The 247168-nt window shown below is 45.4% G+C and overlaps 40 protein-coding genes across 52 annotated transcripts; 21 read left to right on the forward strand and 19 right to left on the reverse strand.

The window, feature by feature from the left end:
* Nucleotides 1-24596: 24596 nt before the first annotated feature.
* Nucleotides 24597-25308, reverse strand: LOC113567432. The gene is made up of 2 exons (XM_026995245.1): nucleotides 25265-25308; nucleotides 24597-25156 (listed from the first exon to the last, which is right to left on the reverse strand). Exons 1-2 carry the CDS (start codon nucleotides 25304-25306, stop codon nucleotides 24629-24631), a joined length of 570 nt encoding a protein of 189 aa, XP_026851046.1. The 5' UTR covers nucleotides 25307-25308; the 3' UTR covers nucleotides 24597-24628.
* A 536-nt stretch (nucleotides 25309-25844) lies between these two features.
* Nucleotides 25845-28936, reverse strand: LOC6588069. Its single transcript, XM_026984496.1, has 3 exons — nucleotides 28869-28936; nucleotides 28341-28809; nucleotides 25845-26305 (listed from the first exon to the last, which is right to left on the reverse strand). The coding sequence occupies exons 1-3, from the start codon at nucleotides 28911-28913 to the stop codon at nucleotides 25845-25847; spliced, it is 975 nt and encodes a 324-aa protein (XP_026840297.1). The 5' UTR covers nucleotides 28914-28936.
* A 1611-nt stretch (nucleotides 28937-30547) lies between these two features.
* On the reverse strand, nucleotides 30548-32181 carry LOC113564946. The gene is made up of 2 exons (XM_026984558.1): nucleotides 32121-32181; nucleotides 30548-32012 (listed from the first exon to the last, which is right to left on the reverse strand). Exons 1-2 carry the CDS (start codon nucleotides 32166-32168, stop codon nucleotides 30735-30737), a joined length of 1326 nt encoding a protein of 441 aa, XP_026840359.1. The 5' UTR covers nucleotides 32169-32181; the 3' UTR covers nucleotides 30548-30734.
* An 8441-nt stretch (nucleotides 32182-40622) lies between these two features.
* Nucleotides 40623-64235, forward strand: LOC6588604 (protein tramtrack, beta isoform). 3 transcript variants are annotated; one of them, XM_026984555.1, is made up of 5 exons: nucleotides 40623-41134; nucleotides 55739-56080; nucleotides 56178-56780; nucleotides 56853-56940; nucleotides 62124-64235. In XM_026984555.1, the coding sequence occupies exons 2-5, from the start codon at nucleotides 55937-55939 to the stop codon at nucleotides 63773-63775; spliced, it is 2487 nt and encodes an 828-aa protein (XP_026840356.1). In that variant the 5' UTR covers nucleotides 40623-41134; nucleotides 55739-55936; the 3' UTR covers nucleotides 63776-64235. The 3 variants fall into 3 exon arrangements, with proteins under 3 accessions (XP_026840356.1, XP_026840357.1, XP_026840358.1); XM_026984556.1 differs by lacking the exon at nucleotides 40623-41134 and adding an exon at nucleotides 53204-53601; XM_026984557.1 differs by lacking the exons at nucleotides 40623-41134; nucleotides 62124-64235 and adding an exon at nucleotides 58153-60816.
* An 843-nt stretch (nucleotides 64236-65078) lies between these two features.
* On the reverse strand, nucleotides 65079-66591 carry LOC6588605 (cleavage stimulation factor subunit 1). The gene is made up of 3 exons (XM_002013153.2): nucleotides 66496-66591; nucleotides 65574-66438; nucleotides 65079-65499 (listed from the first exon to the last, which is right to left on the reverse strand). The coding sequence occupies exons 1-3, from the start codon at nucleotides 66564-66566 to the stop codon at nucleotides 65161-65163; spliced, it is 1275 nt and encodes a 424-aa protein (XP_002013189.1). The 5' UTR covers nucleotides 66567-66591; the 3' UTR covers nucleotides 65079-65160.
* Nucleotides 66592-67587: 996 nt separating this feature from the next.
* LOC6588006 (nucleolar protein 16) lies at nucleotides 67588-68444 on the forward strand. Its single transcript, XM_002013154.2, has 3 exons — nucleotides 67588-67715; nucleotides 67771-68055; nucleotides 68110-68444. The coding sequence occupies exons 1-3, from the start codon at nucleotides 67618-67620 to the stop codon at nucleotides 68348-68350; spliced, it is 624 nt and encodes a 207-aa protein (XP_002013190.1). The 5' UTR covers nucleotides 67588-67617; the 3' UTR covers nucleotides 68351-68444.
* A 1967-nt stretch (nucleotides 68445-70411) lies between these two features.
* On the forward strand, nucleotides 70412-73174 carry LOC6588532 (elongation factor 1-alpha 2). The gene is made up of 4 exons (XM_002013155.2): nucleotides 70412-70497; nucleotides 70721-71606; nucleotides 71960-72165; nucleotides 72232-73174. The coding sequence occupies exons 2-4, from the start codon at nucleotides 70784-70786 to the stop codon at nucleotides 72589-72591; spliced, it is 1389 nt and encodes a 462-aa protein (XP_002013191.1). The 5' UTR covers nucleotides 70412-70497; nucleotides 70721-70783; the 3' UTR covers nucleotides 72592-73174.
* Nucleotides 73175-74050: 876 nt separating this feature from the next.
* On the forward strand, nucleotides 74051-74678 carry LOC6588535 (tubulin-specific chaperone A). The gene is made up of 2 exons (XM_002013156.2): nucleotides 74051-74352; nucleotides 74418-74678. Exons 1-2 carry the CDS (start codon nucleotides 74144-74146, stop codon nucleotides 74539-74541), a joined length of 333 nt encoding a protein of 110 aa, XP_002013192.2. The 5' UTR covers nucleotides 74051-74143; the 3' UTR covers nucleotides 74542-74678.
* Nucleotides 74679-74743: 65 nt separating this feature from the next.
* LOC6588347 lies at nucleotides 74744-75493 on the forward strand. Its single transcript, XM_002013157.2, has 2 exons — nucleotides 74744-75322; nucleotides 75379-75493. Exons 1-2 carry the CDS (start codon nucleotides 75024-75026, stop codon nucleotides 75491-75493), a joined length of 414 nt encoding a protein of 137 aa, XP_002013193.2. The 5' UTR covers nucleotides 74744-75023.
* A 7-nt stretch (nucleotides 75494-75500) lies between these two features.
* LOC6588256 (nucleoside diphosphate kinase) lies at nucleotides 75501-76312 on the reverse strand. The gene is made up of 2 exons (XM_002013158.2): nucleotides 76124-76312; nucleotides 75501-75944 (listed from the first exon to the last, which is right to left on the reverse strand). The coding sequence occupies exons 1-2, from the start codon at nucleotides 76295-76297 to the stop codon at nucleotides 75612-75614; spliced, it is 507 nt and encodes a 168-aa protein (XP_002013194.2). The 5' UTR covers nucleotides 76298-76312; the 3' UTR covers nucleotides 75501-75611.
* A 351-nt stretch (nucleotides 76313-76663) lies between these two features.
* On the reverse strand, nucleotides 76664-77746 carry LOC6587973 (deoxyhypusine hydroxylase). The gene has a single exon (XM_002013159.2). The coding sequence runs from the start codon at nucleotides 77699-77701 to the stop codon at nucleotides 76793-76795; it is 909 nt and encodes a 302-aa protein (XP_002013195.1). The 5' UTR covers nucleotides 77702-77746; the 3' UTR covers nucleotides 76664-76792.
* Nucleotides 77747-78577: 831 nt separating this feature from the next.
* LOC6588164 (nucleolar protein dao-5) lies at nucleotides 78578-82233 on the forward strand. Its single transcript, XM_026992855.1, has 4 exons — nucleotides 78578-78909; nucleotides 80235-80567; nucleotides 80624-81596; nucleotides 81660-82233. The coding sequence occupies exons 1-4, from the start codon at nucleotides 78820-78822 to the stop codon at nucleotides 81719-81721; spliced, it is 1458 nt and encodes a 485-aa protein (XP_026848656.1). The 5' UTR covers nucleotides 78578-78819; the 3' UTR covers nucleotides 81722-82233.
* A 2177-nt stretch (nucleotides 82234-84410) lies between these two features.
* Nucleotides 84411-92891, forward strand: LOC6588580 (ectopic P granules protein 5 homolog). Its single transcript, XM_002013161.2, has 13 exons — nucleotides 84411-84613; nucleotides 84676-85439; nucleotides 85500-85785; nucleotides 85844-86310; nucleotides 86365-86592; nucleotides 86651-88006; nucleotides 88130-88307; nucleotides 88368-89338; nucleotides 89396-90609; nucleotides 90665-91373; nucleotides 91433-91753; nucleotides 91807-92382; nucleotides 92438-92891. Exons 1-13 carry the CDS (start codon nucleotides 84584-84586, stop codon nucleotides 92751-92753), a joined length of 7416 nt encoding a protein of 2471 aa, XP_002013197.1. The 5' UTR covers nucleotides 84411-84583; the 3' UTR covers nucleotides 92754-92891.
* LOC6588426 (serine/threonine-protein kinase greatwall) lies at nucleotides 92860-96326 on the reverse strand. 2 transcript variants are annotated; one of them, XM_002013162.2, is made up of 6 exons: nucleotides 96023-96326; nucleotides 95087-95914; nucleotides 94847-95005; nucleotides 94662-94787; nucleotides 93511-94513; nucleotides 92860-93455 (listed from the first exon to the last, which is right to left on the reverse strand). In XM_002013162.2, the coding sequence occupies exons 1-6, from the start codon at nucleotides 96170-96172 to the stop codon at nucleotides 93190-93192; spliced, it is 2532 nt and encodes an 843-aa protein (XP_002013198.1). In that variant the 5' UTR covers nucleotides 96173-96326; the 3' UTR covers nucleotides 92860-93189. The 2 variants fall into 2 exon arrangements, with proteins under 2 accessions (XP_002013198.1, XP_026840530.1); XM_026984729.1 differs by having other exon boundaries at nucleotides 94847-95914.
* A 1690-nt stretch (nucleotides 96327-98016) lies between these two features.
* Nucleotides 98017-102729, reverse strand: LOC6588456 (proteoglycan 4). Of its 3 annotated transcripts, none has more exons than XM_002013163.2 (2): nucleotides 102657-102729; nucleotides 98017-100250 (listed from the first exon to the last, which is right to left on the reverse strand). In XM_002013163.2, exon 2 carries the CDS (start codon nucleotides 100220-100222, stop codon nucleotides 98558-98560), a length of 1665 nt encoding a protein of 554 aa, XP_002013199.2. In that variant the 5' UTR covers nucleotides 100223-100250; nucleotides 102657-102729; the 3' UTR covers nucleotides 98017-98557. The 3 variants fall into 3 exon arrangements, with proteins under 3 accessions (XP_002013199.2, XP_026850635.1, XP_026850636.1); XM_026994834.1 differs by lacking the exon at nucleotides 102657-102729 and adding an exon at nucleotides 100787-100805; XM_026994835.1 differs by lacking the exon at nucleotides 102657-102729 and adding an exon at nucleotides 100450-100469.
* A 1490-nt stretch (nucleotides 102730-104219) lies between these two features.
* Nucleotides 104220-105996, forward strand: LOC6588285 (saccharopine dehydrogenase-like oxidoreductase). The gene is made up of 2 exons (XM_002013165.2): nucleotides 104220-104367; nucleotides 104426-105996. The coding sequence occupies exon 2, from the start codon at nucleotides 104516-104518 to the stop codon at nucleotides 105806-105808; it is 1293 nt and encodes a 430-aa protein (XP_002013201.1). The 5' UTR covers nucleotides 104220-104367; nucleotides 104426-104515; the 3' UTR covers nucleotides 105809-105996.
* Nucleotides 105997-106005: 9 nt separating this feature from the next.
* On the reverse strand, nucleotides 106006-107840 carry LOC6588459 (cysteine-rich DPF motif domain-containing protein 1). The gene is made up of 2 exons (XM_002013166.2): nucleotides 107752-107840; nucleotides 106006-106541 (listed from the first exon to the last, which is right to left on the reverse strand). The coding sequence occupies exon 2, from the start codon at nucleotides 106527-106529 to the stop codon at nucleotides 106017-106019; it is 513 nt and encodes a 170-aa protein (XP_002013202.1). The 5' UTR covers nucleotides 106530-106541; nucleotides 107752-107840; the 3' UTR covers nucleotides 106006-106016.
* LOC6587887 (putative transferase CAF17 homolog, mitochondrial) lies at nucleotides 106580-107689 on the reverse strand. The gene has a single exon (XM_002013167.2). The coding sequence runs from the start codon at nucleotides 107686-107688 to the stop codon at nucleotides 106666-106668; it is 1023 nt and encodes a 340-aa protein (XP_002013203.1). The 5' UTR covers nucleotide 107689; the 3' UTR covers nucleotides 106580-106665.
* A 168-nt stretch (nucleotides 107841-108008) lies between the features above and the next one.
* Nucleotides 108009-112648, forward strand: LOC6588080 (autophagy-related protein 16-1). 2 transcript variants are annotated; one of them, XM_026986740.1, is made up of 10 exons: nucleotides 108009-108264; nucleotides 108370-108640; nucleotides 108707-108869; nucleotides 109483-109571; nucleotides 109926-110356; nucleotides 110721-110863; nucleotides 111363-111663; nucleotides 111728-111812; nucleotides 111889-112032; nucleotides 112354-112648. In XM_026986740.1, exons 1-10 carry the CDS (start codon nucleotides 108063-108065, stop codon nucleotides 112445-112447), a joined length of 1923 nt encoding a protein of 640 aa, XP_026842541.1. In that variant the 5' UTR covers nucleotides 108009-108062; the 3' UTR covers nucleotides 112448-112648. The 2 variants fall into 2 exon arrangements, with proteins under 2 accessions (XP_026842541.1, XP_002013204.2); XM_002013168.2 differs by having other exon boundaries at nucleotides 109950-110356.
* An 818-nt stretch (nucleotides 112649-113466) lies between these two features.
* LOC6588018 (RNA-binding protein 34) lies at nucleotides 113467-115088 on the reverse strand. The gene is made up of 3 exons (XM_002013169.2): nucleotides 114636-115088; nucleotides 114196-114570; nucleotides 113467-114137 (listed from the first exon to the last, which is right to left on the reverse strand). The coding sequence occupies exons 1-3, from the start codon at nucleotides 115063-115065 to the stop codon at nucleotides 113638-113640; spliced, it is 1305 nt and encodes a 434-aa protein (XP_002013205.1). The 5' UTR covers nucleotides 115066-115088; the 3' UTR covers nucleotides 113467-113637.
* A 163-nt stretch (nucleotides 115089-115251) lies between these two features.
* On the forward strand, nucleotides 115252-116053 carry LOC6588481. Its single transcript, XM_002013170.2, has 2 exons — nucleotides 115252-115498; nucleotides 115561-116053. The coding sequence occupies exons 1-2, from the start codon at nucleotides 115280-115282 to the stop codon at nucleotides 116032-116034; spliced, it is 693 nt and encodes a 230-aa protein (XP_002013206.1). The 5' UTR covers nucleotides 115252-115279; the 3' UTR covers nucleotides 116035-116053.
* A 213-nt stretch (nucleotides 116054-116266) lies between these two features.
* Nucleotides 116267-118070, forward strand: LOC6588001 (zinc finger protein weckle). 2 transcript variants are annotated; one of them, XM_026994652.1, is made up of 5 exons: nucleotides 116267-116449; nucleotides 116504-116864; nucleotides 116931-117265; nucleotides 117323-117669; nucleotides 117740-118070. In XM_026994652.1, exons 1-5 carry the CDS (start codon nucleotides 116300-116302, stop codon nucleotides 117852-117854), a joined length of 1308 nt encoding a protein of 435 aa, XP_026850453.1. In that variant the 5' UTR covers nucleotides 116267-116299; the 3' UTR covers nucleotides 117855-118070. The 2 variants fall into 2 exon arrangements, with proteins under 2 accessions (XP_026850453.1, XP_002013207.1); XM_002013171.2 differs by having other exon boundaries at nucleotides 116504-117265.
* Nucleotides 118071-119150: 1080 nt separating this feature from the next.
* LOC6588640 (zinc finger protein weckle) lies at nucleotides 119151-121044 on the forward strand. The gene is made up of 3 exons (XM_002013173.2): nucleotides 119151-119368; nucleotides 119422-120887; nucleotides 120961-121044. Exons 1-3 carry the CDS (start codon nucleotides 119219-119221, stop codon nucleotides 120995-120997), a joined length of 1653 nt encoding a protein of 550 aa, XP_002013209.1. The 5' UTR covers nucleotides 119151-119218; the 3' UTR covers nucleotides 120998-121044.
* LOC6588602 (N-alpha-acetyltransferase 20) lies at nucleotides 121043-121766 on the reverse strand. Its single transcript, XM_002013174.2, has 2 exons — nucleotides 121447-121766; nucleotides 121043-121377 (listed from the first exon to the last, which is right to left on the reverse strand). Exons 1-2 carry the CDS (start codon nucleotides 121743-121745, stop codon nucleotides 121140-121142), a joined length of 537 nt encoding a protein of 178 aa, XP_002013210.1. The 5' UTR covers nucleotides 121746-121766; the 3' UTR covers nucleotides 121043-121139.
* Nucleotides 121767-121910: 144 nt separating this feature from the next.
* Nucleotides 121911-123359, forward strand: LOC6588603 (vacuolar protein sorting-associated protein 16B). The gene has a single exon (XM_002013175.2). The coding sequence runs from the start codon at nucleotides 121935-121937 to the stop codon at nucleotides 123297-123299; it is 1365 nt and encodes a 454-aa protein (XP_002013211.1). The 5' UTR covers nucleotides 121911-121934; the 3' UTR covers nucleotides 123300-123359.
* A 175-nt stretch (nucleotides 123360-123534) lies between these two features.
* Nucleotides 123535-132029, reverse strand: LOC6588667. Its single transcript, XM_026995317.1, has 15 exons — nucleotides 131661-132029; nucleotides 130790-131406; nucleotides 130155-130728; nucleotides 129286-129827; nucleotides 128921-129231; nucleotides 128316-128858; nucleotides 127948-128251; nucleotides 127660-127893; nucleotides 127468-127600; nucleotides 126773-126888; nucleotides 126544-126713; nucleotides 126245-126326; nucleotides 125947-126183; nucleotides 125434-125880; nucleotides 123535-125371 (listed from the first exon to the last, which is right to left on the reverse strand). Exons 1-15 carry the CDS (start codon nucleotides 131920-131922, stop codon nucleotides 123968-123970), a joined length of 5976 nt encoding a protein of 1991 aa, XP_026851118.1. The 5' UTR covers nucleotides 131923-132029; the 3' UTR covers nucleotides 123535-123967.
* Nucleotides 132030-132264: 235 nt separating this feature from the next.
* Nucleotides 132265-134695, forward strand: LOC6588531 (protein claret segregational). Its single transcript, XM_002013177.2, has 3 exons — nucleotides 132265-132498; nucleotides 132568-133238; nucleotides 133299-134695. Exons 1-3 carry the CDS (start codon nucleotides 132306-132308, stop codon nucleotides 134550-134552), a joined length of 2118 nt encoding a protein of 705 aa, XP_002013213.1. The 5' UTR covers nucleotides 132265-132305; the 3' UTR covers nucleotides 134553-134695.
* Nucleotides 134550-135725, reverse strand: LOC6588642 (3'(2'),5'-bisphosphate nucleotidase 1). The gene is made up of 2 exons (XM_002013178.2): nucleotides 135315-135725; nucleotides 134550-135243 (listed from the first exon to the last, which is right to left on the reverse strand). Exons 1-2 carry the CDS (start codon nucleotides 135691-135693, stop codon nucleotides 134705-134707), a joined length of 918 nt encoding a protein of 305 aa, XP_002013214.1. The 5' UTR covers nucleotides 135694-135725; the 3' UTR covers nucleotides 134550-134704.
* Nucleotides 135726-136370: 645 nt separating this feature from the next.
* On the forward strand, nucleotides 136371-137811 carry LOC6588409 (electron transfer flavoprotein subunit beta). 4 transcript variants are annotated; one of them, XM_026989933.1, is made up of 3 exons: nucleotides 136371-136453; nucleotides 136574-137293; nucleotides 137596-137811. In XM_026989933.1, exons 1-2 carry the CDS (start codon nucleotides 136403-136405, stop codon nucleotides 137282-137284), a joined length of 762 nt encoding a protein of 253 aa, XP_026845734.1. In that variant the 5' UTR covers nucleotides 136371-136402; the 3' UTR covers nucleotides 137285-137293; nucleotides 137596-137811. The 4 variants fall into 4 exon arrangements, with proteins under 4 accessions (XP_026845734.1, XP_026845726.1, XP_026845722.1 ...); XM_026989925.1 differs by lacking the exon at nucleotides 137596-137811 and adding an exon at nucleotides 137484-137556; XM_026989921.1 differs by lacking the exon at nucleotides 137596-137811 and adding an exon at nucleotides 137359-137513.
* Nucleotides 137812-137887: 76 nt separating this feature from the next.
* On the reverse strand, nucleotides 137888-139414 carry LOC6588648 (caspase). Its single transcript, XM_002013180.2, has one exon. The coding sequence runs from the start codon at nucleotides 139226-139228 to the stop codon at nucleotides 138182-138184; it is 1047 nt and encodes a 348-aa protein (XP_002013216.2). The 5' UTR covers nucleotides 139229-139414; the 3' UTR covers nucleotides 137888-138181.
* Nucleotides 139415-140289: 875 nt separating this feature from the next.
* On the reverse strand, nucleotides 140290-141531 carry LOC6588608 (cytochrome c-type heme lyase). Its single transcript, XM_002013181.2, has 3 exons — nucleotides 141408-141531; nucleotides 140669-141272; nucleotides 140290-140615 (listed from the first exon to the last, which is right to left on the reverse strand). The coding sequence occupies exons 2-3, from the start codon at nucleotides 141259-141261 to the stop codon at nucleotides 140357-140359; spliced, it is 852 nt and encodes a 283-aa protein (XP_002013217.1). The 5' UTR covers nucleotides 141262-141272; nucleotides 141408-141531; the 3' UTR covers nucleotides 140290-140356.
* Nucleotides 141532-141730: 199 nt separating this feature from the next.
* Nucleotides 141731-143451, forward strand: LOC6588551 (NADH dehydrogenase [ubiquinone] 1 alpha subcomplex subunit 10, mitochondrial). The gene is made up of 3 exons (XM_002013182.2): nucleotides 141731-141812; nucleotides 142062-143193; nucleotides 143261-143451. Exons 2-3 carry the CDS (start codon nucleotides 142063-142065, stop codon nucleotides 143354-143356), a joined length of 1227 nt encoding a protein of 408 aa, XP_002013218.1. The 5' UTR covers nucleotides 141731-141812; nucleotide 142062; the 3' UTR covers nucleotides 143357-143451.
* Nucleotides 143452-143722: 271 nt separating this feature from the next.
* On the forward strand, nucleotides 143723-145940 carry LOC6588651 (transmembrane protein 181). The gene is made up of 7 exons (XM_002013183.2): nucleotides 143723-144271; nucleotides 144336-144592; nucleotides 144650-144730; nucleotides 144799-144898; nucleotides 144960-145237; nucleotides 145309-145411; nucleotides 145474-145940. Exons 1-7 carry the CDS (start codon nucleotides 143821-143823, stop codon nucleotides 145845-145847), a joined length of 1644 nt encoding a protein of 547 aa, XP_002013219.2. The 5' UTR covers nucleotides 143723-143820; the 3' UTR covers nucleotides 145848-145940.
* A 369-nt stretch (nucleotides 145941-146309) lies between these two features.
* LOC6588434 (pre-mRNA-processing factor 17) lies at nucleotides 146310-148331 on the reverse strand. The gene is made up of 3 exons (XM_002013184.2): nucleotides 147567-148331; nucleotides 147017-147495; nucleotides 146310-146948 (listed from the first exon to the last, which is right to left on the reverse strand). The coding sequence occupies exons 1-3, from the start codon at nucleotides 148279-148281 to the stop codon at nucleotides 146415-146417; spliced, it is 1728 nt and encodes a 575-aa protein (XP_002013220.1). The 5' UTR covers nucleotides 148282-148331; the 3' UTR covers nucleotides 146310-146414.
* LOC113565141 lies at nucleotides 148281-148409 on the reverse strand. Its single transcript, XM_026986169.1, has one exon. It carries the CDS (start codon nucleotides 148384-148386, stop codon nucleotides 148282-148284), a length of 105 nt encoding a protein of 34 aa, XP_026841970.1. The 5' UTR covers nucleotides 148387-148409; the 3' UTR covers nucleotide 148281.
* Nucleotides 148410-148937: 528 nt separating this feature from the next.
* LOC6588586 (fas-associated death domain protein) lies at nucleotides 148938-150510 on the forward strand. The gene is made up of 2 exons (XM_002013185.2): nucleotides 148938-149770; nucleotides 149838-150510. Exon 1 carries the CDS (start codon nucleotides 149017-149019, stop codon nucleotides 149740-149742), a length of 726 nt encoding a protein of 241 aa, XP_002013221.1. The 5' UTR covers nucleotides 148938-149016; the 3' UTR covers nucleotides 149743-149770; nucleotides 149838-150510.
* Nucleotides 150511-151428: 918 nt separating this feature from the next.
* LOC6588617 (probable ATP-dependent RNA helicase pitchoune) lies at nucleotides 151429-154125 on the forward strand. The gene is made up of 5 exons (XM_026986354.1): nucleotides 151429-151659; nucleotides 151720-152052; nucleotides 152252-152929; nucleotides 152993-153618; nucleotides 153687-154125. Exons 1-5 carry the CDS (start codon nucleotides 151473-151475, stop codon nucleotides 154011-154013), a joined length of 2151 nt encoding a protein of 716 aa, XP_026842155.1. The 5' UTR covers nucleotides 151429-151472; the 3' UTR covers nucleotides 154014-154125.
* Nucleotides 154126-158377: 4252 nt separating this feature from the next.
* On the forward strand, nucleotides 158378-201672 carry LOC6588619 (protein held out wings). Of its 3 annotated transcripts, none has more exons than XM_026984743.1 (8): nucleotides 158378-158510; nucleotides 159247-159768; nucleotides 185514-185647; nucleotides 194810-194926; nucleotides 197251-197391; nucleotides 197686-197782; nucleotides 198182-198532; nucleotides 201520-201672. In XM_026984743.1, exons 2-8 carry the CDS (start codon nucleotides 159462-159464, stop codon nucleotides 201624-201626), a joined length of 1254 nt encoding a protein of 417 aa, XP_026840544.1. In that variant the 5' UTR covers nucleotides 158378-158510; nucleotides 159247-159461; the 3' UTR covers nucleotides 201627-201672. The 3 variants fall into 3 exon arrangements, with proteins under 3 accessions (XP_026840544.1, XP_026840545.1, XP_026840546.1); XM_026984744.1 differs by having other exon boundaries at nucleotides 158379-158510; nucleotides 198230-198532; XM_026984745.1 differs by lacking the exon at nucleotides 201520-201672 and adding an exon at nucleotides 199803-201446 and having other exon boundaries at nucleotides 158379-158510; nucleotides 198230-198532.
* Nucleotides 201673-209254: 7582 nt separating this feature from the next.
* LOC6588621 lies at nucleotides 209255-211316 on the reverse strand. The gene is made up of 4 exons (XM_026995362.1): nucleotides 211058-211316; nucleotides 210272-210414; nucleotides 209781-209919; nucleotides 209255-209699 (listed from the first exon to the last, which is right to left on the reverse strand). The coding sequence occupies exons 1-4, from the start codon at nucleotides 211282-211284 to the stop codon at nucleotides 209468-209470; spliced, it is 741 nt and encodes a 246-aa protein (XP_026851163.1). The 5' UTR covers nucleotides 211285-211316; the 3' UTR covers nucleotides 209255-209467.
* Nucleotides 211317-212380: 1064 nt separating this feature from the next.
* LOC6588623 (serine protease HTRA2, mitochondrial) lies at nucleotides 212381-213874 on the forward strand. The gene is made up of 2 exons (XM_002013189.2): nucleotides 212381-213527; nucleotides 213584-213874. The coding sequence occupies exons 1-2, from the start codon at nucleotides 212410-212412 to the stop codon at nucleotides 213747-213749; spliced, it is 1284 nt and encodes a 427-aa protein (XP_002013225.1). The 5' UTR covers nucleotides 212381-212409; the 3' UTR covers nucleotides 213750-213874.
* Nucleotides 213875-247168: the final 33294 nt, after the last annotated feature.

The following is a 247168-nucleotide window of genomic DNA, read 5'->3' on the forward strand; positions in this document are numbered from 1 at the left end:
TTCTTCGCATTAGTTTTAAGGGAGATAAATATTATTGGAATGTGTAAAGTTTGTTTGGTTAGATCTTTTGGTGTGAAATTTCATCTGAGAAAATCTAAGAAATCTTCCTAAAGAGATCGGTATCACTTAAGTACATTAGTAGTTCCAATAGTGACAGGAATCTGGAATATGTTTTTCATACGACGAATGGGCCATGGTGGAATAGGTTTATTCAATTTTTTATTGAAGATCTGATATCAAAGAGTTTTTCTATAAATTTTCTTTTCAAATATCCCTACATTAGTCTCTCTGTCATTTCTTGTTGAAGTGCCGCAATATAGACAGAGGATGCAACACCCATAGTGGGGCAATGATCGCAATCCAAATACCATATCCTGATGTGCCACGGTGTTCCCCCGAGAATAAACTGGAACCACTCACAAGAAGCATCCTTCAGCCAAATAAGATGTCACAACTCCATCGAGCTTTCCTCTAGATAGATCATTCTCCAGCTGCTGTCTCTCTCTCTCTCTCTCTCTCTCTTTGGCTGAAACTTATTCTTCTTCTTGTGACACACAACCACAACGGCCTCATTTCCGAGGCAGACACTTGACATTTTGCCAGCAGCAGCAGCAACCAGCCAAGCCAAGCCAAGCCACCAAGTGGACGACAACCAGCCTGGCAGCCTCTGGCTGTGGCAGTGGCATGCTCAACTCAACTCAGCTCCGATCCGCTCAGTCGGTGCGCCACTTTGGCGTGTCTGAAATTCCAAACGGATTAGAAGCCGCGCACAAAGAGCAAACGGCAAACGGCAAATGTTGGCTGCCAATGGCAACCCAACCAGTTTACGTGCGCCAGAGAAGGCCTTGTATTATTTTGGCCCCATAGCTGCTGAGAGACAGTGGCAGTGGCAGCGGCAGCGGCAGCGGCAGCGGCAGAGACAGAGACCGAGGCAGGTGTCGCGTGGTGTCAGCCTAGAGTGTCCGTCCAACTGCTACTAGGTGCCATGCCGAAATTAATTATCAATCCCCCAAAACCCAAAAGTCAAGCCCGAGTCGGAGTCCAAGTTCGACTTGCAGGTGGGGTCAGGCGCAGAGACGCTGACGGGGACAGGCGGCAGGCTTCAGTTTTTTCGCAATGTTGACCCAAAAAAATCAATCGCAGGAATGTTTGCATGCTAATCGGGGATCAGGTTTTGGAGCCTCACGACGATCATGTATGTAGGTGCTGGTGGGTACCAGCACTGCTGCTGCTTCTCTTGCTGTTGGTAGATGATGATGATGATGACAACATCGTCTTGGCAACGTGTCGACGTTTTATGTTGCCGTCACGCACCGAGTCCTATGTCGCCTTTTTTCGTGTTTTTTTTTTGCTTTTTTTGGCTCAAGCCATCGGTGCCTTCAGTGTCTGGCACTCTGTCCTCCTTTGGCCCTGCCCAGTTTTTGTGGCTGGGTTTTATTTGTTCTTTTGCCATTTTTCACGCATTTGACTGCATTACTTAACCTCAATTTAGCTGGCGACGTGCCTCACTCCCATTACACTCCCCACAATCCCACTCCCAGCGCCATTCCCACTCCCATTCCCATCCTCGGCCAACGGTTGCCTCGGTGCCCGTTGCCCGTTGCCCGATGCCGTTTCCGTTGGCCGACGCCGGAGCTCCGTTCAACAAATGAAGTTGTCGCGTCGGTTTACAACAATTTGCATACTGCGTTCCCCTCCCCCAGGCTCTACAGACGCGCCAGCAACGGTGAGCGGATCCTGTCCTGTTTCAATTGTCGATCGATGGAGTGCCAGTCGCAGCTCTGACTCATTTGTATGGGTTGCCCTGCGCTGCTCCTCTCCTGGTTTCTTTCTCCTCTAACAATTGAATGGTGTCGATGGGGACGGGGCTCGGGCTGGGGCAGAGAGGAGAGTAGAAGAGATAGGTCTCTTACCACGCGTTTGGCGCTCGCCGGCTCGAAAAGCTCCGATTGTTCTCGCAGTCAGTGACTCTCTCTCTCCCTCTCTCTCTCTCTCTCTCTTTTGTCTAAAACTTGTTTGCGCATGCGCGCCAACTTTTGTTGTACCCTTTGCAGAGGGTACTACGAATATGATTAGAAGAGGCGAACATCATATCCCATAAAGGATATTTTTAAGCTAATAAAAAGTTGAGCGAGTTTAAATAAGAGGCAGAATTTATTGATATACATATGTACTCATACTATATTGTTGATCGGCAACATTAGCAATATCGTCAATGCAAATGTTCCGATAGTCAATCCCTCAAAAGGACTTCTGCAGAAATTGCCGGGACGAAAAAGAGCCATTGCCCGGCCCTGGCTTCTCGGGGCCCCTATCCTCACGGGCATTTCGGATATCCAAATATGTATATCCAAGGCACCGGGACTGCCCTTGAGCTGTAAGAAATTATCACCACGGCCTAGGCATCACAATGGACCTTCAATAGGCCCAAGTGAGCTGGGCTTTCCCCAGGATCACCCCTCCCCACTGCTACCGCAATAACCTGAGGATGTGATCATTGATATTAAATAATTTAAGAAGGTACTTTATCATAAGTAAATGTTTATACATACTGTTTATACATATACAATTTACGTTTTAAAATTTAAGTGAAATGTACCTTTCAAATTATCCATAAAATATCCCTTGTTTCTCAGTGTATTACTACAGAAAAAATATAAGTTTGGAGGAGCATATCATATCTTAGATATAGCTCAGACTAAATCAATACCGCCGTAAAAAAGGGTATCAAAAGCTTCGGCTTCTCAATGAAAAATTTTCTTTCTTTTTTTAGTGTTTTATTTGTATGCCGCTCTTTTTTTTCTGTTATTTTAGCGGTTTTTGTTTTGATTTCTGATTGCCGTTCGAATGTCTTATGCGCGTTTTGGTTTTTTGTGTGGCTGCCACTGCCGCTGTTGTTGCTGCCACTGCCACTGCTTGTTGCCGAGTTTTATTTACGGTGGCAAGTGTCGCTTGACAAATTGATTTTGATTTGTTTGGTCTTTTTTCCGCCGTGCTTTTGTCTCTGCTCTGCGCATGCAGGCCGCCGGCAATGGGAAGCTTGTATTTTTTTTCGTGGGTTTCGGGGTCTTGTGGGCGGAACCTTGAATCCAATTCGAGGGAAGTCCCTCAACAAATGTGAAAATTAATTAAAATAGATTCAGCTTGCCCTGAAAGTTCGGGGCAGGAAGAGGAATCAACAGCAATATCCAGCCAATTATCGTTTCCTTTTTACAGGCGGCGGCATTCAAATTGGAAATTGGAAAATGGTAATAAAAAATCCATGTAAAGGCAACAGTTGAACGAACGATCTGGGGGGTGTAGCAAGGGTAGAGCAGAGTGGGGGGTAACTGTTATATTACACGCTCGTTGCCATCCTGTTTCATGCAACAGCAAGCAACAGGATGCCCGGGAAATGAATGCCAAGCAGTGGCATGAATAGGGAGCGAAAAGGTTTCCGTCGCCCCATCCCTGATCTGATTGCCACTCAAAAAGCCAACCAAAGCCGCGGAGTCAAAGCGGAGTCGAGTGGAGTGTGACGTACCGGGGAATGCGAGCTGCAGGCAGACAAAGCCCCCGATCCATCCATCCATCCATCCATCCTTACCATCCCTACCATCCCTGCCATCCACTCAACGATCATCGAGGGACAAGGGACACAAAACATTAACGCATTTTGAAGTAATTGCCAGCCAGCCAGGACGCGAAGTGCGGGACGATGAGGGTCACGAATACGATTTGGGGATGGACTGACGGAACAAAGGAAAGACGTTTCTTTAGCGCTCAGTCGTGCATCAACGAAATCCTTGGTCCCATCCATCCCCTTAAAAAAGAACAAGGAATACACATCATCAGCGGCAGGGCATCGAGTACACCTGATGATGTCTTTTTGACTTGGACTCTGACTGCGAGTCCGACACCTGAGTAGGGGCCTCAGACGAACGTAACGTTGAAAAATGATAATTAGATGGTCTAGCAACCCTCCGCCAGACAGACGTTACACCAACACAGATACAGCTTACATTGAAATGGAGGTAGCAAGTGGTAGATGGATGGTGGTGGAATCTCAGTAGTGGAATCCTCTTACCCTGTGCTCGCATAGTGTGAAGTGATCGTTTTGACTATTTAAATGTTGTCGTCCCGGGGTGGTTGTACCTGTACTCGCACCTGTAACGGAAGAAGCAACTTGCTAGGATGTAGAGGATCATTGTGGCACCCCTGGACGTGGACGTGGACGTGGACGTATAGCGGGGATGCGCTTGAACAGATCGCAACGGAACCGCCGCTGTGCTGCGCCCTAATTAGTGGCAGGGAAAAGGGGTCCGGGTCTGTGGTGCATCGTAAAAATATGCACATACATACATATCAAGAATTCGTATCTACATAATTATTAATTCAATATTTCCTGCCGGTTCTTGCGCCCCAATTCCTACTTCTCGTCTTGAAGTTGCTCTGAAGAACGAGGCTCTCAACGAGAAACGAAAGGAGAGGAAGCATGCACTTGACACAAGGACCACGGGACAGATAGGAAGGGAGGGGTGCTGCTATGGGAGGAGAAGTACTCGTACCGCTGCCGGATGGTGAAATCAAAAGAGAACGCGATCGCAAAGAGAAAGCACCAGAAAGGAAATGCAAACAGGAGTGGACTGCCTCGGGCCAGAGACCACTTGCTGCAAAGGAAAGTCGTTCTTTTGGATTCAATGACCTGCTTATTGAATTCCAGGATTCTTTGTTAGAGAAGGGAATGCTGGGAATCCAATTATCTACGATCTTTGGAGATCACACGTGCACCTCTCCTCCCGGACACAGGCACGCGCCGCAAGCTTCACTATCTCTCTGTCTCGCTCTCCCGACTAGCCTCCGACTGGGGCATCCATTAACATTGTAACATTTTTATGCTTTCGCTGTGTCTTCGTCCCGTCCCGTCCCGTCCCATCCCATCCGTAGCACACACACACACACGCATACATACACAAACACAGAGCGATAGGAGAGGCCGCGAGACACAAGGAGAATTGAATCTGTTCTCTACAAAGTTCGTTGAACTCTCCTCTGACTCTGATGATGATTTGCGCCTAGGCTGCTGGACGGACCCTCTCTGGCTCTCTGTCAGATCAGGGGGTTAGATCCCAGTTGCATCTTCCAGCGAGGATGAGATGATAAATTATGAGGCACGCACTCGCTCCGGGCACTGATCGGAGGGGAGACTCCAGAGAGTGCCTCTCCTGCCGGGCACACAATGGAAATCTGTTAATCACATAATTCCAAGCCATCCCAAACGACTCTAGCCGGACATGAGTTGGAGCTGGAGTCGCAGACGCATGATGGAGTGGGAGGAGGGTGTGTGTGTGTGGTGCAAGATGGGAGAAACATGTGGTGGCAGTTATGATTCAGCTGACCTACATCGCTGCGAATGTGTTCTTGATCAGAGATGATCGTCTCTCTATCTGTACGTGAAAGTTTCCCGTTCCCAGGGAAAACAAGAAGTATATTCCTGTGACTGTGGAAACTATTGTTCACCTGTAAAAGGCGCCCTGAAACTATACCGTCTTAGCATAATATTTCCACTAAATGGGATCGTGGAATTTCTTATCGCCATTCCGTGATCTCCCGCCCAGAAGCGCACTCAAGCAATGCAATTTTCATTATTTTCCTCCTGGAAAACGCACGTGCACAAGGCCAAGACAATTTTCTTAGGGAGGGATCTTCTTAATGTTATGCAGATGATGCGCATGCGCAGCGAACTCAACCCTCATGGCGATCCTCCCCCTCTCTCTCTCTCTCATGGCCACTGAACTGTGAGGGAGGGTGGCTCAAGGATCGGTTGGGAATCCCACATAATATTTGCATCTCATTTCCGGACACTTGGTGACCAAGGGTCAGGTCAGGGCTACGTCTCTGTCGCCGTTTCGTTGTGTGTTTGGGGGTGAACGACAATTCGACAATTGTTTTGGGTGCGGGATACGGAAGTGATGTCGGGGACGGGACAATGGCAAACGGAAATGCCTTCACTGCGAGCGGTGAATAATTACCATGATTCCTGGGCCTGCCTCGGGGGAGGCCTGGGCCACTCCATTGTCCCGCTGAAAATCTGAAATCGAATGAGCTTTGCCACCCCCTTTTTGTGTGTGGCTTACCCAAATACAAATCAAAATTCGTAGATTCAACGGCTCTTTTCACATGGAATTTCAATGTACTCTTGCCTACGCAAAGGGCGTTACGGTGTGTGCCCTATTCGAGGCTTATTTATGATTCCCCGCCCGCCTCCGCACCTGAAATGGCTTTGTTGCACGGTGCACTATGCGTGAACCTGTTACAGTACGGCTCCGAGGGATATCTCTCTGGCGTGGATGATGGTGACATTTTCCCATGACTCTTTAGCTCCGTAACTCACGTGGTTTTACCGAACCGAACCTGTTGCATAATTTGTCAAGCGATTTTATTGGTTTCGTTTGTGGCTTTAATGTGCGACTGTACTTCGTACATTTTAATGAGATTTTTGGGTGTATCTTTTGAGTGATTCTTGATCGCCTTATAATTGATCTGCTCCTCGTGAGGGAGGGGGAAACGATCTACGGCAAAAGTTTGGAGGCAAATAAAAACATTAATCATAGCATAGGAATCACACAACCAGGTCTATCTATCCCTTGGCCACAAATTAGAAAGTCAGTGACCGTCCAGAATCTACGACGTTCTCTGGACATTTTCGGCAAGAGCCCCCGCGTCTTGTGCATTATTAATCCTCCACCGGAATCACAGATGAAACTTCTCTCTCAAAATTGTGGAATGTGGGCAGAAGAGAGCCAGAAAGAGAGAGAGAGAGAGAGAGAGAACGTTTTCTTCCCATTCCCAGCCATATTCCCATTTTGTAGGGTTAAAACCCACGGCCATTTCTCAGTCTTTTCTTTCTTTTTGGGTAATCATCAAACAATAGAAAGCTAGACCTAGACGAAGCAGCAGGCAGGCAGCCAGGCAGGCAGTGGGGATGGGGATGGGGATGGGGCAAGGCAGTCAGGAAGAACCGCGCAAAAGAAGCGGCAACAGAAATGGGGGAATGGCGGAACGGGGGAGCGGGGGAACGCTTCCCTGGGAACGGGGAAAGGGAGGGAGGTCGGTTTTCGGTCGTTGAACCGCGGGAGATGGGAGATGGAAGAGAGAAAAGAAGAGATCTTCGCTTTCGAGAGTCGTAACAGTAAACAGTAAAAAAACGCTTCAAATGCGTATGGCCCGCGGTTTGGTTTGGTTTGGTTTGGTTTTGGTCTGGTCCGACTGTCTTTCTCTCTTTCTCTTTGGCTGGATTTTTGATCCAACTCTGTGTGTTTTTCTGGCTGGATATTTTGGCCCAAGTTTCTGTTGCTGTAACCTGTTGGAACCCGAGACGCGCTTAGGACTTTGGCCCAAAGCGCTACGCCCGCAACATTTATTGTTATTTACGAACCTGTGGCACCCGAAACCATGCCACAAGCTGTAAAGGGGATGGGTGGCAGGGAGGGGGTACTCCTACAAATGGGCACACGCCCAAAAAAAAAGTGTTGTCCGTTGGGCAGCAGAGCGCGCTCACACACCTGACGGACGGTCGCCACCAAAAGTGGAAAGTAGGGTTTACATGGCCCCACAATTTACATGCGTGTCGCCGGGCCCGGTTCTCTCTCCCTCTCTATCCCTCTCTCTCTCTTTCTCTTTCATTCTGTTTCTTTCTGTGGATGTTGAAAGCGTCGCGCGGGCTTTTTTTATTTTATTTTATTTTATTTTATTTATTTTTATGATACCAGCGGATTTGAAAGAAAACCCTTTCTCTCCCTTTTCCATTGACGACGCTTTCTGCTTTCTTTCTCTCTCGCTGTCTCTCTTTCCACATTCTTGGCTTGGGATTGCGTAAAGAGTGTACCGTTAGCTGCCTTGGATATGTGTGTGCCGTGCCTGTCTGTGCACGTCTGTGCCTGTGCGTGCATGTAAATTCAAGCGTGGGACATGTGGGCCAACAACGCCAACCCAAACCCATTCCCCGGCCCCAACCAAGCTGCAGGCATTGTCTGTCATTGGTTGGAAGCTGCTTTGGTTTTTGGCCCAGTTGAAGAGGCACAGCATCCGCTAGAGCTCCTCATTTGGCTTCTAAGGTGCGCATCCGCCTTCGCTGCGCCGCCGCCGCCGCCGCCGCCGCCGCTGCTGATCCGCTAGACTTTTGGACCTCGGAGACAGCAACTTGTTTTTCTGCGGTTGCTCCCACCGCTCTTGCTGCTGTTGCTGCTGCTGCTGCCGTTCTTCTCCTTTTGTTGCCTCATCTCATACATCGCACAGTCTGTCTGGTTTCCCACTCATTTGCTTAATTTCAATTTCGTTTCGTTTGCCATTTATGGCACAATGACCATGAACGGTTTTTAGATTGTTTGTGCGGAGGATGTAACTGTTGACTGTTGACTGTTGACGCTTGATGTTGCCAACAGTTATTCGAGGGAGACCGACCACAAGTCCAAAGATACAACCTGCAAGATAAGACGCAAGGCAACGCCCTTTAACATCGATCGAAAGCCCTGGAAGAGTAGAGCTTTTGCTTTGGAAAAGCAAAAAGTGAGTCATCTGAAAGCTACATATGTAACTGTAGAAAGAAGCCAAGGAAGAAGTAAAGGCAGTGCTGAGGATCGAAACAGTAGACATACCCTTTGCAGATCCATCGAGTGAGCCTTGTCTGGGAATATTTTTGCTTGTTTCTAGCCTCAACATGTTCCAACCAGCAATGGGTCTTTAAGGGTAAGCTGAAAATATCACTCCAATGGTTGTGCTTTCGTGTCTGTAAAATTGTGGCTACCCTAGAGGTATCGAGGGGTAAATTCATATGACTAAGTATTTTATGATAGCTTGCTGTTCAACAGGATGCTGCTTAAAACCATCATACCCTCTCCTTCAAGGGCATCAAAAGCTTATTTTCTGCTGCGCCGTCACGTCACTCAATACCAATGCTGGAAAAATAGGAGGAGTGATGAAGATAACGGAGTGAGAGAGGGAAGAGCTAGCAGGCGCACTTCGCTTGTCAAAATTGAGACAGAACTCTTGCTCTCGACGACACAGTGCATTTCATTAGCCAATTAACATAATTAGTTTTCATCAATCAATTAATAATGCTGTTCGCCGCCCCCCGTCAAAAAGCAGGAGAAAGAGCGGCAGGAGAAGCGTGGGGCAGGCAAGCAGGCATACACTCGTAAATCAAAAGTCGAAATACACTTGTTGCGGCCAGGCCCATCCATGCCGCGGCCCAGTGCCAGCAGCGACGTCAGCAGCAGCAGAACGAGCAACAACAACCCCGAACCCAAAAAAAAAAAACAACAAAACAAAATCCAACCTCAAAACAATAACAATCCACACGGCGCGCTCCAACAGCTCTCCAACTCTCCACTGAGCTGAGCTTTCCATTGGAGACTCGCTCTCTTCTTGGGGTGGCTCTCCATGTGTTGGTGCGGCCCCGACCGAAGCCGAGCGCCAACGAAGCCCGACGACGTCTTGGGGCTTGGCCATTGGGGGGACCTGCATTATAAATCTCTAACGAGCCACTCGCGCGCGCTCAGTCGGCCGCGTTGGAGAGCTCTGTGTGAGCGGAGCGTAGTGTTCTCCGCTCCGCTCCGCTCTGCTCTGCTCTGCTGCTCTGCTGCTCGGCCTGGCTGGCCCTCTGAATGTATGTGTTTGTGTGAGGAAAAGGGTTCTTGAACTTAAAAGGGGTCAAAACATAAAATGAAACTCGGAATGCCTGTGCACATAGACAAACTGAGGAGCACAGCAGAGCAGAGCTCCCCTGCGAGTTTGAGTGTGCCTGTCTATGCTCTCTATGTGTGTGTGTGTGTGTGTGTGTGGTTCGCTGCCGACGCTGACTGCGGCTGCCCTCGCCACTTCCTCCATTTGCCTTTTTCTTGTTTTTTTGTGTTGCCTTGGGTTTCTTTTGTCTATTCCATTTTCTATTTGATTTCTACCTGTTGTTGCTTTTGGAGGCTTTTAAGCCTTTTGCCAGCGTACAGCACAGCTCCCCTTTCGTACAGCTCCTCCGCCGTGCTTACAGCAAACGTACGCCCCTCTCCCAGTCGTACCAGTCCCCGGCCCACTCTGCCTGAAACGGAGCACGCACTCGGCTCATGTTTTTTATGTTAGTCGGAATTTCGGAATCTATTCGGTCTTCTATTCCCTTAAACCACGAGAGCCAGAGCCGCCGAGAGCCTGAAACTCTTTAGCTCGCTGCCTCGTGTGTTCTGTCGTAAACAACTTGAGATCATCGTTTCTATTTTTAGCTCCAGTGCGTAGGATCCGTTGACCCAAAAAAAAAACGAAATAAAGAGAAAAATATGGTGGTCGGGGTCAGTCAGCGCTTCGTTTTTGGGCCGGCCAACAGGAGTCCGTTGCCTTTTGTCGTGAACCATTTGTGTAAACAAAATTATTTATGACTACCTCCACCCCCCCTTTGCTCGCTCCCCTTCTTTCTTATCCCTATCCCTGTTCCACCCGCTCCTCATCGCCTTCTCTGGGTTTTCTTCTCCCTATTTGTCCGTAGGCTCTTCTCTTTTCTTTTTTCCATTTGTCCGTAGGCTCCCTCCCCTGTCGCTCTTTCCCCATGGATTCCTTACCTTTTTACGCTCTGCTGCTTCTTCATCCTATTTTACTGCTTTTCATCCTCTTCTTCTTCTTCGTTACTTTGTACGAGTGTGCGCAAGTGAGTGTGTGTGATTGCTTCAATCTCGATTGTCAATCTAGGCGGCTGGTTAGAAAGATGTGTGTTGTTTGCCTTTGGCCTGGAACCAGGAACGAAACCGGGAATGGGAACGGGAACGGGAACGGTCAGCGACCCCTCCGAACGATTACACGTGTTGTAAATTAGTTTAGGATTCTCTCCATTTCTCTATTTCCCTTTCCCAGTTCTTCATTTTGGGGAATATTAATGTTTTGTTTGCTTGGATTCAAGTTTGTCTTCGATTATCTCCCTTTTTTTCGGTGCGAAGATTGAGGAGTTTTCGAAAGATTAAGGAGTTTTTCCCTTGGAAATGGGGAATGAGATTGTGTGGATAGCACTTCATTTGATATCGAAAGAGAGATTAAGCTGGGCAGAAATACCTTGGCTTCGGGGTGCTTCCTTTTACCAACCGATCGTCAGAAAGTAACCCCTCCACTCGATAAAGATTTCATTGAATGTGTTGTAAAGGAAAAGAAATGACTTTTAACACACACACACACACACACACACACACAGAAGAAACCCTGGTCACAAAGGAGTATAATATCTCAAAGAAACACCTGAATGATGACTGGCTGCTGGAAGGGATCTTTCATAGCTTTCATAGCCATAGGAAAACTCCAAACAAAAGATCTCTAAATTATCGAGGGGTTCTGGATCTGCTTGGATATTTTTTTGTATGGTTGGGGGAGGATTGATTGTGCTCTCACGATATCCAGCAGAGTTCCACCTGATCCAACAGCAGAGAGATCAACACCAAGTGCCACAACAATTTCACACCTTTGTACACCGTTAGAGACAGAGAGGAGGGCGTGGCAGCAGATGCACATCAGATATAGCCCCCAAGAGCTTATCGTTTTGAGGACCTGACAACCGGTTCTTAAAGATACTTTCTAGGTTGAGCCCCCCCCCACAGCTTGCGACTGACTTGTGATTACTAAATTAGCACTCTCCTGATTGCCACACAGCTCTCATCCTCTCTCCCATCTGGCATCCCCACTGACATTTCTAATTGCCGTTGACTTTGGCTGTAAAAAAAAAAGACGAAGAGAAAAACTGAAGAAATTCCTTTTTAATTAGCGTCCCATGAGAGCGCAGGCCCCAGTCTGCAGTGCGACTCCAGTAGCAACCTGCAACTGTCCCAAAAATTCTGTTGCGTCATAATCAAACGTCTTTTGTGGGAACTTCCGTAGAAACAGCCACCGTCTAATGCTACTCTATTCTAACATCGCTAATGACGGCCCTGCTGGGGAGCTCTGGCGCGTATTTGGGCCCTTAAATCCGGAAATGTCTGTCGCTCTCTGCTCTGGCTCTGGCTCTGTGCCCAGTTGGTGCCCCGTTCTTGGCCTTGGCTTCGATGGTCGGATATGACAGAGCACTTTCGGGGGCATGCGCAGCGGCCCCGTGTGAACCGCCGGCTGTTGCGTGTCCAGGGTCCAGTAGCCAGTAGCCAGTAGCCAGTAGCCAGTAGTTCGAGGTCCTGGGAGATCCGTGAAATTACCATAAAATTATTGTTCCACGGCGTTGCCTTGGTGCCGCTGCTTCCCACAGTCATTGTTGCATATTTTACACGCTTCTCCGACTGTGAGCGCTCTCAACCAACCCCCGTGTGATGTTGATTATCCTGCCAACAGTCGCGGGTGTGGGCGCACCCTACACAGGTCCTGCAAGCCCTAATCGAGTCCCACAACCTGTTGGCCAGTAACTTTCACCCTCTCCAGGCTGGACAGACTGGACGGACTGGACTGGCTGTGCCGGCGCAATCAGGGCATGGCTCGCTCAACTGGTTTCAAGGGAATCGAAACTGTTTCCCATGATCAGCCAGCGTGTTGCATGCCCCGGCATGCGAGCGGCTGCGGCTGCGGCTGAAGCTGCTGCTGCGGGGGAAACAAATTTTAAATTACATTTTTATTTTGATTTCTTTGCCCGGCTCCCGACTTAATGGCCCTTGACGTCGACTCTTGATTATCCTTCATCCTTCTTTCAACTCTTTCACGCACACACACACACCCTCTGGCGAGGGAGGGAGAGGGGTTTGTTTCGTTACTCCATTCTCCCACGTTCCGAGGTCGATCCTTGCCCTGCAGCAGGATCAATCGGAGACGTATTTAGATACAATTTGATGTTTATGTATCTCAAGGGTTGCCTTCTTGCCGCTGCCATTACTTCCTCGCTTCTTCGTTCCATGTTTCGTCTCTCGTATCTCCCTTTTCTGGCTGTCTGTTTGTCTTCCCATCGAGGAATGTGTATGCCGAAGGAAGATCCTCTTCAAATAGACGTAGACGTTGACACAAACACCTGGTCGGCCGATGGACGCTGACTGCCGGGGAAATACAAGCAAATAGTTCATGTCAACCGATTGGATAATGTTTAAAGAGTCATATATGTACATATGTACATTGTTTGGAGGTTCAATACTCGACTGGGCTGGGATTCGAGTGTACAGGGCTGTGACCCTAAAGCCAATGAATCTGACTACTTTGCACAGGGAACCCAAAGGTACAATAAACGGATTCCATTCCACTGTCCGAAATAGTCATTGACCTATTCATATATACATTCCTGACATACATATAAATCCGAAACCATGGCTGTATCTTTCCCAGCGTATGTATAACTCAAGGAGCCCACTGTTTCGGCCAGGGGATGCGACTGTACAGGACAGTGATCGGGATCCTACTGTACACTCAAGGAAAAATGGCATAGTAAAAAGACACACCCATATCTAAATTCGGTTAATAATATTATTCTGTTTTCAAATAAAAACATATTTGAATACAATAAAATTCACTTTTGATTTAAAAAAAAAAGTTTGAAGATGTCGGAAGCACATTTTAACATAAAAATTACGAGTATATATTAAATTTGTAAAATATAGTCAACCTATGTTAATATGAAAATATTTAATTTAAATATAAATATGGGATATATTTATTTCAAATACTAGAGAGCAAGACCACTGCACACTCGCGTCGCTCGCCGATATAAGTAAAACATCGGAAGACGATCCAAAACTTTATTATATAATAGAGAGATATGAAATACAAATAGGACAGGATTAACTTTTTTACACATTTTATGAGCATTTCGGGCAGAGATGCCACTGTACAGAGCAGGGATGGATGCGACTGTATCTCCAAGGATCTGTGTGTAATTACAGGGAAATGGAGAAAAAAGAAAAGATTGTGAGATGAAATTACAACGAAAAATGAAACAGGGCCGCCCCATTTCCAGTGCTGCCAAACAAGCCTACCTACCACCTCGTCGCACCCCACCCCTTCTCCCCAAATGAGGGGCAGACAAAGAGCTGGCTTTGTCTGAGCAACAGATATTCGTATATTTACCCTAAAAAGAAACAGAAAAAGAGAAGAGCAGAAAAGAAAACAAAAAACAGAAAGAGAGAAGACAGAAACAGGGACCCAAACGCAAAGGAGAGGAGCGAACAAACAGCATATCCTGTACCCTTGCACAGACATTGACTTTCATTATCTGCTACGCCACTTTAAGCCACTCAGAGGAGGCACCACACCACACAGAACAACACTGGGGGAGCTTCAGCGACGACACACGCAGGGGAGTCCAGGGGCAGGGGCGGAGGCAGATGCAGAGGCAGAGGCAGAGGCAGAGAGGCATGCATACTCGTATAAGAAATCTCAAGCACTTCCCAGCCCCAGCCCCAGCCCCAGCACCAGCCCCAGCGCGGAGCAGGAGACCAGACCGACCATCTTTCCGAAGCGAGGACGTGCTGCCTTTGGGCCGCCACAGGGTGCAGTCACTGCTAATGCCACAGCATGGGGAGCCGGGACAACAGGGACAAGGGCAACCTGGGAATCACTGGATCGAGGATCGCGACTGGAGGCACACACCGACACTGGAGAGTCGCAGAGAGGCACAGAGTCAGCCGTGTGTATCCATCCACTGAGCAATGAATGCCACACGAAAGGGGGATCAAAGCGAAGTTATTTATTCGCTTCTTTCTGTATCTGTGTGCGTTTGTGTGTGTTCGTGCCAGCGTCAGAGGATACTTTTATAGCCTGGCTGCCGCCCTCTTTCTGCCCCCTACCCTTACCCCCACCCCCTCTGGCACTTCTTTACTTTACTTTTGATTTGCATTCCAATGTGTGTGCAGCAGCGCGGTGCCCGACCCAACCCAGAAACGGGGGAAAAAATAAAGAAACTCAAAGCAGCAATAACCGCCGCAGATATCCCTTTCGCTTCGCTTCGTGGACCAAGAGGGTGCAAACGGACAGAGAGAGAGAGAAAGAGAGAGAGAGAGAGAGAGAGAGAAAGAAAGAGAATTAATTGTAGTGTGAGGCTTTCAAGTGGAGAAATACTTTCAATTTGCTAAATAATATATGTCATTCGACCGATCCTCGTTCGGCGGATCCCCATCCTGCCAAACGGGACTTGAATTTTTGATTGCAGTTCTCTTCCACTTTGTGTACAGTACGTTTCGGCACTATAGGGCTAACTGAAACGGGGGTTTAAAACGATTAATTATTATAAACTATCGAAATTATTGGGAAAAATATATTAATTATCGCATGAGCTATCGCCATCGCAGAGGCGATAAGTTTTAAAACGATATGAAATCCAGAGAGTGTAATTTTGAAAATCACAAAATAGAAATAATTTTTAAACTTTTAAAGATATTTTTCGGAGACAAATATATGATATATCAAATTACTTATAACAATTATTTAATACAATATAATTTTTTTTTTTAATACTTTATTAATTATTATTATTAACTATTATAATTATAATTATCCCTAACTCTTCGGATATCCTCTAATAAGTTTAATTTTGAAAAATATTTGAATAAAACTAAAACATTTTTTTTAAATTAAAAAAATGTTTTTGGCTTTGTTCGTCTTGGTTTAATTTGTTAGGATAAGTATACATTTTTTTGCAGCTCCGCATGATTTTAAATTTTGAACAAAAAATACACCCAAGTAATCATTATTATTTTGGAGTATTATTAATTATTTTTTGCCAACAGCTGTTTTGTTTTCAAAACTCAATACTTCCCACTCGGCCAGATGTATTTGAATGAAAATTACAGACAATTTAGCTAAATAAACATTGTTTAAATAAAATTATAAAAAAAAAGACTAAACTTAAAAATTTTGCAATTTAGATAATCGGATTCCTTAAGATTTCACTTTTAATTTTTCGAAAATAGTTTTTGTGTGAGCGTGCATCACGATTTCCAAATACATATGTATATGTCTTTTTTTCGATTCCATCCTTTCTTAGGCCGCATCTACATACATCTTGCTGTGCTCATATGGATCTGTGCTTTATTCTAGGATTTACTTGCATCATATTCTAAGGATTATTTAAAAATATTCTACATATCCTTCAGATGCATCTTTAAGATCGTATTTGCGTAGCACACCATCTCTCGAAAGAGTAACCTCCTTCCCATAACTAAAGTTACAAGTTACAGCTTCCATTGCACTCAGTTTCGCAGATCAATGAATCGAGTAGAATGCCCTTCCTGGGGGGTGGGCTGTGCTCTTCCTTTCGAAATGTGTTGTACGTGTTGTATGTTATCGCGTTATCGGGTCTGGAAACATTTTCCTCCGAAACCCCCAAAAAGGGTCGGGTCTCTTTGTCCATTAACCCTTTGCAGAGTTTCCTGATACATAAAACATTTTGTGAACGATTTTGTTTGTGGGAAAGGTAGTAAAATGAAATGATTTTTGTTGTCATTTTTGATTGCATTTTATTACGCACTCCTGGTGTTCTCCGAAACAAAGATCCAGGAGTCGAGATATTGTACACGGCTTCTGCTGTTCTTCATTCGGTTTTTAATGACTTTGACATGCATTTGACCTGGATATGGTAGAGATTGCAACGAGACGAGAGTGTGACCACCAAGGTGGAGATTGCAGTTGCAGTTGAAAGGATCTGAAAAATGTGTGTGACTGTGAGTGACTGTGTGTGTGTATGTGTTCCCAAGAATCCGTAATCCCTCTCTCTCTCTCTATCTCTCTGGAGAAAAGCTTATTTAATCTGCATGTCAACGACTTGGCATTTGGGGAGCATTTGAATGCTTCATGTTTACGACTTTTGTCGCATTTCATTTTCAGTTATTTTCATAACCAGCCAGCCAAGACGACGATCGACGGGACAGGCCCCAGTCGCAGTGGCAGTAGCAGTAGCAGTCTCAGTCTCAGTCGCAGTCCCCAGTCCCGAACCAGACATGGCCATGACAAGAAATGGCCAAAGAAATCCTTTCCAAGAAACATAACGCACTGAACATGAAATCCATTTGTAAAACATGCTTTTGGCTTTGGCAATTTGAGTAGTAGCCCCAGCCACGCCGGGGACTGGGTTGGGCTGGGCCGGGCCAAACCAGGGGCCAGTCGCACATCCAACCTGGGCATCCTCTCTGGTTCTCGTGTGGCATGTGGTGTGGTGTGGTGTGGTGTGGTGTGGTGTGGTGTGGTCATACCTCCCAGTTGGATGTGGCAACATCAACAGCAACAGCTTGGCTGCTCTGCCAACTGCAGTCAGCCAAGCAGCTAGAGAGAACCATCCATCCATCTATACGTCCATTCATCCATCTATGCCTCTATGTATCCCCAGCTGGAAGCGACTCGTGTCTCGTGTCTCGTGTCTAGTGCCTCTGGAGTTGAATGAACCAAAAGAGAGCAGTAGTTGTGTTAGTTGCTCTTGTTGCAAGCGGCAGCTCTCTCCTGCGGCACTCGTGCGTTTCCTTCAGCAATTTGCAACAGCAACAGTGCAACAAACAGCAGATGCCTGACATTGCCTGGTCCAAGCCGATAGTTGGATTGTGAATGTGGTTTGTGTGCGGAGTTCCTTCTTGGTCTAACGAATTACGTATACGGGGAGCAGCGGAGCCCCATGATTGTGGTTGCCTAGATCTCAGTCTCAGTCTCAGTTTAGCTTCGTTTCAGCTTCCTGCAGCCAAAGTCAGAGTCAGAGCCAGGCCAAAAGCAACCATGCCAAACCGCAATGGACAGATCAAGAGCCAAAGACAATTTCCTTTGAGAAAAAGAAAAGCTAAGCCGGGCATGAATAACCATTTAAAGTGCTTTCCCAGGCGGCAGTCCTGAGAACTCGGCCTGCCCCGACTGAACCCCAGCCTGCCAGCAGGTGAAGCTCCCTCCCCACTTGCCCAAAACCAAAGGCAGAGAGAGAGAGAAAAAGATAGAGAGAGAGAGGGAGCCACAGTGACAAAGAGAGAGAGAGACGGAGAGGAGAGAAGGAGAAACCCTTCATTACTCGAGCGTCACCTCCTCTTCTACCCTACCATGAGTGAGTGGGGCATTCAACTTGTTTCTATCCGCCCAGACAGACAGACAGACAGACACAATTTTCACACAATATTTTCCTACATTTTCTGTGCGGCCTTTTGCTCTGTTTTTCCTGCCACACTGTGTGTGTGGTTGGGTTGAATTTTCTTGCACTCCTTCCTTCTACTCTTTTGCTCTTCTTTGGGATCGCATTTGCGCATGCGCACACAGTTTTCCCGTAACAATACCCGCGAACAACAAAAGGAACAATAAGAAAATGAAAAAAAAAAGAGTTCACTCTGCAGAGTGCCTTTCTCCATGTGCTCCATGAGGGGTGGAGAGGGCCAGGGCCAAGAATGGACCGCGACCGAGACCAAGTCCCATACACATACCCATACCCGTACCCCGTACTCCATATCCAGGCCCACTCTTCAGCGACAGAGTGACAGCAAAAAACGCGAGGAACTTTTTATGTGAATTATGAAGAGAAAATGTCTCATTCATATGCACATCACGGCAGATACGGCGTCGTATGTTGACAAATTCCTGCATTACGCAAAAGGCATTGTACTCCACATGCAGATCGCGAAATTAAAGTCTCTCTTCGGGGCGGGTGGGGGTAGCGTTTTCGACCATCCTTTTTGTAACATGCCACAGATACGGGGATCCATATCAGGACAAGGGCAGCATTGGATTGATATCTGCCAGAGCCAGAGTCGTGCCCCAACATTCTGCACCTTTCCTTGCTCCAATTTCATGGCCCAATCCCTGGATAACTTTCGAAACTGTACGCAGAGGTCCAAAATAAACACAAAACGAAACACACAAAACAAACCAAAGGAGTGGAATGGAAAGGCTACAGAAAATGATGAGAAAAATGGAAGCCCAGTCAAGAAGCGATGGTGGCGAGGACGAAAGGATTGCGTCAAAAGGCAAATAATCGTCTCGTCGTACACTTGGATAAACATGCGATACGAGGAGAGTATTCCTTTGTTCTTTGTTTGCCCACAAGTATCCCTTTTTTAGTGGGATCCGATCCGAACCGATCCGACCAACAGGTAGAAGAGTGCGGTGCGGTGCGGTGCGGCACGGCGCGGCTACAGTACCACAGCAAAACTGGTTTCTCCAGATTCCTCCAAGTCGAAAGTCGAAAAGGAGCGGCCTGCCCAGAGGACTGTGGGACTGTGGGACTGTGTGGACTGGGGAAAGAGGACTGGCTGCTGGATTGTGACTCTGACTCTTCGACTCTCCGACTCTCCGACTCCCGAATGATTGTGAGTGGCATACAAAGCACATAACCAGTTTGATCCTCTGGGCCTCGATGAGTTGGCGTAAAAGCAATTTTAATGTCCTTCTACCCAGTCCATAAAATCATGAATAATCGGCAATCGCCCAGCGATCGTACGTGCATGGAGGATATGAAGGTCCCGGTACCCGGTACCCGGTACCCGGTGCCTGGTCCCGGTCCCCGTTCATGCCCCCAACTCCCATCCGCAGGCGGCCTGGCCTGTTGGTTCGGTGATTTGTTTGCCTGATATTTGTGAACCTCTCTTGTTGGCCCTTTGTCTGTGATGGTGTGGACCCTGCACGATCCTTGTGAGCGGTTTGCTTTGCCGGTGGTGACTGTACCTTTTGGAAACGAGGCGTTGGAAAGGCTTAAAGTTTGCAGAATAGAGATGTGTATCGTATGGATGGTTTTTTTTTTAAATGTATCAATTCCTCAGTTGATCCTGTCTTGAGTGGATACTCATTTGAATACATCAGTCTTTGGGGCTTCTTTCGCTTCAATCATCAACCTCTACCGATCCCCTGATTTCACTACGCCTACGCCTTGACCAGATCATGCCAGATCATTTGTTGATTAAATCAAACTCAACTGTACAGAGAAATACACAATATACATCTGTATTTGTAGATGCCATCACGACGATCCCCCCCACACACACAGAAATATCATGGTATCAGCGAAAAATACATACATATATAGTATATATAGTACATAATCTGCTGTGCGGGGTGATTCCTTGAAAATCCTTTTCAGATAAACACAAGTGCACTCCAGTTCTGAATCTCAATCTCGAGAAACACAGAAACACCAACAACAGAGTGGAGGGATAGAGGAAAAATTACCCCAGAAGAAGATCAAATATACATTTGAGTAAACAAGCAGCGCATTCCAACGAAACGGAAAAAAGAGCAGCCAGGGAAAGGGATACGCGTCCCCCCCACACCCCAGACTCTACCAAATGTCCCCATCCCTCAAATCCAAGCGGTAGCACCACCAGCAGCACAGGCACAGCCTTGGAGAGAGACCCAGGGCACAGGCCCAGGGCACAGGCCCAGGGCACAGGCACACAGGCAACGACTGCGATTATGATGACGACGATGTTTACATATCCCCACTCGAAGAAGAGTGAAACCCAAAGCCCCCAGCCCCAGCCAAAGCGAAGATCTGAAACGGAATTGGAATTGAAACCCTTGAGAGCGTGGACTCCTGCGAGGCATTCAACAGCATTCCGAATCCATAGAGGAGACAGAGAGAGAGAGAGTAAAGATCAAGTGAAGGGTGCAATGCGAGAGATCCAAAGTAAAAGGATTGCCACACTCTCAGTCGCTGTCGCTGTCGCTGTCGACGCTGGCATAGGCGTAGGCCAAGGCATAGGCAAGGCGCTGCTGCCCCAAGAGGTGACGGCAGTTCATTGAACTGAGAGATCCCCATCCCATCGGCATCCAGGCAGAGGCGCAGGCAACAGGCACAGACATAGGAGGCACAGGCACAGGCTCACACACACAGATGCAACAACGATCTGTGCTGTGGGATAGGACAACGACTGTCAGCCTGTATCTGTGGATACAGTGTGTGAGTGTGTGAGTGTGTGCTTGTGTGTGGCCGCGGCCAAGGAGTTTTTCCTGCTTTTCTTGTCGCATCCTACAGCCAGGCCAGAGAGGCTTCGGCCATAAACAGGCGGCGGCAGCGGCACAAACAGAGACAGAAACAGGGACTGGGACCTGGGACCTGGGACCTGAGACCTGGGACTGGAGACCGGGACCAAGACTGAGACTGAGGCTGTGGCTGGAAGAAATCGTCGGTTTTATTATTACAGCTATTTGCTGCACCGCATCCACGTCCGCAGAAGCAGGAAGGAAATTGCGTACGCTATGACAACGTCGAGGAGGCGACGATGACGATGACGGCGGCAATCCTCGGTCGCTCTCTCTCTCTCTGGCATTTTCCCCCCAGTAAAAATAGATACAAATATGTATGTCTGTGTCTGTGTCTGTGTCTGTGTCTGTGTGTGTGTTTGTATCTATCGGCAATTTGTGGGATAGACAAAGGAACAGGAATTTGCCTCTAATGAGAATTCCGTTCAAGCTAAAATGTTCATGCCTTTCGGACTGGATCTCTCCTTGGGTTGATTGATTTACATAAAAATAAACCAAATTGGAGAAGGAATTTCCCAATTTATCGAGATCGAGATCTCTCTGTGGATATTTTTAGGTGAGTGACGACTTTTCGATGTGTTCGATGGCAAATTAATTGATTTTCTATGGAGATTTAGGGTCCCCCGACCCGTCCCGTCCTCCGTCCAGATCAATTAAAGTCCTGTCCCACCAAGGAACTTCTACCGATCTGCGGGTATTTCATTTCGAATTGTGAATCGTAATGAAGATTGACAAACCCACACATTGACTGGCAAGAGTACGGAAATAGCCTTAACTTACCCCCAAATGAGGCAACGTTGCAACCCCCGAGAAGAAGCGTGGACCCACATAAAGACGGAAATAGACCACCGCCAGCATTCGCCCAGAAGGAGGCTGCTACCGATCGGAGCACACCCCGCCCACCGCACCCTTGTCACGCTCTAGGGGTTAAGTCAACCCCTGCCGCGCTCCTGGGACTCCTTGCCTCGCTGTTTATGTTTGTCCATCGATTAACAGATTTTTATCGCCGGGCAGCCCACAAATTACTCAACACCAAGAAGCAACACCAACTCGTAAAGACTCGTAGGAGGATAGGATTGTAGAGGATCGTTAGGGGATCGTATTACTTGTGCGTGGGCGTGTCCTGCTGTTGTTGCTGTTGCTGCTGTTGCTGTTCGGGGAACACACGCGTATCGCAGCACGCACATCTACGAGGATTTCGGGAATCTCGGGATCCTTTTGTCTCAAGTCCACGTGATCGGCAAGCGTCCTCAGTCCTCAGTCCTCAGTCTTTGCTGACTTCATCAGTCCTTTATTGTCCCCGGCTTTTCTATTCATTTACCTTCTGTCTTTCGATTGTTCTCACTGACTTTTCTTATCCTGCATCTGTATGCCTCTTTTTATCTTCATTTGCCTGCGCTTATTGTTTGGTTTGCCTTTGTTTGGGTTTTGATATTTCTCTGGGTTTACCATTGGGACTTTTCCAGCCCAACGTTCAATGAACTATGCCCGAGGATACGCTCAAATCGATTGCTATTTCTAATTAGAAATATAATCTAATAAGGTGGAACGATCTTGTGGATAGTTATGTGCAACCAAGTAGCGGAAAGTCAAGGGAAATTAAGCTGAGACTTCTCTCTCTTCCATCATTCGTTCCCAGACATAGTCGTTCTCGTATCGATCCTGCCCCCATTCGAATGTATTATGCATACACGATCCTGCATAATTCCCATTGATGATGCGACTTGCAGCCTGACGCGTGTTTGTTTCGATTGAAAGAAAATTATAAATTGAATTCGCTTTTCGACCTCAATTAAGGCTATCAGGCAGCCGGGCCATCGGGGGCGATCCTTTTGGCGCAGAGTACCAGCAGAATCAGCTTTTTATTCTGAATTTTTAATTAAATGTAATTAGGGGAATAGCTGTATGAAGGCGAGGGTTGATCCTGCTGAGAGTCGCTTTGCCCATGCGCCCCAAGCGGATTTCCCTGCGGCGATTTTCCCATGGCAACGACTCAAAGACTCACACAAGACACGAAGCAGCGGCAGACGAGGAGGCAGTAGCAGAGGCAGTGGCAGGGGCAGGGGCAGAGGCAGAAGGAGGAGAGAGAAATCGTGCATTGAACCCTTTGTATTTCTTACGCAGAAAGAGTGGGAGAAAAAAAAGAGAGTCCGGGATGCAGCCACTTGGCTGCAGCTCCACATGCACCCATTTCCATTTCCATTTTCATTCACATGCTCGTTTTTTTTTTTTTCTTTCTTTTTTGCTGCTGCTGCTGGCCCTCCCCCTGCCCGCAGGGAGCTCCATGCGACTGCTAATGGATTCTACGCGGCCTCTCTCTCTCTCTCTCTCTCTTTATCACTTGAGCACTCCATGGCACTCCATGGTACTATCCCACTGTATGATACGACTATCCCACTGTACGAGTGAAGAGGCCAAGAGGCGACCGACGACCGACGAGCGACTCCTCCTGGCAGTGACTTCCCTTCCGAGGCGAATGCACTTTGCCAGCGCCAAAGGTTTTGCTTTTCTTTTCTGTTCTGCTTTTTTCCAGCTCTTTTTCTTGGTGTTCTCTTTCTCCTATTTGCCCCTTGGCCTATCGCACGTTTTTCTCCCGCTTTTCCACAGGGCTAGGAAAAACTAGGAGACTACCTCCCTGCCTCTGCCTTTGCAGTGTATTATTTACGCCCTGCCCCATTCTGCGTCCGTCGTCGGGTCGATGGTGATAAGCCGCCGCTGCGGTCTTCCGCCCATTCCAGGAGGATTCTGAAGTCATTGTCGGACAATGTCCCAGACTTTGTTGTTGTTGTTGTTGTTGTTGTTGTTGCTCGGTGGGTAAATAAATAACCATTTGCTGCTGATAACAAACGGAAGAGCCGCATGGTCAACGCCCCCTCCCAAAGAATGCGCTGATAATGCAGCGGGGACGATAGTGGACGATTTCCTTCGATCCTTCGATGCAAAGTTATTGATTTTATTATCAGAGGGAATGTCAAAGAGCGATATCCAGGGCAGGATATACATATTTAAATGTTATAATTAAGATTGTTGCCACCCCTGCGCAGATACGCAGATACGCAAAGATAAAGATAACCAATCCTGTCCTCCTGTGATAACCAGGACGCTTATCGGCTATTGATTTTTCCTTATCAGCAGCGACAACAGGACTCACTCTGTCCTCCCCCACTCAGATAAGGCCTGTCTCTGTGAAAGATTTTCTTTTCCGAATTTTTCCAAATTTTTCCAAATTTTTGCTGCTTTGTTTGTATGTTTATGAGGGCTGTTCTTACCTTGGCCAAATGCTGCTGTTACCTTGCCCAAAAAGCGTGAGCAACGCTGGCAAGCTGCTCCAATTATTTATGAAAAATCGCTGCGCTCGTATGTATGTGTATGGAAGCGCTGCTGTTGCTACATTTCAGGCGGCACGGCACGGCACGGCATGGCACGGCACTGCACAGCACTTCTTGCTAACTCAGTAAACTAAGACCCTCTACCAGTACACGAGTGTGTCTGTAATGTGGATACCCCAACCCAATCCCAAGTACACAATTGGGTCATCGGTTGTGACAGTTTCGCGAAATGCAACAGCAAATGAACGGTGGCAGCAGAAATGCAACAGCAGCACTTGAGAGCTGAACTTCTTTCGTTCTTGCGGCCCGAAACGAAGGTGAGCGACGTGCCACTTTTCGTCTGCACAGAAAACACCAGTAGCCCCTGAATTACAAAATTACTCGAAACGAATTTATAGTAATTACAATAGTACTAGTGGGACTAGTGGGGCGAACGATATCATAGAAAATACAAATTGAATCGCAATCAATGGATCGTCCGCTCCTGAAGTGTCGTTAGAATCTTCATCAGAGACATTACACTCAGCAAACTCTGTATCAGAGCTGCCAGATCCTGCAGCATCCTTCTTATTCCCTTCTACATCCCTTTCTTGTTGTAAGTCAGCCCTTCTCCTGCACTTGATGCCGCGTGGATTGCCAGCATTCTGTTTCGCTTGGAACTCCGGTAATTGACTTCTCAATTCATAGGGCAAGCTTTCGTCATCCGCCAACATTTGGCGTTGTGCTGGGGGAATAAGCTCAAAATCCAGCATACGCTGGCGTGAGGACTCCTCGGGTGTGGGCTGCAATCCTTTGGGACCCATATATAGGGCGAACTCACGCATCGATTGGATGGCACTCCTAGACTGCGCAGTCATCGATAGGGTAAGACGTGGACGACCATTTCGACCAATTGTGGCCGCCTCCACCACGAAGGAAAACGATGATGCCTGTACAGTGTACACCACACCACACCACACCGCACCGAAGAGAAGAGAAGTGGAGTTTCGGATAATATAAAGAATAAAAAAACGATAAAAGTCCACTCCCGAACTCACGCTGATTAGACAGGTGATGCCAAAAACAAGATAATTTTTCATCATGTGCCTCTCAGGAGATGCTTCCCAATTGTTTGTATAAATGTGTTCCAAATGTTTCAAGATCACAAAATGTTTTCGAAATTTAATGCAAAGGTCTATCGATTGTAGTATTATTGTATCTATCGAATCCATTTCAACCGCCAAAACTGACGTTTTTGCTCAAGTCAAATAATTCTTTCTGTTTCATCTGCTGTGCACCTTGGGATTTTTCCTTTTTTTTTGTTTTGGGATAAATACAATTTTGTTGTTCTTGTTCTAAATTATCAATACTTCAACTAATCAACTAATTTATCGTGGAAATCTATGGTGAACGAGCTCCTCAGTCACACGCCAGAGTGACTCACTCTGCTCGAAGAAGAGTGTGTGGGAGCTACATATATCAACTATATATCTTTCTTCTGAGTGTTACATACATTCAATTGCTCCACACGCCTAGTATACCCGTATAATCTTTGAGTAACCAAAACAAATATTTTCAGATTTATTTCATTCACACTACACTGGGAATGGGAATAACGGACGGATGGTATGGGTGGTATTACTCGGTGTTATACCAACGGTGGAGAGGATAATTGGGTACCAAATAGTCCATCCGCATATTTCGCAATAGAGAGCAGTGCATGTACGCGTACCAATCGTCTAAGTCCGCGGTGTGGCAGTTCTCGGATCTGCCATCTTTGTAGATCTCCGATCTCAGATTAAGTAGGATGTTCCGGTGATTGCGTTTTTTCGTATCAATATACCGTGGAAACCATTTGTATATTCTGGGACGGTTGTAAACGGTCGACTTGCCCTGGCACACTGATCCATGAAGCTTTTCCATCCGATACTCGCCACGTTCGGGTAAATCTATCTGGACCCATGGCAACCAATTTCTGCCTTCAAACTGGAAACGAGTATCTTCCCAAACATCGCCGAAGGTGACGCCCCACGGATTGAATACCCAATTACCCATATGATCAGTCACGTATCGCGGCACGGATATGGTCATCTCTGTACCAGCTCTCTGTTCGATAGCACCAGCACCAGAATCAGCACCAGAATCAGCACCAGCACTATCACTTTCATTACCATCTTCAGCCTCCACTTCGTCATATTTTCTTGGTAGTAACTTAGTAGTTCCTTTAGTTGCTTTATCCTTGGCCTTGGCCCAGAAGTTGAGGAGACCCTTGGTGCGGAGAGGATGGACACTAATCCGTCTAGTCCACTTATTTTCCAACTGGGGTGGTCCAGTGCTGCGATGTCCTTTACGAGGTGGCGGATCGCTTCGATATACTTTGGGAAACATGCGAAGGCCCAGACCGGAGTTATCAGCCGCCATCTGCATATCCTGCTCCTGTTCCAGTCCGCCATAACTTTGCAAATCCTGGTTCTTTTCCTTTCTGGCGTCACTCTGCATATCCTGCGCCTTTTTCTGTCTGCCATAAGCAGAGTAACCAGCCGCCATCTGCATGTCCTGCCGATCCAGATATTCAGCTTCAGTGATACCCTTCATTAGCAGCTGCTCGCTATGAGGCTGTCTGGCGGAGGAGACACCAGTTTCTTCGCCCAGCTTCGTGACACCTTCATTGGCAATCATTGGCATGGTATCCCCCATAAAAGGCATCATCTGTAGGACATTATTGCACCGTGTTTATGGCATCGAATACTCTGTGGGATGGTACTTACGATCAAGCACCCAATGGCAACATACACTAGATAATTTACTTTCATCGTTCATGTATTTTTTGTGTTGTCTGTATTTTGTTTTTAGCCTTTGAGACGACTAAATGATACTACAAATATTAGCAGTACAGATGGAACAATATGCCCATGCTCCTCAGTTTCTCCTCGAAATGTCTATAGATATAGAGATTCGGTTGACGACTGTCAAGGGCTACGGGAAAAATACCCCAATATACATATCATATCATACATTAACCATATCAGTCAGGTGGAACATCTCCGATTTGCCGAGTTTGTAAAGCTCCCGTCTAAGCTCGGCGAAATATGCCGCTAGAGATATGAGATGTTCGTGAGAACCTTGTGCAGCCACTTATTGACTTATGGAAAATTCACTATCGACGATTTATCTTTGCACACCGTGCAAACCATCGATTCATTCAATCCCTCGAGGGGATTGGACATAATGCCGGAACGAGCGAGAGCACTTCACCATTCCTTCCTGCGCCATTCCCACTGCCGGCATAGGATATGCCTTCTTGTTTTTAAGAAATCCATGGTCTCTTGACATCTTCGGAATGAGCAGGTCCTTCCCTTCGCATTTCTACGTGTAGAAATCTATGGTGAACGAGCGGGAGAGTTGTGAGGCGCTGCACGGGCCGCGGCTCGTCAGAGGGCACACTCTGCTCGAAGGAGAGTATATGGGAGCTGTATCGACTGATCAAGAATATATCTTTCTTCTGAGTGTTACATACATCCAATTGCTCCACAAACCTAGTATACCCCTATAATCTTTCAGTATCAGGTATAAAAACGCATCAATATTATACACAAAACAAATATTTTCAGTTTTATTTCATTCACAACACTAGAATGGTAATGGGAATATCGGATAGATGGTATGGGTGGTATTAGTCGGTGTTATACCAACGGTGGAGAGGATAATTGGGTACCAAATAGTCCATCCGCATATTTCGCAATAGAGAGCAGTACATGTACGCGTACCAATCGTCTAAGTCCGCGGTGTGGCAGTTCTCGGATCTGCCATTTTTGTAGATCTCCTTTCTCAGATTAACTAGGATGTTCCGGTGATTGCGTTTTTTCGTATCAATATAACGTGGAAACCATTTGTATATTTTGGGAACGTTGTAAATGGTCGACTTGCCCTGGCACACTGATCCATGAAGCTTTTCCATCCGATACGCGCCAGCATCGCCATTATCTACCAGGATCCACGGCACAGAATGTTTGCCATCAAACTGGAAACGAGTATCTTCCCAAACATCCCCGAAAGTGACGCCCCACGGATTGAATACCCATTTACCCATATGATCAGTCACGTATCGCGGCACGGATATGGTCATCTCTGTACCAGCTCTCTGATCGACAGCACCAGCACCGGTACCAGAACCAGCACTAGCACCAGCACCATCACTTTCTTTGCCAGCTTCAGCCTCCACTTCGTCATATTTTCTTGGTAGTAACTTAGTAGTTCCTTTAGTTACTTTATCCTCGGCCTTGGCCCAGAAGTTGAGGAGGGGATCGACACTAGACCGTCTAGTCCACTTATTTTCCAACTGGGGTGGTCCAGTGCTGCGAGGTGCTTCACGAGGAGGCGGCTCGCTTCGATATACTATGGGAAACATGCGAAGGCCCAGATCAGAGTTATCTGCCGCCATCTGCATGTCCTGCCGATCCAGATATTCAGCTTCAGTGATACCCTTCATTAGCAGCTGCTCGCTATGAGGCTGTCTGGCGGAGGAGGCATCAGTTTCTTCGCTCAGTTTCGTGACACCTTCATTGGCTATCATTGGCATGGTATCCCCCATAAAAGGCATCATCTGTAGGACATTATTGCACCGTGTTTATGGCATCGAATACTCTGTGGGATGGTACTTACGATCAAGCACCCAATGGCAACATACACTAGATAATTTACTTTCATCGTTCATGTATTTTTTGTGCTGTGTCTGTATTTTGTTTTTAGCCTTTGGAATAATATGCCCAGGCTCCTCAGTTTGTGCTGACAGTTAAGGGCTACGGGAAAGATACCCCGATATAAATATCAGTATGAAAGCTGTGAAACCCACTTCAGAAGGAGTGAGTGGAAAGTCCTTCGATAAAGTGTTGTTGTCGAGTGTTGTCACAAAACAGATATTCCGCATCCATTTTTTTTTTGATTTCGACAGACTACAAAGGAGATAGTAACTGGCGAATCAGGCGCCTTTCTTTGCCTTGAACAACAGACGATAGCCGATTTGGTGCAGCGGATAATGTGGAATCATGTACTCCATCCGCTGATTGCGCATGAGGGCGCAGTATTGATAATCCTTCCATTTAACCATTGTAGTTTTGTGGCACAACTCCGATTTGCCGAATTTGAACAGCTCCCGCCTAAGCTCGACGAAGATTGGCCGCTGGGTGTATGTGATGTTTGTGAGAACCTTGTGCAGCCACTTAACGACTCTTGGAAAATTCATTATCGACGATCTATCTTTGCACACCGTGCTGATATTTTTCGTGTTTGATGGATAGTAGTCCTCGAGGGGATTGGACATAACGCCGGCACGAGCGAGCGCACTTCTCCACTCCTCCCTGCGCGTGTCCTTCCAACTGCCGGCATAGGATATGGCTTCTCTAAATCCGCTGTCCCCTTGTTTGTTAAGAAAGCCAAAGCCTCTTGGTGTCTTCGGTCCGAGTAGGTCCTTGAAGCCCATATTTTGCTCAGCAGCATCTGATTTTTTCGCCAGATCTTCAATCTCCTCCACATCGTCATCATCTCGATCCTCTTCGTCTTCTGCTTCTGGTTCTGGTAATAATTCTGGGTCTGGGTCTAATTGTGTAACCTTCAACTCCTTTCTGGCACTGCTTACTGTACTCAATTTATTTTCCATCACTTCTTCTTCATCCTTGTCTGATCCCTCCTCGTCGTCTTCCTGATCCATCGCAAGTACATCGTCAACTGGCTTTTCTTGGGATTGGACTACATCTCCACCTTCTCCGTCGCCGTCGCCGTCTCTTGCTCTTGTCTTTTCTTGAGCTTCGTTAACTACTACCTCTCCCTCTCCTCCTCCTCCTCCTCCTCCTCCTCCCTCTCCTTCTCCGTCCCTTGCTCTAGGCTTTCGTTTCTCGTCATAGTTCTTAGTAGATCTATGCGAAGAAGTGATGTCCCCCGTTGTGTTTATTGCTCCCGTATACTCCCTCTTGGTTTGAGCATTGGCAAATGAGGGAATTTGGAAGAGTCGGATACCCCGACCAGCACTTATCGAATCTTTTGCCTGGTCGCTCAACCCAAGATCATAGTCGACCACCAGTCTGCTGCGATTACCAGCTATTTCCATCATGTGCGATGTATTCACTGGGTAAGTGCCTTGCGGTCCGACTAGATGACGGCGATTCAAGGGAATCGTCTAAAAGGATTTGAATGATTGGTTGAATGGTTTATCAAACTGTTTTTTTGATCGACTTACGGTAATAAAGCAACAGAGGCAGAGGAAAACCATCACGCTTATCTTGTACATTTTCGAGTATCCTAATTGTTTTATTCACAGCAAATTTAAGAAATAAATAACTCGAATATGCACATGTAACACTATGAATTTTTATATTGGAAATGAGACTATTCCACAATTCCATTGGGGAATGAAAGAACAATGTATACTATGATAAAACAAAATCAATGCAGATCAAAAGATCATCAGATGATCAGATCAAAAAATAGCAGCAGGACCCTCCATGGTGTTTAGTTTCAGCTTTAGCAGCACTATTATGGACCTGGTTGGACCTGGTGGTAGGGATATTTGGGTACCAACGACTCCATCATCATGTGGCGCATTATCATACATTTCAAAAACATTTGAACTGGAACCGAATCCGAACTGTGGCAGAATAACAATGGCATACCCGATGTGCCATTTGCCTTTCGAAATGCAGGGTAAAGGCGCCTCTTGCCGTACGGCTTTTTATAGATATGGGGCTTAATATAGTTCATAACCATATCCGTTCCACTAATGGTTGATTTGTTCCAGCACACGGTGTTTATCTTCCCATCATCGGGATAGAACTCCATTATTGGACTCGACTCTAGGCGTATTCTAGGTTGTCGGCTTTGGTGCTGGAAATGGTAACGCGTGTCCTTCCACACAGGTGCTTCGGTATGTATCATTTGATCATCTTCCAGTACCGCGTCCATCATCAACACGTTCTGCGGACTCACCAGATATTTCATCGGTATTGTAAGCTCCATGGGAATTTCACGGGTGGTTTTTTGTACCTGGCTTCTGAATCCGGATGGGGGGCTACTGAGGTTTTGAAAATATGTGATCGGACCAGGATCCAGCAGCATCAGTCCTAGATTTCTGGTTGCTGGAACCGTGGAAGCGTTCGATGTCACTCCGATTTTCCGTGTCTTTCGATCATCGACCCCAACGCTCCGATGGATTGACGTCAAGGACGTCGTGCGTCTTATTTGGGAACGATTTTTAGTCTGCGGTCTGCCCTCGCCTTTAATATGAGATTTTTGTATTGATGACGCACTGAGGTTTTGAGCATTTGTGGCCGGACGCGGATCCAGCAGCAACAGTCCTTGATTTCTGGTTGCTGGAAACATGGAAGTATTCGGAGTTACTCCGATTTTCCGTGTTTTTGGATCCTTAGCGCCAACGCTCAGACGGGTTGAGCTTAAAGGAACCACGACCCGTACGTGGGAACGCTTTTTACTCAGCCTTTTGTCTTCGTTTTCTTTTTCGATATTAATATCTGATTTGCGTCCTGATGGGGTACTGAAGTTTTGAGAATTTGTGGTCGGACGAAGATCCAGCAGCACCAGCCTCTTTTCATTTCCGATTCCTTGGACCTTTGCTTTTCTGTTGGAATCAAATGTTTTCGATCTAAAATACCACCAGTCATGAGTTGTGGAATTAACTTTGGAAATGGCAAGTCCCTTGGATGTGGTTGTCCGTGGCGGGTGTTTGAAGAAGCTTGAAGAAGGCTTTAAGTGGACACGAACCGTGGACGCTGGCAGTGTAGGTGCGGCTCTGATTATCTGCATTTATTCGGGAAAGAGATAAGTTTAGTAACGTTCAAAAATTATGGAATGGAAATGGAAATACATTCGAACCACCCCCCTCCAACACCATCCACGGGTACTTACGCAGATCAGGCAACCCATGAACAGGGCAAAAAACAAATGGTTCAACATTCAGGACAACCCTTACCGATTTCACTGTCAATTTAAAACACTAAGAGTTTCCCTGTGAAGATTTCAATTGTACACAAATGGCAACAAATATTTAAATTCTGTCAGTAAATTGGGTATACAATTGAAGGGCATACTAAGGGAGGTTTCATTGCTGCCATTGAATTGTCTTACCGACTTTCCTTCACTTTCACAATCGAACATTGAGTTGGATGGATTGCACACTCTATATAATCTCTATAGAGATTTGTGCTTTAGCTCATTCAGTTGGCGAATGGGAAAGGAATGAGTGGGAAGTCCTTAGGGACAGTAAGAGTGTTGCAAATTGAAAGACATATATTCGGCATCGACTTTATTTGACTTTCACAGACTACAAAGGATATAGTACGTGGTGAATCAGGCGCCTTTCTTTGCCTTGAACAACAGACGATAGCCGAGATTTGGTGCAGCCTCTCCAAAGATCAGCAGAACACTCCATGGTGTTCTGTTTCAGTTCCAGTTCCAGTTTTCCGATCCAGATTTACAAAACAGGCCTACTGTGGACCTGCTTGGACCTGGTGGTATGGATATTTGGGCATCACAGACTCAAAGGCCATGTGGCGATTAGTGGTGCATTCCAGAAATGAAAAGACAGAAGTTTGGTCAGCGGTGTGGCAATAAACTAGGAGTTTAATGCGGGTTAAATCGTCCCGCCATTTCCTGTCAAGGTTTCTTTTGCCGTAGGACTTCTGATAGATATAGGGCTTAATAAAGCTCGTAACAATATCCGTTCCCATGATTGTTGACGCATCCCTGCACACGACATCTATATTCTTATCTTCGGGGTAGTACTCCAGCAATGGATTGGACTCTAAGCGGAGTCGGGGCTGTCGGCTGTTGTGCTGGAAATGGTACCGCGTGTCCATCCACACAGGTGGGTCGGTGTATACTATTGTATTAGTCTTTAGGTAATGGTCAATATCCTCATCCTCCTCATCCTCCTCCTCATCCTCCTCATCCTCCTTATCTTCTTCTTCTTCCTCCTCCTCCTCCTCCTCCTCCTCCTCGTCGTTCTCCTCCTCCGCATTCCTGGGCAGATATTTGATCGCCTTCTCGTACTTTGCTCTGGCCAGATATTTCATTGGTATTGTAAGCTCCACGGGAATAGAAATATTACGGTGTATTTTATGTCCGTTTGCGTTTGCGACCAGTTTTCTGGTTGAACGCCTCATACTCATCTGCCTGCTTTTTTTGGGCCCGGATGGGCTACTGAGGCCCATCAGTAATAGCCCTTGATTTCTGGTTGGAGTCAGTCGGCTCTTCCATGTCTCTGGACGCTTAATCGTAGAGTGCGGACGGCTTGACCTCAAAGGAGTTTGGGCAGGCTTCTTAGTCTGAATTCTGTCTTTGGTTTTTTCTTCGCCATCAATATTAGATTTGAGTCCGGGTAAACTACGGTTGCCTTGAGCATTTTTGGTCGAGCGATGAACCAGCACCAGCCCTAGATTTCTGGTTTCTGGGACACTGGAAACGTACGGAATCAATGTGTTTTTTCGAGTCTTTGGATACTTGGACCCGAGGCTTGAATGGTTCGAGCTTAAAGGCGCCGTGATCCTAGCTCCAAGTCTCTGAAGGATTGAGCTTAAAACAGGCTTGAGCTTGACAGGATCGGTGGGTGCCCTGAGCGTGTTCCGAAGTGCAGTCGGGGCGGGATTTGTGGCAACATATGCCACAAAAGCGCTGTTTTGTCTGCCGCCTTCGGGGACTTTTGTTTCGGTGATTGAATTATATGTGGATCCTGATGGGGTCCAGTCAACTTCAGCCACTGTTGTTCGACTAACATGCAACAGCGTTGGAGGCTGGAACTGGTCACGATCGGTGGATGATGGAAGTGTAGGTGCGGCTCTGATTATCTGCATTTTTTCGGGATAGAAATAAGTACATATGTACATATGTATGTATATCGCGCATCGCTCAGAAATAGTGGAATGGAAAGCCATCCCCTCCCCGGGTACTCACGGAAATCAGGCATCCGATACACAGAGCAGAGACCAAGTAAATATTTGTTTGTTCAATCATTTGGGGACTCACTGCCAATTTAAGATACTAAGTGTTTCGTAGCTAAGATTCCCATTCAAAATGGAAGTTCTGTCAAGAAATAGAGTATAAAATGGAAGGGCATACTGAGAGAAGGTTCATTGCTGCCATTGATTTTTCTTACCGACTTTCCTTCACTCTCTCTCTCAATCTCTTTACCCCTTCCCTCTCTTTCCGCGTGTCTCTCATTGCGATATAGATACTCGTAGAATGCACACGGCGGAGAGCTGCCAGAAGTAACTGGAACTGGGTAACACCTTCGGAGAGACATAAAGACAGACCGACAGAGAGACAGACAGACAGACACTTGGCCAACACAAAGCCACTTGGCTGAAAAGAGCGGCTCAAGGTCATCACGCCACCACACTAACAACAAAATACACACAAACCAAAAGCAACAAACCAAAACAGAAACCAAAGTTAACCATAGCCATAGTCGATTCTCCCGTCAAAGTGATACCCCGTACTCGAAACACTCTTCTCGGCTTGAGCATGATGTTGATTTCCCATAACATAACGGATGCAGACAAATCTTGGTTTATAGAGAAGTATAGAGAACTGCCTGGATCTTCCTTCAGCATTTTCTGGTTATCAATGCTGTTGCTTTTGGTTTATTGTACAAATTTGGAGAGAACTTGGTTTTATTTTGATTCGACAAAATTAGGCAATAAACTAAAATGAAGTAATGTAAAATAATATATATAGTAATAATCTGAACCCCACACACCCATATTTGAAAGAAAATTTTCATTTTTCAGGTACTAACATAGCGAAATGAAACAGAAATTCAATTAAATATATTAAAAATATATGAGAGTCTTTTTAATGCGGCTTGTATTTAATGTAAATCTAAAACACTTTAAAACAATTATAATATTCCATTTTTAGGAAATATATTTATTCGAAAAATGAACTACTATATAATTAATTTAAATATAAAATATATTTTATCTATTTAAAAATACACATTGTTTTTGAACGGATACGAAATTAGAATAACTCAATTGATTGATTTTGGAACTGATCTCCGACAATGTCAAATGCCTCTGGCTGGCAAATAGGAACGACTGAAGGAAAATATACTGCTATACATTTGAAAATGCAGGAGTAATTAATCCGTTCTCAGTGCTTTTTCTCTGGCTGTATATCAAAAAGACTTCCATACGTCTGCTGCATAGATTTATATGTAATCTATATACCGACTGATGCTCTACAATTACAGGGTATCAAGCAACTGCAAATCTCTTGACAGCAAACGCCGTCGTTGTCCAGCTGCATCGCCAAAGAGCAGTTCAAGTCGTACTTTCAGCTATCTTCCCCGACACCCCGCTGCCCCGTCTGCCACTCTCAATGGCCTCGAATAAGCTGCAGCAACAGCAGCCGCAGCCGCAGCAGCAACAGCAAAATCGGGCTGACGAAATCACGAAGTATTTGAATTGAATGAGCCACGAACCAAAGTGCGGCCCAGAAGGGGTTGGATGGGGACCAGTGGAGGGGTGGGGTGGAGGGGTGGAGCAGTACTGAGGAGTGAAGGGGCTGCAAAAAGGCACAAAGGCAAGGCGAAGCGTGTACTAATAGATGGAGTTGTATCGCACAGAAGGGGCTCCCATCTACCATCTACACAGATCTACACGGATCTATTAAATATTTATACCACTAGTACTGGATGGACTTGATTTCCGCTTAAGCGGTTTATCACTGTACTTTAGGCAAGGCTTGAGCTGCAAAAATTTCACACAGTATTTCAATTGCACTTCAAGGGGAGTGTGCGAATGTGTGAATGGATTGTGTAGCTGTCAGATACATCTCGGAAAAATTACACCACTGTAAGACTTCCTCCGTTCTCTGTATCTCTCTCTCTCTCTGTCTCTTTTCTTCAATCGATCTTCCCTTTTATTACAAATCAATGGAATGCTAGTCGTACACTCGCTGATCAAATAAACCGAAAGCTGCTCCATGCTCCATGCTCCATGCTCCATGCCCCATGCCCCATGCCCATATACCCAGCATTGATGATCATCATCTATGGTTGTTGTCGCCTTGTGGGCGTCATCAAAGTTGCCGTTCACTTGCGATATTCCTCTCGGCTTGGTGGCGGGCTGGTGGGCGGCGCCCCAGCGACTCGACAACTGCTGTGGCTCTGTGGGGCCCTGGCTTTGGTGGCGTGCCTCGGTGGCATTTGGTGTCATTTGAAGTTAATTGCTGGGAACGGGCTCCAGCCCGGATTTGTGTCAACTCTTAAGGTTAGCCACGTAATTATGATCGTTGGCTTTTGGTGTCTTTAATTCTGTTCTTTTTTTCGATTGAAAGACATGCACATGAGAGCAGGAGAAATAGGAGTATTGTAGAAGTATTGTTGAAGCGAGAGGTCACTAGCTGTCCGATCTTGCATATATAAGAAATATATATACTTATATCCGGTACAATCAAGGCTAAATGTTTAACATGGAGCCTTATAAACCTTCATCTAAATTGAATGGCTTTGAAAAAAAAAAGAAAAAAAAAACCGAAGCTTTTAATACACTTGAAGATCAATTATTACAACATATTTTAAGTCGTTGTACCTATATATTTTTCGTTTTTAGCAAAATTTCCATCTCAAGAAAAATTATTGATCACGGATTAGTGATCGATTTCTTACGATATTTCTGCTGAACGCTGATTAACGACTACAAGTAGTACGATTATTTTCATGATGCATGAAGCATTGCTGTTTTCCATAGCTGAACTATCGAATAGAATACTCACTGAATCGGAAAGAATGAGAATTTGTTGTTAGAATTTGATGGTTACCTGAATTGGTATAAAACTCGATTGATATGAATTTCGTATCATAAGACTTAGACATTTTTGACCGATCGGCCCTATACCATCCGTAAAGTCTTGAATCTCATAGCGATATCTCTTAAATCTCTTAATGCCGCCAGATGGGTCATTCCGCCCACTGTGCGATGGCATTTACACAATATAGTCATCGGCAAGCTGTATAACAGAGAGATATCGTAATAATCCTTCGTTTTCTGTGCTGAAAGCCTCTAAGTCAAAAACTCTATTAAACGATCTCTGCTAGGGTATACGCCAAGCCAACTTTTTCCCGCTGTGCACCTCTCACCGCAGCCTCTTCACCTTTGCCCCCCGCAGCACCAACTCCTCATTCGAGTCAGCTTTTCTTTGTGCCCGCTTGGGAGTGTGAGAAAACTGCTCGAAGAGAAACATGTACAGAAAGATGGAGATGGAGGCGAAGACGTCTCGCTCGTTGTGAGTGGAGGGTCCGTCAGGGCCTGAGTCCCGTTAGACGAGGCTTGGAAAAGGGCAAAGCCACCTTACACATACACATGGGTACATGGATACATAGATACTAGATACATACGTATTTGTAGAGTTAGGATCCGCTGCAACAAAAATTGGTCTGAGGAAATGCGAGTAACCGAAACATCGATTTCGAAACATCACCCAGCCTTTCGGCTTTCATTTCGATTATGAAATCCCAAACCAAAAGATAGTGGAAAGAGAGGGAGAGAGAGAGCGAGAGAAGGAGTGAGAGAGAGGGATGCAAAGTGGTTGGTTTCCGTCTTTGCATTGAAAGTTTTCCCTGGGAAGTTTTCACTGGACCCTGAGCACTGGAGACCCTTGGACACTGGTGAGGTATTCAGGTCAAGCACTTCAATGCGTTGGGCAACAAGACGGCTTGCGTTTCAAGAGGAAATCCCTAAGAGTGTGACCCCCCCAAAAAAAGAGCAGCTGGCGATGGACACAATTCTAAATTTCGTAGTTCTTACTTTTTATTGCTAAGCTCTTTGCTTTTGTTGTGTGATTCAACATCCATTCGATTTCGTTTTGTCGGCCGACTCCTTGCTGGCAAACCAGTTTTAGAATTGGCCAAAACGCTAAATAACAAAAACAGCGGACGATATACATAGTTGTCTTCGAGAATCCCACGCAGAACGCGTTTCAGTCAGTCAGCCAGGCTTTCGTTAACAAAGTGCACGACTTTGGTCTAATAAAACAAATAGATACGACACTCAAAGATACGGATACAGATACAGATACAGATACAGATACAGATACAGATACAGAGAGGCAACCCCCCTCCCACGCACAGGCAGCACAGCGAAGGTTGGAGAGTCTCGCCTTCCTCGTGGAGAGTTTCTTAATTAAAAGCAAATTTCATCTCAAACACAGCAGCAGCGGCAGCAGCAGCAGCAGCGGCAACAACAAACAATTAAGCAATTAATTTATTTCAGCTGGTGGCACTTTGAATAGCGGGAAAAAATCAAGCCGAGTAGTAAATGGCCCGTCAGGCAGGCAAACCTGTTGATCGACAGAGGCCCCAGAGAACCCAGAACCTCGATCGACTCGTAGTCGCACTTCGCTACTTCTCGGGCAGTGCCCACAGTTACGGCCCTACCGGTGGAGAGAGATACATATGTACACCCCTTGGGACTCGCCACACGAGCACCTTGCATTTCACAAGGGAATGCAAATGGATGGATGGATGGATGCACTTGGTACGTAGTCCGCTCTGATGAATCATTTTGATTGGTGACTCATGGCTCACAATTATTGTAATTATCTATCTATTCCAACCAAATCTAACATTGAATCGAAACCATATGTATATTGGACGTTCTTAAGGGTTTATAAATAAGGCCTAAAAGTAATGCCAGGATGCCAGGCAAAATTCAAGATTTTGTGAATGATTTCCTATATACATATGTATGTATATCCATCCAATAGACGAAGAAATTAGGGATATACTGAATATCGGGTATAAAAGTAATGAAGCGGTCCTTGCCGCACGGTTCTGAAAGGCAGCCCCACAATTCCCAAAGAAACTCATTTGTGTTAAATCTGAAGGCACTTCCCCAATCGCCAGATCATTTGCTTGACCAAATGATTGACGATCTTTTCCAGGCATGATCTAATGATCCCTTAAATGGCTAAAAATAGCCCGATACGCTCCCCAGCGGGTACCTGGTTTTGGGTAACGCCCCAGTTCGCCGTTCGCTGGAGTTACCCAAGTTGTAGGTCCATTTCCACCTGGGGGACACCCCCAGCAGACCCAGCCCTATTCGATCGATGGGGAAAATATCGAGTCATTTCGGTTTCAGTTAGACGCGCGACCGAGAGAGGAGTACTTTATAGTAGAGACGCCGCCGCCGGCACGCTTCTGGCCAAAACCCGTTTTGTTTTTTTTTTTGTTTTTTTTTTTTGTAGATGGATGGATGGCATTTGGAATCGCTGTTGTTGTTGCTGCTGTTGCACTTGGAATGCGCCCGCCTCCCATGCTAGAGATTTCCCCCGCACGACGCTATTTTTAGCTGCCTCGCAGAAACTTCATTGAAATGCAATCAATTTGCAAGTGGTGCAAAGAGAGGGAGAGCGAGAGCCACCCACTTGAAAGAGAGTGCGAGAGAGAGAGTGGTGTTTTGTGCTGAGCATGCAAACGACCAGAGAGAACAGAAACCGAAAGAGCAAAAGAAAAGAGCAGAAGAAGACGACGACGACGACGACGACCACGAACACGTCGAAGAAGAAGCCGCAGCGTCGGCAGAACGAAACGAGGACGACGAAACTGCATTGTTGTCATATTTCGTAATACGCTGAGGCAGCAGCCCCTCCAAAATGCATTGCTCCAGGGAAGGGGAAGGCGGAAGGGGAGAGGGGAGAGTGGAAGAGGTTGGGTTGTGGCAGCAGGTCACAGCGGAACAGCGCAGAGCGAGGCGAGGAGAAGGAACAAGCTTTATTTCAACATAAGCTTATCATCAGGCTGGAGAGAGAGCCAGAGACCCTCAGAGAGAGCGAGAGAGAGAGAGAGCAGCACTCACGTAAGGGCAGAGCGCCAACGCAGCGGGGCTGTTGCGCATGTGTGTGCGTTTGAGCAAGTCAAAATGTCAAGTTGCTGTTGCTGCTGCTGCTGCTGTTGCTGCTGCTGTTCTCTCGCTCTTACTCTCTTTCGCTGCGTTCGCAACGCTTTCGGCGGCCTGACTCTGGCCTCTGCTGCTGGCCATTTGGAACCATTCCGAATGGCTCCATCCATTCCATTTCATCCGCTCGTCCGTCCACATCCACTTGCGTTTTTTGTATTGTTTTATTTCGGCCCAAGGCTTGGGCTTCAGACAGACAGAGAGAGAGAGAGAGAGAGAGAGAGATAGAGAGGCAAGCAATGCTCATTTATCACATTTGAAACTCTGAATTAAAATACGCGAAACGGGAGCAGGGCTACGATATTATTATCCACCCAGGCCCCAAAGCACGAAACAGGCGCGCGCATGTTCGTCGTCGTGGCAGCCCCCCACACACGCTCACAAGTCCAGACCGCCCCCCAGCCGCACCAGCAGCTCCCATCCGCAGCCCAGGCCCCAGCCCCAGCCCCAGCCACAGCCCCAGCCACAGCCGCAGCCCCAAAGAAACGTCCGCTCAGTTCGTGTTTCGTGATCAACGCTCTCGGTTGGAGCTCGTGTGTGTCTGTGTCCGTCTTCGGGTCGATTCGGTCGTTCGGCTATTCGGTCCCCACGGGACCCACACGGCATCCATCCATCCCTACGTTTCAGTTCTGATTGGAGATTCGTGCGCCGCCGTTGATAGTCCGAGTACGCGGCGTGTTTCCCTGCAGCCCCAAGCTTTGAAGCTTTTATTATTTTGCATTTCGTTTTGGCTTCATGTTCTTGTTTGTCTTCCGTTTTCGTCTCCTTTATTCGCTTGTGGCCTATGTTTTTACACAACTGTTTATGATTTGATTCGTCTGCAAACTGCAACTGCAACAGCAGCAGCAACAACTACACATTCAAACGAATCCAACACACAACAAAAAAAAAGTGCACTAGTGTTGCAACAAAACTTTCCAAGCACGGACGACAGCTTACGGATTACTAAGAATCTTCCAAGAATCGGTAAGTTCCATTTGCTTTTTGGCAAAGATCTTTCCAGGAATCGTACTCGTTCCCGTTCGAGCCGGCAACTGAAATAATTCGAAAAATGAGGAGCATTTCATTCGCTGCAGCTAAATCTGATCTGAAAACTTGATTGAAATTCCTTTGAGGCTCATTTGCAATCTAATACGAATCTATAATGCCTACCAGATACATTTTCCACCCAGCTATTTCCCACACACACACACACACACACACACACAGACACACAGCCACACTGCTGCAACATCAACAAGGCAGGGCCGTCAGGCACTTAATGTATCTGATGGATACACACAGGCCCACAATGTTGCTACTGCTGTTTCGGTTTCTGTTTCTCTTGCTGCCTCTGTTGATTTTGCTGTTGTTGTTGTTGTTGTTGTTTTTGTTGTTATTGTTGTTGAGTGGGGAGTAATGCGCCACCGCTTTAGATACCAGATATGTACTAGACACACACTCGTACTCGTGGAAACGTCCGTTTTCAGTTTCTGCTGCTTATTTGTCGGTCTTGCTTCAGTGATCTTTGTCATTTTCCGACGCCCATTGCCATTTCCTTTTTTTATCCCTCCCCGCCCACTTTCCATGTGCCACTTCTAGTTCCCAGCTCCAGCAGCCGCACCCCTTTGGGTACGGCTTCGGGCTTCCAGTGGCCTGGAACATTCCATTAACCATTTTTATTCCAGGGCCATTTGCCTGATCTCCCCAACCCTCAGCGCAGAAAATGTCTGTATGAATGAATGACAGAGTGAATGAATGAGTGATTGAGTGAGTGATCTTTGATTGCGGCTTCCACGAGCTTCCGCTGCTACGTGGCGACAACCCTGGTGGCCCTGCGACAACTCTAGCACCTGCGCGCGCGCGGCCACACAAATTCAATTATGCAAATCTCAGCCCGATCTCCACATCTCCAATCTCCGTCTCTGTCTCTCCGTTCGCCGAGTGTCTGGCTAACCCACTTCACACAACACACAACAACAACAACAACAAAAACAAATATCATGAATTATTATTTTTCATTGGGGCAAAAAGGAAACGAATGCAAAGCCTCCGATCACACATAAATTTTGCGGTTGTTTTGTTAATGAAACGAACAGCAACAACAACAACAACAACAACAACACGCTCTCTTATGGATGTATATATGTGTATGTATGTATATCTCTAGCTCTTTCTAAAAGCTTTTTACACACACACACACGCACAGACAGACAGACAGTCGTACTACCACCTTGCGCTCACAGTCAAAATAATGCTCAAATTATAACTGTTATTCAGCCGGCGATCGAAACAGTTAAAGAAGAAGAAGCCGGAGAGAGACATGACTAACAACTCACGTTGTTGTCGCTACTGCTGTCGTTGCAGCGGTAAAAATTCCCCCAAAACACAAAAGTCAACAAGTAAAAGTCCCAAGCGTCGTATACGCAATATCGCAAAGAGAGTAAAAGATACAGAGAGTGCGAGCGAGAGAGAGAGAGAGAGAGCCCCGTGCTCTCTCTAACGACGCGCGTGTCTGTTTTCACAAATATTTCGGATTCTTGATTTTCTGTCTTCTCTTCCCATTTTCCATTTTTATAGCCACTGCAAGGAGGTGGGGACATACTGGTACATAATGGGGTTTTTCCCAAACATTTTCGATGCACGAAAAAAGGGTCGAAAAAAGGTGAATAAAGTGCACAGCCTTCAGGCTGCTTTAAGTGATTTTAATTCCTTAATTTGCTACGCGACATATGTAAGTCGAATCCATTCAGATCGTATCACTATTGAATCGATTTCTTTGACATCGAAGACTTGTCAAACTCTACCAATCATGGCCAAATGTAGTCAACAGTTCTTGACGCTCCAAGCTCATTCGATTATTATTCGTCAGCATTATTCTGAGCCGGAATCCAGTGAACTTCCCAGTCACACATACGATCCTTAATGATTGTTATTAAAAGCTGTTTCGCACTCCCATATTTATTTCATTTTTCACGCTGCAGCTGCTGCTAGGCCCAAGGAAAAGGCTAAACACATGTCTACATTTTGTTCGTATATTTTCGAGTGTATATCCAGATGGTTCTTTCTTTTCATGACTCCTTTTATTTATTATTATTTATCGTGGAGGCATTCGCCTGGTTGCATTTTTGATGAATGCAATTTTGATTTTTATCAACTTACGTGCTTTTGATCGCCATTCTCCGGGTTTTCTCCAATCTTTCCACTACTCCGACTTGGACTCGTAAATCTCCTGTTTTAATTATTAATCTGAAGAACGAAAAAAGAGACTCCAACTACTGTAGAAGCCCAAATTTAAAAGTGGAGCACCGCAAAGCGAAAAACACAACAACAAGAACAAAGTATAAGAAAAGGCAAAAAAGAAAAGGTCAGTGGCCAAAATATGTTTTGTAATTCAGGCAGGCAGAAAGCATCAGCGAAAAGAGAATGTGGCCAAAGAAAAGCAGCAGCAAAGAAGCAGAACGCAAAACGAGCCAAAAGCGGAAGCCAAAGAGCAACCGTTTACAAAAAATCCGTTGAAGCCGGCAGGAATTGGGCCAGACCTTGGGGTCGTTTTTTAGTTTCTTGACCAAAAAGGATTTTCTTGGCCTGCACACACGTGCCTCGCGCCTCCCCCACCCTACAAGTCGCCTCATTTTGCAATTTCCGCTAGCTGTTGCCTTAAGCCTTTGCAACGCCTTAATTCAATTAACGCCGTCGGCGTCGCAGTCGCAGCTCAATGTCCGCGTCAAGTATACGCCCTGTGGCGGCGGCCACACTCACCCACACACTCACAAGGCGTTTCCTATTTTGCATGAGAACGGGAAAATCAAAAAGGAGAACGGACAGCAGGCATCCGACTTAAGGCTGTGTGCGCACAGCACAGGGAAAAGGCAAACATCAGCAAAAACAGAGAGAGAAAGAGAGAGAGAGAGAGAGAAATAAGCACGAAATGCAAATGGAAGGTAATTGAAAGCGACGACTACGCTGCCGACGCTGCCGACGCAGAAGTCGCCGTTGCAGCTGCAGTCGCCGTTGCGCTGGTGGCTACCCTTAAGCTTTGGCAGGGGACATTGTCCGTTTATGGGACGATGGGAGGCCCCGCTAGCATTGGAAGGGGCACAGGCACAGGCACAGGCACTGGCACTGGCACTGGCACAGTGGTTCAAAGGCTCACACGTAGTGCTATCCTAGAAAAATAAACCAAATAACAGGATATTCAGATTGTGTTACCATATCTAAAGTTCGTAGAGGTCAGCTATGTTCCAAGGAGCTTCCTTGGAAGAAAATTCGAACATTTGCTAATTAAATTGAGCTAGAGATGAAATATATCTTTATAATAAGATAAAAAATATGTATATCTTTATAATCTATTTTCTTTTGATCCTCAATCCTTTGTCGCACAATCACTTTTGCCCCACTGTCCATTGCGCAAAAGGCAAAGAGCACATGAGAATAAGAAACAGCAACAACAACTACAAAAAAAAAGCTGTGTGTATATTTTAATCCTCTCAAAGAGGATTTTTTTCGATTGCGTCCGCTTCTCTGTGGCCGATTGCACACGACACCAATGCTGCCACACACACACACATGCACACATCCATTGCGGGCCGGGGGCAGTGACAAGCAGATACTCGTACTTTTTTCTCGCTCGCGTTGCGTAGCCGCCTCCAAGGAGCGCCGCACAGAGGAAAGTCACCTCTAAACAGAAACATATAACAGAAACAACAACAAAAACGAGCAGCAAACAAATATCCCCAACGCACACAGACACTCACACACGGTCAGACACGGACAGTGCGCGATAAGCTTAATTGAGTGCACGGCGGTGGCGGTTGGCAGTGGTCATGGGGTCGCAGGGGGAGGCGACCGGGGGATGACACACACAATTTTATCAAGGGGCCTACACGCACACACACACACACACACACACACACACGAACGCACCCGCTGAGACAGGCACGCCAGGAGAGCAGCAAGGAGAACAAAAATATGCACGCAGTCGTGACGCTGACGCTGACGCTGGCAGAGGCTCCCTCCCAAACGCACGAAGAGAAAGCAGCGCAAACAAACTGCGTGCTTTTTTTCTCGCGAGGATACCCTTTATACCAGATTGCAAGCGCGGGGATATGCGTAGAGAGTATTTTGTTTCTGGCTAACGCTGGCTATGTCAGCGCTCTGCCATTTGCCACAATATTTCCAAAGCTGTTTCTGTGAGTGCTTCTGCTTCTGCGAGTGTTGATTTCACTTCAACAAGCCTCCCTCGCACTGTAATCTCTTCTCGAAATCTCTACCGCTACAGGGTATTCCACCGGTTGACGTTTGCCATGCAGATGCCTGTTCCTCTTCTTTTGCCTTTGGCCGTCGTTTCCTTTGTCTCTTGTAGTCAGCCGAGCAACGGCGATCCGAAGCGATAGCCGAACGATCCTCTCTGGCTGCAGGGCGGGCGTGAGTGCGGGCGGGTGGGTGGCTGGCATCACAGGCGGGCCGGGACGGCCGCAGCTGTTCGGGAAAGTTTCGTCAGAGGATTTTTCTAGTGGCTGGATCCCCCGGCATTTGGGTCATGTTAAAAATATCCGCGCACCAAATTTCGGATTTCCATTAACGGGCCCAAGGAGCGAGGGAGCCGATGTGTGCGTGCCCGATGGGAGGCGGAGGCGAGATGGAATAAGCCCAAAAGCAACTTAATGAAAAGAAATTACAAAGCAAACGCAAACGAAAACGCAAAGAGAGCCACAAAAACAAAACACATGTGCAAGACAAACACTCTCTCCCAGAATGCCGGCATTTCTAATTTCGATCGCACTTGATGTTTACTCTGCTCTCTCTCTCTCTCCCGATCTCTCTCTCTCTCTTTCTTTGGCTGCTCTCTTTCTTGCTGTTGCTGTTGCTGTTGGTGTTATCAACCAAATATCAAATCAAATAAAGCTTTTTCTTACGAGCGCGGGACTCCTAGGAGAGCTCCCAGGCATTCGAGAATCTCCTCCAATATGTAGCTAATGTCTTTTATCTTTTCGTTGTAGACCTCGTACAATGTCCCAAAGTACACATGTGTGCTCCTATCATGTACATATGTATGTACATACATATTTATGTACATATATATGGATGTATGATGTACTTCCTTTGGCTCTTTTCTTATCAGGCGAAATGCGGTTAAGGGAATCACAATATTCTGTGGTCACAAAAGTAAACAAGCAATCAAGCGCTACGGGACACGTGCAGAGTATCCACCGATAGAGAAGGAAAAAAGGGAAAACCCTCTCAGAACAGGTCAAAAGGTCATCGATGTATCGCCAAAGCTGTTTTTGTGGTGAGGGGAACACAGTCCTTAGAAAACGAAGGTTATTCAGCCAGCGAATGCCATCCTCCCATCCCTTAATCTTTTTTGAGAGATATCTAGAGTGCAAGGAACCGATATTTATGATATATACAAAAAGTATGTACGATTGATGGGACTTCCATGTTGAGTGCTTGGCCAAGTGTGTCGTTGAGTGCTTCGCTTCCTCTGCCGTTGGCCGATGCCGGAACTTTCCCCGTTTCGCTGTTGACCCGCATTTCGAATGTCTAAATTAAGGACACCACCATAAAAAGCTCACCAAAGCAAAGCGCAAATGACTAAGGGGGGGGGGGGGGGGGGGGGGGAGGGGGGCACGGGCGACAGCAAAAGCAACAATTTCATTTCTGTCTCTTATTTGTGTGGGTCGAGGCGTGAAGAGCACGTAAAAGAAGGAAACAAAAAACATGCATAGATCAATAATGCTGACAGCCGCCGCCCCAGTGGTGGATGGTTGGTGGTGGGTGAGGCAGAGGAGTAGTGGTTCAGACAACTGTTGCCGCACCGCACCACATCGCATCGCATGGGGAGATGAAAGAGACGCCCTTCGATGGCGGGACTCCAGCTCCAGCTCCAGCTCCAAGCTCTTTTGCGCTGCATTTTTATGGTTGACAAAATGTCAGCCCGAAAAAACTATTTTGTAATCAGCAGCGGAGCGGCCACAAAAACCAGTCGGGTTGGCAGCTCTTGCTTTTGGGAGGGGGGAGGGCTGCCAACGCTGTGTCTAACGATGCCCACAAATCAGTCATTCCGTCGCAGTAGAGTCTGTACCCCGTCGTTCCCTATAGACGGATCCGCTGCTAGGGTGAGCGTGAGCTCATTCCAACGAAGGCAACAAGTTTTTCCTTTCCACTACCACAGCCCCAAATCGCCCCACAACCAGACCCCAGCCTCTAGCCACTGTTCAGTGAAGCAGCGAAGTCGCCAGTCCCTTCCTCCTTCCTGCCGAGTATTATTTCATAGTCGAGTGGAAGACCCAACCGATTCTTGTCGCTCACTCCTCCGCAAATGTTTGCCATATATGATTGGAACCTCCATACAGATACATATATCTATAAATGTTGAAGTAGTATCTGTGTGGATGTATGGATACGAAAGCACAATGGGACAAATACCAGACTATATTTGTATCTAATTCCGGAATACTACGTAGAAAAAATAAATTTTTACAAAATATAATATATTTTATATGTGTGTGCCTATTATTTTACACAGTTTAAAGTTTATACAATATAGAAAACACTTATTTTTGTATTTACTAGACTAGCTAGTAGTCTTTTATTGATATATTTTTTGAGTTTTTATAATTTGTATCGTCAGATTTCTGATAAAAAATCCACCCACTGATGGCCATGGTATGCACAGTGGGGATTCCTCTTGTGTCGCGTCTATTATTAAATTTCTCTATGAATGAAATTATTCACTATATCTACGTATACGTACATACATACATGTATGTATCTATATATATTTTTGTGCATGTGTGTTCATATCTCTGTGGATGTGTGGGTCTGTAAAAACAAGCCTAGGCCGAGGCTCGGCTCTCGGTTACACTTGAATGACAATTTCGAAAAACTATGACTATGAGGGGGACTTTCAAGCCCCGCTTCGAGTCCTACTCTGCATGTATGTGTGTGTATCTCTCTGTTTGGCATTGAACAACGGCCCACGCTGCCCGTTGTCTCCCCCAACCCCATCCCCCCACCAACCTGCTTCTACTACTCGGTGGAAGCTTACGTGCTTGGCTGCTAACCTTTTTTTGTATTTTCTTGGCTGTCTGTACATGTAGCTTTGAGCCAAGCTTTTTTCCTTCACTGCTTGCCTACGTGCAAAGGAATTTTTACACTTGGCGAACAAAAAAGCCAAAGGCGACTAGAAAGAGCTAGAAGCAGCCAGCAGCAGGCAGCAGCAGCCAGCAGCAGGCAGACGCAACAACAACGAAAACAACAACGGGACTTTATGACAGCTAGAAAACGAAACGAAACGAAACGAAGCTCTGACGAGCGTCAAGCTCAGCGAGAAAGAGAGAGGAAGAGCGGTGAGATGATAGGAAGAGTGTGGAGAGAATGGAAGGGAGAGGGAGAGGGAGAGCATAGAGTAAGGAATAGGCATGGGAAAAGGAATGCGAAGAGAAATGCCAGGCATGTAAGAAGGCAAAAAGTGCAAAGTACAAAAAAAGAAAGGAAAGGCAGACTAGTTTCTGATTGGCGCCGATGCTTTTGATACCCTTGCAGATCACAGATACATATATATGTACATATTGTTTCTATGGGTTATAGAAAACAGTAAAGTTAAATATCTAAGATTCTAAATCTAAAATATAGTTACTTACTTACTTGCCTTAAAAACTAGAAACCGATGGTTAATGCTGATAGGATCCGTATAAGCTTCGTCCTAAAGTCATAGATACCCTTTGGAAGTGGGAAGAGGGTATCCACAATTTGTCGTCGCTGTCGGCCGCAAAGGAGAAGCACACACGGCCAAGCAGCAAAACAGAGGAAGCATTAGAAAAGTCATAGAAACGGGGACGGGGACGGGGACGGGGTGGAGTGAGGTGAGGTGAGACTTGGAAAACAGTTGGCGGCTAGCGGGCCGAGACGATGCGGCCCCAAAGCGGTAGCGGCAGGAAAGAGGCGCTGGGCGCAGTGCTGGCGCAGGCTGGGAGGGTTACAGGGCGGGAGGGAGGTGCGGAGGGGAGGAACATGTGTTTGGTGCCAACCTGCGATACCTGTTTCCGCGCGATGGCAGCAACGGCAGCAGCAGCAGCAGCAGCAGCAGAATCCGGCCACCGAGCACCAGTTAGTCAGTCATCAACAGTTGGCTGCCACACACAGATACACACATATGCAGGAAACCAGCACACAAATACACACACAGTTACGCTCTCCTAACGTCTCTCCGTCCGATCTCCATTGGTATTTACACAGTAAATAGCGCTGTAGGAAATCAAACAAACGCTGAGAGAGCGGCTGGGCTGGCTGGCTCTCTCTCTCTATTTCTCCTGCTCAAAGAGCGGGCAACAGAGATAGAAACACAGAGAGCGAGAGAGAGAGACAGAGCGTGACAGAGGCAGAGACACGCATGCCATGCCGCAATCCCAGGCTGCTGCTGTGGGGCGCTCGATTCGCTCTCAAGCTCTCGTTTTTTGTGGGGGCGAATATGTGTGGGCCACGCCGCACCGCCGCACCGCCGCACCGCCGCGCCACATGGGCAGAGTGTCACGCACACACACGGACATGCCCCAAGGCAGGGTCCCCCCACAATGACAAGTCCACCACCGCGCGACAACCGCGACAAACTAACAGACAGACAACCACATCAATAAAAAAAAAAAAAACAGCTAGAGCTAGAGCCAGAAACCCACTTAGAGTCGAAGATATTGAGTAATCCATTGGCAATCCGTCACCAACAAAACGACAAAGATGCACCACATGAAGAGGAAGCCAAGATAGAAACTAAGGATAGGATCAGATAGAGAGAAAGTGATGCGATTGAGAGGATCCTTTGGCCAGATTTTCAAAGATTTCCTAGATTAGAGGATCTTAACCAAAAAATCACAATGAAAGATCTGTGTCCTTTAGATTGCCTTACTGATGTTCTCCCTAAGGACAGGAGCGATGGTATTGGGCCCACAAATGTTATGAGAACATGGTATTAGTCCTCTGAGATGCATGTAAAAGGATATCCAGAAAATCGATCATCGAGCTTTATTTTAATGCTTATTATATTATTAGTAATTTAAATAAATTAACTGACAGTTAAGCCAAATAATCCACAATCCATCAATAGAGGTTTGCCCGTAAAAGGATCTATACTTTCAACAAAATCTTTCACATAAACTATTTTTATTGAATATCCAACCAATCATTCGATATAATTGATCATCTTCGATCAAGCGATTTTTCTATGTATTTTGTATCCCCCCCAAAATGAGCGGATTCCCATTCCTAGTGTAAACATTCCGTTTTCACTGCCGCCCAACAACAAATTTCAACATCGTCATCTTCAGGCGGCGGCGTTAATTTGTGGGGGCCCCTGTCACCGATTATACTTTCAGCCTCCGCAGTTTTACTTAATACTACCACACACAAACACATACACTGTGGCAATGGCAGTGGCAGGGGCAGGGGCCGGGGCCGGGGCCGGGGGATGGGCATCTATTGTTGTAACTTCTTTTTTTTGCTGATAAAAAATTCAAGCAGGAGAGGAGCAACAGCAACAGCCGCCAGCCGCCAGCAGCCTATGCATGTGGAGAGTGGTGTAGAGAGGAAGTCATAGAGCGTAGATAGAGTGGTTAGATGTTATACGTATTAGACCAGCGACTAAGTAGAACGAACGAACGGCAACAATGGCCACCACCAAGCCACAGCCACAGCCACAGCCCCAAAGCCCCACAGCCACACAGCGCCCCACAGCAGTCGTCGGAATCATCGGAATCGGAGTCGCACCGAAGCCACAGACAGCGATCGTTCGTGGCAAAGCTCCACAAAAAAAAAACCAGAAAGGAAGGCTAGCCCCTCGGGGTCCGAAGCTTTAGATACCCTTGCAGATTGGATGTTCGATCAATGTTCGGGTTCCAATTGTAATTCATAATTCAGGACTGCTTTACTGCTATTACAACGATTAGGATTATTTTCGAACTCAGAGAGATTTTTCGTGCAAACTTCGTCACTATGAATCAGATTAGAATCCTTTTCGTTTTAAATTCATTTAAGAACGATCTTTATGCTGCAATAGTGTTGATCTCTGCGAAGTTTTCTCCATAAATCATCAGCATTGAGTAACTTTTTTCCTTAAAAGAAACAGGTGCACAAAAGGACATGTCTATCAGTATCATGGACATGGAAATGCTTCCTTTTACAGCGTTTTGCCAACATCTGGTCGGAATAGGAATACCCTCAAGGCAAGGGTATAGAAAAGCGGCACACAGGCCCAGCGACCAACCAACAACACGCAATAGGGCAAGGCAAACAACAACAGCAGCAGAGGCAGCGACAGCGACTGCGACTGCGACTGAGGCAGAGCTAGCAACAGGAATTTACGATTCAGTGACTACCTTATTGCTGTAGTTGTAGTTATGTCTGTCTCTCTCTCTCTCTCTCTCTCGCACTATTTCACCTGGTGTGTGTTTGTGTGAGAGCCTATTAGGCGAAACGATCGTTTCCGTTGTAGGGGTAGGGGATAGTAATAATAAACAAAAACAACAACAAAAAACCCCTAACAAAGGTGTAGAGGATAAAAGCTACATAAAGTAAAGTGTAGAGAATAGAACAGAACTTTGGCCCAAAGCTCACTTCGTGCATAGGACTTCGACTCCAATTGGAGACGACGATGCCGCCGCTTCCCACTTGTAGAAGTTACTTGTTACAGTTGCTTACGTAATCGCATCACACACATTCAGACAGACGCTCCTTTGCACACACAAGCGCACACACTCGCCACTCGAAGCGATCGCTGGGACTGGGTCTGGCTCAAGTTTCCACATGTTTTTCCTCGATGTCGGGGGAAAAATCCAATTTGAAAAAAGGCAGCGCCCAGGCGCCCAACCCCAATAACCAGGCCCAACCCAACCCAAATGCCGCCTAATGCCCTTACACACACAACACACACACACACACAAATATACAAATATACACTTACAGATGGAAGCTACGAGGCTGCTGCGCGCACCCAAAAGCTGTATTTTTTGTTACTGTGGTTTTTTCCTAGCTTTTTCCCCCCCATCATGTTTTTCATTTTAACCCCGTTTCGTCAACGCTCTTGGCCCGTCCCTCACTCAAAACAGCCAAGCAACAGCCCCGAGACCGAGACCCATGCCTGCCCGCCTGCCCGCTTGCCCCTTCCTCTTTTTCCCCTCTCTCTAGCCGTCGCGTGTAAAGGAAATTAAAAATTCAAAAAGTCAAAGGCGCAAGCAGCGCGGCAACAGCGGAGGAGAGCAGCGTAAGAGATCGTGTCGTGGTGTGAGAGAGCGCAGCGCAGGAGAGTGAGTAAGAGAACGGCAACAGTTTTTCTGTGGAGACTTGGGGACGGGACCCAGTGAAAAGTCTACAAAGTCATCAGCAGCACCAGCAGGCAGGCAGGCAGCCCTATGCCTGTTTCTGTGAATGTAGTGTGTGACTCTTGTATGGGTGTGTGTGTGTGTGTGTGTGCTCATTCCTTTTGTGAGCGCGCTGGCAGCGCTGCCTCGCCTCGACGGATGTAGGATTGTCGGCAATGTGTACGCGTGTGCATTAGTGTGTGTTTGCTGAAGTGTGTGTGTGTTTGCGAGTGTGGGGCCGCGACAGCGATGACGACGACGACGACGACGACAGCGACGACGGTTCGTGGACGTGGTCGTTTGGAGCTTGGGAGCCCGAGGATCGCTCATTCACATTTTGGATTCAACCGGGACGGACGAAATTTGACGTGCGGCAAAAGTGTTTCGTTTCGTTTTTCGTTCGTGCGGATCGCGGTTCGGTATGATCGCATCACCCTCCTCCTCCACCGCTCTCCCTGTTCGTCATTCTCCTTCTCTCTCTAACGCTGCTCTCACCGCCTGAGTTGTGAAAATTTCCACTTGGAAATTTGGAAATACAAAAAACCAAGCAGAAAAAAAACTAAAATTAAACAAAAGAAAAGGAAAGGCAAAAAAACTGCAGGCGTCAGCAAAAGGAGAAAATATTAACAAACAAAAAAAAGAAAGGTGCTTACTATTGTGGAATATTAATTGAATCCGTCTCCCTCTACCCCTATGCGACTGTGTGTGTTTGTGTGTGTGTGTGTCAAAAGGGGTGTAAAAATAAGCGCATGTTTCCCTCTGCTTTTTTTCCGTCTGTAAAGTGATCTCCTCTCTGCCGCAGGCAAGCAGAACCGTACCGTGCCGTGCCGCCCACCCCTAGAACGACGACCAGGGCCTCCGCCGCCGCCACTCTTATCAGGCGCAGAGTGTCCGTGTGAGCAGACGACGTGACTGACAGAGGCAGAGGCCAGTGTACATGTGTGTGTGTGTGTGTGTGTGCCGCTGCGCAGTCGACTTCCTGCGTCGAGGACTTTGACTTACTCATTCGTGCGCGAGTTTTGAACGAGTGAGGACGGGTTCACTCTGTGGAACTGAAACCGAAATTGCGGACAGAATTAAGTAAAATTTAATTCATGCAAAGTAAGAAAACGCAACGGTAAACGGTAAAGACTAGTGCGTGCCGCAGAGGCACGGCACGGCGAAAACAAACTGAAAACAATACAATTCCATTAAAAATCTAACCATGAATAAGAAGAAAAAAATATATACATATATAAAGTATATTTCTGTGATCGTGTGCGCGCCCGCTCTCTTGAACATTTCTTTGCTCTTGAGCGACAAAAGCTTTTTCGTAAAGCTCCTCTAATAACTGTTTGCAAAAGCCCCAGTGACTGTGTGCATGGGCGTGAGTGTGTGTGTGTCTATTCGATCTCTCTCTCTCTCCCGCTCTACGGGTATTGAATGGTTCTGCCCCCTCAATTGATTTGAACAAGTGCAGCGCAGACACAAAATGAAAACAAACGATCACAAAAAGTGCAAAGCAAAAAATCCAATCAAAATAGTGGGACCCAAGAAGAACAGAAAGTGAAAAGAAAAAATGAAACAGTGTGACCCTCTCTCTGTGCGATCCGAGGAGCTAAAAAGGAGGATCGGTTCGGAATGGGAATGGGAATGGGAACTGGAACTGAAATGATTTTCAATTAAAGCGTACAGGCGGCCCCGATAAGATAAGAAAGAGCGCGCGCACTTGCGGGCGGGCGGACGATTGGTCTGGTCGGGTCGGGTCTGGTCTGGTGGTTTGGCAAATATTTAGCAAGAGCCGCGCATTCTCCTCAGCAACGGAGAGGGGATCCGATCCCCGGAGACGAAAAACGAAGACAACAAACGACAACTTTGTTTGCATGCGTTACTCTCTACGCTTCGCATCGTTTCGTTTCGTTCCGTCCGTTTCCTTCTCATGATTTCGTTCGCCCAAGGATGTTTTTGTTGGAATACGAAAGAGGGCGGAATAGCAAAGAGCAGCGCAGCCAACAGAAAGTCAGAAAGTGATAAGTGGATCCAAGCCAACGGAATTTCATGACTTTCCACAACAATTTCTAGATGGATGATTGGGGGATTGTGTTCCAGTTTGGTTTTGTTTGTCTGAATGCCTGTGTGTGGTGTTGCCAGGTACTTTTACTGAACCGAGGGTAGATTGTGTTCTTTAAAAAGATAACATTTCCGATCAGCACCACAACAAGACTCTGTTAAGCCATGTATATATCTGGATCTTTGAACACTTTTAGCAACTAGCGGAACTAAGGTACATTTTCTGCTTCCTCCAATTGAGGCAAAATTGATGATCTACTGATACACCAAAAACCTTAAGACTGAAACTCAAAGGATTCGTAGTTGTCGTAGGGTATCTTCAAGTCGTGAGAGCGACTTTGGGCTTCTTAGTTGATTTTTTTGTGTTCTGTTTTATGGCAGGCGTAAAGTTTTTCCATTTTGTCGTCTACGTGCCTGTTGCTGCTCTGCTCCGTTCTGCTTCCTCTTTTTGTTGTTGCTCTCCTATTCACTCCGTTCTCCGCCTTCCTCTTCTGTCTACTCTTCGCATCTGCTTCTTCTGTCGCGCACACACACACACACACACACGCACACGCCCTTTGGCAAGTTTTCAAGTCAAACACGCATACACACACACAAGCATGCTTCTACAGGCAACTGTTTCTGTGGCCGCGTCGTTGTCCCATTTCCACACACACAGCCACACATCCCCATTCACTCTCACAGACCGTCCCGTTCGCCGTCCCCCGTCCCCCGCTCGTTGCTCTCTTCGTCTTCATACTCTCTGTCGATCTGTGCGTGTGTGTGGTGGGGTTTCGGGATTATTTGTTGCTGTTGTAATTTGCTGCCCATTTGAAACACATTTGAAATTTCCATTTAGATTTCCTCATTTAGTTTTCCTGACTGCCGTCGCCAGCGCCATCGCCCCGGCAATGAATGGCCTGCATAATGTTCGAAGGGGGGCTCGGGGTGGGGAACAGTTTGACCCGCGGGGTCGTCTCTTAAATTAAATTTTGTTTGCACTTGCGAGTAATTTACGGAGCCCCCTCCCATGCGGGGGACGGGGAAAACTCTCAGATCTAACTGGAAGACACACACACACACACAAACACACACACGGGCTGGGGAGGGGCAATGGAATATCCTTGAACAACATACATATGTACATCTGATAGCAGGATCCTTAAGCCTAAAACTAACTTGAGTGTGCGTGTGTTCCGTTTGATTACAGCACGCCCTGGAATATATGTTCTGTACATTGAAACGATTGTCAGGAAGCAGGACGAGTGCTAAGGACATTAGATGAAACCCATGCTACGGCTAACAATTGAATGAAGAGCACTATATAGGGTATCCAGACAGCGTCATCCCGTCCAAATCCAATCAATCAACTAGCAAAAGGGATCACCGCAACCACAACGGCTTCCAAATGAAGATGGCATCCCAACGATTCTGCCTGCGATGGAACAATCATCAGAGCAACCTGCTGTCCGTCTTCGATCAGCTGCTCCACGCAGAAACATTCACAGACGTGACGCTGGCCGTCGAAGGACAATACCTAAAGGCACACAAGGCAAGTGTTTTCATCGTTTGAGGGGAAGAATGGGAGAAAGCAGTCTAACTCTGGTCTAACTCTGGTTTTTTCTCCTCCCCCCCCCCGCTTTTTACAGATGGTGCTATCCGCCTGCAGTCCATACTTCAATGCTCTGTTCATCAATCACCCGGAAAAGCATCCGATTGTCATATTGAAGGATGTGCCCTACTCCGATATGAAGTCCTTGCTGGACTTTATGTACCGCGGCGAGGTGTCCGTGGATCAGGAGCGTCTTACCGCATTCCTGCGCGTGGCCGAGAGCCTGCGCATCAAGGGCCTCACCGAGGTCAACGACGATAAGCCCTCGCCGGCGGAGAGCACACCGGCGGCAGCAGCGCCGCCACAGCTGCAGCGCATCCAGCCGTATCTGGTACCGCAGCGTAATCGGTCGCAGGCCAGTCTTTTGGCCAGCACCGCCAGTGCCGCAAATAGTGCCACACTGCCGGTGCAGCCGTCACTCCTCAGCTCCGCTCTGATGCCCAAACGCAAGCGGGGCAGGCCCCGCAAGTTGTCCGGCAGCTCGAATGGCACCGGCAACGACTACGAAGACTTTGAGCGCGACAACCTGATGAACGACTCGGACATGGGCAATGGCAAACTTGGCAATGACTCCTACTCGGGCAACGACGATGGCTCCGATGACAATCAGCAGGAATCCGGCAATAATGATGATTTAAATGTGAGTTTCCCCAAACGGAAAACGGAAAAACGGCCCCCAATATTTTACTAATCATTGTTTTTCCGCCTGTAGGAAAGTCGTGATTCTCTGCCCACAAAACGATCAAAGAACTCGAAGGATCATCGGGTGGTTAACCAGGCAGAAGACAACAGCACTTCCGGTGAGTCCATTTTCCATATCCAGACTGAAGGTTATCATAAGATCTACAAAACATATTTGTACATACAATGCATAGTATAGCCCCTAAGATCATTTTTGCCCTAATTCTAAGAGACAGAATGCACCATCAATCCCAATCAATCAATCCCAATCAATCAGTCGATCGATACTACTACATCATTCTCCTGGTCAATCATTCAGTGCACAAAACAAAAAAAGAAAACAAACTACAACAAATACAACCAAAATCAATATCCAATACAGAACCAAAAGGTGAAGCCACATCTCATCTGCGACAAAAGATAAAAATGTTCGAATTATTTGAATATCGGAAAAGCTAAAAGGGATTTTACGCATTTCAATTTAGATCGAAAGGTACTCAAAGTATATAAAAAAAAACTCCTCCGTCACACGCGCGTCGGTTTCCCCTTCATAGTGCAACAAGTAACAACAAAAATATGTGAGAAAAAAAATCGAAAGTTTCGTTCAGTGAATCCATCAATCGGCAGAGAACGTTGTTTTATAGGACCCCCCAGTCGAGTGCGCTTTTCCGTCCGTCGGCAGGTGAGTGTCCCCAACAACAACAACAACAACAACAACACGAAGCGGTTTTGATGCCAACAGAAATGCAAATCCACAAAATGCTGAAGAAGAGAAATAATTGTGAAGTTGAGGATCGGGTTGAAGCTCACAGGGATTCATGGCCGACGTGAAAAAAAAAGAAAAAAAAATATTTAAAAAGATGATTTGTACTGAGTACAAAAAGCAAGATCATTTTATGTTTCCAAAATTATGAACGCGCGCAAAATCGATGGCTCTCCAGAAAATGCAAAAAGTACGACCACAGCATCGCACCTCATGACCGCCTACGCCCATTATTTCATATAAAAAAAAGTATAGCAGAAATACTCGAAAACCAGAAACAGAAAATAGAAATCATTTCGATTACCACGAACACGCGTTGAAAACAAATGGCTTGAAATCCCTATAGCTTTTCCGATCCGACTCAAAACTATCTCTCACTTTGTCGCGTCATTGTGTTTTGCCTTTCTCTTGCATACATCCTGCACCCATACACACACATGCACACATACACACATACACACATACACACATACACACACCACCAAAAGGCCCTTTGCCACAAAGAGGAGACCTCACTAACGTTCCACTCTCTCTATCTCTCTCTCTCTCTCGGTTGCTCTTCCTGTAGATGGCAACGACAGCGATGGCGATGGCATGGACGCCTCGTACATGGAGCCACAACTGATGCTGGACGAGTACGATGAGCCCGTGGAATTCAAATACAATCCGCTCACCGACAACAGCTCGCCCACGCAGGACCACACAGACGGTGGAGGCGGAGGTGGAGCCAACAGCAGCAACAACAACAACAACAACAACAACCAGCACCTCAACGAACAGGCCCGCCAGCAGGCGCTCCTGATAGCCGCGCAACGTAAACACCATGTAGAAACGGCAGCAGCGGCGGCGGCGGCAGCGACAACATCCGGCGGAATCAAGCTAAACATTATCGGAATGGCCGCTGGGGGGGCGCAGGTGAAGAGTATGGTCAGCATACCGAAGCTAACGCCCATTGGCAAGGCAAACGCCGCCTCCACACCACTAGTATCGCCTGCGTCGTCCTCATCGGCCAGGCCGCGCGTCCAGAAGCGCCCGAAGCTGGGCAAGATGAACGGCGAGGTGAAGGGGGTGTTTACCAGCCAGGACTACCTCGATCTGTATAACAGCAGCGACGGGTTCAAGTTCAAGGCGGCCGGCTCGCTGAGCGGCAGCACGCCGAACCTGAGCGCCGCCGGCGGCGGCAGCGTTGGCTCGGCGGCCGTCAAGACCAAGCTCAATCTCAGCAGCAACATTGGCGAGGGCGACACGGAGGGCTCCGTCCGTGACTATTGCACCAAAGAGGGCGAGCACACGTACCGCTGCAAGGTCTGCTCGCGCGTCTATACGCACATCAGCAACTTTTGCCGACACTATGTGACCTCGCACAAGCGCAACGTGAAGGTCTATCCGTGCCCCTTCTGCTTCAAGGAGTTCACGCGCAAGGACAACATGACGGCACACGTCAAGATCATCCACAAGATCGAAAATCCCTCAACGGCGCTGGCCAGCGTGGCTGCCGCTAGCCTGGCCAATCAGTCTCTGGGCGTGTCCGGTGGTTCGACGCCACCGCCGCCAGATCTGAGTGCCCAGAACTCGAATCAGTCGCTGCCCGCTACCAGCAATGCGCTCTCCACCTCATCATCGTCGTCCACCTCGTCGTCGAGCGGCTCTCTGGGGCCGCTGACGGTGGCCACGGCACCCACAGCACCCGCTGCTGCGGCGCAGTAATCTCCCCTCGACCCACACACACACACCCGTACACCCGTACACCCATACACCCATACACCATATATCACCCATCCAAGAAGCACTCCTCAGACACACAGACAGACACAGAGACAGAGAGAGGTTGACTCCAGGAGAAGCAGCCACATATTCCAGCAGAATCCAATGGGGGATTGATCTGAGGATCGGGAGGAGGAGCAAAGTTAATCATGAGGCAGCGCCAGGCGCTCGCTGTTGCAGGGGAAATGGGGGGTAGATTTTTTGTTGATTTTGTTTTTAGTTATTTACTTTTCTGGCTTCTGTTAAAAATCTATCTATTATTTTGCGCTTCTCTTTTAATGAACGTGAATAATGCGAGAGAGAGAAAATGCCGGGCAACGTGGAAATCTCTGATTATCCAAAAGACGAACCGAAACGGACAATTCCCTCACTAAAAGAAAGAAAGGAACCGTTGAGCACCGTCTTTATATATACATATGTTGTGCAATTATTTTCCCAAATCCCGAATCAAACCCACACCGAACCGAACCCTTTTTTTTTTGTTTTGCCTTAAGTCAATCCCGCACGCCCTCACTTCAAATCTAATCCTAACAGAAAAAAAGAAGATAAACCACCAATGCGATTACTATTTTTGCGTATCGAAATATATTGTATACATATTTCCATGAATACAAAACAAAAAAACGAGAAAGTTTTTTGTTGTTTTAGACACCAGAGCGGCCTTATTTAACGAATCACTGGGGCGGGGGGTGGGCGAAGGTTACTCTAAAAAGGTTACTCTAAACAAAAACCGACAGCACTTTTAGATAATTAAAAACGTATCTGCATAGCTTTAGATACAGATTTATATATATACCATATAAATATACACAATATCTATAAACATTGAATGGTATGTTTATGCTTAGCCCGTAGTTCTATTAATTAATTTATCATTATCTTATGTTCAGATATGCCTATGTTAATATATATGCTATATTATATATAAATCTTACATCTTACGAATCGCGAAAGCTAAAAACGGAAACGGAAGAGAAAAAATTGTAATGTTAATCATGCGAGAGGGAGCGCAAATCTACCTTGTTGCCTTCAAATGAAGCTAGTTAAAAGTTAAATCCCGAGTCTGGGCGCAAGGTCCTTTTTTGTGACCCCCAGTCACTCACCAACACACACACACACCTATACAGATTGATCACCCGACCCCATAGGATATCCAACGAAAGGTTGCAAATGTTTCGTTGGTATCGGGAGTGGGAATGGGGGTGGGATGGTTTGTCGATTATTAATCGGTCACTGATCGATGATAAATTGTAACTACAAATAGTAACAGCAACAATAATATACAATAATATTTGTAATGATAATAATTATTAATTAATGAACATAAAAACTAAACATAATTTATCATCAATCTATTAAACGATTTATGTTGTATATCGGAGGCTTAAATTATCGCCAAAGAAAATGAAAATCAAAAGCAAACGCAAAAACGCAGTTGAAAAATCCAAACGCAGCAGCAAACAGAAAAAATAGAGAATGTTAAAATTACAAATTTATTGTTGTTAAAACAAAACGATCTCCAAAAAAACAAAAAAAAAAAACTCAAAACATAAGCGAAAGGTTTAAAATCTGCAAAGAAGAATAATAAATAAATACAAAAACAAAAAAAATACAGACAACAAGAAAGAGTTATTCCTCAAGTCATGTAGACAACAAAAATTCACTGAAAACTGCAAAAAGAAAATTAAAAAAAAAAAAAAAAAATGAAAAGTAAAAATTATGCGCAATCAAATAATAAAACGGAGCTGCGTACGCTAATTTATTAAATAATTTTGTTTTTAATTCTTTATTTAGTGGTAGCTAGTGCAATTTAGTCCGTAAGCCGCCGTCGAACCCACACCACCAATCACTAAGCACCAACCACCTAACAATCTCCAAAAACAGAACCACCAACCATCTCTCTCGACAAGGATGTTTTTCCATCTATCTTCCAATCTTTGTTTTTTTGGCGTTTATTATATACAAAAAGAAATATCAATCAAACACAATATATATTGTAGATTGTTTGTACTATATTTTACTTTTATTTTTAGTCTACTTTTTATATATATACACTATATACACATATATTTTTTACATTCAAAGAACTAAAAATCAAAACTTACAAAAAAAAACCCCTCGGCAATTTTCTCGCTTTCAAACGATGTCCACAACACTCGAACACTTAACGAGGAATCAATATATATAAATATATATAACAGAGTCATGCTTTTGATGCCCAAAGAAATATATGAATATACATACAACATATGTGTATATGTATCTGACCAGATCTTTCCAGAACAGAATCGCAAGGCAAATAACGAGAAAATTGTCTGCAAATTCGTTGGTAAACTTGGTTTCCGTTTAAAATTAGCTAAATACGACGATACGATACGATCTAATGATAAATAAATAATGATTTAAAAACTACCTAACTACTAAATAGTGAATCACACGCAATATTATTCTGATATATATTTATAACTAATTTTTGTTATAGTAGGAAGGAGAACTATCAAGTAAAACAGAACTTTTTATAATAATACTATTATCGCTTAACTGCTAAACAAACAACAAACAAACAAACAACAACAACAAACAAAAACAGAAGAGAAATAAAATACACGATGCAAAAAACACAAAACAAAAATCAGTTCTGAACCAAAAATTGATTGTTTTTTTTTTTATTGAATTTAGTTATAAAACAGGATTTTCCCCCACAAAAAAAACATTTAGCATAATTGGCATCTAAAAAAATAATTCAAAATTAATTTTCAAACTATATTTTTACAGTCACAGCCGCCCAGTCGCAGGCCACACCGGAACTCTCGCAGCGGCTCTTTGGGTCCACCTCAACGCTGACCACCACAATTTCGGCCAAGACTACGACTTCAGCTGGAACAGGATCTGGTTTGGGGGCAGCCACAGCCACTACCTCTGCGGCAGAACCAACGGTGGCCACGCTGCTGGAAGTTGGCAATAATCCAGTCCATTTGCCAACGATTTTAGGGCTGAAAATACGCGCCATTAACCCCAACACGACTTCCCCTCAGAAGCAGTCACAGGCCCAACCACCATCGCCCACACAGTCGCAGTCCAAGACAAAACCTAAAGGCAGTGGCAACGGCAACAGCAACAGCAACTCTCTTCTGAAACAACAGCTGCGTGGCGGGGCCAAAGATCCCGAGGTGCCCAGGTTGCCAGCAGCAGCAGCAGCAGCAGCGCCATCCCCCATCGAAGAGACTGACATCGAGAGCCAGGAGGAGGCACACGCCACCGCCTGCAGTGGACTACAGTCGCTGGCCAATGCGGCGGAACAGCAGGCAGCCCAAGTGGCTAACAGCAGCGGCAATTTGCACCACCAGATCCTGATGCACATGGCCGCCAATCAGCAGAAGGCGGCGGACTATTACCAGCAGCAACAACAACAGCAGCAGCAGCAGGCGTCGCCATTGAGCGCTGACCAGTATCCGGATGATGACATGGAGCTTCTCTGCATGGCCGACCAGCAGGATAAGGCAGATGAGCCCGATCACGAGTTGCTTACACTGGCCGATGAGAATGCTGGTCTGCCTGGCTATCAAGCCACCGACTCCGAACCCACAGCAGTGTCCGACAAATCACCAGCAGCATCTGGCGGTGTCCGGGCAAGCAATCCAACGCGTCTTTCGGGCTCCAAGAAGCCAGCCAAGCGTCCCATTCAGCGGAGAAGGGTGCGACGCAAGGCCCAGTCCACGATAGACGACCAGGCGGAGCATCTCACGGAGATGTCGGTCCGTGGATTGGATCTGTTCCGGTACGCCAGTGTGGTGGAGGGCGTCTATCGGTGCACAGAGTGTGCCAAGGAGAACATGCAGAAGACGTTCAAGAACAAGTACAGCTTCCAGCGGCACGCGTTCCTCTACCACGAGGGCAAGCATCGCAAGGTGTTCCCCTGCCCAGTGTGCTGCAAGGAGTTCTCACGCCCGGACAAGATGAAGAACCACCTGAAGATGACGCACGAGAATTTTACGCCACCCAAGGATATGAGTGCCTTCAGTCCGCTCAAGTATTTGATCACCGCAGCGGCGGCTGGCGAAATGCAGGCCTCCATGTACCAGCAACAACAACAGCAGCAGCAAGAGCAAGAGCACTACCAGCGACAGCTCGAACAGCAAATGGAGCGGATTGAGCAACAGCAGATGGAGCAACAGGATAGCTGCCTCCTGCTGCCAGAGGACGTAAAGCAGGAGGACCAGGAGCTGAGTGACGGCTATGAGGCCTCCAATCCCGAGGCAGTCGCCGCGGCCATGCTGAGCCTGCAACACGATGTCATCATCAAGAATGAGATACAGATCTCGCCGTCGCCGACGCCATCGCCCTCGCCGTCGCCGCCCACCACATGCGCCGTGGCCGAGGGCAAGAGCCTGGCACTGGCCACCACCGCACAAACCACCGCAACGTAAAGACTTTGGAAAGGGATCCCCACTTAACGCTAACGCACACACACAGAACGCACCTTATAGCGAGGTCTCTCAACTGTAGAATACTTGATACGGTTAAGGATAAGCAAACAAAAACACAAACACTCAACCGGATTGTTAGTTAAATTAAAGCAATACTAAGCTAAAACACTACTCGTACTACTACGTGCTCCGTCCAGATAGCCTTAAAATTAAGTAACACTCTTAATCTAGTGTATTTTTAGCCTGTAAGAATGCTAATCCTTGGGCCCAAGCTGGCAAGCGGGAAGAACGTAACCCACCTGCCATTGTGCGCGCACAGTTCAGTGAACTCTAATGACTTTCGGCTTTAATTATAAACAATTTACAGAGTTCGAAGATAACCGATCCGAACCGAACCCCTTCCTAATGGGGTAGGGGAAGGGACTTTTAGAACTTTTTCTTTTCTTTTTGTGATTTTGTTGAACCCTTTTTTTTGATTTGTAAACTTTTGTTTTATTTTAGCATACTTTTTGTTTTTGTTGTACATATATAGCATATACATATATAGTATATAGATTTGTTTAATACTCAAAGTCCCCGTAGTATAATTTTGTTCATATCCTTGGCAACAAGATGAAATGAAATCAAATGTATTGGCTATTTGTGCAATTATCAAAATGAATTGGTAAAGGGGTCCGCGCCACGGAAGGAGCAGGCGTTTCTGCGGCCCCGCCAAAAATGTTGTAAACTTAATTATCGACTACTTAATTAGGATATAGAACTAGACTATAAGGCATGTTCCAATGTACAACAAAATGCGCAAAGGACTTCCCAGTGAAGAAGAAATCTGAACTGAACTGATATTTATACGACGAAAAAGCCAATTTCGAGGTGGAGTGGGATCTCTGTCTGTCAATTACTTGTATTATCACATAAACAATTTACTTAAATGGCAACCATTACGACTTACAACTTACAATGCGCTCAATCCGATAGATATTATACTATTACAGATATTACAGATCAAGACGCGAGAGTGGAGTCTAGGCTTACGATTCGATTCATGGAGAGACACTTGAAGGAGTTCATAAAATAAAGAGAATTTTACTAAAAATAACCGACGATACTACACCAAAGATGCTACATCTGATATTTTGATTTGCTTTTAATTACATTGAACGTTGATATGCAAGGACTGGACCATTGAGTGGCCTCTGCGACAGAAACACAGTCCTCTTTCCGTCCAACCGACAGATGAGCGCTGCTGCATGACGCGTGACACGTGTTACCGAATAATTAATCTTATACTAATATTCGAGGAAAATTTGTCATTCAAATTGCGAGTAGTTTTCATTCTTAAATAGTTTATTTTTTTCCGAAATTTCTTCCACTTTCTATGGTACAAATTATTGATTGGTGGCCCTTCGATACCAGAAGCGTGCACGAAAGTCATCGGAGCAGGTTAGGAACGCGGGCGAATTGGGCGAATGGGTGATGTAGCGTACAGGTCCGTTGTGGCCCAGAGAGTTGAGCGTTAGCCTACAGCCGTTGCGCGAATTCCAGGAACACAGAGATGTCGTTGCCTCGTCGGGAAAGAGGACATAGTCCTCGGTGTGGTTAAAGACGGCCTCGGTTTGGTTCTCCTGCTTGCCGGTAGTGCCGGCGCCCGTGTACGTTTGTATGGGTCGACTGGTGCAGAGCTCCCACAGGTAGACAAGCGAATCCATACCCGAAGATAGTAGATACTGGAATGCAATGAAATCGAGAATAGTGCTTGGATAAGAAGGAATGGTGTCCCAGGGTCATGGCCAACACTTACCTTGCCGTTTCGTGTGAATTGCAGGGAGCAAATGGCCGCCCCGCCATGGGCCTCCGCAATGGTGTTGATGCAACGGCCACTGATGCCATCCCAGACCTTGATGTCGCCATCATAGCTGCCCGTCGCATATAGTTTGGCTGTGGGCGAATACTTCACACACGTGACCCCGGCCTTATGCTGCTGCGAGGGAATAGCGCTGACGAAACACTGCGTGGTGTGCACATCGTACACACGCAGAACATTGTGCTCCGTGCCGATGGCTATGTAGTCGCCAGTGGGATGAAACGACAGACACAACACCGGCTCACAGTCGGTAAATACTTTGTGGGCCTTCTTTACCGATGGCTTGGCGATGTCAAACAGTTTGACAGTGCCATCACGCGATGCCGATGCCAGGATGTGCTCCTTGGGATGAAACTCCAGATAGGACACCTCATCGGTGTGGTCATACAGGGTGCGTATAACCGGATGACCCTGTTGCTCGCGACCCGGCTCACATTCGTCTGGCGCAGACTTGGCCAGCATACGCTCCACATCCAAAATCTTGATGCTGGCATCCACACTGCCGGTGGCCACCAGAGAGCCGTCGTAACTAAAGGCGCCGGCACGGCAAGCCTGCTTGTGAGACGTCACGTAGGCCGTTTCATAGGAGTGCGGCTCCGGCGCCAGGGCGGATGCTTCGGGCTCAAACTCGAGATCTATGCCAGGCAGGACGTCGTCGGAATTGAGTTTCTCCTTGTCGGACAATGTCTGCATGCCGGATATCATCACATGCAGCAGGCGCTCGCTCGGGGCGCACTGATCTGCCTTGACCAGCATCGACAGCTCCATGGCGAACTTCTCCAAGCCATCGTACATCAGCTGGCTGCAATATGGAATATAGGATAATTGAGGGTTCTGGTCTGCAAACACACAACCTTACCTTATCATCAGTCGGTACAGTATTTCCCGGTTCTTAACCAGATTGTTGGGATCCAATATTTCATCGCGCATTGTGCCGGTTTGATTTTGTTATAAACAAAACGCAAAAACAGATTCCACCGTCTATATCAAAGTAATCGTTATCGGTTTGGTATAGCTGGTACACCATCTCTAACTGGAGTACTGCAAAGCGGTTTTTTCAATCGTGTAGAATTACCAGGTGCCGCATTTACGGTTTCATCCCTGTGTAGATGCCATGTAGCAAAATTCGTTCCATTAAATTTCTTTCCAGCCCTGCGGTCATTGTATTGTATTGTTGGTATTCCGCCGAATTACAATTTAAGGAATCTTCAATTTAGCCATTTTTTAAGCTGGATGAAGTGGTTGTTGGAATTGGAACTTCATTTCCCTTTTAACTTTTCTGCACTTGGCCACTACACAGACACAAGAAGTTAATTTTTTGAAGGAAATACACCTCTTTTACGGTATTATTAGGTAAAATCGAGAAATGTAACGGTTTTTGGGCCACCAAATTCTGCGGTCAAAAAGGACTGTAAATAAAATTGCCCCTTTTTATGGCATGTATGGCACCAAGGTCTACTTGAAGTAACGGATTTTATAATTGAACCGACCTGATCTAGATTATTAATGGGGAGTGCGTTTTTTCGGTAAATCCTAGCTTTTGTTCTATACCTATGATGTATGGGCCGTAGAAAGAGTCGGATTTAAGTCGACCACAACTAACTATACAGTACGAGAACCAAACGATTATTACGGTTTTTATAAGGTAGATATAACCAACACAGCGTTTGGAAGTCACTGGCAATTGCTTTACACCGGATTGATGGAACGCATTACCGCATACAGTATACTGTATGGTTAGTGGTAATATTCAACAGAATATCAAAATCGAGGAATATGATGGAATACGAATACAAATAATTCGTCAGTATATCTTTGGTATATTATGAAACTGTGACGTATATTTTGGTATATTTCTGAGATACGGTCAGACCGTATATCTTATGAATGGGTCCGCGGTCACACTGCTACACACGTGCGACTGCAAATTGTTTTGATTTTTAGCTAGTGAAGAAGTTTAAGAAATTTAAAACATACAGCCATGAAGATTCGCAAGAACCATAAAGGCAAGCACTATCGCTACAGTGTGAACCGTAAAACACTCAACAAAACACGCAGTTCCACTGGCAAAATCAAGGAGTGAGTTTACTTTTTTATGAGTGTTCATGTCCATCAATAACGTTATTTATCGCAGTCCTACTCTGAAAAAGATGTGGGTGGAGGGTCAGCGTGTGGGCACCAACTTCAGCGAAATGGGTTTGGCCAAGGATCCCAACAAGGCAATTGCGATACCCAGCTACAGAAAGGACCGACTTCATGCGGCTAAAATTGTGAATGGCTTCGTTGAGGAGGAACTCGACGAGGAAGAGCGACTGTTACTGGGCATAAAGAAAGCCCCTATAGAAGAGGGGCCAAAACGCGGTCATGTGGTAGAGGAGCTTGAGCAATTGGCTAGCGAGCGCGCGGACCCAGAGTTCAGGTAAACATGGATTCCTGTGTGATGACCATTTTTATATCTATGTGATTCTTACAGACTACCCAAAGGTGTCGTCAAAGAGCTCTCCTATTTCCTCAACAAATACAAGTTCAACTACAAAGGCATGGTCACAGATAGGAAGAACTATGGTCAACTGACATGGAGACAGTTTCGCTTGAAGATTCGCAGATTTATGTCCATTCCCGAGCAGTTCAATGTCTATCTGGAGCAGAAGAACCTAACAGCAGATGTAAAGCCAGATTGGCCTGAGTACGAGTCGGACAGTGAATGGAAATAAAAAAGAATGCTTACGGCATCTCTTTGCCTTTTCATGTAATATTTAGCTTTTACTTAATATTTTGAATACATACTAAATGGGTACTCCAAACTAATTTTATTTGGTTTCTGAATTGGGGATAATTTGTATGGTCCAAAGGAAGAGATGTCGCGCAAATAACATTCTCCATTAGTGAAATGGCAGGCCACTGGTGGTCAGCGTCAGGTAAATAGAAATAAGTGGAATATGATTGGAATGTTTAGAGCTTAGGCCCGCTATGTATGTCTTGTCTCTCTCAATGTTTCTTTAATATTTAAACATGTTCAATTTTGTTAAAAAATGCATCGAAATGGAGTCAAAACATTCGTTTTCGTTTTAGTCAAATTCGATAGTACTATCGATGTTTCCGCAGCTTTTCGATTGTGAGCAAGTGCATGTACACCGAGGCTCCCGTTAAATTTTTCGCTCTTTCCGTTTTCTGATTTCGAGGTAAGTGCACGTAAACCGCAAAAGGGTCTGGCTAAATTCCTGAAAATTGCCTATATTAATAGGCATCGATTGATTTTTCGAGTGTCAATTAACAAAACAAGTGTGGGGCCATAGATACTATTGTCTATTCATCAATAATTCCCGCTTCCTGTTTTTTTGTGGGGCGAAAAGCCATTGAATTCAATTTTTTTACAACCGAACCGACGACACCTTCGTTGCATTTTCATGTGTATGCCTGTGTGTGTGTGTGTGTGTGTGTGTGTGCGGAAAAGTCGGATTACCGGCCGGTGTCCTATAACATTTTTGCATAAGAGCCCGTGCATAAATAACGATGGCTGTGAAAACTGTTCGATAAAGCGAACAAAAGTTAAAGGGTTGTGCATTTGTTGGCTCCATTTGGAACTGATTTAAACTATTATTTTTGCGGTTGAGACATTTCATTTCCAACATGGCGGCCGTTTTGGCAAAGAATTGCAACAACTGTGTGTGTGTTAGGGTTTCCTTGATTTTTTTAGCCATTTTACGTGTTTTCCTTTCATTTTATGGGAATTTTCATCAATTTAACTAAAAGCATGTGCATTTGCATATGACACATGCTCTGCAGATTATCGTACCTCCCCCTTTTTCCGCCCTGCTTCAACTGCATCTCTGCGTGTGTGTGTGAGAGATTTTGCATGCCAAAGTATTTTTACATTTCCCTTTTTCTCGTGTCTTCTTTTCTTGCAATTTGCACTTCGACGCAAATACAGAGTTAAAAATAAAATGAAAATTCACAAAAGTAAAAATTGTCACTAGGGTAGAAAATAAATCACAACGCCCTAGAGTGTGTATGTGTGTGTGTGTGCTGCAAGTGTGTTCGTTCGGTTGCAAGTTTATCCAAGACGAAGGCAGGCGGCGGCCGACGAGAATCGATGTTAAACGATGAGCCAGCCGCTGCCGAGCAAGTGCATCTCTTTCTCTACATGTTTGGTGTCTCTCCTCTCCTCTCTCTCTCTCTCTCTCTCTGTCTCTCTCTCTCTCTGTGTGCAGTTTTGCACCCTTTTTGAGAATCGCGAATAGCAATACCCTGCCGGCGAGAGCAGCCCAGAGACACACACACGAATGTCCCCGAATGCCGATGCTTTGCATAGGCTTTTGCCTACGACGTCATCATTGATTTTGCTTCCATTTCGTAGAAAAACATAAAAGGAACCTCATCTATCATATCCATCTTAATGGGAAAGCTAATTCGATCAATTTGAGCCACCACTTCGCTGCCATTCACTCTCCTTGGGAGCGGCGCACACCCGACACTTTCTCTGCCTGCCACAATGTCTTCCGTGTTGTTGCGACTGGTATGGTAGGGTGGTGGGGTGGTGGGCGCGCACTGTCTGAGAGGAGAGTGCATTGCTCAGTCGTTAGCTGCGGCTGCCACACACTCGGCTCCAACTCGGGTTCTGTTTCTGTCTGGGGCTCGTTATTGATTTTTTAGACCGGGTTGCAGAAACGCCGAGATTCAGTCGTTCTCCGTGTCTGGAGCGCGTCACATCTATATTTAAAACTTCAGTATTCCGAATATTCCATACAGAACTTAATTAAAATTTATTCTAGGATTCAGCATCCAGTGGATTTGTCAACAGTTTTGACCGTAAAGACCGTAAAGGCGCCAGCCATAAGTCAAATCCGTCATAAATATATAGGTGAGTGGCACTCCTCTCCTCTCTACAGCTTTCGGCCTATGTCCGGAAATTGTTTCGACATGTATGCAACGTTTTTTTTTTTTTTTTTGATGTGTCTACACCCACGTCAGCCACACATCGCTACATATGTACATACATGATGTTTTCCCCGAATCCTTATGTCTGTTCTCTCTTTCTCTCTCTGTCGCCCATTCTCTGGGTTTTATCTATTCTATCCATGTAGAGAAAGCAGCCGCACCGTCGTTGATTAGCATTCATCTGGAAAAAGAAGAAACAGCTAGAGAAGATGGGCAAGGAGAAGATTCATATTAATATTGTGGTGATTGGACACGTCGATTCGGGCAAGTCCACGACCACCGGACATTTGATTTACAAATGCGGCGGCATTGACAAGCGTACGATTGAGAAGTTCGAGAAGGAGGCCCAGGAGATGGGCAAGGGCTCGTTCAAGTACGCCTGGGTGCTGGACAAGCTTAAGGCGGAGCGCGAGCGTGGCATCACCATCGACATTGCTCTGTGGAAATTCGAGACGGCCAAGTATTATGTGACCATCATTGATGCCCCCGGCCACAGAGATTTCATCAAGAACATGATCACCGGCACCTCGCAGGCCGATTGCGCTGTCTTGATTGTGGCTGCCGGTACTGGCGAGTTCGAGGCTGGTATCTCCAAGAACGGCCAGACCCGTGAGCACGCCCTCCTCGCCTTCACACTGGGCGTTAAACAGCTGATTGTGGGCGTCAACAAAATGGACTCCACCGAGCCTCCCTACAGCGAGGCTCGGTACGAGGAAATCAAGAAGGAGGTATCCTCGTACATCAAGAAGATCGGCTACAATCCGGCCTCGGTGGCATTCGTCCCGATTTCCGGCTGGCACGGCGACAACATGCTGGAGCCCTCCGAGAAGATGCCCTGGTTCAAGGGCTGGACCGTCGAGCGCAAGGAGGGTAAGGGCGAGGGCAAATGCCTGATTGACGCGCTGGACGCGATCTTGCCGCCACAGCGTCCCACCGACAAGCCACTGCGCCTGCCCCTGCAGGATGTCTACAAGATTGGCGGTATTGGCACAGTGCCCGTTGGTCGTGTGGAGACCGGCATCCTGAAGCCAGGTAAGGATTGGATGGAATCACAATGTAATCTTGATTTAATACCCCCCCCACACACTCACTGCCCTGCCCATGATTAGTGTTCATTCAAGTTTTCTGCCTCCAGAGCTGCCCATCTAAATTTGGGTCGGCGTTTGGGTGCCGCCGCCGACGCCGCCGCTGCCGCTGCCGCCACCGTGACCGAAGCTCGACACGAAGCCCTGCGCATGTATGCATTATTGAGCGTCGAGAGCGAGGCTCGGGCACGGGCACCCCAGCTGCACACACCCCATTCCAATTCCCATCCGACAGATAGAGAACCTACTGTATATATATGTATATGTATGCATACATTCGTATGTATGTATTCGTTGCAGGCATGGTCGTTAACTTTGCGCCGGTTAATTTGGTCACTGAGGTAAAGTCCGTCGAAATGCATCACGAGGCCCTCACCGAAGCCATGCCGGGTGATAATGTTGGCTTTAACGTGAAAAACGTTTCGGTTAAGGAGTTGCGACGTGGCTATGTGGCTGGCGACTCCAAGAACAATCCACCCCGAGGAGCTGCTGACTTTACCGCTCAGGTAAGGATAAAGACCGACTTTGTGAATGGGGAAAAGTGATTGTATTTCCATTTTTGTGTTGTGCAGGTGATTGTTCTGAACCATCCCGGGCAGATAGCCAACGGTTATACGCCCGTTTTGGATTGCCATACGGCCCATATTGCGTGCAAGTTTGCGGAGATCAAGGAGAAGTGCGACCGTCGTACGGGCAAGACAACGGAGACCGAACCGAAGGCCATCAAGTCGGGGGATGCGGCAATCATTGTGCTGGTGCCCAGCAAGCCGCTGTGCGTTGAGAGCTTCCAGGAGTTTCCGCCGCTGGGCCGTTTCGCTGTTCGCGATATGCGTCAAACGGTCGCCGTGGGCGTTATCAAGTCCGTCAACTTTAAAGAAACGACCTCGGGCAAAGTAACAAAAGCCGCTGAGAAGGCACAGAAGAAGAAATAACTAGGGTGCCAGCAGACCTACAACATAAGCGAGAGCAACAGCAACAACATCACTCAAGAATCCCAGCAGCAAACGGCTAGAGCAACAGCAGCAACAGCAGCATCAGCAACACATCTCAAAATTATAATATCTACTCGACGATCAAAACCAAAATCAGTGGCAACCGAAGAAGAAGAAACACCAATTACTAATATCACCAACTGCTGCATGCAAATATTATACGAAATCGAACAAATACTACAATTAATAATAATCACACACACAATTAGCGAGGAGCAGCAGGCGGCCACCACCAGTAGCAGCAGCAGCAGCAGCAGCATTAGCAGCGTTATCAGAGTCGATGGTGGCACCCTTCTACCGAAGCATCATCGCGTTGGTGGCCAGACGGACGAGTATCCAGTGTCCTTTCCGCTCGCCCAGTCGGTCGTGGCACTCAACGTTGCCATCTACTGCATCTATCTGAATTTGTATCGCCATCGCAAGTCTTTTCGCAGGAAACCTTCGTCGTTGTCGACATGCGCAGGAGCAAAGGGAGCCAACCAAAATGCCACTGTAGCTTGCCGCTAGCCTCATCGATATACTCATCCATCACTAATAATAAAATTTTATTAAACATCCGCATAGACATCTCTTCATCAACAACAACAACAAGAAACATCCTATCAGCCATAACCATCGCCCATCGTGTCACCGTCACCAATGGATTTTAAACACTTTTTATACTTTTGATAAGTCAAGTCGGAGGCATTCGATTTAAAATCTATTACACACTGTAATTTCAGAGTTTAGTTTTAAACCATGCTCCACCCCTCCAAGCAACCATTCGTTTTCCTCATTGAAAGAACAACAACCAAAAAAGACTACATTCGTAATGAATTCAAAATTTTCTCTCGAAACCAAAAGACAAATGCTTAAGAAGTATTACAAAAAATATTATAACACAAACACACACATACATAATCATGCGGTTTTTGACAAAACATTCTAAATGTTCTATCGAGCCTCATTTGCATTTGCATACAACACACAATATATATACGTTAATCGCAGGTCATTGCCCACATAAACCACTCTCTTCTCTGAATTTAGACACACATTTAATTGTAATTGTAACCAAACACCAAACAAAATTCATGGATACAGAACATGTTGCTTGATAAAAAGATCTTTTAAATGATGAGAAAAATAAAGGAAGCTTAACCGTAAAATACCAAATAAATCGATTAAACAATTTGTATTATTTTATCCAAAAACAAACACTTCTAATATGTATTATACATATGTATGTACACACGAAATGTTACCATCTTATATAAGATTGTTGTCGTTTGAATTTAACAGTTTTCTGAGTTTACTGTGAATGCCACATTCCGACTTCTGTGGCACAGGGTGGCAGCTCTGGAACTGACTCACAGGCGGCATTTAAAAGCACAAACAAAATTTAGACGGCTGTTCAGCAATTATTAAAATTGCAGTGACTCAGAATAAAAACAGTGGCTCTAACTCCAATTTTCATCACTTGAAATTCCAATAACCCGGTGGTAGCACAAAAATGGCAGATCCACGCATCAGGCAATTGGTTATAAAAACGGGTGTCGTGAAGCGCCTGTCCAAGGAGAAAACAACTTACGAGAAGGAGGTTAATATTGAACGCACCCGTTTGGAGAAATTCCGTAATGATGGCGCTGATGACCATGTGCTGCGCAAGCAGGAGGAAGTCATCGCGGAGTGTGAGATGATGATTCCGGACTCAAAGCGCAGGTATTTCCATTATCTAAGAACCCCAGCCGAACGACAAATTTAATTAATTTCTCGTCTCTCTCCAGACTGCAAAAGGAGTACGAGGTGCTGCAGAAGTTTCTTGACGACGAGGTGGATCTCAAGGAGACGGAGACCTACACAAAAGCGGCCGAGATTTTAACCGAAGCCAAAGGTGTGCTGGCGGTTTAAAGCCCTTGCGGCAAACAAATCTTAATACGTTCCCTCAATAGTATTTAATGATGCTTCCCTAACTACATATGTTTCGCATTAATTTTATTTATATGTATGTAATATTATATTTAATAAACTAAAATCAGCCAAACAGCTGTGCATGCCTTTGACGTTTTCCAACACTACTTAAAATGCCGGCGAAAATTCCAAAATTATACGAAATAAAGACAAATACTGAACAATCTGTTGCCGATCTACAGAAATTGGATGTTGTTAGCAATGCCCCGCCAAGAAGAGTTGATGCGGGACAGCTTGAAGTTCCCCAAGAGACCACGATAGCCCAGCTAGACGAAATCGACTCCAGAACGGCCGCAAAAATTGCCGGCATCCAACGACGCAGAAAACGCCGGCGGTGGAAATTTAGAAGCAAGCAAGCAGCCAAGCGCCTTTTGAAGAATGAACACGTGCCCAAGCCCCCTGACGAACCTCGTCCTTTTCCAATGGACAAGAAAACGGAGGGCATCACGTTAAAAAAACGTAGTGACGCCGCCAGTGTGTTGGAGAGGTTAGACCTTCTAGTAAAGCTATGCGAGGCCCGCGGCGGAGATACGGCGACACTAGCCGAGAAGCTGGCGTCCATGCGCACTGTATGGCAACGGGTGCAGCAGGAGAGTACAAGTGGCAAAATCAACAAGTCCAAGTCGCCATTGATAGAGACCCAATGGGACGTTGTGTTCTTTGGCAAACCCTCATCTTGTCAGAATCGACGGCTAAATAAACCAGAGTTTCTCATGCGGCGGTAAGATCAGTAAGGCCATCAGCATAGTCCATCAAATAATCCAATTTTATTTTCAGTTCCATCTGGGATTCTTATATAACTCATGGAAAACGAGGCTCCTGTATACCTCGCGGATGGGTGCTGCCAACCCAAGAGCCGACCAGTGAGTGGGTAGAGTACAGAGCTAAATAAAATGGAATACTTTTATAAGAATGATGGAATTTTATTTCTTTTGAAGAATCTCTGTACTGTATAACTTAAGTGAGAGGCAAATGCAGATTAACATCTGATTCCACACATGACTGCCATTTTATTCGTAGATCCAGTCCTTGGCAGCTGGAGCCCAGGTGACCAGCTCCTTCTCGTTGAACCAGAGGGCGATCTCCTTCTCAGCAGACTCGACGGCATCGGAGCCGTGGATGATGTTGCGGCCCACCTGGATGCAGAAGTCTCCGCGAATGGTGCCGGGCAAGGAATCGGCTGGGTTGGTGGCGCCAAGCATCTGACGGCCGGTCTTGACCACATTCAAGCCCTCCCACACCATGGGAACCACTGGACCGGAGTTCATGTAGTTGACCAATCCAGGGAAGAAGGGGCGGGCCGACAGATCGGCATAGTGCTTCTCCAACAGCTCCTTGGAGGCCTGCAATGATTACAAAACAGATATTGTAACGCTATCACCGTTTTCTTGACCTCTAAAACACATGTCAAATTGATGACGCGCCGCGCCCCCACCTGAATGCGCCGCTTTTGAGGTTAAACACGATGCGCCAGCCAGCATGGGGGCGCGCTATTGATTTATTAACTTAATTATTTGCTTACCCAGGTGAACTTCAGGGCAACCAATTTGAAGCCCTTCTGCTCGAAGCGCTCAATGATCTTGCCGACGAGTCCACGCTGGACTCCATCGGGCTTAACCATGATAAAAGTACGCTCCTTGTTGGCCGCCATCGCTACAGAAATTAATGAAAAAAGCGCTAGTACGGTACCCAGCATGCTTATCGAGGCAATCGATTTTCGATGCATTCTCGATTTTAAAAAAATACAAAGCTTATAGTGTTTTTTTTACTTTTTCTTGGGATGCGTAAGTCTGCAATCCACACGACCGATGTACCAATGTGAAGCCGTGGTTTTTATAAAAAGCGGGTTAAATCTACTAAAAAGTAAATAAAAAAGATACGATAAACGCAACTCAACTCTACACAAGCGCAAAGCTGTAATTTCAACAAAAAGAGCGGTTAAATTTTTAAATTTTAAATTTCCGTGTTTGACTTGTTAGATTAAATCTCCGCGTGTAATAAATAGTTTCTCCGTGCAAGTAAACCAATAAAATTATCTCAACAATGAGGAACCCTTTAAAAGTCACGTTTCGTTTTGCTTTACTGCACCGATAAGATTAGATTCTGGTTAATCACATTCTGTGATGTGATTCAACAATACAAATTTTACAAATAATATATACAGTTAAATAAATTCAAATGATAAATATGATTATTTGGTTCCATCCAGCTTTGATAGGCCGTCGGCATACTGAAACTCTGGACTGTTCTCATACTCGCACATGTCCAGTGCAATCACACAGCTCTCCTTGACCACACGCTTTTCATCGTCCGCATAGCGGGTCAGAATCTGTATGCAATCGTCTGTGGCAATGGCTCCCAGAGCTTCGGCGCACTCGTGGCGCACCATCTCATTTTCCTTGTGGTCCTCTAGGTTCTCCTGCAAGTATGGAATGCTGCAGGGCTCTTGAAGTTGGCCCAAAACAAAGGCCACCTCGTGTCGGAACAGGGCGGACGAATCCTTGAGTCCCTCGGCTATGGCGAGGACGCTCTCCTCTGTGCACAAGTTGCGCAAGCTGAACATTGCCCGGTAGCGATCGAACAGCGTCTGCTTGGCGTCCAAGTAAATGGCCTTTAGCTCGGCCACGCTCTTGTCGCCAGCTGTCGGGGGCGAGGGATCCACGGAGGCGTAGGGATTGTTGTCAGCCACCTGCTGTCCACTCTGCAGCCAGCGGACACGGTCCAGCGCAATGGCACATGTCTCGGCCACCTCGACGACGGGATCCTTCTTGTACTCCTCGAGAATGGCCAGCACGTCCGCGTGGCCAATAGCGCCCATGGCCTCGGCAGCTTCATGGCGAACCATTGGCTCCTGTGCGGTGTCCTTCAAGACCTTGGTGAGTATTTCCAACGCCGTTGGATCCTGCATCTGTCCCAGGCAGTAGGCCAATTCGTGCTTGAGCAAGGCTGAATCATCGTCGAATGCTTTGCTTATGGCATCAATGGCAGTTTTTCCACCAATATTCTTCAGTGTGAAGAGGGCGCGGAACCGCTCCTTGAGGGGCCTGTCCTTGTTGTTCAGCACCCCGCCAATGGCTTCGATCTGCTCTTGCGAGACCATTTTTGGATGTATAAATAAAAATAACAATCAACAGCGCCGCGTGGAAATTTGAGGCGTTTCGAGACACTGAACCTACCGTCCTAGCGCCATAAAAATACCGTGTGAAAAATGCCGTAAACGGTCATACTGACAATATGTATTTTTAATCAAGTATATACTTTCAATTGTGGTTAAAAAACTAACTTCAAAACGACCGTTTTCAGAAAACTTCCTATATCTAAAGAAACAAACGTGCTGAAAAGCACCGTATATTATTTTTAACGTCCAAAAACGTTCCTGTAACTAAGTTGGGCTTATATGAAAAATAAACGGGGAAACATTTTTGAAACGTACACATTTCCCCCTCAGGTGTCGCCTTTGGTAAGTACATATAATGTAGTTAATATGTAGCAAATGTGTAGATTGCGTGTACTTACTATGTAAAGAAACTAATTTAGTGGAAATTGTTGTTGACCGGTTTTGCTTAAACCTTAATTTATAGGCAATGCAATAAAGATGAAAACTTAAAGTTAACCAGTCTTGTAGGAAATTAATCTTATATTCGGATTAAATTATGAGTTCAGAGCTGTAGTTCTTAGTCGGCGAGTATTATTTAACCGAATATCAAAAACGAGGAATATGATAAAACTTGAATACAAATAATTCGTCAGTATATTTTGAAATTTGTGACGTATCTCGGTATATTTCTAAGGGTCGTCGGTATATTTGATCGATAAGTCCGATAAATCTACTGAGTTTAGTTACGTTCGGAAGCGCGATTGCAATTTAAAAAACACAAAAAAAGTGTGAAAGGCGGATTGTTTTATTGCAAATAATATTCGAAATATATAGCCAGTTGTATTTCGCAACATAATACAATATTTGCAAACAGTAAATTTTGTTGCAAGTACACGTATCCGGCATTTATAAAATTTGCGGGTTCACGCTTTGCCCAGCGTGTAGATTTACCTGTAGTTGTGTACAAGGGACAGTGAAATAAACTCGTCAGTGCCGTGCCAGAGTCAGAGTCTGCAGCCGAAGCAGTTTGAAGTTAAAATATTGCGAAATACACACGGTTTCGCAATAAAACATATTATTAATTGTACAGAAACGCCTGGAAACATTGCATTAACCAAATAATGTCCGACGAAACTGGCGCACAGAAGCCGGAGACGGTGCTGGACAACAGCAGTGTTGAGGAGGCGGCGTTGGATGAGAAAAAAACACCCGTAAGTAGCGTTGCATATACATATTTAGTGACAATTAACAGCCAGTGAACAGCGATAAGAGCGCGCGCTGTTCCACGCACACAAATGAATAACCCGAATTATCTATGGCGGAGTGTTTTGTGTCCTACGGGTGACTAGGGGAACATAAGCGCTGGGTTATTCAGTAATTTTCCAAAATAAAAACGTACACACGTATGCACGCGCACACAGTTTTTGTGTGCATTTTGGGTGTTGCGTTTTATTGTCCATTTTCTATTTACGTTTTTTTCTACTGCTACTTGCCCTCGTGTGCGCGCGCTTTTTCCAAAACTCTACTCCCCCGTGGAAGATACATTCGATGCATGTATGTGTGTGTGTATGTACTCGTTGCTGTTGCCGTTAGGTTGGTGAGCAAGCAATCGGCGTTTCCCTTTTGGACGCACGTTTTGCCGCTGCGTCTCGTTTGTTTTTATTTTTGCTTGTTCTCTTTTCGACTTTTTGTTGTTTGCTGTACTTTACCACACAAATGTAGAGGCAGCCGCTTGTTAACACGCAGTCGTAAACATAATGTTCAGAGCGCTGTAACTTTTAGCATAATGTAGATATACGGCGAATTCAAACTTGTAACGAATTTTGGGATGGAAAAAACTTGGCAAATAATATTTTTTCTTCTCAGTGGCCGCTATCTCTGTTATCAAAAATTATTACTATTAGTAGCTGCAGTACTTCGAACATTTCTACTACGACTGTTCGTTTTTAGCTGGGAGGCACTGTACTGACATATATTGTATGCTTTTGTATGTATTCATGTATTGATGGAATACGTTGCGCTCTAGATTCGGGTTTAATTTGTTGTCCGATGGTTATAGGGGAATTAATACTTGATCAGTGGCGTCCAATCACCGATGTTGATTGGCACAGATTTATGTTAGCTAACAGTGGGAATTATTTTAGTGTACAGGGTGCTGCATCTTTTATGTCGATATGTAAACACTGAATAACTTTGACGCTTGTGAACCATAAATCACCTTACACCAAAATATCGCGCTGAAAAAGTGACGCTTTACATTAAAAATAGTAGGTCAGTTGTGTTAATACAACGTACATATCGTCGACAATATCGCGGCAAAAAGGCACCGACTGACCAGACTATTCGTCTTTTAATATCCAATTCTGTTAGCACGGGACAATGGGAGATCCTCCTGAACTGATGAAAGCGGTAAGAGAGAATGTTGCCCAGGATCAAACTACGTCGTATCGTAGCAATTATCTTATCGGATATTTGACTAAGATGTATATAGATGTAGATGTATATTTATCGAGTCCATTTGCATTAAATATTGCAGAAACGCACACCGAAACGACGCTCGTTCATAGAACGGGCACAGCGGGAAAGCGAAGAGCTGGTACGAACTATGGGCGGCAGCTTGGAGCTAGAGGGTGGACGTCGCACGCGATCCAGTACTCGCGGCACACCAACACGGGCCGCTGAGACTGTTACACCGCCGCCCAACAAGAAGGCACGCGCGTCGCCGACGACAGCCACAAAGAGCGGTGGCGGCGGCGGCGCCGGGAAAGGTCGCGGTGCGCGCAAACTAGACGTGGGCAGCGATGAGTTCGACCGGGAGCCGGAGAAAGCCAACGATGAAGAGAAGGTGGTTCTGCCGGTCAAGGCAAAGGTGAGTGAAGCATTTTCTAAACATTAAACACAATCTAACGAAACAAATCATTTCAGGCTACTCCCAAGAAAGATAAGAAGGAGGTGAAGAGAGAAGAGAAGCCAGTCAAAGGTACTCCTAAGAAGGCAGTTCCAGCCACCACCACAGAGCCCCAAAAGGAGGAGGAGCCTGCTGACGCAAAAGAAACAGATGCCAAGTCAATCGAAAATGAGGATCAGACAGATGGTGCTGCTGCCAAGCTGACAGCTGTGCCCGAGGAGCAACAGAACCACGCTGCGGAGGACAAAGCAAGCAAAGATGAGCCCGAGGTGAAGGAGAAAACGCCAGAAGAAGTGCCAAAGGCTGAAGACCCACCGAAAAGTAACGATGATCCTGAAAATGGTGCTAGTACAGACACTCCTGCCCCAGCTGCTGCCGCGGATCCAGCTCCCGCAGCCATGGAAGTGGATGAAGAGAAGCCATCAGCAGCATCGGCAGACAATAAAACTGAAGCCGAAAGCGCACCCGAAGCTACTTCAGAGCCGCCTGCGACTACCGCAGCTGATAAGGCAGCGGAGGAGCCAAAAAAGCTTTCGGAACCCGCCCGGGATCCCTCACCCGAGCCCATGGAGGTGGATTCGAGTTCCAAGAGTAGTACAGAAACTGTTCGATTCACACCAGCCGAAAAGGTCGTAGCAAGCTCAGAAGCAACAAAAGCCAGCAATAATGTTGTCGATGAAGTCGCCACTGAGGTTAAAAAGGATGTGCCAGCCGAGTCCAAGGAGGAAAAGGACGCAGAAAGTTCAGACGAGCTCAAAAGCACGGAAGAGCCGAAGCCAGCTGAGAGCGCCGAAGAATCCAAGAAAGCCGAACAGACAACGGGGGAGAAAGCCACTCCAGCTGCGTCGGTTCCTGCTCCTGTCCCTGCCACCAACGATGTTAGCAAGACGGAACCGGCTGCGGCCGTTGATACCACAGTCGTGTCAGAGACGCCCATTAAGCAGGCACAGTCCATCAGTGCTGTCAACAAATCCGAGCTTAATGTGAATGGTGAGCAAATCGAACACGCTCAAAGAACCTAGAAACTTATAGGATTTGTTGATATTTTTGCAGGTGAACCAAAAATCGTTAACAATTCCGTCGACGTCGATGCAGCGCCGAAGGTGTGCAATTAGGCCGATCGGATGATGGAAGTCCAATTACTAATCAGTGCGTGGCAGCATCTTCCATCTTCAGCTGGGCCGTCGACTCAGGCAAAGATGTCGCCAACTACAAGCAATCATTTAAGAGTTAACAACAACACACCCACAGATATACAGATTCCATTCTCTCCACACAACAGACAACTTAATTCGTTCTGTACCCGACAAAATTAAAATGATATCAATAGGTTCGTGTCTTCCAGTTTTTGGTTGATTAATGATAAGGAGCGCCATAAGATGCAATCGATGCTGGATTTTCAATGTTGCACTGTGTGCGCCACAGATAGACAGACAGACGAAAAAACAGACCCCCCAAACCACCGCTCTGCCCCGACACTCTCTTCCCTTTCCCCGCACCTGCACACACGAAAATACACAGACAGATTGTGAAATGCATCTTAAATATAATATGTATGTGTATAATTAATTCAATTGGAATCAAACAAAAGATGAATACATTGACACGAAAATGTATGTAAACTATAGATGGACGTTTTTAAATTGTAAGATTTATTACCTGTAATAATAATGCAAGACTAATTATAAAAAAAGCAATTTGGACACCACTCAAACAAAAATTAACTTAAATGGAAATGAAATGATTTTAATTTACCTTAACGCAATACAAACAGCTCTGCGGCTATTAAGATTATGACTCTATAAATATGTATACCTATTAATTTTTTTGTTGGGTATGTTCCCACCCCCCTACCTACCCCTACCCATGATATGCTTGTTTTATTTGAAGCATTTAGTTTTTCTATGCATGTTTAACCATTGTAACCTGAACAGAAACATAATTTCTAAACCGAATAATGTGCATGGTGGGATGTCCGCTGGGAACAGTTGTGGTATCCTTACGATCACTCTTAAATGAATTCGTAATTAAATATATTAGACTAAGCTTTTTAAATGAAACAAAACAAAAAACAAGAGATGGAAATTCTTATAATTACACATACTTTACTACTTTCAAGTGCAACAAAAGCGAGCGTAAATTAGTTTGGAAGCCGTTTTTGTATGCAGCTTTTCCTCTGTATAAGGAATTCATTTGAATATTCTTTTGTAAATAAATTTATTTTAAATACAAGAGAGAAAAAATGTGTTTCATCCAAGAGAATGACACTCTGCGCTCTTTTCGAAGAGCGAGTAGTCCTGATTGCTTTCGTAGGCAATGGTCACCTGTTGCGGCGCGGGGAGGCGTCTAATGTATATCGGTATGTAATGGTACATTTCATCAATTTCATCAGTCTATTAGATTTAATTTTTTAAGGGTTTCCCCTTATATATATAGCATATATGTAGGTCTTGTCGTGTCGTGGTGTTTTTTTTTAAATTATAGATGAAGGATAGGATGGACCTACAAGAGTAATTATTATTAGAATTATTTTCCGCTGTTATTTGTTATCCTGTTTAAGTAATGTTGGTTTAAGTGGGCTGAGCTGTTTTTTTCATCGGTATGTTTATTTCGGTATTATTATTATTATAATATATAGCTAATAAATAGTTAAAACTAGCTATTAACAAAGTATGGGGCTATAGCTACTGAGGCCTTAAGCTCACTAGAGTAATATTATATATTGTACAATATGTTTACAGGGTTGGTTATATATGAGGCTATATGTTGTGAAGGATTTTTGAGTGATCCTGCATAAGGTCGGTGCTGTTGAATATTGAGGATCTTTGTAGGGAAAGTGCCGGGCAAGCGTATATAATGTGTCTTAAGTCTATGGTTGAGTTGTGGCACAGTGGGAATACCTTGGGTGATGTTTTATCCATGTAGTGGGCACCAGTGAACCTTGTGTGACCTATTCTCAACCTATTCATGAGGACTTGGTGTCTTCTGTTCAGGTTGTTTTTGGGGTGAGGATGAGTGGAAGCCAGATTGGTCATTTGTTTGTACCAGGGGGAGGTTTTAGTAAGGAAGTCGGTTTGCTTGGATTGGAGGATTTACTTAAGGAATTGGGAGATGTCGTTTGAATTATGATACGAGATATGAATATATGAGGGTTTTTTTTTGAGGTATTTCGTCTGAGGTGTCGCCCATTTCGTTACCTTTTATGCCTATATGGCTGGTTTGATAAGGAGTAAGTCATCGGCGTACGCACTGAATTTGATCTGTTTGTGAAGGAATAAGATTTTGGTGAGTGGATGGTACGCTATAAGAAAAAGGATAACTGAGATGGGGAAGCCTTGGGGTATGCCTTTGGGAAGTGGGAAGATGTTCGAGAGATTCGTGCCACTTTTCACGAGGATTTTCCTGTTTGACATAAAGTTTTTGATGATCCTACCACGAAAAAATAAGTCGTAGTTTTAAATGGCCTATAAAAAAGGGTATGGAAAACAGGCAAAAACAGCCAGGGAAAATTGCAAGGTTCGTATAAACCTCACCTCGCGGGTGACGAGAAAAACTGCTTTTTGACTTCACGGTATGTTAAGCAAAAGGTGAGGATTTTACCTTGCACTCGTTACGGTTTCACGGCGGTTTTGCCGTTTTCATACCCTCTTTTCTATTATACTATCCAGTACACTGTATGGTTAGTGCTATTATGTAGCACATTTGTATTTACCGTGTCGTTGCCATGTAGTAATTTGAGGAAATGTAAAAAAAGAAAATACAACAAAAATAAATAAGAAAACTAGACAGCGAGCGATCCGCAGAAATTTAGCAAGAAGAAATATTAGCGTCAATTAAATAAGGAAAAGGGTGCACTTGATAGCCACAACGAAAGCCCTAAGATAATCCCGAAGTGAAAACACCCAGAGCAGTGTATTTTTTTTTTGGCCCCAGGGCCCCCAAAAAGGTGGAGCAGGAGTTCGCAAAAACGGACAATAATGGCCACGCTAGTAAAGCCCAAAAAAGTGGTAAGCACAAGGATGCACTGGAGCAGAAAGAGCCGCATGACATGAGAGATTGTTGATTCCAGAAAACGAAAAAGCCTCAACGCGAGAACCAGCAACAAAGGCTGCAAGAGGAAGACGAATGTGACGACGAGTTATCAACAAGTAGTGTAGCTGCACCAGAACAAAGGCCGGCAGAAAATGCTTCTCTCTTGGAAGAGTTTGAGCGCGTCGCGGCGTTGGCCAGCAGCAGCGGCAGCGGGGCCGAGACCATCATTAGTCATGACTGCTGCATTTCGAGCGATATATTGGAGTTGCCGGCAGAGCCAGAACCCGAACCCGAACCCGAACTCGAACCGGAAGCGCAGCTGGAACCGAGTGCACCCAGTGCCCCGCCCTCTAGCAGCGCCAAAATCGTGCAGTACCCGAATCTGCAGCCCATGAAACTGTCCAATGCCCAGATCGAAGAGCATTCTTCAAAGATTGTGTTTCGCCAGGCCGATTGCCAGCCATCGGGATTTGCCCTAGTGCACAATAATCTCAAGCCACTGGACGCCGAGCAGTTGCGGCAAATCTACGACTGCCCGGATATGGAGCTGGCCAAGCAGTTTGAATTGGAATTTCTCATGAACTCGCTGCTGGAGACCAGTGAAACAGATCCCCTCTATGCGGCCCTGCTGGAGTACTTTAACCTGCAGAGCAAACTAACCTCGAATCTACACGATGTGGAGAAGCTGCGAAAATCCTGTGTTGAAGCGCAGGAGCAGATTTGGGCGCGAGAGCCGGTAAATCGCACGTTTCGCGCTACTTGCGGTGATGGCAACGTTGTGCAGGAGACCATTACCTACGAGTGAGTGTTCTATACCAAGAGGTCTTCGCATTTCTAATGTTAATTCTTGGGCCCCAACAGTATCATAAAAGTTGACCAAATCAAGTTGGAGCTGACGAAGACTGTCTTTACGGCCCTCTACGACTTGGTTTCGCACACCTACACGAACAATCTGATCACAGCGAAGATAACCAAAGTGAAGATCGATCAGATGATCAATTCTCTGCTCTCGTATCCCCATGTGGATGCCCAGGCAGCCATTTCATTGAACTCTCAAGTGAATGCGGCGGCTCTCCAGTTTGTGGGGCAGCTGCGATGTGCCATCTCCATTCTGTTTAGCTTTGTGCGGCGACCGAGTCCAAATGTGGTAAAAGGATCAAGAGAAATGAAAATGGGAGACACCATTAATTGTTTTTCTTTCCCAGAACTTTGAAAAGGATCTGAAGACGTGGCTGCGCAAGCTGATTGCTCTACAGCTGTTGCTGGCCACCAAGGAGGATCACTGGTTCTTGCTGTTCAACATACTCCGATGCCCCAATGGCGTGGGCACGTGGGCAGCCCAGTTTCTGCAGTTGCCAGGCATGAGGCGGCAGGCAGCAAGCCGTGGCAGTCAACAGAATGAGTTGCCCTTGGGTCTGACCTCGCCGGAACTGAATCACTGCATGTCGGTGCTGCAGATCCTCTTGATGCCCGTGAAACGCCGCAATGAGTATCTAAAGAGTCAGACCCAAGCGCACCGCGAGCTGTCTGAGTCGGCGGCAGCCGCGGACTGCTGGACGGTTGTCGACTCGGATGGCGAGGACTCACATACACCCACCGGCGAGTGCATCGGTCTTAAGGAGAGCGACCTGATAGCGCTGCTGAACCAACTCCCGTTCGAGAAAATCTTTACGTAAGAAGAAAAACTCCTTTCTGAAAATTATGTGAAGATCGACTCCTGTTTTAGATCGGCTATGGGAATTGAAAAGTTTCTGGACGACTACATCATCGAGCCGGACATAATAACAGGCCAGCAAATGCTCTCGGCTGTGGTTTTCCTTTCCCAATTAGTGAAGACCCTGGGCGAGGGAATGCTCACCTATAACAACGAAAGATACAAGCAGCTGGCCAAGCGACTGGGTCGCCTGGTGCGCCACTCGCTCCAGTATGTCTTCGACTATCACGAGCTTTTTCTGTGAGTTATATTTTCATTGTACATACACATGTAAGACTATAAAAGCCTCCGCTTGTAGACACAACAACCTGAGCAAATCTTCGGAGCTGTTCGAACGGATTCAGGTGGAGCTGCAGGCATTGCTTCTTCGAGCATGCGGCTACATTTATCGCACCCGCAATCTGGGCACTTGGCAGTACTTTTCGACGCTGCCGTTCGGCACCCTCGATGCGGAGATCATTTGGCACCTTTTCTACTATCTGAATGTGGGCTTTCCCACGGATCTGACCGATTTGGTTGGCAATGCGGAGGCCGCCTTCCAGTCTGACGACTTTTGGGTCAAGTTCGATGAGGCCAATGCGGATGTGGCGCCCGAGGATATGTACTACCTGTTGCAGACCTTTTTTGAGATGGCCAACGACCGTAACCGTTCGAAGGATTTCAGTCTCATCAAGGCGATTTGTCTGCACATCTTCCACATTGGATATATCCATCGACCGACCAGAGAGATCTGCTATAAGACAGCCCGAGACATGCTGTCCAACCTCATGCAAGAAGACCTCCTCGGCTGTTTCCTTGTCCAGCTGAAGGTTCGTTACGCGGAGGTCGACCAGGCGGCCTATTTGTTCAAGGCCCTGCCCTTGGATGCCTGGCGACCCTGCATGGACAGCTTCGAGGTGCTCTCCAACTGGCTGCTGCACTACGACTACCAGTCGTCGGAGAGCCATCTGTCGCGCCTGATCATCAGTCACCTCAACTGGAGCTTCGATGGGGAGGGTCGCCTCTTCCTGCCCCACAACATTCACGTGCGCATGGCATATCTGGTAAACGAGGCCCTCAACAAGTACGCCCCGGAGGTGATTGGCGCGTCGGGCATTTCGGAGAGCGTTCGTCAAGTGTCGTCCCTTATTGACTCGACGCTATCAAGCCGGGAGCAGTTCACCAACTGGTGCTGGCGCATGATATCCGTGCTGCGTCTCCATCTGATGGACCAAGACGTTGAGTCGGTGAAGCGAACGCTGCTGCATCCAACCGAGCCGCTGCTCTTCATACCTGGTTTGGAGAACATGGAAATGATCTTCCAGGGCGTGGCCGAGCACCGGCCCTTGGCCCTTTATGTTGCAATGCTTGTCAGTCTGCACGGCCATTCTATACCGGTGATCTGCCAGCATGGCTTCGATTTGCTCCAGCAGCTGCTCCTGGATCATCGTCATGCGGTTACCATACGCTGTCTGGAATTGATTGTGCCGCTGTTTCTGGAGACCCCCGAGACACTGGCACACTGTGATAGCTTCCAGCGGCTGCTGCTGACTCTACTCAATGCAGACAGGACTTATCTAAAGCTGGCCAAGGACATGGTCTATGCCAATTCAATTGGTCCCATACTGGAGCTGCTCGATAACATGCTGCATCATCAGATTATCTCCTATACCAGGTGGAATATTTGCTAGAAATATGATTAGCACCTAAGACCATCGTACGAAAATTTTAAAAAAGTTTTTTCCTGATGCAAAATCTTAGTATTATAATTTCCCATTCTCGCTCTCTCTTGCTACAGCTATGGCCTCTGCTCGCCGCTTAATCTGCTCAACATCTGGCTCAATTGCTTCACATCATTGCCAGGCTGGTCACAGAACGCGAATCTGTTGTATCTGCTGGATAGAATGCTGTGCATTTCGTACCAGTTCCCCGACTGTCGTGCCCAGGCTGTGGAATTCTTCTACAACTTTTACAAGGTATGGCAAATGAGCTCTTAGCATCTACAGAACATATTTAATGGTACACTTCTTTGGCAGGATTGCAGCGAGTGGAAGACACCCGCCAAGTCATCCGCCCTAAAGGCGTTCTTTGGTAATCAATCGTCCGCTTCGCGCATACCGCTGATCTCGCCACAGAACTGCTGGTTGAATCTGGTACTGCTGGAGATAGAGTTTCGGGTGGTGGACACGCGCATCTGGCCGGAGCTCCTGCGCCAGGTCTCTGTTCAACCTATGGAGGCGGCTCTCAAGAAAACACTGTCTCTTAGCAAGACAAACGCCTTTCCCGCCAACCAATTGGTTGTCTTTAAGTACGCCCAACTCCTATCCAGCATGGAAACCAACCATCCGCTCTTTCCCATCGTCTGCCAGAAGTTCTTCGAACTGTATCTGTGGCGAGTACCCAGCGAGGGCGAAACGCTAAATTTCAGCCATAATTTCGGGGTCTCGGACAAGTTCTACGAGCACAATGTCCCCCTGATGAAGAGCATCAAGGGACAGCTGAAATCCGCCGAGTCGTACTACGCGGCCCTAGCCCTCAAGTCTGCCAGTGACGATTCGCTGGCTCATTTCTATCGCAGCTGCTGCAAGCTCATGAAAAACTGTGTTCTCTGGCTGGAGGATACGCAGCTCAATCGTTTCACCAGTGATGCCGAACAGCTGCCGGTTCAGTACAACTCCATTAAGCTGCGAGAGCTACTTGGCGGCCATGTTAACCATTGGACGGAGTTCCTGTACCTCGTCACGCTGCGCAAGGAGCAGCGCCATCAGGCCGATCAGTGGGGCCGCAAAGTGTTTCGTTTGCCCAACCAAAAGCCCCTGCGGAGTCCGGTGCAACCCAGGCCCCGACTGTCGGCATCGCAGAATATCAAAAGCCTTTTGAGTACCTATGAGAAAGGCGTTCCAATTCCAGGACACTGCCGCTGCAATCCGATTCAAGCGCCACCCGTTGATGGAACAATTCTGATGCAGCTTAAGAAGCTCCTTGGGATATTTAATTCGACTGCCAAGTGAGTCGTATACAAACCTTCGTTTAAACTGGAATTTATTTCTTATTGCTCCCCTAGAAACTATCATTATATGACCTCGGAGCTGAACTCGCTGAACCTCAACTACCTGGAGGACGTGCCAGCAATGTACCAGATGGTGCCCTACGAGGAGACCAGGCGCAAGGAATGCAGCTCCATGCTCTTTAATCGCAGCTGCACGTCTCCCGTTCAGCTCACATTGAGGCCGGAGCACATTAGACGAAACGAGCAGATATTCCGCAAGCAGCAGTTGAACAGGGAGCGGCATGAGAAGCGTCTGGAGGCACTTTTACTGGCGGCCAACGTGGATGCCTTTGCACAGTCCATCGAGCAGTTCGGCCTGTGTATTCGGGCGCTGCTGCAAGCGCCGAGTGGCAAGAGGGTAACAGATCTGGGTGTGGCCACGTTCTACCATATGGTGGATTGCCTCAACGAAGTGACGATGCACTTCCAGCCCACCCATGATCTCTACTTCCAGGTGATGGAGCAGCTGGGAGTCTTCCTGCAAGCCGACCAGGATGCCCAGGGATTATCGGTGCTGAAACTGGCCCTTCAGCGTTCCGATCTCCTCGAGCTGCTGGCCGGAGTCTTTGTGCCTTCTCGAACGGACGTCGAGCACTTCCTGCCCATGTACCAGTTTCTTATCGACTCGCATCTAAAGCGCTGCGACACCAAAACCGTCTTTGTCCTGTTCTCCAAGTTCGATTTGCTCTGTTGGCTGGAGACCTATCAGCCGAAGCTGAGCGAGATCAACCGCCTGCTTCTGCTGGTTCTGCAGGGCCTGGAGGCCTGGTCCCAGCCACACTCTAGCCTGCTGCAAGATCAATTCCGTCGCCATTTGGTGCACATATTCTGCTACGACTTCCCCCAGCACTACGGGGAGGTAATGCAACTGGTGTTGGACCGCATCTCGGATCAGAAACTGATGCCCTTGGTGCTGGTCGAACTTCTCAACGCTCTCTTTGCCACTTGCAATTGCCAGGGGCTCGCTGTGGACCAATTGGAGGTGCGGGTGCACGAACTGTCGCTGGATTTTTCACGGCGCCAGAAGCTGTTTACCCTAAAGGCCGCCACGGATACTTTGTTGCTGTTTTCTAGGCACTTCCAGAAGGAACGGCTTCACCATGGTCTGCACGGATTGTATCCCAAGCACAAGGACTATTGCCAGTCGCTGGTTCTGTGGTTCACCTGCTTTGGTCATGTGCTGCTATCGTCGGCTATTTGCAGCTATCAGGAGCTACTGGCTGATCAGAGTAAGAGCTTCTTCGGCGAAACCATTTGTGGATTCTCATTGCCTTTCCATTCCAGTCAGCGACATTGTGTTCGGCTCCATTGTGGAGACCTACGGTCCTTGGCTGATCCCATACACTGAACAGACGGCCAGTGGAGTGGCCCACTGGATACGCCAGCTTACACCCGGCCAGACCAAGGTACTTCTGCCTTGGAGCGAGCAGCAAGTGAGCAGCAGCAAACTTATGATTCGCTCGTTCACGGCCACCATCATCCAAGTGCTGCAGTATTTGCCTTCGTCCAGCATGATCTTAGAGCATGTGTTCGCCTGGTACGTGCACCACTTCGCACAGCCCAATATGGCCGGCCATGTGCTAGCCCCCATCCACGAGGGTCTGGCCCAACTGCCCTGGGAACGCTTTCTGCCACCCGCCAAGCATATCGAGCTGTTGTACGATAGCCTGCAGCGCTTTATGCCCGAATCGCATGCGATGTTGGGCCACATCTTCATACGAATCGACTGGAACACTTGGTTCGCCCAGATGCCACAGCCGGTGGCGGTTCTGTCGCGACTCTTTGGCATCTTCGTAAAGATGGCCTTTGAGCCAAACATTCACATACATCCGAACACGAGCAAAATCCTAGAGGAGGCCATCCAATACCCCTGGCATCTGGTCGAATACAGCGAGTTGGAGCAGCTGTTCAAATGGTTTGTGGCCAGCGTGGAGCCCGCCATTGTCCTGAAGCTACCATCAGAGAGCAACTATGCAGATCGTGCTGTCTTAGAGTGAGTCTTCCACAGAGTTTTAATTTGGTCTTATTTATGGACTCAATTCCATTCGGTAGTCTGCTACGTCTGGCCTGCGCCATGCTGCCCGAGCGGTCCGCACAAGATTCTGTAGTTCTGGGAACTGCCAAACGCATGATGTATACCCGCTCCATGGTCCGGCTGCAGCGTGCCTGCGGGGCCAAGCACAAGAAACTGCTGGCTACCAAAGAGGGGGAGCGTGCCTTCACCGATGCCTTCCTGGAGCTGTTGAACAGCATCGATCGGGCCATCAGCAGCTGTAGCGAGCAGCGCACGCCCGAGGAACAGCGGCGCGAAGCTCTAAACCTGATGGTTGAACTGGTGGCACCCACACAGACGCAGAGTCAAGAAGTTTCCATGTAAGGCCTGATTTTTAATTGGGTTGTGTTCTGATCTCTAATCCAATCTCTAGTCTTCACATTAAGGCACTGGTGTGCTGGCAGCAGCAGTGTGCGCCGGGCAACCTGGTCATGTGTTCCGCCCTGCCCGCTATTGGTCTTTTGAACACGTACATTGCCAGTATCTACAGCCTGCTGGAGTCCAGTGTGGAGAGCTACTTCCGCACATCGACCGAGTCCGCTCCCTGGCATGCCCCCAGCTGGCAAGGACTGTTCGAGGCGTTGAGCATGTCGCTGCCAAAGCTCGAACTGATGCCCATTATGCAGGGCAGCTACTTCTTTTCGCTGCACGTCTTTGTCCTGTACAAAATGGAGGAAATCGCCACGGATGGAGACAAGGTTACGTTCCTGCAGGACCTCAGCCAACTGCTGGACAACCTGAAGACGAGCCCGCTAACCGAACCGCGTCTGGCCCTCGTCTGGGGCGCCATCATTTCGCGTGGCTCCCAAATACTTCAGGTTAACCCATACGTGAAGAAACCACTCCATATGCTGGCGCGTCACCTGCAGATCGCCTCCACAAAGGCCGAGGGTTGGGGTGATGGACTGTTGGGCGTCATTGGGCTCAGGTCAGAGGTCATAACGAACAGGTGGGACACCCATTGTTTTCCAATTATATTTTATAATCGTTTTATTTTGTGCCAGGCGAAAAGTGTTGACCCGCTGCCTGGCATGCGTCGTATTCTCGCTGTGCCCGGCCAATCGTGAACTTCGACTGCCCTGCGAGGAATACGAGAGCGGCATGCGTGAGCTCTCCATGCTGCTGGCCAACAAGAGGTTTGCTGACGTCAAACCCTTGATTGTGCGTGCCATCAGCCTGCTCAAGGAGCATTGCCTGCCGGAGGCCCGCGCTGTTCCCCATTTGGTCTGTCGCCTGATTGGCATCTTCTACGAGCAGAGCTACCTGACAACCATTCCAGAGGTCTGGGACTTTGACTTTCGCCTGAATGCAGCAGCATAGCTCTCCCTTAACAATTATCAATCCCAACAGCCAGTTGTGTTATTTTCTATGGGCTTTTTATTATTATTATATATATGTATAGCTAGACTTAGGACACATAAAGTGATTGATTTTTGCATTACGAATGCTCCGTATGGATATCCAATACCAATTTATTTAAAATCTATCTTTCTCGAGGGTGTGTGTATACTTGAAGCCATTTGTTTAAGCGTAGTTACAATATCATCGTGAACAATCACTAGAGCAACAGATGGACATAATTGAATTTTTATATATATAAATACGTACATCTAGTCGAACGAACGAACGATAACAAACGAACACATATTGCTATACAGACAACATAATATAAATAACATTTATGGGGGACTACTGCGACAAGCATGCGCGGGTTTAAGGGGAACCAGAGGCAGCCGGGGCTCCGGTTAGAGACGATTCAGTCTTCCACAGCAAAGTTGGAAAGCTGCAGATGCTGCAGATTGTTGCGGGCATCGAAATAGCCCGTGTCGGTGGGATTGTCGGGCGTGGGCACAAACGGCGGCTCCATATTCCCAATGTTCTCCCAGTCAATGCACGCAAAATGCCGCATTTGCTGAACTTCTTTGGCGGCAGGTCGCTCGGCGGGGTCCATTGTTAATAGCAGCTCCACAGCCTCCATTGCATCGACGGACAAGGCCTCTTCGCCTTCGGGCCATTCAATGTCTGCAAAGAATAGAAAATGAGTCACGAATTTCACAACGAAAGATTTTATATTTACTTTTGTTAAGAATGTTGTCAAATACTTTTTGGGGCGTCTCGTCGTTGAAGGGTGGAATGCCGGTCATAAACTCGTAGAAGCAAACGCCCAGCGCCCACCAGTCGACGCCGGGGCCGTGACCATGCTTCAGCAGCAGCTCTGGCGCCAGATAGTCGGGTGTGCCCAGTATACGCTCGTTGGAGACGCGTCCTCCCCGCCTCACAGACTTTGGGGTGCGGAAGGGCGTATTGATGTTCATGTTTTTTGGGGTCTTAGGCATAATCCCGACTCCGTGGTTTATGGGTGACATTGTCGGATCGTCGGCCAACTTCAGGTGATACTGAACGCAGGACAATTTCTCGGTAGCCGTATCCTCCCGCTTCTTGTTCTCAATGGACAGGGGCAGAGCGAAGCGTGTGGCCTTCAGCTTGCCGAGCAGTCCGCCGTCCCGGCGTGGCAGCTTTTGCGATGACACAGGCGTGGAGAAGACCACATTGGCCACGTTCGCCTCAGGGCCGAGCAAATGCTGCAGAGGCATGTCGTCGTCAGACAAAGAGCGTACCTTGAGTACGCCACGAATGGGCGAGGAGCGAGCCTTTCGCTTCTTGGGCGTACTGCTGCCAATGTTGAGTATCTCGATCTCCTGGGTGAGGCCAGTGTTGGCGCTGCCGTTCCCGGAACTGGAGCCGTCCGCATCCATGCTGGACATATTGTTGGACCGATTCACCAGATTGATTTTCCGCTTCATGCCACGCAGGAAATCGGGTCGCTTAAAGTGTTTGGAGAGATTGCGAAAGGGGGAATTCATGTGGATTCCGCTCATCTCATTGCCATTTGTCAGATTGTAGCTGCGCGAGTAGTCCGAGCAGCTGTAGTCCTCCTTTGAATGGCTCAGATTCTCCGTGTTCTTTTCAATCGAGGAAGCAGTACTGTTCTCGCTGTTCTGATTTAGATGGCAACCGGAGTAGTCGTCTCCCTTTCGACTCGATACGCCGGAATCCTCCTGCCCTTTGTTCCGGTTGCGCTGTTGGGATGCCAAATAAGAAAGTAACTCGGGGATATTTTTAGTACTTCGACACCTTCGACCAGAAACATAGACAGTGTCTATTAGACACACAGGCTGACACAGAGAGACATACGCATAGACAGAGACATAGACATAGACAACGCACCTCATCGAGCGATCGCCTGCGCACCATGGAAAACTCAAACGAGGCCTCGTTTGCGCTCTCCAACTTGGCTTTGCCATTGACATTGCTGGCCCCATTGTTGTTGTCCTGCTCGGCCAATTTGCAGCCCTTTCAGAGATTTCAGAGACATATGCAATTGAGTACAGGGAGAGGAGGGCGCTACTCACCTGACATATAACCGGATCCAGGATAAACTCCACCCGCCGCTTGCTAGGCACTGAGTCTGCAACCGCACCAGCTGCAACCGAGTCCAGTGGTGGAGAGCACTTGCTAAGTTCAGCCGAGGTGCAAGTGTGGTAGGAGCATGAGGAACTGCTGTCCTGAGGCTGCACAACAGAACAATAACAGAGACCAGGAGAATGAGGTTCTGGAGAAGAGAAGGGCAGGGTCGCTTTTGCTATACTGACATTGGTAATAGCCGTACATGTATGGGTAATCGATTCATTAACCTCGGCGGAGAAGAACGGCGATACGCCTGAGATTTTACTGTCGCTCGTCTTTTCTGCATCAGTCAGTGATGTATCGCCCTCACTATCGGACATCTCCATGGCCTCATGGCCATGCTTGTTGATGGCCTGCAGCAAATTGGATGTCCCCGTGCCCATGGTCGTGCCACCGGTGGCGGTCAGTGAAGAACCATATTCCTGCAGCTTCTTCTCAGAGCCGAAGGACAAATGTGAGGTAAGGGACAGGAGTTGGCCTGGTGTCCGGGCATTCAGGTTGGGCGAACAGTTGATCAGATCGGATATCTCCAGATCGCGTCGCATGTCGATTTTACTCAGACCAAAGTCCGTGAGCTTCACATGACCCGTGTGCGAGAGCAACATGTTGTCCGGCTTGATGTCCCGATGAACGATGCCATGCTGGTGCAGGTACTGCAGTCCCATGGCCATCTCGGCCACATAGAATCGGGCCGTTGCCTCGTCAAAGTAGCCGTACATGGCCAGCAGTGACTTGAGATCGCCGCCCACCATGTACTCCATGACCAGGTACACGTAGGAGAGCGACTGCAGCGAATAGAAGAGACTCACGCAGAACGGCGACCGGGAGAGTGCTAGGGCATTGCGTTCGGTTATCACCTGGGACACCATGTTCTTGTTGATCATCTCGGACTTGCGCATCACCTTGATGGCATACAGCTTGTTCGAATCGTTGTTCTTGTAGCCCAGGAACACCTTCCCAAAGGCGCCCCGGCTGATCGGCTTTATGATGACAAAGTCTTTGATCGTCGGCAGCTGCGTCGGAAATAAAGTGCAGGAAAATACATGAGAACCAACTAACGGCGTGTGCACGCGGTAACTGTAAATCACACTTACACGGCGCACGGATGCACGTGTGCTTACCTTGGCATTGTTTGAGTGATTCTCCGGTTTGGTGGTTAGGATATTTATCTTATCCAGCAACTGCTCGCTATCGATCAGCGAGTTGGTCTTCTTTGGAGTCTTGTAGTCAATTTGCGGATCGGACTGCGAAGTCGCATCAGCGTTTTCCATTTCTTCAAAGAAGCGTATTGCAGACTTTCTTCCTCTCGGTTGCAGAAATTAAAGCGATCTGAATTCAAGGTGGGGCTTGTTTGGATTCAGTCAATGGCTGCTAAGTGCTCTTAAGGCATTTATTGCACAAAATTTAAATTTACAATTCAAACCGAGCAGCGCGTCGATGCGTCGCTTCCCTCAGAAATATACTGAAAAATGCCACAAATTAAAAAAATACCGTAAATATTCCACTCTAGTTGAGGCACGCTCTTCTTCTTCCTTTTCCCGCTATTCGGTACATTCCTGATATTCGAAAAATTACTGTAAAATGGCTATTTTACTGATTTATTTTATATTATTATTTGGTTAGCTGTTAATGAGCTCAAAACAAAATTCAATATACATATTTTAAATAACAAGAAAAAATAATTTTATATGTATATATATTTTTATTTTACAAGGAAAAAGTTTTAACGAAATTTAACTTTGTTTAATAGTTAATGAACAACATCACCCTATCCAAACACGATAAAAACACAAGATTCAGCAATACCCAATACATGGATAAAACATCCTCCAACGCATGCCCACTGTGCCACAACCCAACCATAGGCACAAGACACATACTATACACATGCTCCGCCCTCTCTCTTCAAAGATCCTCAATATTCCATAACACCGACCCCATGCAATACATCTCCAACCCTAACAACAATAACGCAAAAATAATCCTCAACTACCTAGTTCAATCCAAAATCATTCACTACATATAACCTCATATATATTTTTATTTTATAAGGAACAAGTTTTAAGGAAAACTAACTTTTTTTAATAGTTAATGGAGTTAGCCTTATACTTCTGAAGCTTCTGCAGCCTACGGGGCTGCCCCAACCAAGTTTTGTAGAGTTAATACCTCAATATTGACCCTAGTTTGAATATTGTCGCTAGTTTTAAGTCCTTCACGGCATCGTACTGCCTTCTACAGGCATAAACTTTTGCTGCAAGGAAGCCCCACAGATCCTCAATTGGATTTAAGTCCGCACTTATTGCCGGCCATCATTGCCATCAACGGTATATTGTGGGTCTCAAAGTAATCCATTGAGGCCCTGGAAACATGAATTGGCGCGTTATCCTGCTGAAATGTCCATTGAACACCATAGAAATGTTGAGCAAATTAAATAAGTTAACTATCTACCATATCATAAGCGATCCACCATAAGTAGTCGGCTTGTAACGAGTTGCAATACTTATGATGGACATCCATCTAAATTTAATTTTTGTTTCATCACTGAAAATTAAAATTTTTAAACTCGAGCTCGCAGAACTTGCGTTTAGTTAAGCGGAGTTTTCCAACTTTATTTTGATATGTGCCGTTCAAATTTTCGTTCACACGTTTCCTGGGGATTGTTAGTCCCGAGTTCTGCCTTGATTTTGTTGCAGCTGATCAAGTCTTCAGTTGCAAACTGCCGCAACTGCCGTTTTGCACATTTTCTGATGGTAACCGTCTGGATCTATTGAAAGTTTTGAAATAGGTTTTCAATGTCGATTAATTAGCGAAGCTATTCGACCAGTTTTCATGCCGGCAAATTTCATTCCCTGTTCTTCCTCAGAAAATTCTTTACCATGTGCCATTTTTAACGAAAAATTAAATTTTTTTGAATTGTTTTAATTAAATTAATCAGCTTGTAACTTCTAATGAAAAGCATGATGGCAAATACATAAATGTTTTCTACGTAGAGCACGAGCTTGACCTCAAACCAAAGAAGCAAATACTTTTTAAGACAAATTAAAAAAATATTTTTTGCACACGTAGTCATTTTAGTACGGCACATTTTTTGTTGAAATTAAACCAAATGCAAATGTATTTATTAAAAATGCCCTTTATTTATGAAATACGCGTTACATTTTGACGCATCTAGTTTTTTACATGTATGAATAATTTCTTTTTTTGTGTTTATTGAATAGAAAGCATTTAATTTAACGGAAAAATTACGTACATTTAACATAAAACTTTGAATTTGTATCCACACTACAGACTAAATATTGATTGGTTTCTTTTTGTACCCACATTTTCTGGGTACACGAGATGGTGGTGTTTGTTCTCGGTGCCAAGCGATTCGTCAGTGGATGCCTAAGCTTCAGATTGAGGCTCAGCCATTCAGCGACGAATCACCGCCAGGTCGGCCACGTGATGGGCCTGGCTTTCGTTAGCTCTTCCTTTGGCCAGAAGAGAATAGCCAATGCCGCACCACGTGCTGGCTATGGCCATAAGCGGGTGGTTTGTAGCTCACTCTTAACATGTAATTTTTGTCAAAACACAAACTACATAAAAGGGTGACGGATATGCTAGGATATAAGTTTATCAGCTAAAGGAAAGGGATCGGGAGGGGAGTTTATCATTGTTTACATTATTGAGCAGCGCGAACGGTTTTCGCCGACGGATACCTCCACGGCAGACTCTGAAGCCGGAGAAATATTCTCTCCATCAGATTCGGCGTTGCCATCGTTAATTTCCTTCTCGGTGTTGATTTCTTTGTCTGGGCTTCCAGCCTTCTTAGGCGTCTCCAGGCCTGCCTCCTGGCCCACAGTAACCTCCTTTGGGTCTTGCTCCTCAGCGCTGCCCGAAGAGATGTTGAGCTGTTGTTGATCCATTTCGACAGCAATGCACTGCACGTCCTGGACTTTCCCATTTTCATCGCCGTCGGCTGGGGTCTGTTCCAGACGCAATCGCTGGGGAGAGCTGATGGTGGTCTTCGAGAAGCGCGATCGCAGCAAAGAGAACGGAGAGGCCAAGTTCAGGCTGAAGAGATCAAAGCGGGCGCGCTTCGGTGGCGAAGTCTCCATATCCTGCGGCAAGTCAGTGATGGACTTTGAACCTAGCAGTTGAGGCGGTGTCCGTTCTCGCTTGCGTCCGCGTCCAAAGAACGAGAAGGAGAAAGATGAACTGTTGGGTATATCCGATCCCACTGTAGCATTCATGCTGTAATTTGTGCTGGTCGATGTGTCCAGATCGTTGGTGGTACATCTATAGCTTCCGACCTTCGACGGTGTCAGCGAGGCTGTGTTCCGTATGCTGCGCCTGCCACTGATCTGTGCGAAAGTGCGTGCCGGGGCCGGACTGCATGGCTGAGCGACCAGGTTGACCTCAGTGCTCGGTGGCTTGCTGCTTCCCCCGAAACCGAATAGTCGGCGTCCAGGTGTCGATGTGGCAGCCGGCTGGGCATTAAGGTGGTCAACAGCACTTGTCACACTGCGTATCGGTGAGGCATCCACAGTAAGCGGCTCCATTTCAACATCCTCCTGTGGTGTAGTAGGAGCGGGAGTCTCCTCAAGTGGCTCTGGAGGAGTCGCTGCTGTTTCTGTCTGTTTCTTCGGAACCGGCGAGGAGCTTGGCTTGCTGGTCGGAGTTTTTGGCTGGCTGGCCGCCGCCTTGCGCAACGATTTTCGCTCGCCGGTGGGAGTGGTGGGCCCTTGCACTTTCACTGGGCCTGTTACCTGGTCAGGGGCCAAAACCACATCATTCTCAGCCTGATCGATGGTTAGGTCAACCTCGACAGTCTTTGATTTTACAATTGTCGTTGGAGCTGCAGCAGAATTAGGAACTGCAGCAGCAGGAGCAGCAGAAATAGTGGCAGTATTAGCAAGAGCCTTTTTGGCTTCCTTTTCGCTGGTGACGCTCTCTTGGGTATCCTTGTTGTCCCTCCTTTCAGCTACTTTTTCTACCTTTTCCTTGGGCTTCTGCTCCTTGGCTGAGTTGCCATTCTGCGGCGACTTTTCCTTTCCATTGGTGGACTTGCTAACGCCATTGATACTCTTCTTTTCGTCCTCCTTGGCGGTGGACCCACTCGAAGCAGAGCTTGCCGGTCCGGATCTCTGTCCGCTGCATTTTTTGAGCGACACGAATGGTTCTGTCTTCCGTTGTGGACTGCTTGAACCCTGCTGGGACCGGCTGACAGCAGTGCCAGCGCTTAGTGAGAGCGGCAAGCGACGTCCCGAGCCACTGGCGGACACTCCTCCTGTTCCACCGCCGCCACTAGAATTGTTTGGTTGAGCCATTTTGCTTAGCATCGGATTCTTTGGCCGTGTTGCACGATCTCTGCAAGGAAAAAAGCATAAGGGGAGAGTCGATTAGTAGGTTTCACAGTAGGTCTTCTCACACTTCAAGTGCAGCGAAATCGAAAAGAAAACTAAACAAGTTTCAATTGACAGCCGAGTCGAGTAATGTTTACGTCGGTCGTATCGCATTCCTCGCGCAGCTCGGAAAACCGGCTCGGAAACCACCCCACCCCACGTACCACAGTTGCTGTTGTATCACAGTTGGTCCAAGTGTTTCCACTTTTCTTAGCGCTATTGTATTTGGTTCTAATCTGGGATACGCTTAGCGTTTTCCTTGTTCGCGTTGCGTCTTGACTGTTTCACGTCTAGAGCTTAACTTACTTGTGGACAGAGCCTGACCAGTCTTTAAGTAGGGAACGCAGGTAATCGGTAAGCTATCAGACTACCTACGGGGACAGCTGTCGTTTATGATGGGTACAGATTAGAATATTATTACTCGGAATTGCCCTTCATCCAGCGACATATGCCAGCCTCAAAGGAATACCAATACAGGCAAATACATATGTATGTATGTACCTGCATATGTAACATTTGCAGAGTCCGAATATTTTTCCCTGCTTTTCCTCAGCGCTGATTATAAATCGCTTTTATGGTTCTGCCTGAGTTATTCCCCTCTCCCAAATATACTCTTCACTGGCTTCCGTTCCATTAAATGCATTCGAAACAAAATGCGACATAACCAAAACAAACACTGGCCAACACGCAACAGTATCAACAGAACAAACCTGTGTTTGTGTCCCCCTCTGTTCTGTTCCCTCTGCCAACCAGAGAGAAGATGAAATAAAAAAAAAAACGCTTTGGGTCGCATAAGGAATGAAGAATAAGTAAAATATCGAAGAAGACGAAGAATAAATGCGCGATTCCCTTCCCTGACACCACCCCATTGCCGGTCATACTAGATCGAGCTGTAAATCGGGAAATACACACAACCGAAGCTTGGATACCCTGAAAGAATCTTGCAGCCGCCTCAACCTAAACTAGTATACTTTCAATAATATCTACATTTAAGAGCAGGATCAAATCGCATGTACCACACGTAAAGGGTATCGAAACTAGTTGCATTCAAGGTGGATGACACTTGGAGAGGGTGCAGCAGTAGGACGGGATGGGGGAAAATGATAGGTAGGGTGCACTAGAAATTGCATTGAGCAGCCGCCACTTTCGGGTTTTCTTTTTAGAAAGCGGCAATCCAATGCAAAAGATATAAACGGCACAGCGCAAGATGCTGCCGGCGAGAAAAATTCACAACTACATAGACTCGGCGATATCAGTTGTGTGTGTGTGTGTGTGTGTGTGTGTGTGTACACGTGCATATCTGCATACAAATGCATGTATGTATGCGCTGTGGGCAATGAAGCGCAGTTATGCGCCAAGCCCTCGCCCTCTTACTCCCTTTCAAATAACTCTTTTTGTTTTGATATTCGTTTTGTGTGTTCGTGAGTACAGTGGCGGGCAAGAGTATATCTACACCAAATAGAGCAAGTCATATGATCCTTCTAGTGCCCTCTGGATATTTAGATGATTGCATTAACTTTTCGCAGTACCCTATATATGTACATATGTATGTTCAAGTGCAATAAAGAGTTGATTAAACTCAGAAACAACAAGAGCATAAATGCATGTACACATGTATGTACGAGTATGCGTGTGTGTAGTGGAAACTTTGCTTCAACGCGAGTTGTTAATTAATTTCAACGAGCTCTGATCGGATCAGCAGAAATAACATAAACATAAGACAGACCAGCCCTTCCTCTCCCTGTACAAATCAGAACAAAAAAGTCCCCTCAACTGTTTTTTATTTGTGTGAGTGTATGAGAAAAGGCGGCTCACAGTGCGCGCCAAAATAGTCGTCACTGCACATTGGTAGATAATTGATAATTTGGATGGAGCAGAATAGCATTTACTATTTTTAAATGTATTGAAAGAAATCAATAATATAAACATAACACCATTGGTTTATTCTGTGCTCAGGCGACACGACCAACATGCAACATGCGACCATTAATGCTTTGCCACCACTGTACCAGCAGGCAGGCAATCTTCCGAGGCTCAGATACGGGGTACGTTTTTTAAAATGGCGGCGCGTCGGCTGCTGTTGCAGCAGCACCCGCAATTATCAATAATGCATTTGAGGAAACCTGCATATCTATGGGTGCGGGCGATAGAAACACTAAACCTCTCGTGCGACAGCTTGCTCCGCGTTTTCCCCTCAAACTTTTACACTCACAAGAAGCAAGCCGCCGCCCGGTACCTGGTTTATACGCGCAAAAAAATTATCTACACCAAGCTTCATATCCTACCGCAACAAAGAAAACTGTCTGCACGGACACCACTCGCAAAGGTCTCCTCTTCCCAAATTTTTAGTATCACTAATGGCACAACTAACCTTTTGTTTTGTTCAATGACGGCCGAAGTTAACTAGACTTGTTATTTATTTATTTATTTATATTTATTTCACGGGCAAAAAATAATTCTTCAAAACACAACCGACGCCGACGCTGACACAAAAAATATACGGTCCGACCCTCGGAAATATACCTAATTTTCAAAATATACCGTAAATATACTGACGAATTCAAGTTATAGTATTCATATTCCTCGTTTTTGATATTCCGTCGGATATTACTAGCTATATAGAACATTTAGCCGTGCCCACATAATTTTATACGATTGATGAATCAATTCTATACATGATTGACCTATTCGAAATACTTGCATTTGTTGGATTTCTATATGATTGATGAAATTGACAGGGAGCGCGCTTGAAAAAAAGTGTGACCGCGGATTTATCGATAAGATATACCTCAAAAATATACCAAAATATACGGTCTCATTTTAAAAATATACCGTGAATATACTGACGAATTGAAGTTCTTTTTACATATTCCTCGTTTTTTATCTTCCGTGGAATATAACTAATTAAATATAACCCTCAGCGCTGCCCACATAATTTTATACGATTAATGAATCAATTTTCTACAAGATTGGATAGTTTTTAATCCTTGCTTTTATTGTATTTATTGTAAAAAAAGGTTTAAACAAAATAGTTCAACAAAAAAAAGTCGCAATGTTGCTGGTATTTGAGGACATGATGCGTGTATAGGCCTTTGTACACCCTATTTCGTTAATTTTATATGAAGATCAAACGTGATAGCCTTCAAGGATGTGGGCGATGCCCACGCCCTAAACGTGTCGGTGGCGGAGCGGTGCATCTACTGGACTGACCAGCAACATCTACTGGTCCGATGCGGTGGCTCGTCTCATCGAGGTCGCCCTCCTGGATGACAGCAGTTGGCGCGTGCTCTTGTGAAAGGGGGTGGAGAAGCCGCGTTCCCTGGTCCTCGAGACGCGTCGCGAGTACATGTACATGGACAGAGTCGCCTCGGACTCCATACGCCGCGCCACAATGGACGGATCCAACCAGCATCCAGCCACCATGGCCGGGAGCTGATATTCGACCAGGAGACGAGACGCCTCTACTGGATGGCAAGAAGCGTCGGATACTGGTTGGCAGCGACACCGATGAGCTCTTCGACGTGCCCTGGGCGCTCGACATGCCGAATGGCTCTTTTAATCTCTACTAGGGGATGGTTCAACGGCTGGGCGCCAAAAGTTCAGTACGAGTTGGCAGCTTTGAAGTAGCTTAGTGTGACCAAAAGGGATGACGTGTTGGGAACTAGTTCCCAAAATTAGTGCATGCGATAATTAAAAAATTTCAAATAATTGAACAAACGGAAAGCTATGGAATTTTTATTGCTTGTGGCTTGAAAGTATCAATTATCTCTTATTGGACCTACTTCTGTAAATTTGTATATGCTACTTATAATCTTTTACTGCGCATTAAGTTAAATCAATAGGGGAAAACAGGTTTGTGACGGCAATACATACATGTGTGTAACCTCCCACACATTGAGGCCATTCAATGCGCTTTACTGGTTCGTTTTCATGCTTTCGCTCATGAACAACTGGCGATTGGAAAACACTTGGACTTCGATTTGCTGCTTTTAATCGCCCGACCCTTGACCGATGGATATGTGCACACCAGATATACTATAAATAGATCATCAGAGTGACTGAATTAATAGTCAGTGGTAAAGGTTAGCGCGGCAAAATCTATATAGTACATAATATAATGCCGAATATTTTTAATCGCAGACAGCAGAAGCAGCAGGCGTCAACGACAATCAGATAACGATTTGTTCCAACTAATATAAATCATATTTTCTAAACGTCAAAGCTAGTGAAATGGCAACGGATCGATTGGATGTCATAATTTTCGGCGCCAGCGGCTTCACTGGGAAGTATACGGTTTTCGAAGCCGTCACCGTGCTTAACGGCCTGCGATGGGGCATCGCCGGACGGAACCGGGAGAAGCTGGAGTCTGTGCTGAAACAAATGGGGGCCAAGAGCAAGAAAGATCTGTCGCAGACGCCCATCTTCATAGCAGATATCAACGACGAGACCTCTCTGCTGGAAATGGCCAAGCGGTGTCGCATTGTCGTTAACACAGCGGGTCCTTATCGATTCCATGGCGAGAAGGTGGTCAACGCCTGCATCGAAGCAGGTACGCATCACGTGGACGTGAGCGGGGAACCGCAGTACATGGAAACGATGCAGCTGAAGTACGATAAGCGCGCCAAGGAACGTGGAGTGTATGTGGTCAGTGCCTGCGGCTTTGACTCGATACCAGCTGACATGGGCGTCGTCTTTGTGGAGAAGAACTTCGACGGCGTGGTCAATTCGGTGGAAACATTTTTGGAAAGTGGCGTCAAGGAGGGCACCGGTCCCGGCGCCCGTGCTGGTCTCAACTATGGAACCTGGGAGAGTGCCGTCTATGGGCTGGCACATTCGGACGAGCTGCGTGGCATACGGCAGAAGCTGTTCCCCCAGCGCTTGCCCAAGTTCTATCCGCTGCTGAAGCATCGTCCGTTGATCTTCCGCTCCACAGAAGTTGATAAGGTATGTCTGCCTTTCCCCGGCTCCGATCGGTCGGTGGTGATGCGCTCGCAGCGTTTCCTCTACGACCAGGACAAGAAGCGACCCGTACAGATGCACGCTTATGTGGGATTTCCCTCTTGGATAGCTGCCGCCGCCGTTGTTCTGTTTGCCAGCATTTTTGGATTGATGTCGAAATTCCAAATTGGACGCAATTTGCTGCTCAAGTATCCGGGCATCTTCTCGGGAGGCCTGGCCTCTCGCGAGGGTCCCAGCGAGGAGTCCATGGAGCGCACCTACTTTAAGATGACCTTCAAGGCAATTGGCTGGCCCCAGGCTGATCGTCTGGCCGAGAGCACGGACCAGTATACCGTACCGCCCACTAAGACATTGATGGTGCGCGTCTCTGGCATGAATCCGGGCTATGGAGCGACATGTGTGGCGCTGCTTTCGACCGCTTTAACCATCCTACGGGAAAGCGACAAGATGCCCAATAACGGCGGTGTCTTGGCCCCGGCTGCCGCTTTCTCCAAGACTAGTCTCATTAGTGAACTGGAGAAGCACGAGCATGGCATGAAATTCGAGATCCTGGCCAACAAGTGAACGGATCCCATAAAATGATGCAGTTGCTTAGGCTAACTCTTCTGGCTATTCCACTGTTTGTTTATTTTTTAATCACCCATTCAAGTTTGTAGCACAAACATTAGACCTTATTAACCTACCCCACACTTCACAAATGTTATCTTTTAGGCCACAGATCGGATAAATAAATGCAAATTTCCAATTCCCAATAGTGTCCTGAGACCTGCGGCTACTTATCCTTGTCCTCCAGCTGTTTCCGTAAACGGGCCTGTGCCTCCACGGGCCAATCCTTGAGCTCGGCCTTTCCACAGGGCAGACAAACGGTCCTTGTGTAGTAGAAGCTACAGGCACCATCTTTGCACACCACCTTCGAGCAGCTGCTGCATTTGGAGCCCATCGCAATGTAGTACTCGGGCTTGGACTGCCAGCGAGGCGGTGGCGGCTGGAAGGGATCGCGCATTACGTAGGTGTCCTCGAGGTATTTAATGCCAAGCGCAAAGGGCGGCTGGCGTCCAAAGTAGTGTACGAGCTCGTGCATGTCGCAGGCAGAGCAGCGGAAGTCGATCTTGGCAATGCGCTCGTCCTCCTCCAGCGGTTCGAGCTTATCTTGTGGCTGATCCTCTTCGGGCAGCTGCAGTCGGGCTATTTCAGCAGACTCATCATTCAATACGAGATCCTCATCGGCTAGATCATTGTCTATGCTGAGGCTGACGCTGCTGGTGCTGGGCTGGTCGGCCTCCATTATATTCTGACCCTGCAAGAGAACGAACGTAGACAAAGAAACTGGGAAGCTTTGACAGTAAGGAAGGAGCATGATCTTTACTAGAATAAATAACACTTAAGTCTAAAAACAATTAAACGCATTCAGCGTGTATTGGTCAATCTGTGAAGGCCTGGCGACGCTTGCTTGGCAAGTCACTGGGCCACCAATCGGGACGTTCGGCAAAGCAGCGCTCGCCATCGACCACCAGCTCCTGGTGACCGTTGAGCACCTGCTCAATGCGCAGCAGGGCGACGCCGTGGTTATGTGCATGTCCAAAGACGCGGCCAAGATTGGCCCCAGCTATAGACTGGACCGTCTGATTGGCCCCCAATGGAGCCGTCAGACGTATGGGCATATAGCGTTTACGAATCACACCCGAGTGATGAATGCGGGCGGTGAGCTCCTGGCCCACATAGCATCCCTTGTTGAAACTGACGCCGTTGAGAAAGTCTGCGTTTGCCTCCAGAGGAAAACACTTGCCAGGCGGCAGCTCCTCACTGCCCTCGCCCACACCCTGCTTGTAGCGCAGCAGTTGATAGTTTCTCTCTGATGATGGGGGCGTCACAATCATCTCCTTAGCGCGCAATAAGCCATTGAAGTCTGTGGGAGCTAAAATGCGAGTGCCCAGCGTTGGAAGTCTGGGATCGGATGAGATAAACAATTCCCATTCTTTGTTACGTTGCAACTTTTCGCCCACTTGCTCGCCACATTTCTCGGTATTGAAGAGGACCCAGGGCACGTACTCATCATCTATCGAATCCACGTCGATCTTCCTGCGGACGCGAAAGGTGCGCAAATGGCGTCGGAACTCTTCTGAAGCTTCTCGGTCGCACTCCAGAAGATACGTATCCGGGCTTTCTGTACGATATACGATCGTGTCGTATAGAACACGACCCCCTTTGTTCAGGAACATGGCGTATATGGACGACGGGCCATCCGGTCGCTGTAGGTGGGACACATCGTTGGTGACCAGGCCTTGCAAAAACGGGAGCACCTCGGGCCCATGGACGCGAATCAGCTCACGGTGGGCCAATTTTTCCAGTGTGTAAGTTGGCTTCTGCTCAGGCCGGATGTCGGCAAAGTTACGCATGCAACATCCAGTCAGACGTAGGAACTTGAAATTTTTGCATATGTTCATGCTGCAAATGAGTGCGGGTACTGTTCCGGCTATCCATTACAGGCAAATTCGATCTACACTCACCTTGATTTGATTTGTAAAACTCCAATTTACCGACAAACTAACTATGAATTTCTTAAATATTTCTGCTTCAACAGCTGTTCTTGTGAAAAACTCTATTCCCTAACGGATAGCTCAGTGCTGCTCTTGATGTATATCGCACAAAAATATTTATATTAATAGTTGGCCAATAAACCGATATGTACATCGGTATACATTTCACATCTCTAATTGTTCTATTTGTTGTTAAAAATCACCTGAAATAAATTGTAAATTAAATATAATAATGTGTTTTCACGGTAGTCATTTATAGCAGAGATCGAATCGTGGATGCGATGCAAGCAGGTCAGCCAGACAAGCTGTCAGAAACTACTCTGCAATCACGCCAACACCACAACAAAGAACATAACCAGCAGAAAGCGAATTCCAATTTAAAGATGTCTACAGAGGAACATGTGTGGCGAGCCCATATTGTTAAATGCTTGCGGGAACGCAATCGTAAGGAATGTGAAAATTTCAAGGAAATAATTGAACAAAGTAAGGCACGGAGCAGAGCGGCTGGTGCCGAACACTGAGGCTCTTCGACTCCACACACATGTACATATATATGAATGGATATTTGATAACATCTTAACATTTCAGACAACCGACTTATTGACCATGTCGCACAACTAAAATCGGATAATCTGAAGTTATCCGTTGAAAATGAACAGCTACGTAGTGCTGTGTCAACAGGTGGCAGTGGCACCGGCGTCCAAGGGGCGGCCGTAGCTACTCTAGAAAAGAAACTGCTAAGTCAACAAGAAGAGCTCATAGAACTTCACAAAAGGAAGGGGGAAAACTCTCAGTTGATAGTTGACCTAAATATGAAAGTGGAGCAACAACGATTAACAATGTCCGAAAAGGAACACAGGTATCATTATATATACATATATATCAACTACTATTGCATAATTTAATGATCGTTTAACTTTTCCAGCCTTGCTGAGGAGCAAACGAACAACAATCGATTACGGGCAGAGGTCCATTTGCTTCATTCGAGTTTAGAAGAACTCAAGAAACTGAACAATACTCTGCTAGATGAGCATACAGCGCTTCAGTTGGCGTTTAGCTCACTTGAGGACAAAATGCGAGGCATACAAGTAAGTTTTTATTGTATTGTGTTTTGAAATGAACACGATCACTAAAGCATAGTGTTAGTTGACTTCCACATCTAAAATACTAAACCACAAATTATAAACTAAGAGTTATCTAAGGATACCGAGAATTTAAATTTTATGTGACTAGCAAATTGTTTTATTGGACTTGGTCTATCTAGCAGAAAATTAATTGGAAAGTGAGCGAGAAAAAACACTGAAATTTGCAGACCCAATTTAGCAAAAATAAAGAGAACTGCTTCAAACGAAGCGAATATCGAATCCCATCGAATCGATTTGGTTGGGAGCTCATGCCGGGCTCTGGCATTTGGAATAAAAAATAAAACAAATGCATAATAATAATTATCGGTTAATTTTATATAGATAATTAATTGAAGCCTCAATAAGGTATATGGTATACCCATATTCCAAAAAATACACATATGTATAAATAGTATGGATAGTAGTGCCTTTATTATTCCTCAGTATCATTTGAGGGCTTATCAGGCAAAACCGTCCTCGGGCGAGCACAAATATTTTCATAATTAGCTGCAGTAGTCAGCAGCTGTCTCGAATCTAAGAATAATCTAGTTTCAATCGTTTTCGGATTAATTCACAGGATGAAAATCGTTGCTTAGTGGAACGTCTAATGCGTCATAAGTCAAAGGATGCCGACAAACTGAATGAGGAAAATGAAAGCATTATAAGGTATGCATTTTAACATTGAATTCGAGTCATTAACTATTATCACTTTCACCATAAATTCACCATAACGATTATCCGTTATTGCTGGAATCAATACATACATTGACGGGTTACGATAAGTATGTACAGCCACCAGACCATATGTTTGTTCGTCCAGCTTATCTGTTGCTTGTATGTTTACGGGACAATCGGATCATATATTTTTAGTAACTTGTCGTTACGTTTTTAATTGCTGATTCGCTGAGAAGAGCAAACCATTTAGATGAACATTTTCAATAGCATCATTCATTCTGATTTGCTCTTAAATTTGTTTGGTTCAATATGTATAAATGTATAACCGTTTTTAAAAATATCTAGAAAAAGACTGCCGTCAATTTTCAGGAAACGTTCGGCTAAACTCAAACGTGACCTCGAAGACGCTGTTCGTGAACCAAGCAATAGTGCACCTACGTCTGGTAACCGTAACTCCACAAGTCCTGCCCAATTTGTTGGTGGTGGCATGATAACCGACGACGACTTTGACGAGGCGACTATAAATGGCGCCATGGAAGCCATAGGTATTGATGATACTGAATATTTTAACGCTCGTTTTACAGCGGGCGAACTTAGACCATCGCTAGACGCTCTTAAAGCGTCAGGCTATTTAGGCCAAGCAAATCCAACAAAGATACTTATGAAGTTCGAGGCACATGAGAACGAGTCGCATGCAGTACGTTGGAGTCCCGTGGAGCGCATGGTAGCTACAGGCGGCGCTGATCGAAAAGTCAAGCTGTGGGATATTGGCAAAAGTAAGTAGTAAACGTACATATTGTAGATATAATGGATGTGCATACCCTACCCTACCAGTTTCCTCGTGGTCGGTCACCCCTTCCTTTATTTGTAGATAACTTAGATAACATACGACTATGTACTATGGTTGTCTGTGCTCCCAGATAATAAAATTGATATTGATTCTGAAATCTACATATACTCCAAACTGAGCTGAAATTATACTTAATCCTTAATATACATTTAAATATTGTTAATTTTTTGCGTATGTTTACATATGCGAACGTATTTTTAGCCATTCATGAAAGGACTCTGGCTCTAAGATATCAAAATATATTGTTAAAATTTGCTTGTTTTAAAGTAAAATAAAATTATGTATTACAGATTCAACAGAGCCACGTGCAGTTTTGAGCGGGAGCAGCGCTGGCATCAACTCTGTCGACTTTGATTCCACCGGCGCGTATATATTGGGAACTTCAAACGATTACGGCGCTAGAGTGTGGACGGTGATGGATAATCGGTTAAGGGTGAGTCAAAGCATTTGATTCTAGACTCAAGAATGTATACACATGTATGTTGCCATTTGTTATTAAATATTTGCATTAAGTCCCTCTGGCCGGAATTTTGCACAGAACCTAATGCTGCACGCAGTAGTACAGTAGAACCTATTGTATAAGTAGTAGGAACCACTAAGATTCAATCATTACAGCATATATTATGTACCTGCATAGAAATGATTGGTTTAAATATAAGTCTTTGAAAGATTAAATTGAAAAGCATCTGCGACATTTTTATCAATATTAACGTTGAAATTGATGTTATGATTGAATGCTCTGTTCAGCCTGTCTATGGTAATGACAGCAAGAATAAGAGAATTGTTGGAGATCTTACCCTAGAGACTTTGTCACCCCATCGAGAGGCCGAAGACTATTTCAGACGCTGTCTTTCTGTGGTGCTCTGTATAATATTTTGTTTCATTTGTTAATCGTCTAACTGTCTGTCTTGTTCTTTTACTTACTCTGAAAGCACACGTTGACGGGTCATAGTGGCAAAGTAATGGCCGCCAAATATGTCCAGGAGCCCATTAAAGTGGTAACCGGAAGTCATGATCGTACCTTGAAGATTTGGGATTTGCGGAGCATTGCTTGTATAGAGACCAAATTCGCTGGATCAAGCTGCAATGATCTCGTCACAACAGACAGCCTCGGTTCAACGATTATTAGTGGGCACTACGATAAGAAAATCCGTTTCTGGGATATACGTACTGAAAAACAGGCTGATGATGTCTTAATGCCGGCCAAAATCACGTCCCTAGACTTATCAAAGGGTGAGTAGTCATTAAAACAATAAACCAATATCCCAAAAAAATACATTACAATCGTATTCTACAGATTGCAATTACCTCATATGTTCAGTGAGAGACGATACAATAAAGTTATTAGACCTACGCAAGAACCAAGTTATATCCACTTTCACGTAAGTTCCTAGTTCGTAGACTCTGAACAAATGAAAACCAAAAAATAATATTTTGTCGTGTTGCATCTTTCGGCAGAAACGAACACTTTAAAATCAGCTGTGATTTTGCTCGGGCTTCCTTTAACTCGAATGGCCTAAAAATTGCCTGCGGATCGGCGGATGGTGCAATATATATTTGGAATGTTAATGGCTTTTTAGAAACTACTCTGAAAGGGCATAGGTTCGTATATGTTTCGTTAAAAGATTCGAATTTTTAGATATATGTCTCAAAGAAAATTGATAATAATTTTAATTAACATATATATGTATGTACATTCTCGTACAAATAGTATGTATATGTACATATATGTAACTACAAACATTATTGTATATGTTTTGATTAGATTTAACAGACAACCAACCAGATATACAAAAATTCGGAATTTCTTTAATATTTAAATTTTGTTAAAATGAAATTCGAAACATTTTCCATTGAGTTATATATCTTTGATTTTTGCTTAATTCTAACTAAAAATAGTTTCGGTATCGGTTTATTCCACAGCACAGCGGTAAATGCGGTTAGCTGGAGCCCCAACCACAATGAACTGGCTTCCGTAGGAAAGAGCAAACGGTGCATAATATATTCGGATTCTTAGCCCTCCCTTTTATTGCCTTAGATGCCAATCAGTTATGTGAATACTGATATGCTAATATAGCTGTCATAGCTGTTCTATGTACATAAATAGCAGCCATTCTGCTGTAAATAATAAATTTGGTCGGCTATTGGGAAAGGTAAATTCCATGCTGACCTTTTCATTTTTAATTATATTTATATGGAAAAATAGTCTAACTGTATATCAAATATATTTATTTAAGAACCTTTTTTTCTAATATTTAAATAAAATGTATGTATATATTGGTTTGATTATTTGGCCAAAATTGACGCAAACTATTATGCGAGGACTGCCTTTTACATATTCCTAAAAAAACCGGCGTAGGTAAGTAACCGTCTTTTGAACACAGTATCGTCTAATCAATCGACGAGACAAGAGACAAAAAATCGCCTCCCATTCTTTAATTTAGTGGGAAAGAAAAAAAAACAATAATTTCAATTCGAATAGATTCATTTCTTTAGAGATTTAAGGTTAAAAAAAAAACGTCCATGTATCCACTTTTGCACATGTCAAATTTTTTACTTAAATATTTTTTTTTTTAAATATTGTTTCCAAAGGGCCTTAGCTTTTATCATATTCCGAAAAAGTTTTAGCATACTCTCGACAAATTATGGTATGTTCTTGCATGGTATCATGCGCCACTCCAATCCCTTTGGTGCAGACTCGTACTTTCCAATGTTTTTTAAGAAGAGCCCATCGATGTTCAATGGGATTAAGATCTGGGCTATTGAGCCGACCACTGGATTAAATGAAAACTCGAATTATTGGGACGATTTTTCACGAATTTAGCCGTGCGCTTCGGGTTACCGTCTTGCTAGAAAGTGATCTCGGGTATGGGGTAGACCACATTCTATAAGATTTTAAAAATTGATTTCCAAAATATGAAGATAAAATCCTTTCTTCATTATTCCATCCATTTTAACCAACTGGACTATACGTACTCGTATAGTAATAAAAAGCGAAGAAAAAAGTTATTAGTTTGAACAATATTTAATTGTCATTTTATATTCCGCGTAACGTAAAAAAGTCTTGTAAGAAATTGTACAATATTTTAGGGATTGTTCCGGTGGTTTTGTTTTTTCGTAATTGAGTCAAATTAAAAATGGAAAAGGTACAACCCTTTCAATTAGATTGTCACTAATTTAAAACTAAAGACTTAGGCTAGTTTTACATTAAGTTTTCGGCTTTGGTGCAATCTTCTTGGCCATCGCATGTAGTTGGTCGTTGCTCTTCTTCTTTGGTTTCTTGGCCTTTTTGATACCATCAACTTTGACGCCCCGATACTCTGATTTCTTTTTGCTGCCAGCCGCAGTCTTGTCGCCCAGCGCTGCTGTTGGCTTGCCGTTCTGCTTGTATTGCTTTTTATCCAGACGCTTCTTGGCACCCACCGAGTTCTGTTTGGTCTTTGATTTCAATGGTGGACCTGATTTCGCAGCAGCAGCGTCGCGCACCCGTTTGGCGCCCAACTTCTTGACTAAATAGCGTTCCACGTTTATGGGTCTATCGTCGAGCAGTGTCTGGTTGAGTTCCAGGGCCAGGCCCACGGCGTCGGGCGTCTTAAAGCACACATATGCCACGCCCTTGCAGCCCTTTTCGCCTTCCTGTAAGCAGCGGATATATTCGATTTCGCCACAGCTGGAGAATATTTCACGAAGCTTTTCTTCCGTGGCCGCTGAAACAAGAAACTTTAATGTAATATAAACGAAATCAAGGATTTATAAATCGCTTACAATATTTCAGGCTACCGACAAAGATGGTGCGCTTGGCATCGGCATCTTTGGGCCCTTTATCATCTCCACTTTCCGACTTTGCGGCTGGGGTTACACGCAAGTGATTCTCCTTGAATTCTGTGCCATTCAATGCCAGCGCCCTTTCAGCAATCTCGGCGCTATCGAGCACTACGTAGGCGTTGAGGGAGCCCGCCCCCTTACGCTGCTTGTGCTTGAACAATTGTTTGCCACCAGCTGTGCGAAGGCGTATGGACTTGACGTTGCCATAAGGCTTTAGAAGACGCACCAACTGGACGCGTTTTGTGTTGATGGGAAGATTGCCAACAAAAACGGTAGCAGCTTCTTGGGCAGGATCCCGCTCCCATTTGGCAGCACCTGTTTGTGATCAAGGAAAGGACTCTGGTAAAAAGATACTGAAATTTATATTGAATTCGAATTACCTTCATCCTTATTGTTGGCCTTGGATTTCTTGCTGGCCTTTTTTTGCTGTTTAGTCTCTTGTTTAACGACTGTATTGGTGGTCAATTTCTCAGTTTCTTCTTCAGACTCTTTTTCCACAGAATTGATTTCTTTCTTGACCTCCGTCTCTGTTGGCCCTGCGGAAGCTTTTAATAACTTCTGCTGCTGTTTTCTTAGCTTCTGGCCTTCCTTTTTGGCCCGCTTTTTCTCGATTTTGGCCAAATCTGCTACTGTCAACTTCTTGGGACTCTCATTGTCCACGGCCTTATTCACCGCGGCCTTCTCTGTCTTCAGTTGCTTTGGTTTTTTTCCTTTCTTTTTGATTAACTTGCTCTCCTGGGAAACAACAGGTTGTTTTTTCAACGGTTTTAATTCACCTTGCACAGTTTCGGTTTGTCTTGGCGTTTTCATTTTGATACTCTTCGTTTCACGTGTTGTGCTAGTTGGGGATGTGGATATATCAAAATATAACCATGAGGCCTATCGAACGTATATAGATATATTCAAACGATAGTTCCGCAGTCACTGAAGATGTTGTTATTGTCATCCCTATTGTATTAATTTGTTGCATGGTTTTAGTTGTTTTTGCTGCTGTGCTGGTGTTTCGTTTCTTTTGCCGAAAACAATGAAAATATACAAGCAGAAGCTGCGCGACGCTTGGCTGCAAATGCCCGAATTCCGGCCATGGTTGCGCCGTGATCCGGAAGACTCGTATCGGGCGCATTGTCGATTCTGCAAGTGTGGCGTGAATACCAAAATATGCGACTTACGCGCCCATGCACGAACCATGAAGCATAGGAAAAGGGACTCGGAAGCCGTTGTGGAAACCAAGTCAAATCTTATGGTGAGCATTGGGTCTACGTCGTCGAAATCGCACCTACATTAATATACAATATTCACATCTAGACCGACAGTGAAGATGCAATCGAGATTTCAATTTGCCACAACAACATCAACGTTGTACAGCCAACAAAAGTTAAATCGAAATGCCCAGCTGTGAAACGCGAAAAAATCCGCAAAGTTGTAAAGGAGGAAAAATCACAGCCTATTGACTACGAGCAGATACTTCAAAATCTGGCCCTTTATGAGCCGGAACAGGTGATGTTTTCCACTTGTCCGCTGACGGGACCAGAGGAGCATAACCCTGAAGAAGACATCGAAGCGGTAGCCACTACAGATGCTTTAATTGATGAGGATATGATCAACAAGGCTGTGGCCAACGCAATAAATAACCAAAAGGATACTTCACAGATTTTTGGAGACTTTGTGGCCGATCGACTGCGTCAATTAAGTATTGATGCGTCCGAGTTTGCTAAGGATAAGATTTTGAAAGCTATTTTAGAAGCTGCTTCCATCGACAGAACAGTTAGCTATAATTAAGATGACTAGTTTAGTTAATTGTACAAATTTGTTTAAAAGAAATAAAATAAAATATAAAAATAGTTTTTTCTATTTTCCTTTGAACGTTGCTCACCCTGGCGTACAAATAATTGAGCAGTGTTGCACAATTGCTATAAAAAAACCGATAGTATCGATGGATTACCAGCTCTACAACGCGCCGACAAAATGTAAGTGAATTGAAATAACAATAAATTAAATGTATTCCTGCGAAACTAGTAAAAAAAAAATATGTGAATAATCAATCATGGGTAAATTTGTGACCGACTCCGCTTCCAGGAAACAGTGGCTATACTGGTGTCGTCTTTGCGCCAAAAACGACGCCGAGATCAAGGTGCGTAACAATGAAGGCGATGAGGAAGTTGTAAGGATAATTAGCAAATGCTTTGATGTGGAGGTGAGTACAAAACAAAGTGCAGGCAAAGAATCCCTGGTTAATTTCCTGCTTTAGATGACGTTGGAGGAACCGGAACTGGGCAGCATGCTGTGTACCGAATGCTTCTCCATGGTCGGCCAGCTCATTAGCTTCTCCGAAAATGTTAACAAGGTACAGGCAATCTTTGAGTTATTGCGACACACGGAAACAACTGAGACGCTCAATGTGTTTGAGCTGCGTCGGCAGTACGGACTATCCGTCGAGTACAAAACAGAATGTGACACCGACGTTGAGGATGCCACTGATACCTTCGCCGGGGGAGAGAGCCTGGACTATGAGCAGTTCGAAGAGAAGGTGCCTGCGGAAGAGCTTATTGCTACAGATAATGAAACTCATACTGTGTCGCCAGTCAAAAAAAAACGAGGTCGTCCCAAAGGTACTACCAAGAAGACGTTGCCAACAAATACAAACACTCTATTGGCAAAACATACTACCCGCACAGATCCAAAACGCTTCATTAAAGTCGAACCAGACACCCTAAGTGATGATTCTCCCTTACCTGATTACGGGAGCTGTGATACTCAGATGGAGAAGAAAAGTCCCCCAGCTGCGGAGAACACCTGTTCAATTTGCGAAAAGACGCTTACGTCTGCCGCTTCTTTGAGGCGTCACAAAATGGAGGTCCACTTTAACCTAAAACGCTTCATTTGCGATGTTTGCGGAAAGGGGCTGACAACATACACGGCTCTCGTCGAGCACAAGCTCGTGCACACTGACTACTGCCCCTGCATTTGTCACGTCTGCAATGCGGCGTTCAAAAACAAGGCCCGACTCCGGGTAAGTAAATACAGCACCATCGATACTTGATATAACCCTAATTAGTTTCCCTGATAGGTCCACTTGCAAACCCATGGTGCCCCAAGCTTTGAGTGCAATGTATGTGGAAAGAAACTACAGACGCGAGCAATCTTAAACAAGCACAAGTATGTGCATACGGATGAGCGCCGCTTCCGCTGTGATATTTGCGGTCTCGGCTCTAAGAACTCGACGGCTATGAAGATACATCTATTGAGCCACACGGGACTGCGACCATATGTGTGCAAGTACTGCGGGAAGGCTTTTGCCAGCAACACAAATTGTCGCGCCCACAAGCTTAAGAAGCATCCTCGCGAGGCGTCGATGGAGGATGAAAAGGAATCTTCACGAATACCTGTCCCCACGCTGGATGAGCTGCGAGCCATGTAATGATGAGATATGAAATTTGACATGTTGATTGATTTACTGATTTGATTTCTGTATTTTTTTGTGCAGAACCCGAGAAATGGCAAAAGCAAAAAAGGAGGCAGAGCAAGCAGCGGAAGCTCAGGAGGCAGCAGAGGTCGCAGAAGAGGCAGCGGCAGAAGAGCTAGGACTAATTTCAGAGTGACAGAAACAATATATTTTGCTTGTTTTATGGGTCTATAACATAAAATCTGATCGAGTTCATATTGACATAAACAATCAGCACCGCGGCCGAGGAAATGATGTGCTTGGCATCCTTGGAGCCCAGCTGGCGCTGCTGGTTGGTTTTGATATTATGTTTAATATTGCTCGATAGCCAGGACCCGCTCCACTGATCATAAAATTTTATTCGACAAATTAATGCATTTTTTAAAAGATTTATCAAGCACTCATTTTCAAGTGATTATTTAAGAGCAGGATCAAGCAAATGGCTTGCGCCTACGTATATATTCCCCAAAAAAATGTGGACACGGAAGGTTTGCATCGAACTCCTGGTCCTCCTCCCTTACGCAGCAAGCTGTTCTCCGCTGCCCCGGCAAACGGCAGCCCTCAAATGCTTAAACCTAATTTACCCGATTCTTTCTCCAGGGTAGTCCTTATACCTAAGAAATATCCTTTAATGGAAAAAATTTAAGGGGGCGTATGCTCCTTGACACCCCTCTTCACATCGATGGGGGGAGGGCATTAACTGTGGTGGCCCGGTTTCGAGTGATCTCAATTCTGAAGCTGCATCTCCAGTAGTTGAATTCCCAATGGGGACGTGGGATCGCGTATGTACACCGTTACTTTGGCGATTAGGCGACGAATAACTGTCGGCCGGGAGTATTGGTCCGCCAGTCTGGTGGAGCCTCTGCCCAGCCAGCCTGATCCTGAACCGCTGCTTTCCTTGGCAGAAGCTCATCTGCTTCTTCGACCATCTGCGGAAGGCTGCATAGTGGTTCCAATGGTCCGTCCTCGTCGGCGAGATGTGGTTGCTCCGCTTCGTGGACTTCGTGCCTCCCTAAGATGTAAACCTCGCACTTTGCAGCGGCGTTCGCAAATGGTGCTATCTGATAGTCCATTGGGCGCTGGATTCGAGGTCACCACACATCACCAACGTCCGTTGGCGGACGAATGATCGCGTATCCCCAGTGTCGAGGGTAGCTGATAATGGTACCCCTTCGACGGTCAATAGCCCGGCGATCCTACTTCCTTTCTATACTGTGTGGTTAGTGGTTGAGAGCAGTAGGAAATACTGCGGTAGGAATATTTTAAATCTTGTGCCAGGCTACACAGAATAAAACGAAATAAACTTCTTGTGGGGAAATATCGGCCGACCACCGACATCAACTAATAAAAATACCAACTCAGCAAAGGCGTTCTTGGTATTTTTTCCCGAGCTTTTTCAGTTACGCGAGATGGTCACCTTAAACAAACATGCTAATTTAATTGAACAAAAAGTAAACAAAAGCAATCTCCTGGAGATACCGCAACTGGATTAGCTATCTGGGGATCATATGATATGATGAAATGATGGCGGATAGCCACTGGCTGAATTGGTGCCGTCTGTGTGCCAAGGACGATGTGCGCGGCAATGTGAAAGTTTATACGAATGAGAAAGGTCAGGGAACCTGGGACAATGTCATGATTATGGCCATCCGCAGATATTTCGAGGTGCATGTAAGTTTCTGTCAGCGAATAAAGCCAGAGATAATACGACTTTTGTTCCGTAGATGCGACTGGAGGATGAGCTAAGCAGCGTCCTTTGCACAGAGTGCTACACCCTGATAAGTGAACTAATCGATTTTGCTGAGCATGTCACCAAGGTGCAGGCCATCTTTGAGGTTCTGCGCCGCACGGAGACCGAGCAGAATAAACAGCTGGATGTATTAGCTCTCAGACAGCAGTATGGACTCTGCGAGGCCGACTGGTCGCACATTATCAAGCCGATGCCAGTGCCAGAGACCGAGCCCAGTCCTGCCAAACCAATAGAACTGGAAACTGAAGTTTCCGTGGAAGATCTCATTTATCAAGACCACGTAGAGGTATTAAATGAATCTGGAAGCCTACCCAAGCAAGCGAAGAGAATACAGGGAGCGGAGGAAAGCCAGAAACAACAATTTAATAACACTCCATCCGGCAACAAGCAGGAATTTGTAGATTTAAGTCCATTTTTTCAGGGCGAGAAGCTATTGAAGAACAACATGGATGCCATCATAAATGATTTGGAAGCAGAAGATGTTCTAATTGCTGAACCGGACGTCATAAAACGACATCATGAGCGGATTGATTCGAGTTTGGAAGCACCTTGTGGTGCAGACGACGAAGATATCAAGCCGGATGTGTCTGTCAACTATGATGATGATCAAGAATTTCTACACGAACAACCTAGTCCCGCGACACTCGCGATTGAACCACCAATAAGTGCATCTCCAACTGATGAAAACTCTCGTACGGACAACGACGAGACGAAAAGTAAACCTCTCAGGTTGGAACATCCCAGCAAACGCTGTCGTATGGAATGCAAGAGATGCGGCAAAACTTACAGGAATCGTGCCTCCTACGAGAAGCATATCGATCAAGAAGAGTGCCAGAGAATCGTTCGCAAGGTGAAGATGGATAAGAACACGAGCTGCGACCTCTGCCATAAGACACTCTCGTCGGTATCGGCCCTGAGGCTGCACAAGGAGGGTATGCACGAAAACGTCAAGCCATTCGTGTGCGACAGTTGTGGCAAGCAGCTAAAGACATTAACAGCGTTAAATGAACACAAGCTGGTCCATACAGAGAGTCGTCCTTTTGAGTGCCCCGTATGCAAGGCGGGTTTCAAGAATCGGGCTCGTCTGAAGGTTCACTGTCAGATCCACGAGGATCCTAGCTTCATATGTAATATTTGCGGAAAGAAGCTGCAAACGCGACGCACCTGGAACATGCACAAGGTGGTTCATAAGGAGGAGCGTAACTTGAAATGTGAGGTCTGCGGAGCCCTCTTCAAACGGTCAAAGACTCTGAAGACGCATTTGCTTAGCCACACGGGTCTAAGACCCTATATCTGTAACTATTGCGGAAAAACATTTGCCTGCAATGCCAATTGTCGTTCCCACAAGCTGAAAAAACATTCGCAGGAGATCCAACAGGGCGATCGGGAGGGCATGCCATCTCGTTTGAGTGTTCCCACTTTGGAAGAGCTGCGTGTCATGTAAGTTATGGTTAAGTTATGGGACGGTATGGGCACAGTGAATATATTAACTAATAAATTAAAATATTTACAGAACCCAGAAACTTCCAAAAGACGAAAAGCAGCCATGAAGAAACAAAAATTAAGTCTAATTCCGAATAAATACAAGTGTTCTATTTTTGGGCGTTGAAAAAAGTGATTCTAGATTTAATATTTAATATATCTCTAACTAAATTTAATTGCAGGCACTATAATCAACTGATTCCGTTCAGATCATTCCAAATCTGCCACTTCTGCATCTCCAATTCGTACAGGTTGCGTATGCGGTATGACCGATTTCTTATTAACGTCTCTGGACAATGCCTTGCGCATATCGTGTGCATCCTCGTCCTGATCGCCCGCGTAGTAGTCGAGTATGGTGCGGTATATGATGTAGCCGAGGTTCGTGTACATTTTGATGGCCACCTCGTTGCTCTTGCGCACGAACAGATCCACAAAGTAGGCCCGTTTCCTAGGAAGACAATGCAGTTGAATGATTTGATCTCTTATCCCTGCTGCGGGACCAAGGCCCAGTAACTACTTCTCCGATATGTCTTCCAAGAAGTTCATCAGCAGTGCAGCTAGACCGAGCCGTCTGTAGTCGGGCGACACAGTTAGAGCCGTCACATGGCCGTGCCAGTTTTCCATGCGTCCCTCCACTTTGCCCATAATGTAGCCCATAATTTGGCCACTGGGCGATTCGGCAAGCTGAAAGTACTCCGGCCACTTGGCCAAGTACTGTGTGTAGAAGGACATTCCGTATGTTTCCGTAAGTGGGTCCAAGTTGACATTGTTGAATTTAAAAAGATCGTCGAAAGTGAAAGGCCGCAATGTAGTCATTTTGTTGATTTATCAGATATCCTTCCGCATCGTATTCATATATACATATGTATGTATGTCGTGTAGTTGTATCGATGGTAATCGACTATCGAAAACGACAACTATACATATGTATGTACATATATGTACATATATTAAATCGCGAAAAAATTACCACCACGATATTTCACAACAAAACAAAAGATAAAAATGGACGTACAATTTGATAGCGAGAGCTATTGGAACAGATCCTCGCGAGCCGCTTTCAGCTTCGATGATGAGGACGAGGTGGATATCGTGAGCACAGAGCTGCCTAGCAACAAGTGGGAGAACAATGGAATCTTTAGCGACGATACCATTTCCGAGGCGAGTTTTGAAAACAGCCCCGCCTTGAATCATCTCTCCATCAAAGCCATTCTGAGTGAGGAGGCGTTAAAGCTAGTACTTCAAGAGCAGAACCTTGACGAGCGCGTCATCCACAAGGGCGTCTCACCCGACGAGGAGCTAAAGCTGTTGCGTCGACAAATCCAGAGCACTCTATACAGTCCCGATCTGGACGCCACGGCGCAAAAGTTGCTGCAGGGAAAGACGGCACCATTGGAGATGTTCAGGTCCCTGCATGAGAAGCAGCAACTGTTGGATACGCTTCTCAGCAATGGTGGAGGCCATGCGGTAGTCACTGTGCTGCTCTTCCTTAAACGCACATTGAACGCGGCGCAATTCTACGCTATTCTGAAGCAACGACCAAAGGCTTTGGAACAGTACCTCAGTTATTTGCGCGAAAGTGGCGACGTGAGCAGCCACATTGATCTGCTGCAACGCTTTGGCCGCCACCAGGAGGCAGCCCTCAAACAGTTTCAAGCGGCACTGGCCAGCGAAGACGCCCCTTCGCGAAAGCAACATCTTCAGCGCCTGGTAGATGCGTATGCCAATGCAGGTGTGGGCATTGTTCCACTGTACGAGCAAGTTTTCCACGCCGCACTGAAGATGCAACTTTTAATGGAAAGAGAGGGCACTGCTGGCAAGCAACTGGGCGATCAACCCACGCCCATCGAGCTGCTATACGTGTGCTGTCAGCAAAATAACAATTGGAAAGAACAGGACATGCTGAAGCCCATTGCCCCGCAGCGCTTTGCTGCCGACCAACAAATCTCGCCGGCCCAATACGAATGGACCGCTCTGAACGAACGAGCCCAGGCCCAGGCGTACGCTGACTTGGAGTGCATCTTCGAACGTGTGCCCACCTGGCATCCCCTGAAGTCCAAGCAATTTCACATTAGCTTCGACCTGACGCTAGCCGTGCTTCGTCTCTATGAACTGCACGCGCCGTCGACGGTGCTGCAGCTGTTCCTCTCCAAGATGGGCAACAGCGGCGAAAAGTTGGCCCTGGCGCAGAAGGTGAAGTGCATTAAGGCCGTGATAGATGCCATGGTGGGGCTGAAGCAGCAGCAGGAACTGAAGCAGCTCAGGGAGACCCTGCCCGAACGGTCCGAGGAGCAGTTCTACTGTGAGAATGCACTCAAGTCGCTGCAGAGCAAGCGATGGACCACAGACAACATAAAGCTCAAGCTGTAGAAAGGATTTCGCTTCCCTTCTTTTGTTTTACTTGTATATAAACGTATTTTTATTGTTAATCATATATATAGTATGTATGTATATGCGTGTATAATTATTTTAAATCTACTTTTGTTTTATTAAATAATTGCAAATCACAAGCTGAATATCGAATAAAATATAACAAAAGGTCTGTATCCTGCAGCCTGCAGCATCCATCTCCTCGACCGGTGAGCTGTTGGAGAATTATTGTGTGGCCGAGAATGTCTTTGCTTTATTTTTAATAATTTATTGATTAAACAGAAATAAAAACGGGGCGAAGGCAATTTGCAAACAAAGCATTACAAAAAATTCGATCCTTTAAACAATTTGTTTGTCCTCTTAATTATTTTTGTTTAAATAACAGGCGCCTGTAAAAAGCATTTGATTTGTGTATGATGATTCTGTGTATAAATAACCGCAAACAACAATTATGGGTATAATAATTACGCGTAAACATTTATGGGGCAGGGGTAGAGGGGGGATAAGTGGGTATGTGTGTGTGTGTATTAAGTGTGGCATGAAGTTGCACAACAAACAAAAAACCTAAAACACGACGAAACACGATGCCAAACTCTGAACACCTATGACAAGACAGAATTCAGAGTCAGAGCAGGCGGAGGAGGAGGAGGAGGAGGCCGAGGTCAATGCTAATTGGCAGTCGACACCTCACAGTCCGAGTAGGTGAGCAAGCGCTGGCACAGAATCGTCTTGAACTTCACCGTAAAGCTATCGAATATGACATCCGTGTCCTGCAGCAGCTGCTGCTGCCCGGAGGCGGAGTTGGCTAACGCCGCTTGGTTGTTGTCTGCTGCCGCCGCAATCAGCATCTTGAACTTCTGATTGAGATTCTGCTCCAGGGTCGAGTTGTTGTTGTTAAAGTAAAACACATAGGCCAATTCCAGCAGATAGTAGTCGAGATCGGCCATAAAGTAACGCTCACACTCGAGCATATCGAACTTGCGCTCGAGGCAATGCAAGCACATATGATAGATGAGGTGCTTAAGATCGGATCTCCGCAGCGGCACATAGCCCGTGTCCTTGCTGAAGTACTCGAAGAGCTTCAGGGTGCGCTGGGCACTGTCGCAGCTCTGCAGGCAGAGCCGGAAGGCCTCCACAAACCTAAAGTTGAGCATGCAAATCCGAATCCGGTACTCGTTCCGATGCGGACGGGCGCACTCCCCGATCTTGTCGGGGTTATACAGCCCGTGGAAGGCATACAAGCAGTAGTGTATATAATGACGCAGCTGCTGCAGAGCCATCCCTCCCAGCGTGCCCTCAGAGCTCGCTGTGAAGGTGCTGACATCGTCATCGCCCCCTAAAAGCGCCGCGGCATTGGCTGGTATTCCCGTGCCTATTCCCCCCGCTGTCATTTGTTCCGCCAGCGGAGCATAGCTCTGCTCTTCGGGCGAATAATCCATGTCCAGGGAGCTGTTTGCATCGGTTTGCATCATCGGCGGTGCGGTGTACGAGAAACTAGCATCGTTCTGGCTCAGATTCTCCAAGCTGCTAAGCAGATCATCCGAATCCTGTCCAGTGGCCGCCTGCTCTGTACTGCTCTTGTATATGGGGGTTCCTATGGAGTAGCGCTGATCGAAGCTAATGTTGGCTGGCTGCAAGAAGTGTGGCTGATATGGCGGCATGACCTTCAGGTATCTGATTGGATCCTGGTCTAGACGAATGCGTGGCCGTGGCAGATTGATCTCCACGGGAGCCTCCACACACTGGCTCTCGAAGCGCATCAATCGCTTGGTCGTTGGCAGGCAGACAACACGCTGTCGCATACGCTCTAGGCCGGCCCCCTGATCTCTGCCACACTGCCCATTGGAGTTGCCGCCAAAGGCGCGCACAATGTGATCGGTGGTCATGACCAGAGTGAAGTCCGCACCGCAATCCACATACATGGGACGCTCAATGCTGTCGATGGGCGAGGGCTTCAGCACAGCACGACGATCCTTGTCCTCAGTGCCCAGCTGATGTTCAAGATTCTTGCCCCACGTATAGAGCGTGCACGTGGACGAGATCAATGCAAAATGAAATAGCCCACTGGAGATCTACAAAAGCACACGGCATAAATCATCATGGTCAATAGGGTCTGGTCTCCTTTTGTACACACCTGTAGAGTTTGTCCTGCCACCTCACTGGTATCCACTAGATGCGGCTTCATATGCTCTGTGGGATCAGGTTCGGTTGCAGGAGCCGGTGCCACTGGCGTTGCCGTAGGTTTATCCTTTTCCGCCTCACACTTTGAGCCAAGACGTTCGCTACCATCTGACGGCGCCGCCTCATTATCCAGTTGAGAATCTTTGGTCTCGTTGGCGACCTTTGGTGTAGCCCCAGCCACTACTGCTGCATACGATGTGGTTGGCTCCACCAGAGTACTGCTGCTGCTGTTGGGCCTTGGCAGCAGTGTAGCCTCCAGTTGCCTGCTCAACAGCTCGCGCTGATGGTTCTCCTCCAGCTTTTGCTTGGCATTGGCGCGACGTTTGATTTGGTTCGCCAGGCGTAAGGCTTGTGGTGAGCTGCCCCAAGTGTACAAGCGCTCCTGATCGTCTACAGCTAACTGCAGAAGAAGTGCACACAACAAGTCGGAAAACATTCAGAGAACAAAGCTGCTTGCTGCACTTACGTTGGTAAAAAATTTGGTGTGTATCAGTCTTAGGCTGCTGCCACCCGTCTCCAGTCGCACGGGCAGATTCACCTTTGTATCGCTGCCCAGCTCGCTATTTCCAGTGCCCAGCTGGCCAAAGTGATTCGAGCCAAAGACGAAGAGCTCGTTGCTGCAGTTGTAAGCCTCCTTGTAGCTATTGCTTGCCTGGCACATCACCAGACTATGCGCATGCCCTAGCGATATTTGTAAGATTTTCTGAAAAAGCAATAGTGAATGCAATACTCTAATTAAGAGTGCGGAGGTAGAAGAGACGAACCTTATACTTGAAGAAGCTGACTAGTTGTGGTGTGGCAATATTCTCGCAGCTGCCCTGCCCCAGCTGGCCATAGACGCCCCATCTGTAAGAATGGTCGAGAAAAATAAATAAATTTTAAATAAAGAAGAACTTTATCGGTTGACTGTATCGGTACGAGGGCCCGGGGCACCTGTTCTTCAATTCTCTCTTGGGCTATCCTTCGTCAGAGACAAAGCATCGGTAAAGAGAGAATTAAAGCCCCGCACCCGCACCCGCCCCGCCATAGAACAGCTTGCAAAGTCGTCTTTGCTGAAACCTACCCCCACATATAGAGCCTGCCATCGGCCACTGCCGCATTGTGATATTGGCCCACCTCGAGCATGGTTATATTCATGCCATCCAAGGCTGTCACCAGCATCGGCTGCAGGGCCATCTGCATGTGACGGCCAATGCCCAACTGGCAGAGACTGTTGTTGCCCACCGAGTAGAGCTGCAAGAGACCACAAATATGAATAAATATGCACTGTGCTTGCTGTTGCTTTGGCTTACCCCATTGTTGGTTAAAATAAGCGTATGCTGGCGTCCACATTTGATGGCGTGCACCTGCAAATTGAGCTGCGAGAGTAATTCCAACGTTTTCACGGCATGCGCTGGCTCGGGAGGCTCTGCAGGACATGGAATGGTTTGTAATACAGAAAGTGTCTGTCGAAAGTCCCCTAGCTTAACCCTCCACAAGGGCTGGGCTTGGCAATGGCCCCCGGTCTAGCCAAGACAATGGTTCAGCGTCTTCCCGGCCGCAAGTCGGAGGAACTGAACCAGGGTCATGGCTAGAGGTGCCTGGCGGATATGCTTAGCTAGAGGTGGTTCCCCAAATGCCCAATGGAACGTAAGAAAGAAGAAGCCAGAGTTGGGATGTCAACCCAAACGTCGGTCAGTTGCAATATTACTGTCACAAAAACAACTCGATGCAAGACGAGCCGCGCGGGTGCCGTTGTCGAATCATACTCGGACATGGAGAACGTGCTTTCAAGCCGTTTTCAAAGCTGGGCGCCCCGAAGTTGGCATCACTGGAAGATAACTCCAAGAGGACGCCAAAGGATGTATTTGTCTTTACTGAAAACACCTCAATGACCTCGAGGATACCCGCGGCGGTTCAAAAACCTCCCCATCCGAATAACAAAAGGTCATACTAGCCGATTCGTGGCCTCTCTCAGGGTCATCCTAACCTAAAGTGGCTGTTATACCTGTTGACTTTTGAGCACTAAAATAGCTGGGTATCCCACTGGAGCCCCAGAAGTAGGCAATGCCATCCACAACACAGGCACAGTATGCACAACCAGCTGAGATCGGTTTAAAGCGTGATGATTCAATGGCAAACTGCAAGGAAAGATATTAAGGATAGGCAAAACAGATGGGGCCATCGTGTTGGGGCTTGCCTGATTGTCTTCATAGTTGATGCGAAAATTGGATAAAGCATTCACCAGCGAATCGTGCTTGACTCGCTGTGATTCCATGTGTATGAGCACGGCCAGATAGGTCTCAATGAGGCTCTTGCAGAACTCAAATAGATGCGTACTGTTGTTATCGTTGGGGTTGGCCCCACAGCCGCTGCTGTGCGAGACGATGGGTCGCAGCGCTGCAGAGAACGGATTCAGTTGCCTTGAGAGACGCTGCAACATAACATAATTAGCAATGGAAATAGTAAGGCGAAATTGTATTCTCACCAGCAGCACACAGGGTCGTATATGTTCCAGCTTCTCTTGGATGAAGGCAAAGTAGTCCATGGACACATGCGGTAAGTAGGTGATTGTCTCCATGAATATGGTCTCGCTCAGATTGTACAGGCAGACATTGAGCTCATTGTACCAGCCGAACTCCTGGGCCACCACGCTGATCAGCGCATTGAACGTATCCAGGCAGACGCCACGCGTCTTTGCCAGTATGATGGCCGATGAGAAGAGTCCGCTTTGGCAGAGCACGATGCTGGTCATGTTCGTGTGATATTTGCTGTTGGTCACCAGAAAGTTCCTGAAAGAGTCAAAGAATGCTAAGGTTAGATATATCCTCCATCGAACGGGAATAAAACGCCTACCACAAGGGCATATAATTCTTGTCATTGACTGCCTTCTCAGCCAGCGTTATGAGCAGCAGATTGGCCAAATGAAACTGCGATGAGGGCGACATTTGCAGGGCACTGATGGACTCATCCACGCCGTAGCAGTAGTCGCTGCAGGAGGCCCCACTGTTGACCACACCCTGTTCCCTCTGCTGTGGCAGAATCATACGCACATCTTCCGAGTGGCGGTAGGTGATGTCCGCCATCATACCCTTCAGCAGTGGATGGCCCAAATGCCGCGACCTCAACAGATATGTGGACTTCAAGGCCATAGCACTCAGCTGCATCAAAGCATACGTGTGGCCGTACATGGCCAGTTTGAGCGCTGTACGTATGGGCTTCACCCTGGCCACATTGTACGTGAGCAGTGCCTGGGTAATCTTCTTGCGGCGCAACAAATAGTCGCCGGCAAACTCAATGCAAAGCTCGAAGGATAGGTCAAAGGTGTTGCAAAAGTCGCGGCATTGATTCCACTCGCTCTTCAGAGCGGCATCCAGGAACAACTCAAAGGGCTCCTTCCTGCAAAGAGCGAAACACTTTTAACAATCTATAAAGGGACCTTCTTGAATGCCAAACCATACCTGAGTTGTATTGTGTACACGTTCTTGTTGGTAATCACATAGCTGGGATCGTAGTTGATCTTCGGGAACTCCGACTGCATTATCTCCATTTGCCGCAGGGAAAACTCGCTGCTCACATCGGCCGTCTCGTAAAATTGTACATAGTCCATGGGCGTGTGGATATCCTTGATTTCGAATGCCTTGGCCTTCTCCTCCTTGGTCAGGGTCTCCGGCTGGCCGGCGGGTTGGCGATATTGCGCCATCTGATACAGGTGGAGTACAGTTTCCTGCTCAAAACGGAAGAGTCCGATCTGCGCCAGCGTGTTAAAGCGCTGTCGAAAGAGGCAGATTAAATATGGGACTGTAGAAAGAGTGTAAAAACTTACATCTTCGTCTGAGGTATGCATTGAGGCCATAGCGCTGCTAATAACGCTGACTGCATTGATGGCATTGCTGGGCATCTCGCTGTGGTCTATGCTGGATGTGGCAGTAGTTGTTGCACTCGTTGTATCGCTCTTGTGTGCACTCGTCTCCCGCTCCCCCTGCTGCTCCAGTTTCTCTGTGTCCGCATCTCGATTCTCTTTGTCCGTATTCGCAAACAGCGGCTCCTCCAGCGAGGAGGCTGCCGTCGAAATGGCCGAATCGCTGCGACTGTGCAGATTCACATAGTTGATGCCATAGAGTATGTTCGAACTAATGAGTATTTCCTGGGTGTGCTTGGGTATCTTGTAGACGAACAGCGGCTTCAAGCTAATGTCAATGCTATGAACCGTGAGGCTGTGACTATTGCTGTGTAAAGCACTCAACAGAAAAGTGCTCCTCAGATTCTGGATGGTGTAAAACGATCCAGTGGTGTTGCCCAGCGGCTCTGGGGTCACCGAAGGCGAGTCCATGATCGCAAACGAACCCAGATTTGAGTCGGGCATTACTAAAAAAGAAAACGATAGGGAGGAAGATGAGTAATATAAATGTCTAGAGGGGTGTTGAAATAGTGTAACTAATTGGCAGGTCTACGGGCAGTCTGTTGAGTGTGAGAGACTCACCGCACAAGCGACGCCTCAATAGATGCAACAGTTCTCTCAAAACTGCACACCAATCGAAAACAAATATAAAATACACAAAAAAATTGCACAATTAACAAATGAACGATGGAATAGCAGGGATAGAATGCAGGAATGGCATTCAGGCAGGGCGGGGAAGGAAGAACAGTTTTCAAGTGGGATAATAATATTGTTTGTGTTGTTTGCTTACGCACATTCATCGAATTTCTGCCTCTGATCGGAGAGCCTCATTTTGATCGCGTGCAGCTTCTTCGATCCAAGACTCTTCAGCGAGGCCAGACGGGCTCTTGTCGCTGGCAGTATACCATCGATGCTGTTGCCGGCTGTTGGCAGCTGTTGTTGATTAAAGCGTACGCCCATGTTCTCGCTGGACTGGCGGGCCACAGCTTCGCTGTAGGATGGTGGGGCCGGCGGCGGCGGCTGTGGCTGCACATCCGCAGTTGCAGGTCTAGAATCCCCTGGCGCCGGGACGGTAGATACATCGGTTGGAACTGTTGGTGCCTGAAAGCTGGGCGGAACATCCTCGGCGCTAGATGGCGGCGCAAATACATCCTCTTCCAGCTGACTGCTGTCCGAGGCCGGATCGGAGCTGTTGCTTTGTCGAGGACCCGCCGCCATCCCGCTATGGCTCTGATGTTTCCCCTGCACAGACATCACAATTTGCCAGGCCCCCTCACGGGTCGTCGGTGAGCTATCGCCAGGATAAACGTACATGATGGCCTTCTGCTCCAGCAGCAGTTTAAACTGCTCTTTCAGGGAGGAGGTGATCTAAGGCGGAGCGATCGCAAAGATTAATGAAATGTAATCACCAAAAACATTCTAAGCTTACCAGCAACATTACTCCATCGTAGGTTTTGTCTTTGCAGATAACGAGACGCATCACAGATCCATTTTCGATCGCAGTGCTGGCAATCATCGGGCAGTTGGGACTGAGGCCCACAAAACAGATGGAGCCATCCGAATACCCAATAATGGCCCTGTTTAGGCCCTGGTTGGTCTTCCACCACACCACTGAGAGAGGGTACGGGCAGGTCTTGGATGCCATGAAGGAAGCTGCCATCACCTGGCTATTTCCAGTGGCATCGTACTGTGGCTGGACGGGCTGCTGCTGCACTTCGGCTGGATCCTGTTCATTATTTTTGACCAGCATGTGATCGGGCAGTTCGTGGCCCAAGGGCTCGGGTTCGCCATTTTCTTCCAGCTGCATGACATTGGCGAACTTCTCGGCCAATTGCTCCTCTTGGTTGCTCCCTGCCGGCTGCAGCTGCTCAGTCGCTGCCGTTGAATGATTGGGACATTTCTTGGAGTTGGGACACTCGTGGGGTCCCACAAATGGTATTATATAGGATGTCACTTGTGTGGTACTGTAGAGGGAACAGGCGGCCAGTATATTCGTCTTGTCCACCAGCGCCAGGGCGGGCACGATATGCAGCGTATTGTCAAAACCTGTTGATATATTTATGGGCGGCGTTGAGTAATATTCGGATCGATACAAGCCCCATTGGAGGAGGCTCCACTCCAGAATCATTAAATCAAAACAAAATACGCAAAAGAAAATCAATAATCACACACGCACACACAGAGAAAGAAAGAGAGAGAGAGAGAGAGGATGGTTGGCGCAAAGTAATTTTAGGCTTCAACACCGAACACCACCCCCACCTACACCCCATGCCATTGGCGACACCATCCAGGGTACTTACATAGCACCAGCAGCCAAATGCCCGCAGGATCAAAGCACACGTCATGGATGACACGGTGTCGAAACCAGGATATCATCTTGACCACCTCCTGGCCAGCGGCGCTGATATAACGCAGCACAATCTCATTTTCTTCGCTGACAATCGCCAGCAATTGCTTTTCATCAAAACCTGCGGTGACGGCCGAAAGTTTGCAGCTGAGATTTGTAATAAGAGGACGAAGCTCGAACACGCCTAGCTCCTTGAGTTCTGCGTGCCCCGCCATCACTTCGAGGTTTTTGCGGTCTCGCGGGCCCTCGCACTGCAAAATAGTTTTCTGCTGCTACTTAATTTTTTTGCTGCTTTTCGTCTTTTTTTATGTTTTAACTCTGCGCCAGAGGCAGGGCTGGCGACCAACGTTACTGATTTATCAGGGCTGGTACCTGCTGGAAACATATGATGGCGGACTGTCGGAAACAATCCAGTTGGCAGCGCCGGTTGCTCCAAAGCAACCCTACAATCGAAATTAACGGCGCGAAGTGGCTTTAGCGTCGCTTGCTCTCGATCAAAGCATCTAAAATATCACCAAACAACTTGAGCTGGAATATAAATTATAAGTGAAGTGAAAAAATTACAGAGGAATATAATATATAAATATAATATAATACAATGGAATCCCGTTTGCCAAAACCGACCAGCATAAAGCGGCCCATGATGCCGGTCAAATCTATACTGCCCACAGATCGAATCAAAGCAGGCGGACAGGGCGGAGCCTTCAGCGCCAACCAAACGTACTGTGGAAACTTGCTGCCGCCGCTCTCCCGGGATATTAACAATTTACAAGAAATGGATCGACGCAGGGGTGAGTAGTGGGTGAAGCATTTCCAGAGAGCATCACATCACCGCAACCTTCTTTGTATTGTACCAAAAGGTCGCGCTGCCTCGCCGGAGCCTGCTAAGATAGGCAACCGTGCCAAATTGAGACGAAGCCGCTCGGCCTGTGACATCAACGAGATGCGTCAGAATAACAAACGCCCAGCAGCACAGCCAACATTGCCAAGTATTCCCAGCAAAGTTTCGCGATTTGGCAACACAAATAGTACCGCTGCTACGGTCCCAGGACAGCGTGTAGTACGACCAGCCGGAACTGGAACAACTGGAACAACGACAGCCACAGCTTCTTCTGTAACTAAGCGACCGATGGCAGCACGTCCTTTACCCAGATCTGCAACAGCTGCTGCCTCCTCTAGGCCCGGAGCGGCGTCGGGAAATAGCGGCAGTATTGGGAGTGGTGCGGCTCCAAAGCGGATAGCACCGTACGACTTCAAGGCACGTTTCCATGATCTGCTAGACAAGCACAAGGTGCTCAAGACCAAATATGAAAAGCAAGTGGAGGATATGGGCGAACTGGAGTCGCTTCCCACCCAACTGGAGGAGACCCAGTCGAAGCTAATTGAAACTGAGACTTCCCTAAAGAATGCACAGACGGACAACGAGTGTCTCCAAAGGCAAGTGAAGCAGCAGACCAAGAACATTGAGACTATCACTACCTCGCTGGGACGGACAAAAGAGCAGCTCTCTGAATTGCAGGTGAATCATAAGGTGAGCACATGTCAGAGGACATTTCCTGCCGATCCCTATTATATATCGAATTTTTTTTAGCAAATAAAAAGTGAACATGAGAGTCTAACCGCGGAGGTGTTGTGTCTGCGCCAACGCACGGAAGATCTCCAGCTTAGAAACGAGCAACAAGCGGAAGAACTGGAGACCTGCAAGGAGCAGCTCTTTCAGTCAAACATGGAACGCAAAGAGCTGCACAACACAGTCATGGATCTGCGTGGCAATATAAGGGTCTTCTGTCGAATACGTCCGCCACTGGAGTCCGAGCTGGCCCGCCTTTGTTGCACCTGGACATACCACGATGAAGCCACAGTCGAGTTGCAGAGCATCGATGGCCAGGCCAAGAACAAAATGGGCCAGCAGATCTTCTCATTCGATCAGGTGTTCCATCCCAACTCTTCGCAAACGGACATTTTTGAGATGGTTTCGCCGCTCATTCAATCCGCGCTAGACGGCTACAACATATGCATATTTGCCTATGGCCAGACGGGCAGCGGCAAGACCTATACCATGGACGGTGTGCCGGACGATGTGGGCGTCATTCCACGCACCGTTGATCTGCTCTTTGACTCCATCAAGGGGTATCGCAACTTGGGCTGGGAGTACGAGATTAAGGCCACGTTCTTGGAGATCTATAACGAAGTGTTGTACGATCTGCTGAGCAACGAGCAGAAGGACATGGAAATTCGCATGGCAAAGAACAACAGAAACGACATTTATGTGTCCAATATAACAGAAGAAACCGTGACCGATCCCCATCATCTACGCAAGCTTATGCTGACAGCCAAAATGAATCGCGCCACAGCCTCCACGGCGGGCAATGAGCGCTCGTCGCGCTCGCATGCCGTGACCAAGCTTCAACTAATCGGACGCCATGCAGAGAAGCAGGAAGTCTCAGTTGGCTCCATTAATCTCGTTGACTTGGCCGGCTCTGAATCGCCAAAGACAAGCATTCGCATGACCGAAACAAAAAATATCAATCGCTCTCTCTCCGAGCTGACGAATGTCATTCTCGCTCTGCTGCAAAAGCAGGACCACATTCCATATCGCAACTCGAAGCTTACGCATCTGCTTATGCCTTCCCTGGGTGGAAATTCAAAAACGCTTATGTTTATCAATGTTTCCCCATTCCAGGACTGCTTCCAAGAGTCAGTAAAGTCCCTGCGCTTCGCTGCCTCCGTGAATTCCTGCAAAATGTCCAAGGCAAAGCGCAATCGTTACATGAACAGCTCCCTGCCAGCACACAATAGCAGCTCCCTTGGCTCCAGCAGCATCTGTAATAGCTTCGAGAAATAAGCGACACTTACTTTTCTATTGATTTCCGAAACATTGTATATTCTCTTCTACACATGTATCCATTTTTCCCAGCTCTTTTCTGTTATCGCTTAATATATGTGTTTACTTTTAGTGGAAAATAAACTAATAAATTGATGAACGTAGCGCGGAATTCATACTCCTACAGCCTCCCGCACCTTACGGGGAATTTTGTACACCAGCTCCGAGTGATTCTCGCCCACGCTGGCCAGCACTCCCTGCCGATTCACGTGCTCCACATCAGCATTGTAGGAATAATTCTTGCCATTGATGTCTGTGAGAAAGCCGCCCTGTGCCTCCAGCACGGCCTCGGGGGCGCAAGTATCCCATTTCTTGCATCCTGGTGTGGCAAACACATATGCGTGTGCCTTGCCCTCTAGCAGCTGCAACACCTTGAATCCAGCGCCGCCCACTTTCAGGATTTTGGTGGCAGGAAATGCATTGAGTGCCTGCTGGTGCAGGGCATTCGAGTGCGATCGTGTGGTCGTTATGATGAACTCTCCGGGTGGAGCCAGCGAATGTGTGAAACCGCCCGTGCCCAGACCCTTGAGCCCCCAAATGGTGCGACCCAGCTCACCATCGGGCTGCTGGTAAAACGGCTGATGAATGATTCCGCCCACCGCAGCATCCTTGACGGCTATGCCTATGAGTACGGTGACATGTTCCACGTAACCTTTTAGAGGGGATATTTGGCAGGAGGTGAGTCGGGTTTGGTGTCTGGTGTTTGCAAGCGGCCGTACTTACCCTGTGTATATTCAGCTGTTCCGTCCAATGGATCTACCCAGATCACAAAATCCTCAGGTTTTGCATCACGCCATTCGGCCGGGCAGCTTTTCTGAAGAAACTCTTCATCCAAATCTTCGACCAGCCAATCATCGCACACGTTTAAGTCGGAGCCGCCTTCCTCGCCAATGATCTTTACACCGGGAAACTTTTTCGTCAGCGAGGCAATGATGCACCGCTGGGCAGAACGATCAGCCTCCGTTTGGGGATCATTTTTTCCCTTGTCCACGATGCCTAGGTCGCCTTGTTTTAGGACGTCGCGTATGATGCCACCAGCTAGTTTGGCTGTCTGTATGGAAGACGCCATAATTCTCATGATAACCGGAGCAGTCGAAGCCATGTTTCTATACTTTTTTTATTTGGAATGCGACGAAATGATGCTTCAAGTGTGTGAAAGTACAACAGCTGTTGTACCGTAAGTGTACCTTACAAAATGACGTGACATTCCATACTCCCTTACGTTACGTTCCATACTCACTTACGTTGCCACTGTTTTTGTTGACCGTTTTTGTTCAAACCTTGTTTTAGACACAATACAATAAAAAGGAGTACTTAAAAGTAGCTAATCTTGTGGAAATTTTTTTCATCAATGGTTTAAAATTATAAAGGCAAAGCTAAAGATTTTAGTTAGGCAGCATTATTCAACGGAATATCAAAATTGAGCAATAGGAACAATTTTTCTCTTACGTTTTATTTGTTTGACCATTTTCGCTAAAACATTTTTTTAGACAAAATCCAATGAACGCAAGTATTTGAATCAAGCCAGTCAAGTAGGAAATTGATTTATTAGTCGGATAAAATTATGTGGGCAGGGCTGAGGTTTCTATCTAGCTAGTAATATTCGACGGAATATCAAAATCGAGGAATATGTAAAATAGATCTTGAATTCGTCAGTATGTTTACGGTATATTTTGGTATATTTCTGAGGGCATTATCAACAGCTGTTAGCTACTAGCTCAAGAAGACCTTTGTACCCCCTCAAATTAATTTCAAGAGGGCTAAAGTTTTTAATTATTTAACTACATTTTGTTACAATATTTTAGAAGAAAATGGCCCGTGTCTTGGTTGGAGTTAAACGTGTGATCGACTATGCTGTCAAGGTAAGCCGAGAAATAGCCTGATGTATCTTTTTCTTATCACTTGTTGCGTTTTGCGTAATCGGAATAATAAAACTTAATTAAACTATTTTCATTATCATTATCAAATGTGTCCATCTACAGGTCCGTGTCAAGCCAGACAAGACTGGCGTAGTCACCCAGGGTGTTAAGCACTCGATGAATCCTTTCGATGAGATTGCCGTCGAGGAAGCAGTCAAGATGAAGGAGAAGAAGCTGGCCACGGAGGTCATTGCTGTGTCCGTAGGCCCAGCCCAGTCGGCGGAAGTGATACGCACTGCCATGGCCATGGGCGCCGATCGTGGCGTCCATGTGGACGTGCCACAGGCCGAATACGAGCTGCTGCAGCCCATCCATATCTCCAAGATTCTTGCCAAGTTGGCGCTGGATGAGAAGGCGGATCTGGTGATCCTCGGCAAGCAGGCCATCGACGATGACGCCAATCAGACAGCCCAGATGACCGCCGCCGTGCTGGACTGGCCTCAGGGCACCTTCTGCAACAAGATCGAAAAGACAGATGCTGGCCTGACCATCACACGGGAAATCGATGGCGGTCTGGAGACGATCAAAACGAAGATACCAGCCGTACTGAGCGCTGACTTGCGGCTGAACACGCCACGCTATGCCACGCTACCCAACATCATGAAGGCCAAGAAGAAGCCACTGAAGAAGGTTACGGCCAAGGATTTGGGCGTTGATACGACGCCACGCATTGATGTCATCTCCGTTGAGGATCCACCTGTGCGCCAGGCAGGAGCCACCGTTGCCGATGTCGACGCCCTGGTGGCCAAACTGAAGGAGGGGGGCCACATCTAAAACAAAATTGTGAGCAAAATTATACCCGTTTTTAGTTGAAAATATATCAGAAACGTGCATTTATCTAACCTCAGAGATAGATCGGCAGACAGGATTTAAAATTTCTCCTTCCCCTCCGCTCCTCCCCGAGCTGATCCAGATCTAGCGCTTTAAGTAATACAAATTTTTCATTTAAATTTATTCCCATTGTGTCCAGCAGCTCTAAGAATAAAGTGATTGTAAGCTCTGATTGTAAATCGTATATATGACAGACAGACAGGCAGGGTCAACTCAACGACTCGTCTCGACCATTTTCCAAAATTCCTTTTCAGGAAAATCTCGCTCAACTTGAAGCGACCCAAAAATGTGGATTCAACGCCTAACCCGATATGGCACACCCAATGGTAAAGTTTTTCTACTGTATTTCTTTTCTTTATTAGCAAGCGGTTCACATAAAAGGAAAACATTTGCTAATACATGTTTTTATAGAGAAGTATAAATTGTACATAAAGATATACATATATAAAATTCTTAACTACATGCTAAAATCTTGTCGTTTTATGTTGTGTTTGAATTGGACGATTACGAAACACATATGCGCATATGCTTAGATTAAACATACAGACGAGTATTTATGCGTATAAATAATTTTAAAAAACTTTAAAAGGGCCTATCGCCACACTTGTTGGGCAAGAGTTGTCAATCCGATAGTAATAAATGCTAGTTAAGAGATTAATATATTCGGTAAATTACTGAGAAAATAGCGCTGGTTATAGGATACTATAAACAAAATGAAGTAGAAAAATGTTTTGTAGTACAGTTTCAGGGATACTGTAGCTACGTCTGCGCCCTGCTACCCCTCGCGTATCACACACCCCGCCTTAGCCTTAGCCAACCCATCAACCAGACCAGTAGCCATCAAACTCGTCCGGCGGGGACCAATTGCTTATCGCTGAAACGCAAAATGCGCGTTAGCATCGTGGTAACGCAGGGGATCTGCTTCTGCTGGTGCATCTCGGGTGTATCGGGGGTGCATGACTCAAAGTCAACGGCCACACGCTGCGAGACGAAGGTCAGCAGCGTTAGTATGTCCAGGCGCTTGCCATTGGCAGCCAGCTCGACGCACAGGCTCTGCATGAACCAGCTTCCCCGAGTGGTGTTGCGCCACGAGTAAAACCCGGGGACGGTCGAGTAGGCAATGAGGAAATCGGCATGTACGGGTATCTTGTAGCTCATGGATGAGTCGCCATCGGTTTCGGTATGTCCTCGTTGCATGGTCACTCCCGTGTCCAATCGGTCGCCCTGGCAGGCCTGGATGAAGAACAGTTTCGGCTTGCCAGCCAGCGAGGGGCAGTGATTGGCCGTGAAGAAGCTCCAGATGTTCTCTAGCTTGTATTGGGTGTCTTTGGCATAGATGTAGCCCATCTCTCCGTGCGATAGAATCGCCACCAAAATGCAGTCGCTATCGCCGTGATTCTGCGAGGCCGCCAATTCAATTGTACGTACAATGTCTTTGTAGCGACAGTCCTTGTAGACGGTCACTTCAAAATCGAGCTGTTTCAGCACTCGGGTCAGATTCTCACAGTCCACGTTGGTGCCTGCACGCGACTTCAAAGTGGGCACCTCGAAGTGCTCATGGTTAAAGATCAAAGCCATGCCACGATTTTTGTGTCGCATATTGTACTCTGCAGCATGACGGTCCGTGACCATTTTTGCAACATTTTTGCCATAACTCGAAGAGGGGGATTTATAGCCATTGGCCAGCTGACCAATGGCTCCGCTACCGTAGATGTTGTTGTGATGCGAGGAACTCGAGGCTGCAGCTGTGCCACTGCTGCCACCCACAGATCCAAAGGCGTCTGTGTGATCGTCCGGGTTTTCGTTTTCCACGCGAATTCCTACCTGATCGGTGGACTCGTTGCTGCTGCTATTGTTTGTGTTTGGGTCGGCCATTGTATTTTCCATCAATTTTCCTTGAGCCTGTGGAATTCTGATGAGTCACAAAGAAAACGAAACTGGTTTTCAATATCGGGACGAGGTATCGCGCGAAACTTGTACTAATTATCCTAAGCGAGGGAGAAAGTCAGGCTCGAACTTGCAACAAAGAAAACTCGCGAACAATAGAGTAAATTTTTAGTTTGTGGCGGGTATTTCCGTCGTTAGTTTTTTCTGTTTCAGAGTGACCTTGTGGCAAGCCATCGATAGGGCTATCGATATCTGCTATTACACTGCATTTGAAGAGTATGAGACCCTGCGATAGAAACATTATGCGGAAAAGAATTATACATTGCGGTATATGAATCAGCTGTGTGTGCTGGTGAGCAGACAAACCACAAACACTGTATTGACTACGAAATACCTCACTATCGATGAACTTGGTTTACTATCGATAGATGCTCAAAAATAGACATTCAAATTTCAGAAACTGCAAGCAGTTTAAAATAAAATAAAATGAAATAAAATATATTAAAATGTCTGTTCTGTTACTAAAAAACACCTATTGTGTTATATATTTGGCTATGTTTTGTTTCAATGTTCTGTACGAAAGCAGTGGCAACTCGATTTGGTTTGCTTTCGTCAGGTATTCCACAGATTAATCATTTCATTTTTATAATGACTTCATATATGTTCTTATATACTTATACGTTTTTATCTTTTTGAGCTTTCAGTGTTTCGAAATGATAAGCGATGCATGATGAAATATGCCGAATATTGTGTTGTCTTATGAAATGGAACTCCCACATTTTGTAATTACTGATGAATTACTGAAATTTATATTATGTGCAACCTGTTGATTTTTCAAATAGAATAGACATTTTTATGCGAATAAATTTGGGAGTAGGGAAATACACCCAAGTCCTGCTCTCTGGTAAAGGGAATCCAAAAATCATTTAATGAACAAAACACTTTTCGTAAGTTTCTCAGAACTCAGAGGTGTCAGTATATTTGGTAGGCAGCGTACATAAATGTGTCGCCAATATTTGATACGATACGTTTCCTTTGAAACAACTTAAACGCAGTCAACATTAATTCTACTTTGCTTTAATAACTTAGTCCAATTTTTTACAGATACGATACGATGTAACCGGGTTTCTAGTCGCTGGCGGACGCCTTGCTGCCATCCTTGTCGTTGCTGGCAAACTTGTCGGTGAGCTCGTACCTCCAGCGCATGTAGGTCACGCGCATGCGATCCCAGACATTGTCGACCGAATCCATGGCTGGACGCACATCCAACAGGGCGAAGCGATAGTCCTTGTCCACAAGTCCCCCGTCGTAGTAGTCAATGACGTAGCGGACATCTTTGCCGCAGCGATCCACAATCCAGTCATGACGATCAAAAGGCAGTTCATATCTGGAAATGCTTGAACTTAGAAAGCGAATTGGAATATGTGAGGAATTAGTTACCCCAACAAGCTGCGGAAACGGGCACGGGGACTGAAGTCCTTGGCCTTGCCGCCAAAGCTCTTGAGGCGCGGATTTCCGCACTCTTTGGCATGCAGGGCCTCCCACTTGAGCACCTCCTGCCAGGCCTGCTCATTGTTGGCGTTGTGTATGCGAATGATATCGCCCATGTCCTTTTGGTCCACGTCCTCCTTCTTCCAGCGCCATCCCTTGCGCAGCATTGCGTTCCAGAACATCTGTTGGCTGGGATACTGCCAGAACTGTACGCTTCCGTCCTCGGTCACCTTCGGTATCGTTGATGTCTGGCGATCCGTGGGCAGTGCGAAGGGCTGGCCTGGTGACGGCTGTTGATTGGCCGGCGGCATCATATTGAGTGGATTCACATCGCTATTGTCATGCTGCACTGGGCACTCAGAGGCCTGCTGCATTTTGGGATGTGGGGGCACTGCCGAGGCAGATTTGTTATCGCCCCCCTGCTTCTGGTGCATGGGGCACTCCGGCGGCGGTGAGCCACCTGCGGCCATGTGCTTGGCATGATCGGCCGGCACACCTTTCGGCGCTTCCATCTGTACGTTGAAGCTAGCGTTGTTACCCATTCTGTATTTTTCTAGAAGGATGAGCCAACATGGAATTCTGTGTCACGAGGAAAATTGTTTCTTGGGGCGCCCCGCCAGTTCTCTCAGTTGCGTAACTACAACCGCAGACAAATGGCGAGCCAGATGGTGGGCACAACCACACCTACCTAATCCTTAGAATCACAGATCTTGGAATTCGGTGATTTGTCTTGAAAGCAACTCGCGTTTAAATTTAATTAATATATTTAGTTCATCGCGGACCAGACAGGAGCAGCGGGTAAAATTCTTCGTAAAATACGCGAAGGGTTGCCAAAGTCGTTGAATACAGAATTTAATTCCTTGTCAGGTGTATTTTTTTGTTTTACCAGAAAATAAGGACTTATTCAGAAAAAAAATATATACTAGTCCGCACTGAAGCAAAGCCAGAAAGGTTTTAAAATGTGTTTAATTCAGATGCGAATGTAAAACGTTTTGTTCGGTGACAGAGTTGTGGAGTGTGCGAGCCAATACGAGACGTTTTCCAACACCGACCGATATTGTTTTTGGGCAGATTTAAGATTTTTGCTTGAAAAGTGAGTTAATTCAGGGGAAATAGACAGTTAAATTGTGCGGTCATTTAACCAGCCAAAAGCCGTGTGTAGCAGGAGCAAAGGCAAATTTCTCAGGACCTGCAAGCGCCTACGTTGATGACAAATTACGGCACAATACAGTCTGCTCCTGTGATGTAACACACAAACGACAAAGTGCCACCGAGCCGAGCCTATATTATTGTTTATATTAGATGTACGTACATTTTGAACTGTTAATTGTTTCCCCCACAGAATGACTGCCGTGTTTCGTGTTGGCCTGGTGCGGCTCGTCAGCCGCGGCGCCACTGCCCCCAACGGCCTGCTGCAGGCCCAGACGAACGCCTTGCCCGCCGCCTTCCAGCAGAAGTGCAACATCTCTGGCAGGACAATGCGCGGCGGACCGCGTGTGCCCAAGGAGGCCCCGTATCCGTACAAGACGAAGAAGTACAGCGTAGTCAATGCGTTCTTCGACAAGACCTCCAAGCGTTTCGATGAGAACTCAAAAGTGATCTGCGTCGAGGGTCCCATTGCCTCGGGCAAAACGAAATTCGCCAAGGAGCTGGCCGAAGAGCTGGACATGCAGTACTATCCGGCTGTGGATTTGGATTTGATTTACATCAATTCATATGGCTATGATATGCGCAAGCTGGATCCCGAGCTTCCGCCTAGCTGCCGCAGCTATGACATTCGCAACTTCTGCCTGGATCCCAGTCACGACCTGGCCGCCCAGTTCCAAATCCGCATGTACATGCTTCGCTATTCGCAGTACATCGATGCACTGCAGCACATTTTCTCCACCGGCCAGGGAGTTGTCCTCGAACGCAGTCCCTACTCGGATTTCGTGTTCATGGAGACCATGTTCCGCCAGGGCTATCTGTCGCGTGGCGCCCGCTCTGTCTACAACGAGATCCGTCAGAACACCATCGGAGAGCTGCTGAAGCCGCATTTGGTTATCTACTTGGACCTGCCGGTGGATGCCGTTCAGAAGCGGATCAAGGCCCGCAACGTGGAGCACGAGGTGAAGTCGACGGTCTTTAGCGAGGCGTATCTGCGCGACATGGAGATCCTGTACAAGCAGCAGTACCTCAAGGACATTGCCAACCATGCGGAGCTGCTCATCTACGACTGGACAGCCGACGGTGAGACCGAGGTGGTCGTCGAAGACATCGAGCGCATCGACTTCAACCAGTACGAGTCGGATCCGCATAACAAGAAAATGATCGACTGGCGCTTCCCGCTGGAGAGCGAGTGGTGCGAGGCACGCATCAAGTACTGCCATGAGAAGCCCGATCTGATGAACTACTTCAATGTGCCACGCTTCGACGTGCCCGAGCTGCTGCGCAGTGCCGACGACAGCAAAGTCTGGCGTGATGTCTGGTTTAATGTAAGTCCGACGATTCTTTCGCTTCCCCATTATTATTCGCATCTCAATCTGTATTTTCTGATTGCAGGCGCCCGGCATGAAGTTCCGTCCTGGCTACAACGCGGACATGGGTGACTCTGGTCTGATGACCAAGACGAAGTTGGGCGTCAACGAGGCCGTCTAGAGGGTTTTTTGCAGAGCGTTTAAAATTGAAATCATCTGGCGAAAATGTGTTAATTATGAAATAAAACAATCTAGTAAAATAATGGTAATGCCAATCGCTTGAATTGTAAGCAACGAACAATTTAAAATTGATCTTCGGGGGGCGGGAAACGGCATAGATCCAATATTTGTCTATGGAAATCCGATTAATACTATATTTATATTATCTTTCAATGATGATATGATAACAGGGCGCACGCGCAATGCATGTCAAACGGCAGACAAACCAGCCAAACAGCCACCCACCCCCACGGGAGACGCAACCCAAAACATATGCGAGAGTTAGGCCAAAATCGATATTTTCCTCAAAGGGCGCACAAACGTCGCAGGGAAAAGCTGTTCAAAAACAAGTAGAAGGGAATGGTTTACAAAAGCTAAAGGATTGGACTCCCAGACTAGCACAAATTACTTCCACTAGCCAACCAGATGGCCAAGCCACACTCGGACGGAGATGCCTCTGGTCTGGGCTATGCCTACCAGCTGCCGTCCGGAGGCCTCCTGCTGCGCCTCAAGTCCTCTCTGTCGCAGTTCAGCGATCTGTTCAGCGACTTTAGCAAGTACATCTCGCCCGCCTACCATCACGACCGTTGCGAGCGATCCGTGCATATGCGTCTCTACTCGATGCACAAGCGGGAGTTCGTCATGGTATTTCTGGGCTTCTTCACCTGCTTCGGACTGGGCATCATTATTGGCCTCACAGGGCCGCCCATCACCAGCACTTCGACGCTGACGGCCCAACAAGTGCTGGCCAACACAACGCTGGCCCACAGTCCCACGGTTCTGGCCACAGGGCCCTTTGCCATGAAGTCCCCGCTGACCACCACGTACTCACAGCAGCTGTGGCTGATAGCCAAACTGGTGACGGACAACAACGATGGTAGGTCTCCTAGGTAGGCCCCTAATACCATAGTAGTTTTGATTGCATCTATCTATCTTCTTAGATGAACGCTATGACAAGAGTTTCCAGGTGAGCGTATCCATCGATGGCATCAATGAACAGCACAAGCCGCTCAGTGTTCTGGGTTCTGGAATGGCCCACAATCGGACGCGGCATTTGGTCTGTGCGCGTAACGATTGCGAGGAGTTCACGGTGATGCACTTGGGCTTCCTCGATTATGCCCACTACATCATCACGGTGCGGTTCTTTGGCCTAGAGTCCTTTCATCAAAAGTACAACATCCGCAGCATTACCTTCTATGTAAGTCTCGATCCTCTGAAGCTACATTTTCTACATTTATCTTTAATTTCTCATTAGTTCAAGACGTACAGCCCTGAGTTTACACAGATTGAGATCTGGTTTAGGTGCATCTTTCTGTTGTTTACCTTCATTGTTATAGTAAGTGCTTGGTGGATAGGTAGAGATGGAGGCCAGAGACCTGTACTAATCCCTTGATCCCTTTTCAGTGCTGGTATGCCCACACCCTGCGCAAATATCCCGTCTACGATTGGTCCATAGAGCAGCGGTGGCTATCGGTTCTACTGCCGCTGCTCCTTCTCTACGATAGTGAGACACAGACGTTGAATTCTTAATTTTTCAGAGTGTAAGACTCTCACTTCTTTTGCAGATCCCTTCTTTCCGCTGATCTTTCTAATGAACTCTTGGCTGCCTGGAATGCTGGATGCCATTCTACAGGCCACTTTCCTCTGTGCCCTGCTCATGTTCTGGCTGTGCATCTACCATGGCCTGCGCCAGAACGAGCGCAGCTTTGTGCGTTTCTATTTGGTTAAGGTGATTGTCGTGCTGCCCATTTGGCTGTGCGCCATTGTGCTGGCCACCTGGGAGAAATGCAACGAGCTGAGGGACCCCACCTACAGTCACTTCGTGGACACCAGGAACTACAATGTGAGTAGTGATCCTGCTGCTTTCTGCAGGATCAGTCGGTCTCTCTTTCTTATGGCGCATATCCTCTGCAGGGCTTCAAGCTGTTCTTCTACATTGCCTGCTGCATGTATGTGCTGTACTTGGTCCTGCTGCTACTCCGTGCCTACACCGAGCTGCGCTCCATGCCCTACTTTGGTGAGAGATCCCCGTCGAGAAGCAGCCAATGATCAATCGTTATAATCGGTTCCATTTGACAGACATGCGCCTCAAGTTCCTGACGCTGCTGATGCTCTTCGTGCTGGCCATTTCCATCACGGTGACCACCAGCCGTTTTGGTTTTGGTATACTGGAGGACAACTTTGTGGCCTCACTGAACACCACCTACCGCAGCTCCGCCCAGTTCATGTGCTTCTACGGCCTCCTTAACTTCTATCTGTACACCATGGCGTATGTGTATTCCCCCGATGGACGCTTCTCCCAGGCCGAGCTGGCCGTCACCAAGGACAATCCCGCCATTTCCATGATCGATGACTCCGACGAGGATGTGGTCTATGGCTCCGATGAGGAGTCACGACGCCCGCTCACCTCGGTGGGTGGAGGGGGTGGTAAAAACGAGTACGACAGCGATTAATAGGCGGTAGCGATAGATTGTTTCAATCCAAATATTCCATTGGTAGAGCGGAGGGAGGGTCGAAGTGCTAAATAATTGTACAAAATATTCTCTAAAGTTATAAAAGTAAATAAATATAACGAATTTCCGAAATTTAAACCAAGATATATCAAAGTTTTCTAAGGGACGCTCAAGCCTATATATAGGAATATCAGTTCCTCATACAATCCATAGAAATGAGGAACTATAAGGAAGAACCGAAAACATCTTAGCACCCATACATTTCTTTGGTACAACATTTTTCAAGATTGGCTTTCGGCTCTCTCGAATTTGTGTTCAATCTGTTTAAAATATTTATGATAATTTTCTGATCATAAATGATACTTTTGTCGGGAACAAATAGTACCTAGCCGCATCTCTTAGCCGGCTTTTCTGATCAGTTTCGACTCATAATCGAGTCGTATTTCTAATCATACACGAGTCTTTTTCGAGTCCTACGTTTCTTTAAAGAGGTGGTGCGCAATATAATCAATCAATTTATACATCAGTTCTTATGTCTAGTTACAAATTATTTTGTTGGTTCGAACCTTAGTCCCAATATTTGATCTGTCCATCCCAGCCGGCAGTCGCCACTTTGCTGGCCTCGTGCGGATGCCACAAAGCACTGATGCAGACGCCATCGTGCGCCTGCCATTTCTTGTACATTTTCGTTGTCTTCCAGTCCCAGATGTAGCACTTCCCATCGCCATCGCCCGACACCAGGTAGCTCATGTCCGGCGAAAAGTCCAGTTGGCAGGCATAGCCCGACACCATGTGCCCGGTGAAGGTCTTCTTTCGGTTCATTTTAAAGCGATTCAGAGCGGAAAAGATTACGATTTTGTTGTCCAGCGATTGGCAGGCCATCCATTTGCCGTTTGGTGCCAAGGTAACCGCCGGCATGGAATGCATAGTTGGGTCCGCAATGTACTTCATGTCCACGGGTATATCCCACTCCCAAATGCGCATCGATTTGTCGTCCGAGGTGGTCACAAATCGACGATTGTCATCCACAAAGGTAATGGTGCTGACAGAGCCCAAATGCCGGTCATATTCTTGGACAATATCCCCGCTGCGTGTGTCCCACTGTGGATAAGGAAAGGAGGGAATCATTAAGGGCTAATCTGAAGGTTAATCTGTTGAGATGAACTAACGCAAATGATCTTCTTGTCGGAGGTGCCGGCCACAAACAGATGCTGCTTGCTGTTATCCGGATGGAACTTGACACAGAATGGCATCTTGCGGGTGGTGAAGCGAGAAACAACATCGCCAGTTTCCGCATCCCACAACTTTATGTAGCGATCGTATGAGGCGGACAGAAAGTGTGAGCCCTTGTTGTTCCACGCAATGTCCTTGATAGCCTGCCGATGACCAGAGAAGGTGCGTATGCAGCGTCGCTCGCCATATACCTCCCACAACTTGACGCGACAGTCCATAGAGCCGGACAGCAGGAGATGGGCCGTCTTGGGGAACCAGCGTATCGAGGAGATGCCCTTGTTGTGACCTGTCCAGGTGTGTATGTGTGCCTTGGGTAGGAAACACTTGGGTGGCGGGGCATTGGAACGCAGATTCACACCCAGATCGTGGGGTGCATGGAGATACGAGCGTCCCTGGTAGTCGTAGGCATCCTTGACTGTACATAAAACATAACAGAACCAAGTATTAGCAGGCGTTTTTCTTTTTGGAGTCCTGTGTCATACTCACTGTGCAGTGTCGCCTTCTCCTCGAGCGGCTTGTCTTCGGGAATGCGGCCGCGTTTGTGCCGCTTGGACAGCAGCTCGTCCAGCTCAGCCCGTTCCTGTTCATTCGGTTTGGCCACACTTACCTCGTTCTCGTACTTGCCCCAGGGTCCCAGAAAACCCTCGATATCATCGGGCTTGTCGTTCTTCTCCTGTTTGCGCATTTTCTTTGCCTTGGGCGCCTCGAAAACCGTCTTGCCATTGTCATCATATGCCGACTGCAGGTCGCCCACAAACGTCTGCCCATCGGCCGTCTCGTCCACGCTCGGATCCAGGGCATAGCCGTACGTGTGAAAGGTGCGTCGCTGGTTCTCAAACTCAAAAGCATTGATGTGCGCCTTTTCCACGTATCCAGCCAGAGTGTTTCTTGGCGCTCGCTGTTGCATGGTCAGGTCCGGATGGTCGGGACCCTTTACAGGCGCGTACATTTCGTCGTAGCGGGGATTGTACGTTACCTCCTTGAGTGTTGGATCCAAGGTGCGCGGAACTGCAGACGCTCCAATGGGCACGACAACGGGTGCTGCACATATCGCTATGGCAGAGGACACCGAATGTGTCTTGTCTACGGGCATCAAATGAGCAGGAACTGATGCTGCTGCCCCATCGGCAGCGGTGGCGGTAGCGTCCTCATGGTCGGAGTCCCCTTCGGAGGAGCTGGCGTAGGATTGCAGGCCCAACATTTAGAGGCTGCGCACAAACTCGGTGTACTTGTTTACAAAGTGCTGCAGATAAATCACGATTAGAGTGTACAGCAGAAAAACAAAGACGTTTATAGAAATTTCCATCAAAATTGTATTTCATGCAGTGTGACCGGGGACTTATGACCCTCAGAAATATACCGAAATATACCGTCTCATTTTTAAAATAGACCGTAAATGTACTGGTGAAAAAACTAAAACTGAGCCCACCTAAGCCCCTTTATTTAAACAGGATAACAAACACCGGAAATAATACTACTAGTGATTACTCTTGTAGGTCCATCCTATACTTTATCTTTACTTGGCGAAAAGACACCGATATCTTCAGCTAAAGTGCACCAAAATCCTTCAAGATTAATCGTTTTTGAGGAGAGTATTTTAATACCCGCTGGTCGACAATGGGCTAATAGTTATCTGCCCATGATCGGATAATCATATTTCTTGAATTTGATATTTGATTGAATCTTGCTAGCTAGCTAGTACTCTCAGACCTGAAGACATATTTTTATCCAATTGATAGATCACTTTTCTACAAGATTGGCTTATATAAAAAAAGGTGAAAAATGTACGCGTAAGTGGTATTCATCCCTAGTCAGCAACTTGATAGGCAAAACAGCTGTTGGCCGCAAAATATTTACCACAGAGAAAACATTTTGTGCCACAGCTTTTTCGTTTTCTTTTCGTTACCGTCTACTCCGCCCGACAGTATTAGTCATAATGCCTGGAAATCATTGGTACGATATACTAAAGAAAATAGCCTGTGAAGGCTCTTCGGACATTGACCAGCTGAAGGGGATCTTTGAAAAGGAACTTTCAAAGAGAAAATTCGACTCTATTCGGAATATTGAAGATCTAATTGATGTTCTGGAACGTGCGGATATGTTGAGCCTGGATAATGTCGAGCCCCTCCGCAAGATGTCCTCCCATAACCCGAAACTGATTGAAGCCCTGGACAGGTACGGGACCCTCGTGTCGGCTCCTCGGGAACCCATCAATATCTATCAAGAAGAACGACTGGCTGAGGAGCTGCGGCAACACCTACGCATTAGCCAGGCTTTCCAAATAGTGTCGGCTCCAAGGGTAGCACCTCCAGCATTCATCCGTGCTGCTGCCCCTACGCCGCCACCGCCACAGCAGAACTACGTGACACCAGCTGCATTTACGGATCGCAAACGCACGGCTGTTTTTAATAAGATATCTGAGGAACTGGGGCGATTCTGGCGAATATTTGGACGGAAGGCGGGCATTGGTGAGGGCACCATGGACGACATCGAAGAACGATATCCCCGTGATCTCAAATCTAGAATTTTACATCTGCTGAAGTTGATTGAAGAGGACGACTGCCATGACCCACGACAATTCCTGATGCGTCTCTGCCGAGCCCTGACGGAATGTGGTCGGAACGACATAAAAAGGAAGGTGGAGCAAATAATGTCCCACTAATAGCGCTAGATTGTATGGTGAACTAACTGTAAGTAATTAATGCACAGCGAAGGTAATATAATATAAAAGATAAAACAACCGATTCTGATCTACAGATAAAATAGGGTTTTCCCCTTAGATAGGCGTTGTATACCTACATATATGTACATACATAGCTGCGTGGCAGAAAACCAAAGGAATCTAAGAGTAGTTACTTTATAATTTTAGTGATCGTGCTGCACTACGCTTCAAGTGAGTTTCACTAAACGGGAAAAGCATGCAGTATGAGCGGATACTTCCGAATTTTAGTCGATCTAGTGGTCGACTTTTGAATGTAGTTTAAAAAAGACGATCAAATATTTATTAAATTGGCATTGTCACTTGTACCTCATTCACTTTCGATAGCTGTTTCTTGGTGTTAGCTCTCCTTTTTTTGGGATTCGCTCTCTTTTCCGTGGTGGGATATCCTCTCTCGTCGAGGGATTTTTCATCAGATCAATTTGCCTGCAACAAACATTCATACCTTTAAATTATGTACTTTAATTAATGTACTTGGATCGCATATGGTGATGATTGGAACTTCATTTTCCAACAATTGAAAAGGTAAACCCACCGGAAATGTACTCGATAACAATATTCAGGGACCTGGAGCAGATTCAGAATGTTGTTAGGCGAAAATTGGACCTTGAATGGTATACCATTCAAGCTGAACCACTTTAACATTTTAAAATTATCAATAAGTTACTTTTAATATGTATTTGATACACATCAATATAATATATCCATATACACATATTTTTTCATGTGGTTGGGTAAACTTTTCCAGAGGTGCAAATATATCGTACATTAACGGAAACGGGTTTTAAACGGAAATACGGGAATTTTCTTTTCAACCAGTGAAATCGTCAAAAATGTTTGTCAACCAGATATTTTCTTAAAAAAATCGTTGTCGGTTTCAAAATGCAACGAAAAATGAGCAACTTTCCGCAAAATCTACGGAAAAGGATTTTATAAAACTGAAGAAATATTTGTCCTCATAGGCTCCAATGAAACTAGTCAGTCTCTGATTTATATCAACGAAATTTTGCAGTTTATTGTCTTTCTAGAGTTCAAGAATAGGACTCGGGATCGAGATATATGTATATACAAGACACTTATCATATGCATGAATATGCCTATAGCATATCATTCTGAGAAAATTCCTTTATTAGTTACGTTTTAAAACAGGTATTTATTATAGGGTATACAAAAGCATATACTACGGCTTGCACGCAACATGTCTTCAAATACCAGCGACTGTTTTTTTGTTGAACTTTTTTGCTAAAACCTTTTTTTATACAAAATCAAATAAAAGCAAGTATTTAAAATAAGTCAGTCAGGTAGATAATTGATTGATTGATGGAATAAAATTATGTGGGCATGGCTCAGGGTTCTATCTAGCTAGAAATATTCGACGGAATATCGAAAACGAGGAACATGTATAATAGAACATGAATTCATCAATATATTTACGGTATATTTTGAAAATGAGACGGTATATTTTGGTATATTTCTGAGGGTCATAAGTCATCGGTCACACTGCATAAAACCCAATAAATAAATGAATTTCTTTACATGTGAACTACATGCTACCTACAAAGTTTCTACATATTAACCAGCACTGCTAGGCAACACGTGCGCGCTTGTTTTGCACGAAATTTTGTTTTAAGCACATCTTAGTACATATTAATAGATAATTTAATAACCGCAACATGTCGATCAGGGAGAAACTGCTGATGAAGAAGATAGTGAAGCGTGAGAAAATGAAGAAGGAGCTCTCCCAGAAAAAGGGCAAGAACAAGCAGCCAGTGGCAGTGTCAGAGCCGCCTCAACAGAACGGGAAAAAAGTGAATAAAAAGCAAAAGAAGACTGTAAAAAGACCTGCGGCGGTAGAAGAAGGTGTTATTTGGGAATATTAAACATGGCAGAACTATTATAACTCTGATTTTTCCCTTGCAGATGATGATCTGGATGAGGATTTCCAGAGCGCACCGCTTCTCCCCAAGAAGAAACAACAGAAAAAGAAGCCTCAAATACAAGTGGCCAACTCTGACTCGGATTCTGATGAAGACGATGAGGATGAGGAGGATGTTGTGATGAGCGAAAGCGATGAAGAAGATGATGATGATGAGGAAGAGGTCGCCCCGCCATCTAAAAAGAAAAAGCAAAAAAAACTACAAATCCAAGTCGCAAACTCAGATTCCGACGATGATTCTGATGAGAAAGATGATTTGAATGAAAATAGCGATGAAGATGAAGACATAGAGGACGACGAAGGGTCCGATAATGAAGGTTAGTAAATAGACAACATTTTAGACCGACATTCTAGCCCATAATGATGATTTAAAGGCGAATTTGAGAGGCCACTGGAACAGCGAGTTAATGCTGCCAGTTGCCGGTATGAAAACTATTTAATTTCAACTGATAACCAAGCAATTTTGAAGTGCTTCCACTTGTTACAAGCCATCAATAATATGAGTATCCTCTATAGCTGCTGCACCAGTGCCTGCCAAGAAAGTCAAGCTGCTGCCCAGCAAGACAAAGGATCAAAATGGAAAGTCCAGCAACGACGACGAGCCTTTTACCGTCGAATCTTCGCTGGCGTCGTTAGACCAACGTGATTCGGATGATCGGTCGTTCAGTTCGCTTAAAGGCGCCGTCTCTGAGGCCACATTGCGTGCCATCAAGGAGATGGGTTTCTCTGAGATGACCGAAATCCAGGCGAAATCGCTGACACCGCTGCTGAAGGGACGCGATCTTGTGGGTGCGGCCCAAACAGGCTCCGGTAAGACACTGGCCTTTTTAATACCCGCCGTGGAGCTGATCAACAAGCTGCGCTTTATGCCCCGCAATGGCACGGGCGTCATTATCATCTCCCCCACCCGTGAGCTGTCGATGCAGACATTCGGTGTGCTCAAGGAGCTAATGGCACATCATCATCACACCTATGGCTTGGTCATGGGCGGCTCCAATCGACAGGTGGAGAGCGAGAAGCTGGGCAAGGGCATCAATATACTTGTGGCCACTCCTGGACGCCTCTTGGATCACTTGCAGAATTCCCCAGATTTCCTGTACAAGAATCTTCAATGTCTGATCATTGATGAAGTGGATCGGATATTGGAGATTGGTTTCGAGGAGGAGCTGAAGCAAATTATCAATCTGCTGCCAAGTGAGTAACCCTTTAGCCTTTGGTTGGTATTGTACTCTTCTAATTACTCTGTTTTATTACCAGAACGACGTCAGACAATGCTCTTCTCGGCCACACAAACGGCTCGGATTGAGGCCCTCTCGAAGCTGGCCCTTAAGTCGGAACCCATCTATGTGGGCGTCCATGATGACGAGGTGACGGCCACGGTTGATGGTCTCGAGCAGGGCTACATTGTGTGCCCCTCGGAGAAGCGTCTGCTCGTGCTGTTCACCTTCCTCAAGAAGAATCGCAAGAAGAAGGTGATGGTCTTCTTCTCGTCCTGCATGTCTGTAAAGTACCATCACGAGCTCTTCAACTACATTGATCTGCCGGTGACCTCCATACACGGCAAGCAAAAGCAGACGAAGCGCACGACGACCTTCTTCCAGTTCTGCAATGCAGAAACTGGTATCCTACTGTGCACAGATGTGGCGGCACGTGGCTTGGACATACCACAGGTCGATTGGATTGTCCAGTACGATCCCCCAGATGATCCCAAGGAGTACATTCATCGTGTGGGTCGTACGGCACGAGGATCGGGCACCTCGGGGCATGCTTTGCTACTGATGCGGCCGGAGGAGCTGGGTTTCTTGCGTTACCTCAAGGCAGCCAAGGTGCCACTGAATGAGTTTGAGTTCTCCTGGCAAAAGATTGCCGACATTCAGCTGCAGGTGCGTGTAAAGAGAGAGAGACAGTTTTAGTGCGATCTTGATTGTATATTTGAATCTTCGTTTTGCAGCTGGAAAAACTGATAGCCAAGAACTACTTCCTCAATCAATCGGCCAAGGAGGCCTTTAAGTCGTATGTGCGGGCCTATGACTCGCATCAGCTGAAGCAGATATTCAATGTGAATACGCTCGACCTGCAGGCGGTATCCAAGAGCTTCGGATTCCTGGTGCCGCCCGTGGTTGACCTTAAGGTGGGCGCCGCCAAGCGACAGCGGCCCGAGAAGCGTGTGGGTGGCGGCGGTTTTGGTTACTACAGACAAATGAATGACACATCCGCCTCTAAGCAGCGTCACTTCAAGCAGGTCAATCGTGACCAGGCCAAGAAATTTATGCGTTAGTGAAATGTACGAAATAGTTTTTAAACACCCGTTAAGATACCATTGTATATTGTACAATCTTTCTTTTATTTGTATATTGTATATGCTGTGAATATATACGAGCATATGTATATGTACAATTGTACCGATGTTCGCGTAACCATTTTGGCACCGCATCCCACTCGGATCTCGCATCTCGACATGCGGATGTGGCTTCTCCTTATTTGTCTGCGCTCGCTCTGTTTGTTTCAAATGTTTATTGTCGAATCGATCCCAACCGATGGCTGGCTTAAGCGATGGCTGACTGGCTGGCTGGCTGGCTGGCTGGCTGTTTCCCAAATTTGGCACAAAATTTGTTGTTTCATTTCATGAAATTGTGCTGTGCCAGTTTTTTTGGGCCCACGCTTGGACGGAGCTGCTGGGGGCTGGCTGCGGCCAATGCTCCTAAAACTGTGGGCCAAATAGTCCGATAATCTAACGTTTAATCAATTGAAATAATGCTCGGTGACTTATGGGCGCCCACTGCACAGGCCTTGGCCAATTGAAACAGCATTGAATCCGCTGCCCCGATCCGAACAGTGATCAATTTTCCAATAAAAACACGTTTCTCCCCCCCCCTCCCCACCACGGCCGCCGGAGCGAAGAGTCACCCACGAAATAAATATAAAAAAACAAAAACTAAATGCGCAACCTAATGAAACCAAAAACGTGGGACAGCGAGACGGTGGGACGGACAGCCCATCAAAATGTATCAGCAAATTGGAAGTCGGACGGTCATAGACATGGGATGGGGCGTGGGCGCAACGAATGTCTAAACCAGCAACGCCATACGATACGCCCACTGCGATTCGCTCCACCTCAAGCGGCAGCGAAGCGCCTTCGCACCAGCACCAGTACCAGCAGCAGCAACAGCAACAGCACCAGCTCGAACGATGGATTTCTGTGAATGAAAACCCGTGGTCGTCGCGTTCGATTCATTCATGCAACACAGCAGATCAGATCGAAGTTTAGCTTAGTTTGTGGCTCTTGTGCTTGTTAAAACCAATCAGCTGGCTTCACTGCATAATATGCAGTCTTTGGGGGGGGGGGGGGGGGGGGGGGGGGGGTTTTACTTTATGAATGAATACGGCAGATTGCAGGGGCAGGGCAGGAGAGGCAAGCTCCACCTGTGGGCTGTGACAGAGGAGCTGCATGCGTTCAGGCGACAAAAGTGGTAATAATAGTTTGGGGAATAGAATCCAGACATTAGAGAGGTTTAAGGCTCTTTGAAGCACTTTAATTTGTGGAAAATTTGATAGACGACAGAGTACTTTCCTTAGAAATCCTCTTCAGATCATTCGGATTTTACTGGGGGATACTTAATCTCGTTTTTGTTTCAATTTTTCACAAATAAGTCGCTATAAGATAAGTCAGATCGAAAAATGTACGTCTTACTGGGAGAGAGCACTTGTTTCCTTTCCTTCCTTAAATACCTTTAAAGCTAAGCCACACTGGGAGAGATAGAAAGAAATCAAGGCAGGTTCCCAGAAAAATTGTAAAAGAAAAAAATTAATAAATTAAAAGGTATTGTTGCATTAATTGTTTTTTATTTATAATTTATCTTAGGCTAAGTTAAATATTTCTAAGACATGGTCTACAGAGGTTGACAAAGTTTTTTGATATTTTGATATTTTAGGGTGTCTTTTAAACGGTTTCCTGCTGCTGCATGCATGAGGGTGTGTGGGTCTGTGGGTGTGTGGGTGTCAGAGCCGCAAGAGCTGGAGGCAGCCCCCTCCCCCATGTAATGGAACTACAAACCGGTTAACAACCAGGCTACTGCCTGTCTTTTGGCCAACATTCTGCTAATTACAATCGCACACAAAGGTGGTTTTCTGTGTCGGCTGTAAATTAACCAATGAAATGCATAATTTGGCGGCAACACAACAGCCCCACAAAAGAGCCAAATTTGCATTTGTAGCCATAAAACGTGCGGCACACAGAAAAGGCAAGCCCCCAATGACACCCAAGGATAATAGCAGTAGAGTGTGAAGAGTGCTGCTTTTTTGGGGGGCGCACTTCCTTATACGAACTGCGTCTCGCTTTGGAGGTTTGGGTCCCCGAGACAATTGAAATCAATTTCAGAGATCACAGAGTAGGGGAGATCGGATCGGACCAATGATCAAAGCATAATAATAGCTCTGGACAAAGCTGTGTGAAAAATTCAGTCCTCAAATCAAAGCACTTTACAGCTGCTAGAAATCTGTTGTTTTGCGGCCATTCGGACGCATTTGGGATTTAGGTTTTGGGGGAAAACTGAAAGTGCTACAGTAAAGATACACATACGTATAATGAAAAGCCAAAGCCCAGGCGAGATTAAGCGCCCACATACCAATCCCCACAATGCCACAACAGATGTGATGTCCAAAAGTTTTTCGTAGGTGTAAGAGTTTTTGGATTGGAAAGGGCTTTTTCGGAGATGTACATATGTATGTATGTAAATCGAAAAGCATTGACACATATTTCAATGGCAATAAAACTGTATAATGTGGGGACGGCCTGTATAAACACGGCCCACACACATACCCCTTCCCCTCCCCCTCCCCCTCCCCTGGCAAGTGCACACGAATTTGGCGGACTTGTCCGGCGAGGCGAGATCCGATGTGGTTGTGGTGTGGTGTGGTGTGGTCTGGTGGTGGGCGCCTGCCTGCTTTCCAATGTCCACGTCCACGTCCACGTCTTAACTTTCACGTCTCATTTAAGTGCATGCGGGTGCTGAACACACGGAAGCCGCAGCCGGAGCCAAAGTCAACTGAAAACAAGAAAGAAAAGCTGGCTTTTTGAGGAGCGAAGCTTCAGATACCCTTGGATACTATATGATTTTCCAGTTAAATGCTACAGAACGATGTGTAAAGAGAACCAATAAAGTAATCCATTTAAGACAAATATTCCATTGCAATAGGGGGAATCCGTAATACCCCTCTACCAAAGGGTACCAAAAGAAAAATATCTTATGCTATGGAAAGTAAAAGTTGTCTTTGGCATAGGGTGGCTTATATGGTGCGTCGCCAGGCACCACCACCGGACCAGACCAGTCAAAACGCAGCGAATGCCAATTTTCCCACATACATTTCAGCATTTCATTTCAGCATTTGGCTTAAAGACAAAGTTAACACCAACAAGGTTCGCTGTTCATTTGCATGGTATTTTGGCTTTGCCCCCGCATCGATATGCACATGTCGGAGAACAACAAAACGTCCGCTTGGTTTTAATCTGCCAGCAATTTCCGTGCGTAATTAATGCCTCCACTCCATGTGGAATTGGAGGGGGAACGTTGTGAGTAACCGCAACTCTTCATTTATACCCGACACTTAGTCAGTTTGGCTCTCCTCCGGCAAACGGCGCTAACATTGAACGACACAGAGTGCGAGCGGTAGACATCGAAAATTAGTCATAGCGAAGGACAGACAGACATGGCTCAATCGATTCGGCTATTGATGCTGATCAAGAATGCATATATATACTTTATGGGGTCCGGAAACGCCTCCTTCTGGGCGTTACACACATCTATTTTCACCACAAATCTAATATACCCCTATACTCGTTTTGAGCATCGGGTATAATAATTCAAATGAACGCCAACGCGCCAAATTGGTTGAACATTCTCCTACCAGGTGGCAACGCCAGCTTCTTTGTTTTATAATATTAGCTTTGGAAGCAATCTTAGGGCTGAAATGAACAAACCACATGTGTATTTAGCTACATTTGGGATGTTTTATAAAAAGTCAAGTCAAATATTCGCATTTTAAACGAAAATATCTGCATTTATACAACCAGCTGTAACTCTATTCGAAAAACCCATGCACGAAAAAGAGGGTGCGACTGATATTCGAAACTGTAGCGAGAGAGCCACACAAGAGAGCAAGTGACGTCACAAATGACACTTTCGTGCGGTTGTGTATGGCCGATTGACTGAAACACCTAATTATTTAGTGTTATAGGTGTAAAATATACACAGAATTGGCTTCTTAAACTAATTATAGGCTTAAAACAGTGAACTTTAAGGAAACTTAAAACAAAATGTATGTAATGATATTATCTGTTAAATAACATTTTGTTCAAAACGATTAAATTATGCATTTATATTGTTGTAAAAAAATGTACAATTTGTATTTATAGATGAATAAAATGTACCTGAAATTCCCTTTGCCTCGATTAATATTTGTATCCAAAACCGCCAAGTTTTCAAAATCGCAATTGTGACATCGTGCGGGCAGAGAGCTCAAAAGAGAGCGAACATCGAAAATCCCACCCTCTCGATCGCTATGCCATGATCGCACACTGACTACCTATCGCGCTCTATGCTTCGCATTCAGATTCTTTTTCTCTGTCTTCGCGTTCGGTTCAGCTGTAGGAATAAACGGTAAACGGAATCGCGTTCAAGCAAAGTCCCCGAGATCGATCCCATTCGTTCTTCTCCGACTCGAATAATAATAAAATAATCACATGAAAAGAAATCCTCATTCGGTTAAATCATATGAAGTGTGTATATTGGATATTTTCCAACGCGTATTCCAGTGAAAACCAAATGAAGGCTAAACTAAACCCAAGAGATAAAACAGATAAAACAGGGCCGTCTGCCCTGCCATCAACATAATCAGCAACTGTGCATATTTCTGCAAAATTTCGAATACTTCCAAGCGAATTTGAAGATGGCTCGATAAAGCCTGGTAAATGTCGCACTGGAATTCCTTCAATTGTGCTAATTAATTTCATAAATTTGTTAAAATACGCTGGAAAATGTGTAGAACAATTTGCATATAAAATTATTTTCCTTTTTGTTGCCTTTGCTCTCTCTGCGGGGCTGCAGCAGCCGTATCAGCGAGTTGGAGCGAGCTAGCAGATATTTTGACATTCTGCTTTCATTCATCTCCGCCGCACTCACGCTCACTATCAAATTAACTGCGCTCTCTTCTCTGTCGCCGTCTGGCTGCCTGCGAGAGTGTGTGTGTGTGTGTGCCTCTGACTCTGGCCTGCCTCTTTGCACACACGATCGATCTGCAGCGGCGGCGCTGAGGAATTTTCTGTCTTCTCGCTCTATCTGTCTCTCCTGGCTTTTGTGAGTGTGTGCTCGCTCACGCAGTTTTTTGTCTCGTTGCCGTTGCTAAAAGGCAAAAAAAAAAAAACGAAATTTTTTGGGTGGAGTTGTTTTCATTTCGTTTTCTTTTCCGCAAATACATAATAATAACACATTGATCGTTGTGTCTCTCTCTTGCAGTAACGTGTTAAAGAAAATTAATGAAATTGTGCAATAAGTAAATGAAATCAGAGAACAATCAACGAAATAAAAGAATCTCTCAAGAGTAAACAGTTTTCATTTCAAAAGAATAAACAAATCTACAGAGCAACATTCTCTCACACGATTGCTCTCTCTCTCTCACATACACCCCCACAAACTCACACACACATATAACCAACAAACACAGCAACATAATGAGTGTTTGTGAGAGCAAAGCCGTTGTGCAACAGCAACTGCAACAGCAATTGCAGCAACAAGCTGCCGCTGCTGCCGCCGTCGCAGCCGCTGCCGCCGTACAGCAGCAACAACAACAGCAACAACAGCAGCAGCAGCAACAACAGCCCCCGCAAGTGGTGGTGCCCCAGCCCCATCTGACGCCCCAACAACAGCAACAGAGCACACAGAGCATCGCCGACTATCTGGCCCAATTGCTGAAGGATCGCAAGCAGTTGGCGGCATTCCCGAATGTCTTTACGCATGTGGAGCGACTTTTGGATGAAGGTAGGTGTGGGGTTCTCCTTCTATGTATGTACATCCTTCTATTAATCAATGCCCAGGCACTGTTAGCAGAATATCCCTGTCTCTCTGGGAATTTCCCTTGGCCCAATTGGGGAACATTATCTGTTACTGAATTACCCATTCCAAAGGGAAAAGCTAAATAAAATTTCCTTCACACTCCTGTACGATCAAATGTTAGGCATTTCACTGTTAGCCCTTAACAGTCATGATTACTTCTCTAGCGGTCTGGCTTTAATGGGTTAAAGACCTGCTGCCTGTCTCTCTCCTTCTTGTTATTCCCGGCCCCTCTTCTCTTCTCCTTCCCTGCCATTCGAGTTCATTCCACCTTACAGCAGAAGAGCGGCGGCGGCGGCGGTTGTTTGTTATTTTTAGTTACTTCCTTTTTGTGCGCCTCTTCGCGAGCTACTCTGACTCTCTCTCTCTTATTGAATCTCTCTCCTTTGGGAATCTGTCTCTCCCTCGCTGTCTTTGGCCCCCCACTCGCATCTTATGTTGCGTTCCCCTTTGCTTTTGTTGTTCTTATTATGAATTCTTTGTTGACTTGGCCTTTCGTACACAACAGAAAGAGAGAGAGATCAGTGAGTTGAGATGTGCCGTTGCATGTCCCCTCCCTGGGGGGCATCCCTCATACTCCACTCAAGAGTTTCGACTACATTGAAGTGCGGTAAAAGTGTAGCACTGCGCGCTGCCCACGCCCGAAAATCAGCCTTAAGGCAAAGGCAAAGGCAAAAGCAAACACACACTTTTGTGCGGAAAACCAACAAAAGTCAAGCGAGGCCGGGCCGGGACGGGACGCCACTACCTGGTCGCATCTCGCAGGTCTCTACTGTGTGTATCTGTGCGTGTGCGTGTGCGTGTGTGTGTGTGTTTGCCCAACATCTGTTGCCCATATGCATATATGTATAGCCAGTAATGACAAAATTATGTTGCACAGATATACACTACACTACACCACAGATACCCGATATTTGGTTTTGGGTTCGCTTTTCGCATAGCTGCAAACTAGTTTCCCTCTCAACAAATTGTATTTGCTAAAAGCAAAGCGTTGACAATTTGTAAAACTCGTTCGACCAGACACAAAAATCACTAAAAAAGACAACAACAACTAAAACTAAAACAAGAATATTCCGAGACACTACTACGGACTGTGGCCATACCCGTTACCCGTTAAAGAACCGAAGATTACTTTTGGTATACCTAAGACCGAAGAAAACCCATGAAAACAGTTCATGACTCCGCGTATCCCCTGTAGTGTCGCTGCCTTCCGCATGTTGCACATGAAAACGGCATACCCTTGCACTCCGAGGAGGAAATACCGTGCACTACAATCCCTGCTCTGGGCCGGTGGGGCTCTGGCGTAGCTGTCTTATCAGCTTAGTGGGAGTGAGCCACAAGCCACACTCTGGCCAAAAGCAAGCTCTGGCGGGGGGCTATGGGAACCGGCAAATCCGTTGGACGCGGACCACAGCTTGGACGGCCGCTAACGGCTTTCAACTTTTCAACTTCTGCCACTGCCACTGCCTTTGGCGGTGGGGGGAGGGGGGCCCTCTGCTAGAAGTTTTTTGTGTTTTTGTGTTTTTCTCATTTGGCAACTTTCTCTTTTCAATTGCTGTCGTCGCTTGTTTTTGTTTCGTTTTCAACAACTCGACAGCAAAATTTCTCCCGAAGAACCCTAAAAAAAAAATTAAAAATTAATTATCATTCTTCAAGCCGTGATCTGTAATGAAGAAGGAAAGGAGAATTATGTATAATAAGGATTGGTAAGCATAGGTCGAAAGAATGCAAAAATATGTCGCATTATTCCGAAGGAATTCCAATTGTTTTTAAACATTTCGTTTCGTAGTAGAGAGGGTTCAAAATTTCAGTCTAATAATCCCAAAAATAAATGTGTTTCCTTAATTCTTGAAAACTGAAAAATCAAAAATGTTAAGTAGCTTAAAATAATTTTGTATATTTTGTTCGTTGTTGCGAGAGATCTAATTAGGTTCCTGCCTTACCCCAAGCGGCGGCAAACAACCAACAACAAGACCGACCCCAGAGACCGACGGTGTTTGAGGTTGCGGTTTCCAATTGTGGTTGCTGTTGTTGTTGTTGTTGTTGTTGTCGTCGGTGGGTTGGGGGCGTGCAACAATGTTTGCTTCGGGTTTTGTTCCTCCTCTTTGGGGTTCTGTACTCATCCGTGGGGCAATACTACCTGTTGGGGCGTCCGTTTATTTAAAATGCACAGCTTGTGATTACATTTGAATAGATATCCCAAACCCCCATACCCCCAAACCCCATGCCCCATACCCATTGCAGATGTGCGTGTGTGTGTGTGTTTGTGTGTTTGTGTGGATACAGTGCGGTTCTAAATTATAGTTTGCCTCTATAGATGTGGTGGCTCTTTACCTTTACCTTATTTCCGATCTAAATTCATCCTAAATCCAAAACATGGGGGTAATTTCGAACAACTAATTTAATCGATTAATTATCGATAACAAACAACACATTATTTGATCGATATCATTAATATTAATCAATCAATCATTTGTGAGGTTTCATATCTATAAATGATTGATCGTCAAATGCTCCTGTAAAATGTTGCAGTTCAACAGCTCAACAGCCAGTCAGTCAGACATGAAACGCACTGTAAAGACCCACGTACATGCACATACATAGAATATATAGTATTTTTCTACATTTTTGCTCTTTCTGTTTATTTGCCGCGTTTTTTTTTATTTTTTTTATCGTCTTCATTCCGCCCGACGCTTTTGGCACTGCTGACATAAATTTCTGTTGCTGTTTGTTTTTCGGTTTTCTGACTCACGCCGCCCCAAAGCGACGACAGCGGAGGCGGTGGCGGAGGAGGCGAAGAATAAGTTTCGGCATTCGAGAGCCGCGAAAGAGAGAGAGAGAGGGAGAGGGAGGGAGGGAGGGAGGGAGAGAGGGGCAGTCGTTGGTATTGTATCTGTTAGATAGCTTTTATGACACACGCCGCTGGAGCACGTTTCTGTATATCTGTTGCTCTGGCCATAGCTGTATCTGTATCTGTATCTGTATCTGTATCTGTATCTCCGGCTGTATTCTGTTTCTCTCGTGGCCTATTCATAGTCGTCGCATTTCGCACAGTTGAAGTGTGCCTAGACTGTGAAAAACACTACTGGACCTGGACTGTGCGACGTCAGGCCCCAGACTCTCGGATTACCGGGCGACGCGGTGCCCCGTACTCGAAGCATAACTGCACGTACTATAAGATCGCGCATCTTCCATCTTCCGCATGACGTTTGTTTACACAGCCGTGCGCGAGATCTTGGCTAAAAAAAGATGCAACCAGATAGAAACAAAAACCATCTTTTGATACACTTCATATACTATATACTATCTATTATATACTATATACTATGATGTATGATATATATATTTGGTGAGAAAGGAGACGCCCCAACACACACCTGACCGAAATAAATTATATATTACTATACAGCCAAGGTGTTGGACTGCTTGGACTGCTTACCGATCCCATCCGTATCTTGGGCAACAAAAAAAAAAAAAAAAAAAAAACAAAATCAAATTACTCGTACGCCCGCATGCGGAATATATCTACACACACACACACACACACAGTCATAGATGGTGTTTATATATATAGATACAAACATATCTGTGTGTATATACATATATTCTTTAGGCAGTGTGAGTGCGTTTGTATCTTGGTATTTCTTAGATACACACAAAAATCGCTCTCTTCTCACTTTTGTCCGACATTTTTCATGAAAATTTTGAAATGTGTTTCATTTCATCTAAATTTAGATTATTGGAAAAACGAAATGGCTTTTTCGGCTGCCTGCCCGGCCCGTTCCATCGTTGGAATTTTCTCGTATTCTACCGTTTTAGGGCGTTGTTTTTCCCTGTGGCTCAAAGCGACGCAGAGTTGGCGGCGGGGAGGGAGGGGATTGATCATTAAAATTGGTATTTAAAGTGCTGCTTGCTGCTTGCTGCTTGTTGACACTAATGTGGCAGAGGCTGTGTCCATCAAGTCGAATGCAAACAGCCAGCGCGATGCCAAAATGCAAACAAATGACTTGAACATTGGCCATCCCCTCTCCCAACATCCCATCCAAAAGATACATTTGATGATCGATCACCAGCCCTTCGATCGATTAGGTCTTTGCCACCGGTACAGCACCGGTCAACGATTGCGATTATTCCATTTTGTGGCACTCTGTTTAGAGACTGTTTATTTTCAGCGTATCTTCCACCATAAAAGCTGTTATCTCCTATGTATCTCCTGGTATACAAGTGCACAAATTAAAAGATACAAAGCTCTCGATATGCAAGGATTTTTGAGGAGGATTAGGGTTTGGAATTAGTTAAATGATTCGAAACATTATCTATAAAAAATATAATCGATAAATTATCGATTATAGCCATATAGTGGTATATTTTTATGTTCGATAAAATATGTAAATTCTCGATAGATCGACAGAAAAAATACATTTTCCATAAAAATAGATTATTTGATCGATATAGAAATATATATATTCGATCAAATCGATTAACTATCGATAGAAGAAATAAATTTTCGATAGAAATGATTATTTAACATTAGCAGCAATAAATTTTTGATAAAATCAATTATTTTATGGATATACAAATTCATATTTTCGATCGAATCGATTAATTATCGATATAGGAAATAATTTTTTTGATAGAATTGATTATTTAACATCAAATTTCGATAAAAGCAATTATTTTTAGATAGAAAAATACGTATGTTCGATCAGATCGATTAATTATCGGTAGTTGAATTAAAATGTTCGATTATCGATTAATTATCGTTCCATAAAGTTAAAATAAACAGCAAGAAATCCCAGAGCCGACCGCCCTTGAAGCATTTGAATTCGAAATTTTCATAGGCAGGCAGGGCCTGGAACCTGGTGGCCCCGCCTGCCGATGGTTGTTCCTCCTCCACCTCCTCCTCCTCCTCCTCCTCCTCCTCCTCCTCCTCCTCCTAACTGACGTGATCATAAATTTGTTGACAATTGTTATGCGGAACGCGTAGGCACAGACAGCTGCTGTGTATAGCGCACCGACACCCGCACCCCCCACCCCCGCCCGCACCCCCGCCCGCACCCCCGCCTCGCATCCACTCCCACCCGCACGAAACCCCCAATCGAAATGATTCGAATCCAAAAGCGATTCCACGCCTCATTGCGTTTTCAAATTCAATTAAAATCTTTTGTCATCGACCATCCACCGGTCGCCTGTCCGTTGGTTTTGTTTTGATTTGTGTTATTTGTTTTACGGGCCGAGGGATGGGCTGGTTGGTGGCTCTTTCTTTCTCCCTTTATACGTATAAATGCAATCAAGCATTTAGCCAACAGTCCGACCACCGCGGAAGTTGACCAAATCGAAAGCCAAAACCAAAGACCGAAAGCAAATGAAGCCATCGACTAAAGCCAAGAGTAATACCACAGCTTTTAGAGCCACGATTGCAATTGCATTTGTTGCATGAAAAGGGCATTGATCGTTGATCGAACGACCGATGGGATGGGATGGCATGGGATGGCATGGTATGGGATGGCATGGGTCCTATGGCTGATCATTGATGAGGCGAAAGTTGCAGGCTTTTTGAATTCGCTTTCGTTTTGGTCGAATGAACTTGTCATGGAAAGCGGGTCTTGATTGGGGGACTATTATCTAATTATGGTATTACATGATCGCCACAAAATTAAGTGGGAATTGAATGGGAATTCACTCGCTAAACGTGTATTAATCCATTCCCCATTTATCCTTTAACAGTAGTTCCGATATTTATGGACAGCTCGGCACTGTTTCCAGTGCTACGAGAGTTATGCCTCGGCAATCGACTGGAAAAAGGTGTTTGTGGGCACGAGAATGCAATAACAAAATACACGAGCAATGCGCATCACTTAGGATCGTTTCTTAGACGGAGAAAGACACGAAGATCGAAGGAATACTCGTGAAAGGAAACTGAAGAGACCCCTGTTCCGTGTCGGACACCCTGCCAAGCACTTGTGCATCCAACAGATACAGATTCGAGATCCTAGAACTCAGATTAATGCGCCACTTGCCTTGTCCGTTGACTGTATCTTTTATGTTTTTTCTAAGCCGCATCGTACATCTTTTGCCAGCCTTCAATTAGCAATTATTTTCCTTGTAAATGCTTTTGCAACATGAGTACGAATATTGCGTCATTTGGCGTCATGTTATTTGATAGCCGAGGCACCAGCCAGCGTGCCACAGATGTGGCAATAGCTGGAGGAATATATGTATTTAATTTTTGACAAAAATAGCAAAAAGCACACGAGCAAAAGCAGAGTGAAACAAAGAAGCGCGTAATTAAAAAATACATATATTTTCACATGCGTTCATGTTTCTGCCTCTCTTTGGAAGATTTTTGGAGTGCCCATCCCTTGGATGGCCGATGGGGCACGCGACTACCAGCAGCAGGCAGCCGCCAGCCGCCAGCCATGTGGCATTAGACAATTGCTTTAATATGCCACCAGGCGGCACACAGGCAGTGGCACAGGGACAGTGGCACAGGGACAGGGGCACACAGTAGTCGACAAGCTGCACAAATTGAACAATTTGATAACGCGGCGGGGGAGAGGGTGGGGTCGGGGGCCGGGGGCCGGCTGCCACCACACTTGAGCGACGAGCCGCACAAAGAGGCAACATTGTGGAATTGTTCGTGGCCTTTGAAGTTGCGGGGGCTTTCAGTGCTCTGCCTGCCATATGGTCGGCTGTATCTTTGTATCTCCTGCATCTCTGGCTTCGAACTCGAACTTAAAACTCTTTGGAAATACATATATGGATATGGATATGGATGCTGCCTGCCTGCCTGCCACTTGAAAGTGAATCAATTTTATTGCAGCCTGAAGTATTGCATTCGCCATTCGATTGGATATCGACGATCAATTTAATTTTTCAATTGCCTCTAAAGACCTCCAGATCTCCTCAACTTCGGGGCGTGTGAAATGCGGGCGGCGGGCAATCCGGCGGAATTCCAAAAAAATACTCACCCTTAGAAAACCATTTTGGAGATGCAAAAACTTTGTTTGAACTTTGAAAAGTGAACCCCAAAACAAACCCTTTCGATCTCTAAGGTTTATCTGATATTTATCTGATCCAAAAAGTCTTACAGCGGGAGAGCTGGCCGGAACTCACACTTTGCTGACTGCTAAGCTACTCTGTGAGAGGAACAGAAAGATAGAGTGAGGATAAGAGCAGCGGGAAATGTTTCACTTCGTTCTGTCCATAATCCGAAATAATAAAACGAAGCCACAAGAAAAACACCAACAAACGTCGACAAAAGATACAGAAAGCACACACAAAAAGCACAAAAAAGATACAGATTGCATCTTAATCTTCTCGGCTTGATGTTGCTGCTTCTGTTGTGCCTTTCCTTCGTTCCATCCATCTTTCAGTCTGTCATTGATTCGAGACAATTAACAGCAACGTAAATCTCACAAAAAAAAAACAAGAGGGAAAAGGTGGAAGTTAAATGTAAGCCAACAGATACAAAGATACAAAACAGATGAACCGTTGGAGCACATGGAGCATAGGTTATTCGAACCGTAGGAATGGAAAGGGCAGAGCACATTCGTTCAAGGACCCGAAAGGATGCATTGAATTGCTGTACAAATTTCCCACAAGCGAAAGGTACTCCAGATTCTTGGCTTCTTGGCTGCTTCTAGCTTCGGATTAGACGTGGATCTCAAAAGAGTATCAGTTCCATTCGCAGCTCGAGTGCCCTCAATCCGGGTATCTTTGTATCTTCATTTTGTGACTTTTTCATCGCGCTTCGACGAGTGCGATTGGGAGGGGGAGGGGGAGTGGGAGAGGGAGAGGCGACGACGCGTATTTGCCGCTTTTCGCAGCACGAATGAATGAATTTTGGCTGCCGCCAGCATGTGTCACGTCTTCGTGCCTTAACCTGTCCGCCGACTGTCACACTGCCACTGTATCTTTGTATCTCTGTATCTCCGAGTGAGACGCTCTGTCTGTGTCTGTGTGCATGGCTGAATGGCCTTTTGGCTTTGGCTTTGGATTTCATTTTTTTTTTTTTTTTGGTGGCGCCTCAACAGCCGTTTTAATTTTACGCTATTTTCGGCCAACGCACTCGCCGAAACGCCTGCATTTTGGTGTCTTTCGGTCGTTTCGATTGAAAGTTGATGAAATTTCATAAAATTCATCAAATGCCACACCCCAATGGGCTCCTAATTGTGGCATTTCCCATCATCTGTTCGCATTCAGTGCCTCTCTGCCTTCTGTGTGGCTCGTGGGCTGTGTGTGGGGGGGGGGGGGGGGGGTGGGTGTGGGGGAGTGCTGCATTTTGCCTTTTGTCTTTACTTTTGATTGCCTTTTAGTGTGTTTGCGTTTTGCGTTTGGCTTTGCATATGCTGTTGTCTTTTTTTGGCAGTTTTTAGAGTCTGCCTTTGATATGCCATAAATGCTTTAATGTCGTGCTGCGTTGGCCACGTTTTCCGCGTATTTGGGTTAAATGTCCATTTTATATGGACGCCCAGGCGCCTGGCTCTCTGTCAATCATGTGGAAGGCCAGCAGGTTAGCCCTGTGGGCGGACGAATTAATTGTGTGGCTTGTGGACTCCTTAAATGATTGTCCTGTATCCACAATCGAACGATCTAAGGAGGTGCGGGGTGCCGAAGGTGCACTAATTTACAGAGAAACATAGAAACACAACAAGGTTTCGATTGGCCTTTGTCTTTGGCTGTGCATTCAATTGTCTTATAGGGAATAGGGCAATCATTCAGTCAATCAATCATACTCGTACGATAGTGGAATGTGTCATCCGATCCATTCACGCGTGACTGGCACTTTGCTGTTTCGTTGCACAAATATTTTCGAGCAGTGAACTATTGAATTCCCCATAAAAAATCGTATAACATTATACTATCGATGGAGGTGTAATTTGCGATTCATTGTCGATAACTTCCGTGATAACTTATCGATATATTCAATTACTGCACCGTCAAGTGGCCCGTGAGACTACAGCAGAAGGCAGCGACCGAGGGGCGCTGCCGGATGACGCGCGACGCGTTAACCGAACATGCAGGAAAGATATGATAACGATAACACCGATAAATCTTGATCAATATCGCAAATAATTTATCGTCTACATTACCGAAGTGGCGATAAAATTTCTAAATTACAAAATTCTGGCATTTAAGCGTACATTTTTCGATGTCTCGTCCTGCAGAATGTCTTTCGAAGCAAATGGGACCGTTCGCTTGTGGGAAATTTATGAAATATGTTGCACTAGGCTGGGGTTCTACACTGGTTTTCATTTGCGAAATACACAGTGGAAAATTAGTCGCTCTTTTACGGAGTGGCACTTCAAGACTTTACTTGTATTCGTGACAATTTCTATGCCCCAACGGACGAGGCAACTTTAGTTTTTTTTTTTTTTTTTAAAATACCAAAGCAGCCCACACGACCCTCTGGCCCCCCCTCTCTCTCTCTCTCTCTGCCTTCGCATCTTCTGCTCTCCGGCCTGTGCCCCCCCCCCCCCCCCCCCCCCCCCTCTCTGTGGGCAATGTCCAAGGACGACTTGTGGGGCTTATCAGCCGTGGCAACAGCTCGAATGTCATTGGCATGCGACATGTTGTATGTGCCACAACGTACACAACGAGGGCTGTACGGGCGCGCTGCACTTGCGTTTTCTGGCCCGCAGCAAAAGTTTTGTACGTAGGATTTTCCGGTTTTCCACGCACTCGAAGAGAAACCCACACACACACAGACACACACACACAAATTGTCATACAAAGCGACACTTGAGGCGGAGACAGGCCGCCACAACAAAAGTGTAAAGAAAAGGGGAAAAAAATGAAAATAAATAAATTAACAGCAAAAAAAAAAGGGAAAAGAAAAACGAAACGAAACGAGAAAAGAGATTGACGAGTGCCCCGCAGCGGCAGCGGCAGAGGAATGACTAAAAATAAACAAAAAACGTGGGCGCGCGGTAAAAAGAAGAAAACACCAGAAAAAAAAGCCAAAAGGAAGAGAAATGAAAAAGGTGTTAAGAACAAGTTGCACACTCAACAAAGCCCCAAATCCAACAGGCTAAGTCTACCCACAGATGCCACACAGACACACAGATACACAGATACACAGATACACAGATACACGGATACTTGCGTCGTAGGTGCGTGTGTGTACATTTATTATTATTATAATAAATCCCATTCAAGGCAAGACCAAGACGACCGGGTGGGTGCCAAAAAGGGAAAAGAAAAAGGCGGCTTTGGCTTTTGTTTCAAAACGAGTTGCTTTCGGCCACACTTGAATGTTGGCCAAGTCAAGCCTATTACGCTACCAGTACGAGTATATGTATAGACAAATAATTACGACGCTCTGCGGATGTTGTCGTGTGTTGGAGTAAGCTAATGCCCGTAGTCGTATATCATTTTCGGTTGTTGTTTCGGTGGGGGAGCGAGAGAGATCATGCGACAAAGTGAGAGGCTGGCTAGACCGTGACCCATTCACAGATCCCACATACCATCCATACCACGACAAATAAATACTCGATTAATGTACCAGAAATGTATTTGGCTTTCGAAATTGTTGCTTAAATTATGTGAGTGCATCCTTCAGTGCAACTTCAGAATTTCTGAAGGTTAAACGCTCCATACTATCTCTCTTCCTTAGGCTACTCCATACCCCTGATCTCTCTTTCTCTCTCTCTCTCCGGCTGCATTCTATTCCTCCCATTCGATCAGTCCTTCCATTACACTCCACTCGAACTCTCCATCTCTCTCTCTCCGGCAGTCGATCCTATATCTGACATACTTTTTGATCTACAAAGATATTAGCGTAGTATTTTCATAGGTCTTGAGTATCTGAGTCCACGACCGAGGCTGTGGAGTATTCTATATAGTAGTTCTGTGTCTGGATCGTATCTGGATATCGTACTCCCAGGAGGTAATAGGAGAGCTTCAAAAGTAGGAGAGTTTCTACTAAAGAATTAGATCTCTCTAGAACGAATATCACCATATATCATTCCGATCTCAATATTTATTTCTTGTTGAAGAAAAGGGAACGTCAAGTTGTGGTCCTCTTGTGGTCTCTTTATACAAGTTTTCTATAACATATTTTTTACGAAATTCAACCAAAATCTTATTAATTTTTTGTATTTATCTCCAAAAAAAAAAAAAAACGAGGGGGAACGTTGTGAGTTGCTGCGGACACCGCAACTCTACAGTTATACCCGATACTAAGTCAGTATGGCTTTCCTCCGGCAGACGCCGCTAATATTAAACGACACGACAAAGAGTGCGTGCGAGAGAGACAGGCGCTGCGTAGCCACTGCAAATTGATTTGTTCCTTTTGGCTACAAAAATTATCGGATCTGATCCAGATTTAGCAATCTGATAGATATGGTCGTTATCTATGATTCCCCGTTTTTAGTTTTCTCGAATCTGCAATATTGTGGATGCAACAGATTTTCGTCCTTTGTGTGGGCGGAAGGGGGTGGGGCGAAATTTTGAGATACACGTTTTATAGTGAGATCTAAGAGAAGTGCGGATTCCAAATTTGGTTACTCTAGCGTTAATAGTCTTTGAGATTTGTGAATATCCCCAGATTTGCATCCTTTGCGGGGGCGGAAGGGGGTGTGGCGAAATTTTGAAACAAACTCGTCTCGGTCTGATATATTAGGAGTGTGGATACCAAATTTGGTTGCTCTAGCTTTTATAGTCTCTGAGATCTAGGCGCTAATGTTTTACTCTAAGCAAAGCCGCCTATGCTACCTGTGTGTTAGAGAGAGACAGGGCGAGAAAAAATGAAATTGTTTTCTTGATGCTGGCTATAATAGTAATACGATCCAATTCAGATTCTGCAGTCTAAAAGATATGGTCATTCTCTACGATTCTACGTTTTTTGTTTTCTCGTATCTTTAAAATTGTGGATGCCACAGATTTTCGCCCTTTGTGGGAGCGGAAGTGGGCGGGGCAATGTTTTGAAATATTTTTGTAGCAGTGACATATCACAGAAGTCTGGATCCAAAACATCGTTGCTCTAGCTCTTATAGTCTTTGAGCATTAGGCGCTGAAGGGGACGGACAGACGGACAGACAGACATGGCTCAATTGACTCGGCTATTGATGCTGATCAAGAATATATATACTTTATGGGGTCGGAAACGATTCCTTCTGGACGTTACACACATCCACTTTTACCACAAATCTAATATACCCCAATACTCATTTTGAGTATCGGGTATAAAAAAACTAGACCAAATCGAGTTATTTGATGTGTTTCTTGAGAGCTAATTATGGCGATGTGGGGGCTGTGGGGGCTGTGCTGGACACAAATATTATAAACATGACATAAGCAGCGATAGCCATGGCCCATAGCCGGTCCGTCCGGCTGATCCAAAAACGGCGCCGAACTGCAACTTTCACCGGAATGCCATAACGCAAGAAATGATTTTCCAATGGGGCAAGCCATAAAATGGGGCAAGCAGGCAGTAGGCAGCACTCCTCGATTGATTTTTGATTTCCTCCGGAGTCCACGTCTCCCGTATCCCTCTCCGTAGTCGAAAAGAAAAAGAAACAAGTAAAATGTTCGTGTGCATATATTTGGTAATAAAAGCATTCAGAATGTTTAACATTTGATGGAATGCAGCGTTTTTCGAATTTTGGGGGAAATTTATTGGTTCGACAGAATTTTTGTGTATCGAAAAGTGCAGCGAAGTGGAAATTTGTACCAAGACGTAACAAAATATTCAATATATATCTACAATATGTACCCAAAAAGGTCATGAACCCTGCGGGTGTCTGTCCCCCTGCCCCCTTCCTGTTCTGTGGCATCATCTTGGTCTTTGTTTACGTTCCCTTGCCCCACGGGCAGCCGCGACTCCGGAAAAGTCATTCGGCTACTCCAGAAATAAACCAGCCACAGCCACAGCCTCGCAGCATCCCAGCAGCCGTGTGGAAGTGTGGACTGAAATCTCATATTCTAAATATTCTTAAAAATAGAAGTCCCTCCCTCTCCGGCAAACAACGTTGAGATGTGGCAAGAAAACGTTGAGATTTGCCTGTTGATTGAGGTGCTCGATTTCGGGTGGCAGTAAAAATGGTTAGCGGTTCGATTACCCTTTGCACTTTACCTCTTAAAATAAATTTCCCTTAAACAACAGGGTTCCGGAGCTTCCTTCCCCATCAGATGCTGTCTGTGGCTATTGCTCATAATTCTGTAGCTTAATGAGGCAAATTTTGTACAGATTGACGCTTTAAAACTTTAACATTATTTGTTCGATTAATTACCGAGAACCGATAGGTTTCCTAGAAATTTTAATAATTATATTCATACATTTTTGTGCATGTTTTTTGGAGACGTGGGAATCGTTTATAGATTCTATATTTTTGTGATCTTAAATCTAGAATTAATTTATAATTTATAATACAAGATCTTGAGAGATTTAGAAGCAATCAAGTAGATCCGTAGCTCATTCCATTCCAGATGATAGGATATAGAGAGATTCAGATAAATTCCCGCTGCCTTCACGGCAGAGCCCGATATATTTTTAAAACATTTTCCACGGATCATAAATTGTTTTCACATAAACTGCCTCCATTTTAATGTACGAGTATTATTATTACTATCTTATCTAGTCGGAAATTTATTCTCCTCCTCTCTTTGTTTATTTGCAGGTGAGTTTTTCTTATCACGGAGCCAAAAGCGATAAAGATACTGCACGGCCCGCACGGTGGCAGCAGGCAACAAAATGCCGTCGCTATGGGGGGGAGGCGGCCAACCTGATTGGCCGAGTACACAGATCGTCTATTAGCTATACTATAAATTGTTAACTTTTAATTGGCTTAAGCAGCCATTGCAATCGCCAGGGCAGGGCAGAACCGAGCAGAGCAGAGGGAGAACCATCGTCATTTGTGATATTTTGTTGCTTTTAAGCTGGGTTTTATGGGGCTGGGGATGGGGTGGCCGGCCATAAAATCAGCTTCGGTTAATTGCTTTATAAAAATGGGCGCGCGCGTGTGTCTACCGACTACTGTGTGTGTTTTTTATCTGTAGGAAATGACTAAATTGTCATTCATCTCTCGGTAGTCGCCGGTCGCTCGGCTATGAAATTTATGCACTCAAAGGTTTGGCATTTGCTTTTTTTCTTCTATTCAAAAGAGAAGCTGAACCCTGCTGAAGGGAACGGGAAGCCACCCGAATGTTTCGTTACTCTTAATTAATTTTCTTTTCTGGGTGCGGCTTCCTGCTTTGCTTTCAGATCTGCTTTGAATGGAAAGAGGAGCACACTTTTAATTGGCTAAAAGTGTGCTACGGCCACGAGTGGAAGGGGGGGAGGGGGGCAAAAGGGTATCGATTTTGGTTTAAACGACATTTTCATTAGCTCTTCATCAGAGCTTTTGTCCACTGATGCGCCATGGATTCGCTGTAAAAATCTTCCATAGGGAAAAGCGCACATTCGTTGGGACCTCATATGCCACAGAGATCATTCCGACCGAGCGATTCGAAGTTTTTCTCCATGTTATCGATCATTTATCGTTATATTTATCCTTGAAGACAGGAAACAGCTGTTTTGCCAGTCACACGTAAACGTAAACGTAGTCTGCGCTGTACACTCCATTCACGTATCAGGGTTTCCATATGTATTCATATATAATATTCCTTTAATCCCTTCACAGGAGCAATCCATTAGCTATGATCGATACCAATGATTGAGGTCTTGCAATGAAAGAAGCCGAAAATTCTAGACTCATTACAGTTGATCGCGGTTTAGCTGGCATTTTCCTTTAATCATTTATTTTGCAAGCAATTTACGCATTGATTGCGTATTTATTTGGATCGTTTTTGGGATCGTTTTTCCCTAGGCCAGGCCTCTGGCCTCTTCTGGGCTGTACTATACCCGTTTTGCGGGGGCATTTTGCTGAAAATTGTGCTCATGGGAACTGATTGATTAGCGGTTAGTGGCTTTGGGTCTGGCTCTGGCTCTGGCTTTCGGTGGCCTGGACATCGACCGTCGACCGACTGCAGAAAGCAGCAACTGCCAGACGATATTTGCAACGTTTTTTGGCAACGACAAGTTGCCGCTGCAATTGGGTATTTTTTCGCTTTTTGGTGAGCAATTTTCGAAACGTGTTTGTTTTGTTTGTTGGCGCGTTGCAGCCAGGCCGCATAACTGTTTGCCTTCGGCTCTCACGGAAAGTGTGGATGGAGCTGGTGCTATTGGATCAGGGGGGTATCCCCACATTTAATGAGTGCCGTGCCGTGCTGTGCCGAGCCGTGCCGGACAGCTGTGAAAATGTTTATTCGTCCCATGACTCAGTTCTGGCATTGTGAATCAGTTAACAAATTCATTAGAAATTCGAAATGTATTCGAAAGTAATTGATATATCAGAAATATACCAAACGGAGGATATTCTGTTCTACACAAATTTCTCTCCTAAAGAGAGCTTTTGCAGTTTTCTTTCGGCTTTCGGCTCGAGCGCAGTGCAGACGCAATTCTCTTATCGCTTGATCTGCGATTTCATCTACGAGCTTTGCTCTCTCACGCCTCGAGAGGCTCTCTTAATTGCTTCACTCCTTCCACTGCTCTCTCAGCAACAAGAACAACAATGTGAGCGTAGGAAGAGCTGCACTTTGTTGCTGTCGGCAAACGGGATTTGCTCACATTTGCGCGCATTTGCTCCTTCTCGCACGCACTGGCATGCATTCAGCACTCTTTCAATTCCTTCCAGCAACAACAACAATGAGCTTTACTCGTCTGAGGTGACCCTCTCTCTCTCTCTCGCTCGCTCTCTCTGGGCCTCGCTCGCAGCAAAAACAGAAGCTTAAAGAAAAGCTCTGTGTATTTTCGGCTATAAAATTCCCTTTGCAAATGCATTTATGTGTATTATATTTCCTACTGATCAAAACTCCAATTATCAAATTACCAAAATAATTGTGTATCAAAATATCAATCAAAATATATATATGAAACAATAGATTTCAAGGGTGTGTGCGCTGCGGCAACAACCGTTTGCCTCGTTTATTCGATTGATTGGTGGCTAATGTTTCGACACCTATTTAATTCCGTTGATGTGGAGCTGCTGCCGTCGACGCCACGACACGCCCACTTCCATAGGGACGCCCTTGATGCTCTTAAGCGATTTGGAGGGAGCCCCTGCTTAATGGGAAAGCTCTGCTGCTGCTGCTGCTGCTGCCGCCGCCGCCTGCCTCCCACAAGTATTTTCTTTCATTTTTGTTTTGTTTTCCAAGTGCATGGGAAAATTTGTTGTAATCTGGGGGGCTTCCCCGATAAAGCCTAACCCACACCCAAGCCCACACCCGCAGCGGAAAACACACATAATTTCTGTCTGTCTTGCGTCTGTCCTTCTGTGTGTGTGTGTGTGTGCGTCTGTGTGTGTGTGTGTGTGTGTGCATAATGTTGCTGTTGTTTGACTTGAGTGCTGCTGCGTGTGCTCTGCGCTGACAAACAACTTTCCACATTTCCATTGTCTGTGGAAAAAACTGAAAGTTCAAATTTAACATTTCACTTCCTTTCGGATTGAGGCAACAACACCTCATCTTTAGCTGCAGGGGGAAATGCTACCACCACCCCTACCCCTACCCCTCCCTCCGTCGCAGGCATTCTGCCGTGACGACCGACGAGACTTAATGCCTCGTCAAAATGTGGCACACAGAAGGGGCTTCCAGATGTGGGACGTCATCCATCCTCCCTCTGGTCGTCTCCGGTGTGTCGCCCCAGTGACATGTGAAAAGCCTCTTGTTGGCCAATTCTGCATTGTTTTTTTTAGGCCACAGTTTTCTTTTGTGTGCCGAGCATTAGTGGAGTGTTTTTGAGAGTGTGCTGGATTAGTCCTTGGGTCTGCAGAAGGGAAGATCTTTAATCTACGATTTTGAAGATAAGTCGATCTAATATTCCATTCTCTCTAATTTCATTATGATGAGAGTGTGATTGCAGTCGGAATTCGTACGAAACGTAACTTGTTCCTTCCCTTATGGGGTACATATCATTACCCATCATATATGTGCCTCAATAGGTATCCCCTAGTCGCAACACCTACTGGTGTATGTATTTCTATATTTCCTTTAGTCACATGTGGAATTCTCCTTTGAAAGACGGCAAATCTTTTGCTGTGGGTGTTGGCATTAGCTTTAATGCCCTTAGACGGATGGATGATGGCCATGGCGATGATGAGCCGTATTAATGGCCACTAGTGGCCGGCCAGCAGCGTCGACAGAGGCACCACCGGGGTAGGGGGTACCACCGTCACATTGAGTGTCCATTAAAATTCCGCCTCCCATTTCTTTTTAATATTTCTTTGTTGCCACGTAATTAAACGGCAACAGCCACTCAATGCGATGGCTAATAAAATGATTGTGTGTGTGTGTGTGTGTGTGTGAGAACATATATTTCGGGGGCATTACGAAGTCGAAAATTAGTCACGAATTTGCTGGGGGATTTGTTTTTTTTCGAACATTTTTGCACGTTTGACCAAGTAAATGCTGTGTGAGATTTTAATCGCAATGATTTATTTGCCAAATGCCTGGCGGACTGGTTCGAGAGTGTGGCCAGAACATGATTTGGTAACACCAATTTAATCTCGTTTTAATTTTTATTGACATTACATTTAATATATTTATTAACGCCGACGATTGATACGGCCGTTTAACCCCAAATCCCAAAATATCCAAATGTACAGCAAATTATTCACAGATTTAAGTAAATCAAAAAATTTGGATGTGTTGCGCTGCTCTTTCCCACATTCAATCTTCCATCTATTGATTTGAATGCCCCCTCGTAGGGGTAATATGATTTCGGAACAGATGTTTGTATCGCCGGCAAGAAAGGCATTTCGAGCCCATAAAATATATACAAATTTAAGACATGGCGATCTATGTACATATATGCTACGGTTCCACTTGGGCACACTCTCTGGTAGGTTGATTACCTGCTAAAAGTGCTCCGATTTATCAGAAAAAGATATTGATAATGCTTATCGATCGATACATACGATACATAAGTGATCGATTCGCGAGCTTTGACTAACTCCCTTACTTACTCCCCAAAGGATGTTGATAATTTAACTATTTGATGGATGTGTTATAGATAATTTATCGATATAACTGATAATTAGTCCATATGCCTTTCGATATCAAATCGATATATCGTTTTCTCATGCCTTAACTGAATATAAAAATCAGATGACTTTATTATCCAACTATAGGAATGATCTATGATGTGCAGGGGTAGCGAAAGCTATTCTTTCCATCTTATTTATGACTAACAAAAAGTTATCCAAGAAACTAATAATAGACATCGTTGTTACATCATCAACGTTCTCCGTCTCTAAAATAAATAAAACCTATCAAAATACCGACACACTATTTGGTTAAACAAATTATTACCATTTGATTGCCTTAAACAAATATGCACGTATATTTATAGATACATTCAAGTCAGATTTTGGCATTCGGTACAACCCAGAAAGAGAGCATGTTTCGGGGAAGTGTTTATCCTATCGATGGCTTGTGCCGCAGACCCAAGAAAAATAGTGGAAAAAAATCTACATGCAAATTGGGGAAATTCGGGGTTTATTTAACTAACAATTTGTGCAATTATTCCGTGTTATTGTTAGCCTTATGTGCGTTTTATCATTTCTCTGGGGCGCGTTGTGTTTGTTCAAGTGTTTATCCGCTGTCTGGGGGCTATTTGGCTGGAAAGCGCCGGCCCGAACCCCGGACCAGGTGCAGATTTATTCTTTTCGGGCGCCGTATCGTATCCGTGATGTGGTTGGCTCCAGCTTTTCGCCGCTCTTTTGTTTTCCTGTCGATTGCAAAGGCATTTCCAATATTTCACTGCACACACATAGTAAACAAAGCAGATGGGAACCGAACCGAATCGAACCGATCATCACCGGAATCTGAGAAATAAAACAACAAATTGTGCACAAAATTTGATTTAAAATTGCAAGAATTTATTGGATAAATTTTGCAAGCTAACAAGACCATGTAAAGGATTCTATTTTGCATGGAAACGGTTGAGTAAATATTTATCTTTCGCATTTCAAGGTTAACATGAATGCGTCGTTATCTTGGGCTCAATTCCGGGAAAGTTTTACCCGGAACAAAATCATCAACCAACATTTGACAACACTTGCGAAAACATTTTGCAACACTTTTTAGAGCTCTTGAAAGTCAGCTGTTTTTGACCTTGAGTAGTAGCATGCCAGTAAGAACATTGATTGGATAGTCTCCCTGGTTTAAATTTAAAGAACTTAGTTAGTCAATCTAGTAAATATGAGCCTGGACAATCCCCCTCTTACGAGAAATGAGAACACAGGAGCATTTCTTCGCACTTTGTCCAGTGTACACTGTACCCTCAAGAATGGTATTTCCGGTACTCTGTTTGCCTAGTGTTGCGGCGCTCGTTTTCTGATTTTACCCCGGATTCAAGGACAAGGCGTTCTCTCTCGCTCTCTCCCTCTCTCCCTCTATCGCTCTTTCCCTGCTGCTGCTCTTCAGCCGCCTCGGGGGAGCCATTTGGGGGATAGAAATTTCGATCGGTGATTGTTGAATGTTGATCATTTATGAGGACACTACTAAGCAACTGTTATACACATTTGATGTAAATATTAAGCAGCTTTCGTGTGATAAAACTGTTATATTATTTGTATACAGCTGTCGTCAATAATTATATTATTCGATTATTAAACAGCTATTTTTCATATGACTTACAACTGTTTAACAACATATATGCAAAACTGTTATACATAAAACTGTTCTACAACATATATTAAAAACATGCAACTGTTATATGTACATACCAATGTTATACAGCATATAGTAAAAACTGTTATACATACACATGTTATAAAACGTTATTTAATAGTTCCAAATGAAACCGTTATACACAAAACTAGCACCTGGTATAAAACTGTTATACATCGGCTATAAAACTGTTATACAGCTTGTATACCGACAATTGTTAATCAAATGTTATTAATATTTCAAACTGTTATACAATCCATGTAATGGGTATCTTAAAGTCTTTTTTTTTATTATTCAAATCTTGTTTTTCATTATTATTGCTTTTTCCCCCCTTTTTCGGTTATGGTCATTGTTTTGTTTTTAAGCAAACTTTTATTGTGTTTCCTTTGTGTTTTTTGTTTGACTTTGTTTCTCTGCGGATATTGTTTGCCAGAAATTACATTTTCCTTCCCCTGTGCTACAACTTTCAGCAACAAAAGTGTAGCCTGCATGTGCAATTTTAATTATAAAATACATGTATGGGTATACAAAAAAAAAATATATATATTTTATTTAATATTTATGGCATTTTGTCTGTTCAAAAATAAGATTTTGCTTGAATATAATAGAAATCTTGGAAAAATCAGCCACGAATCGAGCGTGTGAACCGACATGCCACTGACAGCTTTATGATTGTTGGAATTTATTTATAAAAATGCATAAAAAACTGTCGTTTCTGTCACTGCTATGGAAATAACCATTAATTAAAATACTGAAAATAATAAGAAAAACCCACCACCATAATAAGAACAATAAAAAAACAAACCCAAAACGGATTGAAAGCAGAATAAAGAAATGTTTATATTTGCAGTGTTGCGAAACACCACGCGACAGCTACAGTGCGTTTTAGAACGGTAGGGCGCATTCGCCCAAGGTGCAACCATGATGAAATCACACTCCCGCCACGCGCTCTCTTTTCGGGGACTCTTTTACTGAGTAATAAGACCCGAAATAGGGGGAATTATAATGCTGAATGCTCTCCGAATTCCATGCCGAGAGAGGGCCGTCGAATCGAATTCTACTCACTTCGGCAGACGATGGTTCTCAAAATTTGTGTGAGAGAGACAGAGAGCGAGAGCAGAAAGCACTGATTTGTGTTCGGTTCTGATTGCCTTATAGCTTCGAAACGCACTGTCTACCGCAAAGGAGATGTGCACAAAATATGCTAAAAAGCTTCACAAAAAAAAAAGAAGAGAAATACAACCGAATAATGAAATTACTTGAACGCACAATAAACCTTCTGTTTTTGTTGTTGTTGTGGCGTTTCGGTTTTGGTTTTGATTTTTGGCTGTACAAACAAATACACTGCCGAATTGCAAATATTTCCAAGGCCAATGGAGTTCAAAACCAGGGGACCTGTGGGGGGGGGGGGGGGGGAGGGGGGATGGTTGCTTTGGTGCAGCAATCAACCTGAACCTTAAACGTTTCTTTGCCATTTTCGGTTGACAATTGGTTAAGGCAGAGTCACAGCCAGGTCGAAACCCACACACACTCACACACACGGGCACACACGGGCACACACGGGCACACACGGGCACACACGGGCACACACGGGCACACACGGGCACACACGGGCACTCACGGGCACACACGGGCACACAGACCAGACCGAGATCTCATTTGACTTTGCTTGCCCGGGCTGACAGACACCCACGCTCGAGTCGCTCGAGTATCGTGTGGTACGAGTACTCGTATGAATGGTTTTGCATTCATAAATTAGCTGGCAGATACTTAGATATGTGTCGCATTTAGCCACAGCCACACCACGCCTTTGGGCCCGCCTCCCCCCGCACTTGCCCCCGCCGCTAGCCATGAAATCGTGAGCCAATGCAAATTGTTGTCCCAGCAAAACAAAAAAACAATCAATCAGAGCCCCCCATGCGATGCGATGCGATCTCTCGTGTTAAGCTGTTGAGCTAAGCTCAGTTTTAATTTGGTTTAAGGTGTCGCTCTGCGCTGTCTGGCGCATATCTTATGAGATTTTCGGTCTTGTGTGACATTCGATTTGGTGCGGGATACGTACGGGGTATTTGGTGTGAGTGCGAGGCTGTCTGAATGGGGGGGGGGGAAAGATTCCTGATTAAAACTTGCATTCACTCTTTTCTGCTTTTCTGCTCTTTTTCTTTGCTCTCTGCCCAAAATCGGCAGAGATGTTCCCTCTCACTTGCACTCAGCCCTCAACCGCTGTTATCGCATCGCTCTCTCAGTGCGTAGGTGCTCTCTCAGCAACATACGAGTGCCGAAGAACTGTCAAGTTACACATCTCTCTCTCACTCTCACTCTCCCACTCGCACTCAGCAACACCAAGGACCAAGCTAGACGACAGCTTTTTTGTTATCTCCTCGCTCGTTCAATCCTCTCTGAGCGAGTCTCTCTCTCTCTCTCTCTCTCTCTCTCCTACAAAAACGAAGCGGCAAATGATCAGAATAGCAGCAAAGTAACGGAGACCAAAGCCCAGATGAAACGAGTGTACACTGAGAATAATTTCTCAAATACTTAAGGAGGAAAAAGAAATGTAGTATGAAATGAGACAAAAAGTAGTACAGGAAATAAATACCGGAAATAATCCAGAGAGTTACCAATTAAATAACATCTGAACTAGCAAAAATAGTAGCTGAAATTTTATTGTATAAAATATATTGGTTTTGTTTCTTAACCGTTTTGATAAAGATTCATTTTTCAATGAATGTTAAATTCCAACCCAAAATCAAAGCAAAAAGGCACTTGAAAAATGTTCAGCCCACGCATATGTACATATGTAATCATTTCTGGCACCCCCCACACCCCCCACACCCCCACCTTGTATATAGTTGATGCCCTACTTGCCTTCGGGGCAGCAAGACCCAGAACCCTTGCCAAAAAATAAAAGTCGTGGTGCATAAAATTTGACAACTTTATGGACGCTCGAGTGGTTCTTCGTTTCGATTCCGTACCATCTCTCAGGTGCAGGAAAAAGCAGGGGCAAAAAAAAGCGAGGCAGAAAATCAAGAAAAAGTGCAGAAGCTAAATTTAAAATTTAAATGTTGCAAAATGTGGCAGCCAAGCGGCAGAGGCAGAGGCAGAGGCAGAAGAGATTTCATTCTGGGAAGAAACATCAGAATGATGTCATTTACAAATTAAACAAATTCCATTCATCCTTTAGCCTTGAGTTGGAGCCACGTTAATAACACTCCGTCGGAAAGGTAACCACTTTGTTGGAGCCACATTTTGTGGGGGCTGCTGAATTTATACAAAACGATGATAATAATAATAATAATAATAATAATAATAATAATAATAATACTTGAACACACGCAAAGTTGTGCGCCAAATTTGGCGGCTCTCTGGCCATATACAGAGCTTGAGCGTTGGCCAAGAGACACACTCTATAGATGGATGGATAGATAGAGTCGTAAAAGTTATATCTATGTAAATTATGAGTCAAAGTGTGGCTTGCATTAGGCGCGGAATGGAAATGAATGGAAGCGAAAGATGAAGGAGATCTGAGATACCCGGAGAGCTGCCTTAAAAGCACAAACGACTCGACTTGTTAATGAATAAAATGATCATTCATTGATAATTGTTGCTGCTCTCGTTCGGGTCGCCCACTTGGCTCCTCTCGAGTTCTCCAGTTCTCCAGTTCTCCAGTTCTGTATGCCCTAAAATGGCCTGCCTGTGGGGGCAACAGGTTGTTCTCTGAGTAAGGGATTTAATTATAGATCGGAGACTAAGCCCCCTCCCCGTCCTCCCAGCAGAGACCCCAAGCTATTAATTAAGCCGCCTGCACACCATATGGCTAGGAGCCGATCATAGTAATTTATCTAAATGCCGCCCGATTGCCCGATTGCCCGAAGTGACTAATTCGATTCGAATGATACGCGACTTCGTCATCGACTCGGCTCTGCTCGGCTATGCAAATGCGATTTTACACTTACAATTTAGCCTCCAGTACGAGGCGACTCTCGAGAGTCTTATTCATCTAATCGGGCTGCACAATCTGTTGATGCTGCCACACATCGCTACGGTCACGTTGCAGATTGACATTTGGTCGATTAAAACTGACAGCTGTCATGATTGAATGATCCTAAAGCTCTGATCTGATCTGCACTGATGGAATGTGCTCTTCTATGTTGCGTGTCGCCAGTGGAAAAACTGGAAACACAAATGAAAAGCCCCCCCCCCCTCCCATTCGCCAGATGCTCTCTGCTCTCAGCCATCTTCCATCTTCCATCGAAATGTATATTTTTGCGGTATTTGTGGCGGTTCCCTCGATTATTCTTAATTTCTTGATGGGTTCTTTGACCTCCCGCGATGAACTCTGGTATGGAAAATATCTTTTATTTTGCTTTTCCTTTCCTGCCGTGCAATTTCTTTTCTGCGTCGTTTCGGGCGCCTGCTTTCTTTGTTTTGTGTCTGCACAGATTTTTGTTCCTCTTAATTTTATTTATGTGACACCAAAAAAAAAAACAAAAAAAAAAAGCATAAGTGAAAAAGATGCCGAAAGATAGATAAATATATGTGCAAAAAGTAAATTAATTCCCGCGGCAAAGACAGTTCAAGGAAGGCCAAGAGTGCTAATTTTGGACAGGCCTAAAGCCGCCAAAAAAATCGTTCTTTTAACCCAAGATCCCCACAGGATTAGGTGCCAATCTTGTCAAAGCTTAGCCACTCGGTTTATATTTAGTTGGACAAGTCAGTGGGGCGTTTAATTGATGTCACAAGTGGGCACAAATCTTGAGTCACTTCTATGACTGCCCCCCCATGTAGCACACACCAGCGATTGTCGAGTATTTAGTGACAAATTGTCACAGCACATGCCAAAGACAAACAATGGCAATGCAATTGGGATTGGGGCTGGGATTATGCAAAAAACCAGAATAACAGCAGCAGCACAATATGTTGATCATATCAATTCGAGAGGGGCTGTCATTTGGCACAGTTGGGGGTAGGCGCAGAGCAGGGGTAGGGCCCCCCCCCAGAAGTGTGAAATGTAGGGGAGAGACTACGGCTGACCTCAGACCTCCTCCATGGGGGAGGGGGGAAAAGCTAATGGAATAGGGAAATGCATGGCATAATTTGTTTAAATATAAACCAAGTGATTTCATTGTGGCCACCCGACCCAATAAATAACAAAAGTGGCACTCACTCACTCATTCGCTCAATGGCCACATATTCACACGCCATTTTACGACTATTGATGTCCGTTTAGTACATGAATTAAACGTAATTTAATACAGCCACTTAGCCAAATGACATATGGGACTCGGTTCTGGTGAGGCTTGCAATTAAAATTATCAACGCCGTTCGCTTTGTTTGCCTGCTTTTCATCCACACAATTTGCATAATGCATTTTCTTAGGCACACATGAGTGGCGTTTATTACCTAATTAAAAGTATTGTATATGTCATCGAGATCCTGATCTGTTTTGATATGTGCTCAAGGCTGGAGCACTATCCTTCATTTCCCACATACTAAACAGTATTTTTGGAGGCCTTTTTGTTCTTTTAATTCTGGTTAAATGCGATCAAAGCCCTGGAACACCGGCAACACCTATGAGTAATCTATAATGCCGATACGCGATCGATAACATCGATACGCGATCGATAACAAAAATGATTGATCGATGAGATCGATGCATGAATGATATACGAGCGATAAACTATCGATAAAATACATGAATAATTACAAACTATAAATTATCGATAACATCGATAAATAATCGATATATTTTGGTTTTTCCATTGCAAGAAATCCCAAAACTGTCGTGTCGAATCGTCACTGTATGCTTTAGTCATAACGAATGTATCCATTCACTTATGGAACATTTGTACATCAAATCAAAGTCTTTCATTAAGTGTTCCCCTGTGAAACCTTATAGTTCTTACTTCCTTTTTGTGCTCCCCTTTTAATGTGTAATCTCTATTTTGTTTGATTATTTTCAGAAATTGCACGCGTGCGCGCCTCGCTCTTCCAGATCAATGGGGTCAAGAAGGAGCCGCTGACACTGCCCGAGCCCGAGGGCGCTGTCGTGACGATGAACGAGAAGGTTTACGTGCCAGTTCGTGAACATCCAGATGTAAGTGAATGATGAATGATGAACGATGATCTAATTTATGGATCGACGAGGGCGAGGGCGAGCAAGTATCCATTTCGATGGATGGGTTTCCGCTAATTAGAAAAGTGACAAGCGACTTCGAAGCGGCGGTATGTGTGTGTGTGTGTGTGTGGCGTTCACTGAGCAACTGGTACACCGGAAATGGCTTTAAGGTGTGCCAATCTCCTCCGTACTCCGTGCTCTGTGCTCCGTGCTCTGCGCTTCTTCTGTCCGCCGCCTCTGATAGAGTCAGTCGTGTGTTAAAGTGTCTTTGAGACAAGACAACTCAAACACGCCCCAGCCAGATGCCAGATGCCAGATGCCAAATGCAAAGCCCCTCCACCCTTGCCACCCATCCCCTCATAGCCCACTACATGGGTTAGATGCGGAATCACTGAAGCGTTTTAGGAAGTCGTTTGACAACGTTCATTCAGATCGTTTCATTTCATTTCATTTACTTGTAGGCGTCACGTCAAAGCCAAGCCCCAAGCCCCCAAGCCCTGCCTCCCGCCTGCCCGCCCTCCCGCCTGCCTGCCACATTAGAATTTGATTTAATTTTATGCAATTTAAAATGTTGTGCGCTCCGTCTTTTGTTTCTCGTTTAATTTGGAAATTGTTTGGGCGTAGTTTTTCCTTTTGTAAATTTTTTCTTTTTTTTTTTTTGGTTTTTTTTTTGCTCCCTCCATTTATTTATGGCCTGACAGCAGCAGACGAGGAAATTTATTTTATTGCATGACACACTTTGCTCTTGGATGTATTTTATGTTGATGTTTTTCCCCTCCCCCCTCTGCCCTGGCGGTCCAGATACGCGTACGAGTAGATGCATAAATTTAAACAGCATTAATTAGACAGACTCGAAAGCGTTTCAGATCGAGTGCTGCTGCTGCTGTTCAACAGCTGTTCCAATAATTTTCTTGGGCAAATACTGGTACTTGGCGCCAAAGCAATAGTTCAGGGTGATGCTTCGACCCCACCAACACATCGGGGGGGGGGGATAAATCAAGAGAGGTGCAGGTGCAGAGGTTCCTTCAATAACAAGGAACAGTTTTCCACCACACGTTTTTGGAGCCAGAATGGAATGTGTTTCAAATGAAGTAGGGAAACCCCCAGAGGAGACCTTAGAGAACTCTCTGGAAATACTTGTCAGATATTTCTCGCTCTTGCTTCTTTCTACAGATTAAAGTGAGGACTGAACGGGGGATTCCATGCATTCCATTGTAGTATTTATTGGGGTTTAAAACATGCATAAAGATGCCTTTAAAAATGATCACCAAATGGTCCTTCTTTCTCTCTCCTAAAAATATCGAATAGGCATATGTTTTCCGATATGTGTCCATACAAAATTCGAAAGTTAATTAAAAAAGAATTTGAAATTGAATTGGTCGATAAACTATCGATGGCAGATCGATAAAGAGGCGTTGACATCGATCACAAGATAAACGATCTATAAAATTGATAAATGATAGAAAAAATTGATAGATGCTCGATAAAAATCAAAAATTGATCGATCACATTGATGGATGACCTATAAAACATTGAACGATGATCGATAACATTGACAGAGGATCGATAACTTTGATAGATTGTGGATTATATTGATACACGATGGAAAAAAACGTATAAATCATAGACTACATCGATACATTATCGATTATATTAGGAAAAATCCGAAAAATTCGATAAAATATATAAATGATCGACAGAATCGTCAAACGAACCCACAAAACTTGTTAGTTTCAAGATCTACCCAGAATGGTCTCCCCGGAACCATAGTGAAACATTTCGCAAGAGATCTGAGCATTGCATAAACTGGAAATCGAAAAGATCAGAGAGGAGCGGAGCGGAACCAACATAAAAAGCATCAAATTGGACTTTATTAGGGTGATTCGAACTCATGTCCAATGTGTCTATGTTTTGTGTACGTTCTGCAAACCAATTTGAAATGAAATGAAATGGAATGAATATGAATGAGCTAAGGTCATAAATTAGAAAAGAACATGAGCCAGAGCCAGAGACAGAGACAGAGACAACTTTTGATGATGTTTTCCAAATGAAAACTGGCACAGATCTACAGCTCCGATCGTCGGATCTGTGCCCCCCTTTCAGGTGTTCGAATCGGTCTATTTTTAGGGCCGAATGGTGGGAAATTTCCGAAGGCAAAGGTGTTCGATGTTCCCGAGAGCCTTGGGCGTGGGCGTTCAGAGGGGCATTTCTCTTTGCGTCATAAATCATTTGATTTAATTGCAATCATTTCGAGCAAAATTAGCGATAGAAAAATATCTGAAATATGCCACATTTCGCATGTCCGTGTCCGTCTCTTTGGGTGTGTGTTTGAAAATGTGTTTGGGCAAGATAAATTGCGTTTCAAATAACATGGAAAATGCAACCGACGAGGCATTCGGATGCCATGCCTCATCGCTGGACATTAATTTCAAGGCCAAATATCGGCCAGAGCGTATAATGGCAGTTCATAATTTATATCCCCCGACAATGTAAATCGAGATTTGTCAGAGAGTGACAACAATGCTCCAAGTCGTATTCGTTGTCTGCCATGTAAATGGACAAACAATTTGTCAACGGGCTAACCAAATGCAGACGAGGAGATCATAGACGGAGCGGCGGGTTGTTTGCGACCAAAACATAAATGCAACTTAATTAAAGCAGCCATCAGGCGGGCAGTGCCAGTGCCAGCGACAGGGCATTAAAACAGTTTACAATTAATTACAAGCCAGCTATTAACGCTCCAAAGTCGTCTGTCTCTCTCTCTCTCTCTCTCTCTCTCTCGATCTGTCCATCTGTCCATCTGTCTGTCTGCTGTCTCTTTCCATTGTATTCCATCCATCTCTCTTCCTTGGGTGCGTTGCTTGTACGACTGTCAACGCTCATTGCTCATACGCCCCGTGGCGACATGCGACAGTTGACCCACTAAGCGAACAGCATCACCGGCAGCAACAGCTACCCACTGCTGGCCCGAGTATCTGTATCTGTGGGCAATTTTCGCTGCTTGGAATAGAAAATTATGCTTGACATTCTTTATGGCCAAATCGTTTTTTGTTTTCTGTTGTGTTAAATGAAATCATTTGATGTTTACTGTATGCTGAGCCATTCATACGCACACATGCGTATTCATGTATGGATGGAGCACAATTGGATGCAATTTTGGTCAGAGGATGGCAAAGAAATTAAATTGGAGATTAGATTGAACTAGACTTCAAGTGTCCATACAATATATGTAGGTATATTCTCTATTAGCAGCAACAGACGACTCCATTTAGCCATGTCAGACTGTCCTTCTTGTTGAACGGCAAAGATTTCAGGGGCTATTAGACCTAGAGCAGGCAAGGGGGTATCTTGATGTAGAGGGACGTGTGCCTCGACAGGAAACATTTCTAACTCTTGGGCTATGTTGGCTCCCACCGACATCTTGTGGCATCCGAAATAATACATAAAGAAGGATCATATCTTACACATCGCGCAACGCATACATATCTCTGTCCCTCAGAGAGCGCACCAGTATCGAAAGAGTACCGGATATGTGGGGGTTGAGGCCCGTGTGGCCTCTACTGTCTTTTATTCCCATTTGGGATACGTTTTCTATGCTTATTTCATAGAGAAAGTAGGTTTCTAACCATCTCTGGTTGGATCTTGTATCTTTTTATGGTTTATGCTACTAGTCGATCACCCAAACTGTTCCCTAGTCTCCACACCACTCTCCAAGTATCCACTTGACCCTGTTATTAGTTAGATATTTGGCCCCATTACCCCTTTGGTTTCCATTCCCTGTTGCCTTATCCTTGACTCCTTAGACACTTGAATGTTGAATGTTTTTTTTCTCTGCTAAAATGAGGTACGTTTTCCATCAGCTGCATTGGCTTTTCCCCTCATTTATGTAGATCCCATCGTGCAGTTGATCATTGTAATCAATCAATCAATCAAGTGGTTGATCCAATCCATTATGATCTGGTCTCATTAAATGTAATGCTGCTTGGTCACACCCACAAGACTCGCAACTCCAGATCCGAATCCAGATCCGAATCCGAACCGCGTGGCTCTGGCTTTAAGGTCGTTCCACAGAGAGACTGATATATCGCCGAACTCTTGAATGCTGGCCCCTGAACGGCATCCCATTCATCCATCGCTTTGTAGACCCGAGGAAACACTTTACTTTTGTTTTGTTTTTGTTGCGCCTTTTTTCATTATTGTCTAGGCCCGTTAACACAAAGGCCAATTAATCTACAAACTGCAGCAAAGTAGTCATAAACATTCAAATGCTAATTACGTGCAGTTTTTATGTACATTTTTTCGGTTGTTTCGCTGGTAATTTAATGGAATGGGGCTTTCGAAGGGTACAAACGAGCATTAGCCCCCGAACCCCGAACCCCAAACACCCTGCAACAACAACAACAACAACGACAAAAAACTGTGGCAAACATTATTCTCAAAGTTTAATTTTCAGTCATTCAAATCGCTCCCTCCCCCTCGGCGGTAGCTCCCAACTTTTGATGCCGTTTCTGTTTCTGTTTCTGTTGCTGTCACGTCAATTTTTGATTTATTTTTCCGTGTAATAGACGAGCTTTTTTGCTGTTGTTAGCTATATATATATATATATATATATATTCATGCATGTATTAGAGGCATATAACCTGCGAGTACGGGTATAATCTATTTGATCTATGCCGACCTCTGCCTTGGCGTTGAATATGCATTTTTATACGAATACCCCGTCCGCTGGAGAGGTGATTTCTTACAGATCTTTTTGGTGACCATCTGGCTGAAAGATGGAGAGATTCTTTGGGGAGCATCTACATACATATATCCTTGCACGGAGGAACCCCAATTTCTTGTAAGCACTTACGAAGAACCCTTGGTCATGGTAGACAAATACAGAGATATATCCGATCGAAATAATACTAAAATACTATAGAACTTTTACTTTTACTCTCGCTTTCGATAATTTCGCAAAAGGGTATCGATTAATCGATCGATTATTCGCCTTTCAGCTCCGCCCCAAGCTCTGCTACCCCTTAGATCCACTACAGGGCACTCGAACAGTCGAGACTTCACCGAACCCTGCGGCTAAATATCAAAAGATGAAAATATTTCATGAAATTCTTTGTAATTCGATTAGGATCTCTGAAAACTAAGCATTTTCCGGTGGAAATACCATAAGCTTTTATGGGAAAAAACCATTCTGTTGTTAATGATTGCTGGAGGAGGGGGAACTTGAAAACTTGTGCCATTTTCTTTGTGCCGTACAATTGATGATGGCCTTTCATTCGATATTCTGAGGACAATCGGAGGACAGTTGTCATGGCCGCCCACGAAAGTCTGTGGGTCGCGTAGGCCTCTGGAACGTTCGTATTTCCTTATCTAACAAATTTGTCTCTCTGTTCTCTCTGTGTGTGTGTGTGTTTGTGTGTTTGTGTGTGTGTGTGTGTGTGTGTGTGTGTGTGTGTGAGGGCCCTTTTGTGTGCGTGTCTGTGTGAGGGAGTCTCTTCTCTGTTCTCTTATCAATTTATTTGTACCTTTATTGAAAATTATTGTAGAAATTCTATATGGGAATACATATATAAATATTTTCCGAGCACATAAATTGCCGCCTTATCTGGTCTGACAATCTGTAAAATAATAGGTATACTCGTGTTTTATTTATTTGTTCACTTCAATTGAATCACATCTGAGACTTGTGCCCAGCCCCCCCCTCCACCTCTCCACTCCACTTGACTCCCGTTTGGGCTTCTGTCTTTTGTCCGCCTCAAGTACCTCACCCATTCCCTTGGACTGGAAAATGCCAATAAACGTACAAACACAAATAATATACCATTCAAAACTGTTTGCTTATCGTTGCTGCCGCCGCTTCTGCTTCTGTTTTTGGGTTTCGGAATTTCCAGAGGCACGCGTGTGGGACTCTTGAGGGAGCTCCATCTCCTCCCCCTCCTCCACCTCCTCCACCTCCTCCACTTACTCGTCTCGTACTCGTAATTATCGTATAGCTCGTAAATAAACAACAAAGTAAATGCTATTTTGAGTGAGGGGAGGGGTATACTTATTGCGCGATGCGACTGGGGATGCATACTGTGCAAAGAAATAGATTAGCACACACTCACACACACACACACACACACTCACACACACACATACATATGTGCTTATATTAGAATACATTCAATGTAAATAATTATTTCTTAAATCAGTTTCATCTTTGGATTCCGTTTCCAAGTTTCACAAGGGAGATGCACGCGTATTCCTAACAATCTTAGAATTTTCCGTCGATGTGGAGGTAGGCGTAGGATGCCATTCTGCCCGAAGATCTTTGAGATCATCTAGACAGCATCTTATCTAAATTTCCCACAACTGTTCCCTCAATAAACGATATTCTACTGATAAAAAGAGTGGCAGATCGACTATATTTCCAGGATCTTTGGACGATACTTTGATGATTATTTGTCAATAATTTGCGAATAGCTATGTAAATTTGGTGGAAGTTTTTATTTATATATATATATACATATATGTATTTCGAGGATCTGTTGATTGTATTTGGATAATTTATTGACAAAATTTTGATGATATTTTTCATTTGAAGGCCTTTTGAATGAGGATCAGTTGACTATCTTTTGATGATTTTTTAATTATATTATGAGCATGTTTTGTACTGTAGCTAATAGCCAAATCTTGTGGCGATATTTAATTTTTGTTGAAATATCTTTAGATTATATTTTTTGTGCATATTTTGAGGATATTTTGAGAATATTTTGATGATACTTGGAGGATGGTTTGAGGATATTTTTTGATTTTATTATGACTATAAATTTAGGGATCACTATATAATATTTTGTTGATGTTTAGACTTTATTTTAAGGATCTCTCGACAATCTTTGGAGTGTTTTTTTTGAAGATTTTTTAGATAACTTTTGTGGCTCTTGAGAGCCTCGATTGCGAATCTGTTGGGAGGCCCTATAGAACTCTAGGATCTTTTGCTGCGGTTCATTTATGGTTTACTATTCACTCTTTATTGATTTCCGCGGCGCAGATTACAGAATGGAAGCCCATTTATCATTTATTTGGCCCACTCGGAGATTTGTTTGTTTGCTTGGCCTGGTTCAATGTTTGTGGTATCTCCGAAAGGGGGCAAGTGCTGCCAGGGGGGGGGGGGGGGGGGGTACATTTTAATTTCCGTTTATGGGATAAACGGTGGAGATCGTTTGTGTAAACTTTTGGGTTTTTAATTAAGCCAATGCAAACGTGGGGAGGGGCTTTCCAGCCCTCTTCAGCAGCCCCCCCAATGCTCTCTCGGGCGGAGTGCGTAGATACAAACTTTCTCGCCATATTTGTGCACCATTTTGTGCCCCATTCAAGGAGGATGGATTGTTGCTGCTGCAGCGGCAGCTGGGAGGCACTTTGGATGAGGTTTTGTGCAAAAATTTAATTAAAATTGCCAAAGCCATTAGGCATTAACTGCATTCTTCGGATCATGGCGGCAATTTTCAATTGATTTGATCTCTCGGTGCCGCTGCTGCAGTGGCAGTGGCAGTTGCAGTTGCAGATGCAGGCTATAAGATACAGATACATTCGGACTGACAACAGTTGCTGCTGCCGATGACTGTTGCCTGAGGCCTGGGGCGGCTGCCTGTCGATGATCGCATCACACGGTGGAAGGGGGAGTGGGAGGGGGAGGCGGAGAGGGAGAGGGAGGGGAACGAACAATATATCACATCCCCATCACATCACCGCATTCGGAATAGATTTTCATTGTGTCTGTGTGTGTGCGAGAGAGAGAGAGAGAGTGGGTGTGGGTGTGGGTGTGGGTGGCTACTGCCTTCGGGGCTTCGACCAGAACTAGTTTATCCGTCAATTTACAATAACTCACATGAAAATCGCTTTCGATCTGGCTAATAAATCGAATTTATCATCACATCACCCCTGGCCCCCCGGCCAAGAGGCACTTTTCGCAAATCGGATGCACGTGTATATGTGTGTATGCACGAGTATGGGTGCATGATAATTGGGCGCCAAGCAGCGACCCCCTTGTTGGCCCGGCTTACAATCGGCTGATAGCCATGTCCATCATTTCACGGATCTGGGCATCGGACAGGCGCGTCACTTCTTTTGAATGTCGCCGCCTGTCGATTGAAGGACTGACGGTGTGACGGACTGAATGACTGCATTTTGTTATATGCATAAAGAGTATGTACACTCGAAGAAAAAAGCAAAGACACTCTCACCTGGAGTTAAAAATTTGAATTAAAATTTAATTAAAATTAAAAAATAAATTTTGATAGATTAAATAAAAAACAGATAAATATATTTTTAATTAAATTTGTACTTTAATATGAAAATATTTTATTTAAATATTTAATCCATACTTAAATTAAATATACATATTCTTTTAAGTGGCAAAATTTGTATCGACATAAATTTACGCACATATAAAACTTTTAAGCACATATAAAATCATATATTGAATTTGTCGAAATTCGTGTATTTTAAATATGAAAATATTTTACTTAAATATAAACCATATTTAAATGAATTCTTTTTCATATTTAAAATAAGTGCAGATATATATATTTCATATTTCAAACAAGTTCTGAAATTATATATATCATATTTAAGATAAATATATGTATTTTCTACAAATTTGTCTAAATATTATTGAAATATGGGTGTTTCTTTCCTTCCGCTCTGCCATCAGCAGAGTTTTCTCTCAGTGTACACATCGCATCTATTCTGGCTGATTTGTTTATCGTGCCAAATTCAGGCGTGTCGCCTCAGGTCATATTACATTAGCCATTTGCCATTTACCATTTACAGTGCGATTATATCGTAATACTTGTATGCGACCCATTGTTGTTGCGGGTGACGACGACTCCGATCAGCCTTCAGCCTTCAACCGCGGACAGAATCCGAATCTGACCAATTTTGATTTTGACTTTGAATGGACTTGATTTGTATTTTATGCACTCGAAAGAGGTCTCTCTCCCTCTGTCTGCCAGTGAGTCATGATCTCTGATCTGGTCTTCTAATGCGTTTTAAATTTGCCAAAAAAACAAAAAAAAAACAAACTTTAATTAGTTTCCGCTAATGATTTCCTCTCATATTAATTCTCCAACATTTCTGTTTCCATTTCCCTCTTTATTTCAGTTCAACTTTGTCGGTCGCATTCTGGGACCACGCGGCATGACAGCCAAACAATTGGAGCAGGAGACCGGCTGCAAGATCATGGTCCGCGGCAAGGGCTCCATGCGCGACAAGAAGAAGGTGAGTGCCACAAAATGTTGGAGATCTTCCCAAGGGCGGGGATGTGTGGGATCTCAATTTTAATCATCGTAAATATCTCTGGCGAATAAACTACGCGGGTATTACATTTCTGTTGACAGTCGGCTTCCGTGCCAAATGCGAATTGTACACAATGAAAGGCAGACCAAAACATTAATTCCCCCTCTCCATCTGTATGTATTGCGGGTTTATCTATCTACTTATATATGTTTCTACATATTTACATACTTCGAAGATCTGTCTGTCTGTAGAAATATCTAGATCTAGATTAAGGTGCCGAATGCTCATACATTTCAGCACACGAAGAAAGTTCCCTAGCTGACTGCCGAAAAAGTGCAAAATTCCACGAAAGCCTGTACACGAGTACAGGCCAAAATCATGGCATTAGAGCGTAAAAAAATAATAAACTAAAAAATACAAAATAAAATATGATACGTCCCATTTTTGTCTTCCTCGTTACTCATTTTAATATTATTATTAATATTTTTTAGAGATAAAGATACTAATGAAAAAAGTATCTGCCAATAGTACGTACATCCATATATGTGTCATGCGGCAGAGCCCCTCGGTTGGTGTGCGGACAAGCTTCGGCTTGCTGTGTTTTGTTCCATTTGCTGGTGCAGTCATTGCAGGACCTTTGAGTCGAGGAACACAGAAGTGCAGCCTCGTTTTCTTACTCTCGAGGACTTGTCTTTTACCAAATGAAATGGAATTCAAATTAGAGAGCATTTAAAAGTCCGTAGACCGGACCTGAACGACCGTACCGTACCCGAAATATTGTACATGCAAATTCCTGTCAGTCAAAAATGCTCTGATGATTTAATTTCCTCTGGCAGCAAAGAGCAAAAAATTCGAGAATATGAATCGAGTGACTCGAGACGATTAAATGTATTTTTGTAATTGTTAAATGTGGCGGGGCTTATGCGACAAACAGACAAACAGACAAACAGACAGACAGACAGAGCGACAGGCAGTCAAACAGAAAGAAATCAAGAAACGAAGACCGACTGACACACAGACGGGGGGGAGAGAGAGTGGGGGAGAGAGTGGTGGAGAGTGTTAAAAAATTGTTTAATTTCGTTGCAATATTTTGATAATTTAGTAGCAAATACTCGAACGAAAGTAACGCCCACACGATTGTCTCCTTAGTCACCGCGAAAGACCCGAACAGATTTCACATTTCACGTTCTCTTTGAGAAAGTGCCAACAGAAGGCGAAATAGAATTTCTGTTTACTTGCATGCGGGGTGGCATTATATTTGTTAGAATTTATTTTGGTACAGAAGCAGTCCTCCTCGTCCCCCCTGAGATGCGTGTTAGTCATAGTCGGAGGCGAAGTCTGCTCAAAGGTGAGACATCCCCCTGCCATGCCTCGTGGTCTCCTGTCCGATCTTAATTTGACGCGGGATAAGCCTCGCACTGGACCAAGGCTGTTGGACGGAGCCTCTGACACTCTCCTTCTCGCTAATTTGAGGCTTAATTGTTTATAAATTGTGGGTCAAAAGTTGACAACGACAGAGGGGGGGTTTTTTTTTTGTCTTTTTGCATATATTTCGAGTGAGCCAGCCAAGAATCGTCTCGCTATAAGTAATAACATCATCAGCCAAAAACAAAACAACAACAACAACAAAATTTGTAGGAATTTTCAGTGCACCAGTGGTGCGGCACGCCCACAATTAATTGTCCGCGCCCATTAGCACACATGCTGAAAGTACACTCGGTTTTAATCATTCGGTTGTTTGCACTTAAACGTGGAATCCGACGAGGTGGAAAAGTGTTGGAAAAGAGTGGGAGAGGGACTTGCTAGGTCTCCTTGGAATTAATCTAACTACAATTCGATGGGTGTTTTTAGTTTTCAAGAGATTTCTTAACATTTTCGAGCGATTTGTTCGCTAGCGTTTTCGGTGCGCGACTAAAACAGCTGTATTCCGAGGCTTTAGGCGTTTTAGGCAGTTTTTTGGAAATGCATATCTTCCCTGCCCTCCTTAGAGATGACGTTTCTTGGCTAAATGCTAGCAACTTTTTCCCTCATCGTTTATTCGGCAACTCCCGCTTCTAAAGTCGCTAGCGGTTTCAGCACGCGCTTAAAACAGCTGCGGTGTGGCGAGAGAGCGTTTAAAACAGCGTTGTCGTAACAGTTCTCAACAGACGTCTGCAAGGATGTACTCACAGTGCTCCTTCTTGACCGAATGGCATGTAGGGATTCATCTGCTCCTTTTATTCCATAAGCTGTTGAAAGTACTAGAAATCTTTATTCTCGTCTACATTCTATATTCTTATGCATTTTCCGTTTTATTCTTCTTCCAGGAGGATGCCAATCGTGGCAAGCCCAATTGGGAGCACTTGTCCGATGACCTGCATGTCCTGATCACCGTCGAGGACACCGAGAACCGTGCCAAGGTCAAGCTGGCCCAGGCTGTGGGCGAGGTTCAAAAGCTGCTTGTGCCGGTAAGTCGGAAGTCCCTGGAAAGGCCCCAGAAAAAATGCCTAAGAACCAAAGAAAAAGACAAACATCAAAGGGCCCCTGCCTGTTACCCCCTCTCCCTCTTTCGCCCCTTTTAATGTTTAATTCTTTCATAGCTAAAATTGAATGTTAACCAAAATATAATTAATAATGTATATTTTTCTCTCATCTTTTCTCTTACCCAAAAAACAAACAACAACAAATCTAATCCGCCTTAATGCAACACAAAACACATGCAACACAACACACACAAAACATTGCCGTATCTGTACTAACAGCAAGCCGAAGGCGAAGACGAGCTCAAGAAACGCCAACTAATGGAATTGGCCATAATAAATGGCACCTATAGGGACACAACAGCGAAATCTGTCGCAGGTATGTCGAAAACAAGAAGCCAATCAGTCTTCTCAATCAATCAATCAATCAATCAATCGATCTATCCGTAACAATCTCTCCGTAACCCAAAGATATAGCCAATATATAATCCAATTTCTATTCAGCTAATCGAATCTTTAACCAGAAATGTCTAACAATTAACGAATGGATACAAGAATTCCAAAATAAAAAGAAAAACCATAAGCGAAAGGCTCTCCCGTCCTACAACGTCCAACGTCCAAAGTCCAACGAATCCTAACCAATGTCTAACCACCATTAACGATAGACATACGATCGTATACTTGTATTATTTGATATAGTATATTGTATATGAAAACCTGGATTCCATTGAACTGATTTGCAACTTTCTCCGAAATTTCTGTGTACGACGACGAACAGCTTTCTCATGCGTTGGCTCTCCCTCTGCTTCTGTTCTGTATCCCGCAGTGTGCGAAGAGGACTGGCGTCGTCTGGTGGCTGCTTCCGACAATCGCCTGCTGACGCCCGCCGGCCTGCCCGCCGGACTGGCCGCACAGATACGTGCCCCCTCGTCGGCGCCGCTCGGCGCCCCATTGATACTGAATCCCAGGATGTCCGTGCCCACAACGGCGGCCAGCATACTGTCGCAGGCACCGACTGGGGCCTTCGATCAGAGCGGCCATCAAATGATCTTTGCGCCGTATGCGGATTATGCGAACTATGCGGCACTCGCTGGCAATCCTCTGCTCACGGAATATGCTGATCATAGCGGTGGGTTGTTTGCCAGATAATCTTACTATCCCACACACACTCTATCACTCCCTCACTCTCTCACTCAATCACTATCCTTCACTCTATCAATCTATCTATATATACCATCTTTCATGACTTTATTTTATTTATTATGCGCCATAACTGTAGACCCACACAAACACACACAATAATCAACCATCACAAATGGGGAAAATATAAAAAAAAAAGAAAAAATGATTAGGAGGAAGATCTACGAGCAATAATCAAAAAACACCACCCCCTAACACTACCCAGACACACACTCACGCATACGCCAGGTTGGCCGCGCTCTCTTTCAATCTCCCTCTCCCTCTCCCTGTCTCTCCAGTTAACGTGTTTGTTTGCCTTTGCTCTTAACACATCTTTTAACCCACAGAAAAGCAGGGAACTCCAGAAGTGGCTCGTATTTTTTTATTAATTTGTTAATTGTCTTGTTTCGTCCACATTTACGCACATGTAATCGATGTCGATTGATTTTTGCATTTATTTTTCTTGTCAAGAGGGGAACAACTACAATCATAACCAAATTTTATGAAACAGATTTAAGAATATAGTCAGTTTTCCGAAGTACAGTCCCCCATCCATTCCTGACAGCAAACGGGGATTCTACATGATATCTACCTTAATTCTACGTACTCTATACATGCGTTCTACATGTGTTTCTGATCGTAGCCCAAAAGTATGCACCAATTTTTGGTCAGAAAGTGGTGGCTCCTACCTGTACACGAGTGCATTTTGAAAGCCGTTTTGAAGGGAGGGGAGGCGGGAGAAGCCAAACAGAAACACAATTTTCTTGCAAAAAAATTCAACAAATAAAAAGCATATGAGAATTAAACAAAAAAAATGCAGCTTTACAGTGCAAAATATGTCAAAATATGTACTTACTGAAGGAACCCCCAACGTGAATAAAGAACGAGGAAAAACGAGAAAGGGGTTGATGAAGGTTTTCCAAACATCTAGGACTTGAATCTTCCATCAGTGCCATACTGTTACTGTCTGAAAAAAAATGTATAGAGGGCCCAGTGCACGCTTTTAACCACTCTATTTGGGCATGGATTTCTACTCGAAAATAATTGTATTATTATTTTATATTAATAATAATAATAACAAAACAGAAAATCACCCCCCCCCCCCCATAGCTAACAGAACTAAAAACGTTCGTTCATTATCTATTTTCCACCAAAAACGAATTCAATAATTATCTTATATTTTCTATAAACAATTTTGTTGCAAACATAAATATTTCCAGTTGGTCGATATATGCATGCCGGCTCCGTCTTTTGAACTTCTATCCCCACTCTCTATTATTTTTCCCCCTGAGTAAAATATACAGAAAAATACAGAAACTCCAAACCAACTCCAATCCACAATCCAATTCAAACCAGAAAATTGTTAGCTTAAAGTTTTTTTTAGTTGCAGTCACAAAAACATTGACAGACTGTATGTTGTATGCAAATTAATATATTTAGACACGAAAAGAGAGTAAACAAGCGGCACAACAAGAACAACAACCACAACAACCACAACAAATACTCAATGAAAAGAAATATGGAAGAAAGAGAGTGACAAAACAATTGCTCGTCTATGAATTGGGTTTTTTTCTCTCCTATTCTATAGTTAGTCGATAGGTCGCGAACTTGGCGAAAATAAGTGATTTTTAGGCCCTTTAATCGTAGTCCTCCTTAATCGAAAAGGACTCTTAGTTATCCCCCGATATGTTTTTTGATATGAGTATATTCTAGTTGAGAACAGCAGCAGCAGCAGCAGCAGCAGCCACAGGCAGAGACAGTTGTTGATTCTCATTCATTTTGGAGCCCTTGAGTATTTTTTTTCCTCTTCAAATTTTTGGTAGAGAGTGACCGACCGTTTGAGTGACAGGCAAAGAACTTTCAACCAAGTTGGCAGAGTTGCAAAAATCTATTAAATATTATTATAAGCATTTTCTTTGTACGATTTAAGTACGATACACACTCGTATGTGTGTATATCTTTTGTGGTTTAAGGGTCGTGTCGTAAGTGCAATTTTTAGACTAGTATTTTGTTTTATTTTTGTATTTAATTGTTTGCATAGTTATTAGCGATGATTTAATGATGGGGCGGGACAGTATTTATGCACAAATGTACCTTACGTTAGAAGAAGAACCGTTTCAATTTTTCCAGCCAGTGCCATTTGTCGGAACACGAATACGAACACGAAAATCAGAATTGCAGCAGAGCCTCTATGCAAAATGCATCTTAATCTATTTCGTAGTAAGAAAAGGAGCCTTGAATCAAGTTGGTGCTTAATTTAGAATCTAAGTTTTAGTCGAGGCAGGCCGTCCAGGATCACAGCAAACAGAAATAGAGACAGGACAGAGACAGGAGCAGCACACAAATCAATCGCCAGGAATTGAATGCACAACTAGTCAGCAAATCGAGCAGAAGAACAATATATCAAATCAATATACGACTACTACACAAACAAACAAAACCCATATATATATTTCTAGATTTAATCAAAAGAAGGAGGGAAACCATACACAGCAAAAACATATATTATTTCTAGAATTAAACACACATAGCCTTAGGCTAAAAGCGGCTTGAAAATCACTTATTTTGTGTCCAACAATTAAAACAAAACAAAAAAAAAAACCATTATCAAAACTACACACAAACATATGAACGACTCATTCCAAAGAAGCAGAGAATTTAAATGTTACAAAAAAGGAGATGATTTCCCCCCCAACCCAAAAAAAAAAAATTGGCACAAAAAAGAGAAAGAGAAAGTGTGAAATGAACTCGAAAATGAGCAAGCATATGCAATATATTTATTAGTTGTAAGTTTTATGCTACATATTTAGCGAATATGTTTACGTCTACAATATTTGATGCCTATATAATGCATACATACATATCTGTATCCGTATCCGTATTCTGTATCTGTATCTGTATCTGTATCTACATGTATCGTATCGTATATTTTATTAGGCGCCATTAAGCAGCAGCGTCGTTTGGCGGCTAACAGAGAGCACCCCTATCAGCGCGCAACGGTCGGTGTGCCAGCCAAGCCGGCGGGTTTCATTGAGATACAGTAAAAAAACCCGCAGAAAAACAGCAAGCAAAACAACAAAAAACTATAGAATTTCGTTTCGTTTCTTAGCGAAACTTTAACCACAAAAAAAAATCAAGAAATATCAACCATAATTATCCCTCACGAAAACAAAGAAGAAAAAGAAAGATATATAAATTAAAAACAAAAAATAAATCATACGAAATATTTTCGTATTTGGTGGTTGTTGGGCCCTGATCGTGTTTTTTGTAACCCATCAACCACACACAATTTAGATCAATTATCGTAGCAATTTTCCGTATTTATAACCACATATCGAGATGCCACTGTAGCCAATGAAACACCGCCGGAGCTGTTGGCCCAAAGCCAGGCCAGGCCGCCGCTCTGCCCTGATCGGTCGTCACTCGTACCCAAAAAAAATCAATTGTCAAGTGGCACCGCGCCTCCACAGGTTAGTTGTGTTTTCCACTCATTTTTATATTTTCTTTACCATATCAAACTGTTACTTTCTCTACGTGTTGTCCTTTCTTGACGCGTCGAAGCAAAGTGCAAGGCGGTTCTGTTTCCACTTGCATTTTATTTCGTACATTTTGCGAGTTCTGACAAAAGAGTACAGACACACATGATGCTGCTGAAACGAAAAGTTGTTTATTTTTCTTAGATATGAATATTTATACACACACACACACACACACACGCAATCTTTTTATATTGTATTTTTTTTCCTTTGTTTCCACGTTGACTTGTGCCTTTGATGTTTTACAAAAAATCTAAAGAAAAAACCGAAAACAAAAAAAAAAAACAAATTCAAAAGAGAGAAAAGTTGTATGCAAAATCTGTAGATTGTAGTAGACTTTTCCCTTGTATTACTCTCGGATAAGCCATATACCATATATATACTCTTTATATATACTATATATAGAACCCTCTTTAATGAGATATGAATTTTACATGTGTATCCTAGGCCATAAGTCCCCCCCCTGTTTAGTCCGTAACGAAGAATATCTACGATTATTTTGTATTATGCGTTCGAATGTAAACGATGTTGCAATCGAACCGAAAAACCGAAAAGTGTACCACAATAAAGATCAATGATTTTTGTTGCAATGCAAAACAAACAGTTAAAAAAGGAAAATCTAAAAAAAAAAGCGAACACAACAAAAACAAAACAAAATCCATACCAAGTCTTATGATTCTTTACTTCGACTTCTTTCAGAAATTCTCCTCGGAGAACAGAGAACTCCTCTCGCTCTCTCGAAAAACTTTCAACCAAAAATCTAACGCTTTCTGAAAACTAAACCCCCCACAGTCAAAATTAAAAAGTATTTATCTCGTAATCAGTAATCAGTCACACATAACTCATTGATCAGAATTAATAATAATAAAAGAACACTTCACTTTGTTTGTTTGCAACTCTAGTAACTAAGAAAACTAAACGATAGATGCGAAACACCACACCACACCACACCACACATATACCTCCTATACATAAAACCCCCTCACATACACACACTCGTCCCCTGGGACGCCTAACTCTATGCTTACCACGATCCACCATCCAGAACCACCCAGTCTGATCCGCATCCCCAGCCAGTCCCAGCCAGTCCCAGCCAGTCCCAGCCAGCCCCACCAGCTACTACCAACCAACATTACCAATGCCATGGCATATGCATCTACTATATAAATCTTAATATAAAGACACACATATGTATCTCCGACATCCGATATGTGCATCTATTGTGTACGTGTACTTAACAGACTTACTCTCTAAGCTTATGGGTTTTGGTATCACAGTAATCTCTATATACATATTTGCGATTAATTGTTCTCTTAGCTTAGTTATTTAATGATATATAACTGATAAAATTGCATTTGCATTTGCTTACACAACAAATGATAATCTCTGTACAAATACAAATACAAATAGAAACCGAAGAAAGAAAATAGTTTGTAACACACAAACACACACACACACACAGAGAGAAACAGTCCCAAGTATAGTGAGTTTTAAAAATACTTTATCGATAATTTTCGATCAACCACAACCACAATCGATAATATATCGATTCAACGATTACTCAAAGGTTTAACCCTTTAACAGTCGAAAACCTGTTTCTGTGCATCAATTTTAGTCTGATATTCAATCAATGCATCATTTCGATTGCTTGCCATATGCTGGCCTTTTTCGATGAGCTTTCTACAGCTTTCCATTAATCGAATTGGCAATATATTATACTCTATCCACACACAAATGATACTAAAAGCAATGCCACACCAAAACAATTGTATAATTGAGAAACAAAACCAACAAGAATAACAAATCTGCACCAAAGAACTCAAACCGGACTCTGCGAAAGCCCCTGCTCAAGAGAGGATCAAATTATATATTAAAAACCTTTATTTTTTTATTTTTTAAATGTAAAAAACCAACAAAATGTAAATAACGCTTTCGTTTCTATCATAATAATTGAAATACTTTCTGGCATTTGTAAAAATTAAAATAATGAGAGCTAATGCACCTGCAATTTTATATACATACATACATATAATATATATATTTTAATATTTACTTCCCCTAATAACTTATGTGATGAAAACTATATAGCGTATTAAACAAAAACAAAAACCAAGGTCTAGCCACAAAAATAAAAAAAATATGTGATGTAATACTATTGCTAATTTTAACTAACCAAAGGCCAAGTTAACCAAAAAACAAAAGAAAACTAGCTCGAAGAAACTCAGTAATAATTTCAAAACAGAATCTTTCATGTTCTTGTAAATTCGAGTCTGAGAACGAACTTCAATAACCATCAAATGTTGCATCAAATAACGTTTCAACAAACCAAAAACACGAATATTTTTGCACTATCAACAACTTTTCTATATATACTCGTATGATTTTAATACAATCTTCTAATGATGTATGTGTTTGTCTTTACTATATCCAAGAAAATGTATACCGCATCGAATATATCCTAATTGAAGGATGCGGTTGATCATGATCGAGCAAAAAGTTACTAAACGTTTGTACGCCATTGCAAAAAATAAAAAGAACCACTCTAAATACTACATATACTCGTATACTCGTACAATATCCATATGCATGTGTTTGTGTCCCCTCACTGATCATGTAATATGCCAAATACAATCCAATATTTCGGTTAATGCGCTGCAGCTGTCATTTGGTAACTTTTTGAGCCTCATAACTCGCATAACAAAGGACCTAGAGAGATTAAAAGTAACTGCTAACCATGAAATATTAATCAATACTCAATTTCCACGTCTACGAATCTTTTTCTCTCTCTTTACATGCTAACTAAACCAAAAACCACACTCCACACACATTCGAACCAAACAAACATAAACAATAAAAAAATAATACAACAAAATACCACATAACCAACAAAAAACGTTTTAAAATACCAAATAAAAAAACAAAAAAAATGAAAACACAAAAAAATAATTTAAAAACAAATAACTTTTTTAATTTAAAAAAAAAAAAAAACAATTTACAAACCAAAAAATCCCTTTAAAACATTTTTAAAATTAAAAAAAAAAAAAACATTTTTTAAAAATTAAAAAAAAAAAATAAATATCTAAATTTAAATACTTGTTTGTTAAAAAAAAAAAAACATTTTTATAATTAAAAAAAAAAAAACAAATTAACAAAAAAAAACAAAATATTTCACAAAAACACATAAACACTCCCAACAAACCATTCAATAAATCCACTTACAAACCCAAATAACAAAAACAACCACTCCCACAACGACGAACCACGAACCACGAACCATGAATCATGAACCATGAACCACGAACCACCGACTGCCTTAGATGAGCACAGAAGCAGAGCCACGCCATCGGAAAAAAGCCAAAGCCAAAGCAACAGCAAAGCCAATCGGAATGCAGCAGCAGCAGAGCAAGATGTGTGTGTGTGGCATATGTTTGGGCCAGGCTAACACTCCAGCAACTAAACAGAAAATACACATGGCACTAAAATTTGCATCCTGAAGCTCTGGCGCCGCCTGTTTCGCTCACTACTCGGCAATCTCTTCACTCACTTTGCAACAACAAAATAGCAGCATAAGCAGCAGTAGAAACAAAAACAGTATATATTGAATCTTGTGGCCATTAAACTGTTAGCAACAACAAACAAAATCGATAAGAAATTCAAACATAGATGTTAGTATAGTATATATAACCTACAAAACAAAACAAAACAAAACAAAACAAAACAAAACAAAAAGGAGAAAACAAAATGTTAGCTTTTAGTGAAACAAGAAAAGTTCAACGAACAAAAACATACTTAAATCATATATAAATATACAAATTTGTATATAGGGAAGTAGTAGCCCCGCTTCCCCCCTCGGAATCCTCAACAAGAAGAGCAGGAAAAAGCAACATCATCATGTTAACGGAATCTCATCCAAGAAACTGTTTTAATTTTTTTAAACCAATTTTTACAAAACAAAAACTCATTTGCAAGGTAAGGCAAAGAAGAATCTTTCATAAGCTAATCGAAATTAGTTGTTGTTTTTTTGAAAAACCCCCCGCATCCACCATATTATTGATTGTGTATCATTGCAAGATTTGCGGCAAGGAATCTGTACGTAAGTACTCATCCCGTTGGGTGCAGGTTTCTTGCCACAGCTATCTCTAGTTCTGTAAGCCTAAGTTAAACAGAAATATTGATATATATATATTTTTGTTGTTGTTAAACTGACGCAAATTCTTGTTGATGAAGTATTTTTGATTATGATTATGTTATATTATATATATATATATATCTACAAACACCATACATATCTGGGCAGCCTCGGTCCCCCTCCCATTGATCGTGTGCGAGGGAGTGGGGGAATCAGCGGAGCAGCCGAGAAAAGCGAGCGAAACATTAATTTGCATAATACCACATTAATCACGTCTAACAGCCATATTTAGTTAATGAAAATAACCATATTACGATAATTATGGTACGAGTAATAATATCAATATAATGTACAATTAAAAGCTACACTTAAATTATTTTAAATAATCTAAAGCTAATGTATTATATGCAGAAATAAAACACAACACAACAAGAGAAAAAACGAGAAGAGCAAACAAATACTTTTGCCCAAGAAGAAGGCACCACACAAAAAGAATTCTTTGATTTAAAATAAACATCCAGCGGCCAAAACGAGGTCTCCAGGCATTGTTGAAGTAAACAAATCTCTTAAACTAAATGTAGAGCAGTTTTTTTTTATACATACATACATACATATCTTAACGGATAGACGACAGATTAGCAGCGACGAAAATAAAGCGAATTAATTGCATTTAAATTATGGTACAAAGCATACAAAGCGGACCAAGCGAAACTTGGTGCAGAGTTATATTTTAAATTGAAGAATTTTTATTTGTTTTTTTTTGTTTTTTGGAGAGGAAATTATATCTCAATCTGTGCCTTAAATGACGTTCAAGAATTGGCATCAATCACACACAAATTTTGAAATTATTCTGCAAATTGTGAGATCTTATACTCAACATCGATGAAAAATATAAATATAGTATAATAATAATAATGATAATACCTAATTATAGATAATAACGGCAATCGTGCAATTGTAGCAATTTCAAAATTCTCTTTGGCCTTGCTAATTGATTAACATTTTGAAAACATACAATATACCTTTAGTTGAGTAAGCACTCTCATTAACAGAATGTTGTGTCTCTTAATACCCAAAATCGGAATAACAACCAGAATAAAAATGTTCATCCAGCAGCAGCAGCCCCAAGAGATCTGAGGTGCATGCGCTTGATTAAGAAATCATCGATTAATTGTTAGATAATCCATTCACATATGATCAGAGCTTGTCAATGAATACACCAGATACATACATACTATATACACATAATACGCACACATGTAACAAATCAAATGAATAGAAATCTATACATACAATACATACATTTATGTACGATTATGTTTAACTTTTTGCATAAATAAATGTTTATAAAAAATCCAAGTACCACCAAATGGTTGTTTTTTTTGAGGCATGCATATGAAAATGCATTCTGTGTTGCATAACCGAATCAATCCATCAATCAAGCGTACACGGATTAACGAAGCTGCAAAATGGCACAAAATAAATAGATTAAATTCCTGCAACCAGCTGTAAAATCCGCAAACAAACACTTACAGGACTGCCACTGGCACACCGGATGTCTCCCTGTTGCATATCGACATTGACAGTTCTTTTGGCAGTTGGACGTACGTACTCGTACATGGATTTTTTCTGTCGCATTCGCGTGACCTGCAGAATGAAATACCCAAAAAATACCCAAACCACAGGGAAGCAAGCCCGCTAGTCCGCTAGGAACAATTTAACTTTAAAACATTTTGGTGAAAATGGGGCTGGCTTGTTAACAGAAGAGCGAACGATGGTACGTTCTCTTTGGGTTTCTTTGAAAACCTTCTGAATCATTAGGTACACATATTAGGAGTACATACATGTACATCATATGTACATGAAAAGAACAGTACAGAATTGAATTTCAACCGCCTTTTCTTATAAAGATATTGTCGACTTGTTGTTCTGAAGAGTTGGGTTCCGCGGAAAAGTGCATCTTACAGTATATATCTCCATATCTCTCGCTATGCAGATGGTAGAAAAATATTGCACAGCCGAATGAAAGAAGCGATTTCCAGTGAAAGCAGAAAAGGAAAATGCCCTGTTCCCTCCAATTTGATTCTGTTTTTTGTACGCTCCTTCATACTCTTACTGCAAGTCAGTGGCAAAGCTTGCAGTCTCCATAGAAAAGGTCTTCTAGCCGATGAACTCTATATTTCATAGGGCGAAGTGTTTTGCTTCGGTAATTTTGTATGCCCCAGCTGCTTCTGGGAGAATGGGTCTGTCCCTGGATGCTGTCCCTGATTTGCGCTGGATACGTTCGAAAGGAAGCTGGTGGCAGGAGGTCCGCTTTAATTTTAAGTTCAGTTGCAGCCAGTCTTAGGTTTTCATTTCCAGCGATGGCTGGAAACCTCAAAAAGCTTTGAGGTTGAATGCCATTAAACCTGTCATCGATTGGAGAGGATTGGACAGACAGGGTGGAGCCGCTGACCGCTAGTTCAGCAAAGAGTTCGTTAATATAGTTAGCCAACAGTTCAAAGGTTACCAAAGAGCCGTGTGCGGTTTTTTCAGTTTTCTGTTTCTCGAAGACGGGAATGTGGAACATTCTCGCTTGTGGCTGCTGAAAAAGCAGAACAGGAAACCACCCATATAGAAATCCGGTCACAAAAGACAAAAATTTGAGCTATTTTCGGACCATGAATTCGAGTAATTTCTGTTAAACATTTAAGAGAAATATTTTTTGAATTTCTCTATACTTTTGCTGAAAAATCTTAGGGAGATTCCTTTTTTAGTACAGTTTTGTCTCTATTTTATTTGGTATTTTCTTATTTTCTTGTCTCCACTGAACTGCTGTTCGGAAGCACCTGGAAGCATATTTTACTTTGAGCTATCAATTAAGGCCGGAATGCCTTGGGAGACCCACATTCCCAGCAAAGCCGCAGAAAAGAAAAACGAAAATCAGGCGTACTTTTTCAGAAGAATACTTTTTATTCGAAATATACATTTAACGTAGCTTAACAGACTAGAGGAAAAACCAGTGTCGCTTTCCGACCCCGTGACCCACCCAATTATATTCAAAGGAAAATAAAAAACACACAGAGCAAGAGAGAGAGAAAATGAGAGAAATGCTTGGCATTTTTCATTTGGACAATCCAAGGTAAAAAAAAAAAAAAAACAAACAAACCTATGACCACCTATGGACCCCACAGCACACGGAACACGGAACGCGGCGTTCGTTCATCCATTTAGCATCAATTTATGGCAGGAGTCGCACCACAAACAGAACCAGGAGCAGGCTCAGCTGTGCACCCAGCCAGTGGCGGGCCAGCCGTGAGGCTTTTCCGCAGATGTTCTCGAGAACGGCGCAGTTCCTGAAGTGCTTCTCGTCGGACAGCATTTTGGCCGTTTCCCGGGCAAACTCCGCTGAATTCTGGTAGCACTTGTATCTCGCGCTGTTGTAGATGCAGTTCTCGTAGGCATAGCGGGCACTGGAAGAGTCAGAGGGCCACACACACATCGAATGCGATTTCCCCGCCTGCCAAATGGCATTATCCAATGCCCGCACTTACCAACAGAATTCGATGAATTTGTCGCTCGTGTTGCGCGTCGCATCGTGCACCTCATCACTGAGGATGCCCTCGAACTCGGATGTGCAGCTGACCCAGTCCAGTTGGATGTAGGCGAAGCAGTCCTTGTGCCTCAGGTAATCTGCAAAGCCGACCAACGTACAGTAGAGTGGGGCTGGTGGGGCAGTGGGTGGGGGGGTCCACCATCAAATGAATAAATAAAGTCCTGTCAAGTCGAGGGGTCCTTCGTGTGAGCTTTGGCCATGGACTTAGCAGGGATAATCCCGATGTGTGTTGATTGTGTGCTTGACTGTGTCTCAGTGTTGGCCATGCCCTGTGCTTGTATCTCAGTGTAAGGTCGGTGTAAGGTGTATCTCAGCCGGAGCCCTGCGTGCCTTGGGCTTGTGTGTAGTGTGGCTGGTGTTTCTCTGGCTCTGTTTGTGCTTCACAAATTGATTTAATTCCTGGATGATGGATAACCGCACGACGCTTACCTCGCTGAAAATCCGTATCGCCGCAGAATTTATAGAAAAATCTACGGGCCCCTTCCACGTTGATCTTAAAGGTGTCCAGCTTTCGGTCGTTGAGGCAGCGCTTCGAGTAGGCATCAAAGCATCGCATTCCCCGGTTGAAAATGCTGCAAAACATAGTCCCATTAAGATGCGAATATTTGAATAGGCTCGGGTTGTTTGAGTGCCCAAAATACTGTTGCCATGTACTCCGCCGTGCAAATATAAGTCCCAAAGTGATTGCCTCGATGACAATCCGAAGAAGCCAATAGCCTGTCCCTGGGTACTTTATTGCTACCTGACTGAATTGTGTTATGGTTCAGCAATTCCAAATACTTTTGCAAATCCCATTTAACCAAATTTGCACAGTAAATCCAAGGAGTTTAATGGAAAAAAGGGAGAAGAATTCTAAGAATTTTATTCTCATGGGGATTTAAGAATTGCTTCAGCAAAAAAAGACCGCACTTCTTTCCTTTAAGCATGCACAGACTCTAAGTTTCTCATTGAGTAGTATTTCTTGTTAAACATACAAACTTTTGCCAAAGTCAAAAATTCATCCCTCAAAGTCGGTGGGGCGCAAAGTTTTCCTTAAGAAATTTACAAGCATTTGTTTCAAGAACAGCTTCTGTCCTCACATATTTACGAGCATACATATAAGTCCACTCAAATTGCATAGCATCATTAATAATTTACAGAGGACCTTCTTGGGAGCTGGTGTCCAATGTCCAATTTGCAATGCCCAAAATCCGATATCCGCGGCTGTTCGCTTACTTGCACTTTGTCGTGATGTCGCTCTTGCTGATGATGATTTTGGTGTTCTGCAGGAACTCCATTAGATGCGGCGGCAAATCCTTGAAGCAATCATCGACCATTCGCTGCGTGCTGCCGCAGTCCTGCCTCAGGGTGGTCTCATTTTGGCCAAGTCCGGGAACCGCAGACCCCATGAGGACGATAGAAAGCCCCAGCACTATGGACAAGCAAGAGTTCTTTACGCACATTCTGTGGGACACTTGTTGCCTGGTTTCGGTAAAGAAATAAAGAAGGATTGATGGGGGTCTCTGGACTCCCGGGCAAGTCAACCGAACGAATTCTAACAGCGAACTGTGCCGACCAGGCGCGAGCAGCATCTTTAAAAGGACTTCTCGAACCTGATTAAACCTGATGTTAACTGAATGTTATGCGCAGCGCATGCGCCTCGACAGATCCACAGCCAGCACGTGTTTCCTCTTTTGTTTACATTACAAAGGCAGGCGACATCGTCTTCAATGCCAGACAGACCGGCAGCCGGACACGGAACGGCACTTAGGCATGGAATTTACATAAATTAGATCCCCCTCTTTCTCAGTCTGTCAGTGACTCTGCGACACCCAGGAGCTACGGGTATATGTATGTACTTGTCACCCAATTTGCCATCGTTTCAAGTCAAATTCAAGAGATTGATTGCCTTCCTGGTTAGGCCAGGCTTACCAAGCCGCACTGGTTTCGTGTTAATTAACTCACCTTTATTGTCAGTCCTCGTGTGATTTTTGTGACCCTGGTGCCCAGTGTGTAATCAAATGACTCGCGTTGTTTCTGTGCTGGCAATTTGAATGCACATTCCAAAGCCATCAAACCAGAACAGAACAGAAGGGAACCGAATTGTCCAGAGGGCGAATTCTTGATTATTTTCTTTGTGGGTTTGATAAGCCAACATCTGGAAAAGTATCAGTAAATAGATGGAAATGAAAAGCAAATTCGCGTTCATTCAGCTGTGGAAACTATACCACTTTTTTCTTTTATTTTCCCCCGATTATGCAACAGGCATCAGTTACCACCGAATTCCCGTTGTCTTGTGAAAATGGTTCTCTTGGCTTAATTCGGAAAGTTACCGTTTATTATTTAAATTTTCCGTGCGATTTGAATTTGAATGTAACTGAAACCGCAGCTATGCCGATAAATATATCGATAGTGGTACTGGTCAAGCTGATGGCGATAGTCCCAACCATCGATATAATTTCAACGCCTGAGAGGTTGTTGGTGACGAAGCAGGCAGCTTGTGTCATTCACAATCAAAAACAGCTGACGCTGACAGTTGAATTGAATAACAAACAAATATTTCACAGATAGAAACAGAACGGAAATAAATGGCGCTGCGATGTATAAACAATCTGGAAATATTCTTGAGGCGATGCACTGCACCCACGTTACACCGCTGCTGTGTGGCCAGCAGCAGAACAGCTCACACGGCCAGCAGCAGCAAAGGCAGCGGCGGCGACAATAGCAAAGACCAAGAGAATAATGGCCAGAATAAGTCCGGGTACAGAAGGTTTGGCTGGCGTAGTGTTTTTCAGTTCTGTGTGCCCTTCTCCCTGGGTGCTCTAGTCAGTGCCGTACTGATAGAAGGACATAGGGACGAACTCACACCAACGATCTCAGCGCGTTCGCTGAAAGGACGGCGAAATGAATTCAACTTCATCGCTGACGTGGTGGCCGGCTGTGGAGACTCCGTGGTGTACATTGAGATTAAGGACACTCGCCACTTCGACTACTTCAGTGGTCAGCCCATAACAGCGTCCAACGGATCGGGGTTTGTGATCGAGCAGAACGGTCTCATTCTGACCAATGCCCATGTGGTCATCAACAAGCCGCACACGATGGTGCAGGTGCGGCTGTCGGACGGACGCACCTTTCCCGCCACAATCGAGGACGTGGACCAGACCTCCGACCTGGCCACGCTGCGCATTCATGTCAGCGGCCTGCCCGTGATGAAGCTCGGCAAAAGCAGCACCCTGCGGTCCGGCGAGTGGGTCGTGGCCCTGGGCAGCCCCCTGGCGCTGAGCAACACGGTTACTGCCGGCGTCATTAGTGCCACGCAGCGCGCCTCCCAGGAGCTGGGGCTGCGCAACCGCGATATCAACTACCTGCAGACGGACGCGGCCATTACCTTTGGCAACTCTGGGGGGCCGCTGGTGAATCTGGATGGCGAGGCCATTGGCGTCAACTCAATGAAGGTCACCGCTGGCATCAGCTTTGCCATACCCATCGACTATGTAAAGGTGTTCCTCGAGCGGGCCGCGGAGCGTCGCAAGAAGGGATCTGCCCACAAAACGGGATATCCGGTCAAGCGATACATGGGCATCACCATGCTGACCCTCACGCCTGACATACTGTTCGAGCTGAAGTCCCGCAGTCAGAACATGCCCAACAATCTGATGCACGGCGTGCTGGTCTGGAAGGTCATTGTGGGCTCACCGGCACACAGGTGAGCAGGGTGGACAATCCATCCACGAATATCACTAATCTATGTCTATTTCGTAGTGGCGGTCTGCAACCAGGCGACATTGTCACCCACATTAACAAGAAGGAGATCAAGAACTCCTCGGACGTGTATGATGCCCTGGCCGAAGGCAGAAAAGACCTGGAAATCGTCATCTTGAGAGGCGTTAAGCAAATGCATGTGAAAATCACACCAGAGGATCCCTAGGAGACGATCCTCGTGTGCTTCCTCGGCTCCACCTACCCGACTACTATTATCATTAGTTTTAATTTAAATTTGACATGATTGTGCTTAAGTGATTTGCCATTATACAAACCGCGCTACCAAACGAACCAAAGCCTGGGAAAAGGTTTTTGTCCACGAGTACCAGCAGGCCCATATAGAGCCCGCTTGCCTATATTTGATTTTCGGCTAACGAGTAAGGAAATTTGCATAGATCGAGCTCGTTATCATTGGCCATTTTGAATGGCGACACGACCATAAGTTAATCTACGCATCGTATGGCATAAATGTACATATCTCTTGTCCCGTGAACATCATCGATTTCTCTTTCATGGAGAGCCCGCGCTGATCGCTGATCGTCGATCGCTGTGCGTGTCTCTGTTCCGTCTGCTGCGACTGTCTGTCTGGCAGCAGTCCCATCCAACAACGACAAAAATGTATTTACGCTAATTGAAATATCTCGCGTTGCGATCAATCGATGCCATATTTTTTATAGGCCAAACCTCGGACGGACAGCAATGCAACGGAACGGCACACGGAACTGCAGCGGCAACAGCCACGAAAACGTCGAAAACCGAAATGCAAATTTCAATAAATTTATGCAACTGTATTCCCAGCGCTTCAGCGCCTGACCTGGCCTCTGAGTCTTTTGACCACCCTTCAAGTGGATATTACGACTAGTTCAAGATGTTTGCATTCCTGCAAAGATCAGCAGGAAATAGCTACCAAGATTGGATCGGAATGCTCGTTCCAAAAACCATACGTTGAGTGGAAAAAAAAGATTTATTTGTATAGATAGTCCAAAAGACTTTACAAACTTTAAATAAGTTTCTGTTTACTATATATGGAGACAAGGTATTTGAAAGGGTATGTTATGCTTCGGTTAGCCGTGGTAACCTTTCCTTCTTGACTTTTTTGGCTTGTACTTTGTGGGTGACATGGCAGACGATGGCGAGATGCCGACACTGATGTAGTTGCTGTTGTCTGCTGCTGCTGTTGCTGCTTTTGCTGCTGTCGTTGCGTGAAAAGTGAAATTCTTCTGATTATTAATTTTATTTTCGCTTTTGGCGATGCTACGCTTTTTCAGCTTTTGCATATAAATTCATACGATATTGAATTCGCCGGCCATTCCCCATTCCCCATTTCCAATACCATTGTTGGAGTGGTTTATGCGACAGCGGCCTTTATGACATTGTTGGCACTAAGTTACCTTTATTGCTTATAAGCCGCACGCATAAATGCGGCTTAAAGTTCATAAATTTGCCAATATTCGGCCGGGGTTAAGCAAACGGACCTTTTTATATACTCGCACTCGCACTCGTATTCGGACTCGTCTGTAAACACTTTTTACTTTATTTGCTGGCGCCCCACGCTATTTGCACTTTCTTTCTGGCCATTTACAGGCGGCATCCATTTCGATGCGCCTCCATCCGCCTCGTTTCTTGTTGCTTGTGGCTTGTTGCTGGTCCGCTGTGCCGTCCGTGGTCGGGTGTCCGCTGTCTGATGTCTGCTCACCTCTACGACAACTAATTGAAATATTTAAAATGCATAAAAGTATCGCATTTAAACTTTGCAATTAGTTTGTGGTGATTCGCTGCCGCTGCCGCTGCCGCTGCCGCTGCTGCTGTCGTCTTTGCGGGGGGGATTTTGTTGTTGTTGGTGTCGTTGTGGCGCGCTTAAATTACAAACCTGTGAGAAATTTTGTTGCTTTTTTGTCGGTTTCAATGTGCCACAGTTGATGCACACGATACCCTAGCCGAGAGGGGCGTAACGATTATGGATTGATTTTTCGATAGATCTTCGGATAGATGAAAAGCTATACATTTTGCACATTTGTTGGTTCATCCGTAAACATCTTTCTTACAAACGACATTTCTTATTGATGCTCTATAGTCCAGTAGCTCAAATATGATCATACTTGACTGGATTATATTGCAACATAATAATAGGAAAAATCGAACCAAACGTAGTTTTTCTTATAGATTTCTTGGCACAGTTTTTTTAAAATTACAAAAAGTGAATTTCTTTTAATGCTTCGTTTTAGAGGTATGATTAACTCTGAAATGCTGATAAATGCAGATAGTTTCAGCTTACCGTCTGGGTAATCTTGATCTTTCAAATCCAGAACTTTTAATTTTAACTTTAAAAACTCAGGAAAAGTTGATAAAACTTATTTCTAGTGTTTTTATATTTTATTCGTATAAATACATTAATTAGGCGTCGTTTATAAATATAAATTTATAAACGGCAGAAGGTTGACCAAAATTATTTAAAAAAGACCTTGACCAGAAACAAAAAAATTCATTCAAAGCTTGTACAAATCGCAGAGAAAAAAGTGGCATTAAAAATTTACAAATGCTTATATCTTAATAATAATATTATTTTACTTAGCTTTTTTATTTTTATTACATTTTATTATTATTTTCGAAGCGATAGTGTCTATGAGATGGACTGACAGCACTTCCTAAGGCAGAATGAATATGAACCCAAGGAAGCCAAAATATGGAAGAATGAGTGACTTTTGTATGCATAATTGAACCGTTAAACTCTAAATTCTCCATAGGACACCGACACAATTGCTTAGGCTTATTTTTTTAAATATTTAAGTAGTTTAAATTAAGATCACAGAGCTACCTTTGCGGTGAGCAGCGCGATTCCGTCTACCGCCTGTCGCCTGCCGCCTGCCGCCTGCCTCGCTGCAGTTTTGTGGCTAAGACCGATCATGTTCACACGCTCCGCTCCGGCCATAAAGCCAGAGCCGGCTCTGGGCCCAAACGGTGAGTGTTGATCTCTGTTTGTGTCTGTGTACAGATTTGGCTCGACTTACACTTTCATACTCGTAAAAGGCATCAATTAACGATGAGCTGTGCGGAGGATTTGGGTTTCGCACATCTCCATCAATTGTCCATCAATGATGAGGGTCACCCGGAAAGCGTCGACGGCGCTGATTTGATTGAGTTATTAAACGTGCCGTTAATTGCAGCACACCGCAGTGGGCACTTGGGTTCAAAAGGCCTTTGATTTGTCGCGTTAACCCAGAAATGTCAGACATTGGTTTTTGCACGTGTAATTATGGCTGTGGCTGGTGCTGGTGCTGGTGCTGGTGCCTGTCTGATGGTGACCCCATCACGTCGGCTGTGCACCCTGCCGGCACCTACAACAACTTTCTCGTCCGCTGTTCCCATGAACTGCTCACATTTAAACATATCGGCAGGCAGGCAGGAAAACTGCATAGAGCAACAGCAAAGAGTTGCAACAACAACAACAGCAACAACAACAACAACAACAACAACAGCATGCTAAACATTTAGGTTCATGACACACAACTGTAAAATGTTTCAGCTTCAAAACTTTTACCGCCGATAATAAATGGCTGCGACTTTGCGCCCCCAAAAGTTCAAGACATCATTCGGTTCGGGATTCGGGGTTCGCGGTTTGGGGAATTCCCGCATGTGAAAAGTTCTCCAGCAGGGACAGCACGGACCATGGCCATGGACAGGAAGTCAGCCAGTCAGCCAGTCGGATGGATGGGATGGGATGGCTTATGGCTTATGGCTTAGATGAAAACGAAGCCAAGAGCATGCGCTTGCTGGCCGATGGCCAATGCCACGGGCCATAAATCATTTTAATATGCCAAAAGTTACATAATAATTCTGCCAGCATCGTCATCATCATCATCATCATCATCATGATCATGATAATTGACAACTGGGCAGAGAGACTTCAGGTACACAGCATTAATCAAGAAATCAAGGAAACTCTTGCAGGGGAAGTCGCTGTCGAAGTCGAGTTGGTGGCACAGAAAACAGAAATGAAGTCATCGTTGCTCAAAAACTGTCCAAATTGAAATGTGTTTTAATGCGCCGTTTTATGTGGCGCACCAAATTGTTTCTACTGGTTAATGGACACGATCTGGGACTGGTGCTGGGACCCCGCCTCGATTGCACTAAATCAACAGATTCGTAAAAAAACAACGAAAAAAAAAACACTAAAAATTATGATGATTACGCGGAAATGTGTGGCAACTGCCTGGGCCACTGGGCAAAAATGCTTTATGAAATTGCACAAGTGTTGGAAATTGCTGAATTATTGCGCTCTGGCCCGGCCTGGCCTGGCCTGGGTCCCGGGTCGCCGCAGGGCGCTGTGCAGTTTTCATTTAACATTTTCGTTTGGAAAATGTCTGGCTCTGGGGCTGGGACCGGGACCGGGACTGGGACTGGGACTGGGACTCGGACTGGGGCCAGTGCCAGTGACAGAGCTTAGTGGGTCAGTTTACACATCTGGCTTTTGGCTTCGTTTTTGTAGTGTTGGTCAAATATTTGCGGGCAGCAGCGTAAAAAGTCATCATCATTAATAATCATGATGGAAATTTCACCTGCCTGGAAAAGCGCTTTTGCCCAGTGCTGCTGCTGCTGCTGCTGTATTGCTGCACTGCTGTACTGATGTTGATGTTTTCTTTATTTAGGCAAATCCATCAATTACTTACGTTCGTTGTTCAAGTCATTTGTTTCCCGCTGCCCCGCTGCTCCCCCCAGCTCCAAGCTGGAGCATGGAAAACGCTCTCGAGCGTTACGAAAACTGGCCTCTAATCTAGCTCAGCGATCAGCAGAGCCGATGATCAGCTGGCAACTTTTCAATCTGTCCCCCAATTGATTGATTCGTCAGCGCTCGGCCAGTGACAATCCCCACAAAGCACAGGATTTATCTCCAACTTTAAATGTCTAAATGTCTTCTGACCATTTTCAGACAAATTATGCATAAAATTGAGACTCAATGAAATGATGTCATCCGTCTGAACAGTCAGTCGGTCAGTCGAGTGGTTGGTTGTTGGCACTGGCCTAAGCGATAGCGAAACGTTTCTAAAGTTTCGTAGACGTAGAAATCGGGCCACCTGAATCATTTAATTGTGGCGATTTTTCACAAAATTGAAACATCTTCCGGCATGAGAGAGCCGAGCCAAGACAAACGATGTGTGCCCCGAAATTAGTTTTTCGCATGCTGCCTGCCTAGCCTCGAGGCGTGAAAAGATTTTCGCATGCAAGGTGCGGCACCGTCGACAACATCAACAGCAGCAGCATCAGCATCAGCAGTGGCAGTGGCAGCAACAACAACAACAGCATTTGTGCCACTGGCAGCGCAGCAAGTGTTGCTCTAATTTATAAAATGTTTTTGCTACTAACTCGCAGCGGCTGTGAAAAGAGGAGAAAACAAGTGAGAGTGATCGAATGGGGCATACCCAGGGGTTAGCCATGGGGCCCGGGAGAAAGAAGGGATTGCTGATGCCTCCTGGCAGTTCTCGAGGATGAGGATATGCAGGCAAAGAGAGTTTGTTCTTAGCTATTGTAAAGGAGGATACTTAGAGTAAGCCAAGGGGGCAACAGAGAGTGGGTGATGGGAGGATCTTCCTTTGTCGAGGCCTTCTTCTCTCCCTCTAATCGAGAAAGCAGGCTAGAACTCTTTTGTGGCAGAATGAAAGCACTCCTGCGGGTCTTCCTCCTACAAGTCCGGCTAGAAATGGGGCTACACCAAGAATCCAAGACATCCATTACGAAGCACTTTGGCTTAAAGCAGGGTATTTCCCCACAAATTAATTGCCTTGCGGTTCTCACACACACACACGAATGGAGGGGCCGCCAAGGCCTGGCAGAAATTTCACTTCTATAGAAATTCCGCAGCTCAACGATCGCCAGAGCCTGGGGCTTTTCTTTCACACTTTTTCTCGGATCTGATGTGGCTGTGGCTGCCGCTACCGCTACCGCTGATGTTGCTGTTGTTGCTGTTGTTGCTGTTGCTGCTGTCACTTGCCTTAGTTGCCCATGTGGCCTGATGTTGCTGCCTGTTTTGGCTGGTCGCTGCCACTGTGCTGGCTCTTCCCCTACTGCTTTTGTTTATTACGCATGACATGCAGCACTCGCCCACCCATCATAAGTGCCGTCACATGTTTTAATGGAATGCCAGGCTGGGGCAGGCGGCGACGGAGCTCTAAAAGTTTTATATTTCTACTTCATTAATTGAAATTACAAAACAACACGATAATATATGTACATATCTGCCTGTAACCGCCAGAGTCTTTGTTTTGTGCAATAATTTATTTTTACTATTGCCGCAAAAGATGTTACGGCGCGGCACTGGCGATGCGGCAAGTGGAGCGAAAGACTTTCTCTCTCTGCGTTTCCGAACACGGAAGGTAAGTTTATGACCTCCGCAGGCCGTTGTCTCGGCTGGTAGTTCCCAATTTTATGTTCTATTGGCGCCATAAACCACACAAATGGCCGGACAGCCGTCAACAGGGCCATATTGCATGGCTTGCTGACCACGACGATGGTCCCATCCATCCACCAGTCCACCAGTCCACCAGTCCACCATTGATCCACCGAGGGATAGAGCTATCGAGGTATCGGGGTATCGAGTTCGTTGCCAGAGTCTTTTGTTTGGGTGTGAAATGGTTGGTTTGTTGGCTTTGGCCCAGCGAACCACTTTCGTTGGATGGCTGGCTGTATCCATCAATCAATTGCCAATTGTTAATGCAAATTGAATGCTGTTTTCATAAACAACATCCAAATACATGCGAAATGTCATTAATATCATCTCGGCAAGCGCCAAAAGCAACAGCCGCAAAAAAGAGACTCTCAATGTACGAGTACGAGTATTGGCTGTGCGCCAATCAAGTCGAACATTTGTCTCATCGCTTAAACATTTCAATTTCACTCGCAGTTCGAAGCTGGAGCTGGAGCTGGTGCTGTAGCTGGAGCTGGTATCTCTCGAATGGCACCAACCAAAGAGCGGAGTTTCTTTTATTTATGGCTACTAAATTACGTATCCGTGCTGCAGTCCCGGTCCCGGTCCCCAGCCTTTGATTAATGATCTCGCCTGGCATACTGCCGCCGAAAGGGGTGGCGCAAGGGGAGAACTAGACCCACTAACGACACAAATGTACCGCTATCGCACAGCACAGTAGTCATGGAAGTGGTTGTCCGGCCGCACGCTAATCAGGTTAATTGTCTTTCAATTTCGTTTGACTAACTGCAGGGGAAGTCGTCTAATATGCGGCCAATTTATGGCTGCACCTTTGCTCCGCGCACACTAGGGAGGAGTCGACTCCAAAAGGGTAACAAGGCAATCTTGGGCTTTGGGAAAGAAAGGAAAGAAAGTTCAGGTCCAGCTACCCATGAATTATGGCGGCTCGAAAGCAGAGCCAGCAAAGGGGCACCACACAAACGGCCACAACATTAACGAGCTGTTCATATTTCAGTCGTTTATCTCTCTCTTGGCGAAAATCCTTAAAGAAAAATGCACATATTTAACTAATGATGGCCACTTAACACAAACTCCGCGACAAATCAACGAAACACACAGCACACAAAAACTTTCCCAGACAAGCTGTCTGCCATCCCGTACTGCCAGCAATCGGGCAGCACTTGGGCAGCTCTCGGCCAGCGGTCTGCCTGCAGCGTGGGTGCCCAACAAGAAATAATATTGTACAAGTATAAAAATATATAAACATAAAAATTATTAAATGCCTTGCCGATTATGCGCAGTCAGGTTACCTTACCTTACCTCTTGCTGGATGCAGGTTGCCGGTTGCCAGTTGCCAGTTGCCAGTTGCTGCCTCTTGGCCATGGAGCTCTCTTGCAACATGGATGGAGGTGGAGATGGAGATGGGGCTCTGCTCGTTTGGGCTGGCTTGTTTGTTGTGCTTGCTGATGATGTTGCCCCCCCACCACCCTCCTTCCACAGCTGCTGCTGATGACAACAACAATAATATTGTTAATGATAATGCTTATGAGTTTTCCTTGTAACTGCAGCAGCAGGACCAGCTGAAGCCGCAGTGTGCTTTCCGAGTGATAAACGTTGTTCATGTGCAATTAGTGAGATGTGTTTCAAAGCGGAATCAGCAACAATGTTTCATGAATGTCCAAAAAAAAAAGCAAAAAACTCAATGACAACGAACACGAGTCGAAGTTTTTGTGTGTTTTTTGTGCTCGAAGAGTTTAGGGATATATTCGAATTGTGGTGCCGCAGAGGCCGAAAGTGTGCAACACCCAGAAGGAAGCGTTTCCGATCTGTCTGTCCGGGTACCGGATACCTGTACCGATAGAGCCGCGGACCTTGCCGCTCGTTTTTTATTTACCCTCTTTTTAGAGGGTATCAGGCTCTATGGAGAGCATTTTGCAAGACAGAGAGGGAGCATAGCATATAGTCCATCAGTTTCAAAGATATCTGGGACATAGAATACTAGTTCGAAACCATCATGTAAAGCCTCCTACGAAGACGGCTTGTTCCCCCGTTTTGTGGTTGGCTATAAGAAAACTTTCCATCAGATGACAAAGCCAACAAACGTATTGACAGCTGCACATCAAATCTGTTGTAAATATGAGTGCATAATCTACATATGAATTACGAGCAGTACCACTCTCTCCCCCCTCCCCAGTCGATGCACCGCAATCGCAATCGCAATCCAGCTCCAGCTCCAGTTTTTGTACTACACGGCTGGCTCTCCTCGGAGCTTGTTCAGTGAATCATGGCAAACATTTCGCGGAAATCGCAAACAGTACCAACAATACCAGCAACAACATGAGTAACAAACGGAACAGCAAAGAAAAAGATTGTGAGTTGAGTTGAGTTGAGTTGAGTACTTTCCAATGCCTGGATACATTTCATTTGATTTGATTTCATTGGCCGTCTCGTCTCAGTTGGCTGGTTAGTCAGCGTTTTGCATGATTCGAGAGTCAAGTAGAACATCACTGGGATCTTGGTGCTTATTTAGTTCATCTCGATTTCTTTTGGCATGTGCTTCTGGCCGAGGGTCTAATGAAGACACATCGCTGACTATTCAAATGGCAAATTGAAATGCCAAAAGCCCCAGTCCCCAATCCTGGCGACTTGTGTGGCTCTGGCGTGGCTCTGGCCTGGCTCTGGCTCTGGCCGGCGATTGCAATCAGTTGGCACCGTTTGTCTTCATCAGTTGCAAAAATAAGTTAATTGCTCGGCCAAGACAAAGTTGTAACTGCGGTGCGGTCTAGAGCGGACTGGAGTGGAGCTAGTGGCACTCCAGCTCCAGGACGGGGAGGAGAGGGAGGGGGACCACGACCACACTCCCGCCCTGACAAGGTCAATAACCTTATTTTCGCCTTGATTAAGACATTTTATGGTGCCGCTTGCCGCTCGACTGGGCATTCGAGTAGAGTGGCACTGGTACTGCAAATGGGAATGGGGAATGCGAATGCCAATGGATTGCTGGCTTGGCTTTCTTTTGTGGGGCGGTCGGTTGGGGCTTTGAAATGTCGAACAAATGTTTTAAACTGCATGAATTGGCATTATTCGTTATGTTTCTCCGATTGTTGGGCCGTTGTGCTTCTTTCTTCTCCACCGATCACTGGCTGTCTGCCAGTGCCTGTCTGCCTTCGTGCCTTCCTGTCTCCCTGGTCTCTGGGCTGATGAGAATTTGGCCAAGACAACAGACAGTGCCTGGCAACAAATTGAAATTAACTTACATAAAAATTGCTCGAGACGAAATTGTTTTCGTGTGTGTTTTTGGGGCCACTTTGCCTGCAAATGATGGCGAATTATGTTGTTCGTGGGACAATTAAGCTGCAACACGCGGAAACAATTTGGCCCCAAACCCCAGCCAAAACCTGGCCGAAAACCAGCGACAACAACCGCCAAAGCCAATGACTATTTGTGGCCAAAAGCAACAGCCATAACAATAGCAACAAGTACGCGCAATTTCCACGCATTGCGCAACATAATTGAAATCGAATGGAATTGAACAACAACAACGGGCCACAACAGGCAACAATTTGCAACAAATCGACATTTAAATGTGCATTAACGTGGCTCTTACTGTGGCTGTGACTGTGACTGTGACTGCGGCTTGCCATTCTGACTGCAACTCCTTTGGGCCTGGACTGGCCTGGCCTGGCCTGGCTTAAAAGTGAGAGTCATGTAGACACACTTGAGACCTAGGCTAAGCACTTTCGCAGACAGCCATGCCCACAGCCGCTTGCTAACAACGTGGCCGAGACCCAGGCACAGCCAGAACCAGACTGCGGCCAGGCCCAGGCCCAGGCCCAACCCTTTTCATGACTTAATCTTATCAGACAAGCACTGGCATTAAAAATGCACTTCAAGGTTCTGGCAATGATTATGGTTTGTGCCTGCCCGTTGCTCATTTCGTTAAATGGTTTTTTGCCAGGGCGCATAATTCATGGTTACAGGATTACAGGATGAAAGGAGCGACGAGCAGCGAGGAGCCCCAGCCATAGCCATTGTGGAAAATCAGCAACGCTTGTTTGCCCAGCTGATCGGGGACAGAGCAGGAAGGGTCCAGGGCCTAGGCCCTACCACAAATTAAGTCGTTGTGCGTGCGGACAGCCAGCCCTCAGATTTCATCAAGGTCGCCGTGGTACGTACAAGTACTAACTACACACAGCACTCGGTACAGCATGCCCCCGGTAAACGGCCTTCTGCCTTGACCTAAGCCAACTCCAGCTCCCGCTCCGACCCCCACTCCGCCTCGGACACCACTTCTGACATTAACTTTTCATTTCTAGGCGGCCCACGCGGCGTACCGGAGCGCATTAATGCCCAAGTTTATGGCAGCTGCGACTGCGTTTCTCTTTTCAGCATCCCATCGAAAATAGAAAAGCCAAAAAGCCAACACACATGCCCGTGTCCGTGCCCCTGCCCGTGCGGCTACTGTGCGGAGTCGGAATCGGAGTTGGAGTCGGAGTCTCTGGCCTTAAGCTGATTTCGTTCTGATGCGAACAAATGCGATTTGTGCCATAAACTTTTGTATTAGCCAGGCTGGGGCGGGGAGCGGCATTTGGACAGGCCTCATTGTTTGCCCCCCCCTCCCTCATTGTTTGCTGGCCAACAACAAGTCAATTCGTTGGCTCTGGCTGTGGCTGTGGCAGGGGGCAGCATTTGACAAAATCTTGCACAAATCACATACATCGCCGCTCAAATCCCGGCACCATATTTGGCCAAAATGCCAAACTCACGGCTAATGCTCATAAGTTTCGCTGAGATTTCGCTGTATCGCCGATTGACAGGCTTGAGAATACTTGCGGTCGACAACAAATCCATCTAGTACCGCTGGATATTCCCGCTCTACCTCTCTACTGCTGTCTGTCTCCCAATCATTCGATTCGCCTTTGAGCGGCGGCGTTGGCAATCATTAGCGACATGTGGTTTCTATAATTTTTCGTAATTACATAAATTGGTAAACGATGATGAGATGAGAAGTTCTGGAGTCCGCGGCCGCCAGTCGATTGCCAGTCAAAGTTTTGCAATGATAATTGTTCGGTACTTGGAATATCTGCTAAATATTTATGCCACAAAATGGGAAAGGCATAGATGAGTCAGCAGAGCTACTGATGAAATAACCGACGACAATCCAGCAGCAGTGGCAATGACTACTGCTCATCAGTTGATCCCAATCCATCCAGAGATGGTTAATAAATTCGATTTAAGCGATGCTCATTCGGAGCTGAGCACAACTCAATGAAAGCGAAGCTGCTGGCCAACAATTTATTAACATATTACCAACAATTGTTGCAATTTGATTTGCTTTATGGCCGCAACGTGCCCGCGATGCGCCGCCAGCGATAAGCAGCCGCAGCCCCTCCTTACAGTTGCAGATGCAGATGCAGGAGATCCAGGCAGCAGATGCAGATGGATGGCGTGGTTGGGGCAGCTTCTGCCCACGATCCAAAGCGAAAGAAAAAAAACAAGAAATTTCGCGTTAACTCGCCCTGTGTCTTGTACTGTTTGGGGGCTTCGGGAAAAAAGGTTACACAATTCATTTCATTTGGTGCAAGGCATAAATCAAGCCAACAACAAGCGGCAAGAGGCCACAAACCGGCCCCTGGACCACTGCACTGGACAGCGGACAGTGGATGGATCTTCCTTCCTGCTGCTAGCTGGGAGGTCGTCGTGCCCTGCCCCTGCCCCTGTCCCTGTCCCTGTCCAAGCCCAAGCCCCAGCCCAAGCAGACTTGTGATATATGATTTTGTTAATTTAGTTCATTGAAATAAGCAGACACACATCGCGGGGCAACTGCCTGTTGAATGCAAGAGCGGTATGTAAAACGAGTTCGTTGCCTAAGTCTTCTGTTTCGGGCCGTTGCATGCCGCGGCACCAGAACTTTTTCGGGGGCTTGCTTGCGTAATCGAACTTGAAACGAAATCAAAATAAATGCGGTTAATTGAACGCCTGTCCCATCCCCGTTCCCATCCCCGTTCCCATTCCCATTTCCACTGCCTGATGCCGTCCCTGTCGTCCGCTGACAGACAGATTCGGGGCGCTCTCAACCTCTCAAGGTTGCAGTGAAAGTGTTTTTACTTTTGTTTGCCCACTGTCCATCAGTCCGTCCGTCCGTCCGTCTGCTGGTTGTTTTATGACCTTTTTTTTGCCGCTGCTGTTGTTGCTGTGTTTGCTGATGGGTCTGTTGATGCAGCATTTCGCAGGCTTCCAAGCGGCACTCGGCGTACTCATTCCAGGCTGACGAATTACATGCTATAAAAGTGGCCAGCGGCGGCGTCATCGGCTTCGGCATCGCCATCGCCATCGCGCCATCATCAGCATTCGCAGTTGCAGAAACAGCAAATAAAACCAAGAAAGGGGGAGGCTTTTTCAAGGCCGAGGCTTGGGATACCCTTAAAGACGGAGTGTTCCCAGGGACAGCGATTGACAGAGAAATGTATGGGGAAATCCTACTACCCTCTGAAAGGGTATGTGCATATGTGCGATGCCAATTAATGGGCGTGAAAGTTTATTATCGTTTGCTGCCGCAGCCAGAGCCTTGCTCTTGCTACCCGGCTTTTCCTGCCTCTCCTCCGCGAGTGTTATCTCATCCACAGACAATGGGAGGGTGGAGATGAGGCCGAGGGAGGCGGTATATCCATCGATAGGCCGCGGCGAATTTATCATTTTATTTGCCTTGTGTGGCAGCTGCGATAAACAACGAAATGTGCTGAAAAATTGCCACATTTTAATTATTTAAAGCGAGGCGCAACATTGTTGCCACAGGCCTGCTGCTTGCTGCTTGCTGCCTGCTGCCTGCTGCCTCTGCTGTCCTGTCCTGTACTGGCCTCGCCTGGCAACTTTCAACGTTTCTGTGCGTTGCACAATGGCTGTGCAAAATGCATCATCCACACATATGCATATTTTTTTTCTTCTCTATGGCCAATTATAAGTTCATTTACCCGTCGAAGCGGGCCATGCAAAACAAAAGGGGGAAGAAATGTGTGCAGGCATGTGAAAAACAGCGCCACCGCATGATTATCAGATTTTTAACACTTTCCATTTGGTTTTACTATCATACCCTACGAGAAGGATGGGTATGATGAGCAGTCAGTCGGTCGGAACAACGCGCAGAACCCTCTAGTCATGCATTTGGAAGATGGGATTTCTCTCTAAATGCTCATTTCTATAGACACCACAGGCTCCCAGGGTATCCGCAGCTTCGGGACCTTTATTTTTCAGTTGGTTTTTCTGTTGCTATTACATTACTGTTGGCCTGTCGCTCACTGCCGAGTGGCTGTCTCTGCTGCCGTAGCAGAGCATTTGATTTGATTAAAAACCGCAGGCCAGCGCTATCTGCCTCACTTTGTCGCTGGCTGGATCCAGATCTGGATGTTAACATCAACACTTTGTTGCTGTCCAGCAGCTCCTTTGGCTCGGATCGGAGTGGACTCCGCCCCACTCCGCTCGGGTGGTAAGCTGCCATGTATTCAGCGGCATTATGTGACATGTGCATGTACGTGTGTATATTGTTCCTTTAGAGGTCAGCTCTAGGCCAGTATGAATGCTCTTGACTGGCTTAATTAGCATTTTAATATTGAAAGCCCGTATCATCCCGTATAATATACAGAAAATTTCATTTAAATTATCAGAAAATTGCTTCAATACAATACAATACGACATATCAGAAAATAATCTCAGGCCTTGTGATTTTTAAACCCAAATTGCGGCCGTTGCCGTTGCCGCTGGCCCGCCAGCCAAGTCGTGAGTCAGTCGGCAATTTATTTTCGCCGAATTAAATGCAAATTGACAGTTCCAATTGCATTCTAAAAAATACAGAAAAAGAGCCATAAAAGTGTATAAAAAACAGCAAAATCGAATATCCCCAAATCGAAATCCAAATGCAAATCGTGTTTCGTTGTTGTTTTGCAATTAATCAATTAGGCGCAGTCTCTCTCTCGGCTTTGGATCCCAGCCTTAGATCCCCATTTCCAGCTCCAGCTCCAGCTCCAGCAACAGTCCCGCGTCAGTGTCAGTGTGTCAGGCATTGACGAGCATTGGCGTTGGATTGTCACCTCGAGGGAGCTGCAAGAACCTCGCCAGATACCCCGGCTCGGGCACTCCCAGCTCGGATCAGACCTGGGCCCGGGCTTGGGCTTGAGCCTGAACCTGGGCCTGGGCCTGGGCCTGGGCCTCTTGTATGCAAATTTAGCTCTTATTTCTACCCTGCCAGAGGGTCCATTGATTTCCAACAGATGTTTGCACTGCACAGATGTAGGATCTTTTCATCATAGGAGCCATCTTTCTCGTAAAACATGCACTCCAAAAGAGCTTTAGTTGAAAGTAAGTCCTTAGGGGATTGCTAGGATTGCTCTTAGGGTATCTTAAGCTTTGGCATCCGAAAAATAACCTTCTTTCCAGTTGTTTTTTGTGTGTGTGATTTTTTGAGCAATTGCCCCGCTGTTCTTGAGATATGACGCCGCATGCATAATGAGGCTGGGGGCTCTGGGGCTCTGTGGCTGCGGTGTCTGTATTCAAATGAGAGTGCAGTCTTTTGGCTTTGTTTTATTGCCTTTAAATTGCATTTAGCGTCAAATGTCTCGCGCGGGTAACGTAAATAAGCGCACAAGAAAAACATACGCGCGTATATTTTTATATGAATAAATCTTCAAACGACCAATCACTCAACGGCGACGGGAACGCTGCCAAAGGTGTGACTCAGAGCCGCGAGAGAGTACCCCACAAAACCTCATCACGATGTTCCCATCATCATTATCATCGTAATCATCGCAATCATCGGTGTCTAGAGCAGAGCCTCTAAAAATACTAGCCGGGGGGTGCCAGTGTTACGGGGTATACTCGTAGTATTTTTAGCTGCGAGCCAAATTCGAATGGACAATTTGGGGCATGTTTATTTCGATTTCATTTGATAGATAATATAATTTGTGTTGATTGCCGAAGCGCATGGCTATCTTTAGTGCGACCTTCGCCAGATGTCTGCCAAGATTCGGATGCAATTGCACTCAGGGATTACTCAACGAGCACTGCACTTCACACTCCTCTGCCAGAAGTAAAAGTTAGCACCGTTTGCTTTTCCCATGGCATAATCATAATACGAATACGAATACGAATACGAATATATACACTCTATTACCCAGAGATGATTATAATTTATGCAAACATTCAATAAAGCGGGGAAAATACGAGTGTCTGTGGATAAAGGAGCCTGGAATTATGGTTCATTTGTGCAGCGGGCGCGTTAATTGGATTACAAAGTGTACGCCCCCCTCCTGGTGGAAAGTGGAAAGCTACGTGCACGAGATACTGGCTGCTGATACCGATACTGATACTGATACTGAGACAGATGCAGATACCAGATACAATGTAAAGAGATACAGCAGCAGAGTCGCACATTAGCTGCAGTTGCTGCCACGGATGCCTCTGCTTCTGCTGCTGCCACGGAGTGTTGAATCATGCAATTCAAATAGACACGAACGAAAAACGAGAAATCATCATTAATATATCAACAGCGGCGTGTATCTTGCAGATACTCGTAGACGCGGCACACAGATACACACAGCCACGAACTGCAGGCGCGTGCAGCTGAAAGGCGTATGAATGACTTTGATGATTGGGAAAGTGTTTTGTGAATGCGTTTTGCCTGCATTATGCCCCCACTACCGCTGCAGCGCGATGCCACATGCCACATGCCACATGCTAATTGCAGCATTTTCGCACATTGGCAGCTTTTTGTTGCTGCCACTTACCAGTGAGTCATGCGTGTGGAATAATCCGCTGAGAGCTGCCGCCGCTTAATAATTTATTAAATTAATGATTTAATTAATAATTTGGCCCCGACCTTGCCCACCGCCAGCATCTTCAGATACAGATACAGATACATCTGTACATCGCCCTGTGCCTGCGTTTTGTATCTTTCAATCTTTTGATTGCTCGGCAAGCCTTCATTAATTTCGGTTTATTTTCTTTAATGGTTTTTAACGGGCCCTAAAAGGCATGTGGTATACTCGTACATATCTGATATTTGATACATGAAAAGTGCACCCTCCCGCAGTTGTTGAAAAAGTGCACAGCATGTTGTACCGATACCCCCCATACCCGATTCTGAATCCTGGCCAATTGCACAAGCCGCAAAAAGGGGGAAAAAACGTAGCCCGAAAATTGCTCAAGAATGTTGATTAAACGGCTGTGTATTGAGTTACACTGATAACTCCAGCGCGGCCAGATGTATGTCAAAGGAATGTCTTTCGGCCGGAATCCATCGATAAAGGCGATCGGCTTTCGCAGGGGAGTCCTCCACTTGAACTCCCATAGAACTCCCCGCTCGCCATGTGTGTACGAGTATGTTATATGCGGATATGGCCAGGGTCTCTTATGATTTATGAACGATCCGTAGCCTCCCTGCATCCCTGGATCCCTGCATTGGCAATCATCGCTGGGTAAAAACCAATTTATTTTATGCTGGCCCACAGTTCAAGACCCCGGCCAGACTTTCAGCTTAATATATATGTATATGTATTTTTGCTTATTATTATTACCTTTTTTTTTTGTTTTTTCCTCCTGCTGCATGCAGCAACATAATTAAAAACGCTGCCCCGGCAACCTCGACACCCGAAAAATTATCCAGGCACCACTGAGGCGAGGCAGCAGCAGCAGCAGCAGCGCATTATTCCACCCATAAATGACGTGCGGCTGTTGCATTATTTGCCTTTCTTTTGGCCAACAGCAGCCGGGGCCATGTCGTTAATATTATTTGGCTTGATAAACTTCTGCCACAAGACAATCGAAATTACTCAATCACATCGAGGAGTCCGGAGCTGAAGCTGTTGCTGTAGCCGTAGCTGGATCCAAGGAGAGTTTCATTGGGGGCTGGGGCTGGAGCTGCGGTTGGGTAGGGGGGCGTGCGTCAAATGCGGCCCAGAAAGCTGTCAATGCCGCGCCTTGCCACAGGCTTGCCAGAGCACAGGAGCAGGAGTCGAGACTGTCTTGTAATTGATGTCAATTGTTGCTGTTGCTTGTTGTGGTGCGGGCGGTGCGGGTGGTGCGGGCGGTGCGGGCGGTGCACCCACCTCGCGATTCGCTTCGGTTCGTTAAATGCCAAATATAATTTAATAGGAAGTGAAAACAAGCAAAGGGTACCTATACGTACAAATTACATTGCCCCGAAAGTATAGTATAATGATTGATTTGTATCGGCTATGAACGAGCCACAAAATGTTGCCATTAAACATATGTCTATGTCGGGAGATTGCTGATCCATCAGGCGCGGAGAGGCGGGAGTGAATGTGCCACGTCCAGTGGGGCAGGGAGGGCAGGGACGGCAGGGAAACGGAGATGGAGATGGAGAGAGATTGCTGGCTGCCAATTTTCGTAAGCGTTTGGATTTGGTTACTTTTTCGCTCCTTCCCCCCTTTTTTTTTTTTTTTTTCTTATTTTTTGTTCGACTGCCAATTTGTTGGTATCTCCGGCTGTTGTGGGTTTTTCGGCCATTTCCGCATAATAACAATAATTTAGCAGACTGTTTGTCCAGATCGAGTTAACATAATGGAGGGCCACAGCGCCACGGCCAAAAGAAACATTCAAAAATCCAAGTGGCAGGCACCACTGGGCCTTAGAAATTGCAGTTATTTGCCTCCTTTGATATTTGGGGGGGCTCTGGCAATTGCATCATCATAATCATCATCATCATCTGGGGCCAAATCTGCATCATTACGCGTCCTCCTCCACATAGGTGGCATTTGCATCATTACGCTTCCCCCAGATTGGTGGCATTTTCTCGGTGCTTATTAGCCTTCGATATCCAGTCGGAGTTGAAGTTGGAGTTTGTTTTTCCCTTTTTCGCGGTGACCGATCCGACCGATCCTATGGGGCTTTAGAAAGCCAGTCGCAGTTGCAGTTGCAGTTGCAGTTGCAGGCGATATGCCTGACTAACCTGCAGCTATGTGCCACCAGCGAAAGGTGGGAAAGGTGTTGGCCGCCGAGGCGGCTCTTTGGGGGATTTGAATTGCATGCGATTGGATTGGACTTGGAGCCGCTCTCGGGAGTTTAGGAAAGTTGTTTGAAGGTTGTGCCACCGCTGCTGCCTCTGTTGGGTCATAACTTCCTACATGTTGAGTCACTGCAGGCAATGCACAAGCCACACGGCACAAGGCACACAGCACAAGGCACATTGGTGCATATTCCTCTTCTTGGGTGAGGGTCATTCAACCGGTAAGCTGCCACTTTCTTGCCGAAACGCTGGGCCACAATCGATTGGCAGTGGCATCGTTATACCCTTATTTATTACGAACAGCCGAGTGGCTACTCTACCCTGCCTTTCATCGAACTGCAGTCCGTTCAACCCATTAAATTCGAATTAAACTCGATTGTATCTGTATCTCTGCACGCGCCCACAACAAAACCGTAACTTGCAATAGATGCGGAGCATCGAACCCTCCTCCGCTGACGCACATGAGTTTCTAATTGAAATAAATTGTTTGAAACTCCAGCAGCAGCACTCTACCAGCAGGCACCCAGGCACCCAGCATGCCCTTGAATTAGCCACAAACTAGCTTAAATTCGTTTAAATTGGGCTCGTTTATGCAACGGCCGACCGCCCTGATGGAGATACAGATACATAGAGAGGAGAGGAGAGGAGAGGTATGTGTATCTCAATGGAGGGAGATGGGGAAAAGCTGCGCGTCATGACAGCTGGGGGAATTAATGAGCCAAGCCAGTGCGCTGCTGGTGCTGACCTTGAGCTGCAGTCCCAGTGCCAGCAAACCAGCAATCCATCTACATCTACAGCCACAGTCACAGCCACAGCCACATCCATGGCAAAGTCGATTCAAATGTGTGTCAAATGCAGCATGCCTCATGCCTCATGCCTCATGCCCCATGCAGCAGCAGCAGACGTGACTAACCGACTTTCCATGTCATAACTTGGTTTGAGCTCTTTGAAGTTCAAGTTGGTGCGCCTCCTGTGCCTCCTGTGTCCCCTCCTCCGCCTCCTGCATTGTCTAGACCCCGAGCCGGCTCAATTAAGGCGCATAAATTATGTGCCGCAGCCGCAGCCGCAGCCGCTGCCACAGCCGCAACGGCCGCCAAATTGAAATCGTAAATTAACATTTTGCCAGACGTTGCCACCATCTCTCCACCCTGCACCACTGCCGCAGCACCACTCCGCCTCAACGGTTGCAATAACTTTTACATTTTGACCAAATATTTTTGCCAATTTTCACTAAGCCCCCGACCCACGCAGCCGACGCCCCATGGGTGAATGTGGCAGCAAATGAAAAGGCCGACACACGGACACGACGGACTCTCAGCAGAGGGAGCGTGGAAATTGTCAACGCTGCTGCTGCTGCTGCTGCTGCGGCTGCGGCGGCAAACGAAATGAAAATGGTAGCAATTGTCGTGGACATGCAACTTGGCCAAAAGTGACAGTTGCAAGTCAGTCAGCAACTGCACACATTCCCCAGATTCAGTGCCAGCTTCAGCTTCAGCTTCAGCTTCAGCTTCAGGTCCAAACTCTAGACCGACTCCCAGCAGCAGCTCCTTCTGCGAGTTGGAGACTTGGTGGAGAGCTAGTTTGATATTTTTATGTGTGACAGTTGCTTTATGTTACAATTTCCAGCATTACTTTTTATTTCAAGTGCAAAATTTATTGCCATTTGCCAAGGTGCGAGAGCCAGGTTTCCATGGGGCCACGGGCAAACGGGCAAACGGGCAAACAGGCAACGTGCAACGGGCAACGGGATTCCTGGCTACCGTCTAATCAGTGGCAATGTTTGTCGTTGTTGTTGTCGTTGTTTGTGGCTGCCACAGTTTGTTGCTGCTGCTGCTGCTGCTGCTGTCGTTGCCTTCTTGGCTTTCACTAGAAAAATTAGGAAAACTTTTTGTGTCTGTTCGTTCGTCTGGCATAACTTTGAATTAGTTCAGCTCCAGCCTTGGGTGGCATGACCAACGCCAACGACGACGACGACGACGGCGGCGACGACACTTACAAAGTTCGCCAAAAGCAGAGGTCTGGAGAGAAACGAGATACGAGGCTTTCGAATATGGCAAGGAGTACGAGTGGCTACGGAATGCATCAGAAAAGGCACCAGAGTTCTTTGAATCTTTACGATATTTAAAGAAACGCTTCCTACTGGTACTCCATCATTCGTTAAGAATTGGATCTGTGGAATACTGTATGGACTCCATTTATGGCTTCCTTCTTGATCCATCAATAGGTTTTTTTAATTTCATTCACGTTTTAAAGTCGTTACAAACTATGTTTAGAGATCTTCCCCTCCTAGAACTTATATTGTCCATTGTCCCCTCATTCTTCCACCTTTCTTTCCGCAATGAACCATCCTAAATATGTTATAGAAATTATTATTATTATTTTCCTTCTGGCATGTCTTATTTCTTCTTCAAACCGACCACAAAATGTACCAGGAATCATTCGAATGTTGTTCGATTATTCGTTCATCTTTTGAATGTTTGAGGGGGTCACAGATTTCCTCTGCCACCACACACCCCCTTCCAAAAGAGGAAGATAGAAAATTAGCCTGAAAAGCGACGACATTGCATAATACATAAATTTCTTAGGCCACATACACCGGGCCACCCTTTGGCCCCCCTCCCCATTTCTCTGCGGCTCTTGGCCAGGCTTTTCCCCCGTAACGAGCCGCCGCCAACTCCAGTTGAGCCTGAGCCTGGGTAATATGAGCCTGGACTGCCATGGCCTGCCTTGGGTTGGCTGGTTGGCTGGTTGGCCCGAGACTTTGGCCTGGTCGATTTGGTGTTTTGTCGTCGTTTTGGCCATTGCCGTTGGCCGCTAGAGGTTGTTGCCTGGTAATAATGACAGTATGTGTCACATTGCAACCCACACGCATTCAATTTTACTGCCATGCCATGAGGGGGCTCTGCTCTGTAGCAGCAGCTACAATGAAGAGCCGTTTGAACAGAGCCTGGGAGCAGCTTCAGCCCCAGCTTCATTCGTGGGTTCGCGTTTAAGCTTGAGCCGACTCTTGGCGCAAATTTGATCCAATTGTGCACTCATTTAATCGTGATCTTTATGCGACTGTACAGTTGGATGTGTTTAGCCTTTTATGTCGGGCTCAGTCGAGAGCATCTGTCTGTCCCTCTGTCCCTCCGTCCCTCCGTCCAGCTGTCCGCTTGAGCTGCTCTCTGATCGTCGTTAGCTCCTTTGGCCTGTGGTGGTGGGTGACCTACATAATTTGCAGTTTCTGCCGCACTGGTTGTTGTCATTGTTTAATTTAATTTAATTTGCTCTTGTTGTTGGTGGTGCTTGGTGGTTCCGTGGTGGGCTGACTGCTCAGGCTCCTCAGCCTGTGGCTATGGCTGTGGCTGTGGCTGCGCCATAATTATGTAAAAAACATGTTCAACATTTAAGGAAGTTAATTAAATGGAAAATATATGTTTATTAAACGAGCCTGGACAACCTTAATTGGTTGAAGATTGTGGCTGTCTATTTGTCTGTCTGTGTGTGGGAGAAGAGGAAGCAAAGTAAAACAGGACTGTTGCAAGTCAGCCTCTGTCTCTGAGAGGAGAAGAGTGATGGTGGGAGCCTTTGTCTGATGAGAAGGCCTTGCATTTATGATCAAGTGCTTTCCGGGTTCAAGATATTTGATTGCTTGAAGCATGACTGGCAGGACTGGTTGTCCATATATTGGCCATGCCCTTATATGTGGCCTACAAGGACTTTTGTGCAGTCTGGCCTCCACCTCCATGAATATTCCCACACTTTGTCTTAGTTTATTGGCCAGCAAATCGCAAATTGGCTTAATTATCAAACTTCCAATACATGCGGTTGGATCTACTCAGATCTGTCTAAGTATAGTATTTTTGTCGGCTTTGTTTTGCTGGACAAGCCCCTCGACAATTCGGATTTGACATTAAGGCGTACTTCAAGTTAATTTCATGCGGCATTGTCTCTGCGAAAATCACGGCATAAAAAGAGAGACAATCAAAAATTGTACAAACTGTGATTTTCGTTAGAGATCCACAGAGACGGAGATGGAGATGGAGACGCCGCCTGCGTTGTGTAATTAAGCCAGTTACGGTAATTACCATAAAAATAGACAATAATTTGGCCTATTGAGGCGCACAAAAGAAGTGCAATTAGCGCTGTGCACCGGATATGGAAATGGAAATGGGAATTGACATGCGTGGCGCATGTGGCGCAGGTGGCGCAGGTGGGGCAGGTGCGGCCATGCCACATTCGAACAATGTCAAGGTCCGCTGTGGATCAGATCCCTTCAGTTTTGCTTTCAAATCAAATTCAATTTGATCTTCTCAAAGTTTTCTCTAAAACCCATTTTCTGGTTTTTATTTTTCGGCGAAAGCCTGGGCCTGGTTCTCTGCGGCTGATGCATTTTCGTTGTTGCCAGGTTTTTGCAATGAATAAAACATTACGAAGGCGTTGCTCTGAACCAAAAGAAACAATAACTAAAGGCGTTGTTGCTACCTTGCGTCGGGACTGGCAGCCCGGCCTGTCTGGTGGGGGTCCGAGGGGCTCGAGGGGTCTGCCTGGTCGTTCGGTTGTGGATGGGCCTGGTTGTGCTGGCCAAGCGGTAATACGTCAATAACCGTTTAGCGTACAAATTGAAATTTTTATTAGTTACGGACGCCGGCCAACGGCAGAGCAAAAGTAGCCACAACAAAAAAGAGTAAACTAAGCCATAGGCCCGCCGGCGATGCAGCGGAAAAACGAAGGAAAATATATAGAAAAAAAAGAAGAAAGAAATGCTCAGCTTTGAGGATCGACTTTTAAGATACCCTAGCAGATCCAGCCCTATGAAAAAGTCCTCGGCTTTAGCTCTACTTTGGCGAACAAATGTATGAATGGTTGGACTATGGCTGAAGGGTTTTTGGGGCAGTCTTGGGCTGGATATCTCTGTAATCTTTAGGGTAAAGTATGCTTCATATCTGCCCCGCTCCATGATACCTTTTCGAAGCGTATAAATGTAGAAAAAATACAACAAACCAGGCAACGTCTGAAGCTACTTAGACAGTCACTAAGGGGGGCTTGGAGGAGCACAGGCTGGGCGGTTGAGGAGCTATGGAGCCTGGCCAGGAGGAAGCCACACGAATGCTGCTGCTGCTGCCGCCGAGATATCGCCAGAGATTATGTTTTGTGGCGGCGGTAGCAGCTGCCACCATTGTTTTTGTTTTTTGCTGAAGCTGAAGCTGCCACTGTTGTTGTTGCCTGGCCTTTTGGCTTTGTATCGCGGCGCTGGCATCTGTGCGATGTGCAACACTTGCAGACAACCTGGCGCGCGCTTTTTTCCCCCCCCCAACTGTACATCACACACAGGGTGTACACCCGGCCAGGGGGAAGGGGGCGCTAGGAAATTTGTGTTTAGAAATTAGCCAGGCGGCACTCCAGCCACGCCCCAGCTGTCCATCCCACCATCCGTCCGTCTCCCTGCCTGTCTGTCCGTCCGTCCGTGTGCCCGCAGGTGATGAAGCCGTTGTCTCTCTCGCTCTTTCTTCGGCAGCATTTGCATGTGTGTCTCTGCCTCGCTTCCTGTGTGCGGCTACTGTCTGCCGCATCCTGCTGTCACTCTGGCTACCGCACTTGGGCTGCGGCGGCTACCCTCCCGCATGGGGGCCCAGGCAGACAGCTGATAATGCCATTGATAAGACGGCTTGATGATATGACACCCCCCACACTCGAATCAAGCCCATTTGTTGTACGCTTCCAGAGGGTGTGGCGATGCAGGGAACGAAACATTGATACCCTAAAGCATATACATGTATGCATGTGGGCTGGGTTTTGCCCATTCCGATGGACCAAGCAAAAGCGAGCGAGGGCGAATTGGCTCCCAGGCGAATTCCCAGTCAGCACAGGATTTCAGCGGATTTCTAAGAGTATTCGCAGCTTCGGCCAGAGAAGTTAGCTTTCCTCTCTTTCTGGGATTGGCCATCGCCATCGCCATCGCCATCGCCCCCGCGGACAAGGACGCACCTGAGCAGAGAGCAGAGAGCAGAGTGTGTCAGCAGCAGCAGCAGCAGCAGCAGCAGCAGCTACCTTTTTGTTTGTCTAGTCACCAGATCTGTAAGCCAAGCTCTGCCGCTGCCATCGATGGGCCCGCAGCATGCAATGCGGTAAAGCAATTGGTAAATGGTACCTGGCTGCAATCTGGGTTAAGTGCAGCCGGAGTCGCAGTCGAAGTCGGAGTTGGAGTCGCTGCCTGCCACACAGCCGCCTCTCGACGTGCAATTTATGCATTTCGTGTTCACAGTTTTATGATTATGTTGCACAGCCGAACAACTAAAACGTTGACTAAGGCAAATAAACAAGACAATCAGCAGAACAAACGTTGCAACATTTTGCGCCACGTTTCGTTTCGCTTCGCTGCCGGCGATCAAGGCCGCTGCGGCTCTCTTGGGGTTTAAGTACTATAAATTACAAGTTTTTCTTATTTTGTTTGCTAATTTTTGTTGTTGTTGAGCAAACGGAAACGGTCATATGCAAAAAAACATAGATAGAAAAATAGAAACCCCCGCAATCGCAGTCTAATGAGCCAAGGCTGGGCCCAGTTCTCTTGGCCAGATCTTCGGTTGGGAATCCAGTCCGTGGTCTAACTGGGTCTGGCCTTTCACAATGCCACACCGAGGAGTGAGGAGGTGTCTGCCGGGGCAGGCAAAATCTAATTAAATGCTATCGCACTAATAATCAACAAATTCACGAATGGAAAAAACAAAAAAAAAAAAACAAAACAAAACCCAAACCAAACTTTCTAAAGCCCCAAGAAGCCCCGAGAGTGACGCCTGTTTATGCGACTCTTTCGCGAGAGTATGGGTGTTATAAAAAATCGCTCAGCTCTGGCGCTGGCTTTGGCTTTGGCTAATTATGAACGCCTAATTACAAAGACGGATGCCACAAGATGCCCCCCCTTAGCATCTCTGCATTTGCGGCTCTCCATCCCGGACAGGGGCTGTGGCAGCTCCCGTCTAGCGTGCGAAAAGTTCAACACAAAAGGCAAAAACCCGCTTCGCTTCCACGCTGGAGGAGCGGGAGCGGTCGGTCTTGAATTATGATTTCAGAAAGCCAAGCCGCGCGTGGCAGCAGCAGCAGCAGCAGCAACAACTTTGGCCGGCTGACTGACTTTTCCGCCCGGGCTTTGATTTATGTGGCAGCTGTGACACGGCGGCTTCGTAGCGTTCTCTATAATTACAGAGAGCCCAGTCAGACAGTCAGTCAGATAGTCGGGGCAGACTCGGCGGCGGCACCATGAAATTGTAGGCAGAAAATCAAGCCAAGATATATATAGATATATATGCTATATATTCGTGTGTGTGTGCCTTGGAAGAATATGATCTCTCCCTTTTGGCCAGGCCAGGCCAGGCCAGGCCAGAGCCAGGGCCAGCTAGGTTTCTCTCACTCTTTGGCTTTGGCACTGTAAACATTGTTTTCACCACATGCTGTCATCGGCTTTTACCCCGCGACTCGGATACGCCGGGTCTAATGTTGTCAGCACTGCCTTGAGAGGGGGGAAAATTCATGGCGACTCTGAACTTAGCACCCGGACCGGATTCGCACATTGTAAAAATTCTGGAAATATGAGCTTCCGGGATTGTGGCCTGCCCCTGTCTCTGCCTGTGGCATGGTGTTGAGAGCCATTTTGTGGGGCATATGGCAAAGCTACTAAGAAGATACGATTAATAATCGACCGGGTGTGGCATGCCAGACAATGTGCAGGCCTTTGTTTTGTTAGAATGAAAAAGCTGCGACGCAGATTAAATAAAGTGAATACCGAATCCCACCGAATCGATTCGATTGCCTGTTCATGCAGGTCTCCAATATGTGCATTTATAGTGATCCATTCTAAAATGCTTACTGAAAATGTAAAAGCCGGTTGTAAAAGCTTTATTTTTTGTTTAAATCAGTAGTCGAATCGCCTGTTTTTTGTTCGTAATCCTATTTATGCCTTCTACAGCCATGGCTACGCTTCCTGCCATTCGTTGCAGGCTCCTGCTGCAAAATATAAATCCGATCAATCTGCAATTGAATTTACCAAAAATAAAGAAAGAAAAGAAAAGAAACACTTTCAATGCGGTGCTCCGGTGGTTCGATGAATGCAATCGGGCGGGCGTAACAAGTACACAAAGGCGAAGGCGAAGGCAAAGGCAAAGCCGCCGCCGCCGGCAGCTGCTGCTGCTGCTGCTGCCCGGATCGGTGACTGCTGCTGACCCATTTATGCAGATTTCGTTGCACCACAACAATGGATTGTACAACAACAACAATTACAACACAGAGAGGCAACAGCCATGCCATGTACTGCATCAAGTACAAGACAACACTCTGCTGGTTATTGCTCTGCTCTGCTCTGCTCTTGTTGCTGTTTCTTTAAAGGTTGTCGCAGTGCAGCAGTCGAGAATTTTTGGTCATTTGTCATGTTGATTTATATTTGGTCATTGGCATTTAATGCTTAACAAGAGTTTCGCGCGGCTCTGGCCCAAAAGCTGGCCTGCTTGCCTGCTGGCTGTAACCTTGAATGGCGGCCGCCACATCAATTTGGATCAGTCGGTGGGTTACCCTCTGGACTCTGCTGACTGCTGTTTTGTGCCCCATGTTGACACAGCTTGGGCTTTGTTGTGTGCCTGTAGATATAGCACAGTTTTCAGCTGGGGTGGGGGTGTTCTATATTGACTTTGACCTGAGTCATCCATCCATCCGTCCCTTCCCTTCCCTTCAGACCACTCTCACGATGAGCGAGGTGTCAGTTTATAGCTGACTTGCTTGCCGTCTGGCATTTATAATTGAAGGATCTGTCCCTGTCCTGCAATGGCTTATCTCCCTCTCTCCCTCTCTTTGGGCCAAAACAAACAGCACTTAAAATGTGTATGCGTGTGTGTGTTTCTTGTTTGCCTGCAAAGTAACAAGTGGCTGGCAGGCGGAAGTGGACTCGCACAGGATCCCGATACCCCCAAAGGCAAATAAAAATACGAACCCAGAGACGTGGGTCTATGTACTACCTGTGGAATAGAGCCATAAATACGAGTATGCTCGTTTGTCATAGAGCCCTGCTCCCTGCTCCTGTGGCTCAATGGACACTCCATGGGTATCATCCGCCCATTAATCATGCCATTGTGCCACAGCAGAACCGAATACGAATACGAATCCTGAGAGCCAAAACCAAATCCGGCAGCAGGGGCTCATCCATAAAAATTGGCGAGCAATAGAAATGCATTTTCCATCCAGGGGACCATCCTGTGGACCATCCAGGCGTGGGGTGGCGCTTAGATTAATGAATGCGTTGCGATTAGAATCAATTTGAATTAATGAACATTTAAGGCGACTTTGATTTTGTTTTGCCCACAAAAACACGCGCAGCAGGGAGTGGAGTGGAGTGGAGTGGAGTGGAGTGCGTGCCGAAACCGCAACCCGAACCCCGAACCCCGAAAGCAAATCAAAACAAAAGACTTAGGCAGCGAACTTGGCTGAGGTGATATTTGGCCAAGGCGCCGCCGCCGCCGCCGCCGCCGCCGCCGCCGCCGCCTGGCTTATTAATTTCACATGCCTTGGCCATAATGAAAAGCGATTTTATATGGCCGGGACCGGCCCGGGACCCGGCCTGCCGTCGTTTTGTAATCAAGTTAAATGCCTGCGCGTCCATAAAAACTTGACTTATCAGCCGGCAAGGCCAACAAATGGCGCAAATGCATTTAGGGGGAGTGCGGCATGGAGTTACGGGATGGCGTTTTTCCCCCAATTCAAGCCACAGGCCCATTCCATTCCAAGGAGATCTGCATATCTGCCGCATTTGGAGACACAGTCAGTGCAGTGCAGTGCAGTGCAGTGCGACCATTAACAGAACGATGTCGCTGAGTGAGTGCGCGAGTGCGAGCATTGCCTGACTTTTTTTATGGCACTTTTCTTCCACTCGCACTGTGGAAAATCCCCATACCATACAGCTTTATTGGCCAGCTTCCCGCTGTGCGCGAATATATAACTCTGTTTATCGCATTTTATTTCATTTGGCATTATTTATGCAGAAAGAGAAAAGTATACCCACACAGATACACACACACAGATGCAGTGGAAGTGGATGAGTGGATTGAGGAAGAGCTAATGCCCCTGCCTGCCTGCCATTGGCATTGAAAACTATTCAAAATATGCCCGAAAATATCTGCGTGGCATGTTTGGTTTTTGTTTTTGCTTTCGTTTTTTGTGTGTGGTTTACCTTTCATTGGAAATCAACAAAAACTCAGAAGCCAGACCATTGGAGTACCAACAGCAGACGCTATCGATCAAGCATGCAGCACACGGGATTGCCTGGGATCGGGATTGGAATGGGGATTGGAGCGGGAACGGGACCGGGACCGGGGGAACCCTCTCTCTCTCTCTCTCTCTCTCTTCTGCTTAGATTTCAACACAATGGACTCCTCTATAGTCGGGGGGTTTCGATTTCAAAGCCCAAGCGAGAACCCAGGCACGTAGCCTGTGGAAGGGAATCTCGGGAAGGGCAGGGGGGAATGGCTATGGATATGGGAATCTCTCTCTCTCTCTGTGACGTTGATGCGCACCTTTGATAAGGATGAGACCGACACGAACACACCTCAAAATGTTATGAAATGCGGGGGAATAAGGGAATGAAGAAACAAACCCAAACAAAACAGCTAATACTCGTAGAAGGGAATACCAGAGAGAGTAAAAGAGAGACAGAGACAGAACGAGAAAGAGAGCCGGAAAGCGTTGACATGGCTAATCCTGATGAATTGCTGTTAGCTGTTTTGTCTTGCCAAACATGTTACTTATGCAAAAAGGAAAGATAATACTGTAGAACATCTCAACTCTGAGGCTGAAATGCCTAGTCTATCTCCCAGCATATCCATTTCCAACTCTTTTCATTTAATTAGCTTTTGAGCTGTGGTGGAAAAGTGTTAAGTCCCATCATCCAAGGCGCTAATCAAATTTAGACAAACGAAAGTGTTAAGACGCTTTCCTGGAAACGGGCCACGAACTATTAAATGCTGGGCACACAATAGATCCGCAGATAAAACAATGCTCTGATAAGGTCTGAAAGATTTAAGACGGCGATATCCCATCCCCATTAAATCCTCCTCATAGAATCCATACAAAACCCGAAAGATATTATATTAAGCCATAGCCGAGGCTGTTACATGGGGTTTTATTTTTTATCGCCGCTTGTTAGCAGCGCGAAGTGTGTAAATTTACACACACTCTCTCGCATGCAGACGCCACAGGTGGAGTTTTCCCAGTTTTTCCATCTACCATTTCCTCTCTTTCTAGTTTTACTTTCAACGAAAAATTCTGTCTGGAAATTCGCTGGCTTCCAACCCAATCGAACTGCAACATGTATGAGTCGGTCGATCTCCTCTGTTAAATGCTCGCAACGAGCTGTTAACGCGCTGTGAGCAGTCTCTCTCTCTCTTTGAGTGCTTTTTTCATACCAAATGCAACTCGAACAACTTCGAACTGGGTTGGAGCGTGATTGCGTCTGCTGAATGAGCGTTTTTCATACCAAACGCAATCAGGTTCAAACCCGACTGCTATGAGCTTGGTATGAATATAATCCCACTCAAGTTGGGTCGGCTTTTTCCACTCAAAAAATATCGTCGTTTGGGTATGATCATGAATAACATGAATAACAGCCGAGGCGCATTCGACTAAAGTGAATCACACTCGAAAACACTGCCGCGGACGCAACAACGAAAGCAGCTCCGCGCTGGTTTTTCGAAAAATTTCCCGTTGATAAAATCGCACAAAAATCTCGATATTGATATTTTCGCAAAACAACAACAAAAAAATTAAAGAAAATATCAACTAAAAATATATTATCAAAAGGAAATAGATAGATATAGCTTCATATCGAGTCGGCAAAATCTAAACGGGTCGAGATAATGCCGCTGTTCTCCGCGGATTGTGGCTACGAAAACGAATGAAAACGAGAATACGATTGTGAGTTGTGAGTGAGCGTGTATCTGTGTGTCGGATGTATCTGAAAACCGTTGGATACGTTTTATGAATGAGCCACGAGCGGGGCAGAACGTGAACGAAATTTTTGTCAGAGAACCAACCCAAGTCGAAAATCGGGGAGAAAGAAATGCGATAAACAGACGCACACACACAAAAACCAACAAAAAATAAAGAGAATCGAAACGATAGCAAAGCTTCCCCAATAAGAAAGAAAACGTTTGTTTTGCTTCAACAACAGTAATAGCAACAATAACAATAACAAATACGAAAAAGAGAGAAAAGTCTCTTGGGTGGATAGCCGAAGTTTTAAGTGCTCTTTGAGATACTTTGAGACTCCATACTTACGTGCACCGTTGTTAAGGCTTATCAGTTAGAGTGATGTATATTTATGTGACATATGGATCAGATCTTGACCATTCCGAGATACTTGTATGTTTCCTATTCAAGCAATAGTACCCTTTGTTAGCGCATAAGCTGCTGAAACGAGCACGGAAAATGCAATTGCAATTGCAATTGCAATGAAAACAAACGCATCGTTTGTCACACATCTGGCTCTCACAGCACAGTATTTTTTGGCTTTAATTTCGCGCGTTGCCCCCCGCCAGCACCAGAATAATGGATTCCCCCTTTGAAAAACAGAGAAACAAAATATGAATTACAGGGAAAAATATAAAATTAAATAGTGCATAAAAATCAGTTTTCTTTGCGGCTCGGTTCCGTTTCGAAAAAATATTCTGGTGTGTGTGTGTGTGTGTGTGTTATTGCTGTTACTGTTTCCCTCTCTCTCTCTCTCTATCTCTGGCCCCCCAAATAGAGAGAGCGAGAGAGAGAGAGAGCGAACGCGCGTGCTTTTGTTTTTTTGTCGATTACTAAATTTTGTTGGTACGCCCCATAGAAAAAAAACATGACGAAATGTTGTTGTTGAAAACGAGCGCACAACAACAATAGAAATAAAAATAAAAGTGATTAGAAGAAAATAGAAACCACAGAATAAAAGGGGAAATACATACATTTATGTATGTGTGTATGAAAATATCAGATATATAGTGCATGAAGTATACAAAATAAAATTCTATTTGGTGTTTATGGAATTATACAAAGTGTTGTGAAATAAAAAATAAAAAATTACAGAGCGGAGCGAAGCGGAGAAGACACTACCAGACCAGTCTCAACGAAAGGCAGCTGCAAACGCATCTAAGAAAAAGGTAAATAGAGCTTCAAGACCCCATGCCGCTTATCATCGGGAGTGGGTAAACATTGGCTTATCTGTCTGTTCAGCGAGGGGTGGGGGTGTGTACGTACGAGTGTAGGCAGTATATGTACCTGGCCAGATCTGCAGATCTCTTGCGGTGGTTCGGGTTCCCAGAACAAAACCGTTCACGTTTAGATACATTTAGTGATTGTCGCTATGTTTGCAGATACTTTCACTCTAAAAACAGACACCACTCAGACCCCGTACTCTGCCACACACACACACACACACACACACACACACACACAGGCAGCTGCCTGGCTGTTGTCTCTCCTTTTCTTCCCTCCCGTTAGTTTGGGCCAGGCCAGCTTTATCTTGTCAGGCGTCGCGACGTCGTGTGTGTGCCAGGCCAGTCGAAGTAGTGATAGTGATAACCTATATAATATATGTACGCTACGAGTATTTTAACGGTTACCTAGTCCTAGTCGATAGAGCCATAAATACGAGTATGCTCGTTTGTCATAGAGCCCTGCTCCCTGCTCCCTGCTCCTGTGGCTCAATGGACACTCCATGGGTATCATCCGCCCATTAATCATGCCATTGTGCCACAGCAGAACCGAATACGAATACGAATCCTGAGAGCCAAAACCAAATCCGGCAGCAGGGGCTCATCCATAAAAATTGGCGAGCAATAGAAATGCATTTTCCATCCAGGGGACCATCCTGTGGACCATCCAGGCGTGGGGTGGCGCTTAGATTAATGAATGCGTTGCGATTAGAATCAATTTGAATTAATGAACATTTAAGGCGACTTTGATTTTGTTTTGCCCACAAAAACACGCGCAGCAGGGAGTGGAGTGGAGTGGAGTGGAGTGGAGTGCGTGCCGAAACCGCAACCCGAACCCCGAACCCCGAAAGCAAATCAAAACAAAAGACTTAGGCAGCGAACTTGGCTGAGGTGATATTTGGCCAAGGCGCCGCCGCCGCCGCCGCCGCCGCCGCCGCCGCCGCCTGGCTTATTAATTTCACATGCCTTGGCCATAATGAAAAGCGATTTTATATGGCCGGGACCGGCCCGGGACCCGGCCTGCCGTCGTTTTGTAATCAAGTTAAATGCCTGCGCGTCCATAAAAACTTGACTTATCAGCCGGCAAGGCCAACAAATGGCGCAAATGCATTTAGGGGGAGTGCGGCATGGAGTTACGGGATGGCGTTTTTCCCCCAATTCAAGCCACAGGCCCATTCCATTCCAAGGAGATCTGCATATCTGCCGCATTTGGAGACACAGTCAGTGCAGTGCAGTGCAGTGCAGTGCGACCATTAACAGAACGATGTCGCTGAGTGAGTGCGCGAGTGCGAGCATTGCCTGACTTTTTTTATGGCACTTTTCTTCCACTCGCACTGTGGAAAATCCCCATACCATACAGCTTTATTGGCCAGCTTCCCGCTGTGCGCGAATATATAACTCTGTTTATCGCATTTTATTTCATTTGGCATTATTTATGCAGAAAGAGAAAAGTATACCCACACAGATACACACACACAGATGCAGTGGAAGTGGATGAGTGGATTGAGGAAGAGCTAATGCCCCTGCCTGCCTGCCATTGGCATTGAAAACTATTCAAAATATGCCCGAAAATATCTGCGTGGCATGTTTGGTTTTTGTTTTTGCTTTCGTTTTTTGTGTGTGGTTTACCTTTCATTGGAAATCAACAAAAACTCAGAAGCCAGACCATTGGAGTACCAACAGCAGACGCTATCGATCAAGCATGCAGCACACGGGATTGCCTGGGATCGGGATTGGAATGGGGATTGGAGCGGGAACGGGACCGGGACCGGGGGAACCCTCTCTCTCTCTCTCTCTCTCTCTTCTGCTTAGATTTCAACACAATGGACTCCTCTATAGTCGGGGGGTTTCGATTTCAAAGCCCAAGCGAGAACCCAGGCACGTAGCCTGTGGAAGGGAATCTCGGGAAGGGCAGGGGGGAATGGCTATGGATATGGGAATCT

This window comes from Drosophila persimilis, unplaced genomic scaffold (genome assembly GCF_003286085.1).
Source record: "Drosophila persimilis strain 14011-0111.01,24,50 unplaced genomic scaffold, DperRS2 tig00000000-arrow-pilon, whole genome shotgun sequence".
In the NCBI taxonomy this organism is placed as follows: domain Eukaryota; kingdom Metazoa; phylum Arthropoda; class Insecta; order Diptera; family Drosophilidae; genus Drosophila; species Drosophila persimilis.

Bases quoted from the DNA above. Each gene is read 5' to 3' on its own strand.
- LOC6588018 (XM_002013169.2), bottom strand. From the start codon at position 115,065: ATGAAAACGCCAAGACAAACCGAAACTGTGCAAGGTGAATTAAAACCG. The intron at 114,571-114,635 runs GTAATTCGAATT...GATCACAAACAG, and splicing joins GGCCAACAATAAGGATGAAG to GTGCTGCCAAATGGGAGCGG. The intron at 114,138-114,195 runs GTAAGCGATTTA...TTCTTGTTTCAG, and splicing joins TGTCGGTAGCCTGAAATATT to CGGCCACGGAAGAAAAGCTT.
- LOC6588532 (XM_002013155.2), top strand. From the start codon at position 70,784: ATGGGCAAGGAGAAGATTCATATTAATATTGTGGTGATTGGACACGTC. The intron at 71,607-71,959 runs GTAAGGATTGGA...TATTCGTTGCAG, and splicing joins GACCGGCATCCTGAAGCCAG to GCATGGTCGTTAACTTTGCG. The intron at 72,166-72,231 runs GTAAGGATAAAG...TGTGTTGTGCAG, and splicing joins CTGCTGACTTTACCGCTCAG to GTGATTGTTCTGAACCATCC.
- LOC113565141 (XM_026986169.1), bottom strand. From the start codon at position 148,386: ATGGAAATTTCTATAAACGTCTTTGTTTTTCTGCTGTACACTCTAATC.
- LOC6588604 (XM_026984555.1), top strand. From the start codon at position 55,937: ATGAAGATGGCATCCCAACGATTCTGCCTGCGATGGAACAATCATCAG. The intron at 56,081-56,177 runs GCAAGTGTTTTC...CGCTTTTTACAG, and splicing joins AATACCTAAAGGCACACAAG to ATGGTGCTATCCGCCTGCAG. The intron at 56,781-56,852 runs GTGAGTTTCCCC...TTCCGCCTGTAG, and splicing joins GCAATAATGATGATTTAAAT to GAAAGTCGTGATTCTCTGCC.
- LOC6588459 (XM_002013166.2), bottom strand. From the start codon at position 106,529: ATGGAGGCCGACCAGCCCAGCACCAGCAGCGTCAGCCTCAGCATAGAC.
- LOC6588667 (XM_026995317.1), bottom strand. From the start codon at position 131,922: ATGGCGGGGCACGCAGAACTCAAGGAGCTAGGCGTGTTCGAGCTTCGT. The intron at 131,407-131,660 runs GTAAGTACCCTG...ATATATCAACAG, and splicing joins CATTTGGCTGCTGGTGCTAT to GTTTTGACAATACGCTGCAT. The intron at 129,232-129,285 runs GTAAGTTTTTAC...CTCTTTCGACAG, and splicing joins TGCATACCTCAGACGAAGAT to CGCTTTAACACGCTGGCGCA.
- LOC6588648 (XM_002013180.2), bottom strand. From the start codon at position 139,228: ATGGAAAATACAATGGCCGACCCAAACACAAACAATAGCAGCAGCAAC.
- LOC6588603 (XM_002013175.2), top strand. From the start codon at position 121,935: ATGGACGTACAATTTGATAGCGAGAGCTATTGGAACAGATCCTCGCGA.
- LOC6588535 (XM_002013156.2), top strand. From the start codon at position 74,144: ATGGCAGATCCACGCATCAGGCAATTGGTTATAAAAACGGGTGTCGTG. The intron at 74,353-74,417 runs GTATTTCCATTA...GTCTCTCTCCAG, and splicing joins ATTCCGGACTCAAAGCGCAG to ACTGCAAAAGGAGTACGAGG.
- LOC6588651 (XM_002013183.2), top strand. From the start codon at position 143,821: ATGGCCAAGCCACACTCGGACGGAGATGCCTCTGGTCTGGGCTATGCC. The intron at 144,593-144,649 runs GTAAGTCTCGAT...ATTTCTCATTAG, and splicing joins TCCGCAGCATTACCTTCTAT to TTCAAGACGTACAGCCCTGA. The intron at 145,238-145,308 runs GTGAGTAGTGAT...TATCCTCTGCAG, and splicing joins TGGACACCAGGAACTACAAT to GGCTTCAAGCTGTTCTTCTA.
- LOC6588434 (XM_002013184.2), bottom strand. From the start codon at position 148,281: ATGTTGGGCCTGCAATCCTACGCCAGCTCCTCCGAAGGGGACTCCGAC. The intron at 147,496-147,566 runs GTGAGTATGACA...TTTTATGTACAG, and splicing joins GGAGAAGGCGACACTGCACA to TCAAGGATGCCTACGACTAC. The intron at 146,949-147,016 runs GTTAGTTCATCT...CCTTATCCACAG, and splicing joins CCGACAAGAAGATCATTTGC to TGGGACACACGCAGCGGGGA.
- LOC6588164 (XM_026992855.1), top strand. From the start codon at position 78,820: ATGTCCGACGAAACTGGCGCACAGAAGCCGGAGACGGTGCTGGACAAC. The intron at 78,910-80,234 runs GTAAGTAGCGTT...TAAATATTGCAG, and splicing joins TGGATGAGAAAAAAACACCC to AAACGCACACCGAAACGACG. The intron at 80,568-80,623 runs GTGAGTGAAGCA...AAATCATTTCAG, and splicing joins TTCTGCCGGTCAAGGCAAAG to GCTACTCCCAAGAAAGATAA.
- LOC6588621 (XM_026995362.1), bottom strand. From the start codon at position 211,284: ATGTGCGTAAAGAACTCTTGCTTGTCCATAGTGCTGGGGCTTTCTATC. The intron at 210,415-211,057 runs GTAAGCGAACAG...TATGTTTTGCAG, and splicing joins GACATCACGACAAAGTGCAA to CATTTTCAACCGGGGAATGC. The intron at 209,920-210,271 runs GTAAGCGTCGTG...TCGGCTTTGCAG, and splicing joins CGATACGGATTTTCAGCGAG to ATTACCTGAGGCACAAGGAC.
- LOC6588586 (XM_002013185.2), top strand. From the start codon at position 149,017: ATGCCTGGAAATCATTGGTACGATATACTAAAGAAAATAGCCTGTGAA.
- LOC6588602 (XM_002013174.2), bottom strand. From the start codon at position 121,745: ATGACTACATTGCGGCCTTTCACTTTCGACGATCTTTTTAAATTCAAC. The intron at 121,378-121,446 runs GTAGTTACTGGG...TTGTCTTCCTAG, and splicing joins TTGGAAGACATATCGGAGAA to GAAACGGGCCTACTTTGTGG.
- LOC6588080 (XM_026986740.1), top strand. From the start codon at position 108,063: ATGCAAGCAGGTCAGCCAGACAAGCTGTCAGAAACTACTCTGCAATCA. The intron at 109,572-109,925 runs GTATGCATTTTA...AAAAATATCTAG, and splicing joins GAAAATGAAAGCATTATAAG to AAAAAGACTGCCGTCAATTT. The intron at 111,664-111,727 runs GTGAGTAGTCAT...CGTATTCTACAG, and splicing joins GTCCCTAGACTTATCAAAGG to ATTGCAATTACCTCATATGT.
- LOC6588481 (XM_002013170.2), top strand. From the start codon at position 115,280: ATGAAAATATACAAGCAGAAGCTGCGCGACGCTTGGCTGCAAATGCCC. The intron at 115,499-115,560 runs GTGAGCATTGGG...ATTCACATCTAG, and splicing joins AAACCAAGTCAAATCTTATG to ACCGACAGTGAAGATGCAAT.
- LOC6588617 (XM_026986354.1), top strand. From the start codon at position 151,473: ATGTCGATCAGGGAGAAACTGCTGATGAAGAAGATAGTGAAGCGTGAG. The intron at 151,660-151,719 runs GTGTTATTTGGG...TTTCCCTTGCAG, and splicing joins ACCTGCGGCGGTAGAAGAAG to ATGATGATCTGGATGAGGAT. The intron at 152,053-152,251 runs GTTAGTAAATAG...TATCCTCTATAG, and splicing joins CGAAGGGTCCGATAATGAAG to CTGCTGCACCAGTGCCTGCC.
- LOC6587887 (XM_002013167.2), bottom strand. From the start codon at position 107,688: ATGAACATATGCAAAAATTTCAAGTTCCTACGTCTGACTGGATGTTGC.
- LOC113567432 (XM_026995245.1), bottom strand. From the start codon at position 25,306: ATGAAAAATTATCTTGTTTTTGGCATCACCTGTCTAATCAGC. The intron at 25,157-25,264 runs GTGAGTTCGGGA...TACACTGTACAG, and splicing joins GCATCACCTGTCTAATCAGC to GCATCATCGTTTTCCTTCGT.
- LOC6588551 (XM_002013182.2), top strand. From the start codon at position 142,063: ATGACTGCCGTGTTTCGTGTTGGCCTGGTGCGGCTCGTCAGCCGCGGC. The intron at 143,194-143,260 runs GTAAGTCCGACG...TTCTGATTGCAG, and splicing joins GGCGTGATGTCTGGTTTAAT to GCGCCCGGCATGAAGTTCCG.
- LOC6588426 (XM_026984729.1), bottom strand. From the start codon at position 96,172: ATGGAAAACGCTGATGCGACTTCGCAGTCCGATCCGCAAATTGACTAC. The intron at 94,514-94,661 runs GTGCGTTGTCTA...GCATCCCAACAG, and splicing joins GCAGGCGATCGCTCGATGAG to CGCAACCGGAACAAAGGGCA. The intron at 93,456-93,510 runs GTAAATATAAAA...TATTCTTTGCAG, and splicing joins TGACAACATTCTTAACAAAA to ACATTGAATGGCCCGAAGGC.
- LOC6588605 (XM_002013153.2), bottom strand. From the start codon at position 66,566: ATGCGCGATGAAATATTGGATCCCAACAATCTGGTTAAGAACCGGGAA. The intron at 66,439-66,495 runs GTAAGGTTGTGT...TCCATATTGCAG, and splicing joins CTGTACCGACTGATGATAAG to CCAGCTGATGTACGATGGCT. The intron at 65,500-65,573 runs GTAAGTGTTGGC...ATTGCATTCCAG, and splicing joins AATTCACACGAAACGGCAAG to TATCTACTATCTTCGGGTAT.
- LOC6588580 (XM_002013161.2), top strand. From the start codon at position 84,584: ATGGCCACGCTAGTAAAGCCCAAAAAAGTG. The intron at 86,593-86,650 runs GTGAGTTATATT...CTCCGCTTGTAG, and splicing joins GACTATCACGAGCTTTTTCT to ACACAACAACCTGAGCAAAT. The intron at 90,610-90,664 runs GTAAGAGCTTCT...TTTCCATTCCAG, and splicing joins GGAGCTACTGGCTGATCAGA to TCAGCGACATTGTGTTCGGC.
- LOC6588456 (XM_002013163.2), bottom strand. From the start codon at position 100,222: ATGCTAAGCAAAATGGCTCAACCAAACAATTCTAGTGGCGGCGGTGGA.
- LOC6588347 (XM_002013157.2), top strand. From the start codon at position 75,024: ATGGACAAGAAAACGGAGGGCATCACGTTAAAAAAACGTAGTGACGCC. The intron at 75,323-75,378 runs GTAAGATCAGTA...TTTTATTTTCAG, and splicing joins CCAGAGTTTCTCATGCGGCG to TTCCATCTGGGATTCTTATA.
- LOC6588001 (XM_002013171.2), top strand. From the start codon at position 116,300: ATGGGTAAATTTGTGACCGACTCCGCTTCCAGGAAACAGTGGCTATAC. The intron at 117,266-117,322 runs GTAAGTAAATAC...TTTCCCTGATAG, and splicing joins AAAACAAGGCCCGACTCCGG to GTCCACTTGCAAACCCATGG. The intron at 117,670-117,739 runs GTAATGATGAGA...TTTTTTGTGCAG, and splicing joins CTGGATGAGCTGCGAGCCAT to AACCCGAGAAATGGCAAAAG.
- LOC6587973 (XM_002013159.2), bottom strand. From the start codon at position 77,701: ATGGTCTCGCAAGAGCAGATCGAAGCCATTGGCGGGGTGCTGAACAAC.
- LOC6588623 (XM_002013189.2), top strand. From the start codon at position 212,410: ATGGCGCTGCGATGTATAAACAATCTGGAAATATTCTTGAGGCGATGC. The intron at 213,528-213,583 runs GTGAGCAGGGTG...TCTATTTCGTAG, and splicing joins GTGGGCTCACCGGCACACAG to TGGCGGTCTGCAACCAGGCG.
- LOC6588006 (XM_002013154.2), top strand. From the start codon at position 67,618: ATGAAGATTCGCAAGAACCATAAAGGCAAGCACTATCGCTACAGTGTG. The intron at 67,716-67,770 runs GTGAGTTTACTT...TATTTATCGCAG, and splicing joins TCCACTGGCAAAATCAAGGA to TCCTACTCTGAAAAAGATGT. The intron at 68,056-68,109 runs GTAAACATGGAT...TGATTCTTACAG, and splicing joins CGCGCGGACCCAGAGTTCAG to ACTACCCAAAGGTGTCGTCA.
- LOC6588531 (XM_002013177.2), top strand. From the start codon at position 132,306: ATGGAATCCCGTTTGCCAAAACCGACCAGCATAAAGCGGCCCATGATG. The intron at 132,499-132,567 runs GTGAGTAGTGGG...TTGTACCAAAAG, and splicing joins AGAAATGGATCGACGCAGGG to GTCGCGCTGCCTCGCCGGAG. The intron at 133,239-133,298 runs GTGAGCACATGT...AATTTTTTTTAG, and splicing joins AATTGCAGGTGAATCATAAG to CAAATAAAAAGTGAACATGA.
- LOC6588608 (XM_002013181.2), bottom strand. From the start codon at position 141,261: ATGGGTAACAACGCTAGCTTCAACGTACAGATGGAAGCGCCGAAAGGT. The intron at 140,616-140,668 runs GTAACTAATTCC...AAGCATTTCCAG, and splicing joins CGTTTCCGCAGCTTGTTGGG to ATATGAACTGCCTTTTGATC.
- LOC6588409 (XM_026989933.1), top strand. From the start codon at position 136,403: ATGGCCCGTGTCTTGGTTGGAGTTAAACGTGTGATCGACTATGCTGTC. The intron at 136,454-136,573 runs GTAAGCCGAGAA...GTCCATCTACAG, and splicing joins TGATCGACTATGCTGTCAAG to GTCCGTGTCAAGCCAGACAA.
- LOC6588619 (XM_026984743.1), top strand. From the start codon at position 159,462: ATGAGTGTTTGTGAGAGCAAAGCCGTTGTGCAACAGCAACTGCAACAG. The intron at 194,927-197,250 runs GTGAGTGCCACA...TTCTTCTTCCAG, and splicing joins CCATGCGCGACAAGAAGAAG to GAGGATGCCAATCGTGGCAA. The intron at 197,783-198,181 runs GTATGTCGAAAA...GACGACGAACAG, and splicing joins AACAGCGAAATCTGTCGCAG to CTTTCTCATGCGTTGGCTCT.
- LOC6588640 (XM_002013173.2), top strand. From the start codon at position 119,219: ATGATGGCGGATAGCCACTGGCTGAATTGGTGCCGTCTGTGTGCCAAG. The intron at 119,369-119,421 runs GTAAGTTTCTGT...TTTGTTCCGTAG, and splicing joins GCAGATATTTCGAGGTGCAT to ATGCGACTGGAGGATGAGCT. The intron at 120,888-120,960 runs GTAAGTTATGGT...AAATATTTACAG, and splicing joins TTGGAAGAGCTGCGTGTCAT to AACCCAGAAACTTCCAAAAG.
- LOC6588256 (XM_002013158.2), bottom strand. From the start codon at position 76,297: ATGCTGGGTACCGTACTAGCGCTTTTTTCATTAATTTCTGTAGCGATG. The intron at 75,945-76,123 runs GTAAGCAAATAA...TAATCATTGCAG, and splicing joins TTGCCCTGAAGTTCACCTGG to GCCTCCAAGGAGCTGTTGGA.
- LOC113564946 (XM_026984558.1), bottom strand. From the start codon at position 32,168: ATGTTGAACCATTTGTTTTTTGCCCTGTTCATGGGTTGCCTGATCTGC. The intron at 32,013-32,120 runs GTAAGTACCCGT...GAATAAATGCAG, and splicing joins TCATGGGTTGCCTGATCTGC to ATAATCAGAGCCGCACCTAC.
- LOC6588642 (XM_002013178.2), bottom strand. From the start codon at position 135,693: ATGGCTTCGACTGCTCCGGTTATCATGAGAATTATGGCGTCTTCCATA. The intron at 135,244-135,314 runs GTAAGTACGGCC...CCCCTCTAAAAG, and splicing joins AACAGCTGAATATACACAGG to GTTACGTGGAACATGTCACC.
- LOC6588069 (XM_026984496.1), bottom strand. From the start codon at position 28,913: ATGAAAGTAAATTATCTAGTGTATGTTGCCATTGGGTGCTTGATC. The intron at 28,810-28,868 runs GTAAGTACCATC...AATGTCCTACAG, and splicing joins TTGCCATTGGGTGCTTGATC to ATGATGCCTTTTATGGGGGA. The intron at 26,306-28,340 runs GTACAGAGATGA...AACAGAGAGCTG, and splicing joins TGCTGTCGATCAGAGAGCTG to GTACAGAGATGACCATATCC.
- LOC6588285 (XM_002013165.2), top strand. From the start codon at position 104,516: ATGGCAACGGATCGATTGGATGTCATAATTTTCGGCGCCAGCGGCTTC.